The following is a 243,793-nucleotide window of genomic DNA, read 5'->3' on the forward strand; positions in this document are numbered from 1 at the left end:
TCTCAGACCCTGTTGCTATTTCTCTGGGCTCCTTCCTACCCCATCTCTTGATCTCCTTGCTTATAGATGGGTTTACCACTGGAGCGTCTTCTGCTCCCCATGGCTATTTCACCCTTCTCAGCTGCTTGCCGGACTCCCCAGTTCAGGGCAGTACTCCAAGACTTACTGTCCCCCTGGATCTCCTCCTTGTCCCTGGCCAACTCCCTTTCCCTCTAGGGAGTGATTGTAGACCTCCTCCCTGGAGCCCCTTTCTGCTCTCACTTCCAGGTTTATACTCCTATCCCAGCTCTTCCCCCAGCTGGGCTTCATCTGCCATTAGGCCTTATCAATTCCTGATTCCCCTCCAGGTGCAGTATATAAGGTTAATAGGTCCATTCTGACCCACATGAATCCACTCACGGCTCGGATGGGATGGTCACCCCATCACATTCGGCAAATTCCAAAACGTATGTTTATAACCAAACTCTAACAGAACATCTCCACCACAAATTATCCTTCCACAGGAGAATGGGTATCAACCAGTCAATGACCGACAGAGCTGGGGCCCGACATCTGTGATACATGGGCCAGACCAGCGGCACATATTCTAATCTGCATATTCATTTTCATAGCTGTGAGAAGGGACCAGTCTTCAGGTCACTTCTTCAGTTTAGCAGAAGGCTTTTGGATAATCTTCACTTAATCTTCTCTAAATAGTTTATAAACAGAACGTCCATTACCATTTCAGAGTATTGAGTACTACCTGCCCCCTTTCATACCACAATCTAGGAGCGTGCATGGGACTTTTGGATATGTTAAATGACAGTGGGGATGAGCCACTAAGATCTTTATGTATGCAGCTAAAATGTCTTTTATTACTTGTAAATATGACAAGTTGTTCCATGGAGGAATTTCTGTTAATACTGTCTAAGCTCTCAAAAAAAATCTGGGACGGGCAATGACTGCTGGGCAAATACACCTAACACTAGCGAAGAGATCAAATTACTGTTTCAAATAGTCTAAAGGCAATAGGATTTCTAATTAGATAAATTTACAGAACTAATCTAAAACTTTGCTATTTGTTAAACAAGGGAAAATTCTTCTGTAAACCAAGAGTAAATACAGAGGGATAGACCTCAGATGATGGAAAGTGGCAATCTGCTGGAGTCAATGGATCTATGCCATTTTACACTGAGGATCTGGCCCACTGTCAACATAAGTATTGATTTTCAATTCATATTTTGTAAAATTTCATATAAATATAACATGTAGACACAGAATTACATATAAGATATCTCATAATGTAGAAAGGATAAGGCCAGATGCTCACCCCAATCAAGGACATTTTGTCCCTCTCTGGCATGATCAATCAATGTCATCTCTAAATCAATGATCCCTTTATCTCCTGTGCTGTGTGCACTACCATTTTCTGAAGAGGCTAATGACATTCTGCATTAAGGCAGATGATGGCCAAAACAGGATCATCCAGCTTGGAAAGACAATATAGTGCCATCACTAAAGGAAAAGATTTCAGATTTAATTCAAACATATACACACAAGCATTCCAAAGTGAAACGAACAAGGTTAATGAATTACCATACTTGTGTCCAGATGATCTGAGGTACTTGAGCAACTTTCTCTCCCACTGGGTTCCTCCAAGGCTGCTGAAGCCAACAGGGCTTCCCTTGCTCTTTGTCTCAAGTTTGATCCAGAGTGAGCTGGGGCAGGTCTTCTTCGTTGAGGGACTCACTTCCTGAGTGTGCCTACCCAAGTCCCTTTGTATATTATATACTCTCATTCCTTGCACTTGTATAGCTCCTTCCATCCAGGGGTCCCGAAGCACTTTATAGATATGAATTAATTAGAACACCCTAATGGGGAAGGGAAATATCATCTCAATTTTACAGATGGGAGGAAAGTGACTTGCAGAGAGATTCTCATGGTCCAAAGAAACACAGGAAATCCATGGCAGAAACAGAAATTGGATCTCCTAATCCCATTTCTGTCCCTTATCCATAAAACAATCCTTCCTCTTTTACATCGGTTTCTGATAGATGTCAAGGTTCCCTGTAAGGTCAGTTTATCTTTGATCCTTTTGTCCTCTCTTTTTCATCAGTGCTTCCTTTTAAGGATATTCTTAGTATGTCTTTCTTTTATCAGCTTCTCTCTGGGCAATAAGATACAGCTTTATTTTCATGACTGGTTTTTTATATGTGCATCCAATATACATGGTAATGGGTGCTACACAAACAAATAACCAATTAGTCAGTGTCATTGGAACTGTTAGGTTCTTTCCATCCGTCCTCCTGCACTAATTTTTTTTCACGGTTTTTAATTCAAAGACCTAACCAGTGCTAAGCAATAACTCCTAGGTCCCGATCTGAAACCCACTGAAATTAACAGGAGTTTTTCCATTGACTTCAGTGAGTTTTGGATCAGCCCTCTAGTCCTTTTGGTTGGGACTTTCCCATGGAAATGAAAAGTCTTTAGTATTTGTCTGCAACCCAGTAACTTTCTCAGTTGTTGCCATATGATGATGGCTATTTGACATAAGTTGGTGGTCACAGTTCAATACCTATTAGACAGGTGTTCACATCACAAAAACACAACTGAAATTGACACTAATTGGCAGCCTTTGTTGGCAGTAGAAGTACAAAGGCCAAGGCCTGAACAGGGATGGAGAATGAGCTACATTCTCACCTCAGTGTCCCTCTGATCTGGTCTGAGGCACAGTGAGCTAGCACTGCTACTGCTTGCTATATCTTGTTCAGCAGATGACTAGGAATCATCACTTTTCAGGCTTGTCAGTCCAGACATTGTCATAAGCACTCAATCCACAAATAATTGTCAGGGACTGTAGCTTTCTTGATTACCAAGCCTGGTTTCTCTGACTTTATTTTAAGCAAACCAAACAAAGAACTTCTGTGCATCCTAAGCAAAAAGCCCTGAGGCTGAAACAGGCACAGAAGAGAGATATAGTTATCACATTTGTTTAATGGCAGACAGCGAGTGACTGTAATGTTTCAACTGGAAGTTTTCTTCAGCACAGCAAGACTTGCACTTGAAACGGTAACAGTTGCCTGTTATCTGCAATGAAACAAATGTAAATATTTTAAGCATCTTCACTTGTTGTTTTTCTATATCAGCCTTAGAGGATTTCCTTGGAGCGGTGCAGTAATTCTACATTCATCCCACTCACAAAAAAAAAAAAAAAAAAAGGCTCCTTGAACAATCAGACCCATTGGGCTATTCCTTTACCAATATTAGCCATATAACCAGAAGTATATTTGCCATGATTTTTGTCCATTTTGGTATTTGCTTGCACTGTTGGAAGCAAATTGGGGACTTTGATACATATTTCATATAGATGTAATTGATTTTGGCTAATATCAAGCATAGTATCTGTTCAATATCTGAGATACCTTTGTTTTGTGGATCATATTTGCTGAAGAACTACCTATCCTGAATTTATCATTCAGTGAGGGACAATCAGCACTCATTGTTATACTTGTTTCCCACTAACCAACCTCAGTATGAGTTATTTTTTTAGGTTCAGACCCAGTTCTTCTCACAACTTCACAGCAGCAGAGCAGCATATAGAGTTACATGGACGAGCTAAATAGACTTGCTGAGGAATAGGGTAGAAATAAAAAATTCCTAATTTTTTTTCTTTAAAAAGGTATCCTAGGAGCTTAGCTGTACTGTGCAGAGAAGTATGTGTAAGTGATGTACCCGAATGTTTGAATGTTTATATCTCAACTGTATCACTAAATTGATAACTCAGTCTGGAATATTGCAGATTATGTACTCTATGTATTGTATGACTTTTGAACCAAACCTCATACCTTTTGGGTTATCTATGCATTATTCCCAGGTGTACAGAAACTCTTCCCTTCAAAAACTCTTTATTTGATCATTTTATAACATTAGTTTTAATAAAAATTTGTAAATCTGTTCAATATCAGACATACACTTTATCAGAAATCCTGCACTTGCAAGGGGATGTGTATCACGGTGGTAGATTGTTTCCATCTCTAGCTTCTGTGATTTTGATAAACGGAAGCTGGCAGAGAAAAAAGAATGGGTCTGACTGTTCTCCCATTTATACGAGGATAAATTGGGAGTAAATATCTCCATTGAAGTCAGGAGGCATTAAAGCAGTGTAAAACTGTGCACTGTAAATAACAGGGGAGACAGACCCTAGATTTCAAACACTGGCCCATGCAGTTCTAGCTGATGAACACTAAAGGGCAGGCTGCGCATATATAAACAACAGAAGGCAGCTAGGAAGCTCTCTAGTGCCAGGGACTGCTCAGTTCTGAAGCACTGAAGACTCATGAAAAGCCACTACTTTTCTGCACAGTACAGTTAAGATCCTCAAATACTTTCTTAAAGAAAAAAAATGAGGATTTTTTGTTTTCTGCTGTATTCCTCAGCGAGTCTATTTAACTCATCCATCTAACTCTATATGCGGCTTTGTTGCTGCGAAGCTGTGAGAAGAACTGGGTCTGAACCTAAAAATATTTAAAAATCCCTGAACGCTGAGAAAGTTGATTGAAACTTTGCATCTTAGCTGCATTGCTTGTTAGGCGTAGTGGCTTATGGCACGAGCAAGCATATCCATTGATCTGTGTCCTGTGCTCAGGGCGGCATTAGGGCAACAAGGGACCCAGCTTAGCAACCTTTGGGGACCACACAACTGACTCTTCCTTCCTTCCTTCTCCAAGAAACATTCTCTTCCCTAGGCCACCCTCCCCAAGCCAGTCGTCCACCCCTACCCCAAATGGACTCTTGCCTGTCTCCCATTCTACCTCTGACTTACTATTGCATCTGACCATGAGGCTCAGATCCCAAGAATCCAAGGATTTTGCTTTACTCAGTTCCTGCCCATGTTCCGAATAGGACCCATTATTTTTTTTAACTTTTTTTTTAAGCACCTCCTGGCTGCTCGTGGGTATTGGCGTGCTCACTGCGTCGAAGAAGGCAAAGACATGTGGGATGGGTTTTAACCAGGCCACCATTTTATTAGTCAGATACATCCAAGGTTCCTGTTGGGGGACAGCCCAGCGCAGTCACTGCCATCCCAGGGATCCTTTGCCAATTCTTAGGGGCTCCCATCACAGGCGGAGCCAATCGTCACACTAGGAGGGTCTCTGGGCACCTCCACACACTCGCTAGCATCCCTCCCCCTTTCAGCGGTGAAGGTGAGAGGGGACCTCTATCTCCAGCCAGCAGTGACTTCAAGCGCTTTAGAGAGGCGGTCACCCGGGTAATGCCCAGCCCCTAGTTCACATTTGTCCCCAGGGAATTAGACACAATGCCCCCAGTCTCCTAAGGGGGTGCCCTCAGGATGCCCACTGTGCTGTCTTTGGGATCTGGAGCCTAAATAAGCAAGTTCCTGCATTGGGCACCTGACACAAGGAGGCACCAGCATCAGCTTGGCAGCCACCACTGCATGAGCTACCTAGAAGTTTGGCAAACCCAATATTGAGAATGGGATCATCCAGGATCTCATGGGCACCTATCAGAGAAGTGCATTCCGTCCTCTCGATAAAGCTCAACTGCCCTCTGGGCTGATAACTGCACCACGGTGGGACTCCAGCCATGTCAGTACTTTCCAGAAGACTATCCTCCAGGCCCTAGCCAACTGTCATGGGTAGACTGCAGTCCGCCAAACCCCGCTGGCTAGTATCTCCAACCATACAATCCCCATGCCACATGTCCATCAGCAGCCCTGTATCCTGCTCCGCCTTGCAAATCAGTTGGAGCCCTGAACACATTCCCAGATCGTTCTACCCAGGTGGATAACAATGGCATGTCCTCACAGCGCACCAGCCCCATGCAAAGAAGACAGGAGCTGGTCCCAGCGCATGCCCCGTCTGCTGTGCTAAGACAAAATTCACATCCAGCCCAAGGCCCAGCTGCAAGCCATTTGCTGAATTACAAGCTCTCTTGTGAGACCAGTACAAAAGGCTGGGCCTGCAAACCCAGATCCCCAGCTGTAGGCGTGTTTTGAGACATTCTATATGATAGGCCTGGGAAGGAAGCAGAACTGATTAAAACCTGTGGTGCTTACAGCTCGCCCCCTGCATGGGCCTCCTCTCAGGCAGCTGCATGTAGGAATTACAGGCCTTGGATCATCCACACCCTATAGCCTGGACCTCTGGAACTCCCAGACACAACTGGGTCACCGCTGTTGTGGCCCCTATGCAGAGCAAGAAGGAGCCATACTATCCTGGTGGCAAGCCCAAGAACAACAGCCGGTACCGAAATACTCACAGCAACTGGAATTTGGTTAGGCAGGAACACGGGACCCTCACCAGCCACTGAGCCAAGTCAAGATAGACTGGAGAGCCCAAGGGTGGTGACTGACTCCAGGTCAAGGCTTCAGGCATTCACACTTGCTAATTGGTTGATGAAATCTAATTATAGAAGCTAAAGCTAGTCAGGGGTTTATGCCCTAGTCTGCCCTGAGATTGGCATTCATGGCCGTGAGCCACTTCAGACAACCCGACACCCTGTTCTCCAGGGCAGCTATTTTGAAGCCTTGCATGTTTTTGATTCACATGCTTAGTTTTACTCTAGTCCTTAGTTTCCAAAGCTGCTTCTTTCATCAGTGGCTTATGGAATGGCTTTGGGATATCTGGCATCACACTGTATAGCTCTCTTTCTTTCATAATTGGCATCTCAGCCAAATCCCATTGAAGTCAGTGGGAGACCTTCCATTGATTTCAGTGGGGTTTGGATCAGGCTTCTGGAGCACAGGAGGATTCCAAGGAAATGAAAGAAATGTAGACACCATATGGTAAGATCAGATCCTGATGAGAAAGAAGGAAGGTGTTGGCTTTCAGAAGGGTTTTCAGACTCTTCTCATTTATTTAAAGATTTTTTTTTTTTTAACTAGTAATGATTCAGAGACAAATGCATTGTCAGTGATGATCTCTTGGGGGCAGCAGAAACTAGAATGGCATTTTAATTCAACTTACTGCATTTCTGCTCTTTGGAAAACACAGCACATAGGAGCAGCTGTCGTGAGGACACGATTTCAGAATATAAATTGGGGTTGGAATATGGGCTTAATTAAATCAATCCTGAAGTCACTTCCTTCCCTCACATTTAACTCTGTTTCACACAAAAGAACATTTAACAAAACCAGGAATCTCTATATGGGATTTGAATTGAATAGGAGAAATTGTCTTTTGGGAAAACTAGAAAGACTACAAGGACCTGTCTTAACTGCATGTGCACTACAAACACAAATACAGAATAGCATCTCTGAACCACCCCACAGCTGGCTCTGGTCCAGTGTTGACAAAATGAAAGTGATCCTCATTTTATACCTAGTCTTTAATTTTGGAAATCTCATTGGTGTTTGTGAGATGCGCTATATAAAGCAACAGTCATAATGGATATATACACATTAAAGCCGAGATTTAACGAGGTTAGTAGTAACCCAAGTAGTGTCTTTGTGAGGGCTGTGTGTGTATATCACATTGATTATATGTATCAGCTAACGTACCTAGATGAAAGCATACTCAATGACTGAAGGTAGGATGATGAAGACTTCAAGGAGAAAGGGAATGATCTCACAGTGATCACTCACAAGCAAGTGATTCAGTTATTCCCTGTGGTGTGCATGCTGTATGCAAGTTTGTTGCCAAATGTGTATTTAAAAAAACAGTAAATATTTTAAAAGTGCAGCAAGGGGATCAGAATATTGTCTCTCTTTTGGATTTCATTATTGTATGGGCTAATCATAATAAAGAGGGAACACGGCTGAATGGCCAGCGGCAGCCAACTCAGTACACTGAGCTACCTGCCATTAACACAGGGAGTGTGGAGAGCATTAGGGTACAGTGGAGAACTCCCAATAAAGCTGGTGTTTTGTTACCTGCTCCGTCTGACACTCAAGGTTTTCTCAGTGTTATACTGTATATTATGTGACATATCATAACCGGACTTGATACCAAACACACAGCATGTTGCATCAGATGTATCAGTGTTTTGCAACTATACACATCGATACAGACTGTCCTGTCGCTACGGCACACCTTGTTAAATGGAGAAACTGAAATCCTCTCCTATCTCATGTTGCCCATTAGCTAGATATATTGACCAAATGTATAAGCAGATAATGCAAACAATAACAAAGCTATTGATTAAGGAGATGGTAGACAGATAGGTACTTCTTATGATGCTTATAAGCTTTGGATCTCTCCGGCATGCTGCTAACAGAGGCGTATCGATTGCAGTGTTCAGTAGCTCAAAGCTGACATGGGGTTGGTGCACTGGTGTTTAGCTGTGCTGAGCCTGCTGCATGGCAACAGGCATGCCATTAAAAAATGTAAAGGCCTGGGGAGCTTTTCACTGGCAGAAATGGGAGTCAGGCAACCAACTGCCAATGACTTTCCCTGGGAGGCAGGTGCCTGTAGATAGCTCCTCCATGACAGTGGCTAAAGCAATCAAACAGTGTTGACTGCACTGTACAGTCAGTGCATTCACAGCAGCTTCAAAACAATGTACTGTAAATATACCCTGGCTCATATTTCCCTCCCACACACATCCCCCCCATCCTCTTTATTGATTAGTTCTTTTCCCTGTGGCCTGGAGCAGGGATAACGGCAGTAATGTTAGCAGCTGGCATTAATGCTGAGCTATGAAATGACCAGAATGGGTGCTGATTTGGAAGAGCCATGAGAACAGCATCCATCCTTCTCCTGCTGATGGCTGAATGCATCACCTTCACGACACATCTGTTCCCCACATCTGGCTCTTCCAGTTGGCAGTGAAATCTGGCCAGGCTTATTATTATTGCTCCCTGCAGCATGTGACCAGCTTGAGGCACTCTGAGTGCATTGTCTACATTTTAGATGTAAGCCAATAAAATGCCACTTTAACACTTTTAGTCTCCTCAGTTAGATTGCTGTGCAGGAGATAGAATAAGCACTGTTCTATGTGCTGTAGATCAGTGTTTCTCAACCTTTTGATACCAGGGTCTGGCTTGCTGCCTTCCTATACTGTGTCAAGGAGATCTCAAGGACCAGCATGGGTCGACGGACTGGTTGTTGAGAAACACTACTTTAGACTGCAGTGCAAGAAAAAAACCCTTGATGTTCTGCAAATATGTGATTGTTTGTGACCATTTGACACTCACACCAATGAGGGAGAGTAAAGAAGACAGGAGGAACTTTATTCCATGTCTCAGTTTATAGATGTTTCCTGAAACCCCTTGCAGACCTCATCTGATTGAAAAATCAGGTTCATATGTCATCTGTAATGTCTGCTTTCAGGCAAACTGAACCAGAGCAAATGTGATTTCCATAAGAGTGTTGCACTTGGAAGACTGAGATGCACGGGACGCTTCAGTATAGCTGTTTAAGTGCCTGAGTATTTGTATCAGAAACATAGGGATCTTTTCACCCCTCAGCGCACACTAGTATTTAATGAGAGTTGCTTACATGCATAAGAGGAGAAAAGAACCCTCACTAGGGAAAGGCACTGGCAGTGGATACATCACCCCAGTCCTAATTTAGAAGAGAGAAATTGAGAGGATGCCTAGAAAAACATTCCTGGGTTTCATTCATTTTGCTGTAATTTTACACATCTTCATATTAAGTGCTTATATTGTCAGAGAAGCACTCAGTGTAAGTAATGTCACTCACTGAGTCACAAATGGAAGCCATGTCAGCCAGTGTTGCAAAATAGATCTATAACTGGCTTTTTGTCCCTCAATTTGAGATGATCTAACTCAATTTCTGTGATTTATGACTAGGAGGAGGACACTTTCTGTCCTCCCTCTCCCTGTCCCCTCAACCCTATTTCTGCTCCTCTTCTGAATTCTGTGGGAAGTAATTAGTCTTAGAAAGAGGAGTGAATGTATTTCTTGCCTAAACTGATTTGTATACCAATAACTGTAACAGGTTTTCCCTCCCTTGTTGCCAGCCCAAAGTAGCATGCATCAGTCAAGCCAATCATGAATTCTGAGATGATGGTGAAATTGCATTTATATGAAAAATGAAGTCTGCATTTAGGGCTGACCATGGGATGATGCAGGCAATTGCCATTGTGAAATGGACTCTGCAAATATTGCTGATCTGTCCAATTGCCAACATAAACCATTAGTTGAAAGCCTTTTTTTGCATAAATAGCTAATTTGCTCTCCTAGTGTCTGATCCCAAACCCACTGAAGTCAGTGGACAGACTCCCATTGACTTCAAAAGGCTTTGGAGCAGGCCCATAGTGTATTGTTTAAAAAACACAATATTCTTAGAGTAATTTGAAATACTGCAGGAACTTTATCTCTGAGTAGCAATGGGAAAGCAGGCACCTCAATTTAATAGGTGAGGATCCTAAAACTGAGGAGCTGAACCTCTGATTCAAAAACAATCATGACAACAGACCAGCACGTCAAAGTGCAGAAGTGATTTGTTTTTACATCACTTACTTTTTCATGCAAGTCCCGATTATTGCATCTTTCCATTCTCCTGTCATGTCTGCTAGGATACTCAAGGAGACATAAAGTAATTGGCCTCCTAGCATCTGTGGTCATCAAAGCACCCAAGGCTCTTTTCATCTGGGCAGGGATGTTAGTAGAACTAATGGTTGAATAATTTATTAAGATTGCATAGTGTTATTGGGGTAAGAATTATTTGCTCACTTGGTAGAGCTGAATGGTTAATGTGCAAATACCCATGGATAGATATGAATTTTATGTAGATGTGGGGGCAGGGGCGCGCGCGCGCGCACGCACGCATACATACACACACCCTTTTTGCATTATATTTACCCAATTCTAGATGTTGGCCTGTTTCTTGAACGAGTTCCAATTTGGGAAAATGTACCCTGCCTACCTAAAATCTCTCAGTTACAGTCAGATACAGTATTCTTCACTTCTTGTCCTAAACTGTTGTACAGTGTTACTGAATACTGTTAAACTGCATTCTCCTTCCCCCAGCCTCAGACACTGTGGCGATTTTTGTATGTAAAAAGCTTTGTGAACCTTCAGGATGAAAGACGCTGCAAAAAATATCAGAGCATGATTAATTAATTTATTTTTACTATTATTACCAATATTGATAATTCACATTATTCCATATGTGTTCATGTTGATGACTCTTTGCTGAATAATCCCCAGGTAAGCTCCTTGTTAACTATTATCCAAGATTTATGGGTGGGAAAATGCACAGCAGCAGCTTTAATGAAACTTTATCCCCCCATATCAATAAAAAGTTTTAAATCAAACCACTCAACTCACTCAGTTGTCCCAGCGTTAGGATTTGCAGCGACCCAGCCGGACTGTTGTTGGCATATATCAGAAGCTTTTCGGCCTTGCCATTCTCATTCTGCAGCCTCATAAATTGAACACTGTGGGTTTTTCCTCTTCTTTTGCAGGCTTGTTTCCATCCCTCTTACCTACCCTATCAGCAATAAAGGGAAGCAGGAGATAACTATTTTTCTCATCAACAACTATAGCAATTGCACCATGAGAGGTGGGTCTGATGGAGCCTTCATTAACACAAGTGTAACCCCACTGGCTTCACAGGAATTTACTCCTAATTTACATGGTGTAAGAGAGTGCAGCATTAGACCTCTCCAGGGTAGTTAGCAGCTGACCATCTACACTTAAAAAAAAAAAAAAAATCTTTAACATAAAGTTGTGTGTTCATATTATCTGAAGCCTGACTCATGAATATATGTATTAACTATAGAACAACCTTAAGCAAACATTTATATTCCGGAGCAATGGCCTTCATTAAAGACTCTAGGGAAGGATGGTTAGAAACCCAAGTCACTTTCAGCTCAGACCTGAAAACTAGGTAGCTCTTGCAAGAATTTTGTCCTCTCCTCAGTGTAACAGTTTCCAAATAAACAGGTGAAACAATCTGAGGTGATTAAAGCAATAGAGAAGATTAGTTGAATATAATCACTTTTGCTTCTCTTTTTTTAATGTACGAAGTGATTTTTCCTCAGTGGGATGTAATATCTACTTTAGATGAAGCCTGATTTTTTTTAAATGTAGATCAGCTTTTTAATCTTTTTTTATGTAAATTTGATAGACTGTACCTCGATTATTCTGCTTTGTGATAGTTCCTTCCCCCACCCCACCCTCTTGAAATTGTCTCTACTTTGTCTTTAATTGCCTTAATTGTCCAAATCTAAATCAATCTGGGATCACACCTCGGTTTTGAAATTTACTAAAAAGATTTACATGCTGAGCTTCGACATTTCCCAGCCTAATCAGTGCTGGGGATGTTTGGTGCATCCAAGAGGCCCTGATTCAGCAAAGCACTCGAGCACATGCGTCGTTTAGGCATGTGCTAAATCATTTCACTCTTTGCTGGATAAGGATGGAGTTAAACCCATGCTTAAAAGGGTTTGCTGAAGCAAGGCCAGAATATACTCCGTATCTCAAATGACTGGCTCCCCACAGGACAATCCTGTAGTCATTACACGGACAGTTCTCAGTGGGAGGCTGGGCCTGATCTGAATTGTCCAGCACTCTGGGTAGTTGTTTACAGCTGTGCACAGTGATTGTAACAGTTTCTGAGCCGTCTGCCTTTCACACCCACTTTGCACAGGTGTATGTGACTACCAGGGGTGGAAGGAAGCCAAGAATCAGGCCCAATGGGAGTTTTGCCTTAACTAGGACCTCAGAATTGGGCCCTACACATTGATTTAATCTTATGTTTTTCCTTGAAATCTGAATTTCCCTTCCCTTTGCATATCTAATATAACTATTTTAAGGACACTTTCTAATCAGTGTTGGAATTGTGGTGAAGAAGTGCCCTCGTAGTTCAAGGAACAGCCCTGATCCTTTTCATGACAGGAGGTCACATTAAATGAAAGCCTCAGCATTTCCCACCATTCTGGCAGCTGACTTTCAACTGTGCTTTGAATGAAGAGGCTTGTAATATCTATGGAAAAGGAATGAATAATAGATTATTATTTTCTTTGTTCTGTGCCTTAATAATTCTCCTTCCACTGAAGCTGTTTCCACTGTTGTCAATAGCAAAACTCCTATTGACTTCAGTGGCAGCAAGGATCAGACCCTAAATAGGATTATCTCCCACAATGATGCTTAATATTCTGCATACAATGGGGCAGATTCTGCTGCTATTTAGAACAGTGCCTGAGTGTAACTCAAGGAAGAATTTTATCTCCTCCCCCACTCATACTATACAGGACTCTCAAAAAGGTGAGAACATAAAAATCTGATGGGAGGGAAATGTCTCTCTGATTCACCCACCTGCACCCCCCGGTTCCCAGAGGTGTTCCAGACCTTCACTAGTGCTATCAGTTCTTGGACAAACTGTCCACATTGAGCCTGTTTACCCTAGAAAGGAAGACACACCAGGGCTAACCAGATCACTGCTTAATGCAAAGCTCTCCAAGTGTGTCTGCTGCCCTTGCAAAGACACAACACCTGAATGGAATTGCTTTTGTACAGTATGTTAATCCACAGTTCATCCACATTTCAAACAGCATGTGACAACACCAGAACTCCCTTTTTGTTTCCACGCTGCGCTTTTACACTGGCAATAATGTGTGTCAGGTCTTTGTCCCTGCGCTGGTTGCTTTGCCCAAGTTGGAATATGGCCAGGACATATTCCAGCTGAAAGGTACTTGGAAAGGAGACTTCCAAGGTCTGCTTTGGCTCTCCACTAAGTATTGTTGATGATTCAATAAATGACATTATTATTATTATTAATAATAATTATTTATTAAATTATTTATTAAATAATAAATAATAATTACAGTTGCATGCTCATAATGGAGACTGAGGTTTTAGACTGCAAAGCTTAGAGACTCCAGCTGTCTTATCATCCATAGATCTCAAAGCACATTGTGACGGAGGTCAGTATCATTAGCCCCATTTGACAGATGGGGAAACTGAGGTGCAAAGAGGGGAAGTGACTTGCCCAACGTCACCCAACAGGCCAGTGGCAGGAAGATCCAGGAACAGAATCCAGATCTCCTAAGTTCCAGTCCAGTGCAATATCTGTTACGCTACACGGAATCTGTAATAAATCAACACCCTAGCATGGTATTAAGAGGTACTAATTGCCAGAAGTATTAGCTTTCAGATGAGATGTAAAATCAAGATCCCGACCACTTGTGTTGTTTAAGAGCCCATGTCACTTTTCATAAGAGTAGAGGGGATTAACCCTGGCATCTTGGACACAATCCAACTTGGGCAACTGCATTCAGCCTAGCTAAACACTATTCCCATGCAGTTTCACTTGCATATGGTATTCTTTTCACTAAACTAGTGCATAGTGTTGCTGTGCACTGTTAAACAGAAGCCACATTTCACCCTACCAGTGACTGCATTTTAGTAGTGAAGGAAATGACCCCTGTATAATTTGTATATCAGTTTGTAAAGCACTTTGAAATTAACTGGGCTATACAAATGTGAACAATTATTACTATTCTTTGGCTGGGGGAAGTTTATTTTCCCTTTATTGCCATAGCCAGTATTGCTCTGTGGATGAATGGCATAGGGTTCCTACCATGATGTGATTTAAACTCTGGCCAGGATCCACTCTTATACAGCAGTAATTGCCAGTGTGCTATTGCTGTGTTTTTTAACAAGTTTCCACTGGCACTTTCCAAGGAACAGTGGGTGAGTTTCATGAAGCAATATGAATTTCTTGCAATGCAGGTTTGTATCCAGATCCAAACTGTTCAAAGTCCTCATAGGCTGCTAAAACTCAGGATTGGCTTTGCCAACCAAGAAATCCAAGATATTGTACCATGACTACAAAGGTTAAGTAAGTCAGCCAGTTCCAATGGGCCTTAGGTTACAAGTATGTACATGTTACTTATGTTTGTGTAGTAAGCTGACCCCCTTCAAATGTTCTGATGGAGGATGAAGTTGTGCATTGGAAAGAGACTATTTTGGAGACACAAAATAATACACATGGGAATTTCTTCCAAGAATTGGGTTGCCACCCATCCTGTGGTCAGGATACCAGCTGGCCACAATACCAGCAGATCTGCCAGGATTTTGTGCCAACTCCATGTCTGATGAGATGCCGGCTAAAAATGGCAGCTTTTCTGAAGTGAAGTCTGGTACATGGTTCCTCCTCATGTTCTGTACACAGAGCTAACTCTGACAAAAGGAGAACCAGTCCAATTTTAAATCTGGCAAAACAACATAAACATTCTTCAAAACGTCTGTGTTTCCACTTGCCGTTAATCTTCCAAAGGGCTCTTCTTTGAGTACACAAAACCTTCAGCGTCAGAATCTGCAGGAAGAAATGTGGGAATGTGCCATCAGAGGAATCCTCCTTCTAATGCTTGTGCTGGTCAATAGCACGCGGAGCCATAAAACACACTGCCTCTCCATTTCAGATTAAAGTCAAGAAAAAAGAGGGAAGACACGATTTGGCATCCCAATATTTTTTATTGGGACACCAAGACAATTTAGATGTGTTAAAATATGTCCTTCAATTCCTAGGCATCTGCAGGGTGTTCTTGCCAAAGGCTGCCCCACAGAGAATTGCTTCTATAAATACAGGAACATTTTCATTACTACACGTGTGTTGATGCAGCCTGTCGGGGACATGACAGCATGAGGAAGAGTCTGAGAAACGATTTCATATAGACCTTTTTGAAAATAGTCCCTGGAGCAACTTGGACTAGAACAGCTCCCTTGGGAGCTCTCTGAAATGAATGTTCATATATCACCGGGATCTTTAAAAAAAAAGCTTTTAAACTACTGTAGACTGTCTCCTTCGCTCTCCTGCAATGATGGAGTGAAAGTGTGAATGGAGATGAATTCCTGCCTTTGAAATGTTACCATTCTGTCCACATAGGAAAGTCATGAAATCAATAACTAGGTAAATTAGAATGGGTCAGGAAATAGAGATCATGGGATTTATTTCAAAAGAAATAATGCAGTTCGGGAAGCACACAGATGGCCAAAACATTAGTCTCTGCAGTAATACAGCCAATGTAATAGGAAAAAGATGTGAACGCTCTCCACTGCTTCCCCAGAAAACATTTATGTGACTGAATACTGGATTTCTAGTTAGAAATCTGAAAATAACAAATAAAAAGCACCATTTTTTACAATGACCAATACTGAGTTTACAGGGGAGTGTGAGGGGGAGACATAAATATATACAGAAAGACTTTACAATGACAGGGAAACAAAATATTTTGTAACAAAATCTACCATAAAGATTTAGAGCCCAGCTTTCGGGGCCTTTGTAGTAGGTTTGTGCCACTCTGGAGGTGTAAAGCAGTCAGATTGCCAGTGGATTCAGCCCTCTACCAGGGGAATTCTAGAGTTGCTTCTGCACTGCCTCCGTCCTGGCCCCTGGCACAGGGGCTATTCCTGGGAAACAGGGAGCATGGCTGGGGTGTCCTCACGCTGCAATGATGTTTGGAGGCTGAAATGTTCCCTTGGGGCAGCACAGTGCACTTATGTCAAGGACCAACTGGGCCCTGGTTGGACTCTTGGATCAAGAAAGGCCCAGGTAGTTTAAAGCTCCCTTTTATCTGCAATTGCAGCTTCACTGAGCATATCACGGCCACAGCTAAGGATCTAGCCCATGGAAAAGTTGCGGGGCGATGAGGGGGGAATTATGGATTTTAATTGGGGAATTAAATGTAGCTACTGGAGCAGGTTGACCTGCAATTCAGATGATGTGAGATCGTTGACATTTCTAATACCCATGGACCAAAGGCTCACCTCTCCTGCACAGCAGCCGATAGTGCAAACAACTATCAGTCAAATGAGGCCAGTGAATGTAAGCGGAGGTCTCAGAGCCAGTGCGATGAGTTCCACCTCCATTTCTCAGCTTATGGAAGCCGCATGAGTGACCCCAGGTGCCAGGTCTCCCCAGGTCTGGGGGGAGAAGAAAAGGGGACAGGTCAGGACAAGAACGGCGGCTGTAACAGAACCAGCCACGAACCTCTTCACGTCGCTGCAGATTCCTGCCAATAAACGCAGCTGAAATGACGGTTGCTTGCAATACAGTCCTCCTCCACTTTACACTGGCCTCTCTGTGGCTGTCACACATTATGGCGCTTTGGCTATAAAGAGTCTGGACCCATCCCCACAGGCAAGAAGCCCAACCTGCATTGTAACATGGTCAGGGAACTACCCTGTTGTAACGTGATCCTGACACAGCAAGCCATAAGTTATTCAGTGCTCGAACTGGGGGGCTGGGGAGAAGGGAGGGCCAGCTCCTCAGGTGGTGTCAATGGGCACAGGTCCACGGGAGCCATACCCATTTATACCAGTGGACAAGCTGGTCCTGATAGTGGAAACATGACTCCAGCCCTCAAAGTGATGGCATGCTCCCTCCAGCTGTGCTTCCTCCCCTCCCTCGCCATGTATTCCACAGGGCCCCCCCCCTTTGCTCAGCTAGTAGCAGTGTAAGCAGGAGAAGGAGGTCAGGCTGGGATGGCGTGATTACTACACTGGCCCATGCTGGGGTGCTCTGGAACTGTAATGAAAGAGGCTCCTGACCCCTCCTACCTCTTCCACACAACCACTCACGGGCAGGACACAACCTTAAGATGGGATCAATCCATTAGTGCCAGCACTATTTACTTACTACCCCTACTTCATCCACAGATTATTAATTTACTTTGAGCTCAGTGGCAATGCTTACAATTCAATGAACTCAGCACACCAAGAACTAATAGGCATATTCTGCTTGTTGATATTTGCTAGATCTTAATAAGCTTTTCTGTCTGGACCACACTGAAGCCATTTGGAGCAATCAATATTCTCAATGTTTGTTCACACCAGAGATACAATGCTTTCCGTTAATCTTGCTATTTTAGTAAATCTCATGATGTCCTATAAAACTAAATGCTTCTAATAGGAGGGCAAGGATATTCCTGTGGTTAAAGGCAGTAGCCTCAGAGTCAGAAAATTTGGGGTCGGGTCCCACCTCTGCCACAGATGACTTGTGTGACCTTGGGCAAGTCACTTAATCTCTCTGTGCCTCAGTTTTCCTCTATAAAGTGGGGCAAATAGCACTCTCATGTCTGTTTTAAATATAAGCTTTCTAGGGCTGGGACGATCATTAACTATGTAGTGCTGCTCAAAAAAAATGTCAGCAAAATTTGGATTTTCAGCTAAATGAAAATATTCACTGAAAACATCTGCATTGCTTGAAAATTTTTGATATTTTGACGAGAAGCTAACAACTGAAAAGTTTCCATTTTTTTGTCCAAAAATGCAAATGTTTTTAGTTTTCAAAGAAAAAGTCAACACTTTCCACATAATAAAACAAACAAAACAAAACAAAACCAGCAACTTCTAACCAGCTCGAACTATGTGTTTGTGCAGCACCTAGCACAGTGCTGATCTCATTTGGGGCCTGTAAGTGCTATGTAACAGCATCATCAGTGTGAAGGGTAACACAGTTGGAACTCTTTATCATCTTAGCATATGCTAAATGCTGTAGTCAAGATTTTCAAAAGTAATTAGTGATTTTGGTGTTCCTAAATGCAAACACCTTTAAGGGGCCAGATATTCAGAGCACGGGTACCTGTCTCCTTTTGAAATTCTGGTCCCTTTAAGGTGTGTCAAGTTGGGTTCTCAACAACTGAGCCACTCAAAAATCACTAGCCTCTTGTAAATCTAGGCATGCATTAATAAATATTGCCAGTGCAAATTGTGTAACATGTTAGAATCCAATCCTGATAGGAAGAGTAAGGATGTTTCCATTTTTGTTTTTAATTCTGTGTGCTCCTTCCTCCCCCCCCCAACACTGAATTCCAAAATTATAGGGGAAAAATATAAATAAAACTCTAGATCATGATAAGGAAAGAGAAAAAGGGTTACAGTAACAGAGGAATTAAGGGAAAAATAACAAGTTGATCACCATATAGGAAGAGATGCAAAGAGATAAGGGAAAGAAAAAGAAGGACCAAATATTTGCTCCAGTATATTAGACTTCAGTGAGGATGTAAGTATAAAACGCTCCACAAGTCCTGTAATTGAGGAAATCCATCAAATGTCCTGACAGCTGCTCCAGCATTTCCAGAAGCGATAAAACTTGAATTTATTTCACTTCAGGAAAGGGGGCAGTATCACCTTCTGGCGGCTTTAATGAAATGCCATAAAATTTGAGGAAAAACTGTGCTGTAAAGTAATAAAAACAGTAGCCAGAAGTGGATTGTTTGTGGAAACACTGTAGAAGGGGGCACTCCATTCTAAGTCTGATCGATGGGAACCTGACCCCTGAAAGCACGGCACCGAGGAAGGCAAGTTTGTTTGAGACAGAATATCAAATCAAGTGTCCCCCGCCCAGTATTTTTTGGGCCTTGATCCTGGGCTATGCAGGTGATGAATCTGGGAACAACAGGCAATGATATAGCACAACTGTATTTTGGTACAGTATTTTTCTTACAAACGACATCTCAGCGTTAACATGGTTACAAAGTTAAACAACAAAGAATTGCATGGGACAAGAGAAATGATGAGGCATAGATAACTTGGAGGAAAAACATGTTTGCAACTGAGATCTGAAGTGATGGAGAGCAGGGGAGGTGGAGAGATATAGGCCTTCCCTATGGATGAGATGCAACCATCTGTGACAAGTAAATGGTATAGCAGCATCAACGCAAACCCCAAGTGTAGTGGGGCAAAGCCGCTATTTGCACCAGTTGAGCTACATCCTGCTTGAAATCAGGGTAAGTTCAGCTAATGCAAATCATGGCATTCCTCATCTGCCCTGGGAGGCCTCACTGGTGCAGCTACATTGATCGCTGGCCACTGATGGTGGAATCAGGGCTAACCTCAAGTCTACAAGGCCAAAGGTTGTTCTGGATGGCAGGAAATTCAGAGAAGAAGGCTCTTGCACCTAATGTGGCAAGACTATGTGAAGGGACAGAGGAGAAGCTGGAGTTAGATGAAGGAAGCAGAGGGAGACAGACCAGGTTCATGAGAAAATGGACCATAAAGGCAGACTGATGATAATATTCAGTGATAATTAGCTTTCCCCCCACCCCTCACCCAAGTTTTCCGATATAAAAAGCTTAAAAAAACCATCAGGAACATTGCAAAAACCAGACATCCTTCACCACAGTAGAGTTTCAGAGAATGCTTAGAAGCGAGTTTAATGAAATAATATCAATCTTTTACAGCAGAGATTCAGAGTATGACTAAGGGGATGTCTCCACTGCAGTCATCAGTTGTGAGTGCAGCTCCTGGAGACATGCTTGCTTTAATCTAGCTCAGATATCCTGAATCCCCATGCTGGATTCGTGGAGACCCAGGCAACTAGCTGATGCTGCTATGGCTTCATTGCTCTCTTACCTGAGCTAGCTAGACTAAAGCGAGTCTGGGTCTGGCTACACAAGCTGTACTCACACCCCATGACTGCAGTGTAGACCTACCTTAAGATACAGGATGAAAATCAGTTTTTCCTAAATCTTATCCATTCAAGAGTATTGGGAAACAATCTGGGTGGGGTCCAAATGAGGAGATACGTACACATATATCTCCATATTAACAGAGAATTCCTGAAACTGCAGCCACTGAAAGATATTCAGGAATGATTTGAGATGCACAGAGTTCTGGTCATTTACGGATGTGATCAATTAGCCATTAAAATTACGTACCTCAGGCAGACTTTAAAATGCAGATGAAGTTGTTGCACTCCTTTGGCTTTTAGACAAATGTGAATACACTGCTACGGCCATCACATTTAGGCAAATTGTACAAAGGAACAGGGCGTTAGCGTCAAAGTCATTGCCTCAGTGTCTAGGCCAATAACTTGGCTGGTAGCTGGGGAAGTTCATTGGCAGCAGAGCAAAGGATACGATGTGGCAAGGGAGCTGTTCCACAGCCACTGCTCCAGCAGTTCCTGTGACTCTAGTGCCTCCCTCCATAGTGGCAAGGTTAGAGCCAGAAAATGCTCCTGACTTGCCAGCCTTCCCCCTCTTCTCCTCCTGCCCACACCACAATCCCCATCCCACCTTGCACAACGGCACTCATGGCCAGAGACACGGCACTCTTCACAGCGTGGTGGGAGGCAATGCCTGTGATGTACCTGTTCTGTGCAGGGACAAAATCATCCTCCAGGGTTCTTAATCTGCTGCCTTGCACTAAATCCATTTAGCAAAAAGCTAGCTAAACCAATAAATTATTTCATTTCTGATTAATTACTTGTTGCAGGTGTCACAAAGATCCTGGTACTGGAATTTCCAGAGGTGCTGGCGTCTCTGACCTGGAGAATGCTGAGAAAAAGTTTCTGCTGCTACAAGAGGATCTGGACTGAAAGGCACCATGCGTGGGATTCACAAAGGTACTTAGGCACCTAGCTCTCATTGAAATCACCAGGATGCACAAGGGGATTATGGGGTGCAAGGGGCACTCTTGCACCCCTTGCAGTGGCCAGTCATAAGAGAAGTGACACGCCTCTCAATGCATAGGCTACATGAGATTAGAGCCAACAGCTATGCTTCCCCTGCATTCTTGTCTGCTGCAGGAAGCATTGGACTTAGACACACTGCCTCCTAGAGGTGCTGCTAGTGTGGTGCACCTGCACTCTCCCTACAGTTCAAGGCTGGACTTAACGGGCCAAACTAGTCCTTGGGCGGATATCATCTGGTCCTGGTGACTTATTACAGTTTAATTTAATCAATTTGTTCCAAAACCTCCTCTACTGACCCCCTCAGACTGGGATAGTTCCTCACATTTGTCACCTAAAAAGAACAGATCAAATGTGAGAATCTCCTTCACATCTTCTGCAGTGAAGACCAAGGCAAAGAATTCATTTAGCTTCTCCACAATGGCCTTGTCTTCCTTGAGTGCTTCTTTAGCAACTCAATTGTCCAGTGGCCCCATTGTTTGTTTGGCAGACTTCCTGCTTCTGAGGTACTTAAAAAAAGTTGACTTCCAGTTTTTAGAAGATGACTTTTTGTCTCTAGCTGCCACTTTTTCTCTGTCGGCATTTTTTTGGTCCTCTTGATGTTTTGTTTTTTTTTTAATCTGTGGTATACATAAAGTCTGAGCCTCTACTATGGTGTTTTTTAAAAGTTTCCATGCAGCTTGCAGGCATTTCACTCTTGTGACTGTTCCTTTTTAATTTCAGTTTACCTACCCTCATTTTTTTGGGGGGGTAATTCCGCTTTTTGAAGTTAAATGGGACTTTGGTAGGTTTCTTAGGTATTTTCTTCTCTACAAAGATGTTAAATTTAATTATATTATAATTGCTATTCCTAAATGATTCAACTATATTCACTTCTTGGACCAAATCCTGTGTACCACTTCAAACTAAATCAAGAATTGCTTCTCCCTTTGTGGGTTCCAGGACTAACTGCTCCAAGAAGCAGTCATTTATGGTGTCTAGAAACTTTATTTCTATATCCTGCCCTGAGGTGACATGTTCCCAGTCAATATGGGGATAGTTGAAATCCTCCATTATTATTGGGTTTTCTGTTTTTGTAGCCTCTCTAATCTATCTGAGCATTTCAGAATCACCGTTACCATCCTGGTCAGGGGATCAGTGGCATATTCCTGCTTATTAATCAAGCATGGAATTTCTGTCCATTGAGATTCTATGGTACTGTTTGATTCATTTAAGATTTTTACTATATTTGACACTATGCTTTCTTTCATATATATAGTGCCGCTCCCCCACCTGTGCGACCCACTCTGTCATTCCAATATATTTTGTACCCTGGTATTACTGTATCCCATTGATTATCATCATTCCACCAAGGGATGTGTCTATCTGAACCATGTGCTCTGCTGCACCTGTCGGCTTTCCCCCAGCACGTAGCTTAAAAACTCCTCTGTGACCTTTTTAATTTTACATGCCAGCAATCTGGTTCCATTTTAAACTGGGTGGAGCCCATCCTTCCTGTATACACTTCTCCTTTCCCAATTTCTAATAAACCTAAATCCCTCCCTCCCTACACCATCATCTCATCCACACATTGAGACTCTGCAGTTCTTCCTGTCTAACTGGCCCTGCGCATGGAACTGGAAGCATTTCAGAGAATGCTACCATGGAGGTCCTGGACTTTAATCTCTTACCTAGCAGCCTAAATTTGGGCTCCAAGTCCTCTCTCCTACACGTACCATGACCATTGGTTCCTCCCCAGCAATGCACATAAGTCTGTCTAGATGTCTTGAGAGACCCTCAACCTTCGCACCTGGCAGGCAATTCATCATGCGGTTCTCTCTGTCATCATAAATCCAACTATCTATATTTTTAATAATAGAAACCCCCATTACTATTACCTCTTTCTTCATAATAACAAGGTCCCCCTTCCTCTCTCTCATTTCTCTAGTTGTGGCTTATTCTTTCACAGTTATATTTCACACATACATAAAATCTTCTCTCTCTCCCCTCTCCCGCCCAGCTGAGCACAGCTAATAAGATATTATTGCTTCTGGTCTAATTGTTTTTCTCTCTCTCGGATTGCTATCACTTCATGAAAGCTGTGCGTCTCCATCATGTCTCACCTGAACACTTTATCCTGGGATTTTGACTGACTGTTAGCATCTAAGGATCCTAAGCAACAAGGCACTGTTTCTAGTCCCAACTGGTTCACTTTTAAGACTAATTTGGTCATGGAATCTGTATTTGAACCAACTCGAGACTACTCTTACAGTACATGGACTTTCTGAAAAAGAGGGTCTCCTTCTTTCTCTTGTGTATTTTATTATACATGTTGTAGATATGAGATTAGGATTTTAGGGGTGGACGGGTAGAGAGGAATACATTGAACAGAAATTGAAAAATCACTTCTGAATATGCTTGTTGAGCATCTGCTTTTTAGCAGACTCTAAAGAAGCCCTATTCCCTGCAGTAGGGCAAGGGAATATAGTGCCTTGTCCCTGCTCATTTTGCCGTGAACAGGGGATGCTGTTCTCTCAGAGTAAACTTCTGGGACAGTTAACATGGGAGAGGATTTTCTCTCTCTCTCTCTCTCTCTCTCTCACACACACACACACGTGCACACATGTACGTATCTCTAAAAAAGCAGTCTTAGCATCAGAAACAATAGTAAACATCAGCTAGGGAACAAAAACACACCCTCCCAAAACAAAAATCTACACACAAATCAACACAAATGGAAGCTCTCATGATTTTAGGAATGTCTGCGTTTTTTTACTGCATTCTGCAGTACATTGCAACCACTAAGGTTCAATGGAAAAATATAGTTTCTCTCTTTTTTCATTGCAAAGACTCAGCCATAAGCAGTGAGCTGACCTGCTGCTGTCCTGTAGCCCAGCTCTGAACTGTGGCTATACTAGGAGAATAACAGTAGCAGGGGCTGCTGAACTGGTCCTGAACTCATTAAGCATAGCCAAGGGCAAATTATGGCCGGCAGGTTTCACCCATGGTTTCTAGAATGGTGATGAACATAGTTTGTCTTTGGCTGCACTTTTAAGGCAAATGAGCTCTGCTTAGGATGGCCAGATGTCCCGATTTCATAGGGACAGTCCCGATATTTGGGGCTTTTTCTTACATAGGTGCCTATTCCCCACTCCCCCACCCGATTTTTCACACTTGCTATCTTGTCACTCTAGTTCTATTGCAACCATTGTTGACACCCATTTTCACAGCTGATTAATTTTGTTGGCATAGACAAGGGCTGTGGCGGAAACTGTCTCCAGCTGAGTGGGTATTCACCCTTCTGCTCCACCATTCATCGCAATAAGATGGGAATGCCAAAGCCTGCCTGGAATCAGAAGGGGCACGTCTTTAAACATATAATCATTGGAACCAATGTTTTCTCCTTTGGGAATTACTGCTGCAGAGACGCACTCTTGGTGAAGTGCATAGCCTTCATGCCAAGAGAACCCTCCTTGAACGGCATGGAGACCATCCGCCATGATACCAATGTGAACTGCCTTTGTCACTCAGGAAGTCAAAGCTGCAGAGCTCCCTCCAGCTGTCAGAGCTGCCAGCCGGTGCCCCAAGTGCCCACTGTGCTGGCTGCCTGTATCAATGACAGAACTCACCCGTGTTCACACCCTCCGCTGCTGTAATAATATTTGTACAAGGTGCGCCTTGTGAGGTATCATTTACAAACTGACAACTTGCTGATGAGTAATGTCATGGCAAAATGCACATAGCAACATTATAGAAGCTGAAAACAGGACTGAAAGCATGTTTCCCAGATAAGTCTGCGGGGAGGGTGGCTAAACCAGTTCCTAAGAGACAAAGGGCAAGCTGATGCTCAGCCACGTGCCAATCTGTTAAGTGGCCATTCTTTGGCAAAGAAGCAGGCAGAGACAAAAATCTACCTCATAGCGCAGGTCTACACTTAAAATGCTGCATCTGCGCCACTGTAGTGCTTTAATGAAGGCACTCCACACCGACAGGAGACAGCGCTCCTGTCGGTGTAGTTAATCCACCTCCCCGAGAGGCGGTAGTTATGTCAGCAGGAGAAGCTCTCCCATCAACATAGCGCTGTCTAAACTGGCACTTAGGTCAGTATAACTACCGTTGCTCAGGGGTGTGGATTATTCACACCCTGAGCAACATAGTTATACAGATGTAAGTCTGTAGTGTAGACAGGGCTTGGCAAAGAAACAGCTTGGAGTTTCCTGTCTTCACCAGACTGCCTGTCACCATTCTGCCAGCTGAATGCCTCTCAAAGGGGGCAGGACTATCAAAAGAAGCTGAAGACACCCCAAGACATCCCTCTTTATCCCTGTCTGTCTTTGGCATCACACTTGAGACGACAAAGGAAAACAGCTGTTAGATTTTGGTGGGGGTAGGTCCTGGCCTGAGAATTTGGTCAGTAATCTACTGGAGCATGTATTGATAAAGCTTGCTTTGCAACTAAAATAGTTTCTTTAATAAATGCTAGGAAGCATTTTATTTTTCTTGTAATCATGTCTGATTTTTATGCCTTATTACCTGTACTCACTTAAAATCTCTCTTTTTGTAGTTAATAAACTTGGTTTTTTTAAATCTAATCTAGTGTGTTTAAGTTGATGTGTCTATTTAAAATAATAAAGGGACATATTATTACCTTAAAGGACTGAGTAATGGATTTAATTTATTTGTACCATCCATGAGAGGACTGGGTTATAGAAGACATACTGTTTGGGACACCCTGCAGTATAACCTAGTCTGGTAAGAATCAAGGTGTGGCTGGCTGGCTGCTGTACACACAGACATAGCTGGGAGTGACTTACATACTAGAGGATGTTTGTGAGGAGTGCAGGTTGGAGGCTACAACAGCAAAGCATTGTAAAGGGCACCCCCGGTTACAGGGCAGGAGTGACTCAACTGCTAATTAGTCTGGATTATACTCTTTTATTTCACAGTGTCCCAACTAGATTCTCCACTGATGTCTCCTATCAGTAGGTGGAGGCTGAACAAAGTGCTAACTGGAGAAGTTGGATCAACTGCCGAAAACTAGTCCGTGCTCAGGAGGGAGCGTTTGTAGGAGCATTAGTGCTGTCAGATATTATTTTTAGGAATAGCACTATGACAAAAGTTCAATCCCAGCATTCAGTTTAGGGTTGGAAGGCTCCCTCTGCAGCAAAAACACAAGAAACTTACTGTTTCTTAAATGAAAGCTGAGCGCGGGGGGGATTCTTGTCCGTAGTTAAAAGTTTAAGGGCTGTATTGCCCTCCCCATTCCCACATATCTTGGCATTTTTCATCTGTAATACACAATACATGGGAAGCAAAAGGGGCAGAGAGGGTGGGAGAGGGAATTTAATTTTCCCAAACATGAAAAAAGCGATTTAAAAAAATCCAGTCTATACATCTTTTTTATTTGGTTACTCTTGGCTTCTGATACTTTTCCATAGATAATTTGACTTTTTTTTTTGAGTGACATTTTAAGTGTCTATTAACATAATGATATATTAATATAGAATGTCTGTCGGATTGTATATGTAATTTACATGAATACCAGAAAATTCAGTGTGATTAGTGGTATCACAACAAACACAGCATGGCTGATATAATGACTGTAGTACATTTCCCGTCATTGTAATTATCTCCTAAAACTTTTAACGGGAATGCTGATTGCTATTCACTCATTCGCCACTAGAAAATGGAATAATGAACAGATGCCAAGAGTCAAATATTGACTGCAGAAAACCTGGAGGACATATACGTTGCACACAGTTATGAAAATTAGAAAGCGCTTGAACAAGAAATGAGATCCTCTCAGATGCTCAGATTTAGTACCAGACCGTACAGGAAAGCACAAAGCACGTGCTGAGATGAGTTTTTGAATCTTATTATAGCAGAACCTAGAGGCTCTAATTGTGACCAGATGCCACTGTGCTAGGCACATAGTGAGAGACAGTCCTTCCCCTAAAGAATTTACGATGTAAATAAGACAGAAGAGAAACTGAGGCACTGCCAGGTGAAATGACTCACCCAAGGTCATGCAGAAAGATAGTGGCTGAATCAGGAATCAGACCCAGCTAAATCCCAGTGCAATACACTATCCACTTGACCACACTGTCTCTCTGATGTTATAATCCTGAACTGGGGCCAGAATGTAATACAAAAGCAAAGTTGTTCTCAATCCCACTTTTCTCTCAAATCTCTCGGGCTGGAGCTCGGGCTTTGAGACCCACCCCCACTTGCCAGGCTTCAGAGCTACTTTTAGCATCTTAGTACAAGCCCCGCATTCCTGAGTCTGTGGACCTGGGATCTGAGACTTGCTGCCATGGGGCATTTTTTGCATGTAAACATACCCTCTGTGCCTCAAGATTAAGGACTAAACTGAGATTTTCAAATCCAATTAGGAGATTTTGCCACACAACTCCCATTAATTATAATGGGAGTTGTGTGACTAAAGGGGATTTTCAAAGGCACAAAGGGCATTTGATGCCCAATTTCTACTGAAAGTCAATGAGAGTTGGGCACCTAATTCCCATTTGTGCCTTTGAAGCTCTCTCGTTAAATCCCCTAGTTGGCTTGGAAAATCTCGGCCCAAAGACTTTTAATCTTGATGCCCTGTTCTCTAGGGGCCTAGCAGAGAAAGCAGAGCATGGGGATGATGTGCTCTCAGTAATCCGTGTTGCTGAGGAGGCGTGCTGCTGCTTTCTGCATCTGTTTGCCATGTCTTCAGGGCTGGTGCTTTCAAGCCTAAATAAATGGCATTGCAATAATCCAGGTGGAAGGTAATGAAGGATGTATGATTGAGAACAGATTAGCAGCGGAAACGATGGGGCACAGTATCATAATCAGCTGCAAGTGACAGAATGCATTTCTTGTGGATGCAACTATGTGAACATCCAATGGCAGTGAGAAGCCAAGAAACACCCCTATCTTGTTGACCCTCTTCACAATTTGCAGACATGCATCTTTGGTTGGTTCTTTGTGACAGAAGGCATTTTAATTTGTTTCCTTCTGCCTAATCTCCATCTTGCTAGAGCTTAACTTCAGCCAGCTTTTCCCTGTCCTTGTGCCTGTGAAGTCTCCCCATTTCTTTTAGTGGCAGCATATAAACATAAAATCAGAGAGAACAGAACTCCGAGTCGCCCTAGTGGCTGAGGTATAACTACCCATCACTACTGCTTCAGCCCAAACCTCACAACCAACAGAGTAGTTATACTGTATGCTGTGGGAAAGTCCAAATGGAAAGCAAGAGATGCACCGATGGTCTCTTTTCCATAGCCCTGCCATGACCTGTGTGTGCAGAAAGTGGAGAACCTACATACAGAAGAAAACAAACGTATGAAGATTCCACTTCGCTTCAAAATCTTTGGTCCAACCAATAACTTGGGTCTCCTCATGCTCCCACTGAAGTCAGCAGGCATTTGCCCATTAACTTCAGTAGGGGAAAAGCTGGGGCCCCAGTTCAGCAAAGCACTTAAGCACTTGCTTAACTTTAGCATCTGCTGGAGTCCTTGACATCCAAGTTAAGCATCTGTCCGACAGAGGGGAGGGTGGTAAACCCCTCACCTGCCTCTGTTGCCCCTAACCCAGTGGGCTGGGCTGAGGCTGTGCAGGTCAATGGAGCCAAGAACTAAAAAGGGAGCAGGCAACAGCTGACCGCACTGATTCGGCTAAGCCAGAGCCCTGACTAATGAGGCAAAGGGGGAACAGCTAGCTACCTTACCAGGGAGGGTATATAGGCCAGCTCAGAAAACCAGGAAAAGGGGGAGGCATGGCCAAGCAGGGCAGGGAGGACGGTGAGTCAGTGTGCCGGCTGACCAGGAGCCCCTAGAGTACCTGGAGCAGGAACTGGGGCTGATTGTGTGCACTGTAAATAAATGAACACCGGTGACTGCAACGCAGACGGCTGTGAGTTCTTTGTACAAGGGGGGAAGTGGAGAAGAGATGTGAAGCAGAGTGAGGAGTGCCAGATTGCAGTTGTGGAAGCTTGAGCAAACCTAGTCCTGGAGGAGAGTTGCCAAAACCCAAACATTTAGAGGGGAGAAGAAAATTGTTTAAAAAACCGAAAACAGTAACATTTAACTAAGACAAAAGGTCATCTGCCGCACTCTGCCTTCCCCCACGTGAGAGCTGCTCGACATCTAAAGTGTTCTTCTATTTATTGTGCAAATTGAAACTAAATTTGCAATACAATTTTAACTTATTTGAAAACTCCCCGACTCTGTAATTTCGACCCAATTAGTTGGCAAGATAGCACACCTTTTGCATACATTTTGCTTTTGGCTTGCCATTATCCCTTCATATAATTGCTGAAATGTTTTCCTTCCATTGCTTAATTTTGTGAAAATACTGCAGGCACTTTAGGAAACTATGTTCCTACTCCAGTCTGGCAAATATTACAGAACTAGGTAATATGTTTGAACAAGAAGAGCAGGCGAAGGCCCAAAGTGTGTATTGCCGGTAGTAATAAAATTTCCTTCTGTCCTGTAATGAAGTTGGGCTGTAAAAGACAGATATAGAGATGCAGGCACAAGGCAACCTGGACATTCTGTAATCGCAAAATTAAATAAATATGCCATTTGAATTCCTTTTCAAAGAAAAAGACAAGGCTATGAGGAAGCATCCATCAGCACTCCCAGATTTGGCTACAACAAAACGCATTCAAGCAGCCTCTTTGTCAGAGACTGATGGAAGTGACTGTTTGGCTGAAACTACCAGATCAGGCTGTATCTTCCAGTTCTGCAGTTTTGTTAATTAAGGTAACATTTTCTCCCTGGAGGAGCTACAGGCCAACATTTTCAATCTTACCAAATTTGGGCACCGCCATTAGTGGCCTAATTTTCAAAGGTGCCACATGCCCACAGTTCATACTGACATCAGTGGGAGCTAGGTCTGCTCAGCCCCTCTGAAAATCAGGCAGTGCCTAAATCTGGATTTAGGCTCCTAACTTCAGGCAGCCAACTTTGAAAATGTTATAACCCGTGTTTCATCGAGGTGGAAAGATCATTGTGTTAGTACGAGCTGAAGATTCCCACAAAGAGTGAAATCCTGGCAGAAGTTGTTCCAAGACAGGAAAATAAACCTCATGTTTTAACCTTCAAAATAAGATTTTGGACACCAGCAAACCCCAAAGCAAAGATGCAAGAAGAGTGGCCAAAGACTCAGCGGACATGGTTTCCATTCCCAGCTCGGCCACAGGCTTCCTGTATGACCCTGAGCAAGTCACTTCATCTACTCTGTGCCTTAGTGTCCCCATTTTCTCCCACCCCACATGGTTGTCTGAGAGGATAAAGTCCATCAGTGATTGGGAGGTGCTTAGATACCCAAGTGATGAGGGCAACGTAAGTGCTTAGAGAGAGAGAAAATTACTAATGGATTATTTCACCCGGTTGTTTAACCCAAATTCCAAGAAAATAGAAATAGAAAGATACCAATTCATGAACATAACATAAATACATCAGAGTCACTGACCACTGAATTACAATGTACATCCGTGTTATATAGGGCTCAATCCTATTGATGTTACAGTCCATGACAATTGCTAAAAAAGATACAAGGCTAAGGCCCCCAGATCCCTTTCTGCAATACTCCTTCCTAGGCAGTCATTTCCCATTTTGTATGTGTGCAACCAATTGTTCCTTTCTAAGTGGAGCACTTTGCATTTGCTATTATTGAATTTCATCTTATTTACTTTAGACCATTTCTCCAGTTTGGCCAGATCATTTTGAATTTTAATCCTATCCTCCAAAGCACTTACAACCCCTCCCAGTCTGGTATCATTCACAAACCTTATAAGTGTACTTTCTATGCCATTATCTAAATCATTGATGAAGATACAGAACAGAACTGATCCCTGCGGGACCCCACTCGATATGCCCTTCCAACATGACTGTGAACCACTGATGATTACTCTCTGGGAATGGTTTTCCAACCAATTATGCATCTACCTTATGGTAGCTCCATCTAGGGTTGTATTTCCCCAGTTTGTTTATAAGAAGGTCATGCGAGACAGTATCAAAAGTCTTACTAATGTCAAGATATAATGCATCTACCACTTCCCCTCATCAACAAGGCTTGTTACCCTGTCAAAGAAAGCTATCAGGTTGGTTTGTTACTTATCACCTTATTATCTTCTAGGTGTTTGCAAACTGATTGCTGAATTATTTACTCCATTATCTTTCCAGATACTGAAGTTAAGTTGACTGGTCTGTAATTCCCCAGGTTGTCCTTACTCCCCTGTTATAGATGGGCACTATATTTGCCCTTTTCCAGTCCTCTGGAATCTCTCCCATCTTTCGTGACTTTTCAAAGATAATTGCTAATGGCTCAGATGTCTCCTCAGTCAGCTCCTTGAGTATTCTAGGATATATTTCATCAGGCCCTGGTGACTTGAAGACATCTTGCTTGTCTAAGTAATTTTTAACTCATTCTTTCCCTATTTTAGGACATGTGTAGTCCAGTGGTGAATATGTATTACAAGTCCCCCTCTGTGCTAATACAGAGAGGCTAGAGAGGTTAGCTGAAGCAGCAGCAACAGCTCATGTATTTTAGTTCTGGAGGCCCCGTTTAACTCTAGGTGTGTCAGCTAAGGGGGCAGCCCTCACAGCTGCAGTTTTGCAAGCTCTCTGTGCATGGAACTCCCATTCATATCCATGGGATTTCCAGGCAAGAATATCTCCAGGCCATAAATATCTGTTTGAACAAAAAAAACTTGATCTAATTAAACCTGTGTCTAAGGACTTTCCAGAAACATAGTGAGTCAAGGGAAAAACCAAACAAAATTCCTTTCAAGTTAGATCATAATAATGAATAATTCTGCCAGCCAAACAAAAACTAGGGGTTAAGAGAGAATAAAAGCTATCTATTGCTGTAGTTTTGAGTAGTTAAACTCTTTATCTAAAAATTTGCTTCTGTTCAACTGCCTCTGTGTGTGATCACCAGCAGTAAACATGGCAGCAGCTACTGCATATTGCCTGCAGCCTGTTCTGTATTTCTTCTAGTACCTTGTGCTCTCAAACACCTCTTATGATTAATTAACCTTTTGTGGTGTAACTGGGACATCTGTGTAGATGAGAAGATGTACTTTGGTCAGATTTCAGTTTCCAGTAGCTCAGCTAGAAGACAATTTATTATAAGATTCATGTCAGAACAAGAGCCTGCTGGAAGGAATTCAAGTCAAGCAAAGCATCAAATTACTAATCTGCATGAGGTGCTTTTGTTTTTACTGCAGTGCAAGAAAAATGTTTTCTACAAAGAAAATGAAAAGAATGGTCAGAGAATCATTTCAGAAGATCTTTGGAATAGATGCTTTTTCATTCAGTACTTTAGCCCACAGTCTTATCTTTTTACAGCGATCAGCATGGTTTAGCCAATTCAGAAAAATCCAGCACCATTGATAACCTACACGCTACTTTCAAGGTCAAGTTTGCTAATACCCAGTGATGTGGAAACAAACATGTCTCCCATACTTTTGGTAATTGTTGCTTTGAATGTATTAACAGAATTTGGAGCAGTCCCATTGTTACTACTTCCTTGACAAGTAGCACAAAACTACTTACGGCTCCAATATAAGAAAACCTTAGTTTCACAAATCATTTTTTATGTGAATAATATGCAGCTATTGAAGTGAGACTCTTTTACAACATAAGGCCATGATCCTGCAAATTTGCACAGGCTTAACTTTCAGCATGTGTGTAGCTTCTTTGAAGTAAATTGAACTATTCACATGCTTAAAATTAAGCACATATGTAAGGGTTTGCAGGATCAGGGCCTAATTTGCTATTTCTGAATGAATGACAGACAACTCCTAGACTGTTAGTTTAGGAGTTTTCCTCTTCTCACAGGAAAGATACCTTTCCCATGATTCACAGTAAGATCTCAGAATTGTCCTATGACCCTGATATCATAATTATTTGAGCATTATGGATGGGATTTTTCAAAAGCACCTAAAGTTGGCTCAACTCTCCTCCCACTGAAGTCAATATTAAAACACCCATTAACATCAGTGTTAGGCTAACGCTGAGTGCTTTTGGAAAGCCAACCCATTACTATGCTTATTCCATCTAAACAGCATGCATCTACCTTATATACCAAAAAAAAAAAAAAAAATCCTATTTTAATGCAATGCTAAGTCTGAGATTCTAATTGCATAAAAAGTCAGGAAATTTGGAATTCGGGCTCCCCCAGCAGCTGACCTGAAAATGTAAATATTTTTATATATGGGATCATCACTGGCATGCAAGACAAGTCTTAGAGCCCTGAGTGTAACTCTACTGAAGTCCAAATAGTTGCACTCATTTACACCAGAGCTGAATTTAGCCCTTGCTCTTTTATTTTTCCATTGAGCCAGGTCCTCAAAGTCGGCATAGCTTTGAAGACAATAGAGCGACACTGATTTACCCAGCTGAGAATCTGGCCCATTGCTTTTAAATGTTTACTGTATTTTATAGTTTCGCAACTGCCCCCCTGTGTCCTAGCAATAATAATACTTAGAACTTCTACAGCCATTTTCATCTGAGGATCTAAAGCGCTTGACAAACATTAATTAATTCCCATAACAAATCTATGACTAATGTAAATATAACTGTTAACTTCAAGAGAAGAATCCTGGTTCCTGGCTAACTGAGAACAGTCTTGTAATGAGTCATCAAGCTTCTACTGTTTACCTCCTCAAAAGTCAATAATAATGATAAACATATTGCAAGCACCATGGAGGGCCTATTGATTGATTGTAGTGAATTCTGTGGAAATTATTGTTCCCCTCTCAGAGATAAGTAATGGACATTTCTGGACTTCTATGTGCCTGGCTCCCTTTTAGAAAGGTAGTTTCAAAGGAAAAGCTCTTATATTTTTGAAATTTAAATTCATATGGTAATGAGGAGAAATTTCTAGCCACATCTAATGCCTGTCCGAACATATGTAGCAATATACATAGACCTAGGGTGGGAATTTCAAAGCACTCAATGTTGACCTAACTCAGTTCCCTCTGACATTAAAAAGAACAGAGTTAGGCCAATGCTGAATGCTTTCAAAAATCCCAGTCTAAGTTTTTAGGGTCTCATCCAAAGCCCAGTGAAGTCCATGGAAGTCTTTCCATTGACAATAGTGAATCATTGTCCAGAACCTGTTTTACCGGTTGACCGAGATTCATGGTAACCTTCTAATTCAATCTGCTAGTTGGATCATCTGTTTCTCCAGACCGCAGATAAGCTGCAGCTGGGTACTTACAGGGATGCATTGTGAATGTCAAGCCATTGTCCCAGCCACAAACCATGACACATATTGTTGGGGACTGCAAAATGACTCAACTTCCTGGAGGTCTTCATGCCTTGAACAGCATTACTAAGAATGCTGTGGCTTGGCTTGACCGGATTGCATACGCCAAATAAATAAATACTTGGCTTTAGTGTGTTTCAGTTCAAAGCCCTTAGTGAACTACAAAACTCATTGGAACTCCAGGAAATTTGTCTTGGTCAATAGTCACCTATCAGGTCAATATAGCTTAATGTTTCTCACCTAAGCTCAGTATCCGTTTATTATCCCCATTTAACAGAAGGGTAAACAGAGGCAATGAAACTTGCCCACGTCACACAGCCAATCACTGGCAAAGAATCCAGGACCAGTTTATTTGGAGGACTGACTTCAGCAACATTTTTTAAATGACGCCATTTATGAAACAAATGACACTTGACAAGTCAAATCTATGCTGTAACACTGATTTGAAATGGGATACATGAATCTTGTTGAACCCCTTCTGCTGACCTACATCCCTGTAATATCCTGAATATTAATTTCAAATCAGCATGTCAAATCAGCAAAAAGCAGTGTTCTTAGAATGGCAGCAAAGAAATGGGACTAGGGCTATGTCTTCACTGACTGTGGCAAATTCGCTGCCGTCAGATTGACTTCTCTGGATCGACTGAGCAGTCAGCGAAGACCCGCTCAGTCAATCCAGAAATTGACATATTAAGATCACCTCCTCAAGTAGCATAGCACTGGCGCAGTGCAGTGAAGACGGCACGCAGAAGAGAAGCAGAGAAGTCGACAGGAGTTATGCACGTTTTTTGCGTAGCTTGTGTAACTCTGGTTGACTGCTGCCGAATCTTGGAGGTAAGTGAAGACAACCCCTAGGAGAGGTAAGGAGGGGTCCAGAAACAAAAGGGTTAAGATAAAAAAACTATTAAACTGCATGTATTTCCAAAACCAATAGTTAATGTGATACAGCGGTGGCCCAGTTTGGGGTATTGTCTTGCAATGTCACTGATTCAGCAAGTTAGGCTGTTCATCTTAATAACAAACAAGGTGTAATTTTGGATTAGGCCAATTTGTGGTCCCTTGCAGACTAAATCTGAAATTACCAGGGAAGGTTTGGACAAATTTTTCCTAAAGTGCTTAAGCAAAGGTAATATTTTATTTGAGAGAGAGATGATGGACAGTACTAGCCTTCTACATGCCTTTCCAGATGAGCCAACACTGTCTTTCACTAACTTGAAAACAACTGGGACAAAGGAGCAGTTCCCAAGATTCTGCCTCTAATACATAGCCAGTCACTGTCACAGATTGCATAGGCTCAGTATAACAACAAAAGCAAACCGATTCTCTAATTCCTGTGCAATTATAGTCTGACATGTAACAGGGGGGAAAAAAAGAGTTAGATTGTACAATTCCAAAGGGATCCCTCCCACACAGATTCATTTAGCTGTCTTTCTTAAGTGGAATGACTCTGACAACTGCAGTGAGACACTGCAACTCTGCAGGCCACAATCCTGATGATCTCAGGATTTTCCAGTGGATGTGGAAAAGGTATTTGAAACCCAAACAGCTACACCAAAGCACATTCTTCTGAATAATGGAAATGTTTTGCTTCAGCCACTTTCCCAAAGATTCAACGTGGCAGCTTTTCAATCTTACAACTTCGGGAGGGCTCCTTCAGAATTTCCTCTGACACAGTGTTCCATGGAATAATCGAACAGCATGAGGCAGTATGCGTAATAGCCACATAACTAATCTATAGCATGAATCAGGAGGTCAACCCATATGCCTTTTTCTGTGCTAGGGGCTCAATCCTGCTGGCTGCTGAGCTAAGGGTGCTGGTCACCCCAGAGGAGGTGCTCAGCAACCTGCAGAGATAACCTGTGTGTGCCCAGTTGTTACAGACATGAGGAAACCCTCATTATGGTGTGCTACATTGTCAGCATAAACTGACTGGAACAGAAATTTCACTTACTGACACCTGAATGCTACATAACGCCATGGCCCCGACTACTTCCTCTCCAGGCTCTAATGGTAGCTTTTAATGGATGAGCAGCATCTGCCCCGGTGTTTTGGCCACACTCCAGTTAGGGTAATATTCTGTTTTGTAAAAGGACCCAATCAGTGCAACACACAGGACTGCAGGCTGGGAACTTGTTGCTTTGTTTAACTGCAGCCCAATGGAGTGTGTGTGGGGGGAATTCCCCATGCTTAAATAGGAAGTAAGGCGGGGGAGGGGGAACACGGAGCAGGACTCCATCCCATAATACCCTGGGTAACTTCGTTAACCCTGTCATGACACCTTCACTGCATTATGCCTACCTAAGTTCTGAACTATTGCACAGTGTTGCTGTGCCGTACTAAGTTAAATGTGTGTTTCTCCCCAGGAGAGGTTGCATTTTAGTGATGGTTTCAAACTGTTGTCGAGATTTGTTACATACATCTTGGTTAACCTTACCAATGCTCTTTATTACATCAGGGCCTCAAAAGATTCACAGAAATATCCAGACTGTTGGGTCCTTCTCTGAAGCTATGAAGGTGCCTCAAGAGGTCCTGCTTTCATCAGGCTCCTCCCACCTGCAGGTGCCTTCATGGGGTGGAGGCCCAGTGGCCAGATCTAACCACACTGTCATCTTCAGGGAAGGATGGCAAAGCCCTTCCTCCCACTCTACATTGTTTTCAGGGACACCTCCCCCCAGGAAATGGGACAGTCATGAAACTCCCCACTCTGAGTCCCCACATTCTCTCTCTCTCTTTGGGAAAACCGAGGCCTCTCATATTCCATACTTCTTTCCATCCCAATGCCCAGGAGTCTCACTGGGTGCTTCCCTTTCTCCACCCCACTTATGCTCTCCTCTGTCCCCACTCCTTGTCCCTATGTTCCTCCAGGCACAACAAGCCTCTGACCCAGGCCCGTAGCTCTGGGGTCACCTCATAATGTCTATAATGTTCTGTCAGAATAAATACTGAGGAGGCAGATTAGCAGGCAGAGAGCAGGTTAAGGGGTCAAGGATGCATGATAAATGCCAGTCATCACATGACTCCACAACTTATCACTTGGGTATTATCACCACATCTATGCTATATATACATATCTGCATGTTAGACAAATGCTCAGGTAGCCTTCTGGATAAAAAGTGTTGATCCAAAGCCCATTGAAGTTAACAGAAAGACTTCCATTGAGTTCAGTGGGCTTTGAATCAGGCCCTCTCTGTTAATCAACTGCCTTAATGCACAGCTGTAATTTGCATCTCGCTGCACCAGCAAGGGCGATTGTGTCCCAGTGCACATTCATCCCAGGTGGTGTTTACACTGCTGCCATCCCCCAGGGTTGCCACAAGGGGAGGGCAGCTCTCTGTGTCATGCAGGGCTTCAGAGGAGACTGACTGGGGGCTGTACTCAGTGTGTGATGAACACAACCCTTCCCAGCCTACACCGTCTACTGCAACAGAAGCTCTGGCTAAATCAAGCCAATCATTCTGACATTAACATTACAATAAATCCAGTACATCGGGCTACTTCTTAATGACTGCAGAGGATTTCAGAGTGAGTATTTATTACTCATACGTAACCCTTCAATCTGTTCAATCTTTTGGTTATTATATATATATATATATATTTCATATAAAAATTGTTTTTAAAAAAGGAAATGGTGGTTAATTAGGAGGAAATCATCCCACTTTGTTCACGTCACAATGACGAAGCAATTAGTGGGAGGTGATTAGATAGACAACCCAATTGGATTTATTCCCAAGAAAAGCTGCAGCTCCCATTCATTATCCCAATTATTCGAGAATTGGAGGAGCATTTCCACCTCATAAATTTAAATAGAAGAGTAAAATTGACTGAGTGAACTGGTGCGGCAGATTTGAGAATCTACAGCTAAATCCTACAACTGCTTTTAAACCCCAGGCAGTATCCCTGGGGCCAGTGGGTCCCAAGCTGTAAATCCACACACAATTTCACCCCTCCTCACGTCACACTTTCTATGATTTTAGTGGAAGCAGGTTTTCTGTCCGTTATCATCCCTACATTTCAATACAGGGCCTGATTCTCACTTGCACTCAGACCCTTTTCAGCCACTGGGGCAAACCTGAAGGCACCGTAACTACGTTTTGAGGGCTCTCTGTGTGCATGGGTTTCCCCAACTGGTATACAGCTGGCTGGAGGGTCCTCCATCAGCTCTGTTCCAGTGCCCAACGTAGGGGATAGATTGGGGAAAGTGGCAAGGGTATTCACTGCACTCTGGCTGATCTCTTCCCCAGGCCCTTAGGGGGCTGTGGGAAGCAAAGCACAAGTGCTAGCAGCCGTAAGGTTGTTCTAAACTACACCCCCAACACAGCACGGAAGATGAGGATGTGACTCAAATTGCATTGTATTGCGGCGTCATGCTCTCGTCTCCAGAGTTAAGATTGAAATATGCTGCTCTGCGCAGGAATTTCCGGAAAGCCAGACTGGCATTAAGATTTATACAGCATCTGACAAGATCTGTCAGCAGAATAGATGAGAAAATTGATGGCATGTCAGTGCCTTGAGAGAACACAAATGTGTACCTGAGGGTCAATTACATAGTCTGCCAGTTCCAACATACATCTATCCAAGCCAGCGTTGGAGCCTTGCACTCATCCACATCAATATCTCCAAGTGCAGTGATCAGGGACACGGCCTTTCGAAGACGGAAATGAAAGTACACATCTGAAACAGGACTAGTTGAATGCTTGGGGTTGACATTACTGAAGGAAAACTGGAGTGATTTTTTGTTTTAGTCGTGCCTGTGATGATGACAGAAATAGTCACTTAACCATAACATGCAAGTTAAACAAAGAAATTACAAAGCAGTATCTAAAAATGCCTGATAATGGCTCCAAGTCTCCATTATGTGAACCGGGCAGCTGTGTGCATCAGAGGAACTATGTCATTTTAATGAATATTTCAACCAAAAGTAGAATCTGACTATGCGAGCTGAAACTAGACCAGCAGAGCTACAACCAGGGACACAGGAGATGCTCACATCTCCTTAAAGGTAAAAAATCCCCCCAAAATACAAATACCACACGAATGCACACACTTGCTGCCCCTAGGTCTGCAATGAGCTCCACATTGGCTGATCTTTGCACCCGTACAAAGCCCCATTGACTTCAGTGATACCACTTAACTCTGCTTTGCTGGCTCCAGGAAGCACAGAGCCTTCTATGATCCAAACCTTTATAGACAAAATAAAAGTAAAAAAGATATTGAGAGAGGGCACAGGCCTGGGTGCCAGAGAGAGGCAAAGGACTGAAGGATTATGCTTATTGTTAATTATTTGCATTACTGTAGCATCTAGGAGCCCCAGTCATGGACCAGAACTCAACTGTGCTAGGTGCACAAATTTGGCTCTTTGTCTTCTTAGTTTGCTGGTTTTGTGGCATTCTTCTGTTGTTTATTAGAGTTCATGCTATTTTATAACTAGGTTTAGGATTTATAGGTTTCATTGACTTCAGAATTTGGGTCAGAGCTTGTCAAAAGGCAGCCCCACGTGGAGTGCCTCCCTCGGAGGCTGTAGCACAACAGGCAAGCCTGCCTCAGTTTCCCCTCTCAGGTGATCCATCAACTTCCCTTCAGGCTTTCTTATCTCAATACTATGCCTCCTTGGGGCAGGTTTATTAGAACATAGTCCAAATAGTCCACAACAAAAGTTCCAAACACATAGACCATTTCTCATGCCAGTGCAAGCAGTCATTAAAACTCAAGACATCTCATCCCTCACAGCCCCATCTATCACACATTGGAACCTTCCACCATGCCCACATTCTCTGTCAGTCCTCTTCTGTCCTTGTACCAGAGCAGTCAACCCAGCCCTTCCAAACAGAGTGCAGCCCTGCTCTCCCCAGCAGGGAACCCCCATAGCCTCTCTTCTGGGAGCATCCCCTACTCCCCCAGGGCCCTTCATTGTTCTTGTGGTCCAGTTCTCCAGCCCAGGAGATGTCAGTGGGTAAATTCCTCCGCTGCTCCCCTACCTTCAGCCCTCTCTGGCCCTTGGCTTGGGCTTAGAGCCAGTGGGCAACTCCCCTCTGTTGCTCCTCGTGTCTTCAGTCCTCTCCAGCCAAGCTTTCTGGCTGGGGGATGCCAGCCAGCAGCCCTCTCTTGCTGCTCTCCAGCCTTCTCCCACGAACCACGTTCTGCTTCCTTCTGGGACGCCTCTGCTCCCCTGATCTCCAGCAGCTCTCACCTGCCCCCAAAGGAACCCATCTGTTCTGACTCACTGAGACTCCCCCTTGTCCTTTTTAGCTTCTTTTATAGCAGGCTCCGCCCTCTAAATTGGCCAAATGGAAGCTCCTGCTCTGTCACAGGGATGCTGGACCTACTTCGTTCTACTAGGCCTGCCCCCCTGTGACACAGCCATATTTGGTAGAGCTACAAAGTGTAAATTGACCTCTACTGGCAGTCCTCCTTCCTAGGCAATCACATGAGTGACCATCCCACAGTATCACAAGCACTTGTCAATGCAAGCTAATGATTGGTAGGAAATTATTTTACTGATCAGACCAGTGACTGCCTAAAATGTTCCCTCTGGCAGTACAATACCTTACAAAGTTGCTGTGCATATAAATTTCAGTCACTTTTGTGGTATCCACGCCTGGGAGTATAATCTGGAGCCCCCATTCTGCAGAATGGCAATGCTCTCTGCATGGTCTCATGCATGCGCATTGCAATTGCTTTTGCAAGTGAACAACGTGGCATGGCATCCCAGACTACAGGGCCCTGTGTGGGCAGCTGAGCCTCTTTCTCCGGCTCCGCACCTTTGTCCATTTAACTTAACATGAGCAGTCAGCAGGTGGCACGGTTGAGGTTTCACACTATTTTCATTATGTAGAATAAAATATTGCTGCATTAAATCGGTATGACCCCTCCTTCATGGGATTCCCTGAGACTGGATGAGTACAATTCTGAATTCTTTTAAGAGGCAGTTTTTGCCAGTCTCTGGAATGATATTGAATACTAGGTTTCCCTGTATCTAACCTACATATGGAACTGCAAACGGCTGCCACATTTGTTCACGTGCAAAAGCAAATTTCTCATATTTTGCCCTAGAGAAAAGGCATTGGTTCAGTATATTATGTCTGTTGTACTTTCTTTCTTCTATGCATTAGTTTCCCTAGTAGCAAGGGTAAGGGTAAATCATTGATTTTCTTACACAATTAGATTTGTTAGTTGCCTGTAATGTTCGTCCAGCGTTCAAATGTAAAGTGTCATATAAAAGCATTAGCAAAGTGGAGCGCTATGTTTGGATATTGTGATGGAGCCAGAATTCACAACAGCAGGGAACGGAGTTGCAGACGGATTCAGCAAGGTACTTAAGCACAGGCCCAATTTTAGGACCATGGCTACCATTGTCTTCAGTACTTTACTGAATGAGGGCCATACAATATCGTACCTCGGGACATTAATGAAGCTTGTCTTGATTATCTGGAAAATGGGACTGTGACGATTTAATCTGCCAAGCCTTTTAGACGAGCCACTAAGAGTCTGATCCAAAACCTACTGAAATCAATGGGAGCTTTTCTATTGAGTTCAATTGGCTTTGGACCAGGCAATACGGGCTGATGTGACTGCTCTCTGGCTTCTCTTGGGATTTTTGTTAACCCTTTCCCTTTCCGACATCGCTAGCCCACTTCTGTTTCCTGAGGTCCTTCATTCCCCCATTTTCTCCTCTGACCATGTCACTGTGTACCAATAAATTTCTGGCCAAGAAAATGAGCTAACCATTCTGCTCTGATGCTAATAGCTGTGACAGACGAAAAAAAGGTGAACTAAGTGCAGTTTGAATGAGGTGTTTTCCAGAGGAACCAAAACTTCTGGAAACCTAGAATCATAGCGGGAAAAAATTAAGTCATATTGTCCACTCCCTGCCAATGCAGAGTTCTTCACTACCATGTAATCGCAAATGAGATCATCATGTGGCTTTAAATGACCTAAGCTAGGGGACTTTCAGGGCTTCTTGTGGGAAACCATTCCAAAATCAAATAATTTTTATAGCCACTTCATATTTTGCTACTCTTTAATAGAGTGAATTCATTATAGCGTTTAAGAAAGGACCATATCACTCTAAACTTCCCCTGTTTCTCATTCCAATGAAATGTAATTTGTTGAATATTTTAGAGTTACTCCAGATGCAGATACCAGTCTGTGACCCTTAGGCCCACATTGTCAAAGGTATTTAGCCCCTAACTTGCATTGATTTCAATGGGAAGTAGGCACTTAAGTACCTTTGAGGATATGGACCTTAGCTGCTAAACTTTTTGGAATGACAAACACAACAGTTGACTAGAGCTGGTCTAAACATTTTTATTGGAAATTGTTGATTCATCAAAAGCAAAATGTTTAGTAGAACCTGTCTATTTTGATGATCTTTTCAATGGAAAAGTTTTGACATGATTCAAATTTGAAATGGAGTGTTTCATTTTGACTTTCTTGTTTTGTTTCAAGTGTTAGACAGCAATGTTTTGACATCATCAAAATGAAATATTTTGACCCTATGTAAACATTTTGTTTTGATAAGGTCATTTGGATGTTTCTGAAATATTTCAGGATTTTCATTCAGCAAAATATTTCCAGATTTCAACTTTTTGTCCTGATTCAAGACAAAAACATATTTTGAAATGTCAGAATTTCTCATGAGACAGAAATTCTATCATCTGACCAGCTCTGCTGTTGACAGTACAAGTTACTGTCTTACATTAGTGCTAAATAAAAGAGTGACAAGTGCAAAAGAGAAGGAAATATAACGGAGTTGAGTCAGAAGAGGTTCTGACTTACAGTAATAATACCTAACCCTTCTATAGCACTTTCTATCAGTAGCTCTCAAAGCACTTTACAGATGGGAAAACTGAGGCACAGAGTGGTGACATGACTTTCCCAAAGTTAGCCAGCAGGCCAGTGGCAGACAAGGTCTTCTGATTTCCAGTCCAGTGCTCTAGGCTACATGGCCTCTTTTACAAGTAGGTATACATTAAATTCTTTGGTGCTTTCTGTTGATTCTGGACACTTTGTGATCAGTGTGAATACCAGTGAGACACGGTATGCCCGATTTGCAGATCAATAAGGTTTAATGTGCAAGGTTTTCTATAAATATATTAGTTAGATACAAAGTCTAAAATTAACTACAATATATCATACTCACTAAGCCTGGAGAGCTAAGCAGTCACTCAGAAGGCTGTATACAGAATGGCTTTCTTCAGGGGCACCGCCAGGGAGTCAGTGAACAACCTTCACCTAATTATCTCTCTCTCTCATTAATAATAATTGGGGTCGTCAAAACAACATCAGTGTACCCCCAGACGTTCGAGGATAACTTGTTCCCATCACCGTTATCTATGTGCAGCTGCAAGCATACAGTATCTGTATTTTGTCTTATTATGTGCCGTGCTATGCAGAAACTGAGACATCTATAAGGTTATTCAATCTCTGCCAACTGGAAAATGTCATGCTACAGGGGTCAGAATAGCCAAGCAAGCAACTGAAGCTATGCTAGGCCTGTAGGACAGTGGTCAAGCAACTCAAATTGTACTGGGCCTCCAACACTTTCAATATTTAGTGTACACATCTGTTAGCTGAAAATAGCCAAATTTATAGAGGAAGCTCTACTCAGCTGCTCAAACTCCACTTAGCTTTTCCACCTTCAAACTTTTGCATGCATACAAGGCCCTATTCTAGGCCAGCTTGTGAAAGGCTGTCTCACATTGAATAGTACCTTCCTCCACAAGCAACCACACTGATTTTAGTGGGACTACACATGAGGTAATATAGATTCAGTGTAAGGGCATTGCAACCTAGACTTATGGTGACAAAGGTACATGTACAAATCAAGTCAACTAGGTGTTAGCTGATTTGCACATGCAGATTCAGCATGGATGCACAAATCCTAGCTTCGGCACATACAAAAACTTCAGTTGTTGGTGAAAAAACATAGACATTTGAAATTACAAGTGCAAAAAGCTAGACATGTGTCGATGCACTTTTAGAGTCCAGTTGTGAAGCTGGTGCCCACATCCCACTCCCAGGAATTTTCTGTTTTATTTTTGCCTTTTCAGCACAGTCGATTTTCCATAATTCCTTGGAGAATGAAGTTAAGCCAGCAATATCCTTTAAAAGGAGCTGATTAGCGTCTTATTGTCTTGTCCCACGCTGCTGTTGTCCTGTATTTACTGTATTGTCCTGAGAGCATGGTACAGTTGAAAAGTCAAAAGGCAAGTGCCAGTCAAGACTATGAAGGGCATTTTCCACAGCTATATTGGTAGCGAGCGTTAACAAATCAGCCACAGGAAGGGGATTGTGGCCTATGCATGGCATAGCATTCAGAATCATTCCACTACAATGCAGCCTAATGGATATTTCCTTGTGCCTCACTAGAGACGCAGGCTGGATTTGTTTGCTCTGTTGAATCTCTTTTATGTATGGGCACATTGTTTGCAAAAGCTTTGAATTATAAAAGATAGGAAGAACATTGTCTAATTTATTCTCTTTTAATGAACCAACTTAAGGGGGAAAAAAGAGAACAGAGGCCAGTTTTGTGGCCCTGTGATAGATATGCATTGCCATGGATGAGAGCTGGGTGTGATTCTTCCTGAGGCCATCAGGGGCTGGGAATGATATTGATGCCTTATGTAGTGTCAGGTCAAGCCGATTAAAGGTTCAGAAACTATGGGATCTAAAAGGCCTAAGTTAGCGGGAGAGTGGGTGCAGACAGGATCCCCAAGTGGAGACAAGGGAAATCTCAACTTTCTTCCTTTGTTGTCTAATGGTGACACTGCACTGCACTGCTATGAAGGACACCTGGCTCTGAAGACCAGTCCTGGTGTTTCAGTCCCTCAGCCGCCAAAGGCTCAGAATGCTTGAAGATTCAAGAGCAAGCATTGCAGATTGACTGAATGACCTGAAAGAGCCTTGGAGGACATTCCATTCAGTCCTCGGCCGAAAGGTTAGCAGCTATGATACAGGTGTGTAGAGAGAAAGGTGTTCACATGGAAAAGGGAAAATGAGAGGTGCAATAATAATTTATTGCCATGTTGAATTAACCATAAAGTGCTACAATATGAGGAGGAGGGGGCAGAAGTGGAGAGTCCAGATAATTAAAAGAAATAAGATCATGCTTCAACTTGCTTTTTCTTTTACAGTTCCCCCGATAGATTCAGAATGATCAGTCCCCATAACAAAAGCTGCAGCTGTTTTCTTAATCCCAGTCATGAATGAAGAAAGCAAAATGGAAGAGGCAGAAGCCTGTATTATTGGAAATGGGCTACCCTACCTGTGATGGGCGTGTAGATACCTCACTATGTTTTCCTTTTTTCTTTAAGCACTTCAGAGATTCTTCTTAAGGGATTCTTGTGACCTTTAATCCTGTAGTGGTCTATAGAATTAGAGCCAGCAGGCGGCGCACAGAGTGGAAGTTCAACAAGCATTTGGATTTGTTTCATTTGAGTCGCACAACTCATCTGCTGGGATTTAGAGAATGTCACATTCTGAGACTGTCAGCTATGACCATACCTCTTCAACAGATTATTCAATATATTCTAGTAAGCAGCTTTTCCAAAGATGTTCCATTCAGGAAATGAGACTGAGAAGGCACAAATCTTGTCAGCGATGAGACTTTACTGCCTTGGCAGATTGAGGGTGGTCACTGTAGGTTCTTTGATTAAACAATGGTTTAAAGCAGCAATCTGCCCTCACAGGTAGAATTGATTTTTGGCAGCACTTCCATTTCTGGAGAAAGTGGTGCTGCAATCCTGGATGTGTTGTGCAATCTGGGGTATGTTTAACTTCAATCAGTCCCTTTTCACTGTATATTTCATGTCACAAGGTATGGAGATAGAGCCTGCAACTGTCTGAGGTTTTGGTTCCTGTCAGTTTCCAGTTTGAATATTAGGGTTTTTTCCTCCCAGTGGGTCAAAGAAATAAGGAGCTATTCAGTGTCCAATAGAAAGCTGTTAAATATTCTGGCTAACACAATAGAACAATGTGGCTTATTAAGGGACTATCCCAGGGAATTTAAGAAAATTTTTTAAATATCTATTTCCTCTTTGATTGTTCTGCCTCTGTCAGGAGACATGTGAGGGGGCTCCACTCACAACGCTGGCTCCTCCTGCTGGTCATTTTGGGGATTAGCAACACTGATCAGTACACCTTCTCTCAATGGTGCCTCGCCCACCGTCACTTCTGCTCCCGGACCCATGGACCCACGTCACTTCAAGGACCGTGGCGTCCTCTTCATGACACAGCCCTCCAGCCTTGCCATCATCTGTGTTCTCCCCTTCCAGGGGCCTGCATTCCACAAATTGCTCAGAGATCCTTGGGCTGGTCAAACATCTTGTGTGTATTTACAATATGGGTTCCCACCACCTTCATACTATATGCCATCTGCTCCAACAGTCCTAGAGAGCCCCCAGCTCCTGTAACAAGCGGGGAAATGCAATCTCTCTGCTCTCCGTTGCTCCTCCTCCCTCTCCCCACTTCCTTCCTGTGCCCATTTGTAGCCTCTGCCTAGTGGTTTAATTAGCCTTCCAGCTCTGCTCCACCCACAAATTAGGCACAGCTCTGGGTAACCAGCTCCTGTCTGCATTGTTTGATTGGCGCTGCCATGACCAGCGTGCTGGTCCGGCTGTTCTTGCCCAGCACTCTGTCACAGGACCAGGCAGGCACTGGAGAGGCAGCTGTGAAGTTCAGAAAGGATTGCCTGTGTCTATCAGAGGAGATTCCTGAACCAACCGATCTTCAAGAAAACTATGGCTCAAGGCTATGTTTCCAAGGGCTTAGCACCTACCACTGGGGACAGAATTTCAAAGGCAATCAGCACCCAGCAGCTCCCATTGTGTCATTTATGTCCAGATTTTCAAAAGAACTTTGCACCCAACATGCTTCCAACCCAACATGCCGGGATCTTTAAAAAAATCTGGTAACTTATTTCGGTGCCTACCTGGGAGATGAAAATTTGCCTCTAAATCTAAGCATATTTTCTTAATAAAAAAAAAAAATTCTTTGTGGTTTAAGAAGTGGAGGCTCATTTTAGAAGATCGTTTCTGATCATCTGGGTTAGCAAACGGATTGTCAGAACACCTGGAGAACTAGTGATAACTGAAGTTGCATTGTTCTAGTATAGGATTCGTTTCTGAGAGACAAGACATGGTTAAGTGAGAAATTTGGTACATACCAGTGCTCTCCACCTTCTTTGTATCACAAAAATGATGACTTCACTCTGTGGTAAGCAGTCCTTCCACAGAAAGAGAAGAAAAAAAGGCCTCATTGTCACACCCAGTCTTATTACATCATGGCATTCTGTGCTGTCACTCACAATGAGCTGGGTTGTATTTTATTAATTGCATATGAAAAAGAAAAGCCTCCTAACTATATTATTAACCTTGTAGCATTACTGTATAGCTTCTTTCTTCCTCTTTGGAAACCACAGGACTCTGGCCTCCAGCATTCCATCCCATGTTTGCTCATCATCACATTATAAGGATTTTTACCACAGCCTGTCTCTGGGAGATCCATTACATACAAGTCTCTCAGATCATCTGGAAACTGGGAATTTTCCCAACAGTTCATAGATTTTTAAGGCCAGATGTGACCACTGTGACCATCTAATATGACCTCCTACATGACGCAGGCCATAGACAGCGATTCCTGCATCAAGCTGAATAACTTCTGTTGAAGCACAGAAGAACTGTGAAGGAGACACCCAGTCTTGATTTAGTAATTTAAAAGCGTGGTGCAATAGCTCAGAGTCAAAGATCTCCAGTGACGTTGGAAGAGTCCAATTCTAGCTTTATGTGTGACACACAACATGTAAATCTAGAGTTTGAGTTTTAACACCCATTGAAGTAAGGGTCTGCAAGCACCGCTGAGGATCCCATTACAGTGTAGGCAGATGCTATGCAAAGTTTTCTCATTCTTTCAGAACATTTCTGAACTACTCTTCTAGCTGGTTGTTCTAAGGTTTGTCTGTACTAAGCACCTCTCAGGATCAGACACCAGGTCACCACTAAGTAGGACTGGGTGAAAGTTTTCCATCAAAAACAAAAGTTTTCACAAAAAATGTCTGCTTTCCATAGACAATTTAAATTTTTTATCATTAAAAAAGGGCACAAAAACTGAAATATCTTCATTTGGGATTGCTGCTGCAGTGCAGGATAGGAGCTGTAGTTTGGATGCCTCACGTCCGTGTTGTCCTCCATGAAGCAGGCTTTCTGGCCAGACTACATCTCCCATGATGCACCATGGCCAGGGACTTCCATGATGCATCACCTCTCTACCCCAAGAAGGAGACTGTAGTCTAACCAAGGTGCCTGAATGGAAGAGGAGAAGGGAAGCATGAAGCAGCTGAACCACAACTCCCAAGAGGCACTGCGGCAGCATTTCTGAATCAAAGCGTTTAGTGTCGGCCAAAATTGTTTTGTATACACATTTCTGCTGAGGAAAAAAAAAAAATTCTGCAACCCCTCCCCCCCCCCCAGCAGTTCTACTACTAAAGCAGGAAGCATCCATTGTACTGGGAGGTACCAACTTCTGTGGTGTGAACAAACGGCCATGGGGGATCAGGCTGAGGCCATCTGTGACCTGGCCCAGTCTTTGAACCTAGCTCTACAGAAGTGAAGGAGGGGTACACGCACATGCTGCCCTGCATAGGCCTAACTCACTGTTCACCTGGCGCCATCTCCTTTGCTTGTCACAGTTGCTCAATTATTGACACTTCACTGACGGCTCACACTATTGCGGAGATACTGCTCCCTCAAAGGTCACATCAAGGAGAATCTGTCTGAGGCTTTCCTTGTTTCATGGATGTCTTGTGGAGATTTTAAAAGGCACAAAACTACATGTTTCTTCTGCTTCTAGAGCACATCTGTCATCATCTTGCTATATCATCATATGTTCTTATCATCCTTTGCTTATTTGTTAATTAAGCAAAAATGACACAACAGAGAGCTTGTTACTGACTAATATTACAACCTTAGGTGCACAATTAGACATGGTGCGGAAAGCTATAGGGATCAATGCATTCTATCATGGATTTCTTGTATAAAAATACAGACCTTAGAGTATCTCAGAGAGACTGAAATAAGGGGATCTTTTTAACTGACTATGAGCTGAACATAAGAACGGTCATAGTGGGTCAGACCAATGGTCGATCTAGCCCAGTATCCGGTCTTCCAACAATGGACAATGCCAGATGCTCCAGGAGGAATAAACGGAAAAGGCCAGCCCCAGCTTCAGTTAATCCCAGTGGATTAATAAAGATTCAAAGTGTGACTAGAGAAATGATCCAGCATCATTTCTTATGCTTATTTTTCTGCACAGGAAATTCTTTCCTAGAACACACCTGAATCAGAAAGGATCTCTCCGCGCAATCAGAGAAGGTGGTGATATACGGCCCTTCTCCTCTAACTTGTTGGTTCAAATCCAGCCTCAGTCACTAGGAAGGTAATCAATCGTCATTACAACTGGCGAGCAGCCATCTCAGTTCAGGTCCCAATATAGAGGTGTCCATATCACACCATGACTGGCATCCTCAGCAGAGAAGACTGAACGGCTCTGGAGAGGCAGCTGTTGTGTCATCCCAAAAAGCAGTCGCCCCCCCTCCTGCAGCTTAGTCACATTGGCAGGGCTGTGTGGAGGAGCCTGCACTCTTGCCACACATGCTGCTGCTGCTATCCTGTGATAAAACAGGATACCGTTTTCCTGAGTTGACAGCCTGACACTTTTCGCAAGCCCTAAATTAACTTTGAAAAACCCACTCCCACACAAAAGGCTCCCTTGGCAATGAGGATTTATGCTGTGCCCAACAAATCTCATTTGGCAACATCACCTGTCTATCCGGTCTCACTCTCACTCCTTTTATTTCCCTGCTCTGAAGGGGCATAGCCTCCATTCTGCTTTGAATCCCTCGTGCTTCATCTTTCTTTTAAAGGAGGACCATACTAGGTTGCTCCCCTGAAGCCTGTCTGGGTTATGCTGGAGATAGAAGTGGAGAATGAACATAGGAGGTTAATAGGATTTGCTGATTGATTTAGTGCATTCATAAAAGGACATTCGGAGCTATCAAAGCTGATAGTCAGGCACCAGTTCTTATCCAACAGCACCAACTTTATGGTATTTGATCACATATTCTTTTCCCCTTCTTCCAACATACTGTAATGTACAACAGCATAAGACCTTATGCAAAATCATATAGTATCTATCCAATGGGTGCCACTAAAAAATGCCACGTTTGGATTGAGCTATATACCAACCAGACAGGCACGCTCTCTTCTGCTTTCTCTTGTTTTCAGCTATTGCTGGTTTGTACCTGGGATATTCTTTGAGAACTTTCAAAGACAAACTGGTGTGGCCTTGAGCAAATCATTAAGACCTAGATCCAGTAAAGCAATTAAGCATGTGCTTAACGTGAAGCATTTAAATAGTCACAATAGGACTAAAGAAGACCCTGATACAACAAAGTACTTAAGCCTGTGCTTGATTTAAGCGTGAGCTTAAGTGCTTTGCTGGATCAGGGCTTCAGTATCTCTGTGCCTGAGCTCCCCATCTGTAATACAAGAATAATAATAGTTCCTTCCCCCCACCTTGTGCTAGCCTTATCTGTTTAGCTTACACATTCTTTGGAGCAATAAAAGTGCAGGAAAGTGCATAGTACAATGGGAACCTAATCAGGTTGGGGGTCTGTAGGTGCTATTGTAAAACAAATCAAACAACAATCTATTTCCATTTGAGAGTTACATATTTTGATATTTACTTCATTTTTCCAGATCAATCGATATTTATGTCATGATTGAGAAAAAAAATAATGTTGATCTTCATTCCCCAGATACCTGTAGTATCTTCCTAGGTGAAATCCCAGCTCAATTTTGGTCAATGGTAAATCTCCCACTGACTTCAGTGGCATCAAGATTTCATCCCCCGTCTCTCTAGCAGAAGATACTGCATTACTGCAGTCATTGTGGAATTGCAAATATTGAGTTTTTAATGGCACCCACTGTAGCTATATCTGTATTTAGCATAGTTAGCCCTGCCCCTAAGCTAAAGAAAATTTATGCTCATTAGAGCTTTTTTCTAATTAGCTGCTGGAAACAGATTTTTTTGTGGTAAATGTCTGAGCATAAAGTTATTTGTGTACCTAATTTCTTTTTTTATGTTACATTTATTTTTAAGTGTATTTCACCAAGGCTTAACATTTGTAATTCTTGCAGGGGCATTATAAAAAGCGATGCACATTTATTACAGCCCTTTAAATTGCTGCATTTCCCCCCATATGTTTTAAGATTGTTATTGAGCTCGTTTTGTGCTCTTCACACCGTTAAAATGTATTTTTTTATTGTACATAAATGGTAAATAATGGATATCTGCCATCTGGTGCCCATCCTCTCCCCATGCCGATGCCCCTACTCCATCCTCTTCTTTTTTTAGTTCTCCCTAGCCATCCCTTTCCCTTTCTTACTCTTCCCTTTTTCTTAGTTTCCCTGTCATCCTCCTCTCCTTACTTTCTCTTTATGAACCTGATTCTGATCTCACTTTCCCCAGGATAACCCCTTGGAATTCAGCAGAGTTGCTCCTGATTGATTCTGGTGTAAAAGGGATCAGAATCAGGCTCTGTCTCTCCAAAGTTCTCTTAGGTTCTCCAAACTCTTTTCCTCCTTCAGCCAAAGTCTCTCTGGGTTCAGTTCTGATCTCATTTACATCCGTGTAAATTGGGAGTAAATGCAGTTACATTGGTGTAAAACCACTATAAATAAGAGATGAATCAGACTCTCTTCCTTTTTCCTCTTTATCTCCCAAAGTCCCAACATACTGGAGTTTTAATCAGGGGATTCCTTGGAGAGACCCCCTTTACCTCTGTGGCTCAGTGAAGGCTGGACGTGATTGTCATCATGTCACATTCATTATCAGCTTTGACCCAAAGGGGTCATTCAAGAGAAATGCAAGGCCAACCAATACTTGTTTGGTTTGGGGAGAAAGGGACAATCCTAGGACTCAAACTCTAGAGTATAAAGTAAAGAAACTCCCACGGACAAATAATGGTATCAAAGCACATTTGAAGCCTACATCAGTGTTTCAGTGATCTATTCCAGGAAAGGGAAAGTGACCAGATTGCATGAAAATCACAGTGGCCATAATTCCCTTTTCTGAGGGGGGGTTACTTGTTCTAAAAGTAGCAGGTGTGATGAGACAGATGTTATTCAGCGATTCTCGGGCATTAAATCAGAATCCAACAGAGCCACAAGGTCATTTTTAACCCACATAGTAACTCAGCTATCCCATTTCCCACCAAACATGCATCATAGCCCAAGAAAATAAGACTGCCAGTGGCCTTGCAGTGTAAAATTGGACAAAGTAAGATGCCCCATCTGTCTCGTCTCTCTTTCAGTCCTTCTCCACTCTCTGTCCAAATTTGAGGTGGTTGTGCCAGACTTGAACCTAAGATACCTTGTTGCTAGCCTCTGAATAATCTTCCAAAATTAACAGTAGGTTAATGACTATTATAAAATTCACCATTTCAGAGCGCCCCCTCACAGCAAGGTCTGCTGTTGCAGCACTTCTGCCTCAGTTCTCCACAACAATGTCCCCCTGCAGTCTTTGCAACCTAAAAGTTACTTGCTTGAAATGGAGGAGAGAAGACAGACTCCTTGAGAAGGAGTCAAGGAGGAGGACATTTCTTATTAAAAACTTTTAAAAATCATAGGCATATTTCTATTGGCCTCGTCATACCTATTATTCTGTTGTTTTGCAAAATCTTGTTTACAGAAAACCCAAATTTTGGGCCAAGATTTTACCTATGCTCCTTTAAATGGAACGAATGGTTGGCAGCGTTTAAACCTGCATCCTGGGACAATGGACCATAATTCAACATAACAGATAGCCGCTGCTCTGCCTGGCCTGCGTTACTCAATGAGAAGTCGGAATTCCCCACTTTCTCTTGCTGCCACATGACCTTTCATGCCAAGAAAGGTCATTGGTTGCTGATGGAACGGTGTACGAGGTGCGAGTGAACTGCTTCCATAATTTACATCCCTGCCTTCCTTTAGTGTTCACTGGCATGTATCTCTCGTATTCAAGGGAAAAGTTCATCTAGAAGATGCCCTGGTACTATTAACATTATGTGAAATGAGTAACTAGCTAGAGCATCAGCCTTATTGGTTCCCCCATACGGCAGCACCTGCCACATGGAATACAGAGGTCAAAGGTCACCCAGCATTCCACGGGGATGGGCCTCAGCAGGGAGCACTCTAATTGGCTGATATTGATTTGCAAATTGAGCCCATGTTGTGATTAATTACGGTCCAAAATTTCCTGCCATACCAAAGTGATAGGTCAAGGTTTCAAAGCTGTATCAGCTATAGCCAGGGCTTTTAAATGGAGCAGAGGTCCTTTAAGAGGCCAATGAAGGATTGCTGTTGGTTAATACCCTCCCATGCTGCTAATATTAACCCCTGGAACCAACCACACTCAGCTTCATAGCTATTGCTAATAGCAGCTTAATAGCACTCTAATGTCAAGTGAACAGAAGTTATCAGATTTATTCTATGGTTGATGGGGGATTTATCACCACTCTGGCTTCCACTTGCTGCTCACTGGATCTTTTTCCAATTTATCATAGCTATTGACCAGAGTATATGGTTTCATAATTAATTTGGGGGAGGGAGGAGGTTAAACTATTTTTCCTGCTTCTGATTTCCTCCACATTTCACTCCCATCAGCTCATTCTGCACTGTTGTATTTTAAGTGAAGAACATGAAGGAGCTCACAAACAGCCAATCAAATTGAATTTTCATGTATCTACAGTGCCAGAAAAGAATGTCTTGTAAGTAGAGCTACTGAGTAGCATGACAGTCCAAACAATTCTGGGATCTCCTGGGATCACTGGCCCAGATCCTCAAAGAAATAACTTCTATTTTGTGCTTCTCCTGTGGAAAGCAGCACAATATGTCTTACCACTTTAGGTGCCTTGTGGTGATATAGTATATTAATTATTAGTATTATTATTATTTTGTAATACAGCAGTGGATAGAGGCTCCAACCAAGGTCAGAGCCCCACTATGCTAAGTGCTGTACAAACACAATATGAGACAGTGTTTGCCTTGGATATGGGACTGGCATTGCGAAAAAGCCAAGTACTGGAATATTTAATCATGGCAAACTTCAAATGCTACTTTTGGAAACTCCAAAAAAACGCAAACTGTACTGACAACTAATTGCAATTATCCTGTACCTGGTAAGGGACATAAACACACAATTAATCACTGATTTGTTAGATTGCTTTATAACAGGGAATTATAAGACCAATACATGTCATTCATATTATATATTAAACCAAAAGCTGTATACTAAAAGAACATTATTAAGGTTGCAAAGTCAAGCACTCAAAAGTTAGGAAATGCCACAATTAAGGTTGCCTGTGTAATCTGATTCAGCCCCATTACGGTAGTCTTCAATTATATGATCACATGCTATTTTTCTACAGGGCTTCCTGCACAAGACGGGTGGTGCTCACACAATGAGCAGTTAGTCAATATTTTATTTTCTCCTTGTTCAATGTGTGCCCCCCCAGGCATTATTTAACAAACGATTCAAACCCTACTCTGAAGACAGAATTATTACATTCCTCATGGGTTTTCTATGGTGCTCATCACTACAGAATTTGAGTGCTTCGCAATACCTTGATGAAGTGAGGGCATGGTGTTATCCCCAGTTTACAGATGAAGAACAGAGGCACAGTGAGATTAAGGTCAAAATATCCACTAATTTTGAGTATCCACTTTGAACACCTAGAACCTGATTTTCAGAGTATATATTCACAACCCAGCTCTCATTGACTTCAGTTGCAACTGCGAGTGCTCCGCATCTCTAGCAATCAGTCTTCAGAGTCTTAAGTCAGGCACCCAGAAAATGAGGAACACACAATTGGAGACCACCACTGAAAAGTTTGGTTAAGTGAGTTGCCCAGCACTACACAGGAATACTGTGGCAGAGTCAGGAATAGAATCCAATTCCACAAGGCAGCTTTTAACAGCCTTAATCATCAGGTCACCCTCTCTCTTTCTGCAATCTCCTGCTTCTGCAACAAACGAAGCAGGCAACCTCAATTCTGACATTTCCTAACTTCTGAGTGCTTGACTTTGCAACCTAATAGTGTTCTTTTAGTGTGTGTGTGTGTGTGTGTACTTTCCTAGATTTTAAAAAAGCCAAACCGAAAAAACAAAAATTCTTTCATTTGGCATCATATTGACACTTACATGGATCTTCAGCTGGGTTAGAACCTTTAGGGCCATCACACAGGCCTCTGCCACTTGAGCTAACTAAGTAACTAATGGCAATAGTAGGTTATCATCCTCTATGTGGACGAGCACTAGAGTGGGATGGATCCACTTTGCCAGTGGATTGCACAGATATTGGCTGACAGCAAAGAAATGGTGAAACTCAGGGATCTTGGGTTCCATTCCAGGCTCTGTAGTGGGCACAGACTCTTTTCCCGTAAGCGTTACCCCTTCCGCAATCCCCTCCAACCCATCTCTGTCCCAGTCCTGTCTCTTTCTATCCATAGCTTCTTGTCCTATTCCCTGTCTTCACTCCTAAAGCTTCTCTTCTTAGTCCCAGTCTTCTTCCCAGCAAATCCTAGTCTCGTACTTCTAAGCTTCCCATTACAAATCTCAGTCTCCTTTGCCAACCAGTGTTCCCCAACCCCACCCCACCCTCCTTGCCCCCACTCTTCTTGCCCAGCTAGACCCAGTCCCCCACTTTTGTCTCCTCATCCAATCTGTCTCTTGTTCTTGGAAACAACTGAAGTGTTGTGGCTGAAATTTTCCTAAATAATTCAGCCTATGGCAGACACCCAGAATGGAAAATTTCAGCCTGAACAGTTAAAGTTTGGCAAAGTTATAAGCAATTGAAAACAGGTCCCATAACGGGAAGTGTCAGGCAACGTAAATAATTGGTGATGCTAACAGCCCTGGCTGTAATAATAATACTAACTTATGCTGTGCAGAAATTTCATTCTTCATGCTGAGCTAATTGTAACTAAAAATCTTATAAGCTTTAATTAGCCCCAATGGCACAACTCTTGCCAGTAAAGTTAAGTATGTGCAGAAATGTTTGCAGGAGATCATAGATTGTAAGCTCTTTAGGGCAAGGGCAGTCTTTTAGTTATGTAAAATACCTAGAACAACGGGACTCTGTTTGGTGAGCCCAGGTACTACCTCAATATAAGAAAGAAAGAAAGAAAACGGTGTGTTCAAAGTTAACAGCTAATATACAGATAACACTTATATGGTGTATAATGCAGGAAAGAAATACCTGCGATAGATTGTGTTACTGGAGGTGCTCAGCTGCTTTGGTGATGTGGGTCATATAAGTATTTACTGTAGCTGGATAGATTAGATTAGTTTCCTGTAGTAACATATATATTTTGTTGTATGCCAGTGTCTGTAAAGAATCAAATAAATACTTTTGAGTCTAGTAGATCTGGATGGTGCAAGTTTAAAATCTTTTGTTCATTTGCTAGCCCCCCCTCCTTTCATTTATTCAGCTTCTTCGTCTGATGAACGTTCCACTGGTTACCATGCCACCATAATAAACACAGCATTTTTCTAGGACACGGTGCTGTGTATGTGTCTGTATAAGAGATGGGGTAAAGAGGACATGTTTGGGGGGGTGAATCCACTAAACCTCAAAGCAAATGCAAGGGCTAATTTGGATTTGGGTTCTGTTTTATCTGAACCATTGAAGTTCAAAGGACGTGGGATAAGAGGGTCACTTTTTGGCCCCATCTATTAATGTACAAGTATAAACATAAACCAGACAAAATTATTGATGGCTCAGGGTAGCTGAGTTTCTTTCTTATAAATGATATTGCTGGGAATGTTAAGGCTGAGCAATGTCTGCTCAGAACTAGATGACTCACAGGAGACTTCCTGGCAATTCTTTAAGAAAGGATCACTAACAAAAGAGCCCAATGAAAACTTCCTAAGAGTTCATTAAACAAATACAACTCCAAAAGTTAACGAATTCGCCAATGGGCTTCCCTGTAAGTTAAGTGGAAACCCAGCAACTTGCTATAGGCTGTACATGGCATTTTAGTGGGAATCCACTACTCCAACCCAGCTTCAGGTTTTGACTAGTTCACTTTCCTTGTAGTTGCAGGAATGATTGGTATATTTCATAGGTGTGTTGTCCTTAGGCATGTGAACTTGCCTCCCATATACTTGTATAGATTTGGTTAATTTCAGTAGTAATGGGATCATGAAACCACTCAGTCTTCACAGCTTGGCAAAGGCATTTCTCTCAGAAAGTTTAATCCTGCCTGGTTCCTTCATCCCTATCATCATACAGAAGAGTGTGTTTTACTGATGGGGCAAAAATGGAATCCCTCAATGTCTTTATGTAGAAGAGGGGGAGTGTATCTTTATTATGGTCTAAGCATTAATGAATGATTCCAGGCCTATGGAAAATGCACTGATATGAAATGACTGGACAGAAATGTGCATAATTACCAGAACTGTTAGCTAGTTTTCCCCCATGTCCATCCCTATGGAAACATGGTCGATCTAATCTGCATAAGCCTGGTCTCGCTAGCTGCTGATGACCTGCTACTCTACGTAAATATGATCAATGTAAAAGAGCACATATTTTTCAGACCAGAAACCCAACCAAACCCAGCACGTGAAATCAAAGATTTTGAAGTAGCCACATGGAGAAAATTCAGGCTGCAGATTAAGCTAAGTTTATAGGGACTGGCTGTCAGCTGGGGTACCATGCACCTGCAGTGAGAAAGCATGGCAAAGTGGCAGTGACATGGAGGCATGCATTTGAGAGAAAGGAATGAAAAGACAGGTATACTCGACGGCCCCAGTTTTGCAATAAGCTCTGCTCAGGATGTGTACTAACATTAATGATGAATAACGACCTGCTCTAAGTTTGGCAACAGCAATGCCTTCGGCTAACCAGGCACCACATGAAAACAAAGCGTATCGCAAGTCCTGTTTCACAATCCAGCAATCTAACATCCTATCATCTATGAAACTTGGGAGGGCTTCTCTACGGTGCAGTTTTATTGATTTACCTGCTTCTTGTTTTCAGCAATCAAGTGATACTAGAAAAGTGACTGATGGGAGGTGAGGAGTTAGGAGGAATGCCCAGCACCCTCCATCCCAAGGATGTTTTCTGACTGATGTAACAGATGTGAGGTGACCAATGCCATCTCTGTAACAAGCAAACAAGGAAACATGAACTGTCTCCCTTTCAGCTTTAAGAGGTCTCCAGTTACACTTTAATAGCTTGCAGTGAAAGTCAGTAACATAGCTGAGCTCAAATCAATGCAGATGGTTTTCAAATGGGGGAGGGAGACAAGATAGGTAGGAGAAGCAGTGTGTGGGGGGAGGGTACATAAGACTGCAATTAACCTTAACTCTCCCAGGCTCTAAAAGTATAAGGTCACTGTCAGATTTTCTCTTCTATTCTGCGAGTTGGCAGTATTTTGCTGTGCATATGGATGATCAGAAATCCTAGGAGATGACAAATATGCTGAAGGCTAAAGGCACCCTTCCCTTCCTGAAGGGCTGATGCTTATGGTATCTTTAATAATGAACCAAGGTCCTCTCTACATTGCCTATATTTCACAAGTCATCAGCTTTATAATGACAAGGGAGCAGTACCACAGAATCATACTGGAAAATATGCTACACTGCCTTACCCACCTGAAATCTGGAGAGGTGGATGAAGGCTTTATTTGGTCTTGAAAATCTCTTTCTTACAATCTCATCTCATCAGGAAAGCACACCTGATCAATAATGAACATATAGAAGGATAATCTCATGAAAACCATTTCCTAATCCTCAAAGTACAATTCATTAGCTACTCCCCTCGCTATACCACTCATCCCAATTTTGTAAGGTCCCCAATGTACAGTAATATGTCTGTGGCGTCTTTACACTGTGAGCCCTGCAGAGAATTGGAGACAAGAGTCTTTGAGAGCATTAGTCACTGGCATTTCCCTCTGGGATCCTGCTTCACTTCCAGCTTTGATTTCATCATTTGTGGTGTGCAGAGAGAGATGGATGAGAATTTTTCTGGTCATATTCACAGAATCCAGGTAATCTAGAGCAAAATCCCACAGAGTGATACAACTGTCAAATCTAGTTAAAACACACCAGAGAAAAACGCAGAAATGGAGAGGCCTCATTTCAGTGGACTCTTCTCTCTCCAGCTCAGAGATCAGGGCATTCCATTATGAAACATGAAAAAGCAGCATCACAGTAGGATTCAGATTGTCCCCACTAGCCAGTGATGCAGTGGTAAAACAGTTGTCTTCTTAATGGGAGGCTGTTTGCTTATTTCTGGTTCAGATAAAAACATAATGATCCAAATGACTGTAGTGTCTTGAGAAGAGGGCCAACTGGCAGCACTGGAGATGGCGGTTTTCGATTTATTCGCCGAATGGACCCAACACATTGAGTGGCGCTGTGAGTTTCTCCAAACAGCCACGCACTCTGGGTCTGACTACACTGCAGTCAGAGGTGTGACACATGTAGACTTAGCCAGGCTAGCCTTGATCTAGCTAGCTCTAACAACAATCACAATGAGGCAGCAGCAGCACCTGCTGCCTACTCACGTACATACCTTGGGTTCTGGACAGGCTTGTACAGCCCATGCTGCCGGGCTTCCTTGTTATTGTTATTCCAGGTAGCTAGATCAAAGCTAGCTCAGACATGGCCTTGTGTGCTGCAGTTACAGCTCTGATTTCAGCGTGTTGTACCCTTGTGGGGCTCAGGCACACCTTGAATGGGGCGTCTGTAGAGGACAGGGCATTGTTCCAGCTCCCAACCTATTCAATCTTTGCTCTCTCTGTTGAGGCTGTCAACAAAGCTGCCCATTAAGACCTATCTCCACGACCACTATTACTGTCTCAGGCATTCTGGCTACAGCACTGCTGTCTCCTGATCCAGTTACAAAGGGGTGGGATTTTCAAAATCACTCAGTTTTACCGTAACTGTTCTCCCACTGCTGGAGAGTCAGCAGAGACAGGTCCATTGACTTCGCTGAGCCAGGCTACCACTGAGCCCTTATGAGAGTCCTACCAAATGTGGTTAAAAGTTGCATGGTTAGTCTAAGGCTTTATCTCAGTAAGAGAGACATGGTTAGGTCCAGTATACAACACATTTTAACTATGTTGTAACTGGGTCATGGAGCAACAGTAGCATGGTGACCTCTACATTCCCCTGATTTGGCTGTGGTGGTGATTTCTTCACGGGAAACTGGGCTTGTGTCCTTAGGTGCAATTCAAGGGGTTGATACTGATTTTCAAGAGGCAAATTACCAAATAATCTCACATGTGGGCACAGCAGAGTTTATACGCTCTTTTTACGTACACAGGATGAGGAATAGTTTCAAAGATCCATGTACACCCCCAGGCCGGCTGAAAGTTAAGGTAGATCTGTGCATGGTCATAGACTGGGAGATTTTGGCACTGTATCTAGCACTGGGATTTTGAAAAAGGGCTTCTACTCTTCAGCTATATAGCTGCTTCTTCCTCCGGGGCAACTGCAAGGCAGTGCCACTTTATCACTTTTTTGTAGTTACTTCAAGGTATATAAAAATGAGGTCCTAGCAGCTCATTGCATAGATACAGATAAAAGAAGCCTAAAAGTATTTTTGACCATATACTGGCCAGGGATAGGATAGATGTCGCAAGGATTAGCAGATGTAGATTGGACCTAGTTTAATACAAAGTATATAGAGCTGGTCAAAAAACGGGTTTTTTTCCAGTCAAAATTCAAATACCAAAAAATGTTGCTCAACCCCCAAAATATTTGATTTGGAAATGATGCTGCAGTGTCTCACGGGAGCTGTAGTTCTGGTGCCTTAATCTCCCATTCTCCTCTACAGACCAGGCTCACTTGTCAGAATACATCTCCAATGAAGCAATATGGTATCCCCATTTGGAGAAGGGAGGTAGTGCATCATGGGATTCTCTGGCCATGGAGAATCATGGGAGATGTAGTCTGGCTGGAGAGCCTGGAAAATGCCAAACATTCTATCGATTTTTTTTTTTTTTAAATAAAAAATGTTCATTTTCTTCAAAATTTGTCACGGGAAGGTAGCTTCCTGACCAGCTCTACTGACAACTAATAAGCAGACCAACTCCAAAGGTTTGCCTGACCCATCCATTTGCTTTATCAGCTAAGATCACAAGCACTGTTACTACTTTATCCCCAATCATCTCAGGCATTTCGTCAATAGTTACCAAGATGTCCACACCGTGAATCAAATCAATAATGTGATCAATAATAGCCATGAAAGCCTCTGGTAGGTGGTTGTCACGCATTTGACTAGATTTTAGCTTAGTGTTTATGGAGTGTTTTAATTACTGGTGCATCCTTATGGAAAAGTCTGCTAAAAACCTGCTTTACATTAAATTCAGATTGCAACAAGGTCTGAGAAAACGAACATGCTACATCTTTCTGAAATTCATTGCATTTGTTTGTCTTGTCTTACTTAGGCCATGATTCTTAATACCAAGTACAGTGGAAATCAATGGGATAAAGAAAAAACCTCAATGAAATATCTCACTGTAGTAAGCTCTATACCCAGTATTAATAGTTTGCCGGATCAAGCCATTAGATTGCAAACCCTTCAGTTCAGGGAGTGTGATTGAATGCAAAAAGAGGTTGATAGTTAAGGCACTGAACTGCGAGTTGACAGACCTGGATTCAGCTCCTGGTTTTACTACAGACGTCCTATAGGACTGGCATGTCACTTCATCTTTTGGTGCCTCAGTTCCACATCTGTAAAATGGGAATCCACAGTACTTTCTGTAAAAGGTGTGCTGCCACCCACAGTGCTGCCCAGGGGTCAGGCAGGGTTTCCGGTTCTCCCCTTCTGCACTAGGGCAACAGGGGCTGGCTCTCTGAATAATCCAGGTCAGTCACAGTAGGCCTCCCGCCTTAGGTGGAGGCCCCTGGTGCTGCGCAGTCTGCTGGGGGCAAGGTAGGAGAGCCCAGGCCCACCCTCTCCACTGAGCTCCAGTCCAGGGCCCAATGGCAGGCAGCTACACGCAGCCCCTTGCGGTGTCAAGCTGCTGCCGTCCCTGGACCACTTCCTACCCTAACCCCCTGCCAACTGCACCAAGGCAAAGCCCTTCTCTCAAGTCTCTGACCTTCACACTCAGTTGTTTTTCTCCTTCCTAGGTTCTCCCCTGGTCCGCGGAGTGAGGCCTCGGCATGGTGCCCCTGGGGCAATACTTTGACTCTTGGAGCTTAGGGCCATTGTCTGCTCCCTTCCACTGCCTGCCTCCTTCTGAGCTGCTCTTCTCCCCTTTTAAAGCCTTGCTTTCAGCTTGTGCAGGCCCTGTAGGCGGAGCTACCCAGTCCCAGACCTGTTCTTTATCCCGTTGCTCTCCAGGGTGGGGTTTGTAAACCCCATCCCATGTCCCTTCTGTCTCGTCTATTTAGACTGTAAGCTCATGGTAGCCGTGGCTGCCTCTTAATATGGGACTGTACAGAGCCTAATACAATGGAGCCTTCATCTCAACTTTGGCCTCCAGATGCTATTGTAATATGAACAATACATCGTCACCATTATATTGTACAGTGTCAGAGAAACGATTTCTAATAATAATTGAAAATGCTGGGATCTTGGCAGATTTGGCATGGGGCAGTGTCTTTTTTTGTTTGTTGTTACTGGTTCTTTTATAATAAAAGTCTTGGATAAAGTAAGTACAGCCATTCAAGTTCCAGTTTTCTCACAAATAATGGGCATCGTTACATGGCACACTTTGTAGATCAAGAGTCTCTCATCATTTCTCTCTTCTACAGTAAAATCGTTGCTGTATTCAGTGGCGTGTTCTTCTGCTGATTTAGATCTCTGTAGCTTTTTGACTTGATGACATTCATGAGTCCAGGGATATTTCTCTATAGAAAAAAAATACTAAGGCCTTGCATCAACAATGCATGATTAATAGCAAGCAGTGTTGTCTGCAGTCACCAGCAGTGAAGGTTAAGAATTCTCTTTCACGCTAAAAAGTCTCTGGAACAAATACCAGCAGCTTTTTGTAAGCTTTTTCCTAAAAACTAACAGTGTGCTTGGATTAAAATAATGCTGTATCAATGGATGCTCTTACAGAGCAGATGAAATAGCACTGAGATCTAAGCCAAGTTAAAATCAAAAGAAGAAAAAAAATGAGAAAGAACATTTTAAAAAGCTATTCATCTAGAGAGGAAGGCTTAAAAATTAAAATAGATAATATGAGCTGCAAATGCTGCCCCCTTTCAGTGTTTCCCCAGAGTGGCACTGGCTAGTTGATCAGATGGCACAGCTTTTAAACACACATACACTAGGATCTTCCAGGCATGAATTTCAATGTAGTATTGCTATTAATTTCGTACCAGTGGGGAATGGTTAAAACAAGGAACCATATGTTTGAATGTGTCATTGTGCTTCCCTGTTGTGGTATGGTATTGTGAAGACAGATAGGTTTATTGACAATGCCATTATTTCAACATTTATTTTGGCCTTTGGATCAAATCCTCTGGTCTCCCACTGAACACACAATCTCACTATTGGTAACACTGATTATGCTCACTTCTTACCTAGTATAGGATGCAATGGAATTAGGAAGAAATCCATGATGAGACAATTGTTGTTGTTCCCCTTACAGGTTACACTACTGCTAACCACGGAAGTGTGACAATGGCCCTACATTATCTACATGGTAGCTCAGACTATACAATAGTAGATTAGGTGATGTGGGATATATGTGACAGCCAGGAATTATTAAGTGAATATTCATCATCTTATTGGACCCTCTTTTCCTGGCTGACCTCATTTTGATGCCTTCCTTTCACCCTCCTCAACCAAGCTGCATAAAAAGAACACAACAAATTATCCAGCTGGCTATATTTTTGCCACTGTGCAACCCTCTGCCCCAAGAAAGCACACATTGCAAGATCTTCTAGATATGTCTTTAGCATGAAATCATCCTTTCAGAGAAAGCAAGATCTTGTGGGCCAAACCCAGGTCTGGGTTTAATTCTTGGCTCTGCCCCAGACTTCCTCTGTGACCTTTGACAGGTCACTTAATGTCTGAGTTCCTTATCGGTATAATGGGACCAGTAAGGCTTCATCCCCCGTCTGTTTAGATGGTAAGCTTTTTGTGGTAGGGAGCATCTCTCACTTCATCTCTGTACAGTGCCTAGCACCATGGGGCCCAGATCTCAGTTGGAGTCTCCAAGCACTATTGTAATAACAACAACATGTAGTGTGGAGAAAGGCCACACCAGGAGATGCCAGCTGGTGCAGAGAAGCTAGACTAACTAGCAGAGAAGGAGACACCAGCTAGTGTGTTCATCTGTCTGCACAATCCAGTTTAAGGGCCTGCTTTGAGGAGAGCTGGTGCTGCAGGGAGTGTCCATTAAGATTTCTTTCGCCAGCTGACCACCAAGTGTCCTTGGATGTTGCTAGTGCGTACGTACAGAGCTAGCACGCTTGCTGCCTCCTGGAAGGGGGTGGCTTCATGCCGATGGGAGTGAGCAGCACCCGGGAGGGAAGAAGGAAAAGAAAGTTGAACAACAATATTTGTTAGTGACAAACTCTAACTTCCCCTGGGGTCCAACTGTTTCACCAGCCTGCTCCCACCATCCAGGCGCCTTCAAGCTATTCCCCAGCTGTCAGCTCCATACCTGCCTGGCGCTGCTGATGCTCTCCAGCTCAACACTACTCCCCTGGGCCCTTGCCTGGCTTGTCAGCGGGCTGCGTCAGCATCACACCACAGTCTCTCCCGTTAGCCCGGTGATCAATGCCTGACAGATCCAGACCTCTCTCTCCCTCTGGCTGGGGCCAATGAAAATCAGGGGATGCTTTCTGTAACAAGCGAAAATGAAATAAATGAGCAAGTCTGCCCCCATGAGCCTGCGGGAAGCATCTTTGTGATCTTTCACATCATCCCCCTTTTAACTTTTCCCCTTTCACTCTCCCTGTCTCCACAGTGCACAGAATGCAAAATGAAGAGCTCAGACATAGCAACCGACATTGGCAAAGGACAGCAGCTTTCGCTGAGAGGAGCAAAACGGCTGCTTTCAAAGGGAGCAAAAAAACCCAACAGTTGTGAAATGTTCGTATCTGCTGAGAAGCATAGATTCCCTACTGCCAGGCTTTCAAAGTAAGAGGGATCAGCCAGACAAGCTCTGGGATCAGCTCTGGGCAAGGCAAAGCCAGGGAGCAGGGGAATCTGAGCATTAAAGGAGAAGCGCAGCTCCACGGCAATCAGAAGAAAACAGAGAAGAAGGGTGTTTGGAGATCAATATCCAGGGGATGAAAGGCTGTTAAAAGACAGGCAATAGAGTCTTTAAAGGGCTTTCTGTTAAGGGAGTGAATGGGGGTCGTTCTTCTAAGACTTGAATTATGCAGCAGGGGACACTAGTCCAGGCTTTGAAATCTTCCCTCACATGCCAGCAGAGGCAGGTCTTGGGTGTGCATGTGGGAAAGAAAGCAGGAAGACTCGGCTTGAACTTGAGTCTCACAGGGTGCTGTACACAAAGAGCAATCCAGGTGCCAATCTGACTCTCCCTCTGGCACCAGGGTGAGCTTCTCTCTTGGTCCAGCTCAGGGACTGGATGAGGGGGTTCTGTCCTGTCTTCCCCTCCAGCAGAGTAAGGTAGTGCAGGACCCAGCTCCTCCCTACGTCACAGGGCCTGCAATTCCCCCAAATCATGCTGCCAGCCCTGGTGCACAATGTAGCGGACTGAAGTGGGCCCCATTCTAGAAAGATGTGCCATGAAGTGGCTAGAAGTGAGGGAGAAGTCTGAGGGCTAAACCCAGGGGAACAGTGAGAAATGACTAATTTCTCAGTTCTAACAAGCCCAGAGGAAAGATTCTTCAGCTTCTTGCCCTCCTATTAGCTGCACAGGCAAGGTTTTTAATGTTGCCTTCGTTTTCATCTACAAAGCCTCTCCTGTCCTCCCTTCCCCCCCCACTTGATCTCGCCATAAAGTTGACATTGATGGGGGGGAGGGGAGGCAGGAGGGGATGCTGAATGTTATTCTGAAGCAATAATGTTAACTCCATATTTATCTACTTATTTCTGCTGCATCACTGTCTCGTTGGATCAATTATCTCCTGGCTGGGAAAGAGCTGACTCAGAGCTATATCTGGCTCATTGCTCTACCTGCAGTACGATAGCCTCTCCTAGGAATGTTGATACACTTAAACCCTGCAATCTTTCTCTCTCTCTCTCTCTCCCGTATACACACCGTATAAATAAAAAAAACTGCAATGGCAACTTCATTATTAAGACTGTAATAAGCCTTCCAGTCTAAGTCTGATTTTGATGGTTCCCTCCGCTGCCCTTGACGTTTCTCAAAGCAACTCCAATCACCATTCTCACTTGTGGTCTCTTGTGTAGTCAATGTCTTAATCCTCAGTTTTGAGATGAATTAGAATAAGAACGCTAGCGATCTGAGAGTTAGGGAAATGACAGATTATTCATGTTTGAAGAGCTTTCTAATGTATGGTGGTGATTGTAGTTTTGATATCTCAAAAATAGCTTGGTCCGGTAACTCCACGTGTGTTTCATTCACCTGAAATGGAAGCACACAAGGGCCATTGCATATCTGTAGGAAGGTTTCATGGTTAATTTAAGAATTAATTGCTATGCATTTTTGAACCTTCAGGAATCATGTGGTGACCTTCTACAGCCTGTGTTATGCAGGAGGTCAGACTAGATGATCACAATGGTCACTTCTGGCCTCAGAATCTACATCTCTACAAAACCTCTATCAGAGCTGTGGCCCAGCCAGGGTAGGAGAATAAGATGGCTTTAAGTCGCCTTTGCACTCTCTACAGTACAATCAGTACACAGACAAATCACAAACTCAAGGTAGCTGAAGTGGAACAGAGTCATAACAGCCAGATTCATTGTTTCTATACCAAGTTCAACGATCACTGTAACTCTTATTCTCCCTCCTGACACGGATCTTAGGCTCCAACATCCCCGTGCAATCACATCTCCAGCTTCACCCATCTATTAGTTAAATAATGGCCAGGGACCCCAGACACCTCATTCGCAAAAATAAACCAGACACTTAATGACTATCCTTACTGTGTACACAGAATAAAGAGGAGATGACAAAAATTGGAAAGCAATTTTGCTCACTATTGCAAAACTGATTCTACGTCAAGTCAGGTGTTGCATTTCCTTCCTCTCCTGCTTTTGGATGACATTTTTCTGGCGAGGTTTGTAGGCAGAGTACATATAGCTTGTTTGTGGAATTCCCTTAGCTCTGAATTGTCAGACATTCTAAAAAAATCTATTTAAAAAGCCACTTTTAATAAATAAGGCTGATTTTTTTTTATCCAGTGACCTCAAGTATCATTAGTAGAACGGATTGAAATTTTCTGAATTTAGATTTTTCACTTATATTTTTTCATCCAAATTTAGAATTTCAACCAAAAAATGGGATTTATTTTTTGCAAAAATTCTCATAGCAAATTAATGCTGTCTTTTTACCAGCTATGGAGTTGGTCAAAATGTTCAGAATTTCACATTTTCAAAAAATATTGAGTTTCAGTGAAAGATAGAAATACATTTTTGTGAACATTTTTCAAGCAACCCTAATCATTACATCCCCCCTTTTACAGAAATCAATCAGTCTTTACAAATTTTAACACCATATTTAATGAAAATTACATAACCGAAACATTAAAAGCTCTCCAACAATGGCACTCCTCAGCAACAGCAGATGCGCACAAGCGGAATATAAACTAAAAAGCATAGCCCCAGGGTCTATTTATCTATACAACAGATAGAAAGATGCTAAGGGTAGCCATACTCTGAAATACTCATCAACCACAATAATAGCTAGCATGACCCAACAAGTCCACACAGCATCATTTTTGATAGCACAACTATGTTGGCCTGTCTATTCCTCTAGGGTCATGCTGCATAAAACTGTATTTGTATCAGTGCATTGCAGAAAAAGAATAGCTGGGAGGTGGGGGAGAGTAAGAGGGAGAATGGGACATCAACAGCATACTTATTTTACAGTGAAGTTTGTGCGAGCTCAGGCTAAAAGTCAAATCCAACAGTCTCTGCTTGACCTCGTTCCTTTTCCAAGCATATTATTCAACCAGGCCCTCTCATCCCTCCAACCTATTGATCCTTAGCTATACACCATGACAGGAGCTTCCCTGAATTCATGAACATCACAGAGAGAGAGCTGACAGCTGGCATTTAAGAGAGCTGATTTAGCTTCCTGGTTTATTTGTTTTGCATTCACTGCAAGGATCCGCTCCTTCCTTTGCATGTGTCACCAAGTTCCCAGGGGAACATCTGAAGCAATTTACAAACCTATCTTTTCCCTGTTGCTGAGATCCTCTCAACAACGATGTTTCTTTTATATAGAAGAAATCAACCTTTTAGGGATCCAGGAGCCATCTACTCTAAGTCGTCTTTAATGTCACTTCAAGAGCTGTATATACTTATATTTATATTTAGCACTGAGTGAAACCCCAAGAGAAGTTGGGTCTAAGCACATATTGTTCAGGATCTGCAATGGGATTTAAACAGGTCTGCTGCAGAAGAAAGCTCTTATATAGATATATATATATATTATACACACACACACACACACACACACACACACACACACACACACAAAATGGAAACTAACTTTGGATAACCTTGGGACAAAGACAGACAGGAACCATTCAATGATTCCTCTTCTCAGCCTTCAAAAACAATGATACAATAATATGAATAGCTCATAGTTAACGGATACACCAATAACATTTTAAATCAAGAATTCCATATTTGCCTTTCATTTAGATTCAGTAGATCAGTTTAGATAGATACATAGATAGAACCTAAAATATGGAAACCTTGATTTATTTAACTGAACTGGAGAATGCAATTTTTATTATTCATCTTTTATAAAAATGCAGTTACTAGGGATTAATAACTGTGTAACAGATACATTAGCATCTACATACAATATAGATACATTTTTTTATTTTACATGAATTTATGCAATATAACTATTGTTAGTATTACCTATTGCATTCTGTTATGTAAATACACGCGCTTTCAAAATTGGTATTTGTTTAATATGCAACGGGTCCAATGGAGTCACACAGAGCAAAAATCGTCCCTGCAACTGAAAATCAAACAATGCATGGGAATTCTTTTTTATATGTGTTAATGCAGAGCAAGTCAGTTTAGAACAACATCTTTATTCCATATTAGAACTGCAAACGCACCATTCTTATATAGCAGGAACAACAATTTGTAGTAGATTTCCATGTCATGGCTTCCACATGTGTACTTTGGTATTTTCCCTGTGCTTTGCTGCTTAGCCTTTAGACTTGGTGGATTTTAAATTGACTCTCGTCTTTTGAGAGGGAGTTATAAGAGAAAACAACAGGCCGAGTGAAAAAAAGCAGGCTGTGCTAACTAGCCATTTTGATTTGGGGAGAAGGAGGAAGATACCAAAGTGACAAAAGCAAAGCCTCTGTTTTCTAAGCAGAATGTGAGCAGTCCATTTCAAAACATTCTTAAAATGGGTTCAGGTAGCTACCTTCCACTGTCTCGCATTACCAGTGTTACTTAATCTAAACATGAATGGATGGAAGGATTTCCCCCAGAATGGATTAGTGAGTCAGGAGAAAAACAAAATCCAGCAGAAATCCCATTAGTCATTTTTATCAAGATTAGATTTTTACATCTGAAATTTCCAGTGGCAATTTGCATGGATAATCTCAGATTAGTTTGTGGCTGTGTGGTTTTTTCCTCAAAAAGTGGATTTTTGCAGTGATAGAAGACTAGAACAGTTATTTTGGCGGATGAATGTGACATCTAAATAATATTAAAAAAGCGTCCATCTAAAAACAAGCAGCTTAGAGCTTTGGGGATTTTTTTCCCCTCTTCACTATGCATTATTCATATTAGACAAGGCAACCAAATGTGTAATCTTCCTGTGCAATTACCAGGAGAACATATTCAAAGACATATGCTAGTGCCTCTCAGTGAAAGGAGATGTGCAAGTAGCGATTATTTACTAGACATTGTCATAAAGTCGGCAAGTTTGACTCGCAGGTTGCATCTTAATTTATTCTCCATAGTAACCCTGTGCATGCATCTAGTACAAGCCACTCCGGTGTGTGGTCATTGGAGTTTTTTTGTGTGCGTTCAGTGCTTTGGTTTCTCATGCACTGTTTAAGAAATGTGTTTTGCATCGATTAGATTTTCCTATAGAAGAGCTGGCAAATGAATGACAGGCCATTTTAAAATTATTTACAGTCCTGGCATTTTACTGAAAGCAAATCGTCAACTAAATCTAGTTTGTTATCCTGACAGCCATTGGGCTCATTTCTCCTGAGCACAGCAACTGCGATAAAGATCATCTCCTCAATTTATTGCTTTCTTGATTCGATAAATACATTTCCTGCAACAAACCCCTCACAGAGGGCGTTTATCTAAATTAGTACCCAATATTCATTTTTGCAACAATATGCACTATTTCCCTTTCTTTCTACAGATGTTGCTTGTTTTTAATCTGCTATATTCTATAGGATTTTTCCAACCCAGTTCTTTTCTTTAACCCCTCCATTAATAGGCAGTGAACTAGGTGCATTTGGGAAATGCATTTCTTTCATCCAGCGAAACAGTTCCAGTATCTTTCCTGACATTCTGTTCTCATCAGAAAGTGCTCTTTAGAAATAGCTAAGGGGACACAGGAATGATGTAGGGCTAGCACTGAAGGGGTTAAGCGTGCAGCCATTCCTGTTATTCCTGGTGGCATTATTTTTTATCATGCCTTGAGGTCAAGTCAGTTTGCCGCTCAAGGTTCAGGGTTGGAAGGAAGTAATTTTGGAATGTGATTGAGATAAAGAGTCAAGGCTCTTTTTAAATAGATGCATTGGACACTGATGGGTACTATCATTTCCAGAACAAAGAACCATCCAGTGGACACAGCTTCCAGCAAGTAGATGTATTCAGACAAGGGCTTGTTCTGCAGCAATGAGGAATTCTAACCGATGTGCATTGTTCTCCCCCTTAAAATCTGTCCTACTTACTGCCTGAGACAGCAGACAGATCCTACACTGAATAAAAGCAGAGAAGAGTGATCACAAATTCATGTCACTCAGATGCACTACAGCCTGCATTTAACTAATGCTAAGGACATTACAGACACCACTGGCAGCAAGAATGCAGCATTGAAGCCTACATTATGCCCCCAACTCACATGCAGTTATTTAAAAGGTGAAAATAAAAAGGGCATATACTCAACAAAAAGAGAGTGTCAGCCTTTATTTAATTTTTGGTCCCAGTCTTAGCATGCAATCCTGCCCCTAGCACAGAGTCTCAGTAACAGAGCTGAGTACTGGGGACTTCTGCAGGAGTTGTGTGTACAGAGAAGGAATCCTGGGATGGGCATGTGTAGAACCATGCTATGGCTGCTACAGAGCTACCACCCCAAAGCTTCTGTGCCTCCGCTCTGTGAGTGTGTAGTCGATGATCCACCAGCTATGCCATTACTCTGGTCTAGTCCTACAATTGCCCTCCATGCTGGGTCACAGTGAGCCCTTAAAGACATACCTTTCTGTACTGGTATCTTAGGGACTGATTCAATGTCCATTGAAGGCAATAGGGTTGCCAAGTACATCTGAAAATTAGGCCACTTCTGTTTAGAAACCTAAATACAGCCATAGGAGCCTGATGCAGGGTCTGAACAGGTTGGCAGCCATCCGCCCACAAAACACATTCTGGTCTTCTTGCACATGGTACACTCACTGTATGACTTGCACACACACATGCACACTATTAAAAAGCAGAAACAATTTTTGGGTGAAACTCCATTTGTTCCTAGGCTGGATCTCATTTGCCAAATCTGAGACCACAGAACATACATGATTCATCTACTGTCCGTAGGTACTTATATGGCTCTATTACTACCAGTATCTGAGCCACTCACAATCTTTACTGCAGTTATCCTCACAACACCCCCGGCAAAGTAGAGTAGTGCTATTATCCCCATTTTTACAGATGAGGAAGTGAGGCACAGAGCGACTAAGTGACTTGCCCAAGGTCACACAGGATGTCTGTGGCAGAGCAGATTCTTGACCATGGTTTTCCTGAGTAGCAGGCTAGTACCCTAACAACTGGAACATCTTTGCTTTTGCTAAGTGCAGAAGTGGGAAACAGGTAGGTACAAGGGCCTCAATTTCCATACAGTTACAGGAAAATGGGGTCCACTTCCTGGGGGCCTGGCCAGGACAAGCAGACTAGGTGCATCCCCTCAGTAGCTTTCAACAGAATTTAAAAATGCTCCCCCACTGACTTAAGACCTCAGCTTTTGAGCTGCTTACCTTCTCTTGGGGTGAATTCCTGCTAGTGTGCAGAGAGATTAACTGGCAAAGGGAAGTACAAGTTACACCTCCCTGGGCCAACTTGGGTGACTCTGACCCAACAGACCGTTCAGACACAGAATACACCAAGTGATCAGGAAGGAAATTTATCGCAGAGTGGTGCAAGGTTTTTTTTTTAAAAAAAAAAGTTAATAAAGATGACAAAACTTCTTTGAATGGTGGATTGATGCTGACAGGCTTCACAAAAGAAGTGTGGAGAAGCTGTCCATGTGCCTGAAGCAAAAAGGAGCAGGAAAAGAGCCCTTGTCAGGCCTTTCGGGGCCATGCGTGGATGGTTTTTGGACAGCTACTCGCACTGTGGAAGAACTTTGTCGGAAAGCCACCTGGGATTTAAACCAGATTGAAAAAAAATCCTCCTGTGCATCATTGTGGGACCTACTGCAATCTCCTTGCCTGACTGGCGTATGTGGTTGGGGGTCAGCAGCGATATGTTTCCTGTGTCACCTGTCTCTATGTTTGGTCTTATTTTATCCATTGCCATTTTTATTTTTACCGCTACTGATGTTTGTACCAATGGTGTTTCCCTTAGACTGTAACCATCACATCTAGCAGGAAAAGAGTCCTTTAACAATTCTGACTTGGCAGGAGTACACATGTCACGTCATTTCAACTAACGTCCAGACCTGGCTGTTCAACGGAGCACAGAGCAGAGATGCTTGCCAAGATGCACCAATTTTTTTATCCAGCGGGACCGTTTTAATTTCAGTGATCATATAGCAAAAAAGCTTCTTCTGGATCCCTTGCAAAATTACTCCGTAGGTGGAGCTGCTTGCGTTCTGCTAAGAAACACAGGAGCAGAATGGATTCAAAATCAGATGTCTAGTCACCACAGTTTAAGGCTTACTGTGGTGGTCAGTGGTAGACCTGTTTAGTAAGCTTTTAAAATCACAGTTTCCCAGATAATTTTCACTGAAATTTCAGATAAACAAGAGTAAAAATATTTAACAGTTTTAGGTATAAAAATGTCATCCTGTTTCTCAAATGGCTTTACGGTTACAAAAAATTTTAAAAATTTAAAAATTTGGATGAAATTTTGAATTAAAAAACAAAAGATGAAATTTTTTCATGAGAATTTTCATGAAATTTATGTCCCATTGTTTGACCTGCGCAATACTCTCTGTTTTCAGGCATCATTTAGGGTTTGTCTAGATTTGCAGCCAGGCAAAAGGGTTTGTCTTTAATGGGAATTTGGCACAGCCTTATGTGATTTGTTGAATAGAGACCGAGATGTTTGGTAATGAACAATGATGACAAAGGAAATACAGAAACCACCCTACTGAGGTTGCAATAGAATAAATGTTCTGGACTTTGCTCCAGTGCAGGATGACATGTGAATATGATCTCTTTCCACACATCAACGGACACTCTTGCTCCAGAGGTTAGCTTAAAAACCTTAAGGGCTTGGAATTTAGGAGGACCTTTAATTGAAACTGAGCAACCATAGCAGCTGATTTGCAATGTAGCTCACACGGAATACTAAGTGCACAGTGGAAATCCAAGGTTTAGTGATAGCAATTTAAAAAATAAGAAACTAAAAGCATTTAGAAATAATATCATGTGCTGAGTGTGGTTTGGTATAGATTTGAAGAGGCTTAGTTATTCCAGAATTCTATGATATACAGTGTTGAAAAACAGATGACTGTTCAATTGTTAAACATGCCTTGCAAACTATTGTGTTGATTCAGAGAAAAATGAAAGTCTCCAGAGCAATAGAAAGCTTAACATTTCTTCAAATATGTTTTTGCTCAGGAAAGAGCCATCCTAGAGCATCATAAAATAACCTATGAACTACTAACAACAGGTAGAATTTGGTAAAGGCAGGGGAAATCAGCATTGTGAAAAATTGTGGATCATGTAGTTTGGATGTGTCTCCATAAATTGTGCTGGTTGTTGTAGAAGCCCTGCTTACTTTAAAGAAATAAATAAAAATGAAGCTTCAATCTATTCTATCCCATTACCAAAATTAGCCTCTTAAAAATCTGCTGTGGCTATAAAGCTCTTCAAGGAAGGGACCTTGCCTTCTTTCATGGTTGGTATGAACCACATTATAGGCAGCACTAAAAGTAAAATGATATATTTTTGATGTATATAATTTATTGAATCTCAAAGCACTTTACAGCTCATACACCTAAAAAGCCACAGAAATGCAGCCATCTCTGGGGTGGAGAGGCAGCCATTAGGTAGTTGATACAGTGGGAGGGTGAAAATTTTGGCTAGGAATTTTAAAACAAACAGAGTCCTACCATGATGAGAAGTGTCCTGAGATTTCTGACATCCATCCAGAGAACAGGATTTTCATTTTTAAGGCTCCTCTGAAAGACCTTATGGAAGTAAAATGCATGGACCTCAATTTACAGAGCAATGAACTGCTGAGATCTGCTTGCTGGGGTTTGAAGTCATGAGTGGTGAATCTAGTATTTATCCTCCAAGTTTACTTCGTGCAACTTGTCTTGCATGGGCTTGTCCCACCTGTTCCCCAAAGAACACCTCTCTGATGTAGCGATAATGGTGTTTTCCCCACTGGGAAACAATTGTAGCTAACTGATCACTGGAAGCTCCTCAGGGTAACTGTAAGCAGGCTATGTGGTTTCTATCTTGTTTTGCTTCACAGGCAGCGTCATTTTTACTCAATGCTCCAAACTGGGCTTTCATTATACCTTTCCCTGTCAGATTCGCCCACTCACCTTCACTGCAACAGAAACTGATCATGTGGGATATGCTCACCTGACTCTAATCAATGATTCATACTCATTGTAATGGAGGAAGAAGGAAAAACCCTAAGGTCCCCACTAACAGCCTTTTTGGGGAAAGTTCCCCCAGATCCTGGATTTGGTGATCAGTATAACCCTAGTCATGTGATCCATAATTAACCAATAAGGCCTTGATTAAGCAAATCATTTAAGCACATGCTTAATTTAAAAGTCAGTGTGACTTAAGCACATGCTTAATGTTAAGTATGTGTTTAAGTGCACTACTAATCAGCCACCTACTTCTTTTTGTATCCCTAGGTACAGTGATGTTCAAATAACGGCAATTTTGTTGGTATTGTTTATTGCTAATTAACTGCTAACTATATACTGGATGTGGTATGAGAACAAAGGAAAATATAGGTCATGTCCCATGGAGCTGACAACCAAAATGCAGGCAGACAAAACTAATCATAGCAGGAGACCCAGAGGAAGGATCTGTCTAACGCATCTTCTTTATATCCTGTTTCTGGAACGGTAAAAAGCAATGTTTGCTGATGTGGGCTGGCAATGGTGGGCTTTGCAGAAGAGATATGTTTTGAGGATGGATTTGCGAGGACAGAGGGTGGACATCGGGCTCATTTCGGTTGAGGAATTTTTAGGCATAAGGGAAACATGGAAGGAAGGATGAAGATTTCACCTCTTCCATAGCACATGGCCAAAACTGTCGCAGCAAGTATGCCACAGGGATCTGGGACTTAATCTAAAGCCCACTGAAGCCAAGACACCCATTAGCTTCAGTGAGTTTTGGATCAGGACCTTATCTTTTGTATATAGTAGGTGTTCTAATGTGATAGTTTTCTACTGTACATTTTAAAAATACATGATCTTTTAGGCCCTGACCTTCCTCATGGAGAAGCAGGCAGCAACTCAGCTGATATGAAAGACCAAGTGGAGTTTGGGAATCCTTTTGCTCAGATACTGAAGCTATGAGAGAAAAAAGACTTGAGAGGTGAGAAATTAATCTCATGATGCTAAGAGTTCCACCACTCCATGTTTAGCAGAGTGAAGCCGCTTAGATTGTTCTTGTAAAATGGAGCTGCTGAGATCAGATATAGCCCTGTGCATCTATCACTTTGTTGTCATTTCATTTACAGCATGTAGCATGACGTCAGATAGTCTGATTGACTTGAGCGATGACCACAAAGACAGGACATGTGCGTACAAGAACAGGTGGGGGGTGAGGGCTGACGTGGCTATGCCATGAATCTGTTCAGCTGTGCAAATGATGAACTGAAGGACACAAAAATCCAATCGCCTGAAGACACTGTTACCCAGGGCACGTCACAAAGGGAGCATTCACTCTCCTGTCTATTGACTCCAGGCCAGGGCTTGCATGGCAAACATTTTTAACACTAACACCTCCCCAACTCTGTAGCATCCTTTGTCTCAGCAGCTTAAAGTGCTTTACAAACAATGATTCAATAAAGCCTCACAACCCCCTTGCAAAGTAACTCATTATTTTAAGTATTGGGAATATGAGTTTCAGTGACTTGCCAAGGTCACATTGTGAATGACAGAAGTGGGAATAAAATCCAAGTATCCCGACTTTCAGTGCGCTGCTCTAACTGCTTGACAATGCTCCTTCCATTCTGTGTTCTCTCCCTGTTCATGACAGACTAGGTCGAACCTGCAGACTCAGTACTAAGTACAAAGCAATGCACAGATGTGCCGCCACATGAGCAGCCCCGTGGAGGAATTGTGACTTAGAGAGTCACAGCTGTTCCCTTGCTTTCCTTTTGTTCCTGGGGTGGGGAAGTAAGTTATTGCAGCTCTTTGAGACTTGCCGCTCCTTGCACGTGGGTAGCTACTCTAGCCAATAAGAAGGGAGTGGAGCCAAGGCTCCGCCCACTTGCTTAACGTGGGAAGTATTTAGAAAGCATGGACTGCAACCTCCAAGTTGTAGGGAAGTCAAACAAGTGGGTGGGAGGGGCCTGACTCACCTTACTGCCCGGTTTGGCCAGGTAAGATAAGGGCACATCCTATCCCTAAGTAATCAGTTTTAATAAAGACCAACCAAGTCCTCATCACATGCCCAGGAGCGTGGGTCAAGGCACACACAAATACTAAATCACTTTAAATCTCACCAATCCATTTTGACTCCAGCACTGCTGGGCTCTATGGATCCAGAGAGAGAGCATTAACACACAAGCTTCTTGAGCTTGGATAACCAGGCATGATATTCTAGCGACTAGAGAGCAGAGCAAGAGGGTGGTTTGTCTAAATGATGGGATCATAGGATCATAACAGCTAGAGAAGGGAAAGACATTAGATAATTGACTCGATCCCTGCCAAGGCAGGATTTAGTCTCCTGACAGAGGATGTAACAGATATTAAACCTACTGCGCTTATCTCAACAAAAAAGTCCACTGGAGTACATTTTTTTAACCACTATGTAAAAGATTTATGGCTAACGATCAGCTGATCCAAACATTACATTCAGAGCTATCAGGAAGGGATGTTTTCCCCCCATGAAATTTTTTGATGAAAACAAAAATATACTGTTGAATTTTTCATCTAATTTTGGGGTGGCGGGATGTCATTGAATTTCTTAAAAAACATATGGACCTTTTCCACAAACATTTCCATTTAATAGGAAAAGAAATTCTGTCAGAAAAACATTTCCATGTAAAATTTCCATCCAGCACTAATGGTATTTTTATTGCCTTGCTGTCACACTAGGGTCTGACTATTATTGGAGAAGGTCAAATACTGCAAAAAAAGGCCCTGTTCAAATACATGTGAATTCTCTTTGACAATATTTGTGACCCCTTTATATTTGTTTTCTGGCAGCATTTGTACAAATGTTGTTGGGTTTTGTTTTTGTCTTTCACATGACGGTGCACAGAAAACAGAAGCCCTGTAAATACTCAGGCAGCTCTCTGTTTGTGCCAAGCCTCATGCTGGAAATGTCCGTCCATTTCCCTTTTCCTATTTATAAATGATTTCACCAACCAATAAGAGAGCAGAAACAGAACCATGGTACTTAGGTGGCCAGTAACAAATCATGAATGGCAAGCAACTGACAGGCCAGCTGACGTGAATCATTTGTGCATGGCCCCATGCAGCAATGCTGTATGGATAATATGTTCAAAAGGACCTAGTGATTTTGGAAGCCTGTTTCTGAGTGACCAACCTAAGATACTTTAAGAGAGTGATTTTCAGAGTGAGAAACGATCAGCACTTTCTGAAAGTCAGACTCGGTTAAGGTGCCTCAATTCATCCATACAAAAAATGGAGGTATCCAAAATCACGAGTCAGTTTTCAAAGATTTGGCCTATGTCCTCCTAATGTGTTAGCCAAAACAATTTCTGAACAGAAAAAAAAAAAAAAAAAAAAAGAGTAAAAATCAAAGTCTGTTTGTGAATAATTTGTAAATAGAAGAAGAAAGACCAAACTACTGTAATTATACACCCTCAATGTGGCAGCTGGTGGGGTTCTCCCACCAGCAAGGAAAGGAAAACTTAGACTAAGGGGCAGAATTAAGATTAAGCTCCAAGTTAAAGTAAGCTCCAATCTTGTAAACATACGTGCATAACATTACCAAGGTCAGCAATCCTATTGAAGTCAATGGAACTACTCACATGAGTAAAGAAATCTATTCTGGCACCTAGAACCAGTCTTTCAGATCTTTTAATTAATATTTGTAAACAACTTTTCTAATAATTACAACATTCAAACATTATTGCATATATTACTATTATTATCTGGAAATGATTTAAAGCCAGGAATTGCAACGTAGTGTTAAGAACACTTGCATTCCATTTGCCATGATGTGAATGCACTTCTGCCTCCAGCACTGGATAGGCTTGGCGATCGTCTCATTTTTGTACAAATTTAAAGAAAAACAAATCACATGAAAGGACAAGATAGAGAGCAATGAAACTGGCTCCCGCATTGTTCATTTCTAAATGAGATAGCAAAGCTTCTGTTACAGTCCCCTAGGGGCTCCGTCTGGCATGAATCAGCAACCAGCCAGATTTACTGCCAATTGATTAAATTAACATTTGTTATAAACCAGAGATGGAGGGGAGGGGGAAAAAAACCCCTCTTCATGGCTTTTGCATTATTTATGTCCTGAAACTCTACATGCTGCACTCCATACATACTTGATAGATACAAGCGTCAAGATACCCTTCCCTTAAAGAGACAGCGTGCATCGTAGTGTCGCTGGGAGAATTTTAGAAATGAAGGATGTTACAGTGCATGCGAGTCTGTCTTATACCCTTAAGGACTAAACTGCTCCATAGGGCATTTTGCTTCCATTATTTTTATTATGAGCTCTGTTCTCCCACTAATTGAGCGACAGATAGAAATGAACTACCGCTGTATTTTTAATGTTCTCTACTAAGTCTTTATTTAATTGTGAAACAGAGTGACTGATAGGTCTCTGTGTAGAGAAGGCTGGTTTTGCTTTATTTTGCTCCTATGGCATTAAGCCAAGCATGGAATAACTGAAGCTGAATTCCCACTGATTTGATTTTTTTCCCAGGCACTGATAATTAATCTGGATGAGTCTGCTGGCTGCTCTTAAATTTCAGTAAATTGGGTCTGAATGTTTAGCACGTGAAAATGTAAAACATCGAATGCAGCAATTTGTCTCTGTGGGGGTCGTTTGGAGGAATGTGGATGAGAAGGATTTGTGCACGCCTGAGTGAGAGGAAGAAAGATATGTCAATGCCGAAAAATGTGCTTGATGGGTAAAACATGTGAGTGGTGTGGCTATTCTGGGACGGAATATATGCAAATCTGCATGAGAGAAGCACATATAAACTGCTGAGAGAGATGCATAAGGAAAGAGAATCTTTTGTTCAAAACTGCCTTGCTGGATTTAATAGCAAGGCAGGCTCAAAACAAGACAATAGGTCTGACCACAATGTCCAAGTATTAGCCAGTTGGCTATCAACCCAAGTGAGAAGTAAGGAAACTCTTCCTATTCTCTAATAAACTAATATCCTGTTTCAAAAATAACTTCAGGATGTGTTTCCTTCTTGTCAGCTGATGTGCTGTATATTGACTACATTGTGAGCGAGGGGTTTTAGTGAGTGAAAGGCTAGAGGCGCACTGCCCTTTCCCAAGAGATAAGGGACAAAGAAAAAGGAGACCAAAGACAAAATGGCTGACAATGAGTAAGAGAGAATGTCTATATGGATCCCATTGTCCTACTTTGCGCAAACAGTGGGAGAAAATATGCAATATGCATGTTGACCAAAGGGCTGTTCTTTGTTGCTGAGCCACTCCACCCTTTTCCATAGACACAAACTCAGTAAACTTGGACCCAGAACAGCCCCCTTCCAGGTTTCCACTGGACTCCACGCACATGCCCAATGCTTTACACCTCACGTGTGACTGGCTCAGAGATGGAGTATGCTGGTCCCAATTTTGGCCCACAGCATGTATCGTTCATGGTAGAGTAAGAAGAGACATCCTCTGTGTGTCTCTAGATAGCCACAATTCACCTACTGCTGCCAGGGCAATGGCATCCAGCCTAGGGAACGATACTGTTGGATCCCATTATAGCCTTCTCTCCTGGCATGCCTACTTGTTGCCATGCAATCATTTTGCCCCCAACCTTGTGACTCTCTCTCTTGCCACAATTGCAGAGGTGTGTGTTCAGGACTGGCTTCTGTAGGGGTGCCAGGGGACAACTGCACCCACACTCACCCCACAGTGGCAGCTTTTCTCCTGCAGGGCAGGGTCCAGTGCCCCACTCCGGGCGTCGTGACCTGGCACACAGGGTAGCAGTGCCAAGTTTGGCCAACCCACCCCTCCGTCATAATCTCCAATCTGATGTGCACCTCCTGAAGTCATTACAGTGCATACACATACTTTACAGCATAGTTTATCAACCTGTGGTACACGTACCCCTGAGGCACAGGCAGGGGGTACGCGGTAAAAAACCCAGTGAAGGGAGGCGAGCAGCAGCCGCTGACTCCTGGGGAAACCAGGTGGCAGATGCCTGCTTCCTGCCTGGTCCCCACTCCCAGCTGGGAGGCAGGTGGCAGCTACCGGCTTCCAGGGGAGGCAGGCAGCAGCTGCCGGCTTCCTGCCTGATCCCACCTCCTACTTGGGAGATAGACGGCAGCCGCCCCAGTCCTGGGAAGCTGAGTTGCTGCCGCCTGCATCCTGCCCGGTCCCAGTTCCCAGGTCGGAGCCCAGCAGAAGCCTCCTGTGCCCTGTGAGTTGGGTTCGCAGCTGGGTGGCTACCACCCGCACCCTGGCTCTGAGGCGAGAGACAGCCTCCCGTGTCCTGGCTTGAAGATGGGCAGCAGCTGCCTGCCACCTGCCCACGTCCCCGGATCCCAGCCTCCGTGGAAGCCTCCCCTGCCCCAGCTTGGAGCAGGTGGCAGTCACTCACCTCCCAGGCTGGCAGCCAGATGGCAGCCGCCTGCAACTTGCCCAAGTGGCAGCTCCTGTCCCCAGCTCAAAGACTGGTGCCCAGAAAGCCAGGCGGAGAGCCCAAGGCTTGCCCAGTCCTGGAGCCGGGCTCTATCCACAGGCTTGTCAATTTCACTGCTCAACTATTGACAACTATGACAGCCCTAGATTTAACCAGTATAAAAATGGTAAGAGGGGCCCACACAGTGTGATTTGCCCCAGGCCTGTACTCCCCTAGGGACGGCCACGAGGAGTGGTGCTATCCACTCTGGTGGGCTGCTAATGCCTGCTCATACCTCACAAGTTCCCACCTGTGTGAGGAGAACACCCATGACTGCGCCATCAGGCCATAGTGATTGGCTGGCATTGATCTTTGCTCCTATATGGAGGAGGAAGGAAGGGAGAAACAGCAGGGGGGTTTGTGATCTGCCACAGCCACACAGCATTGCAGAACTCAGAACTCTCCTGCTTTATGAGAAATACAGTCGTCCAGTGGTAAAGGGGAAAAAGATTGTATTTCTCAGAGTGGAAAATTGAGTGTTGGGGTACTTATTAAAATTTTTCAGAAGTTAGGGGGGTACTTGCTACTTAAAAGGTTGAGAAACACTGACTTAAGATACCCTGTGCCTCAGTTTCCCCATGTGTTCAATGGGGATGGATAGCGCTTCTCTGCCTCACAGAGGTAGTGAGAGGTTAAGACCCATTAGTGAGAGTGAGGTGTTCAGATACTCTGATGAAAAGGGGTGTACTTATACCACGGTAGCACAGCAGCTGTGTGCCGCGCTATAGCCTAGACGCTTCCTACAGAGGCCGAAGGGATTTTTCTGTTACTGTACCTAATCCATCTCTCCGAGAGGTGGTAACTACGTCAATGGAAGGATTCTTCTGTCGACCTAACTACATCTACATGGCCGGAGGTTGACCTACCTACAGTGCTCAGGGCATGGAATTCTCACACCATGTGCAACATAGCTAGGTAATCTAATTTTTAAGTGTAGCCCGGGTCTTGGTGTCAGTTATTGCAGGATGGACCCCTGGGAAGCGAGCTGAGACTAATAACCCATTTCCCACAGGCCACTGAACAGCCATTACTCAAGAACCACTTTCAATCACTGTCCTTCTTTGGATTCAGTCTGACAACCTGGGGATGAAAAGTCCCAAACCAACCACTGCTCCTCCTCTAGGCATGAGAGAGTCCTCTGGGGTCATTCTTCCTGCCTGAATTTTCACTGAAAAGAAGCCCACAGCATTCTTGATGTTAAAGAAATGAGAGGAGCAGGTGAACCTTATTTATACACATGGCAGGGCTCCCAAATTGGTGTTAGGTACTTGTTGGAAATCTGATGCACTGGTCTTCTAGTCCTGACTGGAGCATATGTGGATTTCGTTTTACTTTCCTTCCGAACCAGTTGCCCAACCTTATGAAAATGTCCAGTGCTTGAAGAGATGTTTGGCAAAGTGCTGTTTCATCAGATTGTCAGTTGGCAGAGAGACATGCAAACAGAGAGAGACAGACAGACACACCACTCTCTTTTTGTCTAACAATCTCAGATACAGATATGAGCAGTAGATTATTTCACTGCCAACAAAGGTGATGCCTCTCAAAAATCCAATCGGTGCTCTTGAGGTAAGAGGATTACATTTCTCTTTGAATTAGAGAAGCTAAAGATCTTAAAGAAGGTTTCAAAGAGTGGAAGCTGCGTTTGTGTTGATGCAGGAGATGGGGGAGGATTGTGGGTAGGTGTTAAGGTCAACAAGTATAAAAACTAGTTCAGTGTCTCTGTTCCTTACATATAGGCATCACATGTACATATTCAGGCACCAGTATAGATGTTAAGTGCAGGTTTAAATTGCAAAATTATGATCTGAATGAGAACCCAGATTTAAAACCTCTTCCCATTGCCTCAAAAGTTCAGAGGGACATTTCAGGTTTGAAATGTTCAGGTTTGGCATTCCAGTGTGTTTCATCATAGGCATCAGTGCTGATTCATATCCCATAAATGAGATTGCATGGGATGTAAATCCGCAGAGAATCTGCTTCACATGCCCTCATCATGAAATCTGAAGCTGGATTTGAACCCATAAGTCCATGAGAGTTCAGACTCTGGGCTCTAGTTTAGAGATCTAATCTAACCTATTTTGCTGCTACACAGATGCAGAAGGCCAAAGCAAAAACCTTGCATGTAGAATGTTTCCTCTTTAATTATATATTCACCTCCCAAACACACACATTTTGTCTTTGATTCCAAATTTCTTTCCTCTTATAGGCAGTAATAACAACCCCATAGTGGGAGAATTTCTCCAACACCAATCGTCTTGGCTTCCATAAAGATGCAGGACTACGTATCTGATGACGGTGACCTAGCATCATGAGGGGATTAGAATATTAACACAGAGCTGCCACTTATCCCAGTGTCCCAATTTTCACAGGTGATCCCACAGTTCAGCAAGACAATTAAAGATCCACAAACTCATTTTAAGTATCATAGTATTGTGTCAGTAAGTGATAAGGCAGCCACAAATGTACTTTTGCAGTGTCATCGTATGAACACACAGACAACGTGATGTCATCTGATGCAGCATCATTGTACTCTAACACAATTAGAGTCTGATCTTGAAAGATATCAGGCATCTTCAACTGAGCAAGTGCTAAGTGCCCTAACTACCAAGGGATGCAATAGAAATTGTGAGTTCTTGCATTATGCTGGACGGGGAGTGTTGTATGGCAATAATCTTCACTCAGCCTTCAGAAAGTTTGTGTGTAAGTACTGTCTCCCTCATCATGGCTAATATTTTCACAACCCCAAAAAGTCCAGCACTTTTAAAGTCACAGCATCTCTCTTTTATCCAATACATCCAGAACAACTAGCTGATGCATTGTACCAGCTGGCCTTTCCAAATTCCTGTACAACATTGTATCTTTAAATTCTAGGGTCTCTTAGTTACACCAAAAAATCTCAAAGATGATAATCTGAGACATTACAATCCAAGGTGGCTGCAACTGCCAATTAAGTTTCCAGTCATACTCTATTTTAGTATCAAGATTCTCCATTTATGCTGTTTTAAAGGTGACCTGCACAGGAAAATAAGATTGGGCTCATGCCCAGTTTTTGCTTCTTCGGGATCCATAAAAAAAGCCCTGAAAGGAATTATGAAAAAAATACAGTTTTTTCCCCCCTACTTGTATTTGGCATTAGAAATCCAGCTCCTGGCTAGGCTCAAGACTCTGTGATGAAGGAGAACTGGTCAAAAGATTGCATCACAAGAACCAAGAGTAGGAAATTTAATCAATGAAGTGGGGAAGGGATTTTTAAGCAGACTGTCTGAAACATTGTGTCTTTGTTAGTAACAAAACAAACACCTATTTAATTTCAAGGACTAAATTACACGTTTGATAAAGGAAGTCTTTGTTAAATATAAATATTATTTCAGGACTACTTTATGCCTCATAAAAACAAACAAAAAAGGAGCACAAACCCAATTTAAACCAGTCCTTTACAGGTTACTTTTAACTGCAGATCACTCTCGCATCCTTTGTTCCAAAAGCTGGAAAGAAATATTTGCTTTTCTGGAAACCTTGGGCATCAGGTGAATGTTCTCCTATGTTAGCACATATCTTTCCCTGCATAATTTATTCTTCCTTCTCCTGCTTAGGACAGTATTTACAACTGTCCTCCCATCAGGAACATCTGGATCAAATACACCATTGTCAAATTTATCTCCACATCTGCAGTGCCCTGGGTATCATATTCCCATAATTTCTGTAACCACCTGGCCAACTCTCACTTGGGTTTCTTTAATTTCAAGAGCCATCATTAAATGCATGATCTGTTCTGATCACAGGTTTCCTCCTATACAGATAATGTGAAAATGGTTAGTAGATTTAATCACTGCTAAAAATTCATTCCACATGGTGCAAGTGCTGCTCTCTCTAGAACTTAAGTTTGCTATACCATGCCACTACCTTTTCAAGTCCTTGTTGTTTGGGCCAAGACTGTTGCTGATCCCTAAACATCTTTTTCTGTATCTGATATGAAAAGAATTTTGAAACATGGAAGAAAAGAAACTGGAGTAAGAGTTTTAACCCGACATGCACTAAATTACCCTCCTGCATTTCACAACAGTTTTTACAAATCCCCATACTTCCTTTGCTGGAAAGTTACCCCAACATGTTATGATTCTGATTCCAGCCCTTGAGAGACAGGATAATGTGGTCACTACAGATTAGCTTCCTACACAGCATTTGTTTCACATTTTTCAAGGGAATCTCCCAATGCTGAATTTACAGGACACCCTTAAGAGCACTTATTACACAGTTATTAGCCCTACTGAAATCCAAACCCAATAAGATTTCATCTACTATACCTGCCTCCAAGCCTCTTGGTCAAATCACAGAAGTTCAATTCTTAAACCCAGTTCTGCCCACCTTTGTGCAGGAGTGAAGTCCCCAGTAACTATTTCCAATTAGGCTTCTCAATTTTAGAATCTCTTTCCCTCAGCACATTTAGTAGGTCTGGTCTAATGACTTACATTTGAGCTGACATCCACATTCCTATGGATTCCATATGTCCAATTTCACCTGGATCAGGCAGATTTCCTTCATTGTTGTTTGTCTAGATGTAAACAAAACTCCATGGGACTTCTCCAGGAAAGTGCCAAGATGTGGGGTGCTGAGACCTCTGCTCAATGTACAACAACTTTCTCACTTTACTATTATCCTTCCCCACCCCTCATACTCAGCTGTTTGATTCCTCCACCTATTGCACCTTGATTTAGTCTAGGTGGTGAGCTGTTTAGGGCAGGGTGTCTTTTGATCACGAGACTTCACAGCACCTAGCACAGTGGAGTTCTGATCTCTGACAGGCACCAATGGGTGCTACTGCAATGCAAATAAACAACAACAATACATGTCCTGATTTTGAGAGGCACTAAGCTTCTTTAAGAACAGCTAAGGAAGCCAGCCTGTTTTCAGTTGCATGTAATCCTTCATGGTTTACTCTTCCCACACAACAGAATTTCACCCCTAAAATTTGCAGAAGTACATGCAAAGTGCAAAACAACACAGACTTACAGGAAATTATAAAATGAGTTCCCTAGGTAATGAAGCCATTCCCTAGTAATCATGATTCTAACCTTTGCATGCTATTTCTGTAAAGGGCAAAGCCAGAGGTGGGTGAGCAGCATGAATTGGGTGGGGTGTGAGTGAGTGATAAAGGGTTATATAGCAATGGGGAGCTGGCAGAATCCCTTAATGATTCAGCGCCACATTTCTTAGCACTGGGGTTTTTAGAAGCTCTCAATTTGGGGTAAAGGAAGTGTAATTGTAGGGGGTTACCACCTGAATAATAATGAAACACACTCTTTTAGGGTATAGCTTCATTGCAGAGTTAACCCAGGTGATTAACATTTGGATCTGAAGGCCTGGCTGTGAGCAGCCACATTGCAAAGCCTACTTGTGTAACTGCATGCTTACCGGTGCTGCATTCCCCTGTGTGTTGCTAAAACTTCTGGGGGCACATCCCATGGTTCTTAGTGCTGCAATAAGCTGAGCTCTACTAGGATTCTTTCCCACTGAACTGGGGGAGAACTTGTCTATCCTTTTGGGCACAGGGGAGGGAATTGTGGGATGGCACTGGAGAACTATTATCATTTGAATGATTTAGCATGGGTCCACACTGCAAAGCAGGTGGGGAGGGTTGCCAGCCTGAGTGTAATCAGTCCTGTACTTCAGCTAAATAACATGATCTGGTTCCGGGCAACATCTGACTAAGTGTCCAACCTAACTCTGCAGTAAAGAAACAGAGCAGAGTTAGGGTCATATTTGGCAGTGCACATTCCTTCCTCTAAGTCTGGTGTCTGAGATCTCATGCAGTTTAAGGTGAATGTGGTGTCTGGCATGAGTCAGTATAACAAACATGATTGTACTGGTGTTAAACAGAGTCTATCAGGTCTCGTATCAGTTCACACCATTACTGGGTGCATAGAAAAGCAAATCCAGGCCTCACCCTGGAAAAACAGAAACTCTCAGAATTTCACATTTTAGTTTGCAGAATCCCTTGGCAAAATACCTCCTCCAATCAGCAGTGCATTCTTGAATTTACATTGGGAAAACCAAACCAATATATGGAGAGCAAGGCTGGCAGAAAGGGATTCATATCTTTGTTTAGAGCCTGTTGGGCTAGATAAACAGAACAGTTCTTCTGGGCTTGTAGGAATTCAATACAGAAAAGAAAACAAAAAAGCCCACCCTATCTGCAAACCCTCCCAGTCCCTCATGTGCACCAGGGTTCCTTTGTGCACACACATTCCTGAGGGCAGCAACCACAGCCTGAAAACACAGTAAGGGTCAGAGCAGGGCCACACCCTGCTATTATGTGCCAGGGAGCATACAGACTGTAGGATTCATGCACACTCCCACCTACGATTCACCTCGCCCAAAATCATCCTACAGGACTCTGCTGAACAAACCAGGGTCAAGAAGGGATGCTGAGGGGAAAGTCTGATGAGAGAAAAGACAGCTGGGTTTTGTGATGGGGGAAATGGGCCAGTGTGGGAGATAGCCAAAGATTTGCTGGCAACACATTCACATCCATTTGCCGTTCTCCTCTTCTTCAGCATCTGACCCTTTGGAAAGCTGGCTTGGTGATCTTTGTGCTACCTGTCCTTGTATGGATGTCTACCAAGCTTTACTTCAGGGGCAGTGTACATGTGCAGTGCAGCGCAGTGAATGGCTATTAGGCGGCACTATTTTCCTTCATCATCACTAATGGAAAAGGCACATAGCTAAACCTCCATGGACTGAGCCAACAGTTTACCCCCAGGTGTCTAACCATATCTTTAATATCCCTTGCCTGGCTTCCCACTGCACTGGCAGGTGGCACCCAATTGCTGGCCAGTCCCATCACGACGCTGCTTTACAGGAAGCTTGAGAGAGCATCATAACCATTTCCCATGGGAATTCCTTTGGCTCCCACAAGGGAACATTGTGTGGGATGGATAAGGAGGGTGGAAATAATAAAACAAAGGGAAGCATGCAGGTCTGGACTCTTCTTCACTCTTCCAAGGAACAGGGCAGATCTGCAGAAGAAGGTAGCATGGTCTTATGGTCAAGGCATAGTACTGGGGAGATTGGGGTTTTATCTTTGGCTCTGCCATAGACTTCCTGTGTGACCATAGGTACATGGTATAGGCTGGGTCTTTCAAAGGTCCCTGAATGGAGTTAGGTATCAAGATCCCACTGGCTTCCAATGGGGGCTGAACACTGAATTTCCAGATGCACCATCACAAATCTCGCTCTTAACCATTCTGGGCCTCAGCTTCCACATGTTAAGTGCAGAGAGGGGAGGACTAATGATCTCACAAAGGTGTGTTGGGAGGCTAAATTAGTTAATGCGTGCCACGTGTCTGACTTGCCACCTCAGCCTCGAAAACTGAAGCAAACTGAGTCATTCAGCACCAGGATATCATGAGAACACCCCACTGCTAATCTTAGGATTCCAGGGTTACCTGTCTCCTGCTGTGGAGAACAAGGCCTCTAGTTGTGAATGGCGGTGGCCATCTGGACACCAGGGTTGACGAGCACTGCAGTCTCTCGCTGTCTCCATGCTCACAAGTCCTGCCTACTGAGACTCCCCAGGCTGCTAATCAAGGCTACAAACCAGCTTCAGAAACTGGAAAATTACCCAGGGATGTTGCTAATTCTTGCAAGGAAGGCCCCAAAGCCCAAAGTTTTTCAGTTATTAAGGTTAAGGACCTGGGCACTTTCCGTCTGGTACTCCTGATTTCCTATAAATTGTTCTGTTTGAATTCTTGCCTGTCTATTCATGGTGCAGTTTTCTGTCAGCACAAACATGCTGTAATCTGCTGGGTTCACCCTTCATCTCAGGCAAGAAGAAAATAACCACCTAGCTCAACCCTTTCACCAGGGGATGCTTTTCTCTGTTGCTTTCACGCAGTGAATAAGCTGACCAATTTCCACCTGTCTGCATTATTACAATGACACTGCCTATAGTCAGCTTTCTCAGCACAACATCACTTGTTGTCACAGCTAGTGAGGATTGTGAGACGTATGCGGAGGTGGTGGGCTGTAAAATTAAAGAGGCCCAAACCTGGGCCTTTCATCTAACACTATCAGCGCTAAACTTTGGTGGTGTGGTTAGGACACAGAGGAAGGATGGTCCAAGGGCTAGGGCATGTGCCTAAGGCTTGGGAAACCTGGATTCAAATCCCTGCTCTTGCAGAGACTTCCTGTGGTACCTTGAGCAAATCCCTTGATCTCTCTGTGCCATAGCTCCCCATCGGTAAAATGAGGATAACAGCCCTGCCCTACAGCCAGTGGCGCTGTGAGGGTAAATAGATTAAAGATTGTGTAGCGCTCAGATGTCATGGTAATGGCTCTAACGAGATTCTAAATAACAAGGGGATAAATAAGTATCTAAGATAGATCTAAACCACTTATGATGTTGGATTTGTATAATTAAACCTGACTGATGAGGTCTTGCCAAACCAAAACCACCTCTGGGCCAGCTTCCATTGAAGTCAATGGAAAAACTTCTCTTGACTGCAGTGGGATCTTGATAGTGTCCTTTATAAAGATGGGACAAAACCTAAACATTCTGTCTGAAACCTCCCATAAGACAGGAGCTTTGGATGAAATGGAGCCCAAACCCCAATCAACCTGGCTTTAGTTTTGCAAAAGCAAATGCTGACTGGTGAGGTTGCTATAAAACTAAAATTGCCTTAGTCTGCCCTTTATAAACAAGACCTACCCCACCCCTTTCTCAACTCTGCTGTGATGGTTTGGATAAAATGGGATCTGCACCTGGACCTGAGTTTTGCAAATATGGCATAAAATGTCCTCCTCTTCCCATCTCTTATTAAACTGCACCTTGAGTGCCTCATTAGATGTTAGTCACTGGGTCACCTTTCACTGAGTCACATGTTCTGGACACCTTTACAAATGTAAGATGCACTCCCTCATCCATTTTGCTATTGTGGAAGTTGAGGCACAAAGTGGCGAAGCTGCCCTGTGTCACACAGGAAGTCTGTGGCAACGTTGTAAATAAAACCGCAGACCTACGGGTTTCCCATCTAGTGCCTTAACAAGACCATCCTTTCTCCCCTTTGGGGCTGCCTGTAAGCCGGTTTGGTTGGTGGAATGGGAACGAATGGAGTCCAACTTCAACAGATCTTGGATCCCTGGCTGATCAAAAACTCCACCCTGCTTTAATAGATGAACTTTGCATATCTCATTTTCCTGTGGTAAGGCATTGGAGTGGAAGGTAGAAGATCTGGGTTGAGTCCCTGCTCTGCCGCAGACCTGGGACAAGCCACTTCAGCTCTTGGTACTTCTATTTCCCCTCTCACCTTTGTCCATCTGTCAATTTAGCCCCAGAGTCTCAAAGGCATTGACTTCAATGGGAGTTAGGAAGCTAAATACCTTTGTGGATCTGGGCCTAAGTTCTTCAGACAAGAACTATTTCTCGCTATAAGTACGCATGGTGCCTAACACAATGGGGGCCCGATCTTGGCTGCAGCCTCTAGGGCACATTGGAATACAAACAATTTATAGTAACTGTTGTTCTCAGAGATCCTTTGGGTTCAACTTCTCCCCTACTATTGATTTTTGAGTCACCAAGACAGGGAGTACAGGTAAAGCACTGCAATTAAGGACCCTGCAAAGTAAGCTATTTTCCTTACTCTCCTATGATTTGTATATAACATTCTGTCGTGTGCCTGCTAAGGCAGGTAGGTTTATTTTGGACTGACTCACTTAATGAACTGAGCAGAAGCCCTCATTGCTGCCTCTGTTGTTTAAATGATGTTCACGGAAACTGTTAAACCAACCCTTGAGAGGCTGAAGGATGTCACTTCCTGTAAGCAGCCTGCCCCTGTCACTGCTTGCACTGAATGTGTTTAGGACAAACCCTTTGTGTGTCCTCAGGGGTAAACATTACACCTGCACCAGCACTCTCTGAGTCAGCACTGTACAGCTCCTCCCCTTGGTAGGGGGCACAGTGCTGCTGAGGGTATCCATCTAGTTTAAGCACTTTTATGGCCCCTATTTCCATAAAATCTGAGCACCTTACAAGCTGTGACATGCCCAGGAAGCCTGTGGCAGAATCACACCTAAGTCCTAGCCAGGCAAGTACCCTAACCAATGGATCATCCTTCCCCTCCATTAGTCAGAGGAGATGTGAAGCTGATACACTGAACATTTGTGGCACTTATTCACACAAGAGTTGAGGTGCTGGCCTGGGGACCTTAGCCAAACCCAACATGGGGAAATATATTTTCCTGCCTAAAAATCCCACTCTAGTTTTCCTTATATACCCTTCATTTTGCATCCTGCCCTAAACTAACGCATAACAACTCTACACACTATTGAACAGTTGATGTGGGGGTCTAAGTGATTCCTTTATGTATATATATATATATATATATATATATATATAAAATCAATAGGTAAGATGCTTCAAGATCCTTGTGCCCAAAAGGCATAGATGGCCATTTCCGGTGTCCATGCTGGGGCTCCTTGAAGGCACCCGATTTTCAGAGCGCTCACCCCCTTTAGAGTGACTCAAACTGGGCACCCAAAAATCACTAGTCACTTCTGAAAATCTTGGCCAAGCACACACAGCTTATTCTCACTCCCTTCCTGTACAAGACAGTAGATTGCCTAGGGAGCCCTCAAGATTTCAGAGACGTCAATGGAGCGATGAGAATTTACATCAGCTGACAATCTGCCCCACACCTGTCTTTTGCTCAATCAAGCTAAGAGCGCTTCAGCCTTCTCCCCCGAGAAAGGAGCGCCGCAGGCTGCCTACCCTTTGTTTTATTAAGGTGTGGTGCTGACAAGCTTTGAAAGACATCCTTGCCAGTTCTCCGACAGGGCTGGGTGGGTGAGACAGATCCCTGAGATTAAAAGCAAACAACCACCCACCACTGGTTGAACAACCATCTTTTATAAATAATATATCTCTGCTCTCACAGCCAGCGTTTGCTACCAGCCATAGTCAATGGACGGCTGAAGATTGTATGTTACATTCATGATATGTATGACATTCAAGATGCTCAGCTTATGTCAATTGGTGTTGCTCCACTGAAGACAAACACACAGACCTTGATGTCTAACACAGCAGGGCCGATCCACACTAGCTGAAGATCTAGCCCCTTGTTTCCGCAAAGCAGCTGCTATTTCCGGAGCAATTTCCCCTCAGATAACTTTTCCTGTTGCTCTAAATGTATTTACTTTGCCATGTTTTTGTATCATTAGAATTTGGGGCTGTGTGTGTGCACGCTTTTCTACCTCGTAGTCCCTGCCCCTGTTTGTTTTGTGCTGGCCCTGCCTTTCATTTTGTTTTTACTGGTCTTCTGCCCACTCTTGTCTCCCTTGGGTGTGGAGGGAGGAGAGGGAGAGTCCATATTTTTGGTGTGTGCTTTGTTTTGCCTGCTTTTGAGTTTGGCTGTTCCTGCTACTGCTGCCTCCCTAGACTTTGTTGTGACTTCCATAGGGCTTTACACTGATTGTCTGTCTTGTGCTGCAGTTTCTTTCTCTTGTTGCTGCACCTTTCCCTGGATCTAGTCATTTGAGCTGGAGGCCCTCTGTGTCTGCACCTGCTTCCCCTGGACCTGAGTGGTGTCTCCCAAAGATTCCCAGTCCTGCTGCTAGCTGCTTTTTGGTTCAGGGCTTTCTTAGTTGTCAGCAGTGTCACTTGTTCTTGAGCTACAGCCTGCTGTTCTCCTTAGGGGAGTCTGTCTGCACTGCTGGGCTTCCTGGCCATTCCCAGAGGCCTGCAGTTAGGACTCAGTTTCACCTTCTTCTGTTTGTTATGCTTGCCATCGCTCTGGCACTGGGTAGGTCTCATAGCTTTCTTCAGGTAGCTGGCTCAGGTACAAGTCATGTCCAAGACAGGTTAAGGGTCCCTGGGACAGATTGATCCATGTATCTGACTGTATCCCACAGATGGTGAGCACAATTTTTGAGATTAAGGATTTAAAAAAAAAAAAAAAAACCGATCAGGGTTCTGGGGTAGATCATCTGGTGATGTAAATTGACATCACTCCATTGTGGACCTACGACAGATCAGCCCCTCTAAGGATCTGCCCCTCTGTGTTTAGGGTTAGCCCCCACCTCCAACTGCTATTCCCTGAATCCATTTGTCAGAATTAGGGCTGAAAGAAAAGTGATTTGAAAAAATATATTCCACACATGACCCACCACAGTCTTACCTGCGTGTTTGCTAATATTGTAGTACCGCAGCCAATAAGAGACCACTGGCTCAAATGCTCAGTTCTGGTGATTAGTCAATAGCTAGCTTGCATATACTGCGGAGTTGACTAGTCAATTCCCTTCCCTCCAAATATGCACCCATTGTATGTGTAAGCGGGGGAATGGGCCTGCTATTGCGTAGAACTTTCCTGGCTCATACACTACCCTGGTGGAGTTGGCTAGCAAAAGGATCTGAGTCCTCGCTCCCACTCTCTTTGCCTACAGGCCCACCTGACCTCGAGGACTTCTCTCCCACTCTCCCCATAACCCCGGCAAGGCTGGGCCCAGGATCCCTGGGGGCTCGACTCCCAAATCTTGTTGTGGGCAGGGGCTAGGGTGTCCCCACTCCGGGGTACTAACTCTGCACTAGGCACTTCCCTGACCCACCGATCATTGCATACAGTTCAAAGCAATACAATGTATTAAACAAGCAGCAATCAAAAATCAAATACAAAAAGAAGAAAAGAGGAGAACAGCTGAAGGAAAACACCCAACGCCGCCCCTGGCCCGGGGGCACCACACCCAACATCTCTGGGGTGTGAGGGACACTCACAGTCTGTGTCTCACATGTCGCAAGCCCTTGGCCCAGCCCTGGCTGCGCCACAGTGACGCTGTGGGTCGGACACGGGCTGTGGGGATGGCCACACGCCGCCCACCCCCACCGCTAGGGGGCAGGGCCCTTCTCCCAGCATCGCCCTGTCAGGGTCATGACCCCCCTTCCAGTCTGGCCTGCACAGTCTCTGGGCTGGGGGCATCTCCCTGCGCCAGGCCCTGCCCAGGAACCCCCTCACATCGCTCGCCCCAGCTGCTCACTCACTGCACCCAGCTCCGGCCCCAGCCCCAGTCCCGGCTCTGCTTCAGTGTGGCTCAGCTCAGCACGGCTCCCTGGGACTCTCCTCAGGCCCCTCTGATTCTGCCGCTGTTCCTCGGCTCGGCTCGGCTCGGCTCGGCTTAGCTCGACTCAGCTCTGCTTCCTGTCCTGGCTTCTCTGCCTGCTCTGTCCTTAGCTCAGCCCGCTCTCTGCCCAGCACAGGCAGCTCCAGCTCACACATGGTGGGGGGGCTGCCCTCCTGGCTCCCTCATTAGCCTGTCCACTCTGTCAATCAGGCTCACCTGGCACATTGGCCTTTCCCCACTGGCCCTGGGGGCTGTGTTCATCTCCGGGTCCTGCTTCCTAAAGAGATGCAAACCAAAACGACCCACCACAGAGTTTCAGTGAGGGGCTGACAGTCCCCTGACATTTGCAAGTGTTACTGCTTGTAAATCAGTGCAGGCCCTGACCGAACTGATGTGCCAGGACCAGTGCTGATGGGGCAACTGATGAGATACATCACCTCCTTTGAGTCAGAAATGCGGTTTCATCTTTGTAGTTTTGTTAAGTTCTGTATAAAATGGTCAACAGTTACATTCCACATCTATAATACAAAGGGCCAGATCCTCAGCTGGTGCGTGCAATCCATGCCACTGAGAATCTGGCACACGAATTAAACTTTTAATCCAGACCTTTCCCCTAAAGCTGCCATTCCGTTATTCCACTGGATTGATTTAAAATTAATTACACAACCAACTGCATCTATCCATACCCAAAATCAGAATAGCAATGGGACAATGGCAGGGCTCTGGCAATCCTTTGTGGCTTGTTCACTCCCTCTTGCTTATTTTGGACAACGTTTCCCCTGGCTGCCGACTGCTGTAGTCTTAGCTTCTCTTTCCCATATCTTCCTTGTCACTTCTTTTTGTCTTATAGTTTAGCATATTCTTCTCTTACAAAAAGAAGGTTAACAGGTGACTTGATCACAGTCTATAAGTGCCTGCATGGGGAACAAATATTTGATAATCGACCCTTCAACGTAGCAGACAAAAGGTATAACAAGAGCCAACGGCTGGAAGTTAAAGTTAGGCAAATTCAGACTGACATAAAGCGTGCATTTTTAACATTGAGAGTAATTAACCATTGGAACAATTTACCTATGGTAGTTATTGGATTTTGCACCACTAGCCATTTTTAAATCATGACTGCATGTTTTTCTAAAAGACACACTAGTACAAACAGGAATTACAGTAGGGGAATTTTATAGCCTGTGTTGCGCAAGTGGTCAGACTGGATGATCCCGGTGTTCCCTTCTGGCATTAGAATCCGTGAATCTTATGCCACTCAATTATGGGATGAGGATCACCTGCTGTATTAAGTGATCTAATTCTCTCTCTAAACTTGACGCTGAGGCTCAGTGGACAGCCGCATGCAGCATTTTGACCACTCAAAACAAACAGCTCATTGTTTACCCTGCTGAGGAACGACCAGGTTTTGACTGATGTCGAAAAGACTGGTGCAGATTGAATCGCATCAAGGCATTGTATGGGAGATGTGGGCAGACCCTCTTTAAATGGAGAATGAGGCAAACACTTGTATGCAACTGCGGTCACCAGTCACAAACGACGGAGCACATCACACCTGAGTGCCCCCTTCGGTCTTTTGCTGGTGGCTTGAAGGACATTCACCATCTCACTGCTGCAGCAATGTGCTGGCTATCAAATCTAGATATACATTTGTAATCATTGCTACCTACCCACGTCATACAAAAGTACAAATAACTGATAAACAGCCACAATCCTGCTTCTGATGATTTCCTAAATTTTGTCGTTATCTAATTTCTTTTCATTCATCCTTCTCAATCTTACTGCCACTATCTAAATCCACCAAAGCTGTTTCTTAGGACTTCTAACTTTAACCAAGACTTCTCCTTCTCACCCTGAAGAATTTTACTAGTGCCTCTGTTAAAGCTGCTGCTGAAAATCATGCAACTCAGTCTCATGAATAATTTATCACTTGGTTTCTGCTTGGCGTCCTGCTGTTCTTTTGATTCCACCAATCTCTCTCCCAGTTCACTCATTTTCTTCACAATGCAGGATTGGGAGCAAGAACCAGTTTAATTTGATTTCTTCTCTTGGACACAGTGTATATGAAGCACTGTTGACTCAGTGTAGACTTCAGACAGAGATATGATGCCCCCTGGAAGGAATATAAGTTACCAGCTTTCAGATCATTAGAGAGATTCTTAACCCTACCAGATGTCTCATTTCACCTGTGATGGTTCCTGATGCCAGTCTTGCCCCCATCCCCACACTGAGCTCTGCTGTCCCAGTTCATAATTCGTTCTCTATATTTAATGCCTTTCTAACGTCCTTGTGATGTGCCTGGTGGCAAAACAATGACCAGATGTGAACCTTCTTCTGTTACTGATGACCATTTCTATTGCTAGTGCTGGTCAGAAAAAAAAAGGGGTGGGGTGGGGAAGGGGAAAGTTTTCATGAACATTTTTGAAAATGTTGAAGTCATTTTCATTCTGCCAGCTTTAGAAAGGAGCAATCTTTTTTTGTTTGTTCAAACTTATGGAAAAAAATTCACTGGAAACATTGTCTTTGAAAATGTTCGTTTTCATTTCATCAGTCTTTCAGTTTAACTATTTTTTGTCCCTTTTTCCATTTTGCCAATGAAAATTAAGGAGAGGCATAGGGGAAGAGAAAAAAGAGAGAGAAGAGGAGAGAAAACAAAATTATTAAAAAGCGCTCCCCCTCAGTTTTTTCCCCCCAACTTCCAGTTTTGAAAAAGTGGAACTTTTTGAAAAAAAATACCCTTTTTTCAAAATCGGAAACATGCATAAGGTATTTTTAGACCAAAAAAAGTGACTTTTTAAAATCTATTTCCCACTTCCAGATGGACTGAAAAAGATGCAGGGGGTGAGTTCAAGCCAATGAGGCTGTTGACACTCCATCGATTTGATTCTTCCTCCACAGGATGCAACATCAGGCCCATCTGGCCTGATTCTCAGCTGATATAAATTGCCTCCAGTAGAGCGACAACAATCTATACAAGTGAAGGAGCTGACCTATTGATTTCAAAGGGAGTTGTTTGTTTTCCGTGGGTGAAATTCTTGCCCATTGACTTTGCTGGAGCTAAGTTTCCACTGTGTGCGTGGCAGGGCGGGGGAGGGAAAGGTAGGCTTGGAACCCTCGGAGTCATTGTCAAATGCATGACTAACAGAAAGTATCAAACTCGATCTTGCTTGATCTTATCATCACTAGCTATCATTTCTAGTGTCTTCCTGCAAACTTGATATATGCTATAATATGTTTGTGATGCTACACTGTCAGATGATGCTGTTGCCATAAATGGGCATTACAGCTCTTAGTGGATTTAAGCTAAATTAATGTTAAGAAAATTAACACCATAGGACAGAAATGGAACCACACCACAGTGTTGAAGCCTGCAGCTGTACCTTGTGTTGGTGCCTTCTGAGGTCATTAAAGGATCCCAAATGCTGTTTACAAGAATAGATCGGAATGTTACTCTAATTGTCCACCTGACCAAATACAATTCAGGTAATCGTGATCTACCTACCTAAAATGTTCCCTTCCGTTGCAAATGGATCCAATGGCAAAATGACTTCAGTGGGGCCATGATTTGACCCATTTTACTAAAAATTCCTATCCTAAACTGCTGTATGGTTGCTGTTGAACAGAGATGGCTTAATTTCAGTAAAAGCTGAAGCAATTCCAGTATGAATATACATACCGATGGATGTGAAAGGCACTATATAAATAAAAACATCTCATGGTGGAAACTGAAAGAGAAATAAGTAAGTTTTACTATAGTAAATTATTAGCAGATTACCACATTGTTCATGATTCCAGGAGGGACCTTTTTCTTGTATTACACATTGAGGCTGTCAGCACTTATTATAGAAATATAGCTATTCAAAGGTGATCAAAATCTCCCTCATGCCTCCTTTGGGAGGATGCAGTCAGAGATTGCAAGAGCTTATGCCATTTATTTTCTCTCACTGTCTATCAGCATAGTGATGCCTGACATACAGTAATAAAAAGTCAGATGCTGCACAAAGGGTTTTCTTAACCTCCATTGACTCAGTAGTTTCTCTTAATTCCTCCCCCCACCCATTTCTGTATTTTCCCAGCTGTCAGTCCTATTTGCATAACTGCAAAACACACACTCAGTCCCAGAGCAGATGCAATACAGTGCACCTTTACCTGCTTTCTCTTTTAGCTCTATCATGAATTCACATTCAGACCACAATTTTCTTTGGAAGGATTCAGTGATAATGTAGCCTATCAATACTTGTATGGCTGCCATTTGCCTGTCTGCTCCAAGGAATAACCTTATAATCATGTTTTGGTTTATTTTCTTAAACACGGATCTATTACAAATTCTGTGTGGTGACAAGCAGGGCACAGAATAGCCTAAGGGAAGTGGTAATCGGATATGGAACCCCTACCACTAGAATCCTGGTCCCACTGAAGTTTAATGAGGCTTTTGCCACTGACTTCAGTGGCACCAGCATATCACGCTAGGTCACCAGTTTGACTAAGGGGCAAATAGATAGTGACGGAAAGACATTTCTCATGGTCAAGGGATCTGTTTTTAGTGCTAAACCATCACTCTCTCTCAATCCAAATTTCAGAATTAGGATTTGATCCACTCCCTACCCCTCTTCCTGCCCCAAAAGCCTGAGTTTTGAGAATTGTTTCCTGTGGCCAGCTGTCATTTTACTTGGCCTATTTGACAACAATGAAGCCTCTGGAGAAAATTTCAGTGCTGGCTGTCAGAGAACCTGTAGATAAACATGTACAATAAATATAGCCATTGAACAATGGTCCAAGGGGCCAGATCCTCAGATGTATTTAGGTACCTAATCCCCACTGACATCAATGGAAGTTAGGTTCCTAAATAAGTTTGAGGACCTGGAGTTAGAACCTTATGAAGCAACATGATGGAACCTGCACTGAGGATGCCATTGAGGATGCAAATCAACTTGAAGTCAGAAACATTTTACATTATTTTTTTAACCTTACTGAAGAAATCTTTTATGTTCCCTCCCTTCCTCTCATTCTACACTCCCATCATCAAAATAAATTGTACAAATCAATCTAATGGATGAGCTCCTGCTAATGGATGAGCTCAGCCAGTGTAAAAAGACACACAGCTCCACTGACCTCAGTGGAGCTATGCTGCTATATGCCAGCTGAAGATCTGACCCAGTATTTTCAACTTGAGGGAGGAACACCTCTCCCCCAAAACAGCAACTGAATTTTCTCAGCTGAGTTTTAACCAGAAGCTATTTAAAAACAAAAACCAAAAAAACTCAAAAAACCCCAAATCAAAATGACTTCTTGGTGGCCTATCTGAGATGATTAGTCCAGCTGTTAGTGGTTAGGTATCCACCTCCCCAAACCCCTGCTTAATCAGCACTATGTATCAATCTCAGAAGGCAAACGGAGGACTGCATTAACTTACGGATGAGCCTACCCTCCCACTCCTATAGGAGATGCTGCCAGAAAGGGTACTGAAGGAAAGTGTTAGGAAATCTGGAGTTCTGCTGCCTTTGCTATCTCTGCTCTGTTGATTAACAGGGGACTCTCTGGTCCTCAGAGATGTCAGCCTGGAACCTTTCATTATTGCTAATTTCACTTAGAGAAAATGCAGTATATTATTTTCTTAGAAAAGTTGCCCAGTGCACATGCATCCAGAGGTGTCCTTGTTAGGATCCATTCCTGAGCTGAACTAGATCAAAGGCCAGTTAACAAGATTTGAAACCCCTTTCCTAGAATTGAAGGTTACCAGCTTCCTGGACTTTGACTGCATTATTCTGCTCTTTTATCCTTCAGTCCGGTTACTCTGCACTTAGCCATCCCCCCCCCATTTTTTAAATATGATGGTGGCGGGTGCTTTGGTAATTTTAAAATGCTCATTGCTGCCATGTGCTGTGAAAATGGAGCAATGAAAATGGGTGTGTAACCTACTGATCTGTGTGTTGCGTGCCCAGTCTGGGCCTGATCCATAGAGGACCTAGGACGGTTACAGCTCAAGCTGTAAAGGCTAATCCCCTCAGTGCTGGGGGTTCCTGGTTCAATTGCCAGTGCTGGGCAGCATGGTAGCTGTCATGGCAGGAGTCTAGAAGTGGTCAGGAGAGTGTAATAAGGGCCTGACACACAGGAACGCTGGTAAGAAATGAAATATTTCTGCTCTCTTACTAAGTCCTGCCACTTCTTCCAGCCAGATCTTGATGGCCGTTACCTGAGAATAACTCCAATAGCACAGAATACAGCACAGAATCTGTCTCTTCCTCCTTGATGTCACCCTAAACCATTCCATCCTCAGCACCCCCAGTGTTCAGCTCGATTCAAACCTCAGTCAACTCTTGCCTTGACTGTTGTAAACTCCTCTTTCTTTTCTCCCTAGTCCATCTTTTCTCATCACTTCAAGCACAGCTCCCTTCCCTGGCCCTTCCAACTGCGTCGGATCCAGGTTTCTCTTCCTCCATGAATCTCATTGCCCTCTACTCACCCCACTGCTCCTTACCGTACCTTTCATCTCCTAAGTCCTCTCTCAGCGTCATGCGTCCCCCTAGGCTCAGTCCCATTTCTTGTTCAACAAACGCCCTCTTTATCCCTCTTCAAATTCCTCCACATAACCATTGCTCCCAGAAACCCTTTCTACTTCATTTCCCCACCAATCAGTGCTCTCCTCTCCCTTACCTGCAGAACACAGCCCTTTCTCTTGGTTACCGTGTCTGTCATGGACAGTGAGCGCCTTAGAGACAAGACTGAATGTGTCTCATTCTATGTTTTGTAAAATGCTGCGCAGCCTTGTGGTGCTACACACATTGTTATTTAGTAAAGTCTGAACAGACTGCAAACTTCGGCCTCACAGGTCACTAGGTACTAATCCAACATGATGTAAGCGGGAGCACAATAGTAATAACATCTTGAGAAAGCCACATCCCTTTGTCAAGCATGCAGCAAGGAGCGTAAGCTAACGAGCACTGTGAAAGCACAGACAAAGGGAGGAAACACGGTACCTCAGATGGGACACACCAGCTCCACACAGTGGTTGGCAGAGTCCCTGAAAGCAGGGGAGAGACTTGGTATAGCTCTAACTGCCTGGATTTCAGAAGAAACCAGTTTTGTGAGAATGTGGCTGGGCTAGTCAGGGTAATGGATCCTACCTGCAAAATAGCCCAGCCATATGGGAATGCCACTGATGCCTCATTGTGCCAAGCAGCCAAGGGCTCTGCTCTCCTGCAGCAGGACACCTGGGTGTTTCACTGAGTTGTGTCTCGTGGGGCAGAATAAGGCAAACTAGTATCTCAGTGGGGAGAGGTGAAAGGACCTGTCACAGGGTGCTCTCACTGCCGGAGCACACCCTTGGACCAGTGCTGAGCATCGTGGGGGTTCTTCCACTCTCCTGACCCCTTCTCCATCCTCCTGCTTCCACAATGGTCTGTGGCTTTTGCAGCCTAGCCCACTGTCCAGGTCACCTTTCAGTCCTGTCCCCTTCCGGGATTAACAGAAGAGTCCAAAACAGGAAAACCCAAAGTCTAGTGGCCTCTGAGCCAGGTCCTCTGGCTCCACCTGGGATTCATCATTCCTGGCCTCTTTCAGCCCTGAGGTCTGTCTTTCACCTCTTGCTGGGGGAGAGGAAGGCAACTCTCTGTGTAAAAACTGAATAACAGAGGGACCCACTAACCTCACCCTGATTCCATCCCTACCTTTTTGAAAACACCAGCAGAGACGCAATGGCCAAGGTGGTTAGCACATTGGTTGTATGTCTTTCATGAAACCTGGCCTATCTAGCAACATGCTTAGGCATTAGGGTGACCAGATGTCCCGATATTTGGGGCTTTCTCTTATATAGGCGCCTACTACCTCCCACCGCCTGTCCTGATTTTTCACACTTGCTATGAGGCATTGATTCAATACTGACCCCAAAGGAAGAGTGCCAGTTACCGGAGTACTGACATCACAGGATACAAGTTCCCTGAGAGTAGAGGATGGGAAAAGACTTTGAGGATGAGATTTGGTGCTGGTGTAGATCAGAAGAAGTCTATTGACTATGCGGCAAAGACAGACCTCAAGGGAATTACCCCGTCTATTGTCACCTCACCACAGTATCTGAGCATCTCACAATCTTTAATGTATTTATCCTCACAGCATTCATGAGGTAGGTAAGAGCGATTGATCCCACATTTTACAGATTGGGGACAGAGGCAGAGAGAGTCTAAATGGCTTGTCCAGGGTCACACAGGAAGATTTGAACCAGGACTCTTAATTGCCCTAAGCTTTGGACTGTCCTTCCGCTCTGATTGATTTGCACCTGCCGAGCACCTGGCCCTCCATGTGACATTAAATCCTGGTGGGTTATTCAAAAGTATAAGAAGCTTTTTTGCTATAAAAGGATGTGAGCTGGGAACCTTTTCTAAGACTGGAAATTCCCTCTGTGTTTCTGACATTCCTATTCATTTCAGTGGAAATCTTGGCCCAAATTCAGCCCTTGTGTAAGTAGGCAGAACTCCCACTGAAAGCAATGGCTCATATTCAATAGTAAATGGAGAAACTAAGCAAGAGGAAATGTGGCTGGAATCCTTACAGATATTTACATGGTTTCATTATAGCTGATGTGTGTTTGAATTTGGGGACACTCGCACAGTTAGCGGGAGAAGCTGACTCCGTTTTTCAAGAGGTTTTCATTATCAAGTTTTATCAGGAGCCTTCAGCCAGGATGGGAAAACTACAGGCCTGCTCTAGCAAACAACTGAGTTTCTGTGCACAAGCAAAAATGGGTTTGAAGAGGGAACTCAGCAAGGCACTGTTCCAGCACTGCAGAGTGAAAAAGTAGGTCATAAAGTAGGTTTGACAGAACAGAGAGTTGAACTTGTTACCTCAGATTCCATTGGTGTAGAAATTGAAAACTGCCAGTGTGAACCAGTGAGCAGAATGGGGCTTCATGAACCCGGCCCTTGTTGCTGCCAACCCCAATTGGCAGAAGGGTTACACATACATTAAAAGGAGCAGGCAGGAGGCAGAGCCAAACTGTATGCTCCCCCGTAAAGCAAGCAGTACAGCAATCAGCCCCGTGATTATACCAGGTGGTGACAGTGACTGAAGATCTCGGAAGAGATGCTTCAGTTTTTTTGGAGTTTCCCAACCACCAGCTGCACTTGTCCTCCTGATAATTGAAGCAGAATCCCAAACCCAGAGCAAAGGCACTAATTACAAACATTGTGTTCTAGGGAGCTACTGGATAGCAGATAGGCTGCCAAAATGAAAAATTCCTCCTCGGCAAAAGGCTTCATTACCATATTTGTGGATACAGATGGGTGGGTAGCAAAAATACTTGCTTCCCAACATAGATACCCAAAATACTGACTTTGCCTGGATTACCTAATCAGCAAACGACCCCCAACGTTTTGGATCAAGGGCCCAGTATCTCATGCAGTGGTGCCTCTTTTTAAAGCTCTTTTTTATAAAGCTACCATACTTCAGCTTTATTTAGGGTGACCAGATGTCCTCATTTTATAGGGATAGTCCTGATATTCAGGACTTTTTCTTATATAGGCGCCTATTACCCCTCACCCCATCCCAATTTTTCACACTTGCTATCTGGTCACCCTAGCTTTAACGGAGTCTATTCCGAATTCTCAATTTTTACAGCTCACACTTCCCTGTAACATATAAAAGAGTTGGTTCCCAAGAGCAACCCAACAGAAAGTGAGCTGTATGCTAGCAAAGTGCCTGCCTCTCTTCATGGCAATAGGTAAGGTTAAGATTTTGTCATGGTTATTTTTAGTAAAAGTCACAGACAGGTTGCGGGCAATACACAAAAACTCAACCTGTCTATAACTTTCACTAAAAATAACCATGACAAAATGGAGATGACACGGGGGAGGGAGGGCTGACTGAAGCCTGGGGGGATAAAGGGTGGGTGATGAGAATCAGAGCCAAGCTGCGGGAGGAGGGCTAAAGGGCAGCACCTGCAGCATCAGCAGTTGACAGCTGCAGGGTCCCCCCACTGCCTGCAGAGGCTCAGAGCCCCAAGGCCCCCCGCTGTGGCTGAGAGCTGCAGGTCCCCCCGCCAGCTGACAGCTCTGGTCCCACCACCCCAGGGCTGAAGCCAAAAATGTTATGGAGGTCTCTGAAAGTTACAGAATCTGTGATCTCCGTGACATGATCTTATCCTTAGCAATAGGGGTGAAGGGTGTTGGGGGAGGAAGAGACATTGTTATGTTAAAAAAATATTCCTGCCCCAATCTATTGTGAAATACTTTTGTCTGGGCAGACTGTGCCTCATTACTGGAGACAGTCACACTTGACGCCCATCTGAACATGAAACAGGCTTGAATTGCAAGGTGTGGGTCCAGAGTGGAACTTTCCCATAGTCTGAAGGTGTTTGTATCTGGGGGTTAGGGCCAGATGCTGATATCCATATTCATATTGATTAGCACCATACTCCAAAAGTGGGCTCATCAATACCAATCGGACTGTTCCTGGCGTAAGGTCCTACTCAGTGTGCTTACATGTATCGGAACCTGGCTTTCTCTCTGGGGCCCAAGACCTCAACTCGATACTCAGCTATTAGCACAATGAGGTCTGGATCCTGCCTGGGGCAATGGGTACAACCATAATAATAATAATAATATCATTATGGGGTCGAAGGAGACCTGGCAAACAACGGATCCATGTCCCTGGGGTTTTACTTGCTTATACCAGAGCTGAATCTGGCCCATGATCTTACAGGTGAAGTTCTCACAAGTCTCAGTAAATGGGACCACGCATTGGACAGTGAGTTTGGAACTTCTGACATTGGGGCTAAACCTCGCGAGTCTATGGAGTGAGAGCAGTTGATAGCAGCTGGCCCAGTGGGTTTTCAGGAGGGATTTGAATAAAGAAAGGTTGGATGTCTGGCCAGCTGAAATAGGGATGGCATTCCAGGGATAGGACCCAGCGTGGTAGAAGGCAAGGAGATAAGAGCAGGAGAAAGAAACAAGCAATGTAACTTATCAGTGCACATTGACAGTATATTTTAATGAAAACTGACCTTCTATATGAGCTAGTCATTGATTCTACAGTACTAATTCTCTGATCTCTTCAGGCTCATATGCCAGGCCCATCACCATGCTATTCGAGTGCCTAAAAGCGAGCACTCTTCCAAGACATAATCAAGCCAGCAGCCTAAGGATACCTTTTAAGCCCACTACAGTCCTCCGCTCTACCTCTGAGCTTGGAAAGGGCACGCTCCTGCTGCTGAAAATGGTTCTGGGTCTAAACCAGGAATGAGGAGATACTCCACAACTCACCTGGCGTGCATTACTCAGCTACTGTATCGGAGAACACAAAACCCCTCACAAGGAAACACAACACAGCACAACTCTGGCTTCCCAGCTTCTGTTTCAGAGGACAAGCTGCTGTGTGCTTTAGCCAGAATCCTCTCCTGGAGATACAAGGCTTGCTGCTATCCTGGGGAAAACTGAGGGAGCAGCATCTCACTCAGAACAACTCTCTTTTGTCTCTGTTTATTGGGTTGAAGGCATGGGAAAGGGCTCCCTAAGAGGAATTTCCCAACTGATTGGTTCCCACCTGCATTCAGAGAATTCAGCACATAGCCATCTCCTCCCCTCTCCCTTCCCTACTGGCATAACTCTCCTTGGAGGGAGAAAAGACCTGGCTGAGTTCAGAAATCTCCAAGCTAACACATCTTCCTTGGCAAAGTCAAGGTTAATTCAAACTCATCTCAGCTGCTGAATTATTTACTTATTTACTTACTACTCCTCTACCATTGCTTTCATCTTGAAAATGCTCATCCCTTTATTGCACAGCTGGCTAGAGCTGAAATGATTCTAGTTCCGTACTGGGAGGGATGTCAAGACTGGGAGGCCTGGCCGCTGTTACCTTGCACCTTGTGTCATCGCTTACCCCAGTGCAATGTGGCTACAAAACAGTACAATAATCAGGAGCCCATCTAGGTGTTGTTAATTGGCACAGCTCCTTTGAATTCAATGGAGCAACACCAACTGAGCCTAGCTGAGGATCCTTCAGTTGAGTGGTAGCATTTTACATCTACTTTGCAGTGATGTAAAAGTGCTGCGTGAGGGTGAATCAAAGAGGGAGACATGCCTGAGATCAGATGGTGTAAATTGGTAATTTATATAAGCTGAGGAGCTGGCAGGTAACCTGATTCTCCTTTCCCTTGCACCAGTTTTACATCCATGTAACCCCTGGTGTGAATCAGGCCTTGTAACCATGAAAACAACCCACAGACAGAGAGAGATGCAGAGAGAGCACGTGTCACTTTCCGAATGAAATCTGGATGAAAGTGCATCATCCTGCATAGGGGGAAAACATAGCCAAAACCTCCCTCCTTCACATAGAAAGCTTGTGACAAGCCAGGAGAAAAAAATGTGGCTGGAGTCCAGCGCCTATTTAAAAGCACAACCAAAACACCACCGCACCACCTGGTTTTCTTGCAACCCAGCAGCTCGGGTAAGCACAGCTGGTGTATTTTCAAACTTTCCATGGCGAGGACCACACACCGCAGCATGTTGCTTTCCATGCCACAGGCTCGTGTCAGTTATTTTGCTTTCACTTCATTTTGCTTTTGTTATTTCTGGGATGTTCCTATTCCAATGGACTCTGAGGCTGGAAATGGTGTAATCTCTCTCTCTCTCTCGCTCCAAGCTAATTGCTTTAATGGAGCTGAATATATCTGGACTGCCCTCCTCTAACCAGTGGGTCATCATTTATTCACAGGGCTGAAGTCCCTTAAGCAATCTTCCACTGGCCATCACACTTTAAGGAACTGATGTAGCACTGCTAGTCAGCCACCAAGAAAGATGACATAATTTTCATGTCAGGAACGAGGCGTGCAGGGGAACCAGGCGGGGAACAGGAGGGAGAGGGGTGGGAGATACTTAGCCCACTTATCATTAGATGTACACCTGCAATTTTCCCTTTCAAACTCATTCTAATCTGATTATTCCCACGAGTTACTAATATAGGACACACAACGGGGGCTTCTTCCCATCTGACCTCACCTCATATAGTCAGCTAATGCTAATTAGCTTGTTTTCACGAGGGGGATGGTGTCCAAAATCCACCCTCCACCCCTAGCACTGGGCGCCTAGGACACACAGGACTGGATCAGCAGCTGGTGTCAACCAACACAGCACCATTGACATCAACATACCTAGGCCAGTTTACACCTACAATAGATATGACACAATCACTATTTCACAGGGCCTGATTCAAAGCTCATTGAAATGGCTTTGGATCAGGCCCTGAATGCTGTGAGAAGTGTTTTTACCGGGGATAAACGTCAGAGCTCAAGCAAAGAAAAAAGAGTGGGGGTGGAGGGAGGAAGGGAGATTAAGTGACTGACAGGTTCCATTAGCTCTTGAATTTTTACGTTCATTGTGTCTGAAACCCAAATGGAAATCAGACATCACCCTGGAGACTCAACCAATGAAGGCAGAGAGGTCAAGCTCCGACAGAAGGCTTTGCTCAAACTTAGGGGTCCAAAATAAAGCTCAGGGGCCAGATTGTCAGCAGGGGTCAACCAGTGAAGCTCCATTGATTTCACTGCCACCTGGCTTAACATCAGCAGAGATCTGGCCCTAGGTTCATACCAGAGCTTGCGTCCTTCAAATCTTTAACAAAATCCAAATCCAGATTCCATGCTGAAGCTGTCCACATACATGGCTCTGGCTCTGAAAGTAGGATGGTTATTTTTGGTTTGTTTGCAACAATGCCTGAGATGTGCTAGGTGCTTTCCAGAAGGGCTGGTTCCTACCCGGAGGAATTTACAACTAAGGACAACCACCAGCTAGGCAGAGTTTAGGGGAAGAGGAATGAACAATAGGGAATTCTGTAGACGTCAACTAAATTAACTGTAAGCAACACAATGGAGGTGAGTCTTGAAGGGTATGTCTACACTGCCGCCGGGAGCAACCCTTCCAGCCCGGGGAGACAGAATCACAGTAGCTCTGCTTGAGCTAGCCTGCTGAAAATGGCAGTGTGGATGCTACAGCACGTTAAGAGGTTGTTATATGTGGACAAGCAGAAGTCTATGGAGAAAATTTGGTCAGTGTCTGAATGAGGTGAGATAGATGAGAAGCCAATAATAGATCAGAACAAGCTGACCTTCTGCTGTACTCATCGGATATGTGGTCATGCCGTGTGTGTATGTGTGTGTTCATCTAAGAAAGAGAGACAGCAAGATTACTGGCCTGTTCAAGAGGTTCCAGACCCTGCTGTGTTATTCCAGTTCTCTCTTCAACTCTGCAAGGAATTTTATTTTTCCACAGGCGGTGTCAACACTTCTTTCAAAAGCAAAGGGGGCGGGGGAGAGAAGAAGAGGCTTGTGAAAACAAGTGTCGTGCAGCCCAATTTCACACCCTTGCAGCAGATGAGGAGGTAAGAGAAGGAGAGCTGCTAATGAATACACCAGCTGTGTATCGAAAATTGGCCAAGACTAGCCCTCTGGGCTCTCATTTTGCCATTTGGATCCTCAACCCGGGCTCCCTGGGAGCATCAAGTGATAATACCTCAGAAACAACAAGCAGCAGCAGCAAGGCGAATAAATCTGAGATCAGACTGGTGCAGTGATCATGCCCTGACACTGCCCCTGTATCGAGCTAGCCAGACCCAGGATGACATTCTGAACAGCCAGCCTGGCAAGACCCAGGTGAAATCCTGACTCCATTGAAGTCAATGAGAACATTGCCACAGACTTTAACGGGGCCAGGATTTCACGCACAGGGTTTACTAAGTGATAAACAACAGTGGAAGAAACAAACAACCCTCCTGCCCCCCCTGGAACTAGCAAGATAAGTGCTCAACATCATTGCTCAACTGCCTGCTTTTACTCTATCTCTGCCACTAACCTATGTATCATCACTGTCTGTTCAGATGGTAATTTCTTTGGGGCAGGGAACAGGTCATCTCACTACCACATAAAACTCCTGAGCATCTCTTTGTTTTTAACAATAATAAATCTCCCTAACAGCAGATCTGCAGACCTAGTTAGCCCTTTTAGTAATGATATTATCCACAATAATATTTCTCATCCATAGATCCCAAAATGCTTTGCACAAAGGGGCAAGATCTTATTAACCCTATTTTACTAACAGGGAAACTGAGTCACCAAGCGGGGAAGGGACTAGCATGCAGGTCTGCTGACTATTAGGCATGGCCCCTACCCACTGGACCATGCTGCTTTTCCCTAGTCTCTTTGGCCTGGTCTACACTGGTGGCTTAATTCGAATTAAAGTCCCTTAATTCGAATTAATTACTCCCACGTCTACACGTGTGCATTGTTAATTCAAATTAAGGAGCCTTTAAAATCGAATTAATAAAACCACCTCTGCAAGTGGATTAGCGCCTGAACTGCATCAGTTAATTCGCATTAGTGTGAGTGTGGACGCAATGGGACTTAATTCAAATTAATTGGTCTCCAGACTGTATCCCATGATGCCCCATTTCAGTACCTTCCCCCAAAGCAGCCCCGGGAAGATTTAAATCTTCTTTTCCTGCAGTGAATGGGTTTAAAATCCAAGCTGCGATCACCCCCCCCCCCCCCACACACACACAACAAGCCCTTTGCAGTTTGTCTCTTTAAAGGTTTAAAAGATTTCACCACCCACTCCCCTCCCCGCACGGTGAATGCGTTTTAACTGCCCAGCAAGCCCTTTCCAGTTTGTCCCTTTAAGATTTGTCCCTTTGAAAGTTTAGCCCTTTAAAGTTTGTCCCTTTGAAAGATTTCACATGCCTTTTTAAATGCCTGCAGTGAGAAGAAATTCTTTGCTACATTGTTTCAGTGGCCAATCATGGAAATTGATACTTTCTTAAGAGTTTATTCACAGTGCTACATGTGGATACATTATATCATGCTTTCCATCAGTGAAATGGAAACATTTGTATCATTGCATTAATATACTAACTGACTCCGTTGTTATTTATCTTTCATTCTACAGACACCTGTAAAATCAAAATCAAAGGCAAGCAATATACAGGGGGTGATACAGGGAGCATAAAAGGCAAACAGCATACAGGTGGGGGGGTTCGTTTGGTGAAGGGAAAAATCAAAGGCAAGCAATATACAAGGGGTGGTGGGGGGAGCATAAAAGGCAAACAGCATACAGTTCTAAAGTAATCCAGGATAAATTGTGATGTATTTGTCACGGTCAAAATGAGAGCATAGTTCAGCTGGCTCCATGTTCCTGCAGCAATGGCGATCGGGGGAGTAAAAAAACAGCATGAAAATCCTTTTCCTGTTTGTTTGGGGGTTGGGGAAGAGGGTGGGGGAAGCAGCACTGCATCCTGGGATGATGACACTCGTCACAACAGCTTCTATGATTAGTTGCACTGTGGGATAGCTTCCCACATTGCACTGCTTTCTAATTCGAATTAAGGCTGGCCAGTGTGGATGCAAGAAACCAGCACAAACACTGTAGTGTGGACAGTCTGCAGCGCTTTCTATAAATTGCTTTCTGTAATTCAAATTAAGCTAATTCGAATTAGTGCTGCAGTGTAGACATAGCCTTTATTTTCATTTAAATAAAAATGCCTTGGGACACACTGTAGAGCAGTGCGATCACATAGTGTGGGACAAGCTTCCAAAAGCCATCCATTCCTCTTGCCTCTCTGCACCAGCGGCCAGTCACAACCTTACTATTGGCACCCAAGGAGCATCAAGACTATTTGAGGCTCGTAGTGCCATACTGGCAGGGGTGGACAAGGCTGGGTGCTGGTCTGACTTGCACAGGACAAAGAAGTTGGCTCTGAAGAGAAGGGACATATGCTGCCCCCTCTGAAAGTTCCTACTAGAGCAAAGTGTCTATGCTCCATCCCCAATATTGCCAATGGATTATAAACCACTATGCAGCCTTTATTAGCAACAAGCCAGTAACAGAGGGTTGGTTGCAATTTACATCTTTCAGTCATCCAGCCATATAGGGATAAATCAACCACCTCACTCATTGTTAAAGGAACCTTTATTCTGTAGGCAGGTAGGCTAGTATATGAGCCCTGTCAAGAAAATCGGCAGCTGGACATGTGTCATATGAGAAGATTTATGATTCCTTCGGCAGGGAATGAGTGGTTAATTACCCTGTGCCACTGCTGTTAACCTCTGCAAATATGTCTAATTATCACAGATTAATGAACAGATCTTAGGCACATCTAAAGAGGCTTTGCTGAGGGTTTTTCGTATCCACATTTCATTATCTTCATAAGCACCACTGTTCCCTATGCATGCTGTTAAATGCATTTTATTATGATTTTAGCTGTGCCCTGTGAAATACCAACACCAGGACCCATGCAGTAATGGGAAAACTCCCATTATCATCACCCGGTGTTAAATCAGGCCCTTGTAAAAGCCATCAGTTTCTCAGAATCCTCCAGGACATCTAACAAATTAAACCCAGATCATGCAATCAGATCTGTTAGCACAGATTTCCCAATGATTTCAACAGGGATTCACATGAATACAGGGGTCTGTGCTAGCAGCTCTGACTGTTGGATCAGGGTGCAAGATGCTTTTTACTCTTCATTTTATTGATGATTTAGCTGAATATAAGAATTCAGCAAAATATTTGCTGAAACATGGGGGTGGGGGCGGAGTTTGCAAACTGCCCCAGAATTGGAAAAATGTAATGTCATTTTTTAATAGTTTTTTTTTTTCACTCTCTGGATATTTGTGAAGCTTGAAAAGCCACTTTTAGTTGAAAATTCATACTTCTAAAATGAGGAGGAAAAGATGGCAGGGGAGGCTTTTTCACTTCTAATAACCTGATCTGCATATTCAAATATTGCTCACATACAAATCTGAATTTTTGTATGTGTGAAAACAGCTGAAAATTGCACATTAAAAAAAAAACTTGCAAGAGCAAAACTGTGGACACAGTTTTATGCTTCAGTCCTGCAAACACACGTAGATGGACAGACTAGAGAATTCAGCAGGACTATTCACATCAGTGTGGCCAGCTCTTGGAATTTTATCATGAGTCTCACTCTATTTGATGTTTTTCTTAGATCCTTGGCTCCTGGAGGCCAGTGATTACATGAGAATCTCAGCTTTCATTTTTTTAAAAGTACATTTCTAGTTCTCATGGTTGCAGTCTCCAGAGGAAAGCTGGAGTGCATGCTACAGGCTACAAAACCAGACAACAAAGAAAAAGAACCCCACTCACTGTTTTTTTTTTTGTTTTTTTTTGTTTTTTTATCTCATGATTTTTAAGCCAATCATGGTATTTTTTAAGTCTGATTCATGATTTTTGAACATTTGGTGTTGGTGACATTGCATGTGTGCAATGACTCATGCACACGTGTTTGCAGGATCAAGGTCTCAGAATGAGGACCTTTTGCAAATGTGGACCAGAAATGGCAGACATATAAGAAAGATACTAGGTGCCATTCTCCAAGCTAAAGACATTAATAAATTATAGGACTTTGAGCTCATGTCAGGAAAGCTTGCTCTTCCAGTATTAAATAATGAAACATTTTTAGCTACTCTGGCTTATTTTCAACACTGCTGAAGCTTTGTTGTGGTTGCTAATATTATCATTACCTTTGCTTTCAACTGTCTTAGATTCTGATATGTCTTATCTTCATATGCAAAGTATATTCTCATGCTTAACTTTTGGCTTAATCTCTCTCTCTCTCTCTCAATATATATATATATAGAAAAGTTGAGTTACTTTCACAGGCTGTAGGGATCACAAAAATCTACAATTTGATAGCAAATAAGGGATATTCAGATATAATTCTGTGCTTCCTTTGAAACCAACATGTAACCACCTCTTTGCAGCAGTGTTTTTGGGGGCCTCAGCTGTGTCTGGCTTAAGCACCTCCTGTTGTTTCCCTCATGGTGATTTTGCTGCTTAACAGCACAAAACCTCTGTGTAGTTGCTTTCACAGACTACATGTTAAGATTCTAGACAGTATGGAGGAGATCAACAGATGTAGAGGGGGCAGAATGGGCAAATTAATGGTAAAATAATTGGAGCCACAATTTCAGACTTGATTAGTATGTTGTTCAAATCATAGCTCCGGCTACCAAAAAAAAAAAAAAAAAAAAAAAAAAAAAGGCCAAAGTGATTTAATAATAATGAAACTTGTAAATAATGTAACACTCATTTAAACTGTTTCTCATACAAGATCTCTTGAGAGCTAGTGAAAGGGGCGTCTTAATTTTTGGGACAGGATGGCACATGTGCTGGAAGATGCAATGTATTATTAATCACCTCCCAAATGAATTTGCCTGTTTGTCAGCTATCGCTAAGTGTTCTGAATCACTCCTCTGTGATATCTCCAAAAGCTGTATGGTCCAAAAATGACATTTACAATCAGATACTGTTTCAATATATGGTAGGTGTCACTTCTTAGATAGGGTCCCTTCAGATCAGGGTTAAGTACATGGTTCATGTCAGGGTTGAGCAGCTTTGCTGTACCGATTCTGTGGGTAAATAGGGCATTTTATTTTCTGGGCTGTCAATCTGGCAAGCTTTTACAAGCCTGGTACACAGTGATCCTATACACAATTTCCCTCCCCTCTGGCCTATGCAGAGTTAAGGAAACATCTTCCTCTTTTATTTATGATTCTCAATAAGCCAAGAACACTTTACTTGCTTAAAGGAAAACATATTTAACCTATACAGAACATTCTCTGCCATTCAAAAATTATTCAGTGTCACACTGAAATTGCCTTACTCTATTTACTTAAGCCAATTATTTGTTGACATCAAAGCTGTTCTGCTTTGTCAATTGGAAATCTCATACTTAGCATGCAAAATTATCATATGTGCAAATATCTGTGGGGTTATTTTTAAAGGCCAGCACCTAGATTACCTGTTTGAATCAATACCTTACAGCTGCTATGAGAATGACTGTTGCTATGGGTTACTGCAAGGCACATGGCAACAATGGCCTTAAACATCACATCCTCCACTGAGTTAGTGTCTCTCTGGAGGGATGACCTTTCCTTTTTCCTGTTTGTGTATTGTGTGTTAAAGAGAATGTATGTTGAGAGGAGAGAGAAAAATGCAACAGTACACTTAAGTGCACTAGGAGGCTTCCTATATCCTTGCATCTGTTCTGTCCTCGTGTTCACCCGAAATGTTACAACCACCTGCAGTACCTGCACCTGAACAGAGCACTCCACATCAGGCTCTGAGAATCAGCGCCACAACACTACACCCTGGCTATGCAAAGAGGGCATAGCCCTGGGAAATGTCGAAAGTGATTTTTCTTTTCCTTGCTCCATTTGTCTGGGCTATTTATCTAACCATTCCTAGTCCCCCCTTCATCAGGATATCAGATGGAACTCACAGGAAAAAAATACAACCAAAAAACCTGGTCAGCAACTGTCATCAAAACCAATGAAAACCAGAATACAAGAGTCTAATTTAGAGCCTTTGTTCTCATTTTTTTACTGCTGTAACATCCCATTGCCAGCATTTACATCCTCCAAGGTCCTTTGGGTTTTCTTCCGCCTGCCTCCTTGGCTTTATTTATTGTTACATTCAATAATTCAGAGAAATCCCATTTTAAACCCAAAGGGCAGAATTTGCCCCCAGGTTTAAAAACAAACCCCATCCCATCTGGTAAACTGATGGACAAGGAGGTAGACATAAAGCACAGACACTGAAGATACACAATTGCATATTAAAATAATCTCTGTAGACATAAATATTCTTATTACTTTTTCCTCTGGAAATCAAAGTATGTTTCTAATGTTACTGTACTGATTTCATTGGTTAAGGGTATATCCTGAAAATCCTCTCATTGGCGCAATCCTTAATCACACACACACACCTGATGTCAGTGGAACTACATATATGAGCAAAATCTACCCATGTGAGCAAGGAACTGCAAGGTTGGGCCTTTATGCTGTGAAAATACTTCCTATGTCTATTTGGAGTTCTTTTAGACCCCAATTCAGGAAAGCACTTATCATATGCTTAATTTTAAGCAGGTGCTTAAGTCCCATCTGGCTTAGATGCTTTTCTGAACTGTAGCCTTAAAGTGACTATAATGGATACACATCGTGCCAAAGTCAATAGAATTGCACCATGAACTAATTTGGCCCGTGGTTTCTATTGATTGTATGCAGTAAATTTATTGTGTTCCAGTGTGATGCTAGTTACATCAGCGATATAGATATATTTTTAAAGGAGCTTTGTATAGTCCCTTGTTATTTATTTCTCTTTTCTCCTGTCCCTATTCACATTACACAATCTCACACTTGACCAATTCTCGCTAGCCATCACCTGCCATGTAATTGTTATGGTTTGTTTATAGATAATTGAGAAAGAAATGTAAACTCGCTGAGATGATTAAGATATACACAGCTGGTGTCAACAGAAACTGAGAAAAATGAAAGAGTATTGAGTATGTATGAAAGAATAGCCTTGTGCTGTTTCATAATGACTCCTCTATGACCCTTATCCTCCAAATTATGCCAAAGGCAAGTGAGCTGCATTTCAAATCCATGGATCTATGCCTTGTGGGAATTTTCATGCATTATCATTTTCATCTCATTGCTGCCAGTGATAAAATAAATGTGTATTTTAATACCGTAGCTACAAATAAGAGTCTGTTTTGAAAAGATGTGGCATTGCCTTAAAAATGTCAACAGCTGAACAGCAGAGTGCTAAGTCAATGTTATTGCTTCTATTATTTACCTTTTATTAAAAATACATCTTGCAAATAAATACTTCAACATAAAAAAAAACCCAACCAAAAAAAAACCCCTAAACAACCCAACCCTCACACCCCCATCCTGTACTTCTGGAAAATCTTTATGTCTAGAGATATATGTATTTTCACATCATGTAAATGTAATTTAAATTTGCTTTTTAAGTAAGACAATAAAAAGTGAGGTCCTTTGTAAATATTTAATATCAGTGTTTATTAAATCCACTACATGATGTACATTTTTAGCTTTCTGGAGTATTTTATTGTGGAAAAACACCACAGGACTGATCCAAAGCCCACTGAAGTCAAGAGGAGATGAGGGAGAATCTTTCCACTGACATCAATAAGCTTTGGATCAGGCCATCTATTTTGTTTGTGTAGCATATATAATATTCCTTCGTACAACTGAATAGTTGTGCCCTTCAAGGTCAACAATACAACAGCCATGGCTATAGACTAAGCACACACAGCCATCAATAAATGAAAAGTCATGCCCTGACATGGATTACCCACCACTCCCAATTACATCTATGGGGGTGGAAGGCCAGGGGCTCAGCTACTCCCAGGGTACACAAATAGTTATTTTTATAAATAGTTGGAAGCCTGATCTTGCAGTCTATACTTGGCAAGATTTCCATTAACTTCTCTGGAATCATTAGGTTAAAGTAAGAGTTTGAGCTGAAATTCCATACACATTTTAAGTGACTCTTGTCAATAGATACCATACTAGACTGACATAAAGGCCTCATCCTGAACACTGAAGTTAATGGCAATTTTTACACTGATTTCCATGAGAGCAGGAGGTAGGGTGGGATACAAGGCATCGGAATCATTTGAATCAAAAACCTCAGTCTCTATGGGCTTGATCCTGCAAGGTGTTCGCTCCTGCTATGCAGCGCTAAGATCATTCAACTGCCCTCGCAACCAAAAGCAGGTTGTAAGAGCGCTCTGCACCTTGTAGGAGCATGCCCTGTCTGGCTGCTGACAGCAAACAGTGAAAAAAAGGACCCTGTAGGAACCATTCATAACAGGAACGTGTGTGCATGTCAATATGCATTGATTCTGAATCCATCCTGCAGGCTACACTGCTTGGGTTTCAATGGGAATTTTGTTTGTGTTTGGACAGCCCTGTAGACCTATCAATAGAGTTGGCTGAAGAGCAAAACATTTTATTTCCAACCGAAAATGGCTTTTCAAAAAAAAGAAAGAAAATTTTCGTGTTGTCCACAATTTTCTGCTTTGTTGATGAAAAATGGAAAAGATTTCCAAGTTCCATACAAAATTTTAGTTACAATTTTAATTTTTCAGTTTCAGTTTTTTGTTGGCTTTGTTTGCTTGTTTTACTGAGGATGGTTTTCAAAAATGGCAAAATTCCCTTTTGATTTTTCATCTTAAATTTTATTTTTTTGCAGGAAATTTAAGAAAAAAATTGAATTTTTAAAACATTTCCTGTGAAAACTAATTGCTATTTTCCAACCAGCTCTACCTATAATCTCCCAGTTTGAGTAGTTCTCTTCCCTTTTACTTATCTTTTCTACTGATGTTTTGTTACTTCAATCCTTTACAAAGAGTCTTAGGAATCAAATGCTTTTAATGTTTTAGGAGATAAGCATACTGCATACAATTTACAGTACAATTTAGAATTTCATTGATATTATGACCATATCACCTGAGATGCTCTTAAATAACAGACTCCCATGCTTTCAGCTGTTTACATTTATTTGTACCTATACACCAATTAAATCTTTACTACTATATCTTTTATAGAAATTCAAAAGGAAATTGTCACCGAAACATACCGAAATGCCAAACACTGCAGCACAAATGCTGCTCCTATTAAATCCTAAACACCAGCCATTTATAAAATAAACTGGTGCAAATCCAATTGTTTTATTGTTAGAAGAGCATTTAATACACGGCTAACAGTTTAAAGTTAACATTTTGCATTCAGCATGATTAATGACACCATATTGTATTTCAATTACTACAAGATACTTCTCAGTAATAAACGATGGCAATAATATTCACATTAAGTCAATAAAAAGCATCTTCAAAGTGTGATGTATAAGAGCCATTAATATGGCATAATTTGATGGCATCATACAATGAATTATCAACATTGTTATAAGGACTGGGGCACTCTTGCTTTTGAGCAGTATTTACATGAACTTATAAGCATCATAAGTTATCCAGGTGATTCCTGTGAGCCTCAGCAGGTATCAGACTCTTTCAGTATCTTCCTGTGCAACATGGATGACAATATCTACACTACAGGTCACACAAGGCCCTTTCCTCCCATCTTTCTTTTTGCCCAGTAATTTTTTACTTAAGTTTTATTGGACTCACAGATGTGGCCTCAGTGATAGATATAGCTGCACGATATGCAGCTATCCCAAAGGTAACATTTAATCTCATCTTCCTCTAACATTTTTTCAGTGTCAGCCCAGAATAACTTCGTTGTAAAGCCAGGAGTGACCAAAAAGGTCCTTAGTCCTATCCAATAAACATAAAGGGTTCCACAGAAAGGTTCTATAACTGCTGGTCTAAAAACCTATAGGGTTTTGTCATAGGAGCAGAAGCTAGGAAAGGGGACAGGAGGAGAATGGGGGCAGAAGAGGGGATAGGAACAAGGAAAAAGGGAGAAGGGTAGGAGCCAGGAACAGGAGAAAATAGGAGCAGGGCTGCAGATCAATGGGCAGAAGCTAGCTCCAGAGAAAGGAACCAGGAAAGATGGGAGACAGGCAGGAGCAGAGGTAGGGAAGAGGGGCAGGAGTAGGGAGTGGGAAATAGAAGCAAAAGAGAACAGAGAGAGGCTGAGGTGAATGGGACAGAAGGATCTGTATTACTCTTCTCTAGCACTTGGATTTAAACCCAGTACTCCCAAGTCACAACAACCCTTTGCTGTGTAGTAAATAGCTGTAAAACCCACAGGCAAAGCGCCATGTCTCCATGCCCCTCTACATAGGTCTATGTAGAAAATAACAGACTTCTACTACTACCAGGCACTCTGCTAGCTCAAGTGGTAGAGGGCTATTCTGTGGATCCAAAGATTCCAACGCTGCAGCTGATCAGTAGGAAGGGGAGGGGGTTAATCTGGTTCTACAGGATGCATTTTTCCCCCAAATATTAAAGGGGAAAAGTTGCCAAGTCAAGCACTCAAAAATTAGGAAATGTGGGGAAAAACCAGCATGCAATCATGTAATCAAAGACTATCATGGTGCACATGCATGAGGGCCCCAAATTAAGATTGCAGAGGCACCATAAGGGGAAAACACTGCCAACCTTATGTGGTTTGCAGACTTTCTTCTGGGTGAGGAAATGGCCACCTGGGGGGAAGAGGCAAGCAGTGTGGATGTATGCATAAACTACAGGCTCAGAAAGGCAGTGAGGAGAGCAAGAAATAAAGGGGAGCCATAGCTAACATGGAAGCTGGTTAAAGATACTCTGCAATGAAGCAAAAACTGGGGTCTGTATCTATTTTACTTTATGACTGACAGGAGTTTTCAGGAAAGTTTTTCATGATTATTGTCTTACGTTAGAAATTTTGGTCTTGTTGATCCTCTCTTTCCTGAAAGACTCTATAGTTCAGCGTATCTCAACCTTTTAAGTAGCAAGTATCCCAACACTTAATTTTCCACTCTAGGAGCTGGGACCGGGCAGGAAGCGAGAGGCTACTTTCACTGGGTTTTTCGTCGCGTACCTCCTTGCCTGTGTCTTGCACACCCCCAGGGGTACACGTACCACAGGTTGAGAAACTATACTATAATTCACCAAACAACTCATTTCATGACAATGTACAAGGGAAGCCTGATCAACTGAAAGAGAAAGTGATTTTTGTTCAGACCGTTTAAAAAACATTTTTTTTTAATTGTTAGCACCAATTTAACTCAAACGCCCCAGAGAAGACCTGCTGAGAAAATGGAATTTCCATTCTGTAGCAAATTCCATCATTTTAAAATGTGTTTTCATTCCAAATTGAGCTGAAGAGTCAAAATTTAGTTTGAAACACAAAGTGTTCTGTTTGTTTTGTTTCAATAATGTCAAATTGTTCCTTCTGATGTCAAAATGTTTCATTACAATAAGGTGAAAATGTTATAATAGAGACAAACAGAGACAATATAATAGAGACAAATATAATATTAAAATTATATTATAATATGTAAAACAAAAACGTCATAGTTGAAACAACATTTTTATCTTATTGAAATGAAACATTTTGATATTACAGAGACAAAATAGGAAAGTCAAAATGATTCATTTTGACAATTTTCCCCTTGAAAACTTTATGAAATCAATATATTCCCACAAAATGTTTTAATTTCAGTGTAAATATATCTTTTGGTGGGAAAATGCATTTGGGAGAAAAGATGCCTTTGTTGAAGTTTCAGCACCTCTACCCTTCTTCCACCTGAGACCTCCAAGTTCTCCAACAAAACCAGTGAAGACCAGACTTGACATTGCTGATATTTCTAAGGTAAAAAATAAGTGGCGCCTCCCCCAACTTATACCCAAATCCTTCCATGCCATCTTCTCACATCACAAAGCAGCAAAATAAAACAAGGGCATACACCCATTTTTAAAAATTATTTTTTCTTGTAGATCAGCTTTACCGCATCCACTGTTGGAGTGCAAAAGAGGAGCTTGACAGCCTTGCAGTGAGCCATTATCTGTAGATCACAGACACAACAGGCCATAAAGGGTTCTTCTGAGCCATTAAAATCTATCAGGTCAATGCGCGTTTAGGGAGTCCTTCCTCCTCAAAAACGCTGGCAGGAAAAAGGATAATGCTCCTTTGGAGTTACTGTAGTCTAACCAGGGATAGGGTGTGAAAATTATTCGATGAGGTACCTTTTTGGTTTGGGTCCATGAGCTAGATCTATAGGGTCAGAGAATAACCTCCTTCCACAGGGGAACTCTCCCTGCTGTCAATGGGAGATTTGCTGTAAAGATCAAGTGTAGAACATGGCCCTTAGGTAGCAGCTACGTCGTTAGGCCCAGTTCCAACTCCCAGTGAAGTCAATGGGAGTCTTATGTGGGAGCATGAATGGGCCCTTGGTGAACATTAGGCATCAGTGACTAACAAAAATGTTGCTAGAGAACCATTTGGGCCTGCAGTTTCTGTCCTTTGATTCTCTTCCTTCCCACTCCCCATCCTTCACCTTTTGGTTTCTAGTCAGTCCCCTCTCTCTGTGCATCTCCCCATCCTTTCTCCTCTGCTGTTCTCACTTTCGTCCCTTTTCCTTGTCTGTCTATTCTTTCCAAAGGCAGAGCTGACTTCATGTCGCTGTAGGGTTCAAACTCTTTCTCCCACTATGACCTTCATGCCCACACTTTCCCCCATCTCCCCACTCTGCCCCAACTCATCCCCATTTCTCTTCCTTGGCTCCCGGTCTCACGCAGGGGGCAGGGCAAACCCCTAAGGGTGAGGGGCAGACAAAGCAGCACTCCAGGTTTTGGAGAAATGAACTCCTTTAATCTGATTTGGATGCTTCTGATATCCACATTGCTACCTCCCACCTCCTAGGATAAGTGCATTAGCTGCATGTGATCAGAAGCTCAGGCATGCCCACGCTGGTGATTTACCTTGATACCTGCCACCAGCAAGTAGTGGAGCTGCACCAGGCAGCCCTACTGTAGACAGGCAAAGCCCCCTCACCAGTGCAAAGGGCAGCTTCACCTGCCCAAACTAGAGATTTGTATTGGTGCAAACATACTGGTTTCTGCTGGAATCTGAGCAAAGCCCAAGTGTACACAAGGCCTTTGACTGCTACCAGTATTGCTATTTAAAGTGCCTTAGCATCAATACCCCATGGAGATGAAAGGGGCAACTCATGTCTCTCTTAGAGCTATTGCTTCATTCGGGCTGCCAATAGCACAGCACTGTGCCACATACGGAAGATTTTCTTCCCAGTCATAAGGTCTGAACACATCAATATATGCACATATATGCTAATATAACATTCCACAAATTATTCATCTTCCAGGAAGGCCAGATTAACACAACAAAGGAGGTCACATTAATTGACTCCCCTGGTCTAATTCATCAGCGCATGCTGCTAAGGATACACTGTACTAGCAGCTCCTTCCAAGTGGTTATCATCTTACTGCCAAGATGGGGCATTTTAACCTTAAAAGTGAGAGGCAATGTGGCCTAGTGGATAGAGACTCAGGAGTCTATTCTTGAGTTCTGCATTGGCCTGCTGGGTGACTTTGGCCAACTCACTTCCCTCCTCTGTGCCTCAGTTCCCCATCTGTAATACGAAGACAATAATACTGACCTTCCTATAGCGCTTTAAGATCTATTGATGAAAAAATGTTATATGAGAGTGAGATATTTTTATTTCAGGAAAATAATGTGCTGTCCTTACTATGCATGTATGGTAATCATGTGGACTAAAACTCTGTATGGAAAGTAGTCTGTATGTTTGATAGTAGCCCTTTTTAGAAACCTAGGCATCACGACCATTCCCTTTTATTAAAAAAAATACTCAGAGGAATCAGACAGAGCTAGAAACCTGAACTGCCTCCTGGCAAATCAGGATAACTCATATTATACCCCTACAGAAAGCACTTTATGTTCTGAGACATAAAAACAAAGACTTTCTGTACATTGGGGAGTCTTTCCCGATCCACTGTTTAAGTACCCCTGAACTCAGACACTCCCCAGTGGATGTATGACTGACATCTATGTTAATCACTTACAGACAAACGGAGACAAACACACATATATGGACAATCCTATAATATAGTTTGTAATTTTTCAGGCTTGGGCAAGATGTTAAAAAAATCTCAAATGCTGAATACGGCTTTTTTTTTTTTAATTGTATTTTAGTTTGTTGTACTCAAGTCAAGGTAAAAGCGTACAGTATAACCTAATCTAGCTCCCTGTTTTATCTGTCTTAGGTACTTCCAGGGTTTCATTCACTAAGCGCCAATATACTGAAATAATGTCAATGTAATTGTATTAACTGTCTCCTGTTCTGAATGCTACATAATGGCTTCTTCAAGAAGGTTGTGTGTTTGCATTTTCTTTTTGGGGGCTGCTTCATTTTACATTCCTAGAAATTTTTACAGTGAGCTAACATTGTGGAAGGGGAAAAGAAACCCTGGAATTATTCTTTTCCATGTAATAAATGACAACAGAAGTAGGTAAAAAATGTTTTGTTAATGGCTGTTTTAAAGAGGGTGATATTAACATTTGTGTGAATCTATATAACTTAATCAGCACAGACTAGAGCCCAGAGAAATAATTCCTGGATGTTTAGGAAACTATTAGATGCACCGTTGATGAGGAATGCAGCAGGACTCTGGGTTTGATTATTGGAAATACTGTGTTATATTCATGGATCTCCTTTGCAACACAGGGTATGTGTCCTTGACTCACTGTTGACAGATGAAGGGTCACTGCAGCAAAATCACCTTGCCTGGTTCCAACTATGATTGACAACACTGGCTTGCAACTGGTGAGCTGAAGGAAAATGGTTCCAAGAATGAGCGTCATTGGAGCCATACCACTGGGGCTATGAAAACATTGACATTGCAAACAGCTTTTCCAAAACAAAAAACAAAGCAGGCACAAAATATAAAAGGGACAAAACCTGCCCTGACATACACCCTATCCAATGCCAGTAATTTAAAAAAAACCGGACAGACTACAAAATCAAGCCCTAAAATTAATATCTATAATAACTAATACTAACAACAGTAGTTCCTAGATATTAATAATTCCTAACACTTTTCAAAAGAGATCAGCATTATTAGCTACATTTTACAGATGGGTAAACTGAGGCACAGTGAGGTGACTTGCCAGAGATCACTCAGCAGGCCAGTGGCAGAGCTGGGAATAGAACCAAGATCTCTTGAGTCCCAGTCCAGTGCGCTATCCACTAGACAACACTGCCTCTCAATTTTAAAGTTGTCTATGATTGGTTTATGGCCAGATCTTAGACTCATAGCAGCTTAGGTTTAAAAGGGACCACAAGGGTCCTCTAGTCTAATCCCCTGGCAAGATGCAGAATTTGTGCCTAAGCCATCCAAGGCTATCCAGCCTCCTTGTTGTCTCTAACATTTCTTGCCAGGTGTAACTCATTCTTTGCCTTGGCTTTCCTGATTTTGTGCCTACATGCTCGTGCTATTCCCATGTGTACTTCCTTGGTGACATGCCCCCATTCCATTTCCTGTATGTATCCCTTTTGGGTTTTGGATCCCTAAGAAGCTCCTTGTGCAGCCACACTGGCCTCCTATGGCTCTTCTTATCTTTCCTCTGCATCGGAATAGTTTGATGTTGAGCCTCTAGTATTACATCTTTTAAGAACTGCCAGCTCCCTTTGACTCCTTTTCTTCCTAATTAGTCTTTCCATGGGATCTTGCCATTTCTCTGAATCAGCAGAAATCCACCTTTCTGAATTCTGTCATTGTTTTCTGTTCTCATGTCCTCCTTTCAATAGGATCTTGAATTCTATCAGATCATGATCACTTCCTCCCAAGTTCCCGACCACCTGCACTTCCGCAACTAATTCAACCCTATTGGTCAAAACCAGATCCAAAATGGATGACCCGCTAGTTGTTTCCTCAACTTTCTGAATCTTGCTCCTATCCTATTTAAGTCCATGAATTATAATGAGAGGTGGATCTTAATGCAGTTGTTTTTCTCAGGAGAACAAAACTGGCTCCCTATCAGATTCTGAATCTCACCGTTCCATTTCTTGCAGCGTTCGATAGTTCACTTTGTCTTACAGAGCTGAAGTGGTGGGGGGGAGGGTGGTTAGGATCAGGGCCTGATCCAACTCCCATTGAAATCAATGGGTGTCTTCCCATTGACTTGTAAGGGAGCTAAATCAGACTCCCAATGGTGTCGCATTGAGTGCAAATCAAAGTGAGTCAATATATTTCTCCTCCCAGCCAGAAAGGTTTGTTTTTACAGGTTGCTTTTACCTCCAGCCCACCTGAGTTTGATATCATGATATTGTGTTGCCACGGAGAGTAAAGTGATGTCAGAGATAAAACCAACCACAAAGTCTCCTATTTCCAAGGATCTAGGAGAATATGTGAAGGGACACATTTCTCTGTTCTCTCCTGGACTCTGCCTTGTTTAGTTTTATCTCCGATTTCAAAAATCAATATGAATCCACCACGCACACCGAGATCTCTGTTTTGCTTTATAGAGCTCCAGTGAGAATGTTTACACAACACCATTTCTATCCTCACCTTCTGTAAAGCCTCCCTCAAGTCAGGGAGTTGCAGAACAAGAATATGGCTACCACGTATCACTTGCATTACACCTTTTTGTTTTTTTTCATCTGAAAGAACCACCATCAGGCTATGGTATTTACCGCCTATTAAAGAGCAAGAGAGAAGCTGGTGACCTTCATTTTATAAAACGATTCCCCCTCTTGTAAAATAATCTCATAACATTCCCTGTGGCTTTAATAGTAATAACCAATTACTCACCGATGGCAGCAATTGCTACTGGTAGAAAGGGCAGGGATGACAAACTGCAAGCTACCCTTCTGAGCATCGCCCCAGAGGAAATGATAGCTCAGCAGAGACACTAGATGTCAAGAGCCTACCTCCTTCAAAGAGCGCAGCGGAGCCTGGGGCTCAAGGCAGAGGGGGAGCAAAACAGGTGTAGTCCAATGGCTGGGGCACTGCTTAGGACTTGGTCGAGCTGGGTGTTATTCCGAGCTCTACCAATGACTTTGGGAAATGCTCCATTTCTTCTCACAGCCTTTGTCCATTTAGACCGCAAAGCCCTGAGTCTCAAAGGTATGTAGGCAACCAATCTCAGGATTTAGACTTATGTTCTTTGTGGCCGGGCCTGTCTCTTATTCTGTGTCTGGACAGTGCCCAGCACCGCCAGGCCCCAACCTCAGCAGACGCGTCTAGGTACTCCTGTAGTTCCACTAATGAGAATGGACTCGTCAGCCTCCGCAGCCCTGTCCCCCTCATTTTAAGGCTTAAACAGGTGCAAAATGCTCCCCTGAGAGCGGTTTATGCTCAATGTGGAGTTCCTGCACTCAGATGCAGGGGAGTGCGAGATAAGGCACTGAACAGATGTGTCTGCAAACGAGCGTGCTGGAGATTGCTCTAAAGAGAATGGAGAAGCCCTGCTGCTGCTCTGTAGCTTGAACAGGAGACGAGCTCCCTCTCCTCCCACAAACCCTGCGTGCCATTGAAGAACACTGTGGGCATTTGAGCTATATATAGAGCCGGGCTCTATAAGTAACGGGCAGAGGATTGGTGAGGACAGGGCCATCAATGACTAGTAGCCAAGATGGTCAGGGATCCAACCCAATGTTCCCAGTTTCCCTAAGCCTCTCACTGCCAGATGCTGGGATTGAATGACAGGAGATGGATCACTTGATAATTGCCCTGTTCTGTATATTCTCTCTGGAGCATCTGCACTGGCTCCTGTCAGAAGACAGGATACTGGGCTAGATGGACCCATTGGTCTGACCTTGTATGGCCGTTCTTACCCTAGATACAGGACAAAATCAGAGCAAAATAAACTTTATGAACAAATCATGGGGAGCTCCAGGCAGACAGACATACCCCCATCCTCTTTTCAATGCGGGACGACTGGAAATGTCCTTCCATTTGACTTGTAGTAATTGCTAGATGCTGGTGCAAAGGGCAGAATGCAGTTTGTTCCTTACATTTGGAATAGCACCTCCTACATTCTGACATCCCGATGGCGAGCTGACACTTACCCCATTACCTCGCAGCACGGAGCGTCCCGGGCCTCAGTTGACATTGGTGCACCCAATGATGCGACACTGATCTACACCAGCTGCGGATCTGGCCTATGGCATGAATAAAGAGATGTGGATTTCCCCTTTCCTCATTACACATCTCCTCCTTTATACTGGGCCCCAGCAGTCATCCTTGTCGAGTGTGCATTTTTGGCCAGGTTGGGTATTATACTCCCTATACATCTCCTACAGACTTCCTGTTAGAAAGTCTGAAGAAAGACTCAATGGGTTAGCAGCACATCTATTAAACCTGTGTGCACCCAGCGTGACTTGCTCTGACAGACAAGTTGGAAGCTTTTCCTTTCTTTGTCACACTCAAAAATTTCCTCATTAATTCACACATCCATGCTGCACCATCAGAGCCACATCTTCAGCAGCTTGTTATAAGGGACAGCAGAGGAGAGAAACCCCCAGAGGACATGGAAACAGCTCAGTAATAGACTATGGCAGATCCCGACTGCAAGGCAGGTTTTAGATTGAACACTTTGCATATCCTTCATCCGTGAGTTGTTTAGAAACAACCAACAGCGTTGTTTTAACCTCTGCTTCCTTGAGAACTCCAGCCTTGCAGCACACTGATGCTTATTGTCGTGCCATGGCGAGAGCAGCACACAGCAAACATCATTCGGTGCATATCCTATCTATGGAGCAAAGCCACCACTTTACATAAGGACTGGGCTGGCTAAACCCATGACTGGAAAATGTATGATCCACCAGAGGCGCTGTCGTTTTCTTTGCCAGTCCCATGACACCATACGCCAATGTTCTTTGATTTTACTGCCACATTTCCTATCAGTTGTCTGCGAGTCAACTGGCGTGGTTATTAAACGTATGAAATCACAGGCACTCACCATGTAAACAATTCTACCTCATCTTTGATAACTACCTTAACAGGATCTCCTGATGCATTATTTCCCACTACCTTTGCCACACAGGAACGAGGGGGACTTGATCTGGCTCCCGATGAATTCAACAGCGACAGATGGTGAGCACAGGATCAGCCTGGCAGTGAAGCAACTACTATTTATGAACCGATTGCAGAATTGCCATGTCAGACACCATATGTTACTTAGCTTGGAAGCTCTTTCGGGCAAGGACCATCTTTTCATTATGCACCTAGCACAATGGGCCCTAATGGCTGACTGGGACTTCCCGTGACAAGAGAAGGCTCTGGGGCGTGGATGGAGAACCAGGCAGCTGAAATAACAGCCAATCTGAACCATTTCCTAAAACTCAAACACAATTGTTTTTGCAGGTTATTATTATTTATTGTTCACATAGCAGGAGCACTAATGAAGTGCTCCAAGCCCCATTACGCTTGGCACTGGACACATACCGTATATAACAAAGATAGCTGTGGCCTCTCCCAGGGAGAGTCAGGAATGTTCAGGTATCTTGGATAAGCAGGAGTTCTCACCTTTGTACTTCCCGGTGTTGCATTGGGTTGGAGGTGGGCTTATGACAAGGAAAGCTATTCTTGCCATATTTCTGGCCTGTCCAGAATCAGAACGTACATGACATCACTGGAGAAAGCCTGCTCTTACCTGATTTACAGACGAGTCTACAGACCCAAGGGGTTTGGGGACAGGAGGATAAGGGTCAGATAAGTGAGTGAACCTTTTGGTGGGAAAGAATGGGTTTGTGATTGAAAGCTCAGGACGGAGGAACCTCAAGCAAGTCATATAAGCGCTCTGGTGCTTCAGTTTCCCCAGTTGCAAAACAGGATAATGCCACATCCTGACCTTTTGACAGGTTTAATCCCTCATGAATCAATGTTGTAAAGTGCTCTGAGATGACTGGATGGAGGATGCTGTATAAGTGCGAAGTATTATTATATTATTATTCTAACCCCCTTTTTTTGAATCTCCTCCGCCTGAATTCATTTCTAATACTAAAGCCACAGAATGCCTGGGCCAAAGCTCATTGAAGTCAATGAAAAGATGCTCACTGAATTCCACGGGCACTGGAATGAACCCATATTAAAGAGTTTATAATTTAACATAATGGACCAAGTTCATTGCCAACTTACACCTCCACTGAGACAAGGTGGGGGAGGAAACATATTTCATTGGACCAACGTCTGTTGGTGGAAGAGACAAGCTTTTGAGCCCCACAGAGCTCTTCTTCAGGTGTGGGAAAGGTACTCAGCGGGTACGTCTACACTGAAATTAGACAGCTGCGGCTGGCCTGTCCCAGCTGACACAGGCTCATGGGGCTCAGGTGAAGGGGCGGTTTAATTGTGGTACAGACGTCCGGGCTTGGATGCAGCCCAGCCTCTGGGATCCTCCCACCTTGCAGGGTCCTAAATGCCAGACTCCAGCCCGAGCCTGAATGTCCACGCTGCAATTAAACAGCCTCTTTGCCCAAGCCTGCAAGCCAGAGTCAGCTGGCACGGGCCAGCTGCAGGTTTTTAACTGCTATGTGGACAGGAACAGATGGTTTAGCATAAGCAGTTAATGCATATTCTAAGAGGCCATTCAAGGTGAAGTGGCCCATTAACATGTCTGCAGTTATAGGTCAATAAAATAAAAATATATAAAGCTGGAAAGCTTGTCTCTTTCCCCAACAGAAACTGGTCCAGCGAAAGATATGACCTCACCCGCTTTATCGCTCTAACACCCTGGGACTAACATGGCTACAACAGTACTACGACCTCCATGGAGGTCAGTGGGCTTACAAATCAGCAACAAGTCACCCAAATCAGCAAAATTCTGACTAAGAATTGGTTAAAATTCTGGCCCTGTCCTGCTCCCATTAAACTCAACAAGTCTTTTCCTACTGACTTTCACGGGATCAGGGTCAGGCCCAACCCTTCCTTCCAGGAAGCCACTTGGTTCACATATTTTACATAGGAGACAGTGTCACTGCGAAGGGTTTAAAAACCCAGGAGCAAACTAACTAGGAAACCAGCTTTAGCCTCGCTAAAAGTTTTAAAAGGAGGAGAAAATCCCTTTCCCATCTGCCCCACCAGAGAGAGTCTCAGACGTTTGTGAGAGTCTCCATAGCCATGTCTATATAACATAAAATAACAGGCCAGCTGGTGTCAATCCACTAAAGTCAAAGCAGCTGCACCTCCATCTACATCGGCTGAGAGCATAGCCCAATGTGCTTTAGTTGCATCTGTTATTTAACATACACTAGCATAGACCTAAGATGCTTGCATGGTCAGTGTGGACAAGTCAATCGTCTGTTATTGTTACCGAAACAGCACAAAGCCACAGAACAGTCCGCTATAGAACAGACACAAAATGAAGACTACTGAATCCAACTGAAATGGGAGGGGGGAATCTTAGGGTGCAGGAACACCATTCGCTGAGCAGGAATTTGGCCATGATGCTCGGGTAGTGAAAGCAGCACTCCAAAGGTGGCTGAATTTCTGCTCCCGCCTAGACTAATAAGAAATTAGAGCCCATAATTCTCCATAGGTGCAACTCCTCTGCCGGAGTGAAGGATGGAGCGCAGTTTGCCGCTACCACCACATTATCTAACAGGCTTAGGCAACACAGTGCGAAGGGCACCTGAGTCACTTCTACTTTACAACACGTTCTGAGATTCCTGATAAAAATGCAGCCACAGAGATGCAGGCTGATTTTAATATGAATAACGAGAACAGCTACAATTAGAGGAAATAAAAAGCAATTATAAGGAATAGAAACACTTTAGGGCACATAATCAAACCATTAATAGATGGCAAAGTTATTGTGTAAGAGCTCAATCCTGTGAGGAGCTGAGCACCCTTCACTCCCATTAAAGACAGTGTGAATCAAAGGAACTCAGCACCTTGCAGGATCAAGCCCATGTGGTATTGTTGTTTTTAACCTTACACTAAACCATCTGTGCTTGGCTTCTGCCAGAGACACAAGGCTCTGGGCTAGAAGGACCCCTGCCCCAGGATGCACCTCCTACAGGCACACTAAATTATAGTGATCAGTTTTCAAAGTCTGTTGGGATCTTTGGATGAACCGAGCTAAGATTATGGGCTAAGTGTGTTCAGTCTTAACTCTGAAGGGTGCTCATGTGCTGCATCGCAATTAGAGCCTTATTGTTATTTTGCCATTTCATTTTCCATGGTTCGATGATTTGAAAGGGATGGAAAACCAATGATGCCCATTTTAGGAATTAGGGGAAACGTGGGAAACTAACTCACTATGCCCCAGAATGGACGTGACCTGCAAACCGCTCCGGTCTCTATACATCAGGTGGCAGCCCGGAGGGGCCACAAGCAGGTCACAAGGGGCGGGGAAGCCTTTCCATGAGCACAGGAACAGGGTCGGTATGCTGACCCCAGCAAGGCCCAGCCCAGAGGAAATGCCGCAGGTGGAGCTGGGGCAGAAGAGGTGGGAGTGGGGACAGCTCCTGATTGCTCCAATTTATACTGAAGGTCACCCCAAGTTTTAAAGCGGCCAAGCATCCCAGGGCACAAAGGTGACTTAAAGCCACCTTTTGCCTCCTTCCCTTGGGCTGTGCCCTCGGGGCAGGACCTGCTGGAGCGGGAGGACAGAAGCTCAGCCTCGGTTTTTTCACAAGTCTCCAGTTGGGATCTGATCTCTCAGCAAAGTAGAATGGGAGAGCGGGGGGGGGGGGGGGGGGAGGGGGAGGAACGGGATGTCAAAGCACCAAGATTTCAACCTCACTGTCTCTCTCCCTTTCCGATCTTTGCCTTTGTTCAGAGCAGCTGAGCAGGCTTTTTCTCCCTGGGAGAGCAAAGGCAAAACAGCTGCGTATGCACTGGGTCAGAACATGTACATTCGGTTAGGGAAATCAGGGGCTGGCAAAGATGAACTTATGCAAAGTGGAACCTGTTTGTTTTCCATCTAAAGGCTGTGCCCCATGGTGCAGACTAATCCTTTTAAAGAGGTAATATCACTCAGACAATTTAGCAAAGACTGAAGCAAGGGTACAAAACCCTCAAGAAAAGAACCCCAGAGAATATGAGGCAATGATGAAATGAAAGTCTCCATATCCACAGAACAATTCCACATATGAAACTGGGGCAGCGAGAGTCATATGGAGGACACCCGCACGCACATGGAGAAATACATGCAAAGCAACCGAACTCCTGGAACAACCGAAGCATCTCCTTTGTAGGAAAAAGCTATGCAAAGGAAAAAGCTACTTTCAAAGAGGAAAGAAGAAAATGCTCTCTCTCATCCCATCAAATCCATGCCCATTTACTAGGTGAAACACCAACAACCTGATTGAGTGAGGCTGGATGTGCCACACAAGGAAGAGGCAACATTTACCTAGATACTGCAAAAACACCTTTGCTTCCGGCTTCTAGAGACCCAGCATGGAGCAGACTGCCAGTAGCCATAGCAACCAGCTCAGACAGAAAGGGATCTTTTGTGCAAAAGCCTAGTGGCAGTGGATGGTATGGGGTGAAACTGGTAGAGAGGCAGTGTAAAAGAGGAAAGTGAGTGGCCAATAGGAATGCAGTCCCAAAAGCTCTTGGGAAATAACAACTCATTCATAACACTCAAAGTGTCCTGCCCTTAGTTAAAAATGTCTGACATTTTTCCATTAAAGCAAACAAAGCAACCCACCCGCCAAAACAGCTAACAAAAGAATAGTTAGGAAAAAGCTAGATTAAACCCAAGAGCCTTGGGCTCTACCAGGGGAAGTGAGTACCCTGCATTCCAGTTGCTGCTAGCACATGTATGTCTCTGGACTTCTACTGTGCTGGCGGCTCACGGAGGAGCAAACCTTTAGTAGTAACCAGATCCCAGAGCAGACGGTTTTTAGGATTGTCACCTGCACCTTTAACTGCAGCCGGAACAGAACGGGTAGCCAGCGAAGAACAAAGAGCACAGGTGTGGGATGTGCTCACAGCAACCCAAGCCCCTGTATTCAGCAGTGGCTGATGCTGGTCGAGGTTCCTCAAGGGCCACCCCCCCCAAATAAAGCATGTTCCGGTCCCCTATTCTGAAAGTGGCAAAGTCATGCTGCAAAAGGTCACAGTCTGCAGGCAGGCTGCGTGGGAGATAAAGACAGTCAGCCACCACAGCTGTTCAGCTGTGAAGCAGCAGCGAGGGGACCTCTAGAACCTCCAGCCCGAAGGCAATCCTAGAAAAAGATGGCAGTTCTACAGTGTGATTCCCTACGAAATTGTGGCTGGAGAATAATGCTAACTGCACACCTGGGAATACCCCAGATACTACCTATTCCAGATTAATTAATGTGTGTGCGCCCCATGATGAGCCCAATCCGGCAGTCTATACTATTATTTATTAATAGCATTAACATCCAGAGGCCTCTAAGCAAGCTCGGGACCCCCTGGTGCTAGGCATGGTACAAACACACATCGTAAGAGACTGTCTCTGCGCCAAAGAGATTACAATCTACACAGACAAGACAAAGGACAGGAGGGGAAACAGAGACTTGCCCAAGGTCACACAGCAGGTCAAGGCTAGGAACAGAATCCAGGTCTCCTGATTCTGATGTGACTGTCCCTTCCACTGGACCCCATCACTTCCTAATTTTCCTCTGATTAGGCAACATTGCCCTTGAAGTTCATTTGAGATGCACCCCCCAGTTAGCACTGCGAGATTGTCATCTCGCTTGTTTATAACCGGGAAGGGATAAACATGCACAATCAGAGTCATACACCCAGCCTGCAAGCTCTGTTTTTCAGAGGAGCTATTCAACGGAAGCCCCGCATTCCCGGCGGACATCAGAGAGTTCAGGGGCACATTCTGAAGCAGAATGAAGGCCTAATTAGATTCCTCTCTCATACAATTTCGCCTTCCACCAGTCGGAATGAGGACAGCAAGAGTGCACAATCGTGTTTAAATAGCTACCTTGGAGAAATACCTTAAATTAAAAAATCAGAAGGTTAAAAATATGGGCCAACTAGGATTTTCCAGCCCTAGAAAACAAAATTTCTCCCTGTGCCCACTCTGCCGTCACTCTACCATCTGCCCCAAAGACAAGGTGCAGAAGGAAAGAGTGTGGATTCTATTCCAGCACTCAGGATGGTTAATTCCCTCTTGGTCTGGTCTAGCTCAGCTGTGCAGTTCTTCAAATCAGCACCCATTTTAAGAAAAGGCATTAGGAAACTTGACTCACTCAACTATCCCCCCCTTCACTGGAATGCTATGGTGCAAGGGGTGGGGGGAGGGAAATATATAATTCATCAATAAAGTCCTTCTGACAAGGTGAGAGACTGAAAGGGGAAGCCATCAAAACTTGGAGGAAATTAGAGATTTCAAGGGCTTGAAGAGAAATGCTTGGTTCTGGGAAAGGAAATTGTCTCTTTTATGGCTATTTACGGTTTATTAGGATTTTGGTAAAAACTGCGGCTGTTCAGATCAGCTTTAGAGATGGGGAACACACACGCTCTGGAATCAGATAGCACTTAATCAAAACAGCAATGCCTTCCCGGGATCTAATTCTCCCACACCGCACCTTGGGCAGTCACTTATACCTGTGCAAAGAGGCTGTAAACTGCTGCCAGATCAGAATCCTCCACTCACACTGACTGATGACAGCATTTCACACTCGCTTTGCACAAAAGTAAATGACTGTACCAGCGGAGAACCAAGCTCACAGTTATATGCAGAATGCTTTTTATCTTAATGGTCCCCCAAGGGTCCCCAATCCTGCCAAGAGAGTACAGACCCATGCGAAGACTCACTGACTTCAGGAAATAAGTGCTTGTGGGTCCTTTTGCCGTATTAGGGCCTGTACACACACAGCATCACTGAATTGCAGCCACTTGCTGGGATGGAGAGTAGCAGTGGGGCAGACTAGTGACGCAGACAGCTGCCTTGCAAATGTGGAGGAAGGGGAAATTTTAGCCAAGACACCTGGGCAAACTCTTACTTGTGTGGAAAGTGTCCGATGTGATCATTTCTGGCCATGTAGAGCAGACAAGAGCTCAGGCTTTAAAATCCCATCATTAAAACCCACACAGTGTAAATGCACAGAATTCAGTTTCTTCGGAATGATGCACAGCTAAGCGAGGCTGACCAGGATTCAAAAGTGTCATCCCAATGTAATAATTAGATCTCTAAGAAACCCTGAACTGAAACCTAAGCTGGTAACAAAACCAATATATCCATCTAGGAGTTTATGGTGTACTCCTCGACATCCAGGCTCTGCATCCTCACAAACCAAACCACACTGTACCCTGGCCAATCCAGAGTAATACAATATAGGTGTAAACACAAATGCTCCCCACAAACTGGAACTTCATCACATCTTACTGAAACATACCCCATTGCCGCTCTGGAGCTCAGCAAGGTCAGGCTCCAACATGCACGAAAGATCATCCTAAACAAAACACTGGGGAACCTGAACAGAGCCACAATTATTATTTCTGTTATAATAGCATGTAAGGGCCCAGCCACGCTCAGGGCACTGTTGAGGAGGCAGCATGGCTTAGGCCCAGATCCTCACAAGTCTTTAGGCACCCAACTCCCACTCAAATCAAGGGGAGAAGCACCTAAATATCTCTAAGGATTGGTGAATAGGGCACTGGGCAGGGATTCAGAGAACCTGGATTCAGTATCCAATGGTGCCACTTGTTTTCTGGGTGATCTTCAGCTAGTCGCATCCCCTCACTGTGCCTCAGTTTCCCCATCTGTAAAATGGGGATAATGATACTGACCTCCTTGTAAAAAGGCCTAAAGCTCTACTGATGAAAAGCACTCTGTAAGAGCGCGGGATGATTATTATGGTACCAATATATAATAAGAGGCAGTCCATTTTTGTTATAGTAGCAGAGGTTGGGGTAGGGCTGGTAGTTGCTGCCTGAGGTACTGGTATGGGAGATGAAGAGTTCAGGAATCCGCCAAATACATTTACCTCTGTCCTTTCCCAAAAAAGTAGAGGCATGAAGGAAAGGCATTTCGCCCCCTTCCCGGGAATAAAAGCCACTGTTGCTTCTGGGTGCCAAAGATGCAAACCCTTGGCTGTTGCATGCCCGGGTGTCCCTACCTTCTGGTTTCCTCCTACCACTTCAGCAACACGGTTTTCCCCAACACAGAAGTCTGTGGGATATTGAAAACGCAGGGGCAGAGTAAAACATGACTTTCCTGTCATAATCCATTACGCAAATCAAGCCCATTGCCAAAACGGTCATCTGATTCACCGAGGACCTTGTTGTGACTCCGTCTGCATGGCTGGACAGGAGCGCAAGGGGTCATGGGATGCACCCTAAGCTATTAAGCAGCCTCCCTAGACATTGGGTCTCCATAAGGGTATGGAGGCACTGTGGTTCAGATGCCCACAGGAGTTAGGCACCTAAACACCCTTGAGGATTTGGACCTGTGAGCCCACTAATTCCATTTGGTTTGGTGGAGGCAGGGAGGCCTAGTGCATGGAGCACTGGGCTAAGACTCAGGAGACCTCATATCTTTCCTGGCTCTGCTACTAGACAGCTGGGTGACCTTAGGCAAGTCACATCCCCTCTTTGTGCCTCATTTTCCCCCATCTCTATACTGCCTTCTTTGTAAAGCACTTTGTGATCTACTGATGAAAAGTAGCATGTAAATGTTAGGTGTCATTCAATGTGATGGACAGTGTGGCTGGGTCGTAGCAAGAAGAGTTACAATCTGCGAGTGCAGATTATCACCCCTGGAGCTAGGGTGGAGCGGCAAAGAAACCGTGGCTCTCTGATGACCCCTCCTTCCTTCATTGCTCCTGAGTCAGCACAGTTGCACAGTGTATTTCACACAGGGGCAATTGTGTAGGCTAAATGGAATAGCGCTAGTTCCTTTCCAACACTGTCAAATGATAACCCCCATCCAACTTTAAGAAAAAGGCAGAGACTGCTTTCTGAGCCAACGTCTAAGCAGAACGTCCACCATGCTGCATACAATAAAAATTACACACCTTCCTGGAAACCGTGGAGTGATACCCTTTCAATCATTTCCAGGCAGATGGCCAGCGTCTTAGTACAGATCTTCACATCAAGGCTTAAGGCCAAATTCTACCTTCAGCTACAAGCACGTAAGCTCCTTCTGCAGCTAATGGGAGCTGTATGCTGATGGCAGAACCTGGCCTTTAGTAACTATACAGCCTGACAAAAGACTGCAGGTTAGATTCTCAGCTGGTGTTCAGCAGTGCAGTGCCCTACTTGAGAACAGCCTTTTCCAGGAGGATAGCAATATAGTCATTTCTGAATGTGAAGCGTTCACCAGAGAAGTTTGAAAGAAATAAAATCAAAACAAATAATGATGCCAAAGGAGAAGTCTTTGATGACAGGTAGGGAAAGAAAGTGAAGGTGATCATTAGCATGTCACAGGAGACTCCTATAAGGTTGCCTATCAGCAGTGACTGATAACCTGGAGCTTAGAGCAATCTATCCCCAGCTCATAAGGGCCAAACTGTGCTCTCACTTACACCAGTACTAAATCTGGAGTAACTCCATTACAGGTTCGCACTGGGGTAAGTGAGAACAGAAATTGTCCCGTTCTGAAATCAATGGTATTGCTTCAGATTGGCACGGGTGTATGAGAGAGCGGAAACTAGTCTAAATGGAGACCTGGACTACAGAAAGGATCTTCTCTTTCTTTTAGAAATGGCAAGTGCTGAAACACCACCACAGATTAGTCATTGTGAAAGGGGAAGTCCTTAGCTCTTGGGGTCCAACTGCTGTTCACCTTGCATGTTATTAAAATTGTAGATGCACACCATTATTAAAAGGCCACACTTCATTCAAGGCTAGAGGTGCAGTGTGAAGTGCTTTTTTAGCCATGGAAACTCAAGTCAAAAGACAGAGATGGAGACATAAATAGCCTGAATTGTGAAAATTCAGTAAGTAGTCTTTGTCTTCTATACCCTTAAACAGGCCAAGTACAGCTTCATCACAAGTTTCTTGCTCTGAAATAGTTTTCCAAAGATGATCAGTGAAGGACAAATGCTCACCAAAAGCTTTTTCTAAAACAAATTTTTCTTGGTACAGTAGCTATGTAACAATTGCCTTGTCTTGTTTCCTGCTATATTTGACCCTCTTGGTTCTGGGTTCTTTCTTTTCTCGTCCTTTCATATGGCTCTTTACATGACATGTCGTTCCACGTGCTCAAAAAATCTGTCACGATTCTGGGAGACTGAGAAATCCTGGAAACTAATGACTTCTATCCTCAGAACATCTTCAGCACAGATAGCGCCAGTGCAAAGTTTTTCTTCTCCTCTCCCCGCCAATGCTCTTTTATCTTCCTTCCGGGGAGCATATTTTATGTGTGTGTGTGTGATTTATATACTATGCATATAGATGAGAGTTATTTACTCTTTGTGACCATTCTATCCATAGCCTTCTGGCTGAGTCTGCCATTAAAAATGCCAAATGTGGTGGTTCTATTTTTCAAAGCAAACCTACAACCTAAAAGCATTGTGTACTTTCGACATTTGTTTTTAGGCATCCTCCAACTCCCCCCCCCCCAACTGCCCATCTCTCCTGATTATTATGCACAGAACCCAAAGTCACTTCACCTCCAAAAATAAATTTCAGCTACAGAATTATTGAATTTCATGTGAAGTCAATGTTAAAAACAGTATCTCCCATATTTTGGCCCCAATTGTCTACTTCTATTAAAAAAAAACTCTGAAAAGGACAAAGCGCATCCAAAATTCATTAATACCAGACAGCTTACTTTATACCTGAACATTACAGGGAGTTATGCTTAAGGGGCCAGATACATCAGCTTAGCTCCAGTAAAATCAGTACAGCTATTTCAATTTACATCAGCTGACAATTTGGCCCAGGAACTCAGGTTGGGTTGCAAAAGTAGATTGGCTAAATGTGTTCATCCTACTCATGTAAGGACAGAAAAGTGGTGATGCAACTGCTGCAAAACCAGATGGCCTGAGAGCACATGGCAGCATCTGTGGCAAAATTTATTTATGTTGATAATCATTCTGACTCCCACCGTCCAGGGTCCCTCTCAAAGGGGCACTGGAGGGAGTGCAGCACACTCACTGACGGCTGGATAGGGCCCTGCTGGGCATCTGATGGGACTCATGGGCCCTTTGAATTTGAGAGAGAAAAAGAGAACATACTTTTTCTATTACTGGAAAAAACGCCATCAACTTTAAATTAGCACATTCACACTTCTGCAATCATTCCAAAAGCGGAAATGCACCTCTACCCAGCTCCAAGAGCAATTTGGAGAAGCTGCCAGCACACTAACTATTTAAGGTCAAACAGCTCATTAGCCATCCCTAACTACTATGCAAGGGGACCAGCTAACAGCTAAGCCTGGCTAAATGCTTTGATGAATCCTTATTGACTTAAGAAATACATGTACATTTATGGAGGTATTCCAGCATTATTAACATCTCACGCTTCTCATTTCTCAGAGGCTCCAGTATTCACGTCTGGGCTAGATACACACAACATACACTGACACCATCCACGTTTCTAAAACTCACTCCCAACTGCATATTCCAACCGATTTCACACACCTACTGTAACTCCACTTAGTCTTTCCTCTCTCACTTCCTTACAATTTACACATCTGCTTGATCTGCTTTTGCTCAAACTGTTGATTGGGAATCACATTTTTCTACAGATCCTTCCCCTTCAGGATCAAAATGGGAAGAAGAAAAGCTGAGGAGTTGGCATGGTAGTACAGGCACAGCTGAGTTAGACAGCTGTTGAGCAGAGCACTCCATGTAGCTAAGAAGTCTGCAGAAGAGAGTTAATCAGAGCCTTGATTTAACTGTATGCTTTTCTTCTCTGATTCGACTTCACTTCATTTTTTCACTCTCTGCACCATGTTCTCCCCTTGTTTCAGTAAAACAGATTTTTTTTTTTTAGTGGCACATGGCAGTGAAATGCTGATACGCTCCTCCTGGGGAGGAACAGGGATATAAATAAAAGAAACCAGAATCCACCTCCCACTTACTTTGGAATAGGAGTTGTGCCCTTCCCCCTTCCGTTGTGCCATTCAGCCTTGTATTTGAAGAGGATTTTTCTGCTTAAAACGGTAACTAACGAGTAAGCCCTTTTCCCCCAAACGTGTGTGTGTGTGTGCAATTAAGATGCCACTACAGGCACAGGCTGCAGATTTCACAGCCACTGGTCACCCTGCCGGGGCAGGAGGTGTGTGTCCGAGCTGAGAGTCCTTTTGTGTTTACGCTGCTTTTCTAGCTTGCCCCTGCTCGGCGTGTGAGCTGGGCACACGGGGACAGCGCCTACCTTCCGGGTCCCTCTCTTTACGGACTGCCTGCAGCTTGGGGGTCTCTCTGCAAACCTCCCAAGCCAGCCAGCCCTCCTCACCTCCGCTCGCTACTGCTACTACTACAGCCCCTGGCCGGGTCTCTCCCCCACTCCCCGACCCTCTCCCTTTCCCAGGCCGCCGCGCGCGCGCGCCGCGAGCGTGCAAGCTGCGCCTTATATAGCTCTCTAAAAATAGCTCGCCTTACACTGCCTTGTAAGGCAGCGGGGAGATCAAACCCCAGCCAATCCGCATAGCCCTTCCGTGCCAGGCTCCGCCTCCAGCCCCCTCTCTGCGGCCCTCATTGGGCGTCAGTGACTTCATGGGCTCCCCCCTCCATCCCCTCTTTGCCTTACATGGTCACGCGTGGTCTTAATGGACAGCTTCCTTCGAGAGCTCACGGCTGCGCGGAGAAAGATTAGGACGGGAGGGGAGGGGGGCGCAGAGAAGGGGGGGTTCTGAGGTTGCAGGGTTGAGGGGGGGTTGGCTTTGAAGGGAGGGGGTAATGGGGGGTGAGAAAAAAGCGATCGCGAGAAAAAAAATGCAACCTCCCAAAATTAAAGAGCCAAGATTGCACAGAGCAGCGAGCAGCAATGCAGAAATAGATGGCAGTTTCGTGTCAGTGAGTTTGCATTCCCCCTTCTTGGTCCAAGAACTGAAGTGATTAGAGCCCTGGAAAGGAATTGCATTTACTACACGTGGAGTCCCCTCTCCCCCCCCCCCTCTTTTGCTGGCTGCTGTTTGCACGGTACATATTGGGTGCATCTAGCCATTCTCACTGGTTTTTTCCTCCCCTCTCTTTCCTGCATTGATTTTTTTTACAGTGTGACCAAAACAAAAAAGGGACATTGGATCTATTGTTGTTGTTTTTATGATCAAAAACAAACCCCCACAACAAACAAACAAACACAAAACAAAAGGGTTTTGCTCAGCCTCAGCATGGATGTGTTGGCTAGTTATAGTATATTCCAGGAACTACAGCTTGTCCACGACACCGGCTACTTCTCAGCTTTGCCATCCTTGGAGGAAAACTGGCAGCAGGTGAACCATTTAAATTACTCCTGTAAATCTTTTACGTGCAGACAGTCGGTGAATTGGGGCTGCATTTCTGATTTTATTTTATTTTTTCTTTACTACTTAATTTGGAGGGGGGGTTTTTTTGTGCGCCGGGCTAACACCATGATATTTTTTTGCAATTAGAAACCGAGCAGTCCATTCAAAGCTGTCTGCATTCAATCATATAAACACACCAGGCAGCATCTGAGATCCGGTGGAATTCTTTGGGTTTTGTTTTTACTCATTGTTTGGGAAGCTTAGTGATATATATATTTTTTTGTTCTTTTAAACAAGGAGGATCACTTTCAGCAAGTGCTGACAACTGTCAGCCATAGATCATTCTTATTTTCAGATAATTAGGATTTTTATTGACACATACTATCTTAATTTAGAGATTTTATTGGGAGTAGCTGCTGGGAACAGAATCAGTAGCAAAAAACAGTAGGCAAAATTTGTAATAAGAAAGATGATTTGTTTTTGAATTGTTCTGGGCAGATGTAACTTCTTTTTGTATCTTAAACGGGCTTAAGACAATGCCACTTCAGGTTTGTTTCAACCACCAGGGGTGCATTGAGACACTATAGGGTTAATATGTAGAAGGAACTGGAGTACTTCTAAAGGTGGAAATCTGGTATTATGGATGCATTAAAATTATTGATGACATGACTAAATAATATCCAGGGGAAGAATAGTTTATAGAGAAATGGGGGAGATGTGTAAAATTCATGACCAGCCCAAATGCAAAACTGACCATAAATAACTATCAACTGGGATACTGGAGAAAAAACACAGGACTTCTCATTGTGGCAAGATAGCAGCTAAACCAAAGCTGCTGTGTTTCTTGATGGGGATTACAGGTTAGCAGGTCCCGTCAGATTGCCAACATTCTGTAAACTTGTGTCTCATAACAAAAATCGACAAGCCTATAGGAATAGTCAGGTGTGGGTAGAATGACATGTGGTGAGAATGTAACTTGCATACCCCATGACAGTAGCAGGTTCAGACTAAGGAGGACTGGATTTCATTTTGCAGTGATCCAGTGCAATATTTGCCAGCACAAAGCTAGTGGGCATTAGTTCTCTAGTAAGTGGGCATTAGGGTTTGTTGTTTTTGTTTCTGGGTGGATGATAGGACCCGAGGACAATCCTCTTACTGTGATATTGTTACCTACTTGGATTGTGGTGGGATACTTGGAGACTTATATAGTAAAATTATTTTGGCTTCAGCTTTCTTTTATGGAAGGATTAATGGCAGCCACAGAGCAAACATTTTCAGATTTCACTTGCCCCTGGACAGTCCAACTTTGCTTAATTCTCCAAAGTGGGAAACACTTTCCGTTATTAATATTCAGTCTGCACCTCAGTGACAGTAACATCTGGTTTCATTTATACTTTTGACATGCTAATTAAACTGAAACAGTTAATATGATTTCATTTTAGAATCCCCGTTTAATTCTGTGTTGTCCTTGCTCTTGAATCAGTTGCATATTAATAACAGTCTAGACTGTTCAATGTGAGATAATCTGTTGACACAGCCAGCATGCCTAAGGCAGATACTGCATGTGATACTTTGTCTACTGCTGCCTGCCTTCATACCAAGAAGGGAAGCAGTTCACTTTATGCAATACAATGTATCAAAGCAACCCTACCCTAACATCCACATTTTAAAGGAACACTAAAACTTTAAAAATATAGCCAATTTTAAGAAAAGGAGCTAAAAGCAGTTTTATGTGCTGCATCTTCCCCTCAGTCCTCTGGCCAATTCTTGTTGTTTTATAGTACATTCTATTTTTATAATGTTTTTCCTCCCCTGTTGCTGTGTGAAGTCTCCGCAAACAACTGGGGGAAACTGGCTGACTCAGGGAACAGGGAAATGGACTTGTGCACAAGGTGCCCTCAAATGTACAAAGTAAACCAACTGAAAAAGAGAAGTTTTTTTTCCTCCTAATCTCTTTCAGTAGTTGTAATCTTAGTGGTGTTATAACAGGGGTGTGTGTATGTGTGTGTTCCGTTTGCATTCCTTTAAAAGTGGTCATCCAGACCAGGCTTTTGGGAGACAGCTAACTAGGAAAGCCTGTCTTGCCTCTGCCCTTCCCAGGCAGTAATGCATTCCATGGAGCCCTCCCAAGACTGTAAAGTAGCAGCCTTAATTTCCAGTGAAAGCATTTGAACTGATCATTCCAATACCTCTTCAAAGAAGAACCCAATGCAATATAAATACTACAGCAATGGTCCAGAATACTACATCTTCCACCAACAATGCAGCCATGCTTACTCTCATATCTTTGAAAAGGGTGACAGTGCGTTTGTAAGGGTGACAAGGAAGCTTCATCACCTTGTCAATAGAAGTTGTTTCTTGTTTAACATGCTTATAAGCACTTGTGGTAGAGAGGTTAGTGAGGGCCAGGTTAAAACCTGCTGTGAGTGAGTGGTCCTTCTCTACCATAAAGACACATCTGTGCTGTTGAAAGTTTTACCCTAAAGCTATGTAAAAGTGTCGATACAACCTTCTTCCTTTTTGTCCCTAGTTTGGCCTACTGTTTTGTGGCTGCTTGGTGAAGTGTGTAGTAGGGACAGTTGCATGCAACTGCTAGTGTTTCTGATTATGAAATGTGCAGCAATAATTGCAGTGACAGCGCAGACCAGTTGCTAAACACTTGCATGCACTCCACTGATCTCTCCCCCGCCCCCGCACTCGCCTCTTTCCCCTCCCTCCCACAAGAGAAGCAAGAGGAAGTTTAGTATCTGCGCTTTTCTTAATTAGTGTTGGAAGTGAAAATAGGACAGTCATTAGCCAGCCCAACCTGTAAGTGCAAAGTGAACAGATTTTTGGTAGGAGGAGATTAAAAATGTATCAGTATGTGTGGATTTCAAAGTGGGTGAGGGAAGAACAGATCTTAAATTGTGAAGATGGGAAGGCTTGTGAGTTTGAAATTTGGGATAGATTCTGAAGGGACTGTGTGTGTAGATTATTTTAATGTACACCTTTTGTGGGGAGGGGGGTGTAATTTTTAGTTGACAAGAATTAGGCAGCAATGCTACAGCTCCTTAAGGCCTGATTTTTGTCAGGCAAAACTCCCCTGAGCTCAATGGGAATTTTGCCTGAGTGAGGAATGCAGGATCTAGACTGCATTCCTTTTTCTACATGGCCTTTCCTTTTCTTAAAGGAGGGTCCCAAGAGACAGCCTGTGGCATGGAAGACTTTGGCACTAACATGGATCACTGCTGTCAGAGCAGGGGAGCCCAGAGGATGGGCCAAGGCACAGGGTCTCCAGGCTTTATGCTTCCTGGAGAACTCTGAAATTAGCAGAGTTTGGGTGTCAAGCCGTTCCCATTCTCCCAGATTTTGTCATGGGCTGGCTTATGGTTCCTATTGACCAGGAGGACTGGAAACAGGGTCTCTTCTTTTGATAAAAAGACATGTGATTCCAAACAAAGGGGCTGATGCTTATACTCTGAATTCCTTCTCTCTGGGATGATTCATTAGTTCTTAGATGAACTAAGCTTTGGTTCCTCTTACATTAGAATGGGGGAAAAAAAGGATGAGACACAGGACTGGGAATTGAGAAATTGGGGTGGGGGGGGAGGGGAGTAGGTTGGCTCTGCTATAAACATTCTGCCTCTGCCCCCCCATGTCCTTGAGCAAATCTTTGTACCTGCGTTTTCCTCTGTTAAATGAGTGATGACAATAATACTTAATAATACCCATTGGGGGACTATGAGGCTAAGTATTTTAATGCCAGTAAAGTGCTTTGAGATCCTTGTGCTGCATAAGAGTAGCATATTATTATGATGTGACTAACCTCGCAGAACTCTGTTAGTTGTTAATTCTGATTTATATTTGGCAGATGGGGTCAGTTTCAGGCCTGCAGGAAAAATTTCCACTGCTACTGGAAAGGAATAAATTACATTGCAGAACATTTCTTCTTCCCCACTGTCCTCATTGTTCTAGTTTAATGGCATACTTGGCCACCACATAAACTAAACCATCTCTTCTAATATTGCTATTTCATCTTGGTTCCAGTCATAGTGAAACACATTTCTAAGTGCTTATAGTACATCAAGCCTCCTGAGGATAACTTGCAGAAATGGTTGACTTCCAAGAACAGCCACATGTGTGATGCAATGTATTTGGACTGTGAGTCACATTCCGCACCTGTATATAGGCTCGCTGCCTGCTAAATGAACTGAAAGCAGGCTCCTGTCACAAAAACAAAACTAAAACAAAAAACCCCAGCAAACTGGAACTGCTGTTCATAACATTTTTCTGGGTCCCTTACTCACAGAAAACCTTGTTTTATATTATCACTTAGCATTGCTAGATAAATGTGTAGACACAAAGGAGACCTGCAAACCCCATTATAAGTGTAAAATAGCTGATTTAAGGTGAGACTTGTGTGTGATCTTCATACTGGGTAAATGTATTTCTTTTAATAGTGTAGATACAATACTAAATTAGAAAATATCCTCCATTATTTTGTATAGTTAAAAAGATACAATTATCAAATGAATTTTTTTATAGTGGAAGCTCATGGTCATTAAAGCAATCAAGTATTTGTGCTTTAAAATAAAATTAATATGGAGTCTCTATATATGTGTTCCCTATTGTAACGTGAGATTGTATGTGTAATACACACACACACACACACACACACAGACACACTAGTGTACACATATGCACATACCCCTCTCTCTGTCACTCCCAGTACACACAAGCACACATACTACACAGAGATACTATCATTTTGAAATGGCAGGAGATTTTTAGTTCTATGCAGTTATAGCTTCACATTTCAGCTTTTCAGGGTGGAGGAGAATTGTCCAATATTTTTCTGTATATTGTTGAATCCTTTTAGGCCTTGTTACATGGTTCTTTGTTGAAGGGAACCTTATTTTCTATTAGCACTTACTTCATAGGGGCATAGGGAGAAAGCGGCTTCCATTTAAATCTGTAACTGTATAAAGCTAGTTTTAATTCTGTCTTTGTTATAGTGCAGAAGACAGCTTGTACATCTTCCGAGGAGAGGACAGCACTGGGGTTCAGTAAATTAAGTGACAGAGCAGAAGATATAGATTTTGTTTCAGGTCAAGCCTATCTCCTTGGATACTTGACCTGCACCCACAAAGGGTGGGTGTCAAGGCCCACAGGAGTCAATAGTCATTTTTCCATTGACTGCACTGGGCACTGGATCATGACCATAAAGCTAAACCAAGTAGAAGATAATGTGTTTTGTAAGAATGGTGATGCACTCTCTCTCGCTTTTCCCTCCTCCCTCTCCCTCCATACCTTATGAATATCACCCTCTGCTACAGTATCTTCTGTTAACCTGCAAAACTCTCAATTCTGACATCCTTTGTAATAGGAGCGGGCAGGCACAGCCCAGGAATGAAGAGCATCAGGTCTGTGATTTCCACCTCCTGTCTTCAAACTTCAAGTGCCCCTGGAAAGTGTCTGTTTCCCAAGCCTCCTGCCACCATAAACTTGTGTCTGCTAATGATAACTGCCGCCATCTTGGTTAGAATGAGTGTGTATTTGGAGCCAGGAAAAAAGGAATTCAGTTGGCCCAGTAACAAAAATCTGCTGAGGAAATAACTCCTCCCCCTGACCTTCCCAGATTTTGACTTAGTTGGAGAATGTGTGTGTTTACCCCACATGTTTTGTAAAAGGTGCACTATGACCTTGACCCTTCAGTCTTGAAGCTAACAGGAGTTTTGCCATGGGCTTAAATTTTCATTTATTATTTGTATGAGGGTAGAGCTTACAGGCCCCCATTGAGCTAAGGGTTTGACTGGAAATACCAGTAAAGTGCCTACGTCAATGAAGTGTTCAAAATCAGGAAGTTTTATTTTAAAATAAAAAAGTGTTTGGTGTTCTTTGACTTCTTATTTTTAAGCCATTGTAACTGTACAGAAAACATGAACCCCAAAGGCTAGAAAGCTTTTGTTTTAAATGCAAGCTGAGGTTCTCAGATAATTACATGATTCCATGAGCTGCAGCTTTATGTAAAACACCTCATATTTTGAGACTCAGAGTCACCAGAGTTGGCAGCACTGCTCTATGTGCACATGGTAAGAGACGGGTTATAAGCCCTTTGGGCCATGACTACCACCTACAGATGAGGAAGTGGAAGAGAATGAGGCCTATGTAGATGGTTGTCCATTATATGCCCAACACAAGCTTGTAAGGAAGTCCAGTGGTTAGAGTGTGCGTCTGTACTGTGTGAGGCCTGCGTTCAGTTTCTACACACGGGCTGTGTGTGTGACCTTGGGCAAATCACTTACTCTCTGTGCCTCAGTTCCTCATCTGTACAATGGGGATAATAGCACTGCCCTATCTCCCAGAGGTGTTGTGAGGATAAATACATTAAAGACTGGGAGGTGTTCAGACACTGCCGTGATGCAAACCAAATGCAGACTTAAGATAGCTAGCTCCTTCAGAGAATTATTCCTGGTGTTTATTTTCACACATTTGCTAGACTGCAGTCTGCTGAAACTGTGGGACAGCTCCCCGTATCTAATAGCTCTCAGCAATCCTCAGTCTTGCCTCTGCTTAAAAAAGTGGTTGTACATGTAAACTCAGTCCCTCACCTCCACTACTCCACCTCCCAGCATTTGTGTCATTAGTCTCTGACATCTTAGTGCAAACAAGCAGGTAGAACTAATGTGAACTAAATTTTGCAGAGGGGGAGAGATGTAAAGGGAAGTGGTGAGTAGGGAACTTATGTCAGACCCAGGAAGAAAACAATCTATTAATCTTTCAACGTGCTGTAGCATTTAAAGTTTTTGATTTGGACAGAAGCTCACTTTTCCCCTTTTCTGTAAGCCTGAGGTGCCCCTTCTAAGCTAGAACCTTTTGACACCTCAACACTCTTGTATGCAATTGTCTGTGCGCTGCATATATTATAGAGCCATAAGGGCACATATGACATTCTCTAAAACATGCAAAAAGATAAAGGATCTAATTTTCAAAAGCACTTAAATTACTGAGGCTCCTAAATCTCATTGAGAGTCAATGGTACTTAAGCACCTAAATGCCAAAGTCACTTTTAAAAACAGGACTTAGCTGATTTTTCAAGTATTTACCAAAGTCACAGATTCCAAGGGCAGAAGGGACCATTGTGATCATCTAAGCTGCTCTCCTGTATAACACAGGCTACACAACTTCCCTGAAATAATTCCTGTTTGAACTAGAGCTTATCACCTAGAAAAACATCTAATCCTGATATAGAATTTCCATGCCTTGAAGAGTTTAAAGCTCTAATCCTACATCTGAAGTGCCAGGGCTTTGGGTGGGTCTGGATCCAATTGCAGAACTGGGGCCTAAAAAGACATATAAATAGGATATACAGGGTAACAGTTCCAACACAAAAAGGAATTGAAGAGTAATGGCAGAGCATCGGCAGGAATTGTGAACAAAGTGGATTTTCAGGCGGGATGTGAAAGAAAAGGACATTGGCACACAAGATTGTTCCAAGATGTTCCGGTAAGTATCCTGATTATAAATTCTTCCCTGATGTACAAGCATCTCAAGGTCAGCTCAAAGGTGCAATGGCATCAAGTCTGTTTGGCCGTGAATTTAGACTTGCAAATAACTAAAGCTCTTACAAAGCCTACTATCAACAGAAATATTTCTGTGGGAAGCAGCATTTAAAACAAAACAAAGAACCTAGCCCAGCTGTTTTTGCAGTGCCAGCACTGCAGTGTTCCAGCCATGTTAACTGAAAGTGAAAGTGACTAGTAACAAAAGTGAAAGTGCCTTTGCTGGTTTTGATTGCCCTGCTGGGAGAAATGCACTGAGCATTACAAGTAAATTACATTTAAAAAATGTTTTTGCTTCTAATAAGCTAATGCGCTATTGTTAGTCGTTCGGTTTTAATAATGTGACATTGAAATGGACTTTGTCTCTTTCCAAGTGCAAGCAATCACTTGGAATCTTGCTCTTTTCGGCTCCCAGCTCCTTCCAGGGTCTACAGTTCACAGACTGGCTCTGACCCCCAGGCTAGATAGTGAGGCAACAACGCCCTGTCAGATTTTCTTCTGCTGGTGGAAATGGAGAGGGAGGCTGTTAATGGTCTCACTTGACTCTCTTCAGTTTTGGTGCCCACTGTTGACAATAAGTAGTTTCTTCTGGTCCCTAATTTAGAAGTCTGCTGTCCCTGAATGGTGGAAGGTTACTTACGTTTCCTTAATGCTGGTTCTCTTTCAAATGTATAGGGGGAGATGAAAAGATCCCTATTTTTGTTCTTCTCCTGCAATTGCACATTGGTTTAAGCAACACATTGGCCAAAGCAGAGATGGCCCTCCAATGCTTATTTCAGCCAATTAACTGGTTGAAAGATTTTCTTAATCAGTATTTTTCCTTCCATCAGGCTGGAAAAATGTACACTGCTCTGAAAAACCATTCCACTCAACTGCAGCTCTTAAGAGCTGCCGTGTGAGTAGGGAAGTGTGGAAAAGGGTGGTTGGGGTGTGGGGAAGGAAGACAGAGCCGGTGCTTCACATGGAAAACATCAAAACCAGAAACTGCTTTGTCTCTGACATGTTACCAGTGGACAGGCTGCGTTAACTCGTTAATGGACTTGCTGGGTAGTGCTTGTTAAGAGAAACCTTTTGCATTGTTGCATGGATTGGATGGGCAGAAAGCGGGAGTGTCAATGGATTTTATTCTCTTTTTGTGCATTTGAAAACAAATATTTGGGGAACCAAAGTGCAGTGGGGTCTGAGTGAAAGAGATTGCCTCAGCTGCTATAAAACTGAGTGTGACTGTCCCTGCCTAGGACCTAGAAGAGATTAATAGCAGTTTAGCTAACTGTCTAGCCCTCTGCTCCTACCAGAAACATACCCCTCACTCTAATACTGCATTCAACTGTTCAGAAACCATATGTCAGGGCCCCAGAAAATCACAAGAATAAAACTGGGAGGTTCTTCTGTTTTTCGAGCCCTTTGTGTGCAACTGGGTCATGTTTGCAGGCTTTTCTGCACAACCATGAAAGCTAGAAATGTATTAGTTTTTTAGTAACATGAAAGCAGAGATTCTCACATAACCACCTACCTCTAGGAGTTGGCGCTTTAAGGAAATATTAGATAGTGTGAGATTGGCAATAAAATTGCAAGCGTTGGCAATACGGCATGTCTGATCAGAATGAGAGCAATGAGGCAGGGATGCAACCTCTAAGCTGCCTGTGTCTCAGTGGGAGAGGTAAATGGGTATAGGGGTTAGTGTGACAATGATGTATGCGCCTACTGAAATAGCTTCTAAAAGCCCTTTTAATGGCTTTTGTGGTTGGGAGCTTTGCGATAAGTGGATGTCATCAGTGGTACTTTACAAACTAAATCTAAAGAGGGATCTACCTATTTTCCTACGAAAAATAGAGAAATGGGAAAGTCCTATAGACTAGAAAGTGATAAGCTTTCTATAGGTTCTCTAGTTCCAGAGGGGTAGCCGTGTTAGTCTGTATACAGCAAAAACAACAAGAGATCTGTGGCACTTTAAAGACTAACAAATTTAATATTTGCAGACATAAGCTTTCGAGAGACTTCAGCTCTCTTCTTCAGATGCAGTAATATTATTTTCTGTATTACTGCATCTGAAGAAGAGAGCTGAAGTCTCTCGAAAGCTTATGTCTGCAAATATTAAATTTGTTAGTCTTTAATGTGCCACAGATCTCTTGTTGTTTTTATAGGTTCTCTGTAAACCATCCTGCTGAATTTAAGGGTCATTCCTTCTTTAGAACAGTTGTTTCTTTGTTTTTAAAAAGTTGATCATTCTGTAGGCTTTTAGAGTAACATCTATAGAACCCTACAGGTTTCACCTCAGTGTGGTACTATGGGATCTTTCCATACAGAATCAGTCTCTTAGGCACTGTTCCTGCACAGTTCAAGTTAATGAGCACTTTGCCATTGATCTCAATGAATGTAGGATCAAATCAAACCTTTCAGTCTCGCATCAGTGAAACACCTAAGCATATGCTTGAAGTTAAGTGAATGCTTAAGTCTCACTGACTTCAACGGGGAGTTAAGCATGTGCTTAAGTGCTTTTCTGACTAGAGATGTTTCCCTGAATTGGAACCCTAGTAATTATGGTACTTGGAGGTTAAAGAATTCTGTCCACATAGCATAGCTTCCTTACACTCCTCTAAGTGCCTCCAATTCAGTTTGGGCTATTCTACAGCAATGCTCTCTAGTCCTCTGTTGGCTGTGATGACATGCTCTGTGTTCAGTCAGCCCTGATTGTGGTTTCAAAGAGTGATTCCTATATTGATCTTTCTTGAATGATGGCAGATAGGTTTTAGGGTACCCTGATTAAATAGTCTTTTGTTAGATGTGCCCGCTTGCAGCAGGTTTTTCTATTTTCTTTTGATTTTATATATGAAATAAGCCACCACTGTTTTGAGCAAGAGCAAAGAATCAAAATGTCAAGTTAAATCCTGATGTGATGGATTCACCCCTTCCAAATATATAGTCTCTGGATACTGAAGGAAAGGCAATGGGTGCGTATTGCTCTACATAATGTGGTATTTGAACTATTTTTTTCTAGTTCTGGCAAATGAAAAACTGTGTTACAAATGCCTTTTTCTTTTGAAAGAAAAGAATTTTGGGGGAGGATGACAGAAGATGGGCTGAGATTTTCACCTGGGAACACCTAAATGGTCCATGATTTTCAGAGAGTGCTGAGCCACCCATTTTCTAAAAGCTGGGTCCATCTTTAACTTGTCTCCAGTTGGGCATCCACAGAAATCACTACTGACTTTGGAAAACCACACTCATAACATTTAGGAGCTCACTGATCGTGGAAAGCCCCTTGCAGCATTAGACACAGAAATCATCGGTAACTTCATTGCAAAGTGTTGCTGCCTGAGTTTCGCATCCAGTGACTTCAACCTTGACTTGCAGGAATCCTCAACTCAAATTCTATTTACCTTTTCAGCTCCTCTGTATTTTACCCTAATCCATCTCGAGTGTAAATCTTGCTAGTTATACAGGTGGGACCATTAAACTGAATCCATATTGGTCTTTACACTTGGCTTTCGACTACAGTGGCCCAAGGTGCAGCCTGAATGCCACGAAGCTAAATTATCCATTGTTACCTAACCTCCCTATTGAAATCTTTTCTATTGTAAACTTTTCTATGGTGTGGTTTAGCAGGAGAGTACAACTTGTAGCAAAACTCCATTTTTGCTATTCTTAAAGGCACATGCTTAGTTTTGAGACCATATCCTTCTCTAATGTCCACTGCGACCATTGGGACATTTCATCTTAGTGGCTTGAACTCTGCTTTCAACAGTGAACAGCAGTAGCATGTTGTCATTTGAAGACGCTCAGCTTTGGGACGCTCTCTCATTGACTCTCCATCTTCACCTGATGACCTCCACACCAATTTGTTCATTCAGGTTTTTGCCTCTACCTAATTGTTTCCATTTGTTCCACGTTTTAGGCCAGAAGAGATTTTAATAAAGGGTGATACATTTTCATCTCTTTTTGGCTTCGGTATATTTGAGGAGAACATAGTCTCATGCAGTCAAGAGACTTGGTCAGTTTTGCATCATTCCCCCCCTCAGCCACCATGTAAATGAGAATAGTAACACCTACCTGGCATAAAGGTTTTGTCCATATGATTCAGTCTGTTCCTCATCTAAGGGCTTGTCTATGTGGAGCAGCAATGAACATTAGAGAAGTGACTTCTAACGTGCACCAGTGTGCCGGGAACAAGGTGGCGTGTGCAGGTCATGCTTGTTGCTGCCCCACATACACAAGCTCTAATGGATTTCAATTACTTTTGTTAAGGATCTGGCCCAATGGCGGTAAAGTCGTGTGAGACCTCTGTGTAGAAGGTTCTATAGAAACGCAAAGTATAACTAATCATTTCACAGCAAGAGGGTGCTTTCATTCTACTCACTATATAGGACACTGAGTAAATAAAAATGGGGCAAAAATAATATACCTGTTTTAATGATGGTTGAGAAGGAATATAGCAATTGCTGGTCTTCCATAATTATTATTTCCAGTGGTATTTTGGAAGGAAATAAATCATGAGAAAATAACAATATTGTCCATTGACCTCTAAGTCACACCTGACTGTTTTGCCTTGTGTCTAGTGAGTATGGCCTTAAGAATTGTATAATTATAATCCACACCTTTTTAGGAAATAAATAGTGGAAAGAAAAACATACAAGAAAAGAATTTTGTTTCCAAGAAAAAGTGGTATCTCTTGAGCTGCCCTCTATAAAACAAATAGTGTAGTATGTTTTTCTTCATACAAAGAAAATATGGGGGGGAAGGGGCAACATACATGCAGCATAACTATGTCCTTCTCCCATCTGGTGTGTGCATTGGCCACTTGTGAAAGTGATACATTTTTATGAAACCAAAAAAAATCCTCAAAGATACATTTCTAAATATTGAAAGTTCTCATTTCCTGGAAGGATGGAGGAGCCTGATTCTCATTTACACCAAGGCTTTTTATACTTATCTGACAGTGTCAACAGGCCATTCAGTTGGTGTAAATGAACAGTTTAAAAGGGCCTGTAGAAAAATGGACTCACCACTGATGTGCCACCCCATCGTAGCTCGATGGGATGTAGCTGCTGCTTCGACCCCGCCCACCAACAGTCGCTCTGGTCATGCCTGGTTACATTTTAGTTCCACAGCCCTTTCAGGATGCTCCAGTTTCAAGTTCACATGAGACAATACCCAAAGTTCCAGTCCCTTCCTGGAGGACTATTGAAACCCAGGGGTCCTTACCCAGGATCTTCAGCGTAGACCATTCACATCTCAGGTCAAGTGCTTCTAGTCCCACTAGCTCCCAGTGCTTTACTGAATCCTGTCTTGGGCTTGCCATCTTGGGAACCCCCCCCCCCCCAATCTCCCACCATCTTGGTAAGCCCTCAATCTCAGCTCCATACTGAGCCCTCTTTTAGGCCTGCTGCAGTGAGACTCACCGTCTCCTGTAGCCTTCACCTTTTAACTCCACATACCCAGGTTTTTCCCTGCCTCGAGCCGCTTTCCTTGACACTTTTGACTTCCCAGGCTTCATTTCCAGGCCCCAAGCCTTCCTTCCTCAGGGCTTCTTGCTGGGGCTAAGCCTAATGCCTGCAAAGTTCTTTCTTACTCTTATTTTAGAGCGCTACCTCCTAGGGCTTCCTCCCTGGAAGTCCAGCTCCTGCCCTTTCATTCAGAGCTCACCATTGGAGCTTGCTGCACCCTAGCGACTGCTCCATGTCTCTTCTGGCCTCTTGCTAGACTTCACTCCTCAGGAAAGGTTCCCCCAGGCCGACTATCCACCTGGGGGTTCCTCTTCAACCCTGCCGCTCCCCTCTCTACTACTCCGCCCACAATTGCAGAACTCTTTTCCTCTCTCCCTGCAGCCCTTTTAATCCGTGCTTCCTTTCTTGACAGCCATCCCGCAGCTCCTTCCCCAGCTGGGTTTTATCTTTAACTAAACTTGGCCCACTGTCCAGATGCAGCCAGGTAGCATAACCAGGTCCACCTTAACTCTTATTAAGGTGTGAGGTACACCCCTTATCACGGGCCTTACTGCGATTCTCCGGCAGCATGTGCAGGACTGTTGATGAATCAGGCCCACTTTGGGGCCCCTGTGCACTGAGGGAGTGGCGCAAAGGGCCTTAGGGTCAATGAGGATCAGGATTTGAATTTGTTCTCAGAAGATGTAAGGGATGGCGTGGAGAGGGGAGGGTGCGCTCACGCGTGTCCACGCACAATGTTTCATTGTAAAATCTGTGCCAAGCGAGTATATTAGGTAGAGGGTCCGAAGTGGATCTAAAAGAAAACCTTTTAAGGAAAGCCCATGTTTATACATAATGGGCTTTGGATTAGATCCTAATTCTTTCAAGTCAATAGGAGTCTTGCCATTGAGCGCAGTGGGTTTTGGCTCAGGCCTCTAAGGTACCGTGCAAGGGCATGTTCTAACTATGGTTACAGTTTGGCCCAGAAGATGGGAAAGCATCTGGAAAAGGCGAGGGTTCAGCCAGCGAATTTGCCTGGCTGATTCTGAATGCAAATGAGCAGGGAGCACACAATGTGAAGGCCATATTGTCCACTGCTTTAGCCAAAAGTAGTAAACAATGAGCCCATCCGTAGGTTGAGAGTGTCGGGACTGCAGGATTGGGCCCATAAACAGTGGTTCACAGTCAGATCATAGAAACTGATATGGAAACTCCCCATTAAAATCATCTAGTCTTCCTGCCAATGTGCCATTCCTTACTGCACGCTGCTAATGCTTCATCTAGTCTAATAGACCTCACCGTTACTGGATGAATATCAGGAAAGACTATTTCCCTTTCCTTAAGTGAATCAATTTTTCTCCTGTTTATGCTCCCTTTTACTTCTCTAAATAATTCCACTGCCTCTTTGGAGTTCATACCATTCACATTTTTGTAGACTTATGTCCCCATTCTATTAGCTGTTGCTATACAGTACATAAATTAGCTCTCTTAGAGACCATGGTCTTGTTAAATGGGTTTGCAGTTCTTATCACAGTTGGGGCGCTGATCCCTGACTTGTGACTCCTAGTAGCTACTGCAATACAAATAATAAAATGTTCCCTCCAGCTTCCTAATAATTCCTGTTGCACATCTCTAGGCTCCCTGCAATTTGCCCATAGATCCGTCTTGTTTCTAGGTTCACGGCAGTGATTGCAATATTCCAGGTGACATTGCACTAGAGATGGATCCTGCTCCATAATATTTGTATGAGAATGCATCCAAAAATTATACTGGCCTTTTTTATTACCATCTCCCATTGTAATCTCATGTCTCTTTCGTTTTAGGTCTCTTTCAGCATTACTGCTGACTGGCTCTCTCCTTCCCCTGGAGTATGTGTGGCTCAGAATATTTTCTCCTAGATGTATTAGTCTGTATTTTTCATACTTGAATCTCACCTACATATTTTCTGCTCATGCCTCTGCTCCTTCTGTGGAGCCGTTTATATAATCCCTTCACTGGCATAGTTTAAAGACAACACTTCCTTTTCATCTTTTTCTCGGCTTTCTTTGTCAATGACAGCTTTATATTAGCTTCCTTGGGTTTTTCATTTTTGTTGAGGGTTAGAATCACAAATGTTTGTTGTTTGTTTTCAGTTTAGTGATGTGGACAGCCAAAGTAACAGATTTTTTTTTTTAAATGTCAATTGCTTTTTTTTTTATTTTTCCTTTAAGGCAGAAAAGACCATAAGGAGGGCAAAATCAAACCTAGTACAGATAACTAGCTTGTAACTTTCTTGCAAGTAGACAGTTCCGAATGCTGACCACTGATGGCAGGTAGTGGAAAATCTCAGGGCCTAAAAATGTGACTTGTGTTTGACTGACAATCACACAGTCATTTAATGAGCAAATGAGCAAGGTTCCCGGTGCTGGAATTTTTGTTCCTCCTGCACCAACATCAGCTTGTTGACATTGAACAGAGTCAACTGCTTTGCATGTTTCTGCTTGGACTTGTTGACAGGTGTAATATGTATATTTAAACTACACTATTGAGTCGGATACCTGAATTTCTGTGCCAGGACTGAACAGCTCAGCCTTTTGTACTTTATCTAGAGGGTAGAGGTGGGGTGCAATTCTGCTACCGTGCCCTCCTATCTCACCAGAGGGCAGAGGAGAGATGCCCATAAAGAGGTGCTAACGGATGCCCAGGATTGCCAGAAAATCCAGCCCCAGGAGTTGAAGATGTTTTATATTCATGCAAAGGTCATACAACCTCCACAGCCCTAGACCAATAAGGCCCTGAGAAAGCACTGGGCAACTGTTGTTGCTGAGAGTGCTGCTCCTTTATGGACTCCTAAAGGCTCCCCACATGGCCCTTCTAAGCCTAAAATACTATCAGATGCAAATAGAATACTATAAAGATGCTGTTTGAAGCGGTGACATTCTGAGTCAGTGCCAGGCAGGCACTATGGGCCTGATCTAAAGGCTACTGAAGTCAGTGGAAGTCATTTAATTGATTTCCAATGGGCTTTGGATCAGAGCTAGTAGAGATGGGACTAACCCCGATCCAGCAGCCTTAAGGAGACGTCTGAGTTTGCTGACAGAACACAACGCCAGATGTTCTGAGCTTTGAGCCACCCTTGTTGATGCTGGCTACTAACTGCAGGCAGTAGAATCTCCTGACACACTAGTCTGTCTGTCTGTCTGCTGTTTACTGGCGCTGAGCCTCTCGCGGAATTTGGACTGGTTGCTATGGAGGTTTGCAAAAGAATTTCCCTGTTTTTAGGAAGACATGTAGTACCAGCCTATCCTATGTAAGGTGCAGCCACATAATACAGGGTTAGGCACTTTGCTTGTAACAAAGCAGCAAGACTCACTAAATAATTAGTGTGCACATTGGGCTAGATCAGTGGAGCTATGCTGATTTACACTAGTTAAGGATTTGGCCCTACATAATTTGGACACAAACTGTGGTCTGTCTCCTCTTCTCAGCAAAGCTTTGAGAGGGAATCCTCTATTCCAGGGAGCTCTCATTATCAAGGACACTGATATATTGGGGAAAAGTTCCAGAGGGGTAGCCGTGTTAGTCTGTATATAGCAAAAACAATGAGAGTCCTGTAGCACTTTAAAGACTAAAATTTAATTTCATCAGGCATAAGCTTCACACATTCTCACCTCCTAATCAATGGTTGTGAATAGGCCTCAACTATTTCCCCATTGTTGTTCCTTAAACTTGGAGATATATATATATATATAAATAAATAACCTGCTGATTTCTATTCCTTACATCTGACGAAGTGGGTTACGGCCCACAAAAGCTGATGCCTGAAGAAATTAAATTTGTTAGTCTTTAAAGTGCTACAGGACTCTCGTTGTTTTTGATATATTGGGAAATTCCGAATCAAAGCTAAAGCACAGCTGGCAAAGTACATCCTGTGACGGATTATCCTTATGGCTTTGTTTGCATTCCCCTACTAACCTGCAAACTTCAGCCCTCTGCAGTGGGTCTCCTGCGGAGAGGGCAAATTAGTGAAGGTTTAATGTGAAAGATTAACATCTCACATATAAGTGTAACAGAAAGCTCCTTCTTGGAATGATCTCATACTCATGTAGAGCAGCTATGCTGGATTTTTATCTGTGTCAGGCACAGGGATTCTGTGAGTAAACTTTTTGACTGACATTCCATGTGTATGAATTACCTAACAGTCAAGGCTACCATTCCTAGCGGCCAGGGCTATCGTGCACACAATAATGCTAAATGATTTTGTTAGCAGTGAGGATGCAAAACAAGGAAAGCAGTTTAAATAGAGGGACAATGTGTCAGCCTCATAACTGATTGGCATGGACTGCCCTGGTCCACATACTGGGTGTTTCTTACAATGTAACTATTGACTTGGAGAGATGAAGACCTAAGGAGATGCTAATGGTCCATAATCCAGCCAGTCATTAATTACTAGGAAAGGCCAGATCCAGGAGTAAAACACAAAGAACATAATTGTGGTTAAAAGTTAAGCTGAACGTCACCCTGGATACGTGGCTCTGTTTACAGCAGTTAAGGACCAGTAGCAAAGCAACATTTCATCATCAGTGTTCCATTAGATTTATAGTTTGGTTCAACAATGCAAAACAATGAAATCACGTGATTGCCACATGTGACAATCTAGTACCTGGTTACCACAGAGAGAGAGTACCTTTTACCCTGTAATCTCACAAGTAAAGCTTGGCTGGAATGTTCTTGCTGTCAGGTTTGGAATCAAACTTTCCAGGACCAGTGACAGAGCTGTCTCAATAGAGAACCCCTTCTGCCCCTTGTCCCCATGCATGCACTTTTGGAAATGGCTCCTCCAGAGCTCAGATTTTATCACATTCAGATGCCAGGCATGCTTGCGTGCTCCAGTGATAACCTTTAGCATTACTTTTCATTCAAAGATCTCAAAGCATTGGAAAAGCTTCCTTATGCCCATTTTACAGGTGGGAACAGTGGGGCAAGTCATGAACCTCTGTCCCATTGTCACACGGTGAGTCAGTGACACAGCTTGGAATAGATCACAGGTCTTCTGATTCCCAGTTGAAATTTAATTATTTTTGTAATTGTCTTTCCTGGCAATTTGGTTGCCGAAGCATGATCTAGTGGACGAAGTTTTGGCTGCAGTCTTGCAGTAGTTTATGGGCCAGAATAGATCTTTAGGCACCGTAAATCAACATAGCTTCACTGACTCGTGCCGATTTACACCAGCTGAGGATCTCGCCCTAATTTATAAAGTGTGGGCAGCTTTGTATAATTTGTGTTTTTAATTTGTCTGCCTAGACACTTCTGAGGCACCCATCACAGAAGTAACTATGTGATAGGAGCTGCGTGAACACACCAGGCTAGTGTGGTGAAAGAAGCTTAATGAATGTGTTGCACAGAAACAGGGCTAGGCATGTATGTGTGCACCCATTAGACAGACTTTTTACTCTCTCATTTGGGTTTTGAAAGTCTTTTCTGGGGAGGGGTCCCTTGGTAAGAACCAGGTTTCTGCAGGAGACAAATGTCCCTGGTAGTTATTTTCATTCAAGTTAGCAAAGAGGGCTAGGGCAAAGCTAGCATTTCTGATTCTGGTGTGATGCCTCCTTTCAGCAGCAGATGAGATCCCTTTCATGGTTTTGTCTTTAAGGCTCTTCTCACCTTGCTGGTCTGATCATTTACTAGGACACCAACCCCTACCTTCACTCTACCAGCGGTCCGGTCCCACTATTTACCACCCACCAGTCAGGCTGTCCTTTAAACACCTTCTGTACTTCCTGCTACACTGACCCTTGTGTATTTGGGGAGGGAGGCAGATTCCCTGGTATAATCCATACAGCTACTACCTTATCTTCCTTCAGCTCTCTCCTTGAGAGACTTGCCCTGCCCTGATGCCTACAAAACCCTTATGGCTGCTGCTGATTATGGCTGTGATTGTCTCTCTTCCCTTGCCATCCATGTTCTTACTAATTCCTCCATTCCTCTCCCTGCTTCTACCTTCACTTTCAGTTATGAAGTGTACCACCACCACCACCACCACATGTAATTTACAAAGCTGTGCTGTTTTTCCACCATATTCATTTACTTGTATGATGTCCCCATCATCTGCTGTGTATCTTTTAGGCTGGGGCAAAAAGCCCTTTTGGACAGGAATTATCTCTTATCTTTGTGCCATGCCCAGCACAATCCAGACTGGCTCTGTTGGAGTGCTACCCAATTGCATTTGACCCAAATCCTCCAGGGTAATGAAAGTTGTTGCCACTGGTCACGATCTTATTGCAAGTCTAATGATAGTTGGTATATTTCATAAAGCCCCAGCTCCTGGAATCATGTGGTTCCTCAAAAACCTCAGCTTTGACATTTTCTCCATTCCTACAAAAAAGTAAATTCCGAGCTCTCATGATTACAGAAGAAAGCTTGAAAACCTGGTCCCCCAAGCTCCAGAAGGCAAATTAAAAAACCCACAACATTATTATTTGCAGTGTTGTTAGAGCCATGTTGGTCCCCACCTACCCCATGAGAACCTGCTCCATTACAGGGGGAAAAAAATCCCTCCGACCACACATCCATATTTACCACCTACCACCCCTCACTGGAACCCATTTGGGGTAACAGTTACAACCCATGTTATATCGGGGACACCTCCTGAAAAATCTTTCCTGAACCCCCCCTCTGGCCTTCAAACAACCCCCGCGCTCATGTTCATCATCAGATGCAAGCTCCCCACTGACCACGGCTCACCAAGTCAAAGCAGCCCCAGCCCCTGCTGCAACAGATGCAAAACCTGCAGCCATAGCTCCACTGCTACAATGATCAATACCCCACCCCAAACACAACACACCTTTCAAGGTCCATGTGTCCTACACCTGCCCAGTACATTGATTACCTCATCCAATGTACTCAATGCCCAATTGACAACTATGTGGTGACAACAATCACTATACTCTCCAGTGAACTCATGCAGAAAAATAAGAAAAACACATCACCTGTGGGCGAACGCTTTTCACAAAGCAATTGTTCTATATCTGACCCCACAGTCCTTGTCCTCAAAAGAAACCTGCACACCACTTCAAAAGAGGATTCTGGGAGCTGAAATTCATAGCTTTACTAGACACTAAAAACCATGGACTCAAAGACACTTGATTTATGGCTTATTATAAGCAGTGTGTAACCCACTAACTTCCCCCCCCCCCCCCTTTTTTTTTTTTTTGGTCCTGCAATTGCAGAAGTGTTAATAGCCTATGTCACCCTGAATGGTCTCTTGCAACACGCGTTAACTCCTTGTGCCCAATAATCTGTTCTGCCTGCTATTTAGCTGGGACTCTGATTAGCACATTTGCTCTGAAGTAGTACTTTGTGTAGCTCAAAAATGTGTCTCTCTCTCACCAACAGAAGTCGGTCCTGTAAAAGAGATCCCTTACCCACCTTGTCTCTCTAACAACAATATCATTTTTAAACCCTTGTGATTTTTAAGCCAATCTCATAATATTTGAAAGACCTGACTTGTGATTTTTGAACCTTGGGGGTTTACTGGTATCAGTAAAATTGGGCTCTCCCAAAAAGGAACCTGCACAGGGGGGAAGGGATGGAAAAGGTCTCATGAAAACCTAACAATTTAAAGAGAATTTTTCCTTGGAGAAGAGCCATAGTAATTTTCTTCCCCTCCTCCCAGTCTCAGCAGAGACTGAGCACTCCTGTTCTCTCCCAGTATTGCAGTGTTAATGCTGCTGCTATATTGATTGAGTCAGGCTTTGCTGTCCCTGGGGACTGTTGGGGGGGGGGGGGCTTTGTTTTTAGTCTTAGCACTGTGCTTCCTCCAATGCATTTTCTAGCCTTCTCTGGGTAAAAAGGCTTTTTGACAGAGGACTTAGGGGTGCCCCATTGTCCATTGGCCTTGCCATCTTTATTCTCCGGGTATGCCTGAGGCTGCTGCCACTTGAATTGGCCACATCTCAACTTTAGGAAGGCTTTAAAAGCAGAGCTGTGCCCTTGAGAAGCTCCTCCAGGAACCTGTTAGCAAGCACAGTCAGCTGCTGGAAAGTAGCTAAACACACAGTTATGGGAACAGGAGAGGTTTCCTCTTTGCAAAAGGGAGCAAAACAACAGTAAGAAAGCAGCATGCAAAAAAAACATGGGCAGGGTGGGGTTTTCCCTCCTCAGCCCAAGCTGCTATTCATGACCTTGTTCAGCAGATTAGTCTGCCTCACACAGTAAGTGGTAATTTTAAGTGTATGGAGAAACCAAATGTGGCTTTTATTTTTCCATATGACAAATTGCCAGTCGCAGGTTTTATTTACAGTGTGTTTTGTGTTGTCTCTGGAGAACACAGTCACCTTGAGGGTGTATTTATGAGTAAAAATTACATGAGAATTAAAGTTCTTAACTTTCATGTAAAAATAGCTTTATTGCAGATTTTTATCTCCAGCCAGGATCTTGCCTCCAGGAGAGGATGAATTTATAAGGGGAGGGTGGACTTAGACAGGTTCAGACCTCAGCTCTTGATGCTGATTTGGCAGATAAAGTGTATGCGTGGAGGAGAAGTAGGGAGAAAGGGAAGATCTGGCTGAAACATTAAAAATGAAGGTGTTGTGCTCTGCATGTACATTGAAGGTCCCATGGCACTTCTCATAAGAGCAGATGTTTGCCTTCCTACCTTTTGGCCAAAATCCTCTCCCAGACTACCTGTTTGCATTTCCTGCCTGTAAAAGATATGTAACTTCCCAGGCAGGGAACATATGTGCAGGGGACAAATAGATGAATAATTTTTTATTTTGTGGGTTTGCTAGGTATATCATGATGTTGTTTACGTCGCAGTGCAACTCCAAGGCTTTCTGTGACTTCAACATCCCCTGCTAAATACATCAGTGGGGCACAGTTCATGGAAATGGTGGTTTCCAGACCAACCACCACTACTAAGGGAGCCCAGGGGGTAGGACAGTGGACTAGGAGGCAGGAAATATGGGTTCTGTTTCCTGCTATGCCTGTTTGTTCTTAGGGAAGTCACTTAAGCCAACGTTTTCAAGACAGGGCACCCAAAAACCAGAGTTACCCAACTTGAGGTACTTGGGCCCAGACTTTGAGGTGCTGAGCACCCACCTTTCCAGTTGGAGTCAAGGTGCAAGTGCTCATTGCCTCGGGGGGGAGAAAGGGGGTTGGAAATCAAGCTCTTCATGGTGCCTCAAGTTAGCCATCTAAAACTAGAGGTCCCTACAATTAGACTCCCACCAAACATTAAAAAATAGCTGTTATCTGTGCCTCAGTTTACCCCTCTAAAATGGGGATAATTACCATTCCATCCTGGAAAGCGCTTTGATGTCTATGGAGAGACAGCATTACAAATGACTGTTGCTTGCTGCCCCTTTTAACTTGCTGCCTCATGGAGCTTGAGAACAGATGTGAAGTCTCTTGTGACACACAGGAGGGCTGGATCTTTATTTCTGGCCCCCGTTATGTGAGGTGGGTGCGGTGATGAGTCTATAGTGGCTACTCTTGCATCTCTCACCTTAGAAGAGCAGAGATAAATGGAGCAAGGCAAGCTAGATGCAGTCCTAACTAGGTCTATGGTCTGGTTTGTTCCTCTTGCTCCTAATATGAGCTTTCAGCCATTCCATGGACTGCAGAAGCTGCAACACTTCCCCTGTGAACAGTGACATTCATGTGGACACTCTCTGGGTGAAATCCTGGCCCACTGCAGTCACTGGCAAAACTCCCATAGACTCAACAGATCCAGAGGTTTCATCCTCCAACTCCTACTGGATTCAGGCTACCTAGCACAGCAGGAAACAGCAATGAGTTTTAGGGACAGCTTGTGCCTGGCCCTTGTGTGTGATGGCCATCATGGCTTGAACTGGGACCTCCAGAGCAGGAAGCATGGACCACTATAGTTTGAGCTAGAGAGCCAGACAGTCATCCTCTCTGGATCAGGCCCAGAGGGGAACATAATGCACACTAGGGGAGTAAGGGAATGTCACCTCCTCTGATTGCCTCCATGTGATGGAGCTGGGCACAATTACAGCCTTTGTGTTCTGCTGAGTGCAGGTTCTGCGTCCTCATAGCACCCCCTGAGTTTCTGCACTGTCCCTTATGCAGATTTGTACCTAGTAGTCCTCATATTTAGATTGTAAGCTCTCTCTTCGTTCTGTGTTTGTACAGTGCCTAGCACAATGGCGCCCTGGGCTGTGACTGGGGCCCTGACCTGCTACCACAATACAAATATAGAATGATCAACACCCTGAATGGATTAAATAGATGGATCGGCTGGAAGCCAAGATTTTCAACAGTGACAGGAGGAGGCTCTGTTTTTGGATGCTCAACTTGGGACCCCTTGAAGAGACCGCCCTTTGAAAGTGTCTCAGGTTGGGCACCCAAAGTCACGAATCCCTCTTGAAAATCTTGGCCTGAGCACATGGGACAACGATAGCTGGAGAAAGAGGGACCCATGACCTCTGACCTTGGGCTTGCATTTTCAAATGCATTTTATTTGCAATTCTGGGACTTCCCACACGTTCTGTGCCCAGTTTGGTTACTTCAACCCTATTTGGTGAGAATTTAAGAACTTCAATTCTTCTCTAGCACTCCAAAATTGTAATAGCGTTTTTGGAAACTGGGCCCACTTAAAGAACTAAGTGCTTCCAGAAATGTTACATTGCAAAGGATAGGTTTTTGTCCTGGGCTGTTGGTGCTGCTCTTCTGCTAAAGTAAAGGTAACTTTTGTATGTTTGTATCCAAAATAAAATGGCAGCTCCTGAAAGCTACCATTTGTACTTGGGGAACATAATGTTTGTGTTTAGCTCCTAGAGGAATTGTACAAGATCACACCAACAGGAGTCTGAAAAAGTTTGTGATGACAACAAAGTCTGCTTTTGGGGCTGCTACAAACAGTTTTAACTGGACAATACTGATAAGCAAAGTGTCACAGAAATGTAGACGTGATTGTACCTCAAGGAAAAAGTAACTCCCCTCATCCCCAAACTATAGAGAGAATGAACTCTCACTCTTCCCCTTGTAATAAGCAAACACAAGTTGCAGATATTCCTTCTCACAGCTTCATCAGGGGCTTTGCTCTTGTCTCAGAAAGACAAAGAACGGGGAGTGGTAAGCAAAAGAGGGAAAAGCAGGCTTATCATAGTGGAGGCTATACAGAAACAAACAGGTAAATGGAAAACCAGGGAAAATGCAGAATTTAGATAAGAAGTTTCAAACAGTTGGAAGGGACAGCAATTTACAGAGCATGATGTATGCACGTGTGATTGTAATGTATACAAACACTCTCTTTCTTTCCCTCCATCATAAGAGAAGTAAGTTTCACTCGTTTGCTCTCTGCAAAGTGGGAAGGAGCACCATGGACTATAGAACAAGTCACCCATCCCCATCTACGCAGGGTCAATGGTTAGTGACAATGCTCTTGCACGTAAAAATGAATTCAGTGCCAGAGGGGAAGATTTAATTGCCTAAGCAGCAAGCTGCAATATTTGGATTCCCAAGAGCCACATGTTCAGATTCCAGCAGCATCAGCTCAGCTCTTTGTCCCTAAAAGAGATACGCTGAATTCCAGGCAGTTTGCTGGGAGCTGTTTCTTAGGTATTGGACCTTAGCAACCTTAGAGACTGACAGGCACCCTCATGGACTTGGCTGTGCTCATTGGGAGAAAGAAGTCTCTCAAAATCTTGGTGTCAGATCCCCATTCATCCTGAATACTCCACCACCTAGCCTTTCTGTCCCTGGTTTCTCTCCTAGCATCCAGCTTCCTATAAACCCATATCCTATTGTGTACATGAGAAAAACCCACCTCCATGCTTTCATCTCCATAGTAATGGGTTGAGATTCAGTCTGCTGCCTCTCGTAGGGCATTTCTTAAAGGGGCAGAGAAAGTGGAGAGTGTTTTTGGAGAAGGCAAATAATAATGGATTTATCACATACTGTATTTGCTTGACCTAACAAAACACCAGCACATCAAGACCTCTTATCTTAATCATGGTAGGGTATGTAACTTAGGCGCCGCGAACTGTTGGCTTCCATTCATTCATTGCATTCATTCATTCTGTTATTTCTGCTACTCACTTGGTACTTAAATAGCACTCTCTCATTGGTAGATCTCAAAATGCTTTATAAACCTGGGTAAATGCTCTCAAACCTATTGCACCAACGGGGAAAACCAGAGGTGGAGAGAGAGAGGGGTTAGAGCTGTTGTACTGTAAGCTGGCATATGGAGATGCACTGATTTACATCAGCTGATGATCTGGCCCAGCTTGCTTAAATGGCTTGGTCAAAGTCACACAGAACATGAGTGGCAAATGTTTGGCAAGCCAATCCAACATTGTGGATGCATCACCATCAGGACTTAATAACTGACCTCAAGTCACAGATGGCTGGAGTTCAGGAGCACTTTATAATGCAATTGAAAAAGAGAACTACTTGGGGGGGGAACCCAAAACAAACCACCCTGAACAACAGCTAGCATCAAATGCCATACAAAGGGAAATGGGTGTTGGTTAGCAGGTGGTAATGCACAAGTGATGAAATTTATCACTGGCAAGTGAAGCACATGGTGTACATGTGCCGGCCACCTTGTGAAATCAGGATCTGCACTATGGTCCCTGGGCCTGTAGTGGGGTCAGGGTGGGGGATAGCCATGATATTCAAAACCAGTGTGCAGTTACTATTTGGGTTCCGGGAAGTGCTGCTTTTATGTATTTCCTGTTTTCCTTTTCTGGTAGCACTGGCATTAGTGAAATATGGGAGATTTCTCATCAAATAGAATAACTTGTTCTTTTACAGGACATGCCAAATTCTGTGCTCACTTATCTATACCCAACCACAGTGACTTTGCATGGGGTTGTGTGGGTCTAACCAAGGGCAGCGTCTGATTGGTACTGACTAGAGGCCAGATGCTCAGCTGGTGTAGGTGGGAGCAACTCCATTAAAGGCAGGGGAGTTTTGTCAGCTGAGGATCTGACTACATTTTCCATCCTTTAACAAACCAAAAAACAACTGTTTTTGCCCACTGTAAGCAACTTGGAAGCGTGCAATCTGCCTTTTCGTCACTGAGATTTGTGTTTGTCCCCATGGTACACACATTGCTTTGCTTTTGTGAGGTAGCTAATGGCTTTTTAAAAAAAAATTTCCACCACAAATTTCCCAACAGCTAAAACAAAAAAGGCAAATAATTATCTTTTTATTGATTTTGATCTAATAGTTGTTGGGCTGTTTTAATCTCTGAACTGAATTCAGACCATTGATCTTAATGTAACGGGGTTCAGAGTTTGGCCCCTGTGAGTTTATCCCGACTGTGTTCCACAACACATTCCCCTCCTCCCCCCTGCTTCCTGTTTCCGAGACAGGTCCCCCTACCTCTTCCTCTCAGCAGCCAAAAATAACATAGAAGTGAATAATATTTTGAGCCATAAGGTCTAACAGTGAATAGACATTAGAGAAGAGAGGACTCACTGTGGGTGCACCGTCTTGGGGCTATGTTGGGATAGCAGCTCTGTCTTCTTTTGCGCCCCGTGCTGACAGTAATGCCATCCTGCGGTGAGCTGCTGAATCTCACAACTCAGCCCTCCAGCCGGGGGGTCACATTTAGTTCCACACCCCCTTCACAGTAACAAAGTCCAATAAACAACTCCAAGACCATGTGTCAGGTTTCCAGACCCTGACTCTGGGCGCAGTGGTCCTTACACCCCTTTCTCTCCAGGCTCTGAATTGTCCTTGCCCTCTTACATGAGGCAGCTTCATACTACCTCCCCGTGGCTAGTGAGGGAACCCAGTGCATCCTCTTCACTGGGTTCCAGTCCAGGGACACTAAGACAAGCAGCCAAGGTCTGCACTGTCAGCACCTTGCTACTGCCTCCCTGGACTTCTTCCTACCAATAGCCTTTCCCTAGGCCTTTTCACACGGTCCCTTCCAGAGTGCTTAGTAAGAAGCAGCATCTCCCAGGGCAGTCCCCAGGAGTCCAGTTCCTACCCTGGCTTCAGGGTCAGTCACAGGGGCTTACTCCAATCTGTATCTTTCAGAGAGCTCCATTTTCTAGTGCCCAGAGAGGGACTGCAGAGTTCTTCCCTCTCCCACTGCTGCCCCACAAACTTCAGTCCAAATGCACCTCAGGTTTTACTGTCACTGCCTCTTGGGATTCCTTATGGCTCAGGACAACCCACGTGGGCCCCAGGCTTCTTTGAGCCTTTAGCTATCTTTCTCCTAGGCCACCTCCTTGGCCTTTCTTTCCCCAGCCCTCTGTGCCTGCCTTCATGAAGCCCCACCCGGTTTAATCACCACTTGTGCCTGACCCCTCTCCAGGTGCCAGCCAGTGGCCTAATTGGGCTCAGACTCCTGTTAACCCATTGTTAACCCACATGGGGTTTGTACACCCCATCACAGGCATCGTATAAAGTGTTGGATAGAATAGCCCCTGCAAAAAATGCAGAGTTAAGGTGGAGGAATCAGACCTTTGGGGTAGGAATTTCAGCTTAATGCTGCTCCTTGTTGACACACCTTAAAACTAGAGCAGTTGGTGGGGAAGAAATTTAAGCTACTTGTGGATGTTAATTAACCAACTCTAAATAGTACATTATTAGCCTATGATCCAGTCTAGAGCTATCCACTAGCATGGATTCTTGCTTCACTGCCACACTTCATGGGGGGATTTCCTATTCCAGGATCAGTTCCAGGAATATTGCTCTACTTTCTAAAGTTCTCAGCCATCAGCACCATTTTTATTTATTTGCAAATCCATTTTCTATGACATTTTACTGTGCTCCTGGGTGCTCTCGCAACCTGATCCACTGACTACAGTAGGAACTGGATTGTGCAATTGTTAGAAGCTAACTGTCTCTTCTTACTTTTAATAAGTCTCTGACCTAGAGATGGATCCAAACAGGAACCAACACTGAAATAAAAAAAAATTAACAAACGTGGGGGAAAGTTTACAGCTAGGCCCAACTTTGCAGCTTCAATCCATATCTTCTGCTGATTCCAAACCAGCTTGGTTTGTTACACAAATAGAAGGACTCTTCAGAAATATTCTGAAAAAGTTTAACCCTGTATTTCCCATCCTTTAAATTATCCTCATCTGGCTACCTACAATCTCTATAGCATAGTAGTGCTGGTATGTCAGAGTGTATAAGAAACTGCGGTTTGTACTACATGGTATTTTTATGCTGCTATGTGATGGTGTTCATGGCTTATGCATTAGGACAAAGTTAAGGTTGAATGCTTGGGTGTAACTTTCAGAAGTTCTTTGCTTTTGAATGTTTGTTATGCTAATGTTACTGGTTTTTTGTTTGTTTGTTTGTTTGTGGCTGGAATTCTTGCATGGAATTTTCTTGGTTTCTTTAAAAAGAATCAACAAAAATACCCTCAGCTATTCAATTTAGAGTCTGTCCATTTCTTTAATCCAAAGCTATTTATCTAAGTGCCTTTGGAATCCAGCCATCCGTAACCAAAGCTCCTTTTGGTTTCTTATAACTGGGGCACTAATATCTATGCTTGGTGACAGGCCAAATGTATATATTTTAATGAGCAAAATTGGCTTAGCCATTTGGAACAATGTTTGTTAGATTATGTGTTAACAATGATCAGGTTTTAATATGACTTGATTTGGGATGGTCTGCATTTGTTAGGATCTAGGTTCTGATTGGGTGCTAATTGAAACAGTTGGAACATCCTGGATTGAGGACTCATTGGGCCAGATTCTCCCCTGGTATAAATTGGTGTAGTTTGGTTGAAATAAGTGGAGCTTTGTTAATTTAGGACAGCAGAGTGTCTTGTCTTTAAGTTGATTAAGATGCTTGGAATCCGGGACATCTTTGTTTACATCCTGAAATTATGTCCCCAAAAAGATAGAAAAATTATACAGTGCATGTGTAAAATGGCGACTCTGATGCACTAAATAAATCTGCAGAACTGGTTTTATTAAAATTTAGCTTGATTGCATTAAGTTTCAAGGAGATCTACAAAACAAGCCAAGTTTGAAGTTTCTGACTTCAGCTTCTTTTACGTTCTCATAGATGCCCAAAATTCTGTCAGGAATATCTGGGGAAAGTATATCACTTTAATTGTGATGGGAATAGATCAGTAAGAAATGTGTTTTTGTGGTTGAATTACACAGTGCCTGAATTACTTTTGCTAAATACATTTCCTTGAAAGTTCACCTTTGGGGCAGAGACGATACCTTTTGTGCTTAAAATTTTCCCTGTATTTTATTGTGAGCAATAAGCTCAGTGTCCTGTTGGCACACTAGAGCTAAACTATGCAGCAATGATCCGAGAATTACGCAGCATTGCCTCCCCCAGCGCTTTGTTGCCTTCTAGCCCAGTCTAATCTAATCAGTGTCATGAACTCTGGGTAGCTTATTTTGATATTAAATTCAATTTATTTTATGTCCTCTCAAATGTTAAACTTTCAGTGGATGCAAATTTTTGCATTGACAATTAGTAACTGCACCGTAGGAGCTGCCAAGAAGAGAAGCTGGAGGTTTTGGCAGCTGGGTGAGGGACATGAAGATTTTTGGAATCCAGGAAGTCATGAGAGCTGGTGTTGGCTTAGGTTATTTAGGAGATGGTTAAAGCTTTTGGGAAGAAGGGGGAGATGCATCTTTTTAACTCTCTCTTTTGGACAAGGGCAGAGGAGGCTTTGTATTTTGGGGATGGGGCTTTGGTTAGAATTCTTCATCCCCCACTTCACCCACTGGCTGCCCCACTGTACCCTATTCCAATATCTGCCAAAAATAAGAGAGCTACATAAGCTTGATGCTAGTGTCAGTCTGATTAGCAGTGAACTAATGAATGTGGGCACTTTACTCTGTTGTGATCAGACTGGGGCAATTTACATGTCCCAGAATTATTGTTTCAGGCTGGCTGCAAATTCAGGCAGATGTCTCTATTTTCACATTCTAAAGGCTTTCTTTGCAAGCATGAGACTGGTGCAGTAGTTTATGGTATAGACGAGGCCTTTATTACATGGAGTTGGAAAACAGCAGTTAGAAGGGGTGTTTGAAATTGACTTTAACTAGAGCAGGTACTACCCCGATGTGCTCTAATAAACACCCCGCAAGAAAAATCCTTGTAAATAGTGTAAACTGAGCCTGTGACCTGAGTACAGAGCATGTTCAGTATTTTCATTCTCTGTCACAGCCCAGTCCAAGTACCAAACTTCTTAATTAGGTTTTGGATAACTTCCAGGTTCAGTGCTTGATGTCCCATTATATCTGCAGTAAAATGGCACTTAAAAGTAACTAGCACATTCCAGTTGAGAGAACTGCCCATGATCTGCTAGAAAAATTCAAAAGCAAGATGTAATAAAATATCATAGTATCAATAAAACAGGGGACTCTGCTGAATAGGGTGAGTAGATCCCTTCTTGAGTTTCTGTTCTAAATTCCTTTTAGATATTTGGGCTTTTGTTAACCCAGTTCTGACATTAATCCACCCCTTCTCCCCTGATGCTCCCGCATTCAAAACAACACAGAAAATTTTATGTATGAAGATTCCACAGAGAAACTAGGTGCATCTGAACTGAACTCTCTTTTTTTGAGGGCTCAGACATATGGGCCAAATTCACCCGGCTGTAAACATGAAGCAACTCCATTGCTTTCATCGACATTATCTAAGCTATATGCTCATAGATGTGTGCAGCACATTTCATTAAGGTGTGCACCCAGGGAATTTTATTTTTTGTTTTTTTTGTCAAACTCAATTCCACCGGTTGGCCAATTTGAATTATCCACCAGCAGAATTCTCACCACGTCCTAGTCTCCAGCACGAAATGTAGCGACGAATGGCATTTCAGCGGCAGATGGCAGCGTGTTTAGAATCTCCCAGCTCTTTCTTTTTCAGCGGCAGTTGGTCCGCCGAGAAATTGCGTGCCCCTTGCTCTTTCGGTGGCAGCTCTACACGAATGTGTGACACGCGTAAGTTTGACACACCTGCATTAGGCACATCCTGTGCGCACGCCTATGTATATGCTGTCACTGAGATCGCATCTACACATGGAAGTTAATCTGGAATAAGATAGGGTGTAAATTTAAAGTGAACTAACTATCCCTAATTTATTTCCAGGTGTGGTTGCTCTTATTCTGGATTAATGACTCCATGTGTGGATATCTATCAAGAATCTCTCTTCCAGAATAATTGCCCATGTAGACAAGCCCATGGAGTTCAACTAGGGCAATAGAGTGGGATTTGAAAGTGTTACATGTCAACCTTAGTCTGCCCCCATTGATGTCAGGGGTAAAACCCCCTTTAACGTCCCAAGAGCAGAGTTAGGCCAGTGTGGTGCATTCTTGAAAATGGCCCCCCATAATGTCTCATGTAGGTTCCAACTCAGAGAGACAAGAACCTTGACTTTTCTGTCTTTGTGCTGTACAGGGCAGAGTATACTGATGCTATTCAATAAATAATAATCACTCCGTATTGAATGAGAGCCAGAAGGAAGGCAGTACATAGACTAGACAGTGCATGTTTCTGGACTGATATTGAATCAGTGCTAATACAGCCTTTTTAGGTGGAATTACAAAATACAGACCATATCCTCAGCTGGAGTAAAATGATATAATGAAGTACATGGAGCTACTCTGGTTTACGTCATCTAAGGATCTGGCCCTACATGTTGATCTTGAATACCAAGTATGCAACCCTGCATTCAGTTGGGTGCTATAGAGGTCATGTATTATTTTAGGATATACTGTAATTTAAGAAGCTGGTGGGCACGGGTAGGCATCTGTGGCTGGGCAGGCAGGGTTCCAGCTCATTGAGGGTTCCTAGCATGTGGTGTTCAGAAAGCACCTCTCTTGCAATTGTATTTCAATGGAGAAATCGGGCTGAGGTATTTTAGGAAGTGGCCATACGCAAGACTGCCGTCTTCTGTTAGCTAGCTCCTTGCGTGAATATGGAGTCTAGTATAGTCACATCCTATTTGTCAGTCGTGAATCATCCTTACTTTTAGCTGGCTGAATCGTGAAGCAAGGTGCAAATAAAATGACCCTTTATTCATTGGGGCAGGTAGATTGAAGTCTTGGGTCTCTTTTCATTCCTAGCCTGAAAAATCACTCTGATGGCAACTGCTAGTCTCCTGTATGTTCTTAACGCATACCCGCTTCCTCTCTTCTAGTGGGAGTTTTCAGAGTCTTTATTGCTGTAAATCATATGGATGCTTGATGATGTTGGCTACTGAGGCCCAGTAGACTTCTTGCACTGCAGAAACCTAAAGCACAGTAGACAAACCTCTCCACTGACCTTGATTATGGACAGAGTCATTCATTCAGGACCTGAATTCCCCTCTGTCCCATACAAGCATATTCTTGCCATTTAGACAGTCTGGATGTCCTAAGGGATTGGCCATCAGAGAAAGGATACTTCACCCATATCCTAGCCAACCGAGGTTCAAAATCAGCCCAGTTTGATAGGGAATGAAAGCTGCCCTCTTCTGAACATGAGCCCGGTAGTCAGCCTAATTCTCAACGTCACACCAGCCACCACCACAAATGACAGTAATGCATACACTTGCCTCTCAGCGAGAGGGCAGCCAAGGACTCAGTGGGCAGGGAGACGGAGGTGCCTTCTTACCTCAAAAGGCGGTCAATCAGATCAGAGCTGGGCACCTGACTGCCTTCTGCCCCTTTGACAATCCCACTGTGTTTCTCCAGGTCAGGGCTGAAGGCAGAGGCTGGACTTAGTGAGCCTAGCAATTAAGAACAATAATGGTACGTTGTGAGGGGAGGTAAAGGAAAGTGGTTTGTTATTTAACAATACTCTGGGTGAAGAGGAAAGTCAGGTAAGGTATTCAGCACGAGCTGAAAAGGGCATGTGGGGTAAAGAAACTTGTTCCTGCACCAAAGTGCCAGCTCTTAGCAAAGGTAGCAGCAGGTGGGACTGTGGTTGGGGGTACGGGAAAGAGGGTGCTTGAGTTAACTCCTAGTCAAGCCCCTTCCCTTTTGTTAACAGCTTTGTCTCTCATGCTGACTAGATGGAGGCCTTTTTTAGCTCATTTTTTTTCCTATTGCCAGGGTGAAGGGATGAGGGCTGGGATTTGGTTCCCCTCCCACCCACCCCCACTGTATTGTTTCTCTTTCTTTTGGTTGTTTCCTTTCGCTCTGTGGGGAGATGGGCTTGATCAGCTGGTTTTGGATTTCAGAGGCAGAAGGCAAGACATGGCCAGCTGGTGTCTTGAACTGACACAGGTGCAAAGACAGCGGGGGGTGGGGAGCCAAGAATAATTACAGGTTTCCGAAGCATCAGGCCTTGCCTGAAAAGGGCTCATGGAGAAACTGCTCTTTATGGAAAATTAATGGTGAAGCTGAAAAACTGTCAGGACCACTATTGTTATCGTGGGGGTAGTTTGGTCTTAAAGGGACAGTGCCTCCCTAGTCCCTCTATGGGAAATGAAGAGAGAAGATGCAGCCTTGCTAATGTAAGAGCTACTGAAATTTCATGTGACTGTCATTGGATTTAATGGCCTTGTATCTCTGTTGGTGTCTCTTTGCTGTAACCTAGGAATATGCTCTGTTTCTCTCAGGAGCTTCTTATTTATTAACCCCGAATCTCTGTTTCTTTCCCAAGGGACAGTGGGTAACCGGAAGAGAAGAGCAAAATGAAACAAGCCCAGGGGGAGCTGACAAACTTGTTCCTTTTTTCTAAAGGGGGAAATTTTCAGAGGCACCCACCTCATTCAGAGTCAATGGGAGCTGAGTGCCTGACTCCCATATGTGCTTTTAGAAAATCTGCCCCCACTACCTGTTAGGATGTATTTGGAGAGATTTGGATTCCCAAGCTGGAGACACAGTTCCAGGATCCCGGCTTAAATAGAAAACGGGCCTCTTCTTTTCTGAAGGGTGGCCTGCCTTACTATTATCTAGCGAATGCACGAATAGCCCAGGGACTGTGGCTTTTGTGGTCCAGCGCTGTGGATTCTACGTCAGATTCTTGCTGCCTCTGATTTTGGTTTGCTGAGAGAAGTGGTAGAGTAGGACTGTGAGTGACAGGCTTATAAAATTGTTACTGGGGCCCACAACAGCAATATTCATTGGACCTGTAACTGGTTCAGGAAACAGTTATTCAGCAACGCTCTCTCACTAGAATGGACATTTCTGCTGCTGCTTGTATGATTTGTTAGTGAAGGAACAGTAAGTGAATGCTGAAAGACTGGGCCTCTCCTTCAAAAGAAATCCTCAGCATTCATTTAAAAGGGGGAAGGCCACAGCAAAAAGCTTCTCCTATAATCACATGTAGCCAGGAATGTTAGGCAACAGCAACATGTGACGCTGTTACAACTTGCCCACGTGTTTAATGCCAACTCCAGGAGTTTCAAGTTTCCTCTTCAGCACAGCAAGCAGGGAAACCTCAAAGGATGAAGTGGGCGGATGTTCCAGGGGCTGATTTGCATTGTTCAGCAGGAAATGGGAACCCTTCCAAAGAACCTGGGGAGGGAGGAGGTTGAGGGGAATACAAACAATGCAGGACTGTCAGCTGCAGAAACACACTAGGCAGAGCTGACAGAAATCTCAGGTTCTTAGCATTTGTCTTGTACCCAATTAGCTTTAAAAACATTATTCTTTGAGTTTGCAAATTACCAATGCAGAGGGAAACCTGATGACCTGGTTTCAGCTCTTCCCGGCCACTGTACTTGAAATGCCACCTGAAAAATAAAGGGAACATCTGTTGATTGCGGTTGCTTCATTTCCTTGTGGAATGTAGCACCTCCAGTGGCAATACTAAACAGAGAGCCCTGGTGGATGCCAGGAGCTACCGTTAAAGTATCTTCACAGACAGGTGCTTGAGGTAAGGGCAGTAGCCTGGAACTCAGGAGACTTGGGCTCAGTCTCCTGTTGCACCACAGACCCTCTTGGGCAAGTCATTTGGGGTCTCAGTTGTCCATGTGTTAAATAGGGATAACACTTCCCTAACAAAGAGGATAGTTGTGAATATAAATACATTAAAGATTGTGAGGTGCTCACGTACTAATGTAATGCAGGCCATGTCAGTAGATAAATAGACAGGTAGAAATATCTCGTGTCTACACAGGGAATTAGCCCCAGTTTCAGCATTCAAGATAACTGTACCAGTGTAGACAAGGAAAGCCATGATTTGTATTGGCACAACTGCAATAGTTACTCAAATTGATGCTAATTCCTATAGACAAGGTCTGAAAGAGCTACTTTATGAATATCCTCTTCTTTTGACCCATCCCCTTTACCATCAGACCTGGTGCCAACCAAAGTCAATAGAAGTACAGTTGCCCCTGTGGAAAGGCCATATGCTCTTTCTGGAGCAATCCTACGGGAACAGATGTTTGCTCAAGGTCCAGGAGTTGGCTGGGGGATATAGCGTGCTTTATTCAAGGTCCACGTACAATTACTTAGGCCTCTTTGCAGTCAGCAATGAAACAATATACAACATTGCTATTTGAACAGTCACAAGAATTGCTCCTTGGCTCATGCAGACCGGTACACATCCATTGAGGGCAGTGGAGTTACGCTGATTGAGGTCAGCTGAGTATCTGGCTTGGCATTTCTATCTATTTGCCGATTCAGTGACTGTGTCTACACTAGGCATAGTTACAAACCAGTTCCCATCGGGGCTACCAGTGTTTCAGCTGAACCGATGGGGGCCTGACAGCGGGCAAGGCTCTGGGCCTCATTTTTATCTGCATTTTTAGTTAGACTTTCTTCAAGGCAGGTTCAGCTAAATGGGGATGATGCTGATTAGAAAGCTGTCCGGCTGCAAGAGCCTCATTGTGCCAGGGTCCTGTTGGTGCCAAAACCAACTGGAATATTTTGTTATGAACTTGCCCAGTATAGACAGATCTGTAAAGACAGAACTGCATTAGTTTCCCTTTGCAAGATGTTATTTTCAAACATTAGACTCTAAGCTGTTTGGGCCAGCGCCTCGCACCACGGGGGCCTGGTTCATGACGCCTAGATACTACGATAATACAAATAATAATAATATAGCTAGAAACCCACAATTTTAAAAAATGGAAGTGCTACCTTGTGCCAGAAACCCTAATGGGGCTACAGGGAAAGCATTAGGTACAAGCCTTCCTCTGTCCTACTGTACACAGCCACTACAAAATACAGAGTAGGGGCCAAGATTTTCAGAAGCACTGATGAAACTCCGTAAAACTTCCTACACAATTTCTAACTATTTTCTGTAAAAATGAAGTGGGTTATGGAGAATCCCTGATGGTGTGATGCACTGAAAGGTTTTATTGGCCTTAATTTGGCCACTTGTAAGTCATGTGGTCATCCCAACCTCCAGCTGAGGAAGCCTTTACACCACAGCATTGCGTCCGTGCTAATGGTTTGTTACAGAGAGGTGCTGGCAATTTTTCTGTGGCAGCCACCTTAACTCCACTGCCACCAAGTCTTTTGTAAGTAACGTAGATGTTTGTGTAAGTGTGAGCCATGTGCCTTGCTTTCAGAGAGCTTCTCTGTACATAATGCCAGAAAAACCCCTAAAAATGACCTACAGACACGGTTCGATAACAACTGGGTCCCACTGGGAATCTCCCTGTTCTAGACTCCTGCTTCTAGCCCTGCAGAGCTTCAAGATAGTGGACTTCAAAATGGTGCCACTTTTAGGAACAGAGTGGGACCTAGCTGAGCAGTGCTTTGGACTGGGGTAATTTTGGGGGTGAAATCCCATATGTTCATGGAGAAAGGACAAACAAATCTCTGGAAATGTTACTTTAAAAAATAAAAGATGGCTATCTGAAGCTTCACAGAGGTTTGGGATGTTAGAATAGTTCCATGTGGAGGCAGATGAGTGGGCAGAGTGCACGTGAGGCAATCAAAAAGAACATTTTTCCTGTGGTACTGCAATTTAGTTCATGGATTATCACAACGTAGTTCCAGAGCTGGCCTGATCCACAGGTGTAGGTTCATCTAATTTATTTTTGCATGATTGCTTTGGTGCGTAGAAAGGCTATCTCTGAACTGTTCTGGACACAGAGAAATTACCATGACTAGCCCTCTACCTCAGCTGGAGGTTAATGCGGAGAAAGGTTTCTAATGATGGTTTCTTTCCCTCCCTCCCTCCTTCCCCGTACCCCTGCTGCAGACCTGCCTGGAGTTGGAACGTTATCTTCAGACAGAGCCACGGAAGATCTCCGAGAACTTTGGCGAGGATTTGGACTGTTTCCTTAACACCTCTTCTGCTCCATGCACAGAGAACAGCATCCAACGGCTGGAGCCCATCCTGTTGCCAGTGGAGACGAGTACATGTGACAAAAGCACCAACATGGACCTTATCCTCTCACGGGACAAGCTGCTGTCTGAGACGTGCCTCAGCTTGCAACCCCCCAGCTCTTCCATAGAGGGTTACGCCGCAGTCAACCAGGCCCAACTCAACGCAGTGACCTCATTAACGCCCCCTTCCTCTCCTGAGCTCAGCCGCCATCTGGTAAAAACCCCACAAACTCTCTCAGCAGTGGATGGCACAGTGACTTTGAAACTGGTGGCCAAGAAGGCGTCGCTTGGCTCAGTCAAGTTGGGCGTCGCGGCAGTAGGCACAATAAAGAGCGGGCAGAATGACAGCGAGCAAGGGGCCGAGGCATCCCCGGAAAACAAGAAGAGAGTTCATCGCTGCCAGTTTAATGGGTGCCGGAAGGTTTATACAAAGAGCTCCCATTTAAAGGCTCACCAGAGGACTCACACAGGTACTGGTGTAGAATGCCTCTCTCTCTCCATGTTCTCCTGCCACCTAGCCACAACAGTCTCCTATTATTTCTCTTTTTAAAAAGTCTCGCTCTCTTCCCAAAAGTCAAAGCCTCTAGCTATGAAACGAGGGCCTAGGTGGAAAAATGTTGCAGGCCATCATCTGTGTCAGAAGGGAAGAGGGAATTCACGGTGTTGTCTCATATGTCACAGAAATCTGCTTACCGGGGTTTGGAGCAGAATCAATGTAGGGTGCCTAAGGGAATGGAATGCCCAGTTCCCATTCAAATGGTTGTTACTGAAATACGGGACTTGGATGCCCCGTTCCCACAGATGGCTTTTAAAATTTTAATTTCAGTCAAGTCTTAATTGGTTGAAATAGAAAATATTGTATGTAACTTTTTAAAAAAATCAAAAGATTTTATTCTAAATCTGAAATATTATATACACACATACACAGAGAGAGTGTGTGCGTGTGTTAAAAAGAAAACAGACTGGTTACACTAATAATTTCTGGCTCCGTTTGGCCACTCCAGTGATGCAAAGCAGCTAGAATGTACTGGTGAATCTTTCTCAGCTCTGCGTGGGGTGTGAGGGACAGGTAATTATGGTGTATAGTGGGAGATTAGCTTGTTGTTTTGGGTAATATTTAATAATCTTGTGTGTGAGCTTCACTCTGTAAACTACTTGCAGCATTCCAAATTGGCTTAGAGTTGGTGATTCAAAATCCCCAATCCCCTGTCATTTGTTAAGTCCCAGTAGCTTTTTGGGTGGAGTGTTCATTGACAGTAATAACTGTGAAATTGACGAGTGCCACTGCTTTGTTCTCAGCTTCATCTGTGATTGGAGATGATACATTCCCATTAGCACTATCTTGTCATGTGATTATTCTCATTTCCAGAGGGATTGCTGTAATCAGTTTCTTCAATTTTACTGTAAAATGTGTGGTCCCTTATGGTAACTACACATTTAATTCATGATCTTATCATACAAGTAGTTTCCTCGACGCTAGGATGATCCTGCAAGGTGAAAATAACACGTTGGACCAGTGCAGTAAATCAAACAAATTTGTAGGTGGTTAAGAGAGCTGTATCCATCTTGCTCCCAGCAGCATTTAAGAAGTTACATGGCATAAAACATAAATCATAATGTAAAAATGCAATTGTGTTTTATCTTTAATATGGGCATTCTAAATGCTTCCAAATGGTGGAAGCCATCTTGCCAAAAGTGACTTCACTTGTGACCCAGTGTTCTGGGAGCCAATGATGGAGTAGGTCTGTCAGTCTGCACTGGAGCAGGAGGAGAAATGTTTGACCACCTCTGGCATTAGGCTCCATTTTGAGGATACTTTGCAGTAAGTGAGGCACTGTCACCGCTGTCAGAATACACATTTTGGTCAAATCTTTTAAAGTGAAGAGAATGCCCCCACTGGAACTGTGAACGTGGAGCATGTATGTTTCAAATCCGAAACCCTGATCTCTTCAGATCTGAAGCCACTGTAGCTTCTGCTATAAAACTAGAAGTGAGGTATCTTCTGGATGTCACTTCAGATGTCACACAAGTTGGCAGAGAATGTGACATATTTCACAAGAAAAGCTGACCTAATGAAACTTTTATTATTAAAGATGGGAGGAGCCTTGCAAAAGCTACTGATCTTGTGAAATTTCCACTGTTTGGAGTCAAAATCTTGCAAGAACAGCCCACCATGTTTTTGATGCTTTTGAACTCCAAACCCTAGGCTTGGTTCAACAGCAAACCTGAACTCCAAACCTGTAGCCTACCAAGATCTTAACATCATTGCCTTAGCACATCTGTATTTCAAATGTTTTATAGTTTATATGTGATGAGAAGTGTTTCTAACTATAGACAAGAATCTGGAGAGTCTTATGCTGATACCTTTACTCAGGCTGAATAGCTTCCTAGCTCACAGATCATCCATTGGCTTCAGTGGATCTACTCATGGACTAAAGTGCCAGTCAGTGTAAGTAAAAATATCAGAATAAGACCACAGATTATTTCATGGCTTTTGGAAGAAGTCCTACTCGGCTTTCACAGAGAGAAGCCGATGACAGAGGTAGTTCTGATAGCATGAAGAATAATACACAGCTGTAGAACTTTCTCCACCAAGGTGTCCTGTCTATGCTACAGATAGAACTCTAGTGGTGGACCCAGTTAACTCAAGGCTGTCCCCAAGAACAGTTTTAAAGCACTGTTCCGTTGAGACAGGATACACCACTTCACTTTAAGAACTGTGCAAAAGCCTTGGGCATGGTTTGAACCTTGGGTGTGTTGTAACAGGCTCTTCTTCTACGATTGCATGTGTAGTATAATCAGGAGCTTAAATCTGATCACTTTGAACAGCAAAGCTACTGGTTCTAACACAAGGATAGAGTCAAACTGCCTCCAAAACAGAGACAGTAAATGTTAGAGGGGAGTGGCTTTGGAAATTCTGGGCTATATATTGTAAACGACTCAAGCTGCCTCCTCCTGGCCCCCACATCCAAAATTATAGTCAAGAAGCACTCATCTCGCTTGGTTCTTTGTTTTTGCATGCAGCCTGCCTGGAACTGTCATCAGTATAATGTACTGTCGATTGTGAATGCATCCAACAGTGCCAATGGCCAATAGCCACTTGGCTCAGTCAGTAGCTGAAATGGAGAGTCTGAAATGATTGCAAGATATTTTACTTTGGCTGGTAGCTCGCGCATGTGTCACACAAGAGCCATTTGCCAGTTACTGCTCTGTGCAGAAAGGGCAGAATGGTGCTTACAGACAAAGAGCTCTCAGGGTGGGGCTCATATCGAGCAATGGAACAGAAGAAGGATCACCCAACTCATATATAAAGACAACATACCAGATCAAACTCATTCACTCCTTTCCCTGAAAACTAAAGCCATGCCTGTGTGTGGGGGAAGGCTTGCATTCCTTTCGTTCATATGTAACACTGACTGGACACTGGGCTGGCTTTCTTTAGTGTATAACAATACAAACTAAGCTAGGGATGCTACAAAATGATAACTAGATCGGAGTTTTTCGTATATAGTGCGTTTATATAAGCAGTCACACTCAGAGGTTTCCAGTCAGGATCGGGGTCGCAATGCACTAGGTGCTGTACAAACTCTTATTATTCTGCTGCGTCATATGTAAGAGTTTCAGGAGATTATTATATGGCATGCTTGATGCAACATTTTTACTACAAAACCATCATCTTGATGACCTTTTGGAAAAGGACAAACAACTATTTGTTTGGGAGAGAATTTAATTTGGAAAGGAAAGAATAATCTGGACAAAATAGAAGGGAATAGGGAATACTGACTAAATGGGGAAATTAAAATGGATGTTGTGCAGATTGAAATGGGGAAGTCAAGCAATGGATAGGAAGAAGTGTGTGACAAAGAACTGTAAATGGCAGGAAAAGGTGAGCCATGTGTCGGAGAAAGATGTGCAGCTAATGAGGGAGTGAGGTGTGGAATCTAAATGGCTGCAGATGTAATCCAGCCTTAACACATTCACTCACACTTAATCACATAACAGACATGGGTGCAAGCAACAACAGTTCATCTCTTTGAGAGACAGAGATTTTAGCCCAGCCTTAACAAATGTATGGAGCTGAATTACTAATGTAGCAGGTAGCAGTGAGGGAGATAATTGGAATGAGCCAAAAAAAAAAAAAAGTGCAGTCATCAGCCGCCTCCTAAATTAGAAGGCGGGATATTGCTGGTGAGGGTCTGGATTGCAAACACGTCTCAAAATGAGCTGGCATATGACCTAAAGAAGGGCTAGTCACCACGATTCATTTTATCTGTAAGATCAAAGATCAGTGGAATAGATTTAGGTCTTCTGATGAGGCTTGTCATATTGGACTTCAGTGTACTAATGTGGGTCAGAGGGGGAAGTATAATGATGGGATGGAGACTTTCGGGCCAAAAACAAACACTACTGATGGACTTGCAAGGAAGATCCTTAAGTAGGGGATTTTATTAAAGATGACCCTCTGATAGATCCTGCTTGGGAGCTCATTTGTGTGTCTTTTGGGATGATCTGGAGACTTCAGGATTTTTTTTTCTTTTTAAAATTAGGATCTGGTAAGATCTAGCTACCTAATGCTTTTATTTCCTCAGGTATCTTATGGGCTTTAAGATTTAGGTGCTAGCCTGTCTCACATTGTCAGTACATTTTATATTACATTACATAGTGTCTTTGATCCAAAGAGATGGTTAAGAGTAACCAACCCAAACAGATCAACAGCTGGTGGTCCTGCATGAGAACAAATTAATAGTGTTACAAGAAGAAGAAAAGGGAGACATCAGATCATTAGAAGCAGCATTAAACAATAAGAAAAGGAGAAAGGTTTTGAGATGGGATTTAAGATAACAGCGGGGAAGAGATTTCCAAATGGGGCTAGAAGCACAGTATTTAGAAACGGCCAGGGAAGCAAGGAGTAGTGATAAGAATGCTGGGAGATAAAGAAAAGGAATAGGAAATCAGGGAATAAGAGAGGAAATAAGATGATTTGATAGCATTAGACAGCAAGACCAGTGATATCATTTGTGTGTGAAGTTATATCTACATTGTATTAATATGACAGTGCAAGTAGGTCGGAAGCCAGCCAAGTGATGAAGAGAAGAGAGAGAGAAGACTTGAATAGCCAAGCAAAGCAAGTTGGGGAAGGAATTTGGAAGAGCCTGTAGGCAGTATGGAAGAAATCAAGATGCGAGATCACCTGCATTTGGCCCAGTTACTGCTGTGCTAAAAGAAAGAGTCACATCTTTGTGGGATGTTCAGGAGATAATCTGCAGGAGTTAACAACATGAAAAGTGGGAGGGATGAAAAGCACAGATAATTGGTCACAGATAATTCCAAGTTTATCAGTGGTGACAACTGAAACAGTGGGAGTACTTGTCAATAGAAAGAGTGCAGCAGACCTGAGGAAAGAGAAGAGTGGGAGGACATCCTTTCTTTCTTGGTTATATTTACTTTGAGTTAGTTTGGCTGTACTATTGCATTGCTAAACCTGAAAGGTTTTTTTGGTCTGGTTTTTTTGTAGTTTGAATAGAAGTGAAACTAGAGTTCATCTAACTGATTAAAATGAGCCTAGTCTGTCTTTTCCCTTCCTGAATCTGTTTAATGTTCGGCTAGTTTTAGAAAAGCTTTGTCATTTCACTTTTGAAAGAGCCAAAGCCTTAGTCCAGTGAGAGTTTTGTCTGTGGAAAGGGGCCCTTCAAAGGTACTAGATCATCGGAGAATATCAACATAGGCCTAAATTACCGAAAGATAGTACTTACATTTTAAAACTTTTTCTTTATCTACAAAACAGCCGCAGCACCATGCAAGGTCCCACGTGTGCCATGCCAGTCTGTTCCAGGGTACAGGGAGCACCTCAAGTGCCTCTGGGTAGCCATCTCCATACCCATTCAGTCCTTGGTCTCTGCTAAGGCAGAGCAGACAAAGATGTCAATCACGTGCACGACAATTCTCAAGTAACTGGGCTGAGCCCTTATAATGAGACCCTCGTCTCATTTCACATAGGTCTCCATCTTACCACTGGCTAACAGTTGCTTTTGGTCACTGGGGTCTGGAGCTGGATTAGAAATGGTGGCCAAGGGGTGAGAGGCTCCATTTCTCATTCTCCTGAGCCAGTGACTTCTCCGAAACACACACTCATTCGGATAGGACCAGATCCTATCGACATACAGATGGGGAGTGGGGAGAACCTTGCAAGGAACTGATGGGGTTTTCTCCATAGAATTTGGGTGACTGGGTGTAGGGAGGTTCCTCCCTAGGTTGTATTTAGTGCAAGTCCATGGTGACTCCTTGTTTGCTGTCATGCACATCGGCATGGGACCAGTACCTAGACCAGGAAGCTAGTTCCCTTGTCCTTCCCTGTGAGCTGAGGGAGCACAGAGCTGCTGGAGATGCTGACTCTTAGAATAGATTACCTCCAGTGGTAAGCTAAGGTCCCATGGCATTTTCTGTAAAGGTAGAGATGTTAACCATGTGTTCCCAGCTGTAATGCAGTTCAGGTCATTGCTTTCTGGTTACCTAAATTCTCCCTGTAGTTTCGATTCACCTCCCATTGTGTAAGTGGGGTTGTGCATTGTTAAAAAGTTGTGTTTCTCCTGCAGTGTAGTTGCATTTCAGTTTGTGGTGCCTCTGTGTCCACATACCTACCTCACAGAGGTGATGGGAAGCTTACCCTGTGAGATCATTGGATGAAAAGGATGCAAAAACTGTGCTGTGTATTATTAAGGTTTCAGAAGATTCTCTAATATAGGAGCCAGGGGACAGACTATGATATCTACCAAGAAGATGAGGAGCATTTAATAAAACTGTGCACAGCAGGGAAATAATTTTGACTTTCGCAAAAGAAGAGGTAGGGTTGGACAAGCTGGAGCAATCCACTGAAGAACTGTCAGCAAAAATAAGGGCATGGAAACAGGTACCTCACCACAAATGGAAGATACAGATACCAATACCAGCAGCTTAAAAGCAGAACTGGTGAGCTAGGAGACAAGGCCTACATAGCAAAACATTCCTGAAACCCTAGTAGGAGGAGAGTATTGGGATACAATAACTTCTGCTAGACAATCAAATACCAAGTAAAAAGAAATAATGCACTGTGCAACAAAGCTAAGATAGAGAGTCTAATACCTTACTCCTTGAGCCGTCCCATTAAAATCAATGGCACTACCTGCAGAATAAGGCACCATTCAGCAGAAATAAGGACATTTGAATTGGATCCTAAAGTGTTTCTCTGCATTGTTTTTTCAGCAGAGGATGGTGGAGAAATCTCTACCCTGGGAATGCTTTTCACACCTAGTAAATGTGAAGAACACTCAGAGATGAAAACACCTTAAGATGTTAAATGCCATCACAGTTATATCACTGATTGGATGTGACTGATCTGATCATTTCAGAGGCAGTCAAGGTTGAAGCATCTGAGCCACTAACAAAAATATGTGCTTTTAAATAAACATAGTTTGTATGCCTGACGAGTGGATGGTGCCCAGGTATTGTGTCCACACTGAAACAGAGGGTAAAGGGTGACTGTGGGTAGAGACCTGTGAACCTTATCTTAGCACTAGTTGGGAAAATTAATTTAAAAACAGATACAGGATCTGGATAAGATGGGGACAACCCAGCATCATTGTTGCAAATTAAAACTGTGCCTTTCTAACCTGCTGCAGCTCTTGGAGAATGTGATCAGAACAGGGTCTATAACCAGTAAAGATTGTTTTATTTACTTTTGAAGAAGCTTTTGCTTAAGGCCATATGCAAGTATTTTGGTAACCAATGGATAAGCTAAAATGTGCTGTAATATATTAAAAATGATGAAGAGACAAGGGAGTTTAAAAAACAGTCTAGTCAGTTTGGAATGGAGAAGACAGAAGTATACAGTACAACTCAAATTATCCAGACAACTCAGAAGGGATGTAAAAACCTTTGTATGATGGGGAATCAAGCCTAGCAGTCTCTCTCTGCTCACAGCCACTTTTATATGTTACAAAGAAACCCAAAAGGGCATAAACTCCATTGTTTTGCTTTGCAAATCAACTTTAAAATAAATGAGTACTTTTTTTTTTTTGGCAACAGCTAATTAAGACATGCCACTTATTGCTATGAGATTTTGAGGCAAATGACTGAGTAAAAATTTAAAAACTAGATATTTAAGGGCCAGATTTTGAAAGTTGGATGCCTAAATCTGTGCTTTTAGTTAGGCACCTAACTGTTGAACCCATATTTGAAGGTTGGGCCCACAATCGAAAACATCGGCAGTTCTACTTATTAAGATAAACCTTATATGGGCTCATGTTGCAAGATAAAAAGCTGATCATCAGCTGGGCACAGAAAGAACTGTCCCATCATGGTATACTATTGCACAATTAAAAGTATAACAGAGGATTTTACGCCTTCTCTGAACCATCTGATCCTTTATCTCTGACAGAAGCAGGACATTGGACTAGCTGGACAATTGAGAAGTCTTAGTAGGGCAAAACTATGTCCATAAGTGATGATTAATGTACTAGAGACTTCTGGAACCAACATGTTATTTAAAGGAGGAGGATTTTCTATCAATGCTTGTGTATTATATGTTGAACTAACAGTAGACACTATGGTTGTTTGCATAAGCTTTCCATCTGTTTTCAGCCACCTTTTAGTTTGCAAAACTTGCACCTTTTCAGGTGTTTTGGTCTGTTCCTAGTGGGGGCAGTGGGTTGTTTTGTTTAAAAGTTCGAGCAAAAATTGTTTTTTGTAAAATGAGGAATGAATATTGGGGAGGGGGAGGGCAGGAAAACCCTTTCCCCTTAGAAAACAATTTTTAAAAAAATGTAACACTGTGAGGACTGGGGTTGGAAAGTTGGTATGGGTTATGGAAATAGCCCTTGTATAGAAGACATACCTTTGAGCATACCTGTTGAAAACTGGTTTCGATTGACTGAGTTATGATTAATTGAGAATTGCGCTTCATACAAGTGCAATACAATTAATACAATTTGTTTAAAAGTGCTGATAAATGTTCAGAGTCTTTCCTTGAGTTCATGGGCTTTGGATCAGGTCCAGTAAGTATGTATTCTCTCTCTAGAAAATCTCCCCCCCACCTTCTTAAACGTCACCAACCTTGTAACGTTTCTGATTCATCAAATGATGGACATTCTTAGTGCATTTGTGTCTTTATTTATCACAACATAGTTGACTACACTTTGTTTGTTCAGAAATGACCATTTTATTTTTTCAAAATAAAAAATTTGCATGAAACATTTTTTTTTCATTTTCCATTTTTTTGATGAAACTGGAAAATGAGAAATTTAGGGGAGTTTTCATTTTTCCCACTTGCCCTCTTTCCTCCCTCTCCCTCCCTTTTTTCTACTTATTTTTCAGTGGCAGAAGGAAAAAGGAGTAAAAAATTAATACAAAAAACATTCGAATACAAATTATTCTTTTTTCAAAACCTTAGCACAAAAAATAATTTAAAATGTTAGAATATTTTTGTGAAAATATTTAACCACCAGTTCTAATCACTGATAAGTCTTCCTGTGTTGCCTGAAATTTCTCAGAGAATTTATATGCACAAAATGAAAAATAGTACAAACAATAGATCTTTGCCATAGAGTTGTGGCATTGTGGAAATTTATGGTGCATGTTATAAGAAGCCCTTTTCATTACTTGTTCTTCAGTGTAACTTGCAAAAAAAAATCTGTTGTGGGGTCCTGGAAAAATCTTTCACAGTGAATTAAATCTTTGCTTCCTCCTCACCCCTTTTATCTGTTTATTTTGCTGTGATCTCCTCATCTTGCGTCTTGAGCTTTTAGAGCTAAACTGAATTTGAAACTAAAAGCTCTTATTAGAGGAGATTTTTTTTAAAGTTCTTCCAGGCTCTCTGGGGACAAAAATAATGGCAGCTTGAAGCAGCAGAGAATCAGTAATTAGGGCAAACAGTAATGCCTAGCATGACTGGGGGAAAATATGAGGAAAGGAGGAGTGCAACAGACAGATTTGTACAGCCTATTACTAGGAAACCACAGCAGCATTAAATGCAGTGTGCTAATTGGCTAGCCAGTCACTGCCTGGGTACCAGCCTGGGCCTGCTACACAGCTGTTTCTACTCTCTGGTTGCTAGGCAACTGCATCCACTTCCCCTCCTCCCCATACACACACTTATTCTGGAGGCTAATTGGCTAGTTTTGCTGCTGGTGTTGCTGCTGGGTACCAGTCTGGGCCTGCTGCTCTGCTGTTCTCCCAAGGGCTCTGAGGTGGGGGAGGATATGGTGGCAATTAATGGAGCATAAGTGCAAATTCTACATGACGTCTGGCACCTGTGTCCCCAGTCCTGCTCTTTAAACTAAATCCTTCTGCTCAGATATCAGAATCCTGGAAAATCTTTCTTGGCTAAGCTTATTAGAACATATTTAAAAGAAAATCAGAAATTAGAAGGCTTTATTGCTCTTGATGGGAGCCCTGAATAGATCAGGAAGAATAAACGTGGTTTTCCTCAGGCTGTTTTGTGTTCAGCGTACGTGGTGATGGACAATGGACATTTATTAAATGCTTCCTTGCAAGTAGGGTAGAAAATGGAATATTTTCCTTTCTTTGAAATTAGTTACGTACTTTGAACACTGTTAGTTATACAACTGCAGAGTGTGTGTATGTGCAGAGATGTGTATGCAGACAGGAAATAAGGTGGAGTCAAAATAATGTATTTTCATTCACTGAATGACTACATGCAGAAAACTACTTTGTGTGGTGACCTTGGACAAGATCTTCAGGGGCCAATCCAAAGTCAAGGGCATGATTATGGCCACCTTTGTACAAACACTTTTGGGTTTTTTGGATGAAAATAGCTATACAGTGTACATGCAAACCAGTATTAATTATAACACTTGATCATCCCTATTGAGATAAAAACCATATCACATTGTATATTTAACACTTCTTCTATATTCTGCCTAATATCCATTTGCTTTGTATACTATCACCCTCTCAATGCCTTTTGGGTAGGTAGTCATCTTTCTGGTTGGTGCCAAAACTGTAATGACTAAACCAATGCTTATATAGGCAGAAAAGAGTGACAAAACAGTTAAATACTGCCCAGTACCCTCTAGCCTTTGTATATTTAAATAAAAATGCATTTTCCATTTCTCAGCAAAAATAAATTAGAAGCATATTTAGGAATGAAAGGACCGTAAAAGGAGCTGAAATTGAATTTATAATAAGTTTCACTTTTACTGGTTGAGGAGAGGTGCACAAATTGCAGGAGGACACAGAAGTTGTATCTTTGACCTCCCGAGGGTGTGGCTATGTGTCTTTTCAGGAGACTTTACCCTCTAAGCAGACTAAGATCTCAGCTATGTGAGCTCATATAGTTGTAAATTGTGGATGGACAGTCAGCAAAGGATCTTGGGCTACTCCAAATCGGTCTATAGAGAGACAGGGGTTCATAGTAGCCCATGCTCCATCATGGAGTAGAGTGTGCACAGTGAAATGAAAGGTGGGTGGTGGTGGTGCGAACGCCCCAATAAGCTTATTATTAAGATCTGGGTCTTTTGGAGGAGCCCTTTAAAAGGGTTATCTTTTCTACAACCTGCTGATGTTGACGATCACTTGGCATCTTTCATAGAAATAGAAATTTGACCTAGTGTCCTTGACCAACAACGTTTCCTGTTGTGCAGCGTGCTGGGTATTCTTTCCCCAGCGAAGGCTCTGTTTTACTGGTAGGCCCTGGATGCAGTTTGTAAAGCACTCGGGTATGAAAGGTAAACGTAAGATATATATTGTGTGATGTATCGTATTAGGTTTCTTATTGTGATACAGCAGGCTTTTGTTATTAAGACAAACTGTGAGCAAAACCAAACTCATGTATTGAACATCTCCACAAGGCACCCAGGTCAGGAACTATTCACCATTGAAACCTCAACCCCACCCTGCTCCCATCTGGAATTCTCTGGTTACCTAGCTTCCGTTTCACTAAAGCGATCCCAGAATGCATTATTGTGTGACATACACCTTGGATGGTGTGGGTTTCAGTGACACTGACACTTCCGCTATGTGTGATGGCACATTCTAGGCTACCCTCTGTGAAACAGGAAATACTAAAAGGATATTGCAGAAGGGGGAACTATTAAAAGGTTCTCTAAAAAGTCAGTGAAGCAGCTCTAATACTCACATAGCTTCGTGCTGCATGGCCCCCACAGTTTGGATGGGAAGGAGTTCAGGAGAGAGATCCTGCATGTAACTCTATATTCAGTTTGCTTTGCAATTCACCTTTGGAGCAGGTGGAACCAAATTTCTAGGACTGGCTTTCAGCACATACAATTTCTTAGCAGCTCAGGCTTTTTAAATTGCTTTTCTCTCAGATAATGTGTTTGTCTTTCCAATTTCTAAAAAGGGAAGGAAATAGTTTCCAATTTTGTACAGCTTATAAAAATGCATGATTGTGGGTCCTGAATCCATATGAAAATAAGTCATTGTGAAGAGCACATGATGACTTTTATGGAGGTTTTCTAATTTTGCCTTTCCATCATTACATACACAGGATTGAAGAACTGGAATGAAAATGGCTTTTAATTAATTTTTTTAAATTTAAATGAAGTTCAAAATGTACATGTCAGTCAGGATCCATTTCCCCCCTCATTCTTAAAATATTTTGGCTGACTCAGCGACACTTGAAAAAAGTCTCCCTACAGTCTCGCATGGGGGAATTGAGAGAAATCATAAGGGACATTTGCCTGGATGTTGCAACAAGTTCTCTGTGTGGGGACCCCAGGAACACAAGGATCTTCCCACATGGAGCTAAATTGCAGGATCAGGGTCTAAAATTACTTCAAATAAACATCGTGATTTAACAAAATATATTGCAATGGAAATACTTCGACTGTTGCAGTGTTTGGGGGAGGGAGATGCACTCACTCATTCATGGTGTATTTATTTTATAACGTTACAGGGTGAAATCCTAGCCCCACTGAAGTCAATGATAGCTTTCCCACCAACTTCAGTAGAGACAGGATTTCACCATGTACTTTCTTATTCTCACAATTCCTCTACTAAAACAGGAGAATACATGGAATTCATCTCCTCCATTCTTTTCCATCATTACCACTACTGAGATCAGAGGGACACCCTCTCTCAGGCATCTTTTGTGGGACCAGTAGCCAAGAGAGGCATTTCATTTTATCTACAGTGGGTAACGTAGTTAGTTCTTATCCTTTGTACACAGAGATGCTCACAAATCTCTCTCTATCCCCTTCCATTCTTTAAAATTGCTATGGGGGAGGGGGGGGAGAGGAGAGGAGCGAAGGGAAGGAAGCTAATCTCTTTTAGGTCTGTGGGTCAAGGATCCTTTTTTGACTTGGCTTTAAAGGTCACCTGCTCTTTTGTCTTTCTGTTATGTCACACGGATGACAGTAAGCAAGTGCGCTGCCCCGGAGCACAAAAGAGTGCTGACGTGGCAGAATGTGGCTCATGTTACAGAGGAAGAGAATCTGAAAACAAAACTGGACTCTGCGAGATGCAAAGCCAAATCGGGGAGATGTGAGAGTGTGCCCCTGGAGCACAAACAACAGAGATATGTAGCATGCCATCATATTCTAGATGGGCCTAACAGAATTACTGCTTAGCTACAATAAGCTATATATAGCAGTAGGGTGACCAGATGGGAAGGGTGGAAAATCGGAACACTTTTGTTTGCGGGGGCAGGGAAGCATAATAGCATATGTAAGACAAAGCCCCTAATATTGGGACATCTTGTCACCTTATATAGCACTCGATATTTTGAAAGCACTTGACATATGTTAATTAGACAAATCCTGCTTCAGTCATAATGCTCACTGACTTCAGACAAACACCACAATATTTGTTTTTAACCCTTCTATTCTGTAGGAGATTGTAAGTCAGGCTGTCTGAATCTGCCAGTTTTGAATAAGCATCTGCATCTCCCATTCTCTTCGTAACATATTTAGCAAATACACATCCACGCAGAAACACATCTGCCTTGCCAACTCTGTTCCGAGCTAGACATCTCTTCTCTTGCAGCCACACAGGCGAAATGATTTGCACCACACACATTACCCCCGTTTATTGCTATTGCATGTTGCTTTTTAAAAACCAACATGTCATTATCCCCAGAGAGCAGCAGCTGAATGTTGCACCATCATGGACAAGACCAGGATATGGGGAGTTGTTTCTGGATGTCCACTTTCTGTGCCAATGGAGACTGAGGGAACATGGAAATGTAGCTCGAGGGGAGAGCGCGTAGGCTGTAGCACAGTTGAGTGCACTTTTTTTTTGGGGGGGGGGGGGGCATCTCTGGTGTCAGTGTGTGAGCCACAGTGGAGATTGGCATGGGAAGCACCACATTGTTCATGATCTAGGGCCTGAGAGGTCTGAAAAACTTCATGGCTTTTTTGAGCAGAAAACTCCTTTTTAACAAATTGACATAGATGTCTCTAGCTTGGAACAATCTGGCCTAGGCTATGTTTGTTCTATTTTTCTCATTGTCACTAGCTATCAGTTTCCTTAGGGTTTCTCTTTATAGTCTAACCCCAAAATTGCTAGACAAACACACTGATCTGCAACCTAATCAAATACTACAAATTATTAGGGCATCCTAATCAAAGAGAAGAGAATTAGGACATCCTAATCAAATACTACAAACACGTATCAACGTAGGCATTTGAATTGGCCTCTTTTGCCTAGGTCTTGCAGCCCATGTGAGACCTGCTGTTTTAAAGTCCTTGTGATCTTGAACTTTAGAGGGATGTTACCAGTACAGTGTGGTGAATGTGCATGATTGGCTTAAAATATCAGGGCTCTTCTTTATGCAAACTCATATGGTATTCTGGGGAGAAAAGCCCACAACAATGCACCTTCATAGATTGAGCTGCAGAGAAAATGCAATTTGAAACAAAAATCCTTTTGCCTCTTTGTTTTTTCTCCAACCCTCCCTCATTCACTACCTTTTATTCTCTAGGACCTGTAGGCTGTGATTGCTTGACTGATGGATCTGTGCTTTGGCATTTCTCTACCAGCTGGATCCTCATGTAGGGTTTCCTTTTCTAATAGGAACGATGCAATGCATCCTTTTATTTAGTTTGCTTTTCAAACTTGAGTTGAGGTAAAAGGCTTGAATTGCTGAACGCTGGTAGATATCCCAGCCCATTCTCTTCTCCTCTCCTCCCAGTGCCAGATTTCCACTTTATCTTTGGAGAGCAGAGCCTAGCTTGTAATCAATAGTGTTTGGTAAATGACTAGTCAGAGAGCAGCTTTTCCTCTACACATTGGACCAAATCAATTCCTGGGGTAACTGCTGCAGTCAGTGGAGTTATACCAGCAATGAATTTGGTCCTTGCACTCTTCTCCCTGTCCTGTTTGCTTACCCTGAAACTTGTGGCACACCCAGTTTCGGTCTATAAAGTATTCAGCTCTCTCTCCATTCCTGCTGAATATACTCTGTGGTAAATGCATTACATGGAGAGACCTGACACACTGTGTGAGAGAGAGTGTTTACAGAAGCACCTTCTGAGCAATTTTCAGAATTAAAAAAAAACTTTCCCTCCCTGTTTAAAATTCCTCCTTTGAAGATTAACAATGAAATCAGGTTCCTCTTTGTGTTCTCCCTCATCCCCGCCTCCTCTCATGCTTCCACCCTCTTTTTAGTGCCGGGTTGCTCAGGAGGGCTGGACATAGTGACATGGATGCGATGTAGAAGAAGAGCACAGAAACATTGGTTCTGAGGAGATGTGGGGGAAGAGGGGGAGTTTTGGACCTTGAGGGTATCCATTCTAAAATGTTAATGGTGTTGGAGTAATGCCCAGAGCTGCATTTGGCCCCCAGAACCTGGTTTGTCGTATCCAATGGGGAAAGTGAACACAGCAGAGCGGGGTCTGCACTGACTTCCAACTCCTGCAGCCCCGTTGACTTCAAGGGAAGTCCATGCAGGATAACAGCTGATAAACATATGGTTGGAAAAGTGTTAATCAGTCACAGTAGCCGGTGGGATTAACTGATTTCAAGAGAACACTTCTCCTCTTGCATTTGCCCCAGTAAAATATCATCTTCACTTTATCAACTGAGCAGGTGCATCTAAATGGGGATACAGGAGATGGGGGTCTGGGGAGGAGCAGATGTGAGTGCTACTATGGTGGGAGGTGAAAGACAACTCCTGAAAACCAGAACTAGAGAATTACTTTTAGTTAAGTGGCATTTTAAGCACTGTGGGTTTAATGACGTGCAGTTGTGTGCCTATTATCATGATTGCCCATGCATATCAGGCAGTCTGTGCACAGGAATAGCCACTTGCATGGCCGGTACCCCAATTTGTGCACGCAGTGTCGACTCAAGGAATTGAAAATAAGCCTCCAACAACATAGGGGTGGGGGCATTTGAAGGTTTGGTTCTTTTTTAAAAGAGAAACAGAAATATTTCTTTCACCAAGGCAGTGTAAGAATTAAAGATGTAATGAAGTTGGGGCCTGATCCAAAATCCGTTCAATGGAAAGTGTCCTGTTGAATTCAGTGGGCTTTGGAACAGGTTCAGAATGGGTAGGTGCTTTGAGAGTCTGCCATAGATTGGAAGAGCCTGAGTGAATACCTGGGGCAAAAGGTGGGCAGGCTAGATCTGAGGCAACATCAGTGGTGCTTGTGCGCTGTGTGGCTAGTTGTGAGGCAAAGGTCAACCTGGCTGGCTGGGGCAAAAGCATGGGCCCTCATGGGCAGTGCAGCACAGTATGGGAAGGGGCCAGGTGGCCAGGGGTGGTGCAAAAGACGGGAAGGTTTAGGCAGCAGTAATTTCATTGCAGTGCTGATTGTTCTCTTGCCCCCTCTGCAGGTGAGAAGCCTTACAAGTGCTCGTGGGAAGGGTGCGAGTGGCGTTTTGCACGAAGCGACGAGCTCACGAGGCACTACAGGAAACACACAGGGGCAAAACCCTTTAAATGCAACCATTGTGACAGGTAATGCAGCCTTCTAAATATAGCGTTCAAGTCAATGTACTGATGGTGAAAGACAGTGCATTGCCAGCCCTAGAGACCAAAGGCCGCTGGCTTTCGGAACATGCAGCAGTGGTGCACATTTCCTTGTGGTGCATTGCCAACATGTTTTTGCCCTGAAACCCCTCTCTTCCTCAGTAGCCAGCAGGAGTGCCAGGTGTGGGGTGGGGTCGTTCTGGGAAGAGGAAGCTTGCCTCTTAGGAACTGGGCTACGATCAGCAACTTTTCTGTACCCTTTTTTCTTATGGGTACCTAAAGCAGAAGCATGGACGCAAGGTCAGATCGTGGTCCCAGTGAAATCAGTGAGAATTTTTTGCCATCGACAGTACGGCTTTGTTTAGCAAACATCTCGCTTTAATACATATATACTGTACCAAACCTGCTAGCCACAACATCTTGGCTTTCCCTCTCCATGAGCCCATGTGACTCGGGCAGCAACAAAAGACTGAATTCCAGCTGCCCTCCCTTGCTTACAAAATTGTGGTTCAGCTCCACCTCTTGGCTTATGGTCCCTGTAAAGGGAGTCACCAGAGGATTGTCAAACCTCTCAAATCAGTGGGGGACCGGAGTCAACACAGCCTGACCTGGGAAGTGTGGGAGGCTCACAGGTTCTCAGGTGTATGGCGAAGGTACCCAAGATCTAGAGCCAACCATGAGGGCTGACAGCATTTTTCCTTTTCAGCACAGTAAATCTATCATTGATATTCTATTTCAGTTACTGAATACATGGCCCTTTGTTTGCCTCCCTTCCTATATGCAGTTGGAGGGGGACGGTTCCTGGGGAAACAAAGGGCAACATTTTAAAAAATGCCTAAGTGATTTAGGCACATCTGAAAATTTTACCACAAGGTTTTTGGGCAAGATCAAAGGAACCATGACTGTTCACACTGACTGTGAATCTAGTCTTCTGTTTTTCAATTGCACCCTTGACCTCCATTTTATGTGATATTGTACATTTTATATTTTATCATCTGTCTTTTTAAATTTGTGAAATTGCCTAGATCCAAGGCCAGGTTTTCCAAAAAGGTCCCCATGCAACAACTCTCATTTGGGCACCTAAAAACGAGATGACTGGGTTTGCCTGGAGAGCGGTCTGCTCGACAGCTGTCACCGAGAACAATGGGAGCTGCTGGCTGCTGATTCCTCTTGAAAATCTGCTCTCTTTATTTAGGTGCCTGAATGGAAGTTGTGCTGCCCTGAGTATCTGGTCCCAGTTACGGTTGCTGAGCATTTTTGACAATCTGGCCCTTTAAAATTAAAAAAAAAAATGTAATTAGGGTGGAGCAAGAGAGAGACTATCCAAGTAATCACGTCTGACAGTACTGACATTATCAGACAATAAATCCCCCAATCTGGAGGCTGGCAGTGCCCACGGTGAAGGCTGGATCCAGTTTAGGCATAATCAAATAATATGCTTGCATCTGAACATGTTATCCAGCTAATCCCATTTATATATATTTTTAAAAGAGGCTTAAGAAAATTACCCATCTTTTTAATGCCGCACTGAAGTTCTCTGTTACGATAAGAAAATGGTTTATAATACAATATAGAGTTTATAAAGCTTCCGGGCACACCAGATGGGCCAAGAACATGCATAGAAAAAGGATACACAGAACATAAACAGGGGACCCATCCTTTGATGGGAAGGAAATTTGATCATTTGAACATCCTGTCTTTCCAAGATCCTCATCTTCCTCTCCCCCTTCTTTCCCCCACACCCCCAGCCAAGCAGAATGATAAAGGATAAACCAAGCACAGACTTCAGTAGTCTTGCCTTTTTATAAGCATCTCTAGGAAGTAGAAAAGCATTGACGTTCTTTATTTTCATTGTAAAAGGCTGCTTTCTGCTTGTCTTTGCTCTTTAAGAACCAGCCAAGTCCCCCCGCCCCCTCCACCGCATGTCCAAAATAAAAAAACAACCCCCATGCCCCCTTTTTGGTTTCTGTTGCAAAAAGACAACATTGTGAGCACTCAGATCCAAGGTGATCTCACCACTTACTACTAACTCTACAATCTCCCTTAGTCAAACTTGGTTACATGTCGAGCTGGAAGAATAATACTGCTCTTCTTATCCAAGTTTTTTCTATAGCAGCCACCATCATGCTGTTTTATTCAATGAATTTGTTCCCTTAATTGTCAAATTTTCCTCCTGTTTGATCAAATCTATGGATAGGTAAAAAATATTCACCAACTTAAACTGATCATATGTGATGTGATGTGTCCATCAAACCATTTCCCACCACTCTTTCACTACGGTCTGGTTAGGGAAGCTCACTCTGCACAAAGTGGTTCAGAGCGATGGTTCCTTTACTTAACTCTACCTGTTTTGACTTCACACTTTCTTTCTTTTCTCTTCCTCTTCACAGATGTGCTCGCCTCCCTTCCTCATCCCCCGTCCCCCCGCTCCAGGCCTTGATTCAGGCATTCACTTAAGCACGTATTTCAGTCCAGGCATTTAAGCACGTGCATCAAGCATTTCAGTCCAGGCATTTAAGCACATGCATCAAGTTAAACAGGTGCTTTCCTGAATTAAGATTCTAGATAGTGAGAATCCCATTTCTCCATCTCCGTACTGCTGCTTCTTAGACTTCTTTTTAACCTCTTCCTTTTCCTCCTCTACTAAATGACAGAAGGGTCATTGCCTACAATAAACACCCTAGTTTTCTGAGCTTTAAGTAGCCTTTAGGTACATCTTTTCAGCGGCATCAATGTAGTGTAGACCAGCTGCACTTCAGAGGTGAAGGCAAATACTTTGGAAATCAAAGCATGAAAATGGTGATTGAACCACCAGGGAGGGAGTGTTTATGTACATGATCTATCAGCGATTTCCTTAAAAACTCCTCTCTCAGGGATGTGGGTTTATACAACTGGCCTTTTGGATTGCAACCTGGTATTCATGCTATCAGCTTAGAGGGCAATTTTAAAGACAAACAATAGATAGATAGATGCAGGTGTTCTAAATTTTAGTTAGAAAAGGAAGTTGGGGAACAGGAAGCTAGAACTCTGTCACTTTGTTTTCTCCCTGCCCAAGTGCGTGCGCGCACACACACGTTCTCTTTGTCTCTATTTCAAACAGTGTTGGTAGCTTCTTTTCAAAGCACTGAATTTCTAGGCATAGAGTCTTTGGTGTAAATAGGCATTTAGGGCACGATCCAAGACCAATGATTTCAGTGGGTTTTGTATCAGACCTTAGGTCTTGGGTGTGTAAACCCAGCTCTCTTTGTCACGAAAGTCATGAAACTGCTGACTTCCTTCTGGAAGAAACAGGATCCTTTAAAGTGAAGTGTCTAGTTTGCACCCCCCCCCACCCCTCCATCCCATCTTACAGCACTCAGGTTGTATGGTTAGTTTTCGTTGGCAAACTACCACCCGTCTGAGTAGCAGCATATGTAGTGCGAGTGGTGTGTGTGATTTGGGAGCAGCCGGTGAGGAAGCAGAGGGAGCTAAAGGGGCACAAAAGGAGACGACAGTGGCCCCAGTGCAGCTGAGGCACTGTGAACATGCTGGTTAGCCATATTCCCGAAGAGTTAGTCAAGATGCTTTTCAGAACAAGGGGCGATTTTACATACGCTCGGAACACCTGGGTCAGCAAGGGACGGAGCAACGGCCACAATTGTCACCTGGCTCAGCTGAGGGAAACATGGATTAAAAAACATCTGATGCTATTTTAATATATATTGGTGTCCCGACTGCCAGCTGAGCGCCATACACTCGCCTCCCCACAGCTGGAGGGGTGGGTAGATTGTGAAGAAAACCAAATCCCACTGGGGAAGATCTGTGCAGAGGAAGAAGGCGGCTGAACATTATGTCCTCTTCCCATCCCATCGGCCTCCTCTCCACAGCTGTGAAGATGAAACCCAGCACTATCTTTGGGAGCAGGCAATAGGGGGAGTATTGGGAAGCAGGCGGTTTATGTCCCATGCAAGACTATCAGGAATGAGGACACTTTTAAGCACTGCAAGCTGTCCCTGCTGGGGATAACACAGATACATGCAGCCTTTCTGCATCCTGGGGGTTGTGAGAGCTGGGCCTGGGTACAACATGCAGCAATGCTGTAGAGCTAGAAAAGTTGTGGAGACAGTGACCTGTCTCATGGAAGACCAGGGATCCACTGGGTTTTCCCTCAGAGATCCCAATCTGTGAATCTGTTGAGGACAACTCCCCTTTCTGGGTCAACTCCACTGCCAGTATCAGTTCTAAGAAGGGAAAATGTGGCTGGATCTCAGCAACTTAACAGCTGCAGATCTGTTTTGGGCTTTTTGATAATAGGATTTAGCTGTAAAGTTTTGTGGGTACTTTTTTCCCCCCCAGTTGAAGCTATGTCTCCACCTCTAGAAGCCTCCAAACTAGATGAAGCTAACTGAATTACCAGCCAGGAAAGAGCCTGCAGGATTACTAATGCATCATTTTATTAGGTATAAAAATATATCGGAGCTGAACATGAGGTTACTGATATGGAATAAAATTTTGGTTTTGTTATTAACATTAACAAATCTTGCCATGTCAATGACGCAGCAGACTTTTGATCAGCATTGCCTCTGGTTATTAGCAGGCATCTGAGAGGAGTAGTAGTGGTAGGGTGGTGGTCTTGTGGTTAGTCATAGTCTAAAATGCCAGCTGGTGCCTGTCTTCCTGGCACCTATTCTTCTTGTTTTGGCAGCCATAATATCTCAGGTTATCCTGATGAGAGGGATAGCTATCCAAGGACATATTTGGTACCTGCAGCTGGAAAATACTAAGTGTGGTGAGCCTTCTGTATTAGAATCTCACTATCCATTGTAAGACGTCTCTCTCTCTCTCTCAGTTTAATGCACATTCTTCACTCTGGAACTTAAAGGAATGCAGGACTCCAACTCCATACCATTCTAAATTGTTCTTTGTAAATTTTTCCTACTCTGCTTTGTAAAGAAGCATGGACCAGATCCTCAGGTCCACTGATTACACTGGAGCTATGCTGATTTACATCAACTGAGGATCTGACCATGTATGTGAAGGTTGTCTTCTTGCAGATTTTCTGCTCTTACGAATATTTATATGCGGGGGTGAGCAAATATGATAAGTAGTAATAGACACACAGACAATAATGGCAAAAGGACAAACTAAGTGAACTACCAGGTCTTTTCCCTCTCATATTTAGGATTCTTTCTTTGCCTCATATTCACAGTGCTGTGAGACCAGTTTTTCCACGTTTTTCTTTAAGCATTTTTTAAAACAATGATTAAATTAATTTACCTGCTTCTTACTGAGAAATGAAGACAATACAATAATTGCTTTTATCATAATTTACTCATCATAAATCTATGTGTGCATGCTACAAATTCTAGCAACAAGCTTATTTTTTTTTAAGCGTGTATCAGTGTTTATTTTGTAATATAGCCTTTTGTGGCAGAGGATGGATTTTCAAAGCATCACAGACTGGTTAGTTCTGGAAGTGCCCTGCCACAATGTACACTGAGCTAAGATCACGAAGAACAAGGAGTCCCGGCAACAAGTAGCAAATGCAGTTTGTGGTGGATTCTTTTTATTGCTACTAAACATAACTTCACAAGTGTCTTACAAGGTTAGGGTGACAAGAATGAAGGCCAAGATTTTCAAAAGTTCCAAGTGATTTGGGGCATCTCAGAATATAAGTGCCCAACCTGAAACGTCTTAAAGGGGCCTTATTTTTCAGAAAGCGGTGAGCACCTGCCCTCTGAAGAGCAGGCCTCTTTAAAAAGATATCACTCGGCACTTCTGAAAATCTTGGCCTAAGTCTGCTTTGTATATAGTATATGCACCTCCAGTGGCATTTGGGTGGCATGTGTGAAATGAGTTACTGCTCTCAGTCCAATTCCTAGTGGGTGCATATCATATCTGGCACTAATGTTCTCTCTTCCTTGCTGGAAATATTAGCAGAAGGGTCAAGGATTGAGTGGCCATGAAGAAAGAACTGCCCATTGTCATCAGAACTTCAATCAAAGTGAAGACACTTTGGTGGAGCAAAGCATTGTGTTAATGTTGTGACTAGGAAGAGATTTTCATTATCTAGGGCTATTCTGAGAACCTTTCATAAGCATTAATATCCATCTGCATTTGTACAAGTGCCAAAATGTTTTGCTGAGCAGGGGTGGAACAGAGATAGGATGGCCTTCGGGATAATGCCCAGAACTGGAAACCGACATACCTGAGTTCTGTTGCTGGGATTGCCAGACTTCTTGTGGGACCGCAAGCAAAGTCCTTATCCCACTGTGCCTCAGTGGCCTCATTTATAAAATGGGGATAATACCTCTCTTCCTCTCAGGGATGTTGTGAGATGATCTTCATCAATATCTGTCTAGCACTCATTCTCAGACAGAAGGCTGGGCCAGGTTTTCTAAAGAGCTCTGCTTCCATTTAGCTATCAAAATAAGCAGCTCAGTCCCCAAATATGGCCCCTTATTTTGGTGTCCAAATGTATGCTGAGGTCTTTAGATGATATGAGGGTACGGAGCACTTGAAAAATATAACCTTATATAATATGCAAAATTATTTAATTTTATTACTACAGCTACTTAGTTAATGAGTTAGCTTGCCCATTCCCCAATTTCTGACAGTATTAATCTGGTGGGGTTGGAGTAAGGGAAGAATAGTCTACTCATTGGAGAGCCAGCATTGCTGCTCATCTTCAATGGTGGAGTCGAAGTCACTGGGCTTTGTGACCACACATGGCATATTCCAGGGAACTGCTGTAAATCTGGATAAACATTGGTCTTGTACATGACGGAGGAGGCCTTGTACATGGTCTTGTACATGATGCAGAAAGGCTTGTTTTGTTAAATCCTTATTTATTTCTGGTTTTGTTTCTTTTGCAGATGTTTTTCCAGATCTGACCATCTTGCCCTCCACATGAAGAGACACATCTAAGTACCTAAAATCAGTCAGCATGGCATACATGTCAGCTGAGCTAAAAGACATGGCATGAAGGGTGGAACTCAATTATATCCTGCTGCCTTGCAGAAGAAGAGAACTTGATGATATGTGAACCTCTGTTCACAGACCACGCACTCACACCGTCATGCACTCAACTATACTTAAATACATACATCTGTTCTTTATGCCTTGCCCCAGCTGGATGGAAGATGATGCAGGAGAGGAAATGGGGCAAAAGTGAAGTCAGTAAGATAGAACAATTGCTTACAGTACTTCATCACTCTTGGATTCGTTTCCTGCTATTGCCAATGGAAATCAAAGTAAATGGAAGAAGCTTCTTTGCAGGTGGACAGCAATAGGAGGGGCTTATTTAACTCGCTTCTCAATGCAACTTGATAGGAGAATATGTCATCTTGAAGTTGCATATTTGTAGCACTAACTTTTCTTTTTAAATAGAGGGGGAGGGGGATAATGACCTAGAAAACCAAATCCCAATTTGGTAGCCAAATTAACCTCTTGGTTCATTTGTTCTTTGTCTGAGAATTCCTAACGCTTGACACGTCAAACTTCTCACAGACACTTTGATCTGTCTTGATTTTGGTTCTTCCTAAAACTGAGCTATTAAGATCCTTTTAAGTCTATACCAATGGCCTTAATGGCAGTTGACTGTGGAGTGACACCTTTGACACATACATCATCTGTTTGGCCTGAGTTTATGTAGACTTCATGGACTTTTTTCTGTTAATTTTTTTGGCTGTTGCATACCCTATGCACTAGTAGGGACTATGGAAGCTGCTGGCATGACTGAAAAGCGGCCAAAGGAAGAGTCCCTGAGAAACACCATGTTATATCTCTATAGGCATCACCTTATTGCCATAGGTTGGACTTCTTGTTTGTCTAATGAAAACTTGTAAAGCTCATGTGGAAGCTTTAAACATTTTATCTTTTCTCCATGAACAAGTGATCTTCAGAATTCCTTTTCTTCACCTGCTTACCTGTCTTGGACTGGGCAGTCAGGCATGACTGTAGATTACCTTCAGCACCATGTGAGCATGTTGGCTACAATCCTTAGCGATTGACAAATTGTGTTGCGTGTTCTTGTTATTCTATTGACCAGTTTAAAACATTGACTTTTATTTGTCGAAAGGGAACCTGCAAACATTTCTTTTCTAAACCTAACTTTTGGGGAAACATCTTACCCCCCTCCCCCCAAAAAAAAAAAAAAAAAAGCCAAAAATACTACTCCAGTCCCAGAGTAGGAAAGTGAGACCCTCTTTCAAATAAAGTGGCTTCATTCAGAATTAATCTTTTAAAGAAAAGATCACAGTCCTCCTTTCCCATTCATCAAGGTGATGGTATAGCCCACTCCTATGAAAAAAAATGTAAGAATATTTAAAGGGTGATAAAGGGTTGGCTTTTGTGCACAGCACTGAGGATTTTCCAAGCGATCAGTCTAAAGTATTTGTAGCATGGGTCCAATTCGACCTTCAGTCTGTATCATCAAGGATCAATGGAAACCTCACACACACCCTTGAATCCTGTAGATAATTTGACTATTTTGGCTCAAAGTGAACTAAATTTCTTGTTTAAAAAAAAACAAAACAAAAAGTAATATATAGACACAAAACTTGCATTTATAGCAAGTTGGCACTGGCCCTGACTCCAAAGACTGCCTCTAGGACCATATAAAATGGCCTATGCAAGCAGGTGGGGTGGTCATTAGAACAGGTTGTATATTTTGTATATTCTGGGACCCTCCCTACAAGACATGTCTAGAAATGGAACAAAATGGCATGTGGTCCACAAATGGTTGCTGCTTTTTTATATTGTACTAGCCAACTGCCCTCTTTGACTGTTTTGACTCATTGACTGTTAAATGACTTTTTGGGATGCAAAACTGAACTCTTAAAAAAAAATCAATAGCTGTAAAACATAAGAGCACTGGAATCATTGGTACTTGCATTCTCAGCTCTTGCGCAACCTTTATTCCAGTCAGAGATTGAATCTACCTGAAAGTTGTTGATTTGCTCACAGTTTTTACAAACACTGACTGTCAATTGGACACTTTGGTGGGGGGAATATGATATTTGGCTCATATAGCATGAGATATGAACCAAAATCTAACCATCTTTTGGGGGGCAATGATGTAACAGTGAAAAAAGTAAGAGAAAATTGAATTTTAGTCCAAAGATTTAAAACTAACCGTACTATTAAAACAAAATTACTGGAGCACTGCTTGCTGACAATCTTGTAGTTCTCTACCGTATTTGCATACTTATGTCCATTCCGTCCAGGAGTCCAACTGGGTTCTGAGGGCCCTACAAACCAACTTGTATTTGTGGAGCATCTTATCAGGATGTCTCTCGGGAGCTTGAGGACACCTGAACCTCAGCTGCGTGAAACTATAGAGAATCCATTCAGTGCGTTAGATAAAACTATAAAAAACCCTAAAATTTTATTCCCATAGCATCCTACAGTATGTGCAGATATACCTGCCATTACAATATTCATTGGCTATGAGCCTGCATAAATATTCTCTTCAGAGCCCTACATACTCCTGCCTCTAGAAATGCTACTAATAGTCTAGAAGACTTCAATATTAAAGCAATTTTAGTACAAGGCTCTATTTTTAAAAAGGGGAAAACATTGAAAAGAGAAATTATTTGCTTCCTGTTGTCACTTGTGGTCTTCTTGACATCTCAATTAAAATATAGTGGAACAAGAACAAGAACAAGGGCTCTTTTGATAACCATAAAAAATGTATGAAATATTTAGAAACTCTTGTTTCTACATGTAGGCCAGAATCAAAATCCTGGATCAAAACACCCCAAAACCATAGGAAATGGATTCAGAATCCAAAGCAAGATCTGGATTTATCAGTTGGTCCCTGTCTGTAACGGGCCTCTAACTTTGAAAGAGAAATTTTGGGTTTCAGGACCATCGTTGATATTTTTCATAGACAGTTGTAATCTGCGTACATTGTGTCTCAGATCAATGCACTGTGTCAATCATTTAATAGCAGAAAGTGCTAGCTCTAATACTGTGGAGGACAGTGGGTAAAGCAAACAGTTTAGTCATGGTTAAGATTTTTCAAAAGTGACTAGGGATTTTGAGTGCCCAATTTAAGACACCTTAAATGGGTCTGATTTTCATTCAGTGGAGCTCTGCACTCTATTAACAAACCAGGCCCCTTTTATGGTATTTAAAGTAGAGTGCTCAGCACCGGAGGCATGCAAAATCACTAGCCGCTTTTGAAAGTCTTAGCCCAGGTCTTTCTGCTACAGCTGCATTCACTTCATCCACATTGTAAAGAATCACTAAGTAACAGTCTACCTGGGACCCAAGAAAAATGGGAAAGGGCTAAGCTGCTCTGGGATTCAAACCATAATGGGTTTTTCATTGAAGAGCTGTAGTTGAGAACCAAGTTATCTAGCAGCTTTCAAAAGAGCCTTAAAGGGAAAAGTTTAGCCTGTTTCCCTTCAGGTTGAATTCATGCCCATTTACAGAATAAAAGCCATATAAAATGACCATACATGGCTTCCAAGATCACTGGGAAAACTGTGTTGTGGGAACAAATGGAGACACAATCCTTGAAAAAACTGATGCTTACAAACTGGTGAAGAAACAACAAATAGGAGGCAAATATGAGTTGCTCTGAATAGTGATATAGCATTAGTTTGGAGAAGAGCAAGCACAACACACTTCATATATTAGGATACTGAGGTACTGAAGTTATTCTGGATTTACACAAGTGTAACAGAGCAGAATGTGCATCTTCATAGGGTTCTGCTTCAAAAAGTGAGTTAAATTTTCATTGAGGTTTTATTTTTTGTTTCAGTGATTCCATATCAGATTATCTTGTGTATGTGTAAAAACAGTTTCTCTCATAACTCTGTTTGTGATCTGGCATGCAAGTTCGGGTTCTTTCTTTCTCAGGTGTCATCTTTTTTATCTGTATCCTAAGCACACCTGTTGTCTCTCACTGTTTCCATATCAAGCATGGAGGTCCACAATGTCATATTTTTAGTCACTTTTCAGAGTAGGCCCACACTTCAATATGCTTTTTGTCCCCTCTTTTGTGATAAACACAATTCCCAAAAAGTGTGTGTATATATATATATATATATATATATAAAACAAAATGCCAGACAATTCCAGCAATTCGAGTGAGAGCCGCCTATCAGATGCTCCAGGCCATTACCCCAAAGATGCTTTACTCTAGTGGCCAGCATTCTATCTATCTGCTGCCCTAGAGAATTATATCCTCTCTATAGAGTGGTTAGAAAACAAAAGAATATCATTTGCTATTCAATTCCATGAATGAAAACCTAGCCCCCATTAAATTCCATGTCAAGACTCCCCTTGACTTCACTGGTGCCAGGATTTCACTTTGTGGGGTTGATTCTTCAGTCCATTCTACTGGTGTAACAGAACATAGAATCAGACCTATAGATGTTCCACAGACCTCTATTGGTTTCCTCCTTATTAAATTCTATATGACTTTTCTGTTAGGAGAGAAATCTTGGAAAAGAAAAGTTATGAAAGTCCTAGTATGACTCTGTCAGCAGACATTATTATACCATATGGCCTGTCACTATGTCTTGGGTCCTTGCCAGACACACTGGAATTAAATTACTTTAGATCTAACGTAATTTACATCACTGTGAATGTGCACATTAGAATATGATTTTTCTTCTCATTGGCAGCAGGCTTCATTGGAATCTGATTTTTTTTTTTAAAGGCAATCACCATTTTATTGATACCCTGAAATCACTGACCAAATATGGGAAAGGAGGGTAAATTGGAATGTAAAAGGGGGACTCCGTTCATTGCTTTCAGGACTCTGTTCAATTTAAGCTAAAAGCAACAACTATCCTTTGATGTCTTGCCTAAAATTGAGACACTAGATGAATATGGTGGCTAGAGTGACTGAATGCACTTTCTTTATGACCTGATCACAATTTGCAAACTCAGAGGCTCTCTCTCTCATTGTTTCCCAGTTTGGGGCATTTTGGTTTCTTTAGCATTTTTCAATATAAAGGTTGCCCCTCCTATTTAAGCTGTTGGGATCTTTGCTTCTCTATGTACCGAAGAGATCATAACTGGTGTTTGTGATATAAGAAACAAATCAAGCTTACTTAATGGTTCCCTTTTTTCTAAGAGAAAAAAGTTTTGTAAATAATTTCACTTTCACAAGGCCAACTGCCAGTGGCTCAAGGGTTTGTAATCATGCTTTTATTTATGCCCCAACACATCTGGCATCCTCGTGCAGTATGATTTTGTTTTTTTAAGCTTCATATTTGTGGGCAAAACCTCTAACCCAAACACTCCTTTAAAATAAATTTTGCTGGTTTCTGGTAGATCACATACTTTAAAAAGAACGTGAAAATAACTCTATTCAGTATTGGCTTGAAAAACAAAACACAAAAATCCTCTTCTTCATCAGATTTTACAACCATTGATAGAAGAGTCTTGCCTTCTCTTACTAGCATTATTTTTAGTCCTTCAGAATGATTTCATGATCAAGCTAATGCAGTTAATCATCTAAGTGCTGTATTAATAACAGGGACAAATTCTGCAATCTTACTCAGTCACAACATCTCAATGCAAGTTTTGCCTACGTAAGAACTGCAGGAATTGGTCCACAGAAACTAAAGTCTCTCTTATGTAGTGGAACTTTTCTCCCTTTTTTGAGAAAGAGGTCAGTTATATTAATAAATGTGACCAGCTGCCTTCTGTACCCCCTCAAAAGTGGATTTACCTAACCGAAAACATTCAGAAGCAGGTGTTTTCAAACAAGTTTTGTTTTGTTTTTTATTTTCCTTAATACTTATTAATGGCATTTTTAATGTAAAAATTGAAGTGGGATTGTTTGTAATTTTCAAAATGAAACATTGACTTTAAGTGTTTTGCTTCCAACTTCTGTATACTGCCAGAAAACAGATTTTACCCTATCTTTCTGGGCATGTATATACAGCACACACCTACATGGAAGGAGAAATTGAGCTACTGACATTTTCAGTGTGGTAGCCAATTGTGCCTATTGCTTTTGGTTTGGAGAAGATGCTTACTGTTGCCAATGCATTTTAGAAATAGTGTGGGCTTAAATAGGAAGTTTTCAACTGTGCTGGGATATATATGTTGCTGTGTACCGTGAGCTAGTAAGCTGCAAACTAAGGGTGGGGGGGTGGAAAAAGGGTGCAGACTATACAGAGAGTGAAAGAGAATGGAGATAGGTGACACTTTTAGCCTTTATCTTTGGACTGTAGGGAAAAATAAAAACCAACACACAGTCCCTGAAAAGCCTGCTAGCGGGAGAGTTGATCCTTAATTTATATTTTAACCATCTCTCCTGTAGTTTAGAACATGCACTCGACAGGCCTTCAGAGTAGCTTGAAACACTGGTTTAAACACTACTTTGTTACTGGGACCTTGTCTCTACCTGACAAGTTGCACCAGTTTTCTTAAGTCAATCTAATTAAACTGATGGAAAAGCCACCACATATGCAAAGGCTAAGTGAACGTAAGTCGGTTGGTTTGCATTGGTAACTTGACTAATTAACCTACACTGAAGCCACGCTATTTTAGGAGCATTATATTGGGAGCTGGCTCCAGTTTAACTAGACTGATTTTTAAAAATCTATCCAGTAGATAGTAACTTTTCTCACGTAAAACAAGGTCTTAGTATTTCTGCTCCTTTAAACAGGGAAAAAAAATAAGGCCAAGATATTTTTTTATAGCACTTTGTCCCCTGCACCCCCATTGTTTAAGCTCTTTCTTGCTTTCCACTATATCCACCTTTCCTTTAACAAACAAAAGCATGAGCACTCCCCAATGGAAACAAAACAAAACAAAAAAATCCCACAAACAACATAGTTTGAAGGACGTTTGTTTTGCACTATAATTTTTCTTTTGCCAGATGTGTCTAACAAGTGCATTTGGAAATGCCCTCGGTCACATTCTCTCAGGCCTCCTCTGGTATTTCTAATATATAGCAGAAGTACTCAATCTTGTAGCCCTCAGTTCTGCCTTTTTTTGACATTTTATTTTTTTTAAGCTTTTTATAAATATATATATATATATATATATATATAAATATATTACTTTGTCAGTTTTTTTGCTGTACAAAAAGTCTTAAGATTTAAAAAATATTATTTGTATTATATGATGGTGGTATGTTAATGTTACAAAATTATTAATGAAGAAAAATTTATTTTTGTTACTGGTCTGTTTCATAATTCTTTTTTAAATTGGTATATTGTAAGATATCTATGCAAAAATGTTATGTGACGCATTTTTATTTAAGAATGTAATATGTGTAATAAACAGTAGAATGTGTTTGGCCTGAAAATGGTCAGTGTGTTCTGAATGTTATTTCTCTGATAACTTCTGTGAATGAAACCTCTTCAAATAATAAGGCCTTAAAACTGAAAACACTTTCATAGAACTATAGGGTTAGAAAAAACTGCAAAGGTCATCTAGTCTAACCTCCTGCCAAAATGCAGGATTTGTTGTGTCTAAACCATCCAAGACAGATGGCTATCCAGCCTCTTTTGAAAACCTCCAGCGAAAGCAATTCCACAACTTCCTTAGGCCTTCTGTTCCATTGTCCTGCTGTTCTTACAGTTAGGAAGTTTTTCCTGAGATTTAATCTAAATCTGCTGTGCTGTAGTTTGAACCTATTGCCTCTTGTCCTGCCTTCTGCAGCATGAGAGAACAATTTTTCTCCGTATTTTTTATGGCAGCCTTAAAGTATATGAGTGATCCCATTTAAGTGAGGATCAGGAGCTAAATTATCTGATTTGTTTTTATTTTAGACTTGCTGAACATCACTTACACACATGCCTGTTTTGGAAGATGCACATTAAAGATATTCCCTTAATTAAAAATGTTCCAGAACCTCAGCTGGTGCAGATCACCATCACTCTGCTGGAGCTATGCCAATTGACACCAGCTGAGGATCTGGCCCATAGTATTTTATATAAATAACGTACAGCATTGCATAGCACTTTTCATCTAGAGCAGTCAACACACTTCTTAAAGGTGAGTAAAATATTATGAGCCCCTTTTACAAGGGGGTCAGAGTCACAAAGAGATTAAGTGACTTGCTAAAGGTTGAACAGTTCAGTAGCAGAGGTGGGGCAAGCACTGAGGTCTCCTGATGCCCAGTCCTAGGCTCCTCTCTCTGGACCACACTCCCTCTCAAGGTATTGTAGAGCAAAATTTACATCTCAGCCCTCACTTAATTTCCTGTTTTTTGTGGCTGCAAAATTGCAGGTACAATTTAGTTCACTTGGATGTCCAAGTACCTGACCATACCAACAAATCAAGTACTTGGATTGGCAATATACATAATTATTAGTATAAAATAAAGAGATCAACTTCTTAAAAATCTATCTTGAAACTCTTTAGGTTTATGCTAGCAGAAGAGTATATGCAACCCCACCTGCTTCATTGGGAATCGCATGCACTCATCTGATGGGCTGCTTAGGCCCCTATGATGCAATCTCTCTGTTTTTCCTCCCTGGGACAGCATGGCTCACTACCCCGGAGAATTGCTAATAACACTATTAGCGTTAGACACCAGAGATCTGATCATCCAGTCAGTTGCACGTGAACAACTCCCATTGACTTCTATGAAATCATAATTGGGCTCCAGATGCGGGTAGTACATCCATGGCTTCGTTTTGATCTCAGTTATATTGATATAAAACTGAGGTAAGTCCACTACAGTGGTATGTGGTGGAAGACTAAAGAGGGTAACCACATTATTTCCAATTCTTCCTGGTGGTAACTATTGAATGAGCACTGTATTATAAACCATATTTAATAAGGGCTTCTGGTGAAACATAAACATGGTGGGTCCTTTGTGTTTTTGATAAGAGAAAAACTGTCATTTTAAAGTTCCACATAAACTTATGAGACTTGTGAAAAAGAAGCATTTTAGGTGGGAACTTCATAAGCACGCAACACTGATTTAACTCTTTTTTCCTATTTAGGTCAATGGTGAAACTCCCAATGACTTTCATGGAAGAAGAGTAGGCCAGTACTGAGCACTTCTGAAAATCCTGCATAGGTTAGAAAATAATGGTTCTAATTGGGTGGGTAGTCAGTATAATTACACAGATCAATGCTGCATGTTTAATGGTTTATACTCCTATCTGGGAGTATATTATTAATTACACTTGTGCCAACAACGAATGCAATACTCGTTTAAGTGTTGCGCTGATCAAATAGTAAACCTGATGTTGCTTTAAAACAAAAAAAGCCACTGTATTTTAATGAAACATTTTGTCTTACAGTATGTGTGAAATAGTCATGTGTGAAATAGTCATGTGTGACTATAGTGAAATAGTCATGTGTGAAATAGTGAAATAGACAATAGTGAAATAGTCATGTGTGAAATAGTCATGTGTGAAATAGTCAATTTATCATGCTACAAACACACAAGGCTGAAAAACATGTCCATTTATTACAAGTGAAAATACTTGTATTATGTGGCTATAATTATATCGATGTACATATTTCAAATTTCTAAAATATATGGTATTATAACCATATAATAAACATTTAATAGCATCTTTCGTACAAACCTTATACCCAAATCCTTTACCTCTCTCCCGCCATGGATACCACAGAAGCTTTGGGGTAAGTGGGTGTAACCGTCATTGCTAAAACCTTTGGTGTATTTTAATAATTTTGTTCTCTAGGAACTTTCAGAAAATCCTGTCCCTTTATGTTATCATCCTATTTAATTTCCTCTTAGAAACAGCTACATACTTAGTCTGCAAGAATAGCCAGCACACAGTTCCCTGGGCTTAAGGCCAGGAAAGCTGATCATATAAAGAAACATCTTCCTCCTCAAACTGCTCAACTAGCAGAAAGAGAACAACCTCCTGGATAGCTTCCACTGCTGGTGCCAGTGTTCCTCCTGCAGAGGGGCAAGTACTGGTACTGCATTCTCTCCATTTAAAACAAAAATCTGCATCCATTGATGCTGGGGATAGTCCCCCCCTGATTTCTCACTCAGATTAGAAGTGATACACTCCCTCCAAATACTCCTCCAAGGCACATCAGCTGGAATAGGGTGTGGTGAGACCAGAACTGGTAAAGCTGGCCCTCTCCTTCAGGGGAAAGGGAACCAATCATCTCCTGAATGAACTCAGCTTCTTCCTAGCTATGACTCCAATAGCATAAAGCTATATGGTGGACAGTACAAAGTGCCAGAGAAGGCTGCCAGCTTACATTTGTTTTCTAGACAGAAATTAGATCTCATTAAAAAAATAGATAGTTTTGCAAAAGAAAACATGAAGAAACTGTAAAAAATTAAAGTGAGTTTCTTTCCCCCCATTTTCTCTACCTTTTTCCGGTAGGGAGGCTTTCCCACCAAAACATTTTGTTTTGAAATATTTTGAATTGTTTTAAAAATAAATATTGAACTTAAAGTTGGCAAAAATGATTATTCAAGATAAAAAAACCAAAAACCAAAAACACTTCAACGAAAATTTGACCAAATTTCTCTGTCTTTCCAAAGGCCCTCCACACTGCTGAGTTAAGTCAGTTCTTTCTGAAGTCATGTCCACTGACCCAGCATTGGGGCATGTGTCTTCGGCCATGTCTACACTGACGGCGGCAAATTTGCCACCACCAGATCGATGTTTCTGGATCGATTGAGCGGTCAGTGTAGACCCGCTCAGTTGATCAGGAAGTCGACACTGGTCGATGCTGGTAAACCACCCCCTCATGTAGTGTAATGCTGCATCGACAGGAACGCTGTTCCCGTCGGCACAGCACAGTGTAGACAGTGCACAGAAGGGAAGCAGAGCAGTCGACGTGAGTTACGCAAGCTACTCTGTGTAGTTTGCATAACTCCTGTCGACTGCCGCCGAATCTCCAGGTAAGTGTAGACCAGGTCTTCACCACAGATTAGGGAGGCAACTAGAGTCATCAAAGCTGTGAGTCACAGAGGCTCACTAGGGCAAGGGTTTGCCAATTTGCTTCGTTTCCTGATAATGCACTTTTGCCTCAAACCACGTAGGACATTTCCTATTTTTGAAGATACTTCCTTGGCCTCCAACTGAGTGGATTCAAATTCTTTTATTGCTTACATTGGTTGATTAGTGTCCAAATTATAGAGGTGCAGGTTGTAGGGTCTAATTAACTTTTTGTATCATGTGGATTGACAGCTCCCCAGGGTTTATTTTTTCTTTCCCCAAATGCACTCAAAAGTTGATGAAAAACTCATCAGAAACTGCTGAATTTCACCTGGGTTTCAGGTGAAACTATCTCAAACTGTAAATCCCTTCCTGCCCTGAGAAGCAGAGAGGAGTAGCCGCAAACTCAGCCCATGTTCCCAAAGCAGTGCAGAGCATTGACTTCAGGCTGAAAGCCCAAACCAGACAGATTTAATCTGGTCTGGGTCTTGTTATGAAGTTTCTGAACATTACTAGTATACTTAGGTATTCATGATACATCCCCACCTTACTATCCAGTGGTTCCGAGAGAAATAATTAGGAAACAAGTAGATTGATGAAAATTTCCTTCATGACGGGGCCTACATTCGGTGACATGATTCTCCTGTCGTCCACCCTGGGGTAAATTAGGGTCAAGCCCTTTAAGTCAGTAGAGTTACAGTGGTACAAAACTGGTGTAAGCAGGAAAAGAATGAGGTATAGTGATTTTAGCCCATTCCTTACTAAACTGAATGATAGTCCAGTGCAGAGTACATACTCGAAGGGAGGTAAGGCCCAGTGATTAGAGTAGAAGCCTGGGAGTCAGTAGACTAAGATTCAGTTTCTTGCTCCCTTTCTTTCTCTCCTCTCCCATCCCCCAACTTCCTTCGGGAACTTAGAAAATCACTTAAGCCTCTGTGTACCTCAGTTTCCCTTCTGTAAAATGGGGATAATAGCACTGCCCTACCTCACAAGATGTTGTGAGGATAGATATATTAAAGACTGCAAGATGTTCAGATACTATTGTAATGGGGGATGGAGGGTGGTGCTAAATGGAGAGCTATTTCAAAACTGAGGTGTAAAAATATTTTTGGAAGCTCAGGAAGGAGTTCTGAAAATAGGCATCTTCCTATTCTGCAAAAAGCTCCACTTATCCTAGGAAGTAGAAGGCTGGAGCAGAGGTGGGAATAAAAATCTTAGCAAAAAGGAATAACAGAATATTATCTGAGTGAACAAAATAATTAATTTGTACTCAATAACTGAGTAACAGACTATCTCTGAAAAGCCAAATACAAATTTCTCTCCAATGCCTTCCTCTGACCCAGCAATGATATGGTTAGCTGAGGACACAGGAAGAGATCTGCTGTAGCTGAGCTAATCTGGAAAGAGGAAGATAAAGCAGTTCTAGTAATCAGAGCAACAAAGCATAGCATTGTGGAAAATGTTTATGAACAGTGCTGCTGGAATATAACCCAGATTCAGCTCACTGTGGGCTGTTGGAGAGAAGGAAAGGAAGGGTTCCTTTTACTTTTCCATATAAATTCAAGGTGGTAGCTCCCAGACAACTCCATCAAACACACTTAAAGCTCCAATCATCTGGTCATCACCATATCCTAGGGTGAATAGATTATAATGCTTTGCTTTTCTACATCTGGCCTTCTAAATGTTTCTCAAATTCATATTTGTAGCTACCCATACAGGTCTTGGAATATTAGAGAGACCAGGTGGGTGAGGTAATATCTCTTAGTGGACCAACTTCTGTTGGTGAGAAAGACAAGCTTTTGAACTACACCGCGCTTTTGAGACCTGAAGAAGAGCTCTGTGGGGCTCGAAAGCTTGTTTCTCTCCCCAACAGAAGTTGGTCTACTAAGAGATATTACCTCATCCACCTGGTCTCTCAAATTCATCTCAGTCTCGCTTTGAAGTGGCTCATCCCTTCCTGCCATTGAGTGAATTTCAGGTTTACACATTGTCATGCTGTCTGAATAAGGGGGGCCCTTGGGGTGTATTCAGGAGCTCTGATTACTCCTTTCTACACCAGTCTCACGTTGGGGGTGTCATGCTGAAATACAGTAAAAGGGGGCTGTGTATACTGGCTTCTGTGGGGATTCAGAAGTGCAGTTTATGGCTGGTTGGGAAGTCTGGCGTCAATGCCATCCACTAGTGCAGAGAGAATCTGCTCTCCGTTTGCAGCCTGCCCTGACCTTGGCATTATCAGTTGGCTACCCTGGGCATGAGACGGGTCACACACATCACCAGAACCTGGCCTTCTTGCTTGGAGAAGGAACAGGTTGGTACTTCTGCCTGACCTCTTCAATAGGTTGTTTCCTTTAAATTTAAGGGACTCTACTTACAGGGAGCACAAGAAACAATGAGCACAGTGACCAAGACACAGTCTCCACAGCTACATGAAGGTGACAATGCATTGATGAGTCAGTGTGACAGGAGCCAAAGAGAGAGCGTGTGCGTGCGCATGTGCGTGCGTCAGGTGAAGCGGAAGATTTTTAGCTGCTTTGACCTACAATGAATGAAGGAGAGGCAGATTTACAGCCTATGCGCACTGTATCAATGGACCATTAATGAATGGTGAGTTCTTCTAAGTGCCTGAGTAATTAGACATAAAATCAGAAGGAACTTCGCTAGTGGGACTCATGATCTTGCTACACTATCCAGCTATGTATTTATATGGCCCTCCTCACCATCATAGTACCTAATTACCTCACAGTCACGATTGGACTTTATCCTCAGCCTCCATTTCAGGGAGGGAAGTATCAACCCCCTCTATAAAATGAGGAATTGAGGCACAGCGTAGATTAAGTGAACTGTTCAAGATCATACAGGAAACCCATGACTGAGTCAGAAAGTGAACCCGAGTATCCGTCTTGTGTTTTATTCACTGGACCATTCTTGCTCCTGTGTGGTATTTGTGATACAACTGTCAATCTCTCTCCTCTCCTCCTCAACATTCCTCTCTCTCTATCCATACTGAAGTGAACACACTTTCCTTTATTCCAAAAATAACGAGAGCTCAGTGTAGGGAGTTAAATTATTTTATTGCTCAGAGATCCCTTCCCTATAAATGTAATTGTTTTCTCAGAGCATTGCCTCTCCTGGGTGGAAATGTTTACAATTTTCTTTGCTAAGTGCTGGGGTTTTTTCCACATTAGAAGCCTAATTTCCTGTGATTCTTGGAGAGTAAGGGCAGGAAGAGGGGTCAGGAAGCTCAGCACAGAGTCAGGCAGTGATTAAGAGAGAGGGCTCATTTGCTTCCACTTCCTTCACAACTGTTGGAAGGACTTTTGTATGTTCCTGACTCAATATCAATCAGAATTCCCCCAGTTAAGGGCATCATATTATAGCACCTCACACAACAAGGCCTGTGCTAAGCAGAGGAAACAAAAATACTAAATCCCACCCCTCAAAAAACAAGAGAGAAGAGGTGGGAAGTATTATCACCCCCATTTCACAAGCAGGGAACTGAGTTGTCAAGGCCCAGATCCTGAAATGGATTTAGGCACCCATCTGCCACCATTTAGGCCCCCCGTGACATTTTCAAAACTGCCCCTCATGATACCTAACCTTCTGGAGGCCTGAAACTTTCTGCTGGTCGGCATCTACAAAGGCTTCTAAACCCTGATACTGCCCCCATAGCTAATAAGCAACTCTGAGCCCTGAGGCGGGATTCTCAAACTAAGCGGGGGAACACCTATCTTGCCTGCAGGGCCTGATCTTATAGGCATGCTCAGAGCATGCATAAGGCCTGTCAGACCCAGCAGCAGGAGGGCCAGATACAGGCCGAAGGTCGGGGGGAGTGAGAGCAGCAGCACATCACACACGCAAAAGACCATTGGGAGACAGGAAAACTCAAGGCGAGATTGAGAAAGGTATCAAGTAAAGGCAGGCGCTTATCTCTGGCCCATCACTGGGCACCCAAGGTCAGCTCCTGAGGTGCCTCTCCTCACTCCTCTCCTCAGCACTTCAGTCCTAATCACCTCAGGCAACTCCCCCCTCAGCTTTCTGGCTTATGAGGCTCCCTTTCTAGGGCACCTTATTCTCCCCACATAATATGTGGGGAGCCTGGGCACCTGCTGAAGATTCCACAAGGCAGAAGGCTGCCTATGGGTTAGGTGTGGCAATGCTGAGCAGAATAATCCCTCAGACTCTTTGAGGATCTGGGCCTCAGAGATTGAACGACTTGCCCAACACCACACAGGAAGTCTGGAGCAGAACTGGGAATCAAACCCAGTCTCATAAGGGGCAGGTCAACGCCTTAACCACAAGTCACTCTTCCTCCAGCAGGAAAGCTACTGAACTTGAGGGTGGAGGGAAATGACTACATGATAGACCCCAAGACTCAACCTGATTCTGCATCTCTTGTACAACCAACACTCTGTCACTTGAAATGCAGGAGCTGGCCCCAATTGTGCTGGCTGGTTCTGGCAAAAGTTTGAACCCTTTTTTAACCAAATGGAAGTCACTGCAGAGGAAGCCAGAGCTGTCATGGTAAAGGGGAAACTCAGCAGGAAACACATTAGGCCAATCTCTTCACAGAATGTGAAAATCCTCCAGTTCTCTCCCTATCGATGACCTTCTCTACCTTCTCAGTTTCTTGTGGTCTGTTTTAGCTGCAAAGCCAGCTGTGCTTGTTGCTGAGTCCCGAGTGTCTCTCACAGGGTTGGTTACTAAATAATTATAAAAATGCTGCAGTTGGAAATATGCTTCTCGGCCGTAATTGTTATCAACCCCTTAAGCTGCTGGTTTCTGCTCGACAAGAAGAGAGACCATCTTTGCCTTGCTGACATTCCACACTGCGAAGCCAGCATTTTACAATGGACAGAGCTGGTATATCCAACAACACAGCCTGACATACCAATGACAGTAGTCACTACTGCAAAGGCCAGCGTTCGCAGACACAGACTACAGGGCAGCAGCAGAGCTGCCACAGTTTTGCCATTATTCTTAGAATTGGAAACAATAGTTGGCCTTTTAACAGTGATCACTGCATGTAAAGGAGCACACAAGGGATTGGGGGGGAATTGAGCCACAATGAGCAGGTGTTACCCTAATACCTGTAGCCTCAGGGTTCAAAGTGACCTATCAATGTTCCTGATACAGCCTTGCACAATACTCAGCAATGCTGCTCTGGTGTCCATATATGTGCAGCCTGCTATAAGGTAGCTGTGCCGGACTGCAGCAGACAGGCTTGGAATCGCCTCCTCCTTTGTCTTGCTGCTTGTTATGCTTTGAGTTAACAAGCAGAGGAAAGAGATCCAGACGGAAGTGTGGGAAAGAGTGGGGCAACTACAATGGGCAGGCAAACAAAACATCCGATGGCAGAGTATTATGTTGTTAAGAGACAGAAGCAGCCCCAGGGCAGTTGCTGTTCAGTTGGCCTAAGGGGGCTGTCCTTCCTTTGAAGTTAGTAGGAATTATATGATGCAGGTACCAAGGGGAGAAAATACCCCTAATTAATCAGTAATCACTGGCAGCAAGTCTGTGTGTCAAAAGGGTTTTGGCCACCCCCCTCTAAAGGGCTTAATTTCCAGTTGGAAAAGGAATCAGGAGGAAGCTGGTATGAATAGATTAAAAGAAGTCAACAACTACAAGTAAATTGCATATATGTTTTTTGTCAAAAAAGGTTGTCCAGCAGGCTTTCAACACTGTTCACTCTAGAAAGAGAAACAGACACAGCTCTGACACCAGTAGCTTCAGGAATTTTTGCAGGTGTTTGACCAGAGAGAGGAATGAAGCGAAAATTAAAGAAAAAAGATCATGCACAGATTAAAGACAGTGAGACCTTAGCCGAGTTTCATGGAAAGAGTGGACTAGGACTCTGGAGACCTGAATTAAATTCCTAGCTTTGCCACAGATGTCCTGTGTGACCTTTGGCAAGTCACTTAATCTTTCATTGCCTCAGTTTCCCATTCCCTCCTACATTTGTGTGCTCATACTCAGCTGTACGGAATCATTCCCCTCATATTTAACAACTTCATGTATCTAGCAGCCAAAGCCACAAGCTGGCAATATTTGTCTGAGACACTTCACCTGCTCGAATATAAGGAAGGTGGAAATGACTTGGTAGAACAAGATGATCTAGGGTGAGGGCTGAGCAGTTGAGAGGGGCTCTAGGAGCAACCACATCTGGAAAGAAGTTTTGAGCTGTTTGTTATCGTTAATTTCTGTGTTAACAAATCCAAATTCCAGGAAGGGGTAAGTCTGGAGTCTACATGGTGTGTGGATTGTGTTTGACAGTGCAGGTTGGGAAAGGCACCTCTCACTAACTAGTCCAATTCAAAAGTATTTAAAACATGCATTACAACGCTATTCATTGTTTACATAGCAGCCTCTGACACTGTTTTTGAGGAGTGATTTCAATAATTTCTGTTTGGTTTTTCTGAAGAGATCTTGTAAATAATCACAGAGAACTCATTGCTCCAACTGAAGAACGCGTTGCCTGTTGCCCTCTCATCCTCCCTCTTGTGAAGGCTTTTGTGTGTGTGTGTGTGTGAAAATTTATTGCTGGTGAAAATGCTAGATGCCTGTCCAGAAAACAGAACCTTTCTGATACTTCACCACTCCTGTGCCTCAACCCTGATCCAGAGTAACCTCCTCTAGGATTGAAAGGAGAATTTAATCTCCATTTCTATTCAGTCCTTGGCTTTGCTGCTTTGACTGTCGTGCTAAGCATTGCCAGTTGTGAAAGTAGATACATGTCCATTAAGGGTACTGTTTACTCTTTTGGTGGTGTGTAAAGTACGTACACTGGATACCCAGCTAGCACAGATATGAAGGGCGGTGTAGATGGTGAGGCATTGCTTTGGTGGGTAGAGAAGAGTGCCCTACACACCTGAGCTCTAGGATGTGTACCCAACATGGCTGTCTACATTCTCAAGCAGTACCTCTAATGACCACACTGCTATTTTTAGCAGTGTAATGTTGCACTGCCTACTCATTGCCAGAGCCTTTCCCCACTACCTCCCCTCTGCCAGAGCCTTTCCTTGCTAGCAGTGAAAGGCTCTGTCAGCAGGAAGCTGCCATAGCTTTTCTACTCTGCCTTCCCCCGCCAGAGCCTTTCACTACCATGTGTAGCTACACACCACAGAGAGCGTAGATGCTATCTGACTTTCACATTTAGCTACAGGCTACAGTACTCTACATGCTGCCATGAGTATAGGCAAGCACAGACAAGGTCTAAGAAACAGATTGGAGTTACCAATCAGTTTATGTATGGTACGACACAAATCAGCTATCAGATAGTTTACAGGTGGTCACTGCCATCCTAGTCTAGATTCAGCCTGGTGAAGTGGTTGTGCAAGTCCCTATATCACTTTACCCCTCCCTTGAGGCTGCCACCTATCCTTTAACATATATAGGATAGTACAGATCAAAATCTTATGAATTCATGCAACATCATGGCCTCATTGTGCAATGTCACAGCACCAAAACGTTGCCCTGGAAGATGTTAAGAGAGGCAACACCATCTCTAGCTTTGTTTCCTGTCTCATTCTCCCACCCCAATCCTACTTGCTACCAGTGAAGAAGGATGGTCCAGTAGTTGTTATATTAATCTAGGTTTATGAGTTAGATTAAATTTTCTGCTATGCCAGGACTTCCTATATGACCTTAAGCAAGTCAGCTGCCTCAATTCCCCACCTGTAAAATTGGGATAATAGCACTCTCTTACCTCACAGAGGTGTCATGAAGATAAATACCTTAAAACATGAGGTGCTCACATGCTACTGTAATGGGGGGCCATATTAATACATTGGACAGAATGACACCCCACTCACCTCTATGACTTTTTCCATGCCTGTAACACTCTCCCAAACCCTGGTTCCATTCATATCTCTCCTGAACAGCTACACCTTTGTTGACTAAAGAAGCAAGTTAATTCACCATAAAATAAGATTAACTTTAGTGGAAACATCAGGGTATGCAAATACTGTAACTCAATAACCCTCATCCTTCCCCATTTCATGCTCTTTATTGTTTATTACTGTCACTCGTTGCATCACATCTAAAAGCTCTACTGGGCAGGGACAATATCTTTGTGTGTGTTCTGTGACGTGCCTCGCACGTTTTCACAAACTGAATAAACTAAAATAAACCTATATGTGCACTATCCACCTCCTTTCATATGAAAGCTACAAACAGCAGGAAGCAGTGGATTGATTTAATGCTGGGAGTGCTTGAGTTTCAATCCCAGTTCCTGCCACCAATTTGCTGCAGGGCCTTGGACCCAGTCATGTGACCTCTATACCTCATCTACAACATAGGGAGAAATATCTGCTTAGGATTTTAAGAATTAATTTTTAATGTCTATACAATGTTTTGATAATGCTTTGCTGGTGTATAATCATGATTCCTAAGCCTAGCTTTGATGCATATTTGATGGTAGCCATAACCTATAAGTAGCTCTTCACAAATCTCAGTCTGTATCAGAAACAAAATATGCACCCTGCTTCCATGAAAAGCTTTGAGATCAACAACACTAATGCAACTTGTCTCTTCTTGGCAACAAAGAAGATATATATGTGAGGAGATATGAGTCAGTTTCTGCATCATGTGTGTGCTACATCCTTACTTCAGGAGTGCTTGAGCACATCAGTGTATGCTTCAATCTTTCTCTTTCCTAGAGCATCCTGGGTAGCAAGTATTAAAGCTCATGGGCATTGGACACATAAGGGAGAAGAAGAGGGAGGTGGAGAACTTTGGCAGCCATTATTCTGTTGGGTTTTTTTCACTGGAGGGTGTGGGGAGAGTGAAACCATCTCCAAAGAGAGGGCAAGAGAAGCTCAATTATTGCATTTCTGAGCAGCTAGATACAGTGCGCAGTTTTCAGGTATGACTCAGATACAGAACTCCTGTCCATACGAATTGTTACGAACCTGGAACCTGATCCAAAGCCCACTGAAATCACTGGAAAGTCTCCAACTTACTTCAGTGGATTTTTGATCAGGCCCTTAATTCTGGGTGCTGAATACTGAGACTTTCCTGCGCCATGCCAAGCTTTTCCAACTTTTTTTGGACAAAATAAAAACAAAGAGCAGATCATCTGATTTGAATATCTCTGTATGCACCTATGATTCTACTCCCAAAAGCAGCAAGTTCTTGTCAAGGCTCTGCTCTTCTGCACAGACGTTATGGGGGTGTCAGACAATTATTTAATGACAGTCTAAGTTCCCAAGCAGCATTTTTCTTACTTTGCCTATCTGCACATTTTAATCATCATCAATGGAAATACCTTTTCATCTGTTTGAGTGTGTATGGTGAAATGGATCTTTACCAACATTTACTGATAAAAATTGAATCCTTCCATGTGTATTTATGGTGAATGCGCCAAAATGGTGCTGAACATACTTTTATTCCACATATTTCCATGTGGCAACAATGAAGGAGATCTTTTCCAAGCACTACAATGACTGTGGCATGTTTTTTAATTCACTCTATCTTGATCAGTTTTCTTCTCAGCTTATGGGTCACTAAACTTCCTGCCAGTAAAGCTGTGTGAAATCTTTCTGGCAAGACCTGAAGCCATGTGATATGCTCCTGGAATTCATGTTTCATGCAGATTCTCAAGCTGAGAGAGGCCTTGGGATAGAGTGAGGCACTGACAGAGTGACCGCAAGAGAGTTTGGAGCATGTAGGCATTCAGAACTGAGTGAATGGGGCTACTAAAATAGTTGTTAGCGGAACTAAAAATTTAGCCTCTGAATAGAGCTGGTTGGGAAACTGCCATATTTTGTGTGAAATTAAAAAAAAACAAAAAACTGTTCTTCAATGAAAAAAAAAATCACAACCAAAAACTGAAAAATGTTAATTTCTAAAAACCATTTCTTATTAAAAAAGTTTGTTTAAAAAGTGTTTCGGTTTCAGCTTTAGTTCAAGGGCTTCTCTGTTAGTTTTCTCTGAAATGTTTCCCATTTCACCCACAGGTCAGCTTAGATATGGGGGAAATGAAAAGTGAAGTGCATGGATGAGAAGATAATGTAATTTCCCACACACACACCTTTTGAACAGAAAAAGGAGAAAGAGGAAGGAAAATTAATTTTTTAATGAAAAATGTTGAATAAAATAATAAATCATTATTTTTGTTCTGCAGGCATTAAAAAGGAATTAGTTTTTTCAGATTTTTTCACAAAAAAACTCTACCACTTTCCAACCAGATCCAGTAATAAGAGATAGGAAGAAGAATGGCAGTTGACTTTGAGGAGGGAGAGGTGCACTGAGACCACATTGTGGAAAAGTAATAGGGAGTCAGGCAAACATAGTTGTTTAAAATTAGGTACATAGTCAAAAACAAAAACACTGTACATGTCCATATATCAGAAACATAAAACTACCACCAGGTTAAGTAGCATGCCTGGCAATGAAAGAGGAACTGGACATTACAGGTATTTCTGAAAAACAGTGGAATGACAAAAATCAATAGGCTATTGTAATACTTGTCTAAACTGTACAGCAAGAACAGATTAGGTCATAGAGGTGGGAGAATAATACTAGAACTGAAAGATTCCATAGAACCTAATGAGATAACATTTCTGAGTTGTACGACCTGACAGTTGAGTGTGTATCTGAATCTTGTTCAAAGAAGTAACTCTCTGAGACACTAAATTAAACAACAGTGTAACTCTGACACCCACTGGGGAAGAGTCATACCAAAATCTAGCATGGTGACACTAAACTTTGGTAAGGGGAATTTAAAAACATAGATGTTACTAAGAAAGACCTTGCAGTCACAGGTACAAACATTCACTTCTTTAGGTTCAATGTGGAGGCTACTTAAGTACCCCCCAATGGTCACAGGCTGCATGCAAACTTCTACACACACAGGGGAGCAAGGGAAAAAAAATCAAGAGTGCGAGGCCTGTCTTTTCAGACCTCTGGATCTATCCTCACTGATTCCCTTCCAATGTGGGGAGCCATTACTTATGTCTGCATCAAGGGCAGCACATAGCCTCTTGTTTGCATCTTTTATTGACTTGTGCAGTAGAGGGTTAAAGTGAACATTAGGCTCCCCTTCTCCCCAGCATTACAAATGAGATTTTGTTAGAAGGTGTTCTTCCTACCCTCATTTCCATTATATCACCCCTGAACCAGAACAGTACCATGTCAGCAACAGTCCAGCTGTCTCCCAGGTGCTGGCTGTGTCTATAAAGAGAGTCCCATGCCATCAGGAGAGACATACAAACTACATCCCCAATCCTATGAAGCCTCACTCGAGATTAACTCACTCTGAGCAATCCTATTGAATTCAGTGGAGTGATTCACAATGAGTCAGGTTAAGCCTTTACAGGACCGGTACCTATAAGGGTATGTCTACACTGCAATACCACCTCCATCCCCACACATGGCACCAAGCCTCAGTGTCTGGATCAGGTGACTTCAGCTCACAGGGCTTGGACTGCGGGGCTAAAAATTGTGTTTTATAACTCCAACCCAAGTCCGCTGACCTGGGCTCTGAGACTCGGCACTCCCAGTTTTATAATTGCAGTGTAGATATTCCCTTAGAGCACATACAATAATCAATAGGATTAGTCACCTAGGTCAGTGCTTGACAGCTCTGCAATATGGCCCCAAATGTTCAACGTAAATTAAAAAAACATCAACTAAAATTCCACAACATGAACTACAAACCTCTCCTCTCAGCTCAGCCCCTGAGTAAGCAGCTACACTGGACACCCTACAGCAGGTGGTCTGCAGACTTGGGTTCTATCAGGCCGCATGGGGAAGCAAATTAGAGAGCTAAGGTGATTGTAGTCAATGGGAGTTTAACGTGAGTAATGAATGGTTATAATCCCCGCTTGGTTTGTGTTCAGTGAGTGCTTGTGCCATGTGCAGCCGGTTTCAGGAGGTTTAATATCTTTAAAAAGGAAAGTAATAGAAGTATTCAAGAATAGAAGTAGCAAAAACTTAAATTTAAAAAAAAATCCCTTAAGATTACCTTTCCCCATTCTAGAGGTTCAGCTATTAGTTTCTATCAAAATGACACACAGACAGGGGCATTGTCGTCAGGAGTGACTAGCGTTCCGGACATCTTGAATTTTGGGGTCCAAGTGAGATTCTCCTGGATTCATGTGGATTCTCAAGCCATGTGCCCAGTGGATGAACCGCTATCTCCTTAGGTGCCCAGCTTGAGACACCCTAAAGAGTGATTTTTACAAAAAGCACCTGCCCTTTGTTAATCAGTCTCCTTTAAGGTGCTCAAGTTGGGCACCCAAAAATTGAGGAACTCAGAATCACTAGTCACTTGAAAATCTTGGCCCTTAGGAATTTGAATACAGAACAGCCATTTTCCTCCACTGATCATGCTTCTTGAAAATCAGAGGCAAATCTTTCAGTGAGTCATGGCCAATAGGAGAAGGCTCTTGACTTGCAATTAAAGAAAAGCCTTCCCTTTGTATTAAGTGTCTTGAAAAGCACTGGGAACATTTTCCCACACTTTAAAAATGTCCAGAAAAATGTACTGTGGAAAATGTCCAAATGATGGACAAAACTGCCCAGGGATGATTCAACTTTTGCTTGGCATTTTTTTTAAACTTGTTATTTGTAAGTCTCTTTGGTGCTAATTTATAGCTTTCAAAAACACATTAAGATGGTGTATTTATAGAAAAAGAATATCATATTAATCTCAGATCGTAGGTCAGTATGTACATATGTATGATTATATTTAGTTCTCAAATTTTCAGTGAACCTGCAATGTTTTAGAATCACAAATTCCTCTTAAAAAGGTGGGAACATACTGTTATAAAAACAACAGTACATTCCCATTTCCTAAACTACTATTTGAATAAGTTGCCTCCCCTGGTCATCCACCCACCCACCATATTTAGCAATGTGTAAAAAGAAACTTTTCAGGAGATCTACTGTATATAGTGGGTTTGGTGGGGGAGAAATCTATAGAACTAGAGAATGGAAGACATGTTTAAGGCTCTATTTCAGGAAGGCATACCTATTCCCAAAGGGCACTTAGACGTGTTTAAAATAAAAACACACACGTAAGGGCTTCCCAGAATCAGGGCCTTAAATGGGATCCAGGAGGAAATGGCATCCCTAATAAATAATCCTGTTTCTAATTTTCTGAAGTTTCTTCTTTTTAAATTCTTGTTAATTCCTTCTTCCGTTTTTTCTATTGGACAACAAAGCCCATAGCTATAGGAAAGAACAGATCTAGGCTCTGGTACTCAATGGTTGATAGCACATCTGAAATTTTACTGCAACTGGGTAGTTTTTTGCTGCAATTCCCCTATTCCTGAGGAATCTAGCAGGAAGTGTCTTTGTCCCACAAGTGCTGGTATTTATGTTTCTGATTTTATAAATGCAATGAAAGAGATTAAGAACCAACCATAATTTAATGCTGTCATCTTTGCTTATAAGCATTTGGTGCTACAAAATAATCATTAAGAGCCTGATTTTCATTTACACCAAAGCCTCTTTCCGTTGCTCTAGCAGTGTAAAGGGGTCTTCAAGTGGATATAAAAGACAAATTACATCAATTTACAGATTGCATCAAATTACAGAAGTGTAAAGGGGCCAAGGTGGAAATGAGAATCAGGCCATGAATCTTTTATATTAGGGCTTCTGGAGTCAAAGAATAGCACATTAAAAAAATAAAGGTGGCAATGGATTCTAGTGTAGCTCTCAAGAATTCTACAAAGAATTTCTAGTTATTCAAGTCAGAGTCTAGAGAAAAGTCAACAAGGAAGACAAAACAGTAGATTTTGCAGTCGATCTGGACCTTATTCTGATTTCATTTATCCCGGTGTAAGAGAAATAACCCCACTGAAGTCCATGCAGTTACACTAGTTAAAACTGGTGTCAGATCAGAATTTGTCCCAGAGACAAATTTGCAAGGGTTTGCTACCGGAAGCATTTTCAGCTGCAGCCAGGTCTAGGTCCAGATGTAGCAGAAAAAGACATGACAGGGATGAGGGCTGAAAGGGACAATGCTCGAGTACTCAAAACAAGAGTTTATCAACCTGGAAGCTGTCTTTATTTCGAAATTCAAATTATTTTGTTGGTTAATGCAGGATCTTTGTTGTAAGAGGAAGCTTTAGCAGAAATGAAGAACAAAAAGAAAGTTGCTCGATGCAGCTATGATGGATGTGATCTTGGCTAACAGGTTGGGGATTGAACCAGGGATTTACAGAGCAAAAAGGATGAGCAGCGACAGCTTAAACTAATGCTCTCCAGTTGGGTTGTATAAGACTCATACCCTCAGTGGATTGGGCAAAGAGGGGGACCTGTAGCCCACACTGACCAGTGTGAGACAGTGATCATCATTTTAATTGGCAGGATGAGCTCTTGGTCAGCAGAATCTTGGTAATTTTTCATATAAATGTAAGTTTTTGCACAGATCTGGCAAAACTTCTCAGATCTGCCCTTTGGATTTTGACAGTACTGTGGATGGGGTTCATTCATGCAACTTGGATTTCCATGCGTGTAAGGAGAAATGAATATTGGACTCAGGGCTTCTTCTCAGATCAGCTCACAGAAGCTGACCAATTTTAGTTGCCAAATGGAAAAATGCCTTTTTTTTTTTTTTTTTAATGTTTTTTGGCCACATACAAGGTCAAATTCTGCCCTTTGGAACACCGAACAGGGTGAAAAAAAGAACATTACTAAGCAAAGCAAAGCAACAATTGTGAAGAACTTGTAGTAAATCCTATCTTTTCAGCATTGTAGCTTCTAAGTTCAGATCTGGCTGTGGGAAGACCTTGGGATGGATTTCTAGCTCTGCACATCTGAAACCAATGATCACTGATCAACCAATACCTAGTCCTATATTGGGGTATGACACCTAAGCATTTGTTTCTCACAATGTGCTTCAATTCTGGCTTCCTTCCAGACATAGAAGGGACTCCCCAGCCATTTCATTACCATAAATTACAGTGATCATCTGTCAAACTGGGAATAGAATTATCTGAAACACAATTACATATATGCAAAAGACCAAGGGACCTATGGAATAATCTGAAGTACTATTCCATGATGGTGCATCCCAGACAACACATCAAAAATACCCTATGCAAGCAGGATAAATACCATGTGGTGTGCTCTGCATGAAGTTTAGGGGCACAGTTCAGACAGCTTGGCCAAATTTGCAATCATCAGAAGTCTGTATGCCTTGGGGACCCCCCAGCAGTAGTGGGACGTTTACTGCTCATGCTCTAGGGTTACATGGCAGAATCATATTGTAATTAAAAAGATAAGCCCTCATTTAGCCCTGGCTGGAGCAAAATGCAGCTTCTTCCTCCTCCTTCTCCTGTCTGATAGAAAACCTCCATCCACTATCCTTCAAATTCCCTCCACAATATAATCAGACCTGCTCTGGATATATTGCTTATTCCCCTTCTTTCCCAGACAACTGAATCCCCCCAGTTGGCATAAAACAGTTGGGGCTCATTTATCATCTATTTGTTTATGTTACAGTCGTGTCAGGAGAGACGAATCAAGATGGAGATCCCCGTTGTGCAAGATGCAGTGCAAACATGTAGTAAAAGACAGTCACTCCCATAAAGAGCTTATCTAAGTCAAGACAAAATGCCACAAGCAGATGGAATAGTCAGTCAGAGCCATTGGAGGTGGGGAATGGGATGATGAAGGACCAACATGAATACGTAGCCTATCTCTGGCAGCATAAAGGGCCTTAAAGTGGGTATGAATTCAGAGCCCCACCCTCTGAAAATTCAGGCCCCTTTAACGTGTCTCCAGGAAGTATGTCCCCCTCCCTGCCATAAAGAGGCACGCAAAATCACTAGTCACTTTTGAACATCTTGGCCTTCAATCTTAGCAATGAAGTTACAACTGTTTTCACTGCAAAATAGAAAAAAAAAGTAGGTTAATTTGCCAGATGCTTTCCATGCATATTAAATACAAAACTACTAGAGCCTTGTCCCAAATGAATTATAGCTTCTCAGACAATGATAGCTCTAGGAAAAAGAGCAAATATTGACACTTCAATAATGTTTGCCCAGCAATCAGTGAGATGTAGACAGCACTCAGTGCATCTTTGTTACAGGAATCAATTAGGAAAAATGGAGAATTTATATCCCCCAATTAGAAATATATAGTAAATGTTGTCATTACTGAAAACGTTCACTCTGACCCTCATTTTGAAGCCACACATTTATCTGATGCTCAGTCATTAACACTCAGATCTGTCTGTCTAATCTACAGCATCTCAACACCCACACTTAATATTTGAATGTTTTCCAAATCTGCACATAGAAATTACCATAGTGGGTCAAAACCACTAGTTCAGTATCCTGTCCCCAGCAGTGGCCAAATACCAACTTCTCCGGAGGAAGAGATCCTGCAGTAGGAAGATTTGGAATAACGTGCCCCCACGCCCCAATAGCTAGAGACTGACACATCAAATGGGCTCTCACATATTTTGAATAGGCCATATTCATTCTCCTCCTCCCAACTAGGATTTCCATCGCTGTGTACTTGCTGACTACTGTAAAAGGATCCATTCCACAGAAAAGAATTTTGCCATTTAAAAATTAAGGGCTAGATTAATGAAAACACTCTGATGGCTTTATATTGCTCTGGCAATGCAAACCAGTCACACACAGGCTCACTTGAATGGATTGGCAAACTGGGTTTAAGACAGGTTTGTGTTGTGGGAGTGGCTCAAAGCAACTAGAGCATAGCTAGTGAATTTGACTCCAAATATCCAATGACTGAAACCTGGTTAAAGTAGTTCACACCTGGTCTTGTAGATTGTTCATTATAGATGGAGATGAGATTCAAATTCTTCTCAGTTTCACTTGCATACAGCAGTTACTCTGGATTTATAGTGGTGGAACGGAGAGCAGACTTGACCAAATGAGAACTGCTGTGTGAAACTGAGTCCTTTGTAAAGTTAATGGGTCAAATCTTGGTCAAAACAGCTTTGAGTCAATAGCAAAACTCCCACTGACTTTAGTGGGACTAGAATTTTGGTCCATTGACTATATATTGCTGATTGAGTCTTTCAGCATCCTCAGATATCACAACTTCTATAACTCCTCTATTACAACTTCTATAGTTTGTCTCTACTCTTCATGGGGCAAATATTTACCGAGAAAAAGGAATCCAGTTGGGCTGTTTTTTTAGACCATAGTTCTTTATTGATAGCATCATTATTGTTTCTGGCAACTGATTCACCAGAAGATGTTACACAAGGGGTATTTACAGTATAATGAGGTTCAATGGAGTTGAAAGATAAAGTTCATTAGCCTCACATTTAAGATGATTAGAGCAGAGAGGTTGTAGTGAAACATTCGGTCTGTCATTTACACGCTGTGTCTGAAAAGCAAAAGCCTGGGTTCTCTGGCCAGTTAATGGCTGCCTTTGGAGCCTCCCGGCCTTCTTTCATTTGCAATGGGGTCAGATTGTGTAGAATGGAGATTGATGGAATCGTTTGGCAGCGTGTCAGCAAGAATGCATAACCTCTGCTCTGACCAAAGTTACTATGAGAATGACTAAAAGGGTTTGAGCTAGAGATGGTGCCAGTGCCTAGTGACCAAGCAGTTGCTAAGGATGTGATTAGCATTCTGATTGCAGGAACTGGAGAGTTAATTGCTATGTCCTCATTCCATTTCTCAGAGGGAAAAGGGGGAGAAAGGAGGAGAATACCTGTTTGCCAATTATACAAGAGAGGAAAAAGAGATGATTTTTATGGCATCCGAAGCCAGCACCTGTACAACACTGAACATCTCATTTATGAAAGCTAAAATACGTTATTTATCCAGCGATAGCAGTGCACAAAGCGCCTCTATTATTTTTAAAAAATTCATTGCTATTTCACACATTCACAAACACACTTACTTCCCTCTAGATGTTTGAGGGGTTTATTATTAAATCTGAAATTCAGCTATTAAATGGAAAAAGGCTCAGGGAAATGAACTGATATGTCTAGTAAGAAGAAAAATAGTAACACGAAGATGGGGAGGGCAGGAAGGGGGGGAAAAAAAAGAGTCCAGAGTAATAGAGATTGATCACTCAATCTGTCTAAGGCCTCAAATAAAACTGATTGAATTTAACATGTTAGGTTACAGTTAAAAAGCAAAGTTGTTTCAGTCAGTGTAATACAGTTTCAGATTATCATGGGGAGCCATTTATTTATTTTTGCATTTGAGAGGTCATTTAGTCAGTCCCTTATGTGAGTGAGAATACATTTATTTTCCCACTCCCTGCTGTTTTGTGTTCTATTAATAATCACAGTAGTTGAAATAGATGGGGGCACTAAAATATTTGGTGCTGAATTTTTTTTTTTTCTTCAGATTTTTGATACAGCTATTTTTATGAACCAGTCCAACAACCCTCAGGCAATTTTAATACAAGCTCTAGTTTACCTCCTCCAATTTTAAAATGTTGGGCTTAACTCAGCAATAACAATCTCAAGGATACAAGAGTCCATGTAACTCATAGGATGCCTTTTAGATTTCATATGAAATGGAAGTGATGTATTTCAGAACCTTCCTAATCAAACAATAGGATGCTCAGAAACGACCCAGCTCATATTGCTGTTCTCAAACACAGACGCAAGGAACATTTTTAAGAGAACCTAGATAGACTATGAAGGGAAGTGAGTCTAAAATATTATTGTTTATTGTATACTGCCCTGATCCCTGACTGCAGTATAAACATACAATAAAATAAATTAAGAAAAAAACCCTAAAAAACGAGGCCCTGCTCTGAAGAGCTGACAGTCTAACCATATGAGACACAACATGTTAGGAAAACACAAAGAGGCAGGAAGTCAAAGTGCCCATGAAATGATCATAGTTGGTATAGCAAAAGGAGGTAGCACTGTTTAGCAGATATGGCATTGGACTGGGAGTCAGGACACCAGAGTTGTATACCGGACTCTCGCACTGGCTTCCTGGGTGACCCTAGTTACATTAAGTAACCAAGTCTCTCGTACCCTTTTCTAATTTCTGGGTTTCCAGGAGCAACACAAAGGAGAAAACCTGGACTCGTGTCTGCACCCAGAACAACTCCAGCCTATATTATTCGTTTCCCTCTTTTGTTAACTCTAAATTTACTCATGCTTATGTTTAACACACAAAAACACCCACATCTCCTCGCTCCCTGCCTCCCCTGCAAAGATGCTGAAAAGCCACTAATGGCATAGAAGGACTGATACCGGAGGACTGCCTCCCAACTCTGCAGTTGGATCTGACAGAGGCATTGGGGCAGAATTTCAGGGATATTGAGGTACCTAAATACCTCAAAAACTGACCCATTGTGCTGTATGTTATATGCTTAAATGAGGTGAGGGTGTTCTCCTGGTAACGATTGCTCTACAAAGCTTCTATTGGGTGACTTATGTTGAGTGAGTACTCTTAAGGGGCTTGAACTTGCATGTGTTGCTCTATGCCGAAAACTCCAGTGGGAGCAGGACTGAATCCAAAAGAAGCACCTTTTCATTCCATAAGCAGAACTAGCAGCACAACTGTATTAGCTCTTAGAATATGTATACCAAAAAAAAAAAAAAAAAAATCCTGGTCCTCCATCTGTGATTCTGTAGCTCGCCAGGACTTTGACTCTGTTCAATGCACCTGTCTCTGCTATTACCCTGCCTTCCCTTCCCATCCCATCACTCTTCCCACACAGGTCACCTTATTTTCCTGCTGTGTATTGTCTGTATCCTAGACTGTGAGCTCTCTGGGACATGGACTGGTTGAGTGTTCTATGTATTTGTATATGCCTTGTACAACAGGTCCCTGACTTCTATGTAGAGTCCGCAGGAGCTATGTCAACATAAATAAATGTATAAATCCACACACACCTTGTATCCACCCCAGAACCCAACCACCCTTTCATTTAAAAAAGATGAGACTGGCAAGGTGGTCACAACCTCATGACACTTATGTGCAACACCCAGATTGGCAACCCACGATGGAATACATAGCTATCTTTTTAATACACCATTATATGCTCATGCTTTGGCTTGATCTTAGTATTGGATACCTACTGTTTTAGAGTCCTCTCTACCAACAGAATGGGAGCACTTTTGGAAGTACAGTCATAACTATTTTACACATGATTCAGACAAATCAATGAAAGCGTCAGTTGTTTTCAAAGATACAGATGACTGCTGGACTGTAAGCAGATGTTCTATAAAGGGTAACTAAAGATGAAAAGCCACAGAGACTTTTGTGCTGGCTAAAGCAAATAGATAAGCAGATACAGACTTCCTGGAGAGAGGAAATAAAAAGAATAATCACAGGTGGCCAAAGATAGTAGCTACAGATTTGCGGGGAAAGCAGGAAATTAGGGACAGATATACTGGGACCAATCCTGCTTCCCTTAAAGTCAATGGGAGTTTTGTCACTGTACTGTAATGAGGGCAGGATGAAGACCATAAAACATATACCCATACTGCATACAGCATATTTGTGATGTGCTTGTATTATCTGGTTTCTTCAGTGCTTTATTAAACCTAGAAAGTGAGGCCAGTAGAATATTTCACAGATCTTCACTGGAAATGTAGTAGGCATGTTTATTTTGACCTAGGAAGGGATTGCCCCATTGGTGCTATTAGCAAAATCACAGACATCACCTTACTGAATTATTTGGTTGAGTGGCCAATATTTTTTTAAAAGGTGTTCTACTTCCTAATGCCACATCTCATTCTTAAAGTCTCCTCCCTTGTTCTCAGGCTGCCGCCAAGACTCCAGCCTTTGTAAGTGTGTGTGAGACAAGAGCAACAAGCCAAAAATTTAAAACACAGGGGATTAAAAGGTAGGCTTCTAAACCCTTACTTTGCTGCCTAAATAAGTGGCCTGATTTTCAGAAGTGCCAGACACTCAAGAGCTCCTATTGAAGTCAAAGTATTTGAGCCTTTTGAAAATATCAAGTTTCAGTAAGAAACACAACCACAGTAGAAGAGGCAACTTGAAAGCATGGGGAGTTTTTTTTTTTTCCTCTGCATAATGTTTTGTTTTTCTGATAATCTCAGGATTTTACTCTGGTTTCTCCCCAGAGCACTGTGGTCAAGTGGATAAGGCACCAGACTGGGACTCAGGAGTTGTATTCCCAGCTCTATACTGGACTACTGGGTGAGCTTGGGCAAGTCAGGGAACCTCTGTGCCTTAATTTCCCCATCCGTAAAAGGGGGATAATTGTACTGGCCTCCTTTGTAAAGCACTCTTAGATCTACTGCTGAAGAATGCTACTGTAAGAGTTAGGTATTAATGACTATTTTATACTTTCTGATGTTAACCTCAGATACCAAATTCAGAGGTGATGATGAGAATCTTACACTCTCTTACACTCAGTGAGACTCCTTTCCACTCCCTTTACATCAGGAGAAGACATAAGAAGCTGTAAGCTGTAAGTTACAATCGCTGCAGCTGAAAGAAGCTGTAAATTAAACTAGGCCCTATCCCACCTTCACTCACATCTTTCTCTAGCTCCTCAATGCATACGTTAGACCAGCTTAAACTCCCAGACACATGGGCAGAGTTGATAGCAATAGGCGTAAGGGAGTGAAAGAATCTACGTTACCGTCAGGGCACTTCACTTACAGATCATCTCTGAATTTGGCCACAGATCTATAGGTAGAGTGACACAGTTACAAGACAGCTCTAGCCGGGCATATATACAAATATTTAATAAACTGCCAATAGATGGCACTCACAGATACATAGCACCGTTCCCAAGTTTTGTAGACCAACATACTTGTTACACACTGCCGATGACTTCCTTCGTGCAGCTCTTAACGGTAACAAGGGACGTTCTTTCCGAAAGGCTGGATCGTAGGAAGTGCTGCATGCTCTCTCAACTCCCCCAGAGAGCCCTTAGCACTTCATGACTCAGATCCACGCCAACAGGATTGGGTCTTTTTTAATTCTGTCTTATAATGAGCAGTCTCTTAGCAGCAAAGCAGGTAGGGAAAGAAGAAAAAATCCAGCAAGGCTAATACTGAAACAAGGGGAAATCCCAGCCTGAGTCATTATAGGAAAGGGAGTTTTCTATCCCCTTAAGCCTTATGTTACTTACTCAACCAAATAAACTGATCAAGACTGCTAGGTATCATCCAGTAACCTACTGTAGGCTAGGATATAGGACTGGTGCAGATCTCCATGATTCTGTAGCAAAGCACTCTTATGATTTCATCTTCAATTTGCTGTGAACACAAGGCAGTTTCATGACTACAATAGGATGGCTCTGTTTTTAGGGGATGACAGATACACATGCAGATCTGATTCTGATTTTACACTTTAAGGACACTCCAAGGACATCTGCAGTCTTGCTCCTGCTTTACAATGGGTGTAAATGAGAACAGAATGAGGCCTACAATGTTTTAGTCATTCCATAATTGCAGCAGGTATTTGGTTTATTGTTTCCTATTTGTTTGTTATGGTTTCTTGTTCTCTCTCCCCATGCTAAGACTATAAGCTCTTTGTGGGGAGGAGCTATTCTTTATTACTTATGAGTATAATGCCTAACACAATGAGGGCCTGATCTCTGGTTGGAGCCCTACTGTGTTACTGCAATACAAACAAATAATGTAGTGTAACAATATAACAAATACTAAGAGTCTGAGGTTTCCATGAACACAAACTGCTGAAGGACCATTATGCTAGTGTGGTTGGAGGACTGTATGGAAGAGCCATCAGGTATACGTCAATTCATAAAGCATCTCCATCATTACATTTTTATGTCACCCATGGAAGGCAACTGACATCTTCAGATGATATTTTAGCTATCGGTTTTGCTGCAAAGAACTGAGAGGCTATGCTGTTATGTGAGAAAAGTTTGTGTGGGACAGCAGATCTTATCTTCTTCATTGCAAAAATCCCAAATCAACATTTTGGACACCATCTCACTTTGTTGAAAAGGCTCAGAGAAATTGGCTTTCACTGGACTGGGGGAACATAAAGCAAAATATTCAGGTTACAATCTGTTTGTCCTGGGGTTCTTTCGAGCCTTGCCAAAGACCTGTGGATCTTCATAGAGGTCCCAATCTAATGCCTGCTGAAATGAAAGGGAGGCTTTCCCTCAACTTCTCTGGACATTGGTTAGGCCCAGATTCACTTGCTCCCTCCCCTCCAAAGCGGCATGTGTGGTAAGCATTCCCTACGGTCTGAGAAGTGGATGGGAAGAGCGTCCCGCCAGTCAGCTGGCATAGTCCTTCAGTCAGGGGATTAACACATGAGAGGAGGTACTCGCTGTCAAATGGCTTTTTGAGAGTCTGCACAGTGTACACAGCCCATGCTGCACTGAGAAGAAACTGCGTAGCCGGGTGCTGGAATCAATTCTGAGATTGTCATTATAATAGGTTTAATATAGCTGCATTGCCTGTTCTAGTTATAATCATTAACCTCTAGTCGCTATTTTTAAAAAAATAGCTTGAATTAGATATTTGGTTACCACTTATTCAAAACTCAGACAATGTATTGCTTTGCAAATATTTGCAAAAAAAAGCAGCTCACTTGTCCATTTTTTTTAAAGTAACATTTGATAAAGTTGCCTGGTTTGATAAATGTCATCAGAAGTTTGACTCAATTTAATGAAATCTCCAGAAATAACATGCTCTGTGAAATGTAAAGAAACTCAGTCTACAATGTAACACCCTGTTAAATAGGCAGAGCTGACAATTATATTACTATATAAATATTTCTCTAAACAAAAATCTTCTGTGGTAACGATCATCATTTTGTCTCTGATATTCACATCAGTGTTTTGTAAACCCACTAATACTCCTTAAATAAATAAATAGGTTAAAAAAGGTGTTTAAAACTGCCACCTATTTTTTAAAAACAAATTTTTCCCCTCTTTCTTTTAAATAAACCCTGAATTTTCAACTTAAGTTTAGCGGACAATATCCCTTTAATCAGTTTCTATTTCAGAGCTCATCTTGGTGTTTGGAAAACGCTCTTCTTCAGCGAAGAGCCCTCCGAGACGCCAGCCTTCCATGAGGTCAAACCTCCTGCATGGCTTGCTGCAATCTGTTCCTGGCCCATGAGGATATTAAAGTTCTTTGTGGGTTTTTCTAAACTCTGTGTATTTTGAAGCTGAATGTTAAGCTTCAGTGGAGATGTTACAGAAAGGGGTCAGGGACTTCATGCCACACTACAACAGGACATAATTTACCAGAATTTTGAGACTCAGGCAAAAACTCATTGAATAATGCCACATACAGATATAAGACCTGCCACACTTTTTGTCTGGAAATCTAAGCTCTTGACTTGGAAATGTGACCTTTAAATAGTAGTTATTTGCTACAATTCCTCTTAAGGTTATTGTGAGAGCTTGTCATGGTTTTCTTAATAACAATGAGATGAGAAGTGACTAAAATACTAAGTCAGAGAAATGTGTTATACAAAAAAGGATTCAAATCAGAATGTTATGATATTCAGAAAGTACACCAGGTGCTGGAAAGCTATTATTTGCTCCTAAATGCTATTATAAAAATCTGAAGTTGTAAAGATTTGTTTTAAGCTTTAATTGTGACTAAATTTTAACACTGTTATTATTAATGTTAGAGAGGCAGGGTAGGCTAGAGGATAGAGTCCTGGGATGAGACTCAAGCGAGCTGTGTTCTACTCTAAGCTCTGCCACTCACTTACTGGGTGACCACGGGCAAGTCACTTTCCCTGTTTGTTTCCTGTTTTGCCCTTTGTCTGTCTTGTCGATTTTGATAAGCTCTTCTAAAAGCAGGGACTTGCTCTTGCTATGTGTTGGCACAATGCCCCAAAGAGCTTACAGACTAAGAAAATGCTAGGCTTTCAGCCTTTCTAGGGTACAAATGGCATCAGCCATCCCAGCTATTTTGCATTTAAACAGCTTCTCAGTGCAGGCCCTTCTGCATGAAGTACCCAGGAATGAAACAGCCAGATCGGCAAGATTTTCAAGCCTGTCAGCATTAATCTGCCTGAGCACAGGATCGAGTGAAGGACTGACTATACCAGCTAAGCTTCAGTCAGGCTGTTGGGCTATAGGTCCCAGGGGGCACTTCCAATCTTCCAAGCAGCTCTATAGACTTGAAGAGCCAAAGCCTCAGCTCATGCAATCAGAAAATTTAGGATAAATATCAAGGAAAACTTCCTCATTGTGAAGTGGATTAAGCCAGCGATTTGCAGCCTCTCACGAGACTTTGTTACAACAGAAGGTGGCTCTGGGACCTCCCAGTTCCTATCCACCCAGCCACAAGGGACGGGAAGAAGGTCCTGACCCTTGAAACCTGTTCACCAGCGCTCCTCGCAGGGGTAGTCATGACCACCAGACTGAGAACCTCTGGACTGAGCTAGAAGAACAGCCACCAACTGCGGTAAGTCATGGAAGACGACACCCCATCACTTGCGGCTTTTAAGACTCAACTGGACAAAACACCATTAAATATGCACTAGAGAGAAATCCTGGACTAGGTGGGCTGATGATGAGTCTCTCCCAAATCTCTAATGTCTCTGATTCTGCATCCCTTGGAGTCCTTTAAATAGAACAGAAGTCCTGTAAATCTCTGGGTCTATTCTCATGTAGCACACAATGGCAATCTGCTACGTACCTGGAGCCAGAGAAGTTTTATTGCCTGTTTTAACAAGTATGAACTGCTTTTGGATTCATGGCTCCCCACCACCTCTCTTCCATATATTCAGCCATTTCTTACAATTTCTTTATTGCTTATATTTCATATCTTTTCCCCTTGCAAGATATGTTTTATTTTATAATGTTTCTCATGCACTGAAACAAAGTTCTAAGTCAAGCAGTTACCAGGGCTAGAGGATCTAACCCTCCTCCAGTCAGAATGGCTGTTGTGTAATAGCCATCATGTGAACTTTAAGTATAAATTATTATTATTGAGCTTGTATTACCTTGGCTGTTTGCCCAGCATGTTCTTGATAACTCAGGGTCACAAGAAATGAGTAATACTCTGGTCCTACTCAATAAGACACAGGATAAGCATGATTAAAATGGCTTTAGCATTCAAGAATCCTTAGGTATTGGACTTCAAATTAAATTTAAAATGATTTTGATTGCTTTCCATGAATAATTACTATTAACTCTTACTATCGTATCTGCCCCTTTCCAGAGCCCTTATTGATTCCCTGTTGCTCACATGCTAAGAATATCCTTGGGTAATGTTTTGGAGATTGAAGGTACTAACAAGAGTTTGTAAAATTAATGGGATTCTGTAAGTACAAGGCAAAAGAAAACTGGATTGATTTCTTTTGTGTGACTAATTTGATACCTGACTGGTGAGATGGAAGCAATGCCAAATGATGCGTTTCAGTGGCAAAGCTAGCATGCAATCATTTGCTCCATGGAATCATATCATTTTGGCACTGGCAGGTTACCACCTGGGAAAATGGCCCATAAAGCGCTTCCTAATTATAGTTTGAGATGGAACTGGCCCTCCTAGTCCTCCACCTCTCTGAAGCACTAGCCCGTGTTGTTCATGCTAATAATTAAGTCTCCCTTAAAAATGGGTGTGCAATCACACTGTAATTGTCTCAGATCAGTATTACAAGCAGCTGCTGAAGACACTAAGTCTTTCATTCAGTACTGAATCCCATTTCACAACTATTTCATTACTTCGCGTAGATGCGGTTAAGGACCTTGTCTAGCCCACATGGATCCAGCTTTTAGATTAAGACATTTTAAGTTGTTGAAATCCTAGAAAAAATACCCCAGTTGCCTCTCACTGGGATAGTTACTTAAAAAAAACCCCAAAATCTTGAAAGCCTGAACTCTGTGCAGTCAGTGAATGGAACGAGGAGGCAGCTCAAGATACTGGATTGTTAATGGACAGGATTCAGTGATGTTTCTCCTATATTCTGAGTTCTCCATTACAGTTAGAGTTTCTCTCTCTCTTGAGCTTATCACAAAATGAGTGCCACTAATCGGCAGCCTAATAACATTGCCCCTTTCGAGAGTGCTAGTCAGTCAACTGTAACATGAGTGTCCTACCTTGGCATTGGCTTTAAATGCCAGTGAATCTGCTCTGCTTGCTCAAGATGGGCACTGTTACAAGACTCACTGTCTCAGAGTGTCCCATCACAGCAAGACCCAACATTGTGGCACTCTGCCTCAGTTTCCCCACCACTATCTTCAGCAGACAACGCATTTTAAATAGTTATACCCTCCACAGGGTAACAGAGTCCCTTTGTCCAAGTCTAACACAACATCATAGCAAAAGAGTCCTCAGCCCCACCAGGTTCAGCCATCAGCCCCTTTCCTCAAAGGTGGGCTCCTAGCAGCAATGGCCTGCCCCACAGTCTAACTCCCAATCAGCCAGGTCAGGATTATTCACTACTGAGGGCCTCTGGCAAGACACAGCCCTCAGCCACTTCCTAGCCTGAGCCCAGCTTCCTGCCCCACATCAGAGCAGCCTGCCCGCTCCCCTCCCCAGCCAGCTCTTATGCTGGGCTTTTCTCCTCCTCTCTGGCTGCCTTTCTCCTCAGGGCCAGCCACAGGAGACTCCCTCTAAAGCCCTTTTCTCTCAGCTGGCCTAGACTGCCCCCCCCCGGCCCTCCCAGGGGCTTTTCCTCCATGGACCTCCCCCACCTGCTTCCTCTTCTTCCATTTAAGTCCTATAACCTGCACAAGTGTAGCGGGGCAGAGCTAATGGAACAGGGCTGGTTGGCCCAACACCTCCTGGCCCTTAAAGGGGATGGTTGCCCTATAACAGAGACTTTTTCTGTTACGTGGAGCTGGATACTAGTCTTTTGTATTTCATAATCACAAGGGGTATCACCCAAACACATCTTTAATGTGGAGTGATTCTTCTCCTATTCAGTCTCTCCCTCACTTGCTCCATTCCTTCTTCTATTCATCTCCCCGCCAGTCAGAGCAAACCAACATTCATTTTTCATCCCAGCAATATCATCAGTTCCCCAGGAAGGTTTCATGGCTGTTTGAGGGTCAGGACAGGTAAGGCTTTCCTACACAAAACAGTCTGCTGTTTTAACCTATCCACTCACTGAATCCTAATGCTAGACAAGATGATTGAGAACTCTTATGTGATCCATGTTTCCTCTTTCCCACTGGCCAATTCAGCATTGTTTACCTCTTCCTCTCAAACTCCTTGAATGTCCTCCCACTTCCTGAATTGTGTGCCTCCTCTGGTGACCTTCTAATAATGTTGCCAAATTTATACCACAGTGAAACCCAAACTCCCTCTCACAAAAGTCCATGATTTGTCAGTGTCTCCCCCTGAGGCAGAGTACAGACATTTCCCCCCCCCCCCCCAGATGTACATGGAAGAGAGCTAGAGGTGAGAGCAGGGTACATCGTTTGCTCATTCTGTTTACCCATCATAGCCTTGCTAATAGCACAATCAGGTTTAATGTTCTTTAATGTGTTTCTGAGAGAGAAGCCAGTATCAGGGACAGCTGCTGTACATATGGACACTGTTATTTTATACCAGCAAACATGCCATGATCATGTGCGATATAGGGATCATGCATGAAACATGCCAGAATGCCCTTAACAGGGCACAATGATCTTTACATGTTCCTTGCACTGAACTTTGGATATGGATCTTTGCATGCCTTGACATGAGTCCATGAGTTCTCCTTGCCTTTTTGTCCACATGGGATGAAGACACTGCTGTTTCTTACCGTACTGGGGGATGGAATTATATCAATCACTTTAATCATGAGTATCCCAGTTATTCCAGCCCTGGATCTCTCATGAGCCGGGAATGCCAATCAGGGCAAATTACATGGGGGGTCTACTGCTGAAGACAGACATCCAGGAAGATTAACAAAATTTTGTCCAGTTGTGGCTCATTGCATGGCAAATGCCCTTTCACTTATGACTACTCAGACATCATCCTAGACTTACAGTAGGAATGAACACGTGGGTTAGCAAACAGGGCGTGGGTTGGGAGGGGGAAGGGTATAAGCCAAACAAAGGTGACTAGAAAGACTTTGATACCAGATACAAACTTGAGATAACGAGGTACCAAGCAGCAGACAATCAATAGCAGAGCCTTATGAAGAGCACCATTAGCGACCTGGAGGCTGGGCTCTTATAGCCAGCCAAAAAAACCTCACAAAGCAATGGTGATTATTTTGCTACAACATGACATAGCAGAGAAATAGGAAACAAAATACCCACTAATTAAACTGATCCCTACAATGAGAAAAACATCCAAAATTAATCTCTGAGTAAGTAGTAGAGGCCCATGTTTGTGTATCCCATTCATAGCTGGGACCCCACACCAGCTTCCCCTAGCAACTTCTAGATTCCATATATCACTCAGCAACTTCCAGCTGAAACCCTCCTTCACATCATATTTTCAAAGTATACCAGCAAGAACAGTCCCTTTTCACTAGCTTTTAAAATATCTTTTCCCAAGCAACTCATCTTAACTCTGCAGCAAATGTTACTTCCCATTTACCTTCACATGAAGAAAAGAGTGCTCCAACTTCATTAAATAAGTTCCCTTTTAGCTTACTTCCCCAATTTCATGTTGCCTGAGACTAACTTCCTACAGCAGAGCTTGGAGGCTTGCCAGTGTATGATTACTAATCATGCTTATTACACCAAAGCCTGAGGGTCGACCAGAAATGGGGCCCCTTTTGCTAGCCACTGTACAAACACACAATAGTAAAGGGTCCCTGCATTTGTAAAGAGACTGCTCAGTTCAACAAAAATAATACTTTACTCACAGTACTGCAGGCTGGGAACTTGCTGCCTTATTCACCTGCTTCACAACAGAGTTTTTGGCTTGGGGTGGAGGAGGAGAGATGCCCTCTTACAAAACAAGCAGTAAGGGCATCCCATAATTCTTTGGATAATCAAATAACCCAGTAATGTCCACTTTGCTTCACCTGCCTCAAAGAGCACAGTTTGGGAGTTAGGGGCTTAAATTCCTTTGAGGAGCTGGGTTTTACTATTTCTAGAGAATCATCTCACAAATCAGGGCTACCTGAAAGAAATACCCCATTTTAAGAAGAAACAAAAGATTAAAGAAATCAGCCAGCCCAAGAAAGGAAGAACTACTAATAGGAAAACTCAACCACTTTTCCCTGAGGCCAACAGCCAAAAGAATTTGTGGT

General features: G+C 42.9%; 1 protein-coding gene and 3 long non-coding RNA genes across 7 annotated transcripts; 1 reads left to right on the forward strand and 3 right to left on the reverse strand.

Annotated features, from left to right (window-relative positions):
• Positions 1–61,114: 61,114 nt before the first annotated feature.
• On the reverse strand, positions 61,115–87,691 carry LOC137153436 (uncharacterized). 3 transcript variants are annotated; one of them, XR_010919802.1, is made up of 4 exons: positions 87,572–87,691; positions 86,629–86,711; positions 65,233–65,413; positions 61,115–63,466 (listed from the first exon to the last, which is right to left on the reverse strand). It is a non-coding gene; the product is annotated as an uncharacterized lncRNA (long non-coding RNA). The 3 variants fall into 3 exon arrangements; XR_010919800.1 differs by lacking the exon at positions 87,572–87,691 and having other exon boundaries at positions 86,629–86,809; XR_010919801.1 differs by lacking the exon at positions 87,572–87,691 and having other exon boundaries at positions 61,115–65,062; positions 86,629–86,809.
• A 52,884-nt stretch (positions 87,692–140,575) lies between these two features.
• Positions 140,576–204,020, forward strand: KLF7 (KLF transcription factor 7). The gene is made up of 5 exons (XM_067548766.1): positions 140,576–140,591; positions 141,647–141,863; positions 178,870–179,467; positions 195,786–195,909; positions 202,776–204,020. Exons 2-5 carry the CDS (start codon positions 141,762–141,764, stop codon positions 202,825–202,827), a joined length of 876 nt encoding a protein of 291 aa, XP_067404867.1. The 5' UTR covers positions 140,576–140,591; positions 141,647–141,761; the 3' UTR covers positions 202,828–204,020.
• LOC137153438 (uncharacterized) lies at positions 164,418–169,032 on the reverse strand. 2 transcript variants are annotated; one of them, XR_010919804.1, is made up of 3 exons: positions 168,268–169,032; positions 166,610–166,673; positions 164,418–164,588 (listed from the first exon to the last, which is right to left on the reverse strand). It is a non-coding gene; the product is annotated as an uncharacterized lncRNA (long non-coding RNA). The 2 variants fall into 2 exon arrangements; XR_010919805.1 differs by lacking the exon at positions 166,610–166,673.
• Positions 179,807–243,518, reverse strand: LOC137153437 (uncharacterized). The gene is made up of 3 exons (XR_010919803.1): positions 243,404–243,518; positions 184,751–184,896; positions 179,807–180,484 (listed from the first exon to the last, which is right to left on the reverse strand). It is a non-coding gene; the product is annotated as an uncharacterized lncRNA (long non-coding RNA).
• Between the last annotated feature and the right edge of the window lie 275 nt (positions 243,519–243,793).

Source organism: Emydura macquarii, unplaced genomic scaffold (assembly GCF_026122565.2).
Source record: "Emydura macquarii macquarii isolate MOO-44397 ecotype Brisbane River unplaced genomic scaffold, CSIRO-AGI_Emac_v2 contig_1253, whole genome shotgun sequence".
NCBI lineage: Eukaryota > Metazoa > Chordata > Testudines > Chelidae > Emydura > Emydura macquarii.

What these genes read in the sequence shown, in the direction of transcription:
- KLF7 (XM_067548766.1), top strand. Translation starts at nt 141,762, where the DNA reads ATGGATGTGTTGGCTAGTTATAGTATATTCCAGGAACTACAGCTTGTC. An exon ending in TGGAGGAAAACTGGCAGCAG is followed by an intron (nt 141,864 to 178,869) that starts GTGAACCATTTA and finishes CCCCTGCTGCAG; the next exon opens with ACCTGCCTGGAGTTGGAACG. An exon ending in AAATGCAACCATTGTGACAG is followed by an intron (nt 195,910 to 202,775) that starts GTAATGCAGCCT and finishes TTTCTTTTGCAG; the next exon opens with ATGTTTTTCCAGATCTGACC.